Consider the following 288358-nt stretch of genomic DNA (forward strand, 5'->3'; position numbering starts at 1 on the left):
AAATAGTAGTGTGAACAGAATATTTTCCATCTGATAGCTCCAGAATTGTGTTTGACACTGTGGATTCTTCCCCAAGCGAGTGTCCATCACAGCTGGAATTGTTGCCTACAATTCAGACACCTTTCGGTCGCAGTGTAAGAAACTCGACCAACAAACCTACATCACGTGTGCTACTGCATGATAATGCACTCTGTTCATCTGAGAAACAAAAGTATCCAGGAGATTGATAGGGAAGTCATCTCTCAGGCACTTGACGCTCTGATCGTATACTCGTAAAATTTTGCCTTTTCCACACTTGATCAATCAACCGTCAAGGCAATTCATGTCTAGACATAAGTGCTCTTCAAACTACACTGGTTTAATGACATCGTTAAAACCGGTAGGTTTCTACAGGCGTAGAATTTGTAAACTACTTTAGCATTGTCAGATTTTTTTTAGATATTGTGAAAGATTATCCTGTTGCTGATTAAATTCTCTTTGATGATTACTGTTGTGTTCAATAAACTAATGGAAAACGCAATTTAAAAATTCACTGTACTAATACAAATTAAATTCAGCTTACTATAGAAACATCACGACGGCAGTCTATCTTAATAGAGCATTAAGTGTGTATTAGACGATTGTGCCTATTTTAACACGATTTGGTAGGATATTAACGACTTTTGAATTCGAAAATGTCTGTATTTACCTCATGTCCTATATCATACTCAAGCATTATGAAAATTTGACAGTTCATAGATAAAATTATGTATTCACAACAACGAAATGTATTTCGAAAGAAAACAGGAGTGGTATTATGAATTCTGCAGTCCTGTAAGGTTTTTGTTCTGACACTAAGGGGTACTGAAAGTAGCAAGAATTTTGCTTGAGCGATGTCTTACGATTCTCTTACTGTGTTTCTATCCGCCCGCTTGTAGCTCTGCTACAAAAGAATTAAAAATCTGGTTTTCAGCGAGTCTCGAAATGCGAACGAAAGCAGCTTGCACCTGGTAGGCAAGCACAGACGTTCAATGAATTCTGTAATTTCAGTTCGATACCAGATCGTTCTAATCGGATTCAGCCAGGCACTCTTAATGTGGATTTCCGACTACGCCCCTCATCATATGATAGACTCGGTAAATCACATTCCTAATCGGACTGATGAATCTACATCACTTATCTATGACAGGGCCTGAATTCTTATACGCTATGGAAAATACTAATACAATGTGCTTATTACAGATATGTTATTTAAGTATGATTACATGAAGTAAAGAGATAACAATTTATTTACAGGACCACAGCCCCATCCATCAGGGCCAAGGGAGGATAAAGTTGTTGCCGTTTGCTCCGCAATCACCGGACATCAACTTGATAGAGAATATGTGGGCAGAGGTAACGTGGTTATTGCCGTGTGGACCTACAATTGCAAGCGACCTTTTGACGAATATAGAAAACCAATGCTGGGAAGTAAATCATCACGCTGCGCTATCAATGCTCCGACGCCTTCGAGAAAGCTTACGTACTGATGGTGGGTGGGTTGGTTACTAAAAGTATACTCGTCCACAAACCCATGTAGACAATCATCCGATATCCAGGCATGGTTTGCTTTGTCGCAGCTCTTGAGCATACAAGTCCATTTACTTTCAGTCTCCTCCTCACAATTCTTGCAATTCAAGGTAACTGGAAAATCTCGTCCATTCGACGCCAATCAAGGAACTGATTGGCTCTGAGCACTATGGGACGCAACTGCTGAGGTCATTAGTGCCCTAGAACTTAGAACTAGTTAAACCTAACTAACCTAAGGACATCACAAACATCCATGCCCGAGGCAGGATTCGAACCTGCGACCGTAGCGGTCTTGCGGTTACAGACTGCAGCGCCTTTAACCGCACGGCCACTTCGGCCGGCAAGGAACTGATTGGCGCATGTGTTGCCCAACAGGCAGCAGTCGTCACCCTTACTGGAATCAATAACTGTGTGCGTGTTTTCGTGTTCACGCACAATCTGAATCATTCAAAAATGGCTCTAAGCCCTATGGGACTTAACATCTGAGGTCATCAGTCCCATAGACTTAGAACTACTTAAACCTAACTAACCTAAGGACATCATACACATCCATGCCTGAGGCAGGATTCTGAATCATTACTACTAACATTAGAGGGGCAAGCAACAGTAAGTATTGCATCAAACATAACTGTAAAGTATTTTAATGCAATGGATAGTTACTACAAACTGAATTTTTACCCAACCCATGTTCTGCATATTACGTAAAGTAAGTATGATCTCTGAACTCCATAATATTGTTAGCAGAGACAGTGCGCTCTTGTTGTCGCGCCTCCCGACAAGTGCAGCGATCAGCAGTGCCCAATGCCGCCGCGATTTGTTTATGCTGGCAGAGCGTGGACACTGTAGCAGACGCTTCGCGATAAACAGAAAGAAATCACCTTGGTTCTGACTGCAGTGAGCGGACATCACTGCCCGCATGTTCTTACAGTAAGAATCGTGAGGCTCTACTCACAGGTGCCATGGAGCAATTGGAACGGATATCATGTCGTTAGTCATTAGAATATTAACCAATGATGAAATGTCCACTCTGTTTGAATCCCAAGAAAGTAGGAACCTTCTCACAAAGTAATGTGAGGTGATCTCAAAATATATCCAACTCACAAAAATTAACTGCAGAGCTTTCACGCACGCAGTATTAGCACATAAGGAAATATTGTGTCTTGCAAACGTATACTTCATTTTCTGCTCTCACATCAACGCCCTCTGCAAGGCAGTCTGGAACCGCGCGACCGCTGCGGTCGCAAGTTCGAAACATGCCTCGGGCATGGATGTGTGTGATGTCCTTAGGTTATTTAGGTTTAAGTAGTTCTAAGTTCTAGGGGACTGATGACCTCAGATGTTAAGCCCCATAGTGCTCAGAGCCATTTGAACCCTCTGCCAGGCAATTAAATGTGATTTAAAGAGTATCCATGTAGATATAGTGTTGTTGTTGTTGTGGTCTTCAGTCCTGAGACTGGTTTGATGCAGTTGTCCATGCTACCCTATCCTGTGCAAGCTTCTTCATCTCCCAGTACTTACTGCAGCCTACATCCTTCTGAATCTGCTTAGTGTATTCATCTCTTGGTCTCCCTATACGATTTTTACCCTCCACACTGCCCTCCAATACTAAATTTGTGATCACTTGATGCCTCAGAACATCTCCTAGCAACCGATCCCTTCTTCTTGTCAAGTTGTACCACAAACTCCTCTTCTCCCCAATTCTATTCAATACCTCCTCATTAGTTATGCGATCTACCCATCTAATCTTCAGCATTCTTCTGTAGCACCACATTTCGAAAGCTTCTATTCTCTTCTTGTCCAAACTATTTATCGTCCATGTTTCACTTCCATATACGGCTACACTCCATACAAATACTTTCAGAAACGACTTCCTGACACTTAAATCTGTACTCGATGTTAACAAATTTCTCTTCTTCAGAAACGCTTTCCTTGCCGTTGCCAGTCTACATTTTATTTCTTCTCTACTTCGACCATCATCAGTTAATTTGCTCCCCAAATAGCAAAACTTCTTTACAACTTTAAGTGTCTCATTTCCTAATCTAATTCCCTCAGCATCACCCGAATTAATTCAACTACATTCCATTATCCTCGTTTTTCTTTTGTTGATGTTCATCTTATATCCTCCTTTCGAGACAGTGTCCATTCCATTCAACTGCTCTTCCATGTCCTTTGCTGTCTCAGAGAGAATTACAATGTCATCGGCGAACCTTAAAGTTTTTATTTCTTTTCCATGGATTTTAATACCTACTCCGAATTTTTCTTTTGTTTCCTTTACTGCTTGCTCAATATACAGATTGAATAACATCGGGGGAGGCTACAACCCTGTCTCACTCCCTTCCCAACCACTGCTTCCCTTACATGTCCCTCGACTCTTATAACTGCCATCTGGTTCCTACACAAATTGTAAATAGCCTTTCGCTCCCTGTATTTTACCCCTGCCACCTTTAAAATTTGAGAGAGAGAGTATTCCAGTCAACATTGTCAAAAGCTTTCTCTAAGTCTACAAATGCTAGAAACGTAGGTTTGCCTTTACTTAATCTTTCTTCTAAGATAAGTCGTAGGGTCAGTATTGCCTCACGTGTTCCAGTATTTCTACGGAATCCCAACTGATCTTCCCCGAGGTCGGCTTCTACCAGTTTTTCCATTCGTCTGTGAAGAATTCGTGTTAGTCTTCACTTAAAACGTCCGGGCTGATAGGCCGTGGTCGTAGTATAAAACTCTCCCCTGACGTTTCGTCTCCGTCTGCGGGAGACATTCTCGGAGGTACAGCGACGAACTGCAGTTCGAATGAAGTCAAAATGGTTCAAATGGCTCTGAGCACTATGGGATTTAACATCTGAGGTCATCAGTACCCTAGAAGTTAGAACTACTTAAACCTAACTAACCTAAGGACATCACGCACATCCATGCCCGAGGCAGGATTCGAACCTGTGACCGTGACGGTCGCGCGGTTCCAAACTGAAGCGCCTAGAACCGCTCGGCCACTGCCGCCCGCGTATGAAGTCAGAAAATAAACACAAAAAACTAAAGTTTGTGAGAAGCATATAAGTCATTTCCTCTTCTGATATCGTAACTTTTGTTTTAGTATTAAGTGAAAAAATAAACAGTTTAGGGTCCGAAGCATAATAGGAGACCTGATTCTTATCTTAGGCCCTATCGGAAACGCAAATAGCAGGGAGCTCTTCCTTCTCTTCTCTAACAGTCTGTTTCCTTTCATGCATCACTACCGCTCGTAGATTCTTATTTAAGAACTTGCGGGCATCAAGTTCTTCAGCAGAATGAACCTTATGTCACTGTGCTAATTACGGTATGGAAAAAATGCATCAAAGACCGGCTCTCCTAGAGCAGTGAAGATATTTGCACATGTCTGTATTCAACAATGACTGCCAGCTGCCACAACACTTTACAGAATTCATGCTGCAGGCAACACAACTGTGAGTGCACTTCAGACTTCATTTAGTAAGTCGTCAGGAGACGGACAGAAACATAAAATTAACGTCGCTTTCCGAGTCATATTCAATCCAAAATGAGGTGATATTAAGGTACTTGAGTGTTCTAGCAATTACACTTTGATAATTCCCATATGAGTATTCCGACAGCAAAAAGAACCCGTTAGCGTGAAGCCATCAGGAACTACATTAATATGAAACTGCAAGAACTCGAGACAATACGCGGACTCTTCGCTGGGTAACCTCTTAGTGATATTTAGGAGTCTCTCTGTCCTAGGCGTAATGCAAATGAGACTTCACATTCATGAGGCGCTTTCTGCTGTTCTTGACAAACATCAGCAACTTATAATCACTGCGAGTAACAATTGTGTGATGATAATGGTGCAGGTTGTCAGTGGATGTGGCGGTGTTACGCTTTCAAACTACTTACAGTAGCGTTAATTGTGGCGCACATAAGTAACTGAAATGACTTACTACACAGGTACTCCATGTTGCACTTGGTTAAGTGATCAACTCCCTGCAATCCTGCTTCTACTGTTCGTCAATACTTGTATACTGACTATTCGTTATTTGACTAAATATACAATACAATCCGATTGGCATGTATATGACGTGGGTTAGTGCCATTACAAAGCAATGACTAAGGAATGGATGCCGTTGAAGTCCCATTACATTGATGGCAAGACAAATGTTCGCAAATCACTTGTATTGCCTCAAAAAACAATTGCATCTTAAATATAGAAGGACCGACGCACACTGTCACAGGGCGTTGAAATACAGCAACGGCGGCAGACGAAAATTTGTGACCGACATGGGTACGAACATGGACCTCCTGCTTATTAGGCAGACGCGCTAACCATTTTTTATTTATTTATTTATTTTTAAACTATTTTCATTTTGTTCGGTATTGTTCATTGCGCTTGGTCTGGGCAGACGTTACATGACATCCGTTCAAGTTGATCGTTGATTCTTTCACAGTTTTTTTTATTACAAAGGGCAACCAGCCCTCTGACCGAACACGCTTAGCTACCGTGCCGGCAGCCATTGGACTATCGGGACATACCAGTCAGCCTGCCTGCAGGATCTATCTACACACGCTCCTCGTCAGACGCAAATTCCCATCTAAGCCGCATATCACATACGCGGTACCTCCCGTCCATTATTCCATTCGTTGCAGCCACACTGTATTCCAGCGAGGGTTCGGACGATGACGTGCGTGTAACACTGAAAACTTTCGAAGGCCCGTCGAGACCTGAATAATTACAAAAATGGTTCAAATGGTTCTGAGCACTATGGGACGTAACATCTGAGGTCATCAATTCCCTAGACTTAGGACTACTTAAACCTAACTAACCTAAGGACACCACACACATCCATGCCCGAGGCAGGATTCAAACCTGCGACCATAGCAGCAGCGCGGTCCCGGACTGAAGCGCCTAGAACCACTCGGCTACAGCGGCCGGCAGCGAATAATTACACAGGATGTTTCAGGAGGAACAGTAAATATTGTAGGAGGTTGTGGTATTGCAGAAAAAATGCCGTATAAAATGTGTCCAATTTTTATTGAGTACATACAGCTGGGTTCGCATTGTTGTTAGGTTCATTTGGATACGAGAATGTGTATGTTCCTCTAGCATGACGGGGCTTTTGCACATTCTAGTCGTCAGGTGACACATCATCCAAACCTAACATCTTCCGGAAGATGGATTAGTAGATATGGGCACTTTTCTTGCGCACCAAGGTCCCTTTGGATTTTTGCCTGTGGGGATAGTTGATAGCGAAGTCTACATAGAAAAAGTAAACCCAAGAGCCGATTTGATCGTTCGGATTATGAGTAGTGCAGCCCTCATAAAAGAGCGCAAGGACGGCCTCAGAAGAGTTACACGTGGTGTTTTCAAGAGAAGTCAAAAGTGCATTGAAGTTGGTGTTGGAATTTTTGGAAATCAACTTTGAAAGTCCTCATTTCCCTTTGCATTGAGTTTGTTAGAAGAAAGAAAACACAGACACACACAGACACACACACACACACACACACCACACACACACGTATTTCTAAAGTGCTATTCGGAAAATGTTTGGTAACTCAGTGATAGTGACGGACTGGAACTGCATTAACCTACGCATTTCACTAGATGTAGTTGTAATTTTCTGAACAATTCATGTTTAACAAGTGACAGCAATTTGGAAAATTTACGTTCGCGAGATGGTTACTTTATGTGTTAATAGCAGTGTCTCTCATCTTTTACTTTGTGGGAAACCTGCTTCTTTCTGCCCTAGCCTACACTAAAGCGATGAGTGAATCCTCACATTCTTGATACATCACTGGACGTGCTACTGCATCTGTAGCCAAACATTCAAATCCCGCTGGAAAAGTATATTTCGTCAGATGGTTTTGATCCTCTTCTACTGTCATTGAAAAGGATCACAAGGAAATTAAGTACAGGAATCCTACGAAACCCTTGAGTTCATACTGCGGTGCTGTGCAGATGAAAAAAGTAGTTTTCCACAATTATCAGATGACAGATGGAGTTTGTCATTTCCACTAATTATGACTGCATTATTAATTGTTGGTTCACAGGCGCTTTTTTTGCAGCTTATTGTAATTATTTTTCTAATGATAGAGCTGGAAGAACAGAATCATCAGATTTTAGCCATATGAAATATTCGAATTCACCTTAAGTCTTCACGTTTCGAGCATTGGCAGAATATCCGTTAGAAAAGCTGACAACAAGGAGCTAGGTCATGCCTCTCTTCTGGCGGGTGTGCCAATGACAATGATCTCAATAACAATATTGTACAGCAAAAATACGTTGACAACTCAACCACTGGAGAAGCTCCAAAATTGCGAATGCACTTTCCCGGTTTTGGTCTGGTTAAGACAGTAAAACACAAATAATTGGCGCTGTTATTATTTTAAGACGTTTCGTTTGCACTCAGTGCATCGATGTATTACACGTAATACACTCCAGCCCCTAAACCAGGTTACAGAAATGCGAATAAGACTCTTTGCCATGCAATGAGGATATTCCGACCCTTGCCACCCACAACTTTCAGACGAAGCTATAGTCACTTCTGGGACCACTCACACTACACACCAGCTGGCATCTTTCCTGGTTGTCTAACTGAAACTTGGCAACAGCGCAGAATATGTCTGGCACCTCTGTGACCGACGAGTTACTTCCTTGATATTATCGTGTCATTTCAGCTGAATAATGTGAGTGATTTTCTCTTGAGATATGATATAGGGATATCAGTTAATGCTTTTGAGTCCACGAAAGTCGTTCCACACGGAAAATACAACTACTCTCGTCTCTTACATTGCGATTTATCTGTCATACGGCCTACTGGGCCAATAAGTGCGATACATTCACTAACTTCGGGATAGCCGGCACGGTAACTCAGCGTGTTCGGTCAGAGGCTTAGCTGTCCTCTGTAATAAAAAAAAAACTCAGTTAATGGATCAACGACGAACTGAAACGGGTGTTTTGCGACGTCCGCCCCGAGCAGATACAACGAACGAAAACGAACTAAATGAGAAAAAGAAAGGTAACGTTCTTACCCACCTAATACACGCTGCTTTCGCTCGGCTTTCGAGACTCGCTGAAAACCAGATTTTTAATTCTTTTGTAGCAGAGCTACAAGTAGGCAGATAGTAACTCAATAAGGGTATAGTTACACAACGCACGAGCAAAATTCGTCTTGCTACATTCAGTACTCCTTAGTGTCATAGTGAAAACCTTATGGGACGGCAAATTTCATAATGCCACTCTTGTTTTTTTCCGACATATCTTTTGTTGTTATGAATACATGATTTTATCTACGAACTGTCACATTTTCATAATACTTGAGTATGATACAGGATATGAAGAAGATACAGACCTTTTCGAAGTCAAAAGTTGGTAATATCCTACTAAATCGTATTAAAATGGGCACAATCGTCTAACACACAATTAATGCTTTATTAAGATAGACTGCCGTCGTGATGTTTCTGTAGTAAGCTGAATTTAATTTGTATTAGTACAGTGAATATTTTAATGGCGTTTTACAAAATGGCTCTGAGCGCTATGCGACTTAACTTCTGAGGTCATCAGTCGCCTAGAACTTAGAACAAATTAAACCTAACTAACCCAAGGACATCACACACATCCATGTCCGAGGCAGGATTCGAACCTGCGACCGTAGCGGTCACGCGGTTCCAGACTGAAGCGCCTAGAACCGCGCGGCCACACCGGCCGGCGGCGTTTTACATTAGTTTATTGAACACAACAGTAATCATCAAAGAGAATTTAATCAGCAACAGTATAATCTTTCACAATATCTAAAAAAAATCTGACAATGCTAAAGTAGTTTACAAATTCTACGCCTGTAGAAACCTACCGGTTTTAACGATGTCATTAAACCAGTGTAGTTTGAAGAGCACTTATGTCTAGACATGAATTGCCTTGACGGTTGATTGATCAAGAGTGGAAAAGGCAAAATTTTACGAGTATACGATCAGAGCGACAAGTGCCTGAGAGATGACTTCCCTATCAATCTCCTGGATACTTTTGTTTCTCAAATGAACAGAGTGCATTATCATGCAGTAGCACACGTGATGTAGGTTTGTTGGTCGAGTTTCTTACACTGCGACCGAAAGGTGTCTGAATTGTAGGCAACAAATTCCAGCTGTGATGGACACTCGCTTGGGGAAGAATCCACAGTGTCAAACACAATTCTGGAGCTTTCAGATGGAAATATTCTGTTCACACTACTATTTGCTCGAGATTGCGTCTCTTGGTAGGGCTCTTCTTAGGAAGTTAACGATAAAGGCATCATAACCCGTCACCAGTAACAGTATTGCATGGGAATGCTCAGTGAGCGACTTGATGACGTTCAAGCAAAACTGCAATAATAGTCACTCCATTGATTTTTGTTGTTTCGAATTAGAGCATGCAGTACTGTTACACTGGACTTCTGAACCTTTCCTATTAAATGCAAATGTCGCATGATGGCTAATGATGGCTAAATGGTAATCCATTAATTATATCAGTAGTCGATACTTCCTTAATGTGGAAAATCACTCATGCCAGAACAAACTTTATTGAAACAAGAATATCTTTTTCTGGCGTATTATTCCCAAAAGCATTCGCTCCACACACAGTTGAAATCTTTCCAGCTGCCTCCTCTGCATTCACCCCTCTAATATACCAAAAGTAAATATTGTGTTGCAGATGTTACACCTTTTCCCACTTGCGACCTGATTTTACGACGCTCAACTGTATTTCATGATTTTCAAGTATGCAAAATCCAATGCTAAACTGCCAGATGATAACTAGAACTTCAAATTTGAAAATGACAGTTGATACATACACTGACAGCGTCGCGGCGCATTCACTTGGGCGGCGCGCGATTTCAGGCGGCGGGTGGCGTCTGGCCGGTGGACGGTAGCTGCTGCAGCGTGAGGAAACTCGCGATCGTAAGCTGTTGTGATCGCGACGCAGCCACGAGGTGTCCTGTGCAAATGTTTCTGGAAGTATTTGTTATTACTGGTAGGTAGAATATGAAGCGAATTATCTTCGATGTTCAATCATGCTCATAACTTTAGACGAGGCCTGATATGTGGTTAAAAAAAAAGTGATACGGTTGGACGCGAACACGCGATTATAAGTTTAGAAAGCACGACGGTTGCCACTAGACAATGCGCTCACAATTACGACAACATCTCCGAAGTAGACAACACTTCATCCTGACACTCCTGCAATTACATTGTTGCCAGACTGTGCAGATGGCCGGACTTAGCGTTGTCAGGGGCAGCGCTTTTATTGGCCACTGTGAACGATTCGGACTTAGTCTCTGTGGCGGCCGGCTGGCGGTCAGTTTTTATGTCTAAGACTCTAGCTCCAAATGTTTGTGTAAATTAACGTTACCTTGTACAGCAGCAACTTCTCTGACGATGACATTAGGGTTATCGTCAACTGCACGAAGAATTGCCTCGTCCATTGCAGCTGTCCTCGTCGTTCTAGGTCTTCCCCAGTCGCGAGTCATAGGCTGGAATGTTCCGTGCTCCCTAAGACGCCGATCAATTGCTTCGAACGTCTTCCTGTCGGGACACCTTCGTTCTGGAAATCTGTCTCGATAGAAACGTACCGCGCCACGGCTATTGCCCCGTGCTAATCCATACATCAAATGGGCATCTGCCAACTGCGCATTTGTAAAAATTGCACTGACTGCAAAACCACGTTCGTGATGAACACTAACCTGTTGATGCTATGTACTGATGTGCTTGATGCTAGTACTGTAGAGCAATGAGTCGCATGTCAACACAAGCACCGAAGTCAAGATTACCTTCCTTCAATTGGGCCAACTGGTGGTGAATCGAGGAAGTACAGTACATACCGACGAAACTAAAATGAGCGCTAACATGGAAATTAAGCATTTCCGGACACATGTCCATATCTTTTCTTTATTTGTGTGTGAGGAATGTTTCCTGAAAGTTTGGCCGTACCTTTTTGTAACACCCTGTATATATACTACTGGCCATTAAGTCTGCTACACCAAGAATAAATGCAGATGATAAACGGGTATTCATTGGACAAATATATTATACTAGAACTGATATGTGATTACATTTTCATACAATTTGGGTGCATACATCCTGAGAAATAAGTGCCCAGAACAACCACCTCTGACCGTAATAACGGTCTTGATACGCCTGGGCATTGAGTCAAACGGAGCTTGGATGGCGTGTACAGGTACAGCTGCCCAAGCAGCTTCAACACGATACCACAGTTCATCAAGAGTCGTGACTGGCGTATTGTGACGAGCCGGTTGCTCGGCCACCATTGACCAGACGTTTTCAATTGGTGAGAGATCTGGAGAATGTGCTGTCCAGAGCAGCAGTCGTACATTTTCTGTATCCAGAAAGGCCCGTACAGGACCTGCAACATGCGGTCGTGCATTAGCCTGCTGAAATGTAGGGTTTCACAGGGATCGAATGAAGGGTAGAGCCAGGGTCGTAACACATCTGAAATGTAACGTCCACTGTTCAAAGTGCCGTCAATGCGAACAAGAGGTGACCGAGATGTGTAACCAATGGCACCCCTACCATAACGCCGGGTGATACGCCAGTATGGCGATCACAAATACACGCTTCCAATGTGCGATGTCGGCAAACACGGATAAGACCATCATGATGCTGTAAACAGAACCTGGCTTCATCCGAAAAAATGACGTTTTGCCATTCGTGCACCCTGGTTCGTCGTTGAGTACACCATCGCAGGCGCTCCTGTCTGTGATGCAGCGTCAAGAGTAACCACAGCCATGGTCTCCGAGCTGACAGTCCGTGCTGCTGCAAACGTCGTCGAACTGTTCGTGCAGCTGTCTTGCAAACGTTCCCATCTGTTGACTCAGGATCGAGACGAGGCTGCAGGATCCGTTGCAGCCATGCGGATAAGATTCCTGTCATCTCGACTGCTAGTGATACGAGGCCGTTGGGATCGGGCATGGCGTTCCGTATTACCCTCCTGAACCCGCCGATTCCATAATCTGCTAATAGTCATTGGATCTCGACCAACTCGAGCAGCAATGTCGGGATACGATAAACCGCAATCAGCCGGCCGGAGTGGCCGAGCAGTTGTAGGCGCTTCAGTCTGGAACCGCGCGACCGATACGGTCGTAAGTTCGACTCCTGCCTCGGGCATGGATGTCTGTGATGTTCTTAGGTTAGTAGTTGTAAGTTACAGGGGACTGATGACCTCAGATGTTGAGTCCCATAGTGCTCAGAGCCATTTGAACCAAACCGCAATCACGACAGGCTACAATCCGACGTGTATCAAAGTCGGAAACGTGATGGTATGCATTTCTCCTCCTTACACGAGGCATCACAACAACGTTTCACCAGGCAACGCCGGTCAACTGCTGTTTATGTATGCGAAATCGGTTGGAAACTTTCCTCATGTCAGCACGTTGTAGGTGTCGCCACCGACGCTAGCCTTTTGTGAATGCTCTGAAAAGCTAATCATTTGCATATCACAGCATCTTCTTCCTGTCGGTTAAATTTCGCGTCTGTAGCACGTCATCTTCGTGGTGTAGCAATTTTAATGGCCAGTAGTATATGCCGTCTTCTGGAGAGTGGAAATGAGACTGGAATAGGATATAGGGTCCCAAGTGGTTGTGGTATTACGATGCCGAAAAATAAAATACAGAGTCGAGGTCGCTCTGTCACGCTGACGTCGTATGACGTAACGATGCGTCATCTCACGTACTTCGAAGCGCGACCGATTACGGAATTCCCTTAAGATTGTTGAGCATGCGTCGGTCGCTTAGTGCAGTTAGCCGACGTAGAAAAGTGAGGGCGCTGGGCGTCAGTCGTCTGCGAGATGTCGAGGAACGCGCACGCCTTGTTGGTTGCAGTGCTGGTGGCGGCAGCGGCGAGCTTGCCCTGCGGCTGCCTCGCGCAGTGCACGGCCTCACAGACCACCGCCTCCGGCACCAAGTCGCCCGCCACCATCTGCAGCGGCGACATGATCTTCGCCGACGACTTCGAGGACTTCGATCTGAGCGTGTGGCAGCACGAGATCACCATGTCCGGCGGAGGGGTGAGTGTCGGAGCGAACGTCCCTGCAGTGCGCGTAAAATGACGCACGCAGTGAATCTCCACACTAGCAAGACGACATTTCTAACATCTTACTGCAACGAACACTAGCACCTACTCCTTTCTGGTAGCAAGACGGAATCCTGCTTCTACATAACGCTTCGCAACCGTTTTTGTTCTTCTGATTTTTGTTATGTGAAATTAGTTTTCCGCTTAGTGGGCCATTTTCAGGGAACAACTGACTGATTTGATCCATTATAAACAGTTTTGAAAGCCTGAGACTGTGGAAATAATAGGTTTGTTTATAAACAAATCTTCCGCTACCAGTCACGATTTTCTTTATTTACTTTTCACACGACGCGTTTCGGGAAATGATTCCCATTTTCAAGTGCGTTTTTTGTGTATATTATGCCATTTCTATGTGGTGTTGTCGGTGTGTGAGAGTCTGCCTCATTTAGTTGACTTCACTGCAATAAACACGCGATTTTTTAGTTGGTTATCACTCTCTTTGTGAAGTTAGTGGCAAAATTTAGAATAATTTGTACTTACAGTTTTCTAATGCTCCATCTGTGCAGAGTCTCACACACACTAAACATCACACACGGCTTGCTGTACATTTTAAACATCGAAAATATTTTACATAAGCAAAACAGTTACAAAGATGTTCTTATCTCTGTGGTCTATTTGCAAGAACATCTTCGTAACTGTTTTGTTTGTGTAAGATATTTTCGATGTTTAAAATGTACAGCAAGTTGTGTGTGATGTTTAGTGTGTGTGAGACTCTGCACAAATGGAGCATTAGAAAACTGTAAGTACAAATTATTCTAAATTTTGCCACTAACTTCACAAAGAGATCGATAACCAACTAAAAAATCGCGTGTTTATTATATGTTGCAGTAAAGTCAACGAAATGAAGCAGACTATCACACATCGGCAACACCACACAGAAATGGCAAATTACACACAAAAAACGCACTTGAAAATGGGAATCATTTCCCGAAACGCGTCGTGTGAAAAGTAAATAAAGAAAATCGTGACTGGTAGCAGAAGATTTATTTATAAACAAACCTAAACAACTGACCAGTGTCTCAAAACGACACTTTTTCTTGGGTAACCAAACATTATATGCAAAGATATTATGCACTTGCGTAGAGCATTGCGCATTAAGCTTGTTTCTTAATGTTGAAATTCACTACACTGCACACCACACACACACACACACACACACACACACACACACACACACACATTACATACATGTAGTACTAAAAGTATTGTAATGGAGCAAGTTGTAAATAAATAAAAAAACATTGAAATTACAATTTACACAATGGACAATGTAAAGCACAATTGTATAATTTAACTACACAGTATGAAAGGCTAAATGATTAAAATGCTAACTTTTGTGATGTCTTAACATTGGCTGAGAAACTGATAAACTGACCACTGTACTTTCATTTTATGCAACAAACAAGTTTTTTTTTTAAGAATGAGATTTTCACTCTGTAGCGGAGTGTACTCTGATATGAGACTTTCTGGCAGATTAAAACTATGTGCCGGACCGAGACTCGAACTCGGGACCTTGGCCTTTCGTGAGCAAGTGCTCTACCAACTGAGCTACCCAAGCACGACTCATGTCCCGTCCTCACAGCTTTACTTCTGCCGTTTCGAGTCTTGGTCAGGCACACAGCTTTAATCTGCCAGAACGTTTCAAGTATTTTTAAGATTGAAAATTAAACTTTAGACAATGGAGGGTATTATACGAATTATTAAAATATACAATATTACATGTTATGTGGTTATGATGGCATAGTTCGTGAGGTCGTGACATTGCTTGAGAACTACTTAAGAGCACTAGTAACTTCCTTTGTGCAACAAACATGTTTTACATTGTGAATTACATTTTTATGTGATGCACAATGTTAACCACTGTACCCAGTTAAAATACGCGATGTTAACGTATTACAAGTTATACTGATGAAGTTTGTGAGATAAGCAAGGTAAGGAATCGGATATTCTATTCTGTTTTAATTTTATGTAGCAGTATGCGTAATTGTGACGGTTTGTGGGTGTGTGACTGGTTGATTGTATCACGTGACACAATTAAAGATGTGCTCAGCTGTAATTGATCATGCCACACTAACTGCTACACAAAATTAAAACACAATAGAATTTCCTATTCCTTACCTTGATTACCTCACAAACTTCAACAATATAAATTTTAATACTTTAATAGTGAATACTTTAACCAAGTACTGTGTTTAATATTGCCCATTGTATAAAAATGTAATTTACAACGTAAAACATGTTTGTTGCACAATGAAAGTTACTAGTGCTCAGTTATAGTGCTCATCGATATGGCGCACTCACAAAGGGAAAATATAAGACGATCGAAATCACTTGTTATGAAAGCTTTATTTATCCTGGATTTTGGCTGGAGCGATTTTCAGACCTCTTCACCTCAGAGAGGCGCTTGCCCTCAGCGGCCTCAATTATTTGTTGAATGTCTTCCAATCTTTGCCTTACAGCTCCCTGTGCTACTATGGAAGTTATTCCCTGATGTCTTAGCACATGTCCTGTCATCCTGTCCCTTCTTCTCGTCAATGTTTCCCATATATTCCTATCTTCGTCGATTCTGCAGTGGGTCTCACCTTTACTTATCTTATTCGTCCACCTAAATTTTTAGCACCCTTTGTAGCCCCACATCTCACACTCTTCAACTCTCTTTTCCGGTTTTCCTACATTCAGTGATTCACTTTCATACAGTCCTGTGCACCAGAAGTACATTCCCAGAAGTTCCTTCCTGAAATTAAGACCTGTGATTGATACCATTATACTTCTTTAAATCAGGCATTCCCTCTTTGCCTGTGTTAGTGTAATTATCATATCCTCCTTGCTTCGTCCATGATGAGTTATTATGTTTCCAGGTAAGTGGAATTCCTTCACTTCACCTACTTTGTAGTCACCAATTACGTTTATTGCTAACCTCATGTCTGCTGCCCTAATTATTTCTGTCCTTTTTAAGTTTACTTTCTGTCCATATCACGTGATCATTACAACGTTCATTTCATTAAACAAGTCCTAAAATTACTGCTCGCTTTTGATTTAGGATAGCAAATCTTATCATTTCTAAATGATGGAACCATTTAAAAAAACACTGTACGCTGTGATGCCTGCATTTCATTTTTCAAATTTATTGCGTTGGTGATACGTGTGTCCCATTTAAAAAATGTTTCGCGCTATGTGGTGACACATACGTGAACGTTTGTACGTGTGGTGTTGCACATCACAACCTGCTTCCGAGTACACATAATGTAAGTAAAAACGCTGCTAAGAAGCTAGCTCCCATAGGGGCCGCCAAGACATGATTAGACTCACAGCAGTGGGTGCGCGCAGAAGCATTTGAGAAATATTCCCTCTCTGCAATCGCATATGGAATGGGAAGAAATCATAATACGCAGTAAAATGGGCAGCTCCCCTTTGCCATGCACTTCGCATTGGTTTTCAGATTGTTTATTGTGACATGCCACTTTCAGTAAATGGATAAACTTCCACTAACAAATGTAACTACAGATATGCGCCGACTTTTGCAATTGTAAGCACTGAAACGTTCACGTTAAATATTTTTTGAATATCGTAGCTGATTTTATATGTTGGCTCCATTGTCTTCGACGTGTGGTTGTTGTCTCTGTATTTTGCTCTACGAAGAACTCTGAAACTTTTCAGGACTGTAGCAGTTCGACGGTTCGCTAACTCAGAAATAAGAAATGGTCACACATTTAACTCCTGCATATGTAAACATTTCAAACGCCCGGCTGACAAAGTAATTGCTATCTGCTCCCATGAATTACAAACTACAACCATATGCAAAACATGTCTACCCTTTATAGACGCCTTCACACCACTCTCTCTTACAACCACAATCAAACCCAAACGTGAATGACCAACGATTACATTTGTAGGCAAAGAATCTAATTATATACGTTACTGGCAAATATGGTATATAAACTAACTTATATACATTTTTACATAAATTTAGCGAACTTCAGTGTGATAGTTTCTTGTTAAATAAGTTCAAAATTATTCTGATCACATAAAACGTAAGCAGCAATGCATGAATTATGCGGTTTGTACACAAGTACTTCCGTATGGGGTCTTGTCTTACAAATGAAAATACCGATACTCACTGTATATGAGTGTTCATAATATTCATTAGGATTGATTACATCACTATATGTACATGTAGATGTTATAATGAAATACTAATAGCCTCTGTGGAAGAAGGCTAGTGGAACAGATCAAAACATCATTATATGCACTGGACACCCGAGTTGCAGTAACATATCTTATTTGTACAGCTACTGCATGCTAAAGACATAAAATGTTACTCTAACAGTCGAATGGCAATATTTGTTTTTAAAAACATAAATCCTTAAATTTTCGATGCATAAGGAAGAACATTTCTAAAGTCATTACTAAAAGACCTTTATTTTATATAATTCTGAAGCTCACAGCTTTCTTGCTGCTGAATAAAAAACCAGTTTTCTTGTTAAATACGCCGTTAACTGCGGTCACCGACTGTTTGAACTTGACTTAGTTGTATGTACAGGAGTATATATACTATTGACATAGTTTATATGCTATTTCGGAAAATACTGTTTTGCTCATCTGGATGACTTGAAAATGTATTCAGGCAACCTGAAACTAGTCTTTAATTAAACAAAATGTGAATCTTGCATCTTTAACTGTTTCTATATCGAAATGCGTTTTCAGTTTCACTATTTTGTAGGGGATATCAGCAATATAAATGTTTTGAAAAGGTTTGAAATTATTTGTAAAGTATGTTGAATATCGCTAAGTGCTACCATCCTCAAATACTGGATGAATATAGTCAGGGTAATTTGCACGGTTTGAGTTTTGCTGCCTCAATAGACACCAGGTGTAGAGATATGAAACTGGAACTTGCTATAGGTTGTGCTAGCCATAAGCGTAGGGCCCGTGAGACCGCGTCTGCAGCGCCATCTGCTTCCTGTAAGGGCCGTCGACGAATGTCAACACACAGTAACCCAAGCCCCATACATCGGTATCTGTTTCAAACCCGTAAACATGTCGGGTCTTGTGGCTGCGAACTACGGTTTGCAGACAGCATTGGTTTTCTGTTATCATTTGAAGAAACCTGCCGCAGATCGCGTCGAATGCTTGTCGAAACTTTCGGCGAACATGCTCTTGGGGAAAAACAGTGTTTCGAAAAACTCAAAAGTGGTGATTTTGACGTGAGAAACGACGAGCGCGGGAAACTACAGAAAACGTTCGAAGACAACGAATTGCAGGCCTCATTGGGCGACGGTGATACTCAAACTCAACAGGAACTCGCGGAACAATTGAATGTGACGTAGACAGGCGTTTCTCTTAGGTTGAAAGCTGTGGGAAAGGTGCAGAAAATGGGAAAACGGGTTCCGCATGAACTGAATGAAAGACAGCAAGCAAATCGAAAGACCGCTTGTGAAATCTGCTCGGCGGATACAACAGAAAGTCGTTTTTCCATCGAATACTGTGATGCAAAACGGATAATTTTGAGAAACCGAAGCGTCGTAAATCATGGGTGAATCTAGGCACACCATAGACATGCACTGCAAGACCAAATCGCTTTGGAAAGAAAACAATGCTCTGTGTTTAGTGGGATCAGAAGGATGTCATCTGTTATGAGCTGCTAAAACCTGGTGAAACCGTTAACACTGATCGTTACCAACAGGAAATGATCGATTTAAATCGAACATTACGTGAAAACGGCCGGAATATGGAAAACAGCAACACAAATTCGTGTTGCTCCATGATAACTCCCCATCACACAGCAAAACGGATCAGGGAAACGATCGAGTTGTTCAGTTGGGAAATACTACGGCATGCGGCTTATTCTCCAGACTTAGCTCCGTACGATGATCATCTGTTTGCTCACTGGGACACGCTCTCGCTGATCAACGATTCAGATCGCATGAAAATGCACGAAAATGGCTCGCTGACTGGTTCGCTTCAAAAGAAGAATTGTTTTTTTTGGTGTAGCATTCATAGCCTGCCGGAGAGGTGGGAGAAATGTATAAATAGCAACGGAGATCAAACAACAGACATGTAATTAATGAAACCAAATTCCGGATTCACATTTCTACACCTGGTATATGGCTTTGAACTTAAATATAAATATATAAATACGAACAATATGCCGGCCGAGGTGGCCGAGCGGTTCTAGGCGCTACAGTCTGGAACCGCTCGACCGCTACGGTCGCAGGTTCGAATCCTGCCTCGGGCATGGATGTGTGTGATGTCCTTGGGTAAGTTAGGTGTAAGTAGTTCTAAGTTCTAGGGGACTGGTGACCTCAGAAGTTAAGTCCCATAGTACTCAGAGCCATTTGAACCATAAACAGTATAAAAATATAAATATAACAATATTAACCCCTAAACATCATTTTATACATCTTAAGTAGCTTATGACACCAATTTAAATTTTTAATTTTCTTTTTAATTTTTAAATTCCGACAGTAATTATGTGGAATACTGAAAATCAAATTCGTGTTACTCCTAGAAGCTGTTCGATATTCAAGTTGCAGCTGTGACCGAGTGACTGTTTTAGCTATTTACTGATGCAGAGTCTGTTATGTTCATTGCTGACGTGGCTGTTCTTAATTTTATAAAACGTTTTTGCGTTTTCCTCGATACTAGCCTGCGTGGAAACGAGGCCTTCTGGAAATGAGCCGTTAATATCAAGATGATAATTAAGACCACCTTTCTTCCATATACGAGACCAGTGTATAAACAATTAGGTCGCAGCTCTGTACTACCCGGCGTACAGTAGTAGTCGTACTACGGGTGGCAGGCCGCCAGCTGTTAAAAGATCGAGACTATGAACGGCCATGTGCGCTTCCGTGATGCGGCAACCACGTGACAAGCGCAGCCGGTCTTCCTAGCGCGGACCTTGAGTTCTAACGCTGGAAGCATCGGTAAAGCTACGTTTTCCTTGTTGCGGGAATTACCCGCAACGAGCTGCGTATAACGCTTGGGAGGCCGTGCTGCCCACTCGCTGCCCACTCTGTCCCGCACGTCACAGCTATTTGCTCGGTTGGAGGAGTGGGGGAAGTCGAACTGAGCATCGGCGTACTTCTCGGCGAACGCTGCAGTATTTGTTCCGCACTCTCGGGCAGCAACAGAGAAGCTAATTGTTCCGATCTAATTATTGAATCATTCACCGGAAATGTCGGTTGACCGCTTCTCTGTCCCAGAGGACGAGCAGCTTATCGAGTTAGTATCCGAACAGCATATTTCACGGAACATGCCTGACTCCGAGTTGAAAAATCAGGTTTGAATTGGGCGGAAACCCGGAGAAAAATGCATGAAATAAGCAAGCAGAATTGTCTTATTACATCCAATACGGTACATTTCATTTACATCTACATGGATACTCTGCAAATGACATTTAACTGCCTGGCAAAGGGTTCGGCGAACCACATTCACGATTCTCTACTATTCCAATCTCGTATAGAGCGCGGAAAGAACGAACACCTATATCTTTTCGTGCGAGCTCTGATTCCCTCATCTTATCATGGTCGTCGTTTCTCCCTATGTAGGCCGGCGTCAACAAAATACTTTCGCATTCGGCGGAGAAAGTTGGTGATTGGAATTTCGTGAGAAGATTCCGCCGCAACGAAAAACGCCATTGTTTTAGTGATGTCCATCCCAATTCCTGTATCGTTTCAGTGACACTCTCTCCCCTTTTTCGCGATAATATAAAACTCCTTAGTAGATCTGTTACATTTTCTAAGTGTCCTACCAATATTACGCAGTCTTTGGTTAGCCTTCCCAACAACATTTTCTGTGTGTTCCTTCCAATTTAAGTTCTTCGTAATTGTAATTCCTAGGTATTTAGCACACATTTAAGTATCTAGGCGTGGACATCACTTCGAGAAATGAGATTTAATCCGAACTGATGAAGAGATTACGGGCGGGAAATGCGTGCTACTTCTCACTGAATAGATTACTTTCATCACGGATATTGTCTAGGAATTTAAAGATTAGAATATACAAAACTATTATTCTACCAGTTATGCTGTATGGGTGTGAGGCTTGGTCTCTCACTGTGCAAAATGAAAAGCCATTTCGAGTATTTGAAAACAAAATTTTGAGGAAAATTTTCGGAGCAAAAAGGGATGAAATTAGCGGAGAGTGGCGAAAACTGCATAACGAAGAGGTTCACGAACTCTATTCAAGCCCTGACATAATCAGTATTATTAAATCACGTAGGCTGCGATGGGCGTGTCACGTAGCTCGAATGGATGAGGGCAGGGCAGCGCGCAGAGTACTGGTAGGGCACTTAGAGGGAAAACGTCCTGTGGGGAGACCGAGGCGTAGATGGGAGGACAATCTGAAGGCTGGTTTGAGGAGTCTAGGTATTGAAGGTGAATGGAAGGAAATAGCCCAAGACAGGGACAGATGGCGAAAATACGTTGCTGCGGCAATGGACTCTCGAGTCCGGTATGACCAGTGAGTAAGTAAGATATTTAGTTGAAATTACGGCCCTTGTATTCGACCGATTTATCGTGTAACCGAAGTTTAACTGATTCCTTTTAGCACTCATGTGCGTGACCTCACACTTCCCGTTATTTAGGATCAATTCCCAATTTTCGTTTTGCAACTTGTTTCGGTCATCTGATGACTTTACTAGTCGATAAACGACAGCGTCATCTGCAAACAACCTAAGACTGCTGCTCAGATTGTTTCCCAAATCGTTTATATACATAAGGAACAGCAGAGGGCATATAACACTACCAAGAGGAACGCCAGAAATCACTTCCATTTTACTCGATGACTTTCTGAACTTTCTGAACTTTACGAACTGTGACCTCTCTGACAGGAAACCATGAATCCAGTAACATAACTGAGACGATATTCTATAAGTACGCAATTTCACTACAAGCCCCTTGTGTGATACAGTGTCAAAACCATTCCGGAAATCAAGAAATACGGAATCAATTTGAAATCCCTTGTCGACAGCACACAACACTTCATGCGAGTAAAGAGCTAGTTGTGTTTCACAAGAGCCATGTTTTCTAAATCCGTGTTGACTGTGAGTCAATAGCCCGTTTTCTTCGGGGTAATTCATAATGTTCGAACACAATATATGTTCTATAATCCTGCTTCATATCGGCGGTAATGGTATGGGCCTGTAATGTACTAGATTGCTCCTACCACTTTTCTTGAATATTGGTGTGATCTGTGCAACTTTCCAGTCTTTGGGTAAGGATCTTTCGTCGAGCGAACGGTTGTATATGATTGTTACTCAGAAGGGAACCTAATTTGTATACAGTCTACACAAGAAGATATGCTTTTATTAAGTTATTTAAGTTGCTTCACTACTCCGAGGATATCTACTTCAGTGATACTCACCTTGGCAGCTTTTCTTGATTCGAATTCTGGAATATTTACTTCGTCTTCTTTTGTGAACGCATTTTGGAAGGCTCTTCTTAGTAACTCTACTTTGGCAGCACTGTCTTCGACAGTATCTCAGTTGCTATCGCGCAGAGAAGGCATTGATTGTTTCTTGGGAGCATTGTCTTCGATAGTGAAATATTAATTTATTACTTCACTGTTACTGACTCTATCGGCCAGAAAGCTTCCACATGCTTTCGTCATATACTACTAAAAGCAACTACAAAATTATGTTATTGTACGACACATACTGAAGGAGGTACGGCTTGATAAATACTGAGTAGTGCTAAAAATCAACCTTTCTGAAAAGCCACAATATTTCTCTATTTCAGTAACACAAAATTTTCACTGAATTAAGAAGAGGTGTCAGAAGGTAGTTCTAGTATCACTGTACCATGCACACTGGCGAGCCAGAACATTATGACCACGTGCTTAGTAGCATGTTGGTCCCTATTTGGACTGCAGTACAACACCCATTCTACGTGCCATCAATTCTATCATTTATTGGCAGGTTTGAGGAGGCACGTACACACAAGCCGTGTAATTCCCGTAAATAACGGACCGCTGATTTGTGTACGTTGTGATAGCGCCCGACAGCGACCCAGAAGGATTCCATCGGATTGACATCAGGCGAATTTGGTAGCCAAGACCAACCAGATTTCACAATCATACTCTTCAGATCACTGTAGCACGATTCTGGCTTCGAGACACGGACAATTAGACGGGGTGTTTCAGAAAGGACTTTACAACTTTGTAAATTCATATAAATTAATTCATAGTACCTACAGAGGTGATTGTAGTGTCAATCTGAAGCGAAATAAGTCTCGCGTAGTTCGGTAGTGCCGAATCGCACCGTAAGGAGCTCTAGCGGCAGTTGCGTTTAAGATGGCTGCCTTCACTGGACACGAAGGTGCTGGCTGTGTGTTTTGTTTTGAAGAATCGAAGTCGGCGACAACAGTTCAGCCTGATTTCCGTACCAAAAACGCTAAAGATCCTCCTAGGGGGCGTACAAATTTATGAGTGGCATAAATGTTTTGTAGAAACAGGGTGCTCGGTAAGACACGGGAAATAATCAGGTTGTCCAAGCACATCTGACGACGTCGTGGAGCGATTGAGACAACGTTTTGTCAACAGCCCTACGAAATCGACGCGGCGTGCATCTTGCGAACTGCAAGTCCCAAGTACGACTGTTTGTCGTGTGTTGAGAAACCGTTTGCATTTGAAACAGTACGGATTGACGATCGTACAAGCAATAAAAGACACTGATAAAATTGGTCGCAAGAACTTCTGTGGGGATATGTTAAATCGATTACATAAGGATGAACATTTCGTGGACAAAATCATCTTTTCTGACTAGTCGACTTTTCACTTAAGCGGCAAGGTTAAAACACATAACTGTAGGATTTGGGGCAGCGCAAATCTACATCAAGAATTGCAACATATTCGTGATAGCCCTAAACTGAACGTTTTTTGTGCGTTGAGCAAGAACAAAGTGTACGACCCATTTTTTTTCTGTGGGAGAACCATCAATGGGGTAGTGTGCCTGGATATGTTACAACAATTTTTGATACCACAGATCACGAGGATGACCAAGAACGAAATGTTTACTTCATGCAAGATGGTGCACCGCCCCACTACCTGGCTGAGTCTGGGATTCAGTCCGGAACCGCGCTGCTACTACGGTCGCAGGTTCGAATCCTGTCTCGGGCACGGATGTGTGTGATGTCCTTAGGTTAGTTAGGTTTAAGTAGTTCTAAGTCTAGGCGACTGATGACCTCAGACGTTAATTCCCATTGTGCCTAGAGCCATTTGAATCATTTGAGTCGCGGAATTTCTCAGTGACCGCTTTCCAGGTCAATGGACTGGCCGTGATGCGCCAATTGCATGGCCCCCACGTTCCCCAGACCTGACAACATTCGATTTTTTTTAAAATGGGCATATATCGAGGATATCGTTTGTGCCTCCTGTGCCGGCTTTTGTACCTGAACGTAGAGCAAGAATTTACGCCGCAACTGAGCAAGTTACACCTGCAATGCTAAAGCGTGTTTGGGAAGAAATTTACTTCCAATGGGATGTGTGCGGGATAACCAACGGAATCCACATACAATATCTTTAGTTTAAGCTGAAAAAAATAATGTTTCCCTACAACGTAACACTAAATCCAGCTCTATATCTTCTTTGAATAAATTTAGATGAAATTTTAAAGTGGTAAAGTCCTTTTTGATACACCCTGTACTACTGAAAGATGGCATCGCCGTCGAAGAAGACATCAAGCATGAAGGATGCACGTGGCTTGCAGCTGAAATGATGTCTCCGATTACGACCACATGTGCTATGCAAGCATAGTGTAATACTGCATCCGTGGCGCGGTGAATGTCTGTGAAACGTCCCTTTAGAAAAAATTATGAATTACTGTGCTGGTAAACTACGTTATTTGATACAAAGACAGCTGAGTAAAACTAAAAGTACTGAGACAGTTCTCTCTTTACTTATTCTGATCATCACTAAACTGATACACAATTTTTTTTTTTTTAGCGCAACGCGATCTTTCAGTAATCCCTACAAAAGAATGGTCCTGACTAACAATAACCTATACCTTTCAAGAATCACTTACCTCACAAATATCTTCGTTACTCGAACTACTGCAATACAGCGAGCGCCAATACTGCCGGCTAAATAAAAGATTCTAACTACTGAAGGGACTAACTACTGATAGGCATAGTTAGCAAATGAAAGATTGTGATAGAGAACAAACAATGTATTTACCATAATAGCGTTCAAAAGTCATAATATATATAATTTTGTGACATCCAATTAAACAAATTTCCTTTTTCTGAGGGACACACGTCCAGATCGTCCGCTCAAAACTCTGGCATCTCTCTCTCCACATCCACCACTGTTGCCGGCTCACCTCCAACTGCCCAACATTACACAAGTGAATATTCCTACAATGAGTCCAACCAGCCGCAGACTGCACACAGCACAGTCAGTGAATTTCATACAGAGCGCCACGTGGCGTTACCAACATCTACATGATTACTCTGCAATTCACATTTAGGTGCTTGGCAGAGGGTTCATCGAACCACAATCATACTATCTCTCTACCATTCCACTCCCGAACAGCGCGCGGGAAAAACGAACACCTAAACCTTTCTGTTCGAGCTCTGATTTCTCTTATTTTATTTTGATGATCATTCCTACCTATGTAGGTTGGGCTCATAAAAATATTTTCGCATTCGGAAGAGAAAGTTGGTGACTGAAATTTCGTAAATAGATCTCGCCACGACGAAAAACGTCTTTGCTTTAATGACTTCCATCCCAACTCGCGTATCATATCTGCCACACTCTCTCCCCTATTACGTGATAATACGAAACGAGCTGCCCTTTTTTGCACCCTTTCGATGTTCTCCGTCAATCCCACCTGGTAAGGATCCCACATCGCGCAGCAATATTCTAACAGAGGACGAACGAGTGTAGTATAAGCTGTCTCTTTAGTGGACTTGTTGCATCTTCTAAGTGTCCTGCCAATGAAACGCAACCTTTGGCTCACCTTCCCCACAGTATTATCTATGTGGTCTTTCCAACTGAAGTTGTTCCTAATTTTAACACCCAGGTACTTAGTTGAATTGACAGCCTGGAGAATTGTACTATTTATCGAGTAATCGAATTCCAACGGATTTCTTTTGGAACTCATGTGGATCACCTCACACTTTTCGTTATTTAGCGTCAACTGCCACCTGCCACACCATACAGCAATCTTTTCTAAATCGCTTTGCAACTGATACTGGTCTTCGGATGACCTTACTAGACGTTAAATTACAGCATCATCTGCGAACAACCTAAGAGAACTGCTCAGATTGTCGCCCAGGTCATTTATATAGATCAGGAACAGCAGAGGTCCCAGGACGCTTCCCTGGGGAACGCCTGATATCACTTCAGTTTTACTCGATGATTTGCCGTCTATTACTACGAAGTCCGACCTTCCTGACAGGAAATCACGAATCCAGTCGCACAACTGATACGATACCCCATAGGCCCGCAGCTTGATTAGAAGTCGCTTGTGAGGAACGGTGTCAAAAGCTTTCTGGAAATCTAGAAATACGGAATCAACTTAAACAGCCTACTTACATCTGGAGCCGTCGTTTACCTCGATGACGGCGTTTGTGGAGACGGCCATCGACCTGGTGTAACAAGAAACACGAGCCGACGCGTTTCCAATGACGCACGGTTCTGTGCCCAGTGCAATCGTAACTGACGATGTCGTTGGGTCAACATGTGAACGTGTAATGGTGGTCTGCTACAGAGCTCCACGTTCAACAGTGTACGATGAACGGTGTGCTCCGAAACACTTGTGCGTGCAACAGCATTGTGCTTTTTCGGCAAAGATGCCACATATCACCATCTGTCCTACTTTACAGAGCAGTCAAGCCTCTGAACCCCACGTTCTGTGAAGAGATAGTTGTCCACAGACTCTCTGAGATAATAATCTGCCCTTTGTCAGAGCCGCTCATTTCAATGGATTCTCCCATTTGCAAATCATGTCTTATCTATCTGCAGCTCCCATCCGTGTCTGCTCCGCTTGCATTCCTTTTTTACTGTGTCACGTGCCCGCAACGCCTGCAGGCGGCATCCTACGTCGCAGTCAGCAGTGGTCATAAGGCCAGACTGCCTATTGGCTTCTGTGTCGGGTTCTTCGGTAGACGTTCGTCTGATAATTTTTCTGAAATTTCGCCATCACGAGTGGCTGGTATCTTCGGAGTTTCACCCTCCATTCCTCCATTGCTAGTGATGGACTCGAGGCGAGCTCTCGGCCGCAGACTATAAACTGAAAAACCAAAGAAACTGGTACACCTGCCTAATATCATGTAGGGCCGCCGCGAGTACGCAGAACTGCCACATCACGAGGTGGCATGGACTTGACTAATGTCTGAAATAGTGCTGGAGGGAACTGACACCATGGATCCTGCAGAGCTGTCCATAAATCTGTAAGATTATGGGGAGTGGGAGGGGGGGGGGGAGATCTCTTCTGAACGGCACGTTGCAAGGCATCCCAGCTAAGCTCAATAATGTTCATATCTGGTGAGTTTGGTGGCAAGCGGAAGCGTTCAAACTTACAAGACTGTTCCTGAAGCTACTCTGTAGCAGTTATGGACGTGTGAGGTCGCATTGTCCTGCTGGAATTGCCCAAGTCCATCGTAATGTACAGTGGACGTGAATGGATGCAAGTGATCAGACTGAATGCTTACGTACATGTCACCTGTCAGAGTCTTATCTAGACGTATCAAGGGTCCCACATCACTGGAACTGCACACGTCCCATACCATTACAGAGCCTCCACCAGCTTGAAAAGTCCCATGCTGAGATGCGGGGTCCATGGATTCATGAGGTTGTCTCCATATATGTAAACGTTCATCTACTCCACACAATTTGAAACGAGACTCGTCCGACTTTGCAACATGTTTCATCAACAGTCCATTGTCAGTGTTGATAGACCCAGGCGAGGCGTAAGGCTTTGTGCCGTGCACTCATCAAGGGTAGACGACTGGCCTTCGGCTCCGAAAATCCATGTCGATGATGTTTCGTTGAACGGTTCGCACGCTGACAGTTGTTGATGGCCCAACGTTGAAATCTGCAGCAATTTGCGGATGGGTTGCACTTCTGTTTCGTTGGACGATTCTCTTCAGTTATCGTTTTTCCAATTCTTGCAGGATATTTGTCCAGCCGCAGCGATACCGGAGATTTGATGTTTTACCGCATTCCTGATATTCACGGTACACTGGTGAAATGGTCGTACGGGAAAATCCCCACTTCATCGCTACTTCAGAGATGCTGTGTCCCATCGCTCGTGCGCCGACTATAAGACCACCTTCAGACTCACTTAAAGCTTGACAACTTGTCATTGTAGCAACAGAAACCGATCTAACAACTGCGCAAGACAGCTGTTGATTTATGTTATAGGCGTTGCCGGACACAGCGCCGTATTCTTCCTGTTTACATATCTCTATATTTGACTATACACGCCATTACCAGTTTCTTTGGCACTTCAGTGTATGTACAGTCATGCTCAAAAGTATCCGAACGACCTGAAATGCATTTCGCCTGATTCGCATGCAACCCACATAACGCAGCTGTCTAGCAGGTCCTCTAATCGCTCCTTGGTACAGTCGTTTGACTATTGAAAATGGTTCCAACACGTCACCACTAGAAATCACTACTCTGAATCGCAATAACTCTAGATGTAAAGTAATACTACGATACTACAAATATCAGGGAACACGTTATCACAGGTAAGACTGTCCTTAAGGCTTGTAAGCTCACATTTATTACAATAAATGACATACCTGAAATGTTACCACTCTCATTATTACGTGAGACAGGTATTGCACGTAGTAAGTTCGTCGTATTCATGATATCCTCTTCAAAGTAACATACCGTACTTATTATTTAACAAAAAAGGGGATTAAAAATTTAAGTTATTCACGAGCAGCTAGTTGAGAATATGTATGAACTTCAAATGACACGACGAACCGTCCTGTTCTGCATATGGATTCAAACCCAGGTCAAGCAGACTAAGCAAAGATTTCGTGACTGACGGAAACTAACAGTAATTCCTGATTAGGCACGCAGAGTGTGATATACCTCGATTTTAGACAGTATCAGTTAGCAAATATCAACTTTAAATCGCATAACGCAAACATTTTTAACGGACGCGAATTCCTACCCAGCACCTATTGTCCCTGTTGACGAACTACGAGGGATGTTAAATATTGCTGCTTAGCATGTAACTTACTTGAATTGCCGTGAGGTAAAGCTTTGTGTTGGACAGGAATTCGAACCCAGAACCTAATCGGACAGATATCGACGCACAATCAACTGTGACATATCCGATTTTCTCGGCAGTAGCTAGTTGTTTTAACTGAAATGACAAGAAGAAACATTAATTATTTTCCATCCCAGGACTCCAACCCGGCACCTATCGCTGTTGTATTCTAGAGAAAACGAACGTTAAATATGGGTTTGTTGCACCAGCAGCGACATGTGAGCATGTTTGAACTAGAAATAATATGACGAAGAGTTCAATGCTGACTGGGAATAGAGCCCACACACATCGTTGTTGACTACACACAAAGAGACGTCAGCTACCGAATTTTTCTCCAGCTCGAAATAATATCTTGGACTTACGGTAAGCTCGCAAATAGTTCTGTGTCTCACTGAGAGTCAAAAACATCACATATCGTTAGTGTTGACAACGAATGAAATTACATTAAAAATCAAAATTATTATCCACCAGCAGATAGGTGTTCTCATGCTAGACCTTGATAATACAAAATGAAATCTTTAGCGCCGGGCCATTCACGCGCAGTATGTGGAGATGTTGAGGAATCTGCAGTTTTTAACAAACAACAAATTGTAGCCGAGCTGTATTGTCACGAACGGATCAAATTGCGCGTTAAGCACGGTCTGAGTTGCATTCCAAATTTTATCGACATACAGAAGCTCAGATAAAAGATGGAATAAGTGTCCTGTGAGCCTACGTAGCGTTCGTTTCGTCACTAGAAATAAATAACTAGTATATGAAAGGTTACTGGTGATAGAGTTTCTACATGTCGCCACTCCAGACTTTATTGTGGTTCAACCTAACGTCTTCTTGGTAGAGAAGGAATATCATTTTTAATGTTAATTTCAGACCACAATGTCATTATATCTTCTTCACTTGGTGTAACCAGAAGAGAATGGAATCTTTCTCTCCCTATCTAAAAATCATTGACAGAAGTTGCAATCGAACCCAGGCCATAGATATACAAACATATCATCAGTCCAACAGACCACCAAACTCTCTTCTCTGCGGCTCATTTTTCTATCATAACACCGTTGCGCCACACTGGTTGAGAATTCTGACACACAGGTTGCCCGTAGTAATTTGCAGCATGTTCAGTAAATTCATTTACTTGGTTGACCGAATCACCATGAACTAGCTGCCTCGGCTACCCAGTGCATACATTCGACTTTATTTTGTAATGACCGAAATAAAATCACACAACTGCCACCTACATAGAACTGCTAACAGTGTAGGATGCAGAAATTTAAATATTAAGTGTTTCTTTCCACTTGAGCTACTCTATTGCGCTATCTCGTGGTTGAAAACGTCGTGCAGTGCAAATGTAGCATTTCATAAATAAAGTTTTGTATTCCTAGAAACCCAAAATTTGCTTGTCAGCGGCGGGAAGAGGAGTCACCTGTTGTGCAGCATTGTAAGTTTCTCACCATTGCACTATGAGCCGAAAGTATTTTCTTGCGATATCCTTATCGATGGCTGATCTGACCACTTGTAGCTCTTTCACAGAAGGGATAAAAACGGTGCAGTCAGTGAGAATGGAACTCGAACCGCAACACATGTTTTTTCACAGGCCAGCACGGTACCACAGAGCTGGCGAAGAAGTACGCGTCTTTGCTTCCACTTACGAGATCAATGGTGGCTAGAACTCGTAACTGCTATTTAAAGGACGAGATTAGTTGCGATTTCCATAAGCAACGACTTTCTTGGGCTGAAAATCGTAAATTTACAATCTTTTGTTACACCTCAAGCGATAATAACTGAGATTATTCAATGGAAATGACAGGCAAAAGCAAGTGAACTTTGAGGCTTAATTCCGTGCACACCAGGAAGTAACTCGTCGATCACAGAGTTGCCAAACATACGTTGCCTTGTTGCCAAATCTCAGTTACAGTACCAGCAGGAAGAAGACGAACCGATGTGATCGCACAGCGGGCTGGGAAGTGACCACAGCTGGTGTCTCCAAGTCGCGGCTGCCACGACCTGGAATACGTGATGCGTCTGATTCGCATTTCTGTAACTAGGTTTAGGGAATATCAAGTGAATTTAGCGAGTCAATTCAGTACCATAGGCGGAAGTGATTGCACTGTCACAGTGTTGCCTAATGTTTGTGACGATGTTGCCAATTCTCAGGTGTGCTAGGAACAGCTCTGTAACAGTATGCGAGGAGAATCCCATGCTCGTGTCATAGGAGGATATGGAGAGGAGGCGCGAGGTTTGGTTAATATGCAGCGTTTTCTCCTACCAGTTGTGTCAAACATTCAGGTGCATAATCTTCCATCACGATTACAGTTTCCTATAAAATATATACGAATAAAACACCTAACTTGTAACTTTGTGACAAAAGATTATTTCAGTTCAATAAAATGTCTTTGGAAATCACTTATGCCCAACTGTCACAAAAGTAAGATAACAAACACGTTGCAACTCGAAATCGATGGCATCTATGTGCAGTCTTGTGATGTTTAAATAAACGTCTTAACGGCACTAAATCATGGTTTGTGAATCGTTTACCGGCCGTACTCTGCCGCATTTCGCTGGCTGGAAGGCAAATAGCTTACTGACAAATTTCACAGAAGGAAAAGGGGGACGAAATGTCTCCCACTGGAAGGTCATGTTGTTTTACTTAAATTATTACAAAATCAGGTAAAACGAACAGTCAGGTTGTCAGTATAAGCACATTACTGTTGTCAGTATGATGTAGCGCTGCCCAGAGCCTGTAACGATAAGGGACCCGTTTTGGTCAGTCATATAGCATACAGAAGTGTAAGAGAGAGCACCACTAAATTCTACAATCAGTATGTATTGCATACACACAGAAATTACTGTTACAGTGTACTTATGGAGTCAAATGAGTGAACTGCGTATTTCACGGTGAGACAGAGCACTGGCAAATAGTCTTCGCTACATTACGTTACTTAATCTGGTGTCACTCTGAGCTAGAATTTATGGTCACCAACTAAGTGTAAGGACAATGAGTCGGATGCGGGTTTTGCAACTGTGAAATACTTTCCTACATTATAGAAGCGAATATTAAATTTGAACTAATATTGCGAAAATTTTCTACTTGGATAGCTTAGAATAAAAATCTTTCTGTTTATTGCAAAGGAAAACAATTGATTTTCTAAAACATTCTCTGTCATACACAACTTGAAACAGGTCACGTCGACCAAGTCATATGGAAGAACTGACAGTGACGTATATCGGCAGACAGTAAGATCTCTTGCCTTTTGGTTTAGCAGTACGTAGCCATTTCTAGGCAGAAGTAAATGAAGAAAGGCAGCGCGTTTTTGTTATCAGGTAACGTCTTGATAAATTACTTTAGTTTTAATGTAATCTACGAGTAATTGTTGATGTTTGATATTAACATGAAAAGGATTCCGCAGACAGGGAATGAACCTGTTCTTGGGAAACTACTTCTATAGTGACTAAAAGGCATCAACTGATCTTCAGGTAGTGTTCCAGCAGGGGTAAGAAGAAAATGGTAGTAATAATGACGGTAATAATGGAATTATCTGGTAACTTCACACTTCCCAGTGGATATTCTCGAACTAAGAAATTTGCTGAATTTGTGAAAATTTCAGAATGGCTTTACATCGAGCCTATGATGCCTAGAAGATTCTTTACATCCTGCTGACATGAGAATAGCATAATCTCTGCGTCAGAGGCTTGCTTCTACTTGACCATTTAATAGACTCGCATTTTTTCCACCGTGAGTAATTTTGTAAGCTGAGCACATCATCCGTTACAGCACACTCCTGCGGCTGGGAAATGTGGCCACAATGGTCTGGTGGAACGAACTATCACATGTGCAATGCGTGGGTTCAGGCATTTACTTTTAAGAGGCACGAACAGATTTACTTTACCTCTGGTAACCTCAAGAGAAAGACTTTATAATCCAGAATCCGCATTAAACATCACGTTCCTTCATTACCAACTGGGCAGAGCCGGTTTACGTTGGGAAATGACATAGCGGAAGTCATGGTAAACAGAAATACAGTCGCCAGTAAACTTACTTACATTAGAAAATTTTATTTTATTTGATGAACCGATAGCCATTTAAAGGAACAGGGCTCTTATTTTACTAGACCTTGATTGAACTAGAGACGCTGAAAAATTTGGTGCTGGACTGTGATTCGAATTCGTATCTCCTCTTTCGAGGATCTGAATCTCTCGGAACAGTATAGTTCAATCATTTCGTTCCTTTTCCCAAGACTGCAATCTTCTCTAGGTCTCCTCCAAAGGTAAGTATGTGGGTCCGAATCCTGATCCAATACGAAAATATTCATAATTTCATTTCAAGCCCTATCACGTGCTAACCGGCCTGCTAGTGAAAATTAACGTGCATTTTTAATGTCTGTTCATGTGTTACCAACAATCGCAATAGGTGGCGTTATTTCTGGTCAAACACGCACACATCTTACCGTTGGTGAGTAAGCAACTGATATTTAAGCTATATTCGTGGATGCACAGTAGGTGTGCAGTTCGATTGTCGCTTAGGCACAAAAGTTTGTATCCTTATTTTAGATTCAAACACCTAGCAGCTCGTAAGAAAAACCGATACGTAACATTTCAATTTACTTAGTTAACAATCCAATTACGTGTTGGGTTCGTATCTCCGTCACAGAACTTTACATCATGCACTTCATCTTTAAATGCATGCACACTTTGTTACTTCAGAATGGAGGTATATCAGACATCTTTCGTAGTTAGTTAACAGGGATGAAAGGGTCGTGTTAGAAGTCCCAGTTTATTACAAAAATTGTCGTCTTTGATTTTCAAGTTTAGATTTGGTTACTGGTATTGGCAAAAATTTCGGTAATTCATGACACTTCATGGCTAGTCATCAATACGATATGATTAGATTAGATTAGATCAATTCTTTTTTCATAGTTCATGAATACGATTTCGTAATGAAGTGGAACGTGTCACTTTAATGAAAGATTTCTTTACATACCATGATTCAATTTCTTTACAACAATTTTTTACTCTCTCTCTCTCTCATTCTTTTTGATTTGTATCTCTCTCCATCTCTCTCTATCACACACACACACACACACACACACACATTCTTTTTTTATTTTTATTTGTTTGTTGTGCTTGACTATCGGCCAGGCACAAAAACGTGTGTGAATGAGTTTCTTAGTTTTGGGTGCGCTTACGAAACAAATATAAAAACAACTATGAGAGTTACTGATGTATGATGCTTAGTTTGCAGCCGGTTCTGAGTATTATTAGTAACTGCGCTCCAGTCCCTAAACCTAGTTACAGTAAGCGAGTCAGACGCATTACGTATTCCAGGCCGTAGTAGCCGCGACTTGGAGACACCAGCTATGGTCACTTCCCAGCCCGCTGTAGGATCACATCGGTTCGTCTTCTTCCTGCTGGTACTGTAACTGAGATTTGGCAACAAGGCAACGTATGTTTGGCAACTCTGTGATCGACGAGTTACTTCCTGGTGTGCACGGAATTAAGCCTCAAGGTTCACTTGATTTTACCTGTCATTTCCATTGAATAATCTGAGTTATTATCGCTTGAAGGGTAACAAAAGATTGTAAATTTACGGTTTTCAGCCCAGGAAAGTCGTTGCAGGTGGAAATCGCAACTAATCTCGACCTTTAAACAGCGGTTTACGAGTTCTAGGCACTATTGCCGTCGTAAGAGGACGCTCAGACCCATACCTCTTCGCAAGGAAATCGCAAGAAAATACTTTCGGCTCATAGTGCAATGGTGAGAAACTTACAATGCTGCACAAAAGGTGACTCCTCTTCCCGCCGCTGACAAGCAAATTTTGGGTTTCTAGGAATACAAAACTTTATTTATGAAATGCCACATTTGCACTGCACGACGTTTTCAACCACGAGATAGCGCAATAGAGTAGCTTAAGTGGAAAGAAACACTTCCTATTTAAATTTCTGCATCCTACACTGTTAGCAGTTCTATGTAGGTGGCAGTTGTGTGATTTTATTTCGGTCATTACAAAATAAAGTCGAATGTATGCACTGGGTAGCCGAGGCAGCTAGTTCATGGTGATTCGGTCAACCAAGTAAATGAATTTACTGAACATGCTGCAAATTACTACGGGCAACCTGTGTGTCAGAATTCTCAACCAGTGTGGCGCAACGGTGTTATGATAGAAAAATGAGCCGCAGAGAAGAGAGTTTGGTGGTCTGTTGGACTGATGATATGTTTGTATATCTATGGCCTGGGTTCGATTGCAACTTCTGTCAATGATTTTTAGATAGGGAGAGAAAGATTCCATTCTCTTCTGGTTACACCAAGTGAAGAAGATATAATGGCATTGTGGTCTGAAATTAACATTAAAAATGATATTCCTTCTCTACCAAGAAGACGTTAGGTTGAACCACAATAAAGTCTGGAGCGGCGACATGTAGAAACTCTATCACCAGTAACCTTTCATCCACTAGTTATTTATTTCTAGTGACGAAACGAACGCTACGTAGGCTCACAGGACACTTATTCCATCTTTTATCTGAGCTTCTGTATGTCGATAAAATTTGGAATGCAACTCAGACCGTGCTTAACACGCAATTTGATCCGTTCGTGACAATACAGCTCGGCTACAATTTGTTGTTTGTTAAAAACTGCAGATTCCTCAACATCTCCACATACTGCGCGTGAATGGCCCGGCGCTAAAGATTTCATTATGTATTATCAAAGTCTAGCATGAGAACATCTATTTGCTGGTGGATAATAATTTTGATTTTTAATGTAATTTCATTCGTTGTCAACACTAACGATATGTGATGTTTTTGACTCTCAGTGAGACACAGAACTATTTGCGAGCTCACCGTAAGTTCAAGATATTATTCCGAGCTAGAGAAAAATTCGATAGCTGACGTCTCTTTGTGTGTAGTCAACAACGATATGTGTGGAGCTCTATTCCCAGTCAGCACTGAACACTTCGTCATATTATTTCTAGTTCAAACATGCTCACATGTCGCTACTGGTGCAACAAACCCATATTTAACGTTCGTTTTCTCTAGAATACAACAGCGATAGGTGCCGGGTTGGAGTCCTGGGAAGGAAAATAATTGATGTTTCGTCTCGTCATTTCAGTTAAAACATCTAGCTACTGCCGAGAAAATCGGATATGTAACAGTTGATTGTGCGTCGATATCTGTCCGATTAGGTTCTGGGTTCGAATCCCTGTCCAACACAAAGCTTTACCTCACGGCAATTCAAGTAAGTTACATGCTAAGCAGCAATATTTAACATCCCTCGTAGTTCGTCAACAGGGACAATAGGTGCTGGGTAGGAATTCGCGTCCGTTAAAAATGCTTGCGTTATGCGATTTAAAGTTGATATTTGCTAACTGATACTGTCTAAAATCTAGGTATATCACACTCTGCGTGCCTAATGAGGAATTGCTGTTAGTTTCCGTCAATCACGAAATCTTTGCTTAGTCTGCATGATCTGGGTTTGAATCCATATGCAGAACGAGACGGTTCGTCGTGTCGTTTGAAGTTCATACATATTCTCAACTAGCTGCTCGTGAATAACTTAAATTTTTAATTCCCTTTTTTGTTAAATAATAAGTACGGTATGTTACTTTGAAGAAGATATCATGAATACGACGAACTTACGTGCAGTACCTATCTGACGTAATAATGTGAGTGGTAACATTTCAGGTATGTCATTTATTGTAATAAATGTGAGTTTACAAACCCTAAGAGAAGTATTATCTGTGATAAGGTGTTCCCTGATATTTATAATATCGTCGTATTACATTACATTTAGTTACTGCGATACAGAGCAGTGTTTTCTAGAGGTTGGTTGTTGGAACCATTTTCAGTAGTCAAACGACTGTACCAAGGAGCGATTAGAGGAACTGCTGGACAGCTGCGTTATGTGGGTTGCATGCGAATCAGGCGAAATGTAATTCAGGTCATTCGGATACTTTTGAGCACGACTGTCCTGGTGCGCCGCTGGCCGCTGTAGCTGACCGGTTGTAGGCGCTTCAGTCCGAACCGCGTGACTGCGACGGTCGCAGGTTCGAATCCTGGCTCGTGCATGGATGTGTATGATGTCCTTAGGTTGGTTAGGTTTAAGTAGTTCTAAGTTCTATGGGACTGATGACCTCAGATGTGAAGTCCCACAGTGCCCAGAGCCATTTGAACCATTTGAACGTCGAGTTCCCTCCAGGCATTCCCATTTTTAGTTTCCGAAGGACCTCCGTAACACTTACATGTTGTTAAAACGTACCGGTAACAATTCTAGCAGCCCGCCTCCGAACTGCTTCGATGCCTTCCTTATTATCCCACCTGGTACGGATCCGAAACACTCGATCAGTACTTAAGAATATGGCGCACCAGCGTCCTAAGTTCGGTCTCCTTTACATGTGTACCACTCTTTCCTAAAACTCTCCCAATATAGTGAAGTCGACCATTCTCCGCTGGCCCTTGTGGCCGAGCGGTTCTAGGCGCTTCAGTGTGGAACCGCGCTGCTGCTACGGTCGCAGGTTCGAGTCCTGCCTCGTCAATAGATGTGTGTGTTGTCCTTAGGTTAGTTAGGTTTAACTACACTACTGGCCATTAAAATTGCTACACCATGAAGATGACATGCTACAGACGTGAAATTTAAGCGACAGGAAGGAGATGCTGTGATATGCAAATGATTAGCTTTTCAGAGCATTCACACAAGGTTGGCGCCAGTGGTGACACCTGCAACGTGCTGACATGAGGAAAGATTCCAACCGATTTTTCATACACAAACAGCAGTTGACAGGCGTTGCCTGGTGAAACGTTGTTGTGATGCCTCGTGTAAGAAGGAGAAATGCGTACCATCGCGTTTCCGACTTTGATAAAGGTTGGATTTTAGTCTATCGCGATTGCGATTGATGGTATCGCGACGTTGCTGCTCGCGTTGGTGGAGATCCAATGACTGTTAGCAGAATATGGAATCGGTGGGTTCAGGAGGGTAATACGGAACGCCGTGCTGGATCCCAACGACCTCGTATCACTAGCAGTCGAGATGACAGGCATCTTATCCGCATGGCTGTAACGCATCGTGCAGCCACGTCTCGATCCCTGAGTCAACAGATGGGGACGTTTGCAAGACAACAACCATCTGTACGAACAGTTCGACGATGTTTGCAGCAGCATCGACTATCAGCTCGGCGTCCATGGCTGCGGTTACCCTTGACGCTGCATCACAGACAGGAGCGCCTGCGATGGTGTACTCAACGACGAGACGAACCTGGGTGCACGATTGGCAAAACGTCATTTTTTCGGATGAATCCAGGTTCTGTTTACAGCATCATCATAGTCGCATCCGTGTTTGGCGACGTCGCGGTTAACGCACATTGGAAGCGTATATTGATCATCGCCATACTGGCGTATCACCTGGCGTGATGGTATGGGGTGCCATTGGTTACACGTCTCGGTCACCTCTTGTTCGCATTGACGGCACTTTGAACAGTGGACGTTACATTTCAGATGTGTTACGATCCATGGCTCTACCCTTCATTCAATCCCTGCAAAACCCTACATTTCAGCAGGATTATGCACGACCGCATGTAGCAGGTCCTGTACGGGCCTTTCTCGATACAGAAAATGTTCGACTGCTGCCCTGGTCAGCACATTTTCCAGATCTCTCACCAACTGAAAACGTCTGGTCAATGATGGTCGAGCAACTGGCTCGTCACGCCAGTCACTACTCTTCATGAATTGTGGTATCGTGTTGAAGCTGAATGGGCAGCTCTACCTGTACACGCCATCCAAGCTCTGTTTGACTCAATGCCCAGGCGTATCAAGGCCGTTATTACGGCCAGAGGTGGTTGTTCTGGGTACTGATTTCTCAGGATCTATGCACCCAAACTGCGTGAAAATGTAATCACATGTCAGTTCTAGTATAATATATTTGTCCAATGAATACCCGTTTATCATCTGCATTTATTCTTGGTTTAGCAATTTTAATGGCCAGTTGTGTAGTTCTGAGTTCTGGGGGACTGATGACCTCAGATGTTAAATTCCATTGTGCTCATATCCATTTGAACCAATTTTTCGCCCATTCTCCGTCCCGAGCACAGTTCTCAAATGCTCGATCCATTTCATATCGCCTTGCAACTTTAAACGACTTGAGTGTGTCAACCAGGACTCTAGTAATACTGTATCGGAACATTACAAGTTTGTTCTCCTTACGTATCCGCATTAACTTACATGTTTCCACATTTAGAACTAGCTACTATTCATCACACCACTAAAAATTTTTATCTAAGTCGCTTTCCTTGCCATTGCCAGTCTACATTTTATATCCTCTCTACTTCGACCATCATCAGTTATTTTGCTCCCCAAATAGCAAAACTCCTTTACTATTTTAAGTGTCTTATTTCCTAATCTAATTCCCTCAGCATCACCCGACTTAATTCGACTACATTTCATTATCCTCGTTTTGCTTTTGTTGATGTTGATGTTATATCCTCCTTTCAAGACACTGTACATTCCGTTCAGCTGCTCTTCCAAGTCCTTTGCTGTCTCTGACAGAATTACAATGTCATCGGCGAACCTCAATGTTTTTATTTCTTCTCCATGGATTTTAATACCTACTCCGAATTTTTCTTTTGTTTCCTTCACTGCTTGCTCAATATACGAGGGTTATTCCAAAAGTAAGGTCCGATTGATTGCCAAATTGAAACCACAGTGAACATCAGAAATGTTTTACTTGTAACAATTAGCTACACCTTTCAGCTACTTCTCTACGTAGTCGCCGTTCTGACTTAGACTTTTGTCATAGCGTTGTACCAACTTTTCAATAGCCTCATCATAGAAGGCAGCCGCCAGTGCTTTCCGCCAATTCTCCACGCTGGCCTACACCTCGTTGTCTGTGTCAAAATGTTGTCTTCAAAGACAGCGGTTCATGTGACCAGAGATGAAACTCAGGGGGAGACAATTGCGGACTGTATTGTGGGTAATCTCACATTTCCATTTGAAAACGATGCAGGAGCATCTTCATTGCCCCTGCAGAATGCGGCTGAGAATTGTCGTGAAGACGAAACAGCACGACAGTTATGTAATGTTGGCTGCATAGCTTCAGGCGAAATTTCTCACCAGGCCCTCGTACTTGGCGGCAGACACTATTTTCTAGACATCTTTACGCACTCACTGCGAGCTCAGAAATGAGAAGAGCGACGTGATGCTAACTGGGGTTATACTAGAGACACTACCCAACACATCTGTGCAAAGCTTTATCGGATTTTCATAGTCGTTTCCATTTCGCGACCGATCGGACCTTACTTTTGGAATAACCCTCGTACATATTGAATAACATCGGGGACAGGCTACAACCCTGTCTCACTCCCTTCCCAACCGCTGCTTCCCTTTCATGCCCCTCGACTCTTATAACTGCCATCTGGTTTCTGTACAAATTGTAAATAGCCTTTCGTTCCCTGTATTTTACCCCTGCCACCTTCAGAATTTGAAAGAGAGTATTCCAGTCAACATTGTCAAAAGCTTTCTCGAAGTCTACAAATGTTAGAAATGTAGGTTTGCCTTTCCTTAATCTATTTTCTAAGATAAGTCGTAAGGTCAGTATTGCCTCACGTGTTCCAACATTTCTACGGAACGCAAACTGATCTTCGCCGAGGTCGGTTTCTACCAATTTTTCCATTCGTCTGTAAGGAATACGCGTTAGTATTTTGCAGCTGTGACTTATTAAACTGATAGTTCGGTAATTTTCTCATCTGTCAACACCTGCTTTCTTTTGGATTGGAATTATGATATTCTTATTGAAGTTTGAGGGTATTTCCCCTGTCTCATACTTCTTGCTCACCAGATGGTAGAGTTTTGTCAGGATTGGCTCTCCCAAGGCCGTCAGTAGTTCCAATGGAATGTTGTCTACTGCCGGGACCTTGTTTCGAATCAGGTCTTTCAGTCCTCTGTCAAACTCTTCACGCAGTATCGTATCTCCCATTTCATCTTCTTCTACATCCTCTTCCATTTCCATAATATGGTCCTCAAGTACATCGCCCTTGTATAGACCCTCTATATACTCCGTCCACCTTTCTGCTTTCCCTTCTTTGCTTAGAACTGGGTTTCCATCTGAGCTCTTGATATTCATACAAGTGGCTCTCTTTTCTCCAAAGGTCTCTTTAATTTTCCTGTAGGCAGTATCTATCTTCCCCCTAGTGAGACAAGCCTCTACATTCTTACATTTGTCCTCTAGCCATCCCTGCTTAGCCATTTTGCACTTCCTGTCATCCTCATTTTTGAGACGTTTGTATTCCCTTTTGCCTGCTTCATTCACTGCGTTTTTATATTTCCTCCTTTCATCAATTAAATTCTATATTTCTTCTGTTACCCAAGGATTTCTACTAGCCCTCGTCTTTTTACCTACTTGATCCTCTGCTGCCTTCACTACTTCATCCCTCAGAGCGACCCATTCTTCTTCTACTGTATTTCTTTCCCCCATTCCTGTCAATTGTTCCCTTATGCTCTCCCTGAAACTCTGAACAACCTCTAGTTCTTTCAGTTTATCCAGATCCCATCTCCTTAAATTCCCACCTTTTTGCAGTTTCTTCAGTTTTAATCTACAGTTCATAACCAATAGATTGTGGTCAGAGTCCACATCTGCCCCTGGAAATGTCTTACAATTTAAAACCTGGTTCCTAAATCTCTGTCTTACCATTATATAATCTATCTGATACCTTCTAGTATCTCCAGGATTCTTCCACGTATACAACCTTCTTTTATGATTCTTGAACCAAGTGTTAGCTATAATTAAGTTATGCTCTGTGCAAAATTCTACCAGACGGCTTCCTCTTTCATTTCTCTCCCCCAATCCATATTCACCCACTATGTTTCCTTCTCTCCCTTTTCCTACTCTCGAATTCCAGTCACCCATGACTGTTAAATTTTCGTCTCCCTTGACTACCTGAATAATTTCTTTTATCTCATCATACATTTCATCAATTTCTTCATCATCTGCAGAGCCAGTTGTCATATAACTTGTACTACTGTAGTAGGCATGGGCTTCGTGTCTATCTTGGCCACAATAATGCGTTCGCTATGCTGCTGATAGTAGCTTACCCGCACTCCAATTTTTTTATTCATTATTAAACCTACTCTTGCATTACCCCTATTTGATTTTGTATTTATAACCCTGTATTCACCTTACCAAAAGTCTTGTTCCTCCTGCCACCGAACTTCACTAATTCTCACTATATCTAACTTCAACCTAGCCGTTTCCCTTTTTAAATTTTCTAACCAACCTGCCCGATTAAGGGATCTGACATTCCACGCTCCGATCCATAGAACGCCAGTTTTCTTTCTCCTGATAACGACGTCCTCCTGAGTAATCCCCGCCCGGAGATCCGAATGGGGGCTATTTTACCTCCGGAATATTTTACCCAAGAGGACGCCATCATCATTTAACCATACAGTAAAGCTGCATGCCCTCGGTAAAAATTACGGCTGTAGTTTCCCCTTGCTTCCAGCCGTTCGCAGTACCAGCACAGCAAGGCCGTTTTGGTTAGTGTTGCAAGGCCAGATCAGCCAATCATCCAGACTGTTGCCCCTGCAACTACTGAAAAGGCTGCTCCCCCTCTTCAGGAACCAAGCGTTTGTCTGGCCTCTCAACAGATACCCCTCCGTTGTGGTTGCACCTACGGTACGGCCATCTGTATCGCTGAGGCACGCAAGCTTCCCCACCAACAGCAAGGTCCATGGTTCATGGGGGTAGGGAAATATACGAATATGGAATCCGCCTGTTGCCCTTCATCCAGAGTTCTCGGTATATCATGTGAGAAAAGGGCTAGCTGAATTTTTCATGAGCGATTCTTTTCAAGAGCATGGTGATTCGAAGACGTAAGGTTCTCAGTCTCAAGAAAATTTATTATATTTGAACTGAGAATATGTTCATGGTTTATGCAGCAAACCGAAGTTAGAGATACTAGTTTGTCATTTTCAGGGTCTGTTGTTTTACCGTTCTTTTATAGTGGAGTCACCTGCGTTTTTTTCCTGTCACTTGGGACTTCGTGCTGTGCGAGAGATTCAGGATAAAGGCAAGCGAGGTATGGTGGCCAATACCGTGATGCACTCTTCGTAAAATCAAACTGCGATTCAATCCAGACCTGGTGATTTGTTGCTTCCAAATCTTTCGTTATTTATCTGCTCTAGGGATGGTTCATACTGTCTTGTCCATATGGGAGTCTGTCTGATGGTCAAAGGACAGCTTAGAATCTCTGCTTCTGCAGGATCTCGAAACGGCGAGTTCGATGCGCTGATAACCTCGATCTGGCCGATATCGAATGCACTGATATCGGACGTCGTGTCGACGTCCACTACCTTGAGCAGTATAAGTCTCGACGACGTATCGCTCACGTGACACGCTGAAGTATGCTTATCTCCGAAGCGAAAAAAGAGCTGTTTTGTTGACAGCATTCATCCCTAACTCAGCTGTTTATAAATGTATTCGAAACACACTGATGTAGCAGAACTCAGTGGCCACCGACCACAGAGAAAATAATGCCCTCTGGTGCAGCTGTGGGTAAGCGACGCTTTAAGAACCGTGCAGGACTACTATAAATGATTCATGAGGTCTCAAAGCTCTACCAAGTGAAAAGTATGACTCCAGAATTTCCCTATAGATGGTGCTAGCCTATAAATGGTGTAGGGCCCGTGAGACCGCGTCTGCAACGCCGTCTGCTTCCTCTAATGGCTGACGACGAATGTCAACACACAGTAACCCAAGTTCCATACGTCGGTATCTGTTTCAAACCCGTAAACATGTCGAGTTTTGTGCCTACCAACTACGATTTGCGGGCAGCATTTGTTTTCTGTTATCATTTGAAGAAAACTGCTTCAGAATCGCGTCGAATGCTTGTCGAAACTATCGGCGTACACGCGTTTGGGAAAAAACAGTGTTTCGAGTGGTTCAAAAAATTCAGAAGTGGTGATTTTGACCTGATTAAAGACGAGTGCGAGAAACCACCGAAAAAGTTCGAAGACAACGACTTGGAGGCCTTATTGGATGAAGATCATTCTCAAACTGAACAATTGAATGTGACGCAGAAAGGCGTTTCTCTTCGGTTGCAAGCTATGGGAAATGTGAAGACAGTGGGAAAATGTGTTCCGCATGAACTGAATGAAAGACAGCAAGCAACTCGGAAGACCAATTGTGAAATGCTGCTCGCCAGATAGAAAAGAAAGTCGTTTCTCTTCCGGCGCGGTAGCTCAGCGGGTTCGGTCAGAAGGTTAGTTACCCTCTGTAATAAAAATACTGAGTGAACGGATCAACGATGAACCTGAACGGGTGTCATCGGCCGTTTACCCCGAACAAATTCAACGAACAATACAGAACAAAAAAATGCCGACACGGTAGCTCAGCGTGTTCGGTCAGAGGGCTGCGCGCTCTTTGTAGTAAAAAAACTGAGTCAAGGAATCAACGATCAACTGGAAAGGATGTCTTGTGACGTCCGCCCAGACCAAACGCAACGAACTATATCGAACAAAACGGAAAAAACAGGTAGCTGAGTGGTCAGATCGACAGAATGTCAGTCCTAAGGACCCGGGCTCGATTCGCGGCTGGGTCGGAGATTTTCGCCGCTCAGGGACTGGGTGTTGTGTTGTCCTAATCATCATCATTTAATTCACATCGAGGTGCAAGTCGCCGAAGAGGCATTAAATCGAAAGACTTACACCTGGCGAATGGTCTACCCGAAGGGGGCCCCTAGCCAGACGGCATTTACATTTTAGAATGACGTCAAATTGTAATGGAATGTTATCAGAGAAGGAGGAAAACGTATGGCAGAAGAAACATAAATAATAACAAAATGTAGCAATAGATGGCGCTGTAAGCATCATAATTTAATAGTGACCGACTACAAATAACAAATGAATCATACAACAATGCCTAGAGTGTACGCTTGACGTTAAACAAACTACACTACTCAGCGTGAATGGGTGTACAGATGTGATAATGTTAGTTACGTAAACCCATCCACCACGGCAAGGTCATATCACATCGGATGGTAAAAATCAGTATTTAATTGTCATGAGGCCAAAAACCGCATAAAAAGCATCAATCAAAATCAAATCGGATTATTAATTTCCGTGTGACTGGCGCAAAACATGTTGAATACGCTGTCCACTGTTTTCTGCAACAAGTTGAAATCGAGAAACAGCATGTTACCCAACTGATCGAAGTGTTTCTGGGGTCACGTCCAGAATGTGTTGCGCAATGCGTGCCTTCAATGCAGCTAAGTCTGCCAGCGGAACACTGGACACATCTTTCAGACAGCCCCACAGCCAGAAGTCACACGGGTTAAGATCAGGTGATTGGGACGGCCAGTCTGTAGGGAAATGGCGGCTGATAATTCTAGCATTTCCGAAATGGCGCCTCAGCAGCTGCTTAATTGGATTTGAAATGTGCAGAGGTGCGCCATCTTGTATAAAAATGATCCCATCCACACATCTACGCTGTTGGAGAGCTGGAATGACGTGGTTGAGCAAAAGACACTCATAGCGCTTACCAGGATGTTACAGGTAAAAGGACCGGAAGCACCTGTCTCTTCGAAAAAATATGGCCCTATGATAAATGATGCTGTAAACCCGCACCACACAGTGACATTTTCAGGATGAAGTGGTACTGGTTGATTTGCGTGTGAATTTTCCGTTGCCCATATTCGACAATTGTGTGTATTGGCGTATCCTGTCAGATGGAAGTGGGCTTCGTCTGTCCACAAAATCTTCCACGGTCAATCATTGTCCACTTCCACGCGGGCAAGAAATTCTAAAGCGAAGATCTCTCTTGCTGGCAGGTCAACAGGATGCAACTCGCGCACATAGGAAACTTTAAATGAATGGCAAAGATGGATGTTTAGTAGGATTTTACGCACCGTGCTCAATGTCCATTGTTTGGGCAATTCTCCGTGCACTACCCGTTTGCACACCACCGCTCGTCTCCTCCTGCATTGCTGTGGCCGCTGCTCCCACTGACGTCGAATCAATTCGTTTCCTCCCTCTACCAGGTTGCACATCAAAAGAACCCGTCTTTTCGAATCATTTTCTCCAGACCCACGGCAGTCATCGGACGAGCGCCTTTTTTCAAGCCCTTCAGTGTCCGGAACTTCTGCAGAGCGACGTGCGCACAGTCATCATTCTTGTAATAGAGCTTTACAAGCAGAGCGCGATCCTGCATTGAGACAGTGATGGCGAACGTCGGAGACGCGAAAGAAGGAAAAGCCGTGTACCCGGCGTGTTTATACCAACTTCAATGGGTCGTGTGCATGACAGGTGTTTTCATTCACACATTCTGACACATGCAGCGCCAGCTACTGATCAATTTTTACACTATTTTTTTCTTCTGCCATACGTTTTCCCTCTTCTCCGATAATATTCCGTTCCAATTTGACGTCAATCTGACCAGTGGTGTTATTTCTACGGCGTTTTGAAAGTTTAATTATAATCATCCTGTATTTTGAGAATTCTAAGCGTAGTAAGTCATAGCTGAATGCAGACAAACCATCGACATCCACTGCAAGACCAAATAGCTTTGGGAAGAAGACAATGCTCTGTGTTTTGTGGGATCAAAAGGGTGTCATCTACTATAAGCTGCTAAAACTTGATGAAACCGTTAAGACTGATCGCTACCGACAGCAAATGATCGAGTGAAACCGAGCATTACCTCAAAAACGACCGGAACATAGAAAAAGGCAATACAAAGTCATATTGCTCCACCTGAAAGAGAGATTTGGTGTTGGGCGGCGGTGGGGTGAAGTGGACTGCGGTAGTCGTCGTGAGGTTGTGGACCACTGCGGCTGCGGCGGGGGCAGAGCCTCTCCGTCGTTTCTAGGCCCCCTGTTAACAATCAATACATATTGCTGCATGATAACTCCCTATCACACGCAGCAAAACGGGTCAGGGAAACGATCGAGGCGTTCGATTGAGAAATACTAGGGCATGCAGCTCATTCTCCAGACATGACTCCGTCCGATTATCATCTGATTGCATCACTGGGATGCGCTCTCGCTGAACAACGCTTCAATTCGTATGAAAATGTCCGAAAATGGCTCGCTGACTAGTTCGCTTCAAAAGAAGAACTGCCTTTTTTGGTGTGGCATTCGTAGTCTGAGGAGGAGGGGGGGGGGGGGGGGGGGAAGGTGGGAGGCGGGAGAAATGAATAAATAGCAATGGAGATTATTTTGAATAAAATATTGTTTATCAGTTTTAAGCAACAGACGTGTAATTATTGCAACCAAATTCCGGTTTCATACTTCTGCACCTGGTATATTTTCCACAGCATTAAATGCACGTATATCACTGACACATGAATAGAACCGTAAACTCACCGAGTTTGCATTTTGCGCTCTGAAAGTGTTCTACGGGTGTCCCTCTGGTCGCACGCCACTCGACCAAGCGGTAGTCAAGTTCATTCCACACCTCACACCTTGTGTAGCAACATTCCCTCACAGCAGCAGTCATGCTTTCTCTGAGCTGTTCGAGTGTAGTCGGCAGTGCGGGTACGTAAACACGGTCCTCAGTGTACCCCCAAAGGAAAAACTCACGAAGCGTTAGGTCAGGCGACCTGGGGGCCCAAGGGAACAGGGGCCGCATGATCTTCACCACTGCACTCAATCCAGCGATGCAGAAGTTCGTCGTTTAGATTGGGTCGTACATCAGTGATCGAATGGAGAGGTGCCTCGTCCAGCTGGAAGTCGAAATTCTCGGAATCAGCTGTCAGCTGTAGAAACAACTAGAACCGCAACATTTTAAGCTAAGAGGTAGCCGTCACAGTCTTCTAACAGAAGAAAAACAGCCCGTACAACTTGGTCTGTCACACTGCGCCGGAAACATTGACCTTAGGCGAATCTCGTTCATGCGCCACAATTGCATGAGAATGTTCAGTGTCCCACACTCTCACATCGTGACGATTAACCTAACCAGATAAATAAAGGTTGTTCCGCCACTGAATATCAGCTTGGGGACGAAATGTTCATCTTCAAGCGCTTCCTGCACTATGATGCAACACTGGAGGTGCCGGCCGCAATAATCCGGTTTTAATTGTTGCCCCAGCTGTTGACGGTGCGGTTTCAAATGCAACCGCTGTCGCAAAATTTTCCGCGCAGTTTACTGTCTTATTCCAAGTTCATGACTTGCGCGGACCGTTTATTTTTTTTACTCTGTGCACTAAGCTTTTTCCTTCGCCCTCTGCACGGTTGCATCTGCCCCATTTGGTCTACTAGTACTTTTCTGTCTATAAAGGTGACCAGTGCCCCTAAACTGTCGATACCAACACAGTGCTCTGTTTACATGGCGGCTCTTTTCCACAATCCCTGTTACAACAGGTACATTAGATTAATTATTCATTCCATAGACACATAAAAGAGGCAATCCTCCTAGGTGTGGAACATGTCAGAAACACATTACAAAAATGTAATTAGGAAAACTTGAGTTTCATTAATTTTAAGGATCCTCAGTCAATAAACAGTAAAACTATGTACATGAATTAAATTTAAACTTCTAATATTTACAGGTTTAATACTTACATCTGCTTCCATTAAATCCATCATTCAGACATTTGCTAGTTTCTTGGCTATTACAACCAAGTACTGTCAAAAATTAAAGTAAATTATTCATTTCAGTGAACCTCAGTTAAGAACAGCCAGATTATATACAAGATTTAAAATTAAACTTCCACTATTTACAGACTTAAGACTGCTTTCCATACATCCATCATTCACACAGTAGGTAGTTACTTGGCTGTTACAACCAAGTATTGTCAAAAATTAAAGTATAATAAATTTGCATTAAAATGGTCTGCTGCACTTGTTGAGAAACTCATGGATGGAATAGAAGGAGTTGGCCACCAAAATTTCTTTTAAATTATGTTTAAATTGTGCCTTGTATGAAAGTAAACTCTTAATGGTTGTTGGTAACTTATTGAAAATATGCATTGCTGAATAGTGGACTCCTTTCTGGGCAAGAGTATGTGATTTTAAATCTTTATGTATATTGTTCTTATTCCTAGTATTGATACTGTGTACTAAGCAGTTAGTTGGGAAAAGAGATGTATTATTTACAACAATCTTCATTAGGAATAAATATACTGAGAAGCTGTGGTTAATATGCCCAATTCTTTGAATAGGTTTCGACATGATGTTCACGGATTTACACTACTCATTACTCTTATTATACGCTTCTGTACTCTAAAACTTTTTTCTCTGTTTGTGGAGTTACCCCAAAATATACCACCATAAGACATAATGGAGTGAAAATAAAGCAAAATATGCCAGTTTTTTTAAAATATTTATATCTCCTATGTCTAACATCATTCGCATTGCAAACACAGTCTTGTTTAGGCGCTTTAGCAGTTCGTCAGTACATTGCTCCCAACTGAATTTATTATCAAGTTGTAATCCGAAGAATTTTACACTCTCAACTTCTCCTATTTCCTTGTAATCATATTTTATACACACACCAGAAGGAAATTTCTTGGAAGTTCTGAACTGCATATAGTGGGTCTTTTCAAAGTTTAATGACAGTGAATTGGCTATGAACCACTTATTAATGTCAGTAAACATTTGATTAGCTGCCTTGTCTAAATTTATATTTGATTTACTATTTATTGCAATGTTTGTATCATCTGCAAATAAGACAAACTTGGCATCTGGTAATGCAACAGATGACAGGCCATTAATATGCACAAGAAACAGTAGTGGACCTAGTATGGAACCCTGGGGAACACCACATGTAATTTTTTTTTTCCCAGTCAGATGATGTCTGATTGCTGAAGTGTTGCGTAACGACACCCTTTGTTTTATATTCGTAAGATATGACTGAAACCACTTTGCAACACTACCAGTGACGTCATAATATTTTAATTTACTAACGTCTCGCATATTGTAACACACAAAATAGCTCCTTTCTTCCTTTGTCGCCAGTTTGTCAAGGCACCATGCAAACTCGTTGTGTTTACGGTTCTATTGATGCCTCGTTCACCGATGAGCGAAAACATTATGACCACTTGTTTAATAGCATGTTGTTCCACTTTTCAAACACAGTACAACAGAGATTCTGCTTGGTATAGATTCTGCAAGTCCTTGACAGGATTCCAGAAGTATGTGGCACCAAACGTATACCCACAGGTCAAGCAATTTCCACAAATTACGGGATGGTGGTTTACGGGCACGTACGCTGCAGCTAGTGCACGATATGTGTTCCAGTGGGTACAGATCAGGCACATTTGCTAGGCAAGACATTTGCTTGCTTTCTTTCATTCAGTTCATCCGGAACCCATTTTCCCACTTTCTGCATCTTTCCCATTGCTTTCAACTGAAGAGAAACGGCTTTCTGCATCACATTCAATTGTTCCGCGAGTTCCTGTTGAGTTTGAGTGTCATCTTCATCCAATAAGGCCTGCAATTCGTTGTCTTCGAACTTTTGCGGTGGTTTCCCGCGCTCGTGTTTTCTCACGCCAAAATCACCACTTATGAATTTTTTGGATCACTCGAAACACTGTGTTTTCCCAAGAGCATGATCGCCGAAAGCTTCTACAAGCATTCAGTGCGAATCTGCAGCAGTTTTCTTCAAATGATAACAGAAAACAAATGTTGTCTGCAAATCGTAGTTCGTAGGCACAAAACTCGACATGTTTACGTGTTTGAAACAGATAACGATGTATGGAACTTGGGTTACTGTGTGTTACTGTGTGGTTACTGTGTGTCGTCAGCCGTTACAGGAAGCAGACGGCGTTGCAGACGCGGTCTCACGGATCCTACATTGACGGGTAGCATCATCTGTAGGGAAATTCCGGTTTCATACTTCTACGCTTAAGTAAGATTTTAATACGGCGCATTTTGCTTTCAAACTTTACAACATTATTTTACTGTAAATGTCGACACAGTCTGCGCAACTCACCGATTGCAAAGATGGAGCGCTGTCAGTTCTGATTGCTGACAAATAACGTTACGGAAAAATCCTGGAATAGTAGTAACCTCACTCCACGCAGCTAATGAAAACATGCGTACAGCACTCCCATTGATACGATGGAAGAACTGGAACACAGCAGTGTACAGTCTCGTCAAGATTTATGAGATGATCCACAGCAGTTTGGATGAGTTGCTTACAAATGCTGGGGTACAAGTGTATAGCAAATTGTAACGCTTAGACAGTTTCAGTGTGTATATGGCATAAGTGGGAAATGGTCCAAGAATGAGAGACTTATTATCCGTAAACAGTGGTTTTTCCACTACCACACAATGCTGTGCTTCCTCAAATTAAGATATATGTTTGATACTAACAGAGTTCTCTTGGCCAGGAATGCAAATAAACCAAAGAGCGTGATTAAAGTTATGTTCAAAGAGTTTGTGTTGGAGCAGAGAGTTTCTTTGTGCAGCACTTACATTGCACATTGGTGACAGTAAGTGTATATCTACTTATATTATATTCATTACTGCAAAAATAACATGTATTTAAAATGCAAAATTGACGTGTGAAATTACGATTGGCATTGACATAAACATAGATCATTGTTTATAAAATAAACGCTATAGCTCTGCATGAAGTGCCGGCCTCTGCGGCCGAGCGGTTCTAGGAACTTCAGTCCGGAACCGCGCTGCTGCTACGGTCGCAGGTTCGAATCCTGCCTCAGGCATGGATGTGTGTAATGTCCTTAGGTTAGTTAGGTTTAAGTAGTTCGAGGTCTAGGGGACTGATGACCTTAGATGTTAAGTCCCATAGTGCTTAGAGCCATTTGAACCATCTGCATGAAGTTTTATTAAGTTAAGTTTTGTGTGTGAATTCCTGAAGGACCAAACTGCTGAGGGCATTCCTAAGGGACCAAACTGCTGAGGGCATCGGTCCCTAGACTTACACAGTACTTGAACTAACTTATCCTAAGAACAACACACACATCCATGCCGGAGGGAGGACTCGAACCTCTGGCGGGATGGGCTGCGCTATCCGTCACATAGCGCCTCAAACCACGCGGCCACTCTGAATGACTAAGTTAAGGTTTGTGGGCATTTGTGAGGGAGGTGGGAGAGGTGGTATGTAAAGCGGGTGGGAGGAAAGAGTGGGTGTGTGTGTGTTTTGTCCTGACTTGTTTTCAAGTTTAAAGATACTTCGAAATTTTGAAAAATGTGGGTTGTTTACAGAGTCAATTTGTCCGTTGTTGCAGAATGGCGAGTTTGAGATCTACGTGAACAACAGGTCCAACAGCTTCGCCAGGGACGGCTACCTCAACATCCGCCCCACCCTGACCTCCGACAAGTACGGAGAGGCCTTTCTGTCCAGCGGCACCATAGACCTCAACGGCGGCTCGCCTGCCGATGAGTGAGTATGCGCCGAAACGCTCGCGGCCGTATAACTGCGTCTATTCCTGAGCTTGTAACAATTGACAAATAATCCGTTTACGACTGTGGACATCCACACAGACACGAACTCCGGAGAACTTTTACATAGATGAAGCCCTGAATATTGAAGCTATACCTTGTTATATGAGTGTTCATGAACCAATATTCAGTTTTGTAACGCTGTCTGCTGACGAAATAATCGCAGGAGCACACAGTTACAGAAAATCGGCCCAACGTGAAATTAATATGCATAGCTTGTGTACCTGAACATCCAACAGTCTGTAGACACTCTCAAAATCCTCTCAAAATTACCAAGTGTAAATGACGACACCTTGTAGCTGAACACAGTGCCATGAGGTGACTTCCCTAGAATGTTATCGGTATATCTTAATCTGAAAATGGCCTAGCACAGACAAAAAATGGCTTGAGCACTATGGGACTTAACTTCTGAGGTCATCAGTCCCCTAGAACTTAGAACTACTTAAACCTAACTAACCTAAGGACATCACACACATCCATGCCCGATGCAGGATTGGAACCTGCGACCGTAACGGTTGCGCAGTTCCAGACTGTAGAGCCTAGAACCGCTCGGCCACTACGGCCGGCACAGACAACATCTCAGCGAATGATTGTTCAAAATGGCTCTGAGCACCATGGGACTCAACTGCTGTGGTCATAAGTCCCCTAGAACTTAGAACTACTTAAACCTAACTAACCTAAGGACATCACACACATCCATGCCCGAGGCAGGATTCGAACCTGCGACCGTAGTGGTCGTGCGGTTCCAGACTGTAGCGCCTTTAACCGCTCGGCCACTTCGGCCGGCAGCGAATGATTGTACAACGACATAGTACAAGAATTATATCTGCGCGTACTACTACAAAAGCTGTGACTTTACTACCATATGCAGCACAAATTTTGCATAGAAGCATCAATATACACATTACAAAAATCTACCACAGCGAATCTTCTTCCTGGCCTCATCTACGAAAGTCACCTTCCACAATCTGAAAATTGTACTTGCGGAGAGCGGGATATTTATTACTAATTCGTGGGAGAAACAGCACGTGACTGAATTACTTCATTAACTGTATCGTAGATGATCTACCTCTATATCTACATCCATACTCTGCGAACCACTGAAGTGAATGGCAGAGGCTACGTCCCACTGCACCAGTTATTAGAGCATTTTCCCGGTCCAAACATGTATGGAGCGCGACAAAACTTATTGTTTAAATGCCTTTGTGCTTGCTGTGATTATTCTAATCTTATCCTCACGATCCCTAAGTGAGCGATACATGGGGGTTATATATTTCTAGAGTCATCATTCGAAGTCAGTTCTTGAAACTTTGAAAGTAGGCTTTCTGTAGATGGTCTTCGTTTATCTTAGAGTCTGCCAGATCAGTTCATTCAACACGTCAGTGACACTCTCCCGAGTGTCAAACAAACCTGTCAGCATTCGCGCTGTCCTTCTGTGAACACGTTCGATATCCCCTGGTAGTCCTATCTGGTACGGAACCAATATCCCAGGATAAGTCACACGAGAGATTCGCAAGCTATCTCCTTTGTAGACTGACTGCATTTCCCCAGTGTCCTACCAATTAACCAAAGTCTGCCACCTGCTTTACCCACGACTTAACCTATGTCATCGTTCCACTTCATGTCCCTACTAAGTGTTACATCCAAGTATTTGTATGAGTTTACAGATTCCAGCTGTCACCCACTAACATGGTATTGATAGGATACTATCTTTTTCGTTTTGTGAAGTGTAATTTTTTTATTTTTGAACATTTAAAGGAAGCTACCAATCATTGCACCACGTTGAAATATTATCAAGGTGTCACTGAATATTTGTGCACCGAGCGGGGTGGCGCAGTGGTTACACGCTGGACTCGCATTCGGGAGGACGACGGTTCAATCCCGCGTCCGGCCATCCTGATTTAGGTTTTCCGTGATTTCCCTCAATCACTCCAGGCAAATGCCGGGATGGTTCCTCTGAAAGGGCACGGCCGCCTTTCTTCCCCATCCTTCCCTAATCCGATGAGACCGATGACCACGCTGTCTGGTCTCCTTCCCCAAACCAACCACCAATATTTGTGCAGTTCAGTTCAGACTGTACTTCGTTGTAGATAACTGCATCATCTGCGAAAACTCTGAGGTTGCTATTACTATTGTCCGCAAGGTCATTAATACAGAACATGAACAGCAAGGGTCCGAACACACTTCCCGGGGGTACAGCCAAAGTTACTTGTCCATGACTCCCCATCCAAGACAACATGCTTCGTCTTCCCTACCAACAAATAGTCTTGTCACGTTTTTCGTTTGATACCCCATATGATAGCACTTTAGCTAACAGGCATAGTTGTGGTACTGTGTCAAATATTTTTCGGAAATCGAGAGATACTGTATCTACCTGACTGCTCCGATCCAAAGGTTACAGCATACCATGTGGGAAAAGCACGAGCTGGGTGTCACATTATTTATGTTTTCGAAATCCATGTCGGTTGTCATGGAGCAGGTCGTTCGAGATATCTCATTATGTTCGAGCTCAGTGTTAAGGATAATGAACTGTAGTTTTGTGGATCACTTCTGCTACCCTTCTTGTAGACAGGTGTGCTGTGCTTTCTTCCAACAATTGGGCACAGTTTTTTTGTTGGAGGGATCTACGATACATTATAGTTAACAAAGGGGCTAACTCAGCCGCGAACGGGGTATAGAATGTGACAGGTATTCCATAGGGCATGGGGATTTGTTCAGTTGTAACGATTTCAATTGTTTCTCAACGTCATCTTTTTCACTCATCTTTTCGGCTGTGTGAGAATTAAGATACGTCAATACTCCTGGGTTTTACTTTCTAAAGGAATATTTTTAAACAAAGTTAAGCATTTCTGCTTTTGCTTTGCTTCTCTCATTTTCAGTTCCAGTCTCGTCCGTGAGTGACTGGACACAAATTTTGGTGCCACTAACAGCCTTTACATGTGCCCGGAATGTGTGTGGGTTTTGTGAAAGATCATATGACAATATTCTGTTACGGTAGTCATTGAAGGTTTCATGCATTGCCCTCTTTACTGCCAAACACGGTTCCTTCCGTATCTCTCTATCTACAGGCCAATGCTTTCTTTATAACTACTATGTAATAGTCTCTGTTTTCTTCGAAGTTTCTTTAGAGTAACTGTATACCATGGAGAATCTCTGCTGGCGAAGAGATGATTTGGCAAGCACGAAGATAAGTCGTAGAAAACTTCTCCGTGTGCAGACGGGCATTATCTTGCTGAAATGTAAGCACAGAATGGCTGGCCATGAAAGGCAACAAAGCGGAGCGTAGAATATCGTGGAGATTCCGTTATGCTATAAGGGTGCCTCTTATGACAACCGTAAGGGTTGTAAGCGTATTATCATATCTCTGACTTGGTTCCGGAGTATCTTTGCGAGCGGCTACATTGTACAGTCGAGCACGGGACACGGAGCTGCCATGTTGTGTTGTGGGTAGCTCTTCATGGGAAAGGCATTATTATAGAAGTTCAGGTGTGGCTGCAAGTACTATTAATTTGAGGTAATGAAAAATTGGAAGTGGATTCAGTGAAAAGTGCGTAAAGAAGTAATTAAGTATGAGCAGTGCCGCCGATAACATATTTGAGTGTCCGCCCGTTTGCGTACCGTACCGTACAACATCAATCATCCCCGTCATGCTCAGCCCCCCAGAATGAAACTAACGTGAATCAGTAAAATAGTTTACGGTGGCCTTGAAACTTTCCCTGATGCAAACATCTTGGCTTGGATGACATGGAGTATAGCTGAGAGTACAGGTCTTCTGGCTAAGGTTCTTTATGGTACTTTGGAGCAAGACAAGGCTTTTACTTTGACTACAAGAAGAAGGAAGAAGCTAAATGCAGACGAGTATCTCTTTATATGGACCAAAGTAGGGAACAATAGCTGTAAAATAAGGATTACTGGTGACTGTATATTCTATTATAGACAATAAAAATTCCCTACCTCCTTTCCTTATCTCTCCCATGTTTTCCGTCCTCTGCTGGAATATTGCTGCGCGGTATGGGATCCTTACCAGGTAGGATTGACGGAGGACATCGAAAAAGTGCAAAGAAGGGCGGCTCGTTTCGTGTTATCGCGTAGCAGGTGTGAGAATGTCAGTGATATGACACGCGAGTTGGGGTGGTAGTCACTGAAACAAAGGCGATTTTCTTTGCGGCGAGATCTATTTACGAAACTTTCTCTTCCGAATGCGTAAATATTTTGTCGGCATCCACCTACGCAGGGAGAAATGATCATCATAATAAAATAAGAGAAATCGGAGCTCGAACGGAAAGATCTAGGAGTTCCTTTTTCCCACGCGCCATTCGAGAGTGGAACGGTAGAGAAGTAGTATGAAAATGGTTCGATGAACCCTCTGCCAGGCACTTAAGTGTGAATTGCAGAGTAACCATGTAGATGTAGATGTAGAAAGAGCAATCAAGTGCCAGAGCCTTGTAGCGAGAGTGAGAACACGCGTTCGGTCATCGCGTTTCCGCAACAATCAGCCGCGTCGCGACGGTTACGCGCACGGTCGTATAAGAGAGAACTGTGAACTGTAAATTAACTTTTATGAACAGTGTTATATTATTAAAAGTGTCAAGAAGGACTTTCACCAGATATCTGTGTGTATGTGACGAGCGTAAGAAATTTCGTTCGACCATTCGGCTTCCGCATCATCAACAAAAACCCGCGTCATGTCGATTACGCGTACGTTCGTCCAAGTGATAATGATGGACAAATAATCATCATCACTGCCTGTGTTCGTCCAGACAGTAAGACACTAACATCATCAACAATACTGTACAATAATACGGGAATGATAATTATGACCTCTCTTTAAATTAGCAAGAATGTTAATTGGCGCCAACACTTATTGTGTAAACAGTGCAACCTGCGATTTTCTGATCGTCTCAGGATATAATTGTCCATACTAAACGTAGAACGGTGGTGTGTTTTTGGTGTTGAGTGGCTCCCCTAAATCGGCTTGCATATTTACCCTACTGGACATTAAAATTGCTACACCGAGAAGAAATGCAGATGATAAACGGGTGTTCATTGGACAAATATATTTACTAGAACTGACATGTGATTACATTTTCACGCAATTTGGGTGCATAGATCCTGAGAAATCAGTACTCAGAACAACCACCTCTGGCCGTAATAACGGCCTTGATACGCCTGGGCGTTGAGTCAAACAGAGCTTGGATGGGGTGTACAGGTACAGCTGCCCATGCAGCTTCAACACGATACCACAGTTCATCAAGAGTAGTGTCTGGCGTATTGTGACGACCCAGGTGCTCAGCCACCATTCACAAGACGTTTTCAGTTGGTGAGAGATCTGGAGAATGAGCTGGCCAGGGCAGCAGTCGAACATATCCTGTATCCAGAAAGGCCCGTACAGGACCTGCAACATGCGGTCGTGCATTATCCTGCTGAAATGTAGGGTTTCGCAGGGATCGAATGATGGTAGAGCCACGAGTCGTAACACATCTGAAATGTAACGTCCGCTGTTCAAAGTGCCGTCAATACGGACAAGAGGTGACCGAGACGTGTAACCAATGGCATCCCATACTATCACGCCGGGTGATACGCCAGTATGGCGATGACGGATACACGTTTCCAATGTGTGTTCACTGCGATGTCGCCAAACACGGATGCGACCATCATGATGCTGTAAACAGAACCTGGATTCATACGAAAAAAAAAACGTTTTGCCATTCGTGCACCCAGGCTCGTCGTTGAGTACACCATCGCAAGCGTTCCTGTCTGTGATGCAGCGTCAAGGGTAACCGCAGCCATGGGCTCCGAGCTGATAGTCCATACTGCTGCAAACGTCGTCGAACTGTTCGCGCAAATGGTTGTTGTCTTACAAACGTCCCCATCTGTGGACTCAGGGATCGAGACGTGGCTGCACGATCCGTTACAGCCAAGCGGATAAGATGCCCGTCATCTCGACTGCTAGTGATACGAGGCCATTGGGATCCAGCACAGCGTTCCGTATTACCCTCCTGAACCCGCCGATTCCATATTCTGCTAACAGTCATTGGATCTGGGCCAACGCGAGCAGCAATGTCGCCATACGATAAACCGCAATCACGATAGGCTACAGTCCGACCTTTATGAAAGTTGGAAACGTGATGGTACGCATTTCTCCTCCTTACACGAGGCATCACAATAACGTTTCACCAGGCAACGCCGGTCAACTGCTCTTTGTATATGAGAAATCGGTTGGAATCTTTCCTCATGTCAGCACGTTGCAGGTGTCACCACTGGCGCCAACCTTGTGTGAATGCTCTGAAAAGCTAATCATTTGCATATCACAGCATCTTCTTCCTGTCAGTTAAATTTCGTGGCTGTAGCACCACATCTTCGTGGTGTAGCAATTTTAATGGCCAGTAGTGTACATACATAATTTCAGACAAGCCAGCAGCAGTGTGGCGCAGAAATAATACGACCGGCGCGGTAGAACCAGGTACGTGGCGTGGAGAGGGAACACGGTCAAAGCGAGAATAAGTTTAAGGATCTCCCACCAGTTGTACCCCCGGGACATGTTACAGGCTCCTACTATGAAAAGAAACGACACCTCAGACCATCATATCTGGTTGTCGGGCCATCTGGCGGGCGACAGTCAGGTTGGTGTCCCACCGATGTGTCCAGACACGTCTTCACTGGTCATCAATGATCGGTATGAAGTGAGAGTCATTACAGGAAAGAAATCCACTTCAGTCAATGAGATCCCACGTCGAAGAAGGGTCTAGAGACGACCGCGGTGGTCTAGCGGTTCTAGGCGCGCAGTCCGGAACCGCGCGACTGCTACGGTCGCCGGTTCGAATCGTGCCTCGGGCATGGATGTGTGTGATGTCCTTAGGTTAGTTAGGTTTAAGTAGTTCTAAGTTCTAGGGGACAGATGTTAAGTCCAAGAGTGCTCAGAGCCATTTGAACCATTTTTTGAAGCCCCAGACAGCGGTGGGCTGCCATATAGGTCGCCAGATCTCTCCCCAATTCAGCACAAAATTTGAGCATTATGGGCAGGGCGCTCCAACCAGCTCAGGATTTTGACGATCTATCGCACCAATGAAAGGGAAGCAGTGGTTGGGAAGGGAGTGAGACAGGGTTGTAGCCTCTCCCCGATGCTATTCAATCTGTATATTGAACAAGCAGTAAAGGAAAGAAAAGAAAAGTTCGGAGTAGGTATTAAAATCCGTGGAGAAAAAACAAAAACTTTGAGGTTCCCCGATGACATTGTAATTCTGTCAGAGACAGCAAAGGACCTGGAAGAGCAGTTGAACGGAATGGTCAGTGTCTTGAAAGGAGAATATAAGTTGAACATCAACAAAAGCAAAATAAGGATAATGGAATGCAGTCGAATTAAGTCGGGTGATGCTGAGGGAATTAGATTAGGAAATGAGACACTTAAAGTAGTAAAGGAGTTTTGCTATTTGGGGAGCAAAATAACTGATGATGGTCGAAGTAGAGAAGATATAAAATGTAGACTGGCAATGGCAAGGAAAGCGTTTCTGAAGAAAAGAAATTTGTTAACATCGAGTACAGATTTAAGCATCAGGAAGTCGTTTCTGAAAGTATTTGTATGGAGTGTAGCCATGTGTGGAAGTGAAACATGGACGATAAATGTGGTGCTAGAGAAGAATATAGAAGATTAGATGGGTAGATCACATAACTAATGAGGAGGCATTGAATAGAATTGGGGAGAAGAGGAGTTTGTGGCACAACTTGACCAGAAGAAGGGATCGGTTGGTAGGACATGTTCTGAGGCATCAAGGGATCACCAATTTAGTACTGGAGGGTAGTGCGGAGGGTAAAAATCGTAGAGGGAGACCAAGAGATGAATACACTAAGCAGATTCAGAAGGATGTAGGCTGCAGTAGGTACTGGGAGATGAAGAAGCTTGCACAGGATAGAGTAGCATGGAGAGCTGCATCAAACCAGTCTCAGGACTGAAGACCACAACAACAACAATCGCACCAATTGGACGAATCTAGAACGATATCCTTCAGGAGGACATCCAACAACTCTGCCAATCAATGCCAAGTCGAATAACTGCTTGCATACACATAATTGACTCACTCAATGTGTAAAGACCTTTCTTTTGAATAAATAACCCATTTTTTAAAATTATAATCATTTGTTTGTCTTTACGTATACCTCAAGTCTGCCGATTTCCGTCCCATTCGGGCAATTCCTTCATGATAGGTCTTCTTTTTTTTCTTTGTTAGAACGTATTTCGCGTAAAATGATCACGACAAGAAAATCTGAGAAATTACTCATACAGAAGTTTATCGTCATTCGTTCTTGCCCCGGACCATTCGTGAATGGAACAGGGAGAGGGGTAAATAATAATGGAACGCCAGCAGTATCCTCCGCCACACACTGTAAGCTGGCTTGCGGAGTACACTGTGGGGAGCATGTTGCATGGGAGATTTGAAATGCTTGCTAGTTGTGCTCAGTCTGCTAGACTCGTTTAACTGACAGGGACGTTTCGGTAATACCGAATACACTGCCAGTAGCATTAAATACGAAATGAGGGTAGCAGAAAACAAGCCAAGGGATAAGATCGTACCACAAAAGTGTTGTTAGCGGGAGAAATGGAATGAGCAATGAGAATGGGGCATTTCAGTCAAAGTCAATCCTTCTGTTACTGAGGCCCTATTGACCGATAGGGCCTGCATGTTTAAACAGTTTCACGAGTTCTTTGGAGCTCACGAAATCTCTAAGTCGGCTGACGACGCTCTTTTGTGTGGGAGGCAATTTTGGGACCTCTAGCCTTTGCATCTGTTTCATGTTACTGAAGTTAGTGATTCATGGTGACGGATAAAGTTATTCTGTCAGTATAGACGGTCTATTAGAATTCACAAATGCGTGTCTTATGCGCGGCTGTGGTGTTCTCATTGGTACGTAAATGCTGCAGCTTAACGCGTGAGCTGGTGATCATTCGGCAGATGACGATGACTGATGATGTTCATATCCTTAAGGCGCCAAAGTACACGGTTATCAGCGCTCTCACACAAAATAAATACAACCGAATGTGGTAAAAATGGATCGAAACAACAGTAACCTCTAAAATGAAACAGGAAGGAAAAGGAACTTGTCGGATTTGGTATACAACACTGAGTTATAGATCATAAAAAAGAATAGCATGAAACACAGATAAAAAGAATGCGGTGGAGGTCTCGTATAAGACTGTGGAGCTATTAACTAGCTGGATGTTGTTCTGATGAAAGATTTGAACTTGACGAGGTGTAATTAAAACAAAGATTATTTGAAGTTCCTATTATTTTTGATGTGGTTCCATATCTACCATGCCGCGAACTGTTTTGACTTTATGTAAGCTTGTAATGTCAAATGGTGACAACTGAGCTATTATTCTAATATTTTTATTGCAGTATGTTGTCACATTTGTCTTTGTAATGTTGAACAGATTCGTTCAATTCCGAGCATCTTCAGGTCTGTTAAAACATATGAAAGGCAAGCTAAGTGTGATCTTAGATAAGTACTCTGACGCACCCGTGTGATTTGCAGAATAGTTACGTAAAGGTAGATAAATGTAATAATGTAACGACACCCTCTGTCGTTGCTCAGCAAACCGTCGCTTTTATATGTGGTGTGCAGCGTCTATATGTCATTAACGTACGTACATTACAATTATTATGAATTATAAAGGAGTGTGGACAAGCATGTTAGGTGTTATCGAAGTTAGGTGTTATCGTCTTCTATATGTGGTACATCAAAACGATAAAGTTTTTGTGTAAGAACAAAAGAAACGGGGGCTCTTAGCTTCTTTGAGTGTCCTATTCGCACCCTGAATCGCTACAGCAAAATTCCCCTTACGCTTGCTCTCGCAAAGTGGCATGACGTCACATGCTTTGAATACCGGAGTACAGTTGGCTGTGGTCGATTGCCGAGATCCGCTGCTCCTATCACAGCATGGTGGAAGACACATTGTCTTCAGTACCGGTATCCAGATCAGGGTTGCCAGGTATCCCGACTCTTTGGGACTGTCCGAATTTCCAGTCGAAAACCCGACTTCCGATCGAACCCTATCAGGATAGGTAAAAATCCCGATCACTCAAAAATGGACGACATTCCATATAATATTACGGTCTCTACTTTAAACTGTTCGTTATAGGGTCAAAACTGACGGGCAGTCTTGTAAATTTATTGATATTTAAAACTCTGCTTCTAGTTTTAGTCAGAGAACTAAATTGGCGGGCCTGTCAGAAGTAGATCATGCCAGAGCTTAGTCATTGCCTGCAAAAACAAATAAGTAGTGTTGTGCAATTTCCTTCCTCTGAGGCATCCTCCATCGTCTATAAGACAGTAAACCAGGATCGTGTCAAAATATTCGAAAGAGAATTGGTCAATTGATTGCAGAGTGGTATAGACTATCTTGACAAACGATATGACTTTGAAGAGAGAGTGTACAAAGCTTCCAAACCATTTTCATTTACAGGGAAACAATGCTCACTTTCAGAATTCGTAGAAGTGACTTCTCGATGTGAACTTCGTGTGGACGAGAATTTGATGTTCGAAGAGTGTGTGCAATTAAACGCCTTGCTCAAGGAGGAAGAGGAGAACTTTTTTAAGCTGAATTCTGATGACAACTGGATGGAATTTTCTCGTCGTTATGAAAACTATGAAACCTTGTTCAGAGTTGTCTATTTCGTGCTTTCTATTCGTAATTTCAGTGCTGCTCCATCACGAATTTTTTCCAGATAAACACTTGGCGAGTTGAGAGAAACCCTCTGTCCATGATTACATTAGAAGCTGAATTAACTGTGAAGATGATTTAGTCATTTAAGAGCCTGTAGTTTCGTCGTTTCCTCGACGGGAAAGAAGGGAAAATGCAATTAAGGAGGCTGAAAAGCGGGCAGAAATATCGATAAGATAAAACACAGTGCTTTGTTATAAAGTATTATATTTTGAATTTTAGCATAAGTGTGTTTTGTCTAGGTTTCGTAAAAAATCCTGGTTTTGTTTAAAAAGAAACCTAGCAACCCTGATCAAGATGTCAGTCAGTTTCACGCCCTCCTCCTTCTTATTGAGACTATTGGGGTGTTTAACAGTCTCTATGGCCTCTTTGTATGACTTTTCATGGTATCCGATTGTGGCTGCGAGTACTTGGGTCCTGTCAAAATGAACGTGATGCTCTCTTGGTTGCAAAGCATATTCCGCAACAGTTGATATGTTGCCCATGTGCTGTTTTAGTCGTTTTTTTACCGTTATTTTTGTAGTACCCACGTACACCTCCCAACAACTACCGGGACTCCTACAAATTCCTGTTTTTTATAGAAGAGCACAAGTGGAACTACAGAAGAAGGAGATTGACAGACCAGCTGTTGCAGGACATACTTTGCAGCCTGGAGACCACCACATTTGTTCTGACAGTACTCAGGTACTGGAAGCCACAAGCGGATACCATGAAAGGCCAAACAGATAAAAAAAATGGTTCAAATGGCTCTAAGCACTATGGGTCTTAACATCTGAGATCATCAGTACCCTAGACTTAGAACTACTTAAACTTAACTAACCTAAGGACACCACACACATCCATGCCCGAGGCAGGATGTGAACCTGCGACCGTAGCAGCCGCGTGGTTCCGGACTGAAGTTCCCAGAACCGCTCGGCCTCCAAACAGATAGGCAAAAGAGATTGTTAAATACTCCAGGAATTTCTGCAGGGAGGACATTGGAGCCAACGGCTTGCTGCACCAGTATCCTCCCCATCATCCACGTACTGCTTCCCGGACAGTGCATCCTTCATTGAGCCAAACAGATGGAAGTCGGAAGGTGCGAGATCCGGCCTTTAGAGTGGGGGAGAAACAACAGTCTAATGAAGTTTTGTAAGCTGCTTTCGGGTGCGTAGACTTGTGTGACGCCTTGCGTGGTTATGGAGAAAGAGAAGTTCGTTTGTATCTTCTGGCGACGAACACGGTGAATGGGATGCCTCAGTTTCCTGAGGGTAACACAATACACTTCAGAGTTGCACCATGAAAGAGGGCATCAAACAGTCCCAGAAGACGGTCGCCATGATTTTACTGGTTGAGAACAGCTTTGAACATTTTCTTCAGAGGAGAGGTGGTGCGGCAACTCTCCATAGATTGCTGTTTTGTTTCCTCGACGTTCTTGCGATGACAACAGACGCCTCGTCCAACGACTCACCGTGCTGTTGTTCACTGCCAGGTATCCGTAAATATTCTGTAAGCGCTTCTTAATATATGCGATGCTCTGATTTTCCGTCAAAAGAAACTCAATACAGCTCTCTGCCTGAAAAGCGCCTTCGTTACAGACGCATTTAGAAAGCTGGTGGGTGTTCAATAAGTAACTATCCCGTTCATAACTTGCCGTATTAAAGTCATGGAAGTTATAGGAGATGCTGTAAGTGATCTCCTTGAACTTGAAGACACAGCTGCACACGTTTGTGGATGTTCTTGAAGACGTTGTGCAGGACATCGGGAGTGATGTTCCGAATGTGATGCGTCAGTGCAGCTTGGAGTTCTTGTATGGTGTGCGGATTGCCTTCGTAGGTCTTTCCCTTCAACGTATCCCATAGAAAGTAATCCGTTGGAACCACGTCGGATGAACACGGAGGCCAGAGTCCTCGAGAGAAGATGCGGTCACCAAAGATGTCCTTTAAAAAGTTCATCGCCTTGTGGGTGATACGTGCAGTCGCCCCATCCTGTTGGAACCAGGCATTCTCAGTTTCGTCCTCATTCTGTTCACCTAGGAAGGGCTCCAGTACCGTTCGGCATCTATGGTGTCCTGGAAGAAGATCGGCCCAATGATGCGTTTACGAGTCACAGGGCACAAAACACCAGCCTTTTGATCATGCAGTGGAGACATCTTAAATTCATGCGGATTCTCTATAGTCCACACACGACTGTTTTGGCTATTCACGTAAACGGAGAGGTGAAATCACCATTGTCCTGCAGGAAGGACAGAAACCAGTTACAAAAGTTCACACGCGCCGGGCGATCGGTGCCTCTCAGTTCATGCACGACCGGCATTTTGTACGGATACATGGACAGTGACGTCCGGAGAATGTTGTGAGCGGAACTCACTGACACGTGGGCCTGCTGAGCTAGTCATCTAACCGATTTCTTTGGACTTTGCAGCATCATGTCTTGCACTTCCGCCACCTTCTCTTCGGATGTGGATGTTCATGGCCTGCCTGATTTTGGAGCATTATGAACGCTTGCGCTCTTTCGAAACTTGGTGATGACGTTCCGTACAGCATTGCGGTCAGGCATCTTCACTCCTGGGAACTTTGCTGCAAATGCAGCTTGAACTGCTGAGGTAAACTTGTCTCCATTGCGGGACACATGCTCTACAAGAAACGCTCTTTGTTCAAAAAATTGTTCAAATGTGTGTGAAATCTTATGGGACTTAACTGCTAAGGTCATCGGTCCCTAAGCTTACACACTACTTAACCTAAATTATCCTAAGGACAAACACACACATCCATGCCCGAGGGAGAACTCGAACCTCCGCCTGGACCACCTGCACAGTCCATGACTGCAGCGCCTAAGACTGCTCGGCTAATCCCGCGCGGCGCTCTTTTTTCAATCGTATGCATTATGACCTAGATCACAATGATGTCACACAAGACGTTGGTCTTCAATCAAACCGGACCTGTGAACAAATACAAGTACTTAGTCAGATATGTTTCAAATATGTTAAACAATGGAAAATGTATTAATAATTGACAATCGTATCAGTCATTACTTAGCACACCGCAACATGGCACTGCACAGTTACTTTCTGAACACCCGGTACGTATGGGGCAGCCACGTACCGAAACTTCATGAAACTGTAGGGACCGAAGTGGAAATATTCCACGATTTCGCACGACATATTGCTCATTTTTTGAATCGAAACTGGCCTAGAAAAATGTGTTGCTTTTCTTATTGAACACGCCTCACTTTTTTGCCTTATAGTTACAAGTAGTGTTTAAGTCATTTAACATCTGCCAGTCAAACCTACTGTACTTATTTCATTCAGTTACTCGTAGTATGAATGTCGCTAGCTACAACTGCTTCACGAAGAGTATTTATAAATTTCTGTACATTCCTGAGCGAGTTATTTCACTTTGAGAGACGTATATAACTATGTACACGTTTCTTTTCCGCTGTAGTTAATTGAGGCTTCACGTTGGCTTCTGGTTAGGAATTGTTTCTCTGCATATTCCAGTTGTTTCTTCTGGTGGCATAGTGCGTATCGATCATTGTCGGTGCGGGTGTATTTCCTGCGAGCACGCAACTGATATCTTTACACCAGATCAACGATGTGTTCTAAAACTTACAATCGGTATCAGTGTCGCTACTTGCAGATGTATTTGCGACCTTTGCTAATGTTCTGGTGCTGGTTGTTTCACTAAGATAAGAGTTTACGACTGTACGCAGGCTTCTTTTCTCTGTAGTCGTCTCCTGACCCTTCATATTAGCTGCTGATTGAGAACAATTTCACCACTTACCCCAGGTACAGCTTTCAAGCCCATGATACGCTTCGGACTTCGTTTTCGCCGACAGGTTCCCTGCTAGCATGCTACTGACCTCACCACATCTGTTCCGGCGATTAGTTGCTAATCTCCCCACCCATAGCGCCAAATGTCGTTTGTATTTTATTTATCACTAATATGTAGGGTATTATATGATAGTGAAAGTGAATGCCCCGGTTTGTGGGCACTTATAATTCCGTTTATATTTTATTTTATGTCCGCCTGCTTAGCTGGGTGGTAACGTGCTTGCATCCCACGTAGCAGGGCCCGGGTTCGATTCCTGGCCGGCTCGGAGATTTTCTGTGCACTTGGACTTGGTGTTGTGTTCTCATCATCATTTCATACTCATCACCGGCAAGTTGCACAATGTGGCGTCGACTGAGATAAGACTTGCACTCGGCGGCTGAACTTCCCTGGATGGGGCCTCCTGGCCAACAATGCCACACAGTTCATTTCATTTTGTTTCATTACTTTATCTTACTGTTAACCCTCCCCTCCTCCCCCGCACCACTCACCTGATAGCAACCTGAAGAAGATGTGCGTGTCATCAGCTGATGAGCATAAGTTTTTTCAGGATGTCTGCATTTGTTGTTAGGTGACCATATACCATATTTCTACAAGTACTCTGATCCATGTGTAAGCTCTCATGACCATTAACGTATTTTATTATTGTGTTACATACACTGAACAGCCAGAATATTACGACCTGCGCGCTACTATCAATATAAACTCGTCCAGGCGATAGCAGCGTCAGCGTCAGCCGCGCGGGATTAGCCGAGCGGTCAAGCCGCTACAGACTGTGCGGCTGGTCCCGGCGGAGGTTCGAGTCCTCCCTCGGGCATGGGTGTGTGTGTTTGTCATTAGGATAATTTAGGTTAAGTAAAGCGTAAGCTTAGGGACTGATGACCTTAGCAGTTAAGTCCCATAAGATTTCACACACATTTGAACATTTTTGGTAGCAGCGTCACCTGGCGAGGAATGACTGCTAGCCAGGCACATGTACGGTGCATGTAATATTAGTGAGTGTACTGTCGGCAGGTAGAATGGAGAAGGTGCACGCTCTATCTGAGTTTGACCGAAGGCAGATTGTGGTGGGCTGGAGGCTCGGCACGAGCCTCTCGCAAACCACAAGATTTGTAAGATTTGACGGATGTTCGAGGAGTGCTGTGGTGATGTTCTTCAACAAGTGGCGAAACCAAGGGGAAACCATGTCCAGACGACTTGGGGTTAGGCGGCCACCCCTCATTACAGATGCCGGACGTCGTAGGCAGGGCAGACTGGTGAAACAGGACAGGCGGCGAACTGTGGCGGAACTAACATCAGACTGTAATGCTGCGCAGAGTACAAGTGTGTCTGAACACACAATGCATCGAAAACCCCTAACGATGGGCCTCCGCAGACAACGACCCATGCATGTGCCGATGTTAACGTCACGACATCGGCAACTACGACTGAAATACGCACGTGACCATCGGAAGTGGCCGTTAGCGCAGTGGCAGAGTGTTGCATGGTCTGATGAATCCAGATACCTTCTTCATCGTGACGGTGGGAGGGCGTGAATCCGTGTCTTCCAGAGTAACAGCTACCTGACACCTGTACTGCGGGATGAACAAGCTGGCGGTGGCTCCATTATGCTCTGGGGTAACATTCACGTAGGCATTTGTGGGTTCAGTGGACCTCGTGAAAGGCAACATCATGGCCAAGGAGTATTATACACTGGTTGCAGACCATGTACACCCTTTCATGATGATCATGTTTCCCCGACAGCAGTGACATTTTTCAACAAGGTAATGCAAGGCCAGGAGTGTGACGGAGAGTTTCGAGAAGCACAGAGGCGAGTTCCAGTTCATGTGCTGACCCCCCAATTCATTGGATCTAAACCCACCTGAGGACATCTGGCCGCGCGGGATTAGCCGAGCGGTCTTAGGCGCTGCAGTCATGGACTGTGCGGCTGGTCCTGGCGGGGGTTCGAGTCCTCCCTCGGGCATGGGTATGTGTGTTCGTCATTAGGATAATTTAGGTTAAGTAGTGCGTAAGCTTAGGGACTGATGACCTTAGCAGTTAAGTCCCATAAGATTTCACACACATTTGAACATTTTTTTGGACATCTGGGATGTGATCGAATGTGGTGTCACAGCCCCCTCCGCGGAATTTACAGGAATTAGGTGACTTAAGTGTGTAGATGTGGTGCCAGCTCCCTCCAGCAACCTTCAAAGGCCTCCTTGCTTCCATGACTCGACACATCGCCGCTGTTACCCTTGCCAAAGGTGGACGTGCTGGCTATTAGGTAGATAGCCATAATATTCTGACTGATCAGTGCATTGTTCTTGTATTTTTATAGGATTACAGTACTACATACACATGCTCATTTTTGATGCTCGATAATAACATGATAATTTTAAGAATGTGCCACCTCTTTATCTTTAAATGTTTAAAATTTTTCTTCTTTAAGATTCATATTCTTACCTAGCTTACATTATGTGATCAAAAGTATCCTGACACACCCTAAAAACATACGTTTTTCATATTAGGTGCACTGTACTGCCACCTACTGCCAGGTACTCCGTATCAGCCACCTCAGTAGTCATTAGACATCGTGAGAGAGCAGAATGAGGCGCTCCACAGAACTCATGGACTTCAAACATGGTCAGGTGATTGGATACCACTTGTGTCATACGTCTGTACGTGAGATTTCCACACTCCTAAACAACCCTAGGTCCAATGTTTCCGATGTGATAGTGAAGTAGAAACGTGAAGTCACACGTACAGCACAAAAGCGTACAGGCCGATCTCATCTGTTGTGTGACAGAGACTGCCGACAGTTGAAGAGGGTCGTAATGTGTAATAGGTAGACATCTATCCATACCATTACACAGGAATTCCAAACTGCATCAGGATCCACTGCAAGTACTATGACAGTTAGGCGGGAGGTGAGAAAACATGGATTTCATGGTCGAGTGGCTGCTCATAAGCGACACATCACGCTGGTAAATACCAAACGACACCTCGCTTGGTGTAAGAAGGGTAAACATTAGACGATTGGACAGTGGAAAAACGTTGTGTGGAGGTTAGGTTAGGTTAGGTTAGTGTTTTTTAACGTCCCGTCGACAACGAGGTCATTAGAGACGGAGCGCAAGCTCGGGTTAGGGAAGGATGGGGAAGGAAATCGGCCGCGCCCTTTCAAAGGAACCATCCCGGCATTTGCCTGAAATGATTTAGGGAAATCACGGAAAACCTAAATCAGGATGGCTGGAGACGGGATTGAACCGTCGTCCTCCCGAATGCGAGTCCAGTGTGCTAACCACTGCGCCACCTCGCTCGGTAGACGTTGTGTGGAGTGACGAATCACGGTACACAATGTGGCGATCCGATGACAGAGTGTGGGTTTAGCGAATTCCCGGTGAACGTCATCTGCCTGCGTGTGTAGTACCAACAGTATAATTCTGAGGCGGTGGTGTTACGGTGTGGTCGTGTTTTTCTTGGAGGCGGTTTGCACCCCTTGTTGTTTTGCGTGGCACTATCACAGCACAGGCTTACACTGATGTTTTAAGCACTTTCTTGTTTCCCACAGTTGAAGAGAAAGTCGGGGATGGCGATTGCATCTTTCAACAGGATTGAACACCTATTCATAATGCACGGCGTGTGGCGGAGTGGTTACACGACAATAACATCCCTGTAATGGACTGGCCTGCACAGAGTCCTGAGCTGAATCCTATAGAACACCTTTGGGATGTTTTGGAATTCCTACTGCGTACCAGGCCACACCGACCGATATCGATACCTCTCCTCGGTGCAGCACTCCGTGATAATGGGCTGCCATTCCCCAAGAAACCTTCCAGCACCTGATTGAACGTATGCCTGCGAGAGTGGACGCTGTCATCAAGGCTAAGGGTAAGCCAACACCATATTGAATTCCAGCATTTTAATTGGTCTGCAGTTTTTTGCAAACGATAACCTACTCACAGAACGCATCTCACAAATGGAGGTATTTTCTATTTCAGCGCACGTTTTAACACGTCACAGAAAGCAAAACAGTTGAGACACAGACCATACACTACGACCGCTGGATGCATACAGCACCAAGATGGCGGCTGTAGCTTTGCCCACCGCCGCGACAGACCAAAATGTCAGTTACTTTGTAGATGGCCGCCCTCGCGTATTACAACATATGTAAATTCCTTGTCGATCTGAATGCAACATTACTTTTAACCAGATTTGCTGTATAAAAAAAAGACAATCACTATAAACTCACAAGCAGAGAAACTAAAACAACTGCGAATGCCCCTTTCTAGTATGCCAACTCTACTAAAGGCCAAGACGCTGTTCAGTTGTCTCGAGTTTGGTGCTGAGCCCATTGGTCTGGCCGGTGTTGCAGGTGCACCAACCCGTTGGTCAACGGCTGCTCGCGCACCGGCACTGCTACCAACATCCTGAACCCGGTGACGTCGGCGCGCGTGCGCACCGTCAACTCCTTCAGTTTCCTCTATGGCCGCGTTGAGGTGCGCGCCAAGATGCCCGCTGGCGACTGGCTCTGGCCCGGTGAGTAGGCCTGCTTGTCGCTGCCATCCCCACCTGCCACCACTCCGTGGGTACGTATTTACACGAGGAAGCAGCGTCTGCAGAATGGCGAAGCACCACTGTAGGTGTTCCACAGGGGTCGAAGTTTGGTCCACTCTTGTTATATATGTAAACTGCCACACACACATACACACAAAAAATATGAAACACCCAAGAGGAGGAAGCGAAATGAAACTTGATGGGCTGACAGAGCTTGTCATATCATTTCATTTCAGCGATACCAAAATCAAGTCAACTTTACAAGGAAGTTGCCACTACGAGCTCACCTGTCAGTAAGATGATGCAGCCCCTCTAGCCTGGATGTATGTACCGATTGTGAATCACTCCATAAAGCCATTGTATCTTCTCTTGACCTGCAACTATTCTTTACAGATCCCTGATATCCTGGGCACTGGCAGTGGGATGGAGTTGACTTCCGAGCTGGCCCAATGCATTTTCCACTGGGGTCAGATCTGGAGATGTTTCTGGCCTCAGGAGCGCCTGAACATCATGTAGACAGTTCACAGACACATGTGCCATGTAATGGATATGTATTTTCCCGTTAAAAAGTGGCCCCACAACGCTATCATATGAGAGTAAGACTTGATGATGATGATGATGGTGTTTTTTTTTTTTTTTTTTTTTTGGCGCACTCAACTGCACGGTTATCAGTGCCCGTACAAATTTCCAATCTTTGCTCAGTCCATTCACGCCACATTCACGAATGATGATGAAATGATGAGGACATCACAAACACCCAATCATCTCGAGGCATGTGAAAATCCCTGATCCCACCAGGAATCGAACCCAAGACCCCATGCTCAGGAAGTGAGAATGCGACTGCGAGACCATGAGCTGGGGACAGTAAGACATGAGGACACAGAATGTATGTAATGTAGTGTTGTGCCATCAGAGTTCGCTCAAATATTACCAGATGTGGCCTGAAGTCATACACAATGGATCCCCACACCATGCCTCTCCAAAACGTTGGAGAATGAGATTTCTCCCCAGGTCAGCACCAAATTCACAGATGAAGGTCTTCTGGAGTAATGCGGAATCACAATTCATCACTGAACACAGCGGGAAGCAATTAATTGGCAGACCTTTCTTCCCATTCAAGGCACCACTCCAAATGCAGCCGTTTGTGTTGTGGTGTTCACCACAATTTACTCAGGGGTCAGTAATTACCTAGTCCAGCTGGCATTAGTCTCCAATAGTTGGTGAGAAGTGACATGAAACATTGCAGGGAGATCATTACTTGTTGCTGGATGGCAGATGAAGGGGATGAAACTGTTGAGGTCATTGGACCCTAGGCTTAGACACTACTTAATCTAACTGAAACGAACTTACACTAAGGACAACACACACACCCATGCCCGATGGAGGACTCGAACCTCTGATGGGGGGAGCTGTATGAACCATGGCAAGGTGCCTCAGACTGGGTGGCTGGCAGACGAAAATGAAAAGGGATTGTGATGGGCTTCGTGCACTTAACGGCAATCCTTCCTTATGGTGGTCACAAGTAGCCGACTGGAACCTTGACCACGAGTCTGAGTGCTCTCACATACGCATGCATTCAAACACTGGGCCACTGTCACATCTAAATACCCCACAACTCTGGATACTGCACGACCCGACCATCCTGCCAAATGGACATCCACAATGACCCCTTTCAAACTATGTCAGATGCTGATACCACTGTCTTACGCAATTACATGACATTTCCATGTCCTTCATAGTGATTGCATCTGACGCTGTTCACGCCCCTTATGTAGCCTACCAAGTTTGACAACGACACTAATGACGAACAACACCAGTGCACTTTGGTAGCTGTTTTACCTGTCACAAAGAATTGCAATTCTGATCGTTTAATACCCACCGATGGTGTATCCCTGTACAAAGCTACGGAAAAAAATGCAGCATGAAGGAATTACCCGAATGGGACACAAATCGAAAGATGTGATGTACGTGTACAGAAAGAAATGATTTCAATTTCAGAAAAAAATACGCGATTCATTCAAGACAAAGAGCTTAACAAGCGATAACTCGTTGGTCCACATCTGACCCTTACGCAAGCAGTTATTCTGCTTGGCACTGGCTTACAGAGTTGTTGGATTTCCTCCTGAGGCACATCTTGCCAAATAATATCCAACTGGCGCGTTACATCGTCAAAATCTCGAGCTGATTGGAGGGCCTAGTCTGTAATGATACAAACATTCTCAATTGGGGACAAATACGACGACTTTGCTGGCTACGGTAGAATTCCGCAAGCACGAAGATAGGCATTAGAAACTCGCGTCACATGCGGTCGGGCATTATCTTGTTGAAACGTGAGCCCAAGATGGCTTGACTTGAAGGGCAACTAAATGGGGTGTAGAATATTGTCGACGTACCGCTGTGCTGTAGTCCAGCAGATGACTAGCAAAGTGGTCCTGCCATGAAAAGCAATGAGAGTCCAAACCATAACTGGTTGTTGGGCCTTATGGTGGGTGACAATAGAGTTCGTATGCCAAATCTGCAGGGGCGACTCCAGAAACGTCTTCACTCGAGTAGAACTGTGTTCAGTATTAGCCCACTTCAAAATGAGGTGCGATGACCAGCGAAGACATGTCTGGAGATGCCCTGGACAGCGGTTGGATACCAAATTGATTCTCACCCGCCATACGGCCCGACAACCAGCAGTGATGGTCTGGGGTGTATTTATTTTCATAGCAAGACCCCGTTGGTTGTCATCTGCGGCACAGCCGTACGTTGACGGTATTCTACGCCCCGTTTTGGTACCCTTCATGCCAACCGTCAGGCACTTACGAGGGTGAGTCAAATGAAACCCTTAAATTTGTAATAAGAAATCGAAATTTCGCGCCGTTATGCTGTAAGTTGGTAAGCACGCTACAAACAGCGTACAGAATGGCCTGTAGGTGGCAGCATAGTGCAGATGCAGACATACCGTCGCACTATCAGTATAAAGATTGTTGTTGTTGGTTGTTTTGGGGGAAGAGACCAAACTGCGAGGTCATCGGTCTCACCGGATTAGGGAAGGACGGGGAAGGAAGTCGGCCGTGCCCTTTCAAAGGAACCATCCCGGCAGTTACCTGGAGTGATTTAGGGAAATCACGGAAAACCTAAATCAGGATGGCCGGACGCGGGATTGAACCGTCGTCCTCCCGAATGCGAATCCAGTCTGAGTATAAAGATGGCCGCCCCAATTGCGACTTGCACCATGGAAGAACAGCGTTCTGTTATTCGGTTTTTGCGTAGTGAAGGTGTGGAACCTATTGTAATTTATCGACGAATGAAGGTTAAGTACGGTGATGCATGTTTGTCACAGTAGCAAGTCAACGAATGGAGTAGGAAGTTCGCAAATGGTGTGACTTCAGTGGAAGATGCTCCTCGTCCAGGTCAGGCACAACGAGTTGTGACTCCACAGAACACTGCAGCAGTTCAAGCCATAGTGAAGGAAAACCGCCGAGTGACACTGAATGACATTGCAGCATGTTTACAGGTTATCCAGGCGTCAGCACACCACATTGTCCATGATGTGCTCCAGTTTCACAAAGTGTCTGTAAGACGAGTGCCACGGCAGCTGACTCCTGAAATAGGAGAACGACGTCTTGATGCTTGTGAAGAACTTCTTAGGCGCTTTGAAGTAGAGGGTGATGGCTTCCTTGCAAGAATCGTTACTGGGGACGAAACCTGGGTTCACTTCCACTAACCGGAAACGAAGAGAGCGAGCAAGGAATGGCGCCATTCCTCATCACCAAAACCAATGAAGCTTCGAACAGAACCATCAGCAGGGAAGGTTATGCTGACTCACTTTTGGGACGAAAAAGGCGTCATTTTGGAGCATTACATGCCTAGAGGGATCACTGTCACCAGTGCATCGTACACATATCTCCTAAAAAATGATCTGCTGCCTGCAATCAAATCAAAGCGACGTGGATTGCTGTCAGCAGGTGTTCTTTTGCAACATGACAATGCAAGGCCCCACACTGCCCGTACAACAGTTGCAACAATCACAGACCTGCACTCTGAGTGTCTTCCTCATCCACCATACTCACCAGACCTTGCCCCAAGTGATTTCCATGTGTCTGGACCACTCAAAGACGCAATGGGAGGAAAGAAGTTCCGTTCTGATGAAGAGGTACGCCAGGCGGTGCATAAGTGGTTGCGCGGACTACCAAAAGAATTTTTTTCTCAAGGAATTTATGCACTTTGTAAGCGCTGGAGGACTTGCATTGAGCGTGAGGGAGATTGTGTTGAAAAGTGATACAGATTCGTACCACGTCTGCACAATAAATGATATTTAAAAAAAAATTTAAGGTTTTCATTAGTAAGATAATGCCCAACCGCACACGGCGAGAGTTTCAACTGCTTGTCTTCCTGCTTGCCAAACCCTATCTTGACCAGAAAGGTCTTCTGACCTCTGCCCAACTGAGAACGTTTGGAGCATTATTGGCATGACCCTCTAACCATCACGTGATTTTGATGACATAACGCGCCAGTTGGGCAGATTTTGGCATGATGTGCCTCAGTAGGACATCCAAGGACTCTGTAAATTAATTCCAAGCCGAATAACTACTTTCATAAGGACCAGAAGTTGACCTACGCGTTATTTACTTGTTAGATTTGTGAAGGTCTATTTCATGAATGAATCACCCATTTTCTCTGAAACTGTAGTCATTTGTTTCTCTGTACTTGTACATCACATTTTCCAATTTCCATCCCATTTGGATAATTCCTTCATGGTGCGTCTTTTCTTCTTGTCTTAGAGCGTACTACAAAAGCAAAAAATTAGAAAGAAATATGTAGGTTTCTAATGTCATTATTTCAGTTCCAAATATATTACTTGTTCAAGAGCTAAGTGAAATGGAATATCAGTTCACGTACAGTAAATTTTGCGTTACAGTAGCCTCCTTCATCTCTTCGATCATGCGCGAAGCGCGTAAAGTAAAAAGTGACAGCACGCCATTCGCTATTGAGCTTAGTACGATACTTCTATCGACGTCCACGCCGTTCGTGAGGAACAAAAGGAACCACCGTCACAACCAGATCGTGTAGTAAGGAATATTCCGTTCTGTCATACGATCCATGTTGCTCCTCAGGGGTATCTAGACCCATATTAAAATATTTGTCTTGAGGACTTATTTTTATGCGAGCGAAACAGGCAGTAGCCTAATAAGCGTCTGGAAACATCGAGACTCTGCAAGTGTAACTTATCACTAGGAAAGAGTAGTTAATTTACTGCACAATACTGCAATGTTGTTGAGCAGTATAATATCTTTATCATCTTTTGTTGCTTTTTATACGATTTTACATGCCGTTTAGAAAATATTTTTTCTCCTTAGATGTTATTAAGTTTTGAAATATCTTGGCCGGCCGCTGTGACCGAGGTTCTAGGCGCTTCAGTCCGGAACGACGCGACTGCTACGGTCGCAGGTTCGAATCCTACCTCGGGCATGGATGTGCGTGATGTCCTTAGGTTAGTTAGGTTTACGTAGTTCTAAGTCTAGGGGCCTGATGACCTCAGATGTTAAGTAAGCCCCGTAGTGCTTGGAGCCATCTGAATTTGAAATATCTTGCTTTTCGACAAGAAATTATATCTGTCAGAGACATGAATGTTTGATGCGGAATTTATCTTTTGGAATGAAGCAATAAATTAATGATTCCGATAAAACAACCTCAAATTTCGTTTGATTTCAAATATTAGTATCGAGGATAAAGAATTTTGAAGCACATCCGACCTCCTAGTAAGTAAAGCTACAAAGGATAGTCATTTCGACTACATAATTTCTTACGAGTAGACATTCTAAGGTGCTAGGTTCTGTGACTGAAGATCGACCTCTACATCTACGCTATTCTCTGCAAATCACTGTGAAGTGCATGACAGTGCGTACCTCGCATAGTGACAGTTATTGGGTCTTCTTCTGCACCACTCATGGATTGAGCGTGGGAAGAACAATTGTTTAAATGCCTCCGTACGTGCTGTAACTAATCTAATCGTGTCCTCACAATCCGTGTGCGAGCCGTATGTAGGAGGTTGTTGCGTAGCGGCACCACCGACCACCTTAAACGGCCATCGATGCTAACGCTATACCTCTGCGAGGAATTTTTGAGATATGATCGTGAAATAACCCAATGGAGACAGAACAATCAAGCTGAGATTCTTTCCCGAAACACTCCAGCAAAGTATAACCAACAGTAAGCGGTGGGGCAGGAACAGACGTTCTCCCAGCAAAAAAGCAACTTGTAACATTACATATTAAAGCTGGTCGCCAGCTTAATTAGGCATCTTGTGTCAAGCAAAATATTAAAGCAGAAGGCAGTGCTAAGGTTGGTCTAACCTTCCTTGATACACACACACACACACACACACACACACACGCACACACACACTAAACTCTTTCATTATATCTGTTCACATCACAACACATTAACCTAACCTTGCAAATAAATGTGCTAGTAACAAACAAATTGCCAATAACCTACCTTACAACACCTTACAACACCTAGTAACAACACGTACCTTAAATGAACTAGGTGTAACACATGAAACTATTAGCAATACTGAACAGGGAAAAGCTTGAAATGATTCTGAATTTAAATCAGGAGGTCTGCTATCGATCATAATCTATAGCTTCATTGCTTGGTACAGGGTCTATGCCTGAGCACTAACCAACTTGCATTACACTAGATAACACAGTAAATTTTCCTTTCTTAAACTCGCTTTTGAAGCAACTAAACAGAATGTAAATCTAACAACTCTGGCTCTGAAGGAGCTTCATTAACTAGCTAGACTAGTACATGAAGACCCTTAAACTTTCATGGTTTGAAGAACCATGCTCATTAACTAAACTACACCAGTATGTATGAGAAATCGTAAGCATTCTTATCATTAATTATTAATTAAGTATAGCACAACAAACTATAACTCTTTAAATAACAATAGTGATTTCATAAGCAGTCTTTTGACCTAATCAAAAGTATAATTGGCTGTACAAATGACAACACCACATTAGATTCAAGTTCAACCACTTTCTCATAGTAAATTAGGACGCTTGGAATTAAATTTACTAGGGAGGATTCCTGTCCAGGTTTGTGATTTGGGTTAATCACAGGTGTAAGATAGAGTTTTTAGAAACACCACGATTATTATTAAAATCACACAAATTTCACAAATACCTGGTCCTCTTACGGACTGCCAAATATAATCAATTTAGTGGAAGGTTGGTGGCACTGGTGGCGCAATTCGCAGAGGCTGTTAACCTGGTGGCGATGCAGTCATAACAATACTGTTGGCCTCGCCCTGTTACATATCTTCTTAACGCCGGAATTATACTTTTATAGGGCCAAAAACCATTCCATGATAATAGTATCACAAGATGCAGCATCCGAGGCCCATAAATGCTGCCCTTAAGCTCTTCTGCTGAAGATTACATGGATAGATCATGTAACTAATGAGGAGGTATTGAATAGAATTGGGGAGAAGAGAAACTTGTGGCACGACTTGACTACAAGAAGGGACCGGTTGGTAGGACATGTTCTGAGGCATCAAGGAATCACCAATTTAATATTGGAGGGCTGCGTGGAGGGTAAAACTCGCAGAGGGAGACCAAGACATGTATACACTAAGCAGATTCAGAAGGATGTAGGTTGCAGTAGGTACTGGGAAATGAAGAAGCTTGCACAGGATAGAGCAGTATGGAGAGCTGCAACAAACCATGCTCTGGACTGAAGACCGCAACAACAACAAGCTCTTCTGGCCTCAAAACTCCATGAATATGAGCTACAATGATACGCTAGAGCTAGCGAGGTGTTAACCACAGCACTACTCAGCCCAGACTCCTCACCCATCACAAAGGACGAGTTGCCACTTACGCGCCAGCCACACCTTTTCCACTCCGCCAGGCTACTTCCGTGGCTGCGGGGCTACCCTTCATCTTTTACATTCAATCCTATGTTCCCTTTTATTATGGACCAAATCATTTACACTACATTACATAACGATAATTTCAGTAGTTATTTAAATTCACAAGCATAATTTAAACTACATCGTTCAAAAGTTGAAATAAATGAAATAGGTATACATAGTCAAAAAATTTCCATGTCAGATACAATATTATACCGAAGCAATACTATAAATTAACAGAGAAATATCGATAAAAATACAAAATAAGTTGAAAATAGGTGTTACAGTTGTATGTTCTTAGATCACTATTTAAAGCCGGCTCTTCAGACTCTGTAAGTTGGCTTTCTTGGGAAATTTTGCCACTGTCTTAAAGTATCTGACAGTTAAGTTTATCCAACATATCTGTGACAATCTTCCATGGGTTATCCATCCTGTTATCATTCGTGCGGTCTTTCTATGTATACGTTCAGTATCCTCGGTTTCCCCTATTTGGTACAGATCCCACGCACTTCAGTAATATTCTAGAACGAGTCTCTCGAGTGATTAGTATGCAATCTCCTTTGTAGGCTATTTGCATTCCCCATTGCTCTACAAAAAAAAAGTCTCTTGCTTTACCTATGATTCAGCCTATGTAGCCATTCCATTTCATATCCCTACAAAGTGTTATAGCCATGTATTTGTATGAACTGAGTGATTCCAGCTATGACTCGTTGATACTATACTCATAGCTGTGAAATGCGCAATTTTACATTTTTTAACATTTAAAAGAGTTGCCAATGTTTCGACAACTTTGAAATCTTATCAGGGGCTGACTGAATATTTGTACAGCTTCGCTCAGACTGTTTTTCGTTGTAGATATCTGCGTCATCTGCAAAAAGTCTAGGGTTACTATTATTATTGTCTGCATGATAATTAACAGACAACTTGAACATCAAGGAGCACAACATGCTTCCTCGCGGTACACCAGAAGTTACATCCATCCAAGATAGCGTGTAGCGTCCTCCCTATCAAAAAATCCTCATTCTGTTCGAGATACCTCATTGTGTTTGAGGCAGACTTATACAACGCATGGAGAGTCTGGGGTGGAGCAGGACCACCACGAACAAGTCTGTCACGTATGTCCCACATATGCGCGATGGGGTTTAGGTCGGGATTCACTGCCGGCCATTCCGTTACTCCAGTGTCCAGGCATCTCAAGACACCCCTGATGACGCCTGTCACACGGGCCCTGGAATTAGAAGGGACTCTGGGCCACCACCGTATGCAGTCATCGCCACAGGGTCCAACAGGATCTGTTCGATGTACTGGCTGGCGGGAAGGCGACCATGGACAACAACAAGATCTGTATGGCTGTCATAACCTATACTTCCCCACACCAACCTTCGAAATCTGTCGATTTTCTGGACAACATCTGGGCGATACCGCTCACCACAGGTCTCCACACACAAACACGGCCAACACTTTGCATCAGAGGGTATCTGGACTCTTCGCCAGTGACAAAGTTGCCAGTTGACATGGGAACGGCAGAGCTGAAGGCATGCTGTAAGATTTTTTTGTATCAAGCGGGTACTCTAAGAGGACGTATAGGTGGAATGTTCCTTCTGGAATGGTCCATCCTTGTAACCTGTTCATTACAGTCTGATCGGATACTGTGGCTCCAGTGGCCAGTTTCAGGTCTGTCCTGCGTTGTTGTAGCGGTATCTGTGCATCACCACAATGCAAAGATGGCTGAGTATCAGTCTCGACGTGGGGTTGTAATGCTTCAGTGACCTTCTCCAACTCGCCCTGTGTAGAGTGCCCACGACCTGCGGATGACAGACGGAGACAAACTGGCATCTGCAGCAACACGACGGAGAGTCTATCACTTTTGGTTCAAACAAAGTACCATAGCAACTTGTATTGCATTAAGCTGTTGCATAGCATGTGCTTGGTTGAACACAACATCCAAAAATGACAATTGCCATCTTTGTACCTCACTAGAAAACACAAGGACACTGCTTATGCTCTTCCTTCTGAAAGATCACCTTACACTGTCGTACACGAAACAGACAATACATGGCGAATGATTTTAATTGTTGCATACACTGAAAACGAAAATCTTAAGGAATTAAGACCACAGATAGCGTCTGTACCAAAATAGATATGACATACTGGACATTGATTCACGTGTTCCTCTACTTCTTTTGAATAGTGTATTTTTGACTAGCGTTACACACTGTCAGAAACAAAATTAGTACACGCTTTTGGAGTCTTCCAATTCACTGAAGATTTTTGTCGCAATAGTGCATATTGAGTGCATGAAATGATTGGGTTTACAGATTAAATGCAGAAACAGTTCTTTGGTACCAGGTATGGACCCATGCTGACACACTCAGTACATGGTGCAACCTCGATGGGCAGCAGTGCAGGAGCTGACTCTGGCATCAAGTCGATCGTACAGATGGTGAATACTGTCCTGGGATACGATATGCCACGCCTGCTCGACCGGATCACATTGTTCTGTAAGAGTTGTTGGTGGGCGAGTGTCGCGAATCAACTCCTGTCGCATCATATCCTACACCTACTCGATTGGGGACAAGTCTGGAGATGTTACTGGCCAGGGAAGTTCCTGCACGTCTTGCAGAGCACGTTGAGGTTCACAAGCAATGTGTGGGCGGGTATTATCCCGCTGGAACAACACACTGCGAGAACGCCAGAAGAGCAGGTCTAACACCGTGCTGCACGAACTTAGCGCTGGTTAGCGTCCCCTCGAGAAACAACAAAGGTGAACGAGAGTTCTAGCTTATTGTACGCCAGACTAGAAAGCGTGGGATGGGGCCAGCGTGTCTTGGACAAACGCACTCAACGAGATAGTGTTCATCAGGACTACAATGTATTCACAAACGACCATCACTTGAGTGTGGGCAGAATCTGTGCTCATCGCTGAAGACCACGGCGCGCCATTCCATCTTCCAAGTTATCCTCTGATGGCACCAGTCGAGCCGTGTATGTCGATGCTGTGGCGTGAGTGGAAGACGGGCTAGAGGTGTGCGTGCCCGTAGTCCCACTGATAATAACCGGTTCGCAATAGTTGATGTTCACATGCCTGGGCTCACAAGCCCTCTTATCTGTCTGTGGTACCTGTACGGTCTGCCACTGCTGCCCTTACAATACGACGATCCTGGCGGGCGTTTGAGCTGCTTAGACGTCCAGAACCTCGTCTACTGTTGTGAGAATGTTTTTCACGTGACCACTGATACCAGCAACGTTATACAACTGACGCAGCACGTCCTAGTTGTCTGGACACAATTTCATAATTTGCAAACTTGCTCAGATGGATGTGGGAAGTATGGGTGCATCTCTGTTGCTCGGCTACCTTCTTGCTGCATGCATATAGACCACACTGAGCCTCCTGTCTCTACACTACTGGCCATTAAAATTGCTACACCCCGAAGATGACGTGCTACAGACGCGAAATTTAAACAACAGGAAGTAGATGCTGTGATATGCAAATGATTAGCTTTTCAGAGCATTCACATAAGGTTACCGCCGGTGGCGACACCTAGAACGTGCTGACATGAGGAAAGTTTCCAATCGATTTCTCATACACAAACAGCAGTTGACCGGCGTTGCCTGGTGAAACGTCGTTGGGATGCCTCGTGTAAGGAGGAGAAATGCGTACCATCACGTTTCCGACTTTGATAAAGGTCGGATTGTAGCCTATCGCGATTGCGGTTTATCGCATCGCGACATTGCTGCTCGCGTTGGTCGATATCCAATGACTGTTAGCAGAATATGGAATCGGTGCTGGATACCAACGGCCTCGTATCACTAGCAGTCGAGATGACAGGCATCTTATCCGCATGGCTCTAACGGATCGTGAAGCCACGTCTCGATCCCTGAGTCAACAGATGGGGACGTTTGCAAGACGACAACCATCTGCACGAATAGTTCGACATCGTTTGCAACAGCATGGACTATCAGCTCGGAGACCATGGCTGCAGTTACCCTTGGCGCTGCATCACAGACAGGAGCGTCTGCGATGGTGTACTCAACGACGAACCTGGGTGCATGAATGGCAAAACGTCATTTTTTCGGATGAATCCAGGTTCTGTTTACAGCATCATGATGGTCGCATCCGTGTTTGGCGACATCGCTGTAAACGAACATTGGAAGCGTGTATTCGTCATCGCCATACTGGCGTATCACCCGGCGTGATGGTATGGGGCGCCATTGGTTACACGTCTCGGTCACCTCTCGTTCGCATTGACGGCACTTTGAACAGTGGACGTTACATTTCAGATGTGTTACGACCGGTGGCTGTACCATTCATTCGACCCCTTCGAAACCCTACATTTCAGCAGTATAATGCACGACTGCATGTTGCAGGTCCTGTACGGGCCTTTCTGGATACAGAAAATGTTGGACTGCTGCCCTGGCCAGCACATTCTCCAGATGTCTCACCAATTGACAACGTCTGGTTAATGGTGGCCGAGCGACTAGCTCGTCACAATACGCCAGTCACTACTCTTGATGAACTGTAGTATCGCGTTGAAGCTGCGTGGGCAGCTGTACCTGTACACGCCATCCAAGCTGTGTTTGACTCAATGCCCCGGCGTATCAAGGCCGTTATTACGGCCAGAGGTGGTTGTTCTGGGTACTGATTTCTCGGGATCTATCCACCCAAATTGCGTGAAAATGTAATCACATGTCAGTTCTAGTATAATATATTTGTCCAATGAATACCCGTTTATCATCTGCATTTCTTCTTGGTGTAGCAATTTTAATGGCCAGTAGTGTATTAAAGGGTAGACACAGATGACCCTCTCGTAGCTATGTAACTACGTGATCTATTGGAAGACGATGTTGAAAACATCATCAGTACATCTACCATACCCCAGGCGGCATATGAGGTTATCAGATCAAAATCGACATCGTCTTTCCAGGTGTACTAATTTCGTTTCCAGCAGTGTATTAAAATTATGAATGACAATGTTATTAACAGCAGCTATGAACATTACCATATCTGCAACTTACGGATCGGACTCTCCGTTTATGTAAAGGATCAAGTTGTAAACTAATCTGGCACATTATAAAATACCGTACCTTCATCCTATTCAGGCAGTCTGGTTAGATGTAACAGATTGCTTGTAGACTCCCCTATGGCCAGGTGAAACGGGCAAATAAAGTAGTGTTCCCGGGCACTCACTTTTCTGTTTTGCAGCCATCTGGCTGCTGCCGCGCTACAACAAGTACGGTCCGTGGCCGGCGTCGGGCGAGGTCGACCTGTTGGAGGCTCGCGGCAACCTGGGGCTGACGCTGGGCGATACCAACATCGGCGCAGAGCAGGTCGGCTCGACGCTGCACTTCGGACCCTACTACCCCTTGGACGCCTACAAGACGGCCACCTTCTCGCAGAACAGCGCTGCCGGCCAGGGCTACGACAAGGACTTCCACTCCTACCAGCTCGAGTGGACGCCAGGTGGGTACAAGTCGCTCTGGAGCAGTGGTTCCTCTAAAGGGTAAATTGTCCCAGGGGCAAAAACGAAAGGTTTTGATTATGTTTTGGTCACGAGAATAAATTATTTTTAAAAGATTATTACTATTAACACTAAAGATGGCAACACTCACGCACTATATTGGCTATTCTACCTGTCACAGACAATTGCGACTTTAATCATTTAAATACACTATGTGATCAAAAGTATCCGGACACACCCAAAAACATCGGTTTTTCATATTAGGTGCATTGTGATGCTACCTACTTCCACGTACTCCATATCAGCAACCTCAGTAGTCATTAGACATCGCGAGAGAGCAGAATGGGGCGCTCTGTCCAACTCACATACTTAGAACGTGGTCAGGTGATTGGGTGTCACTTGTATCATACGTCTGTACGCGAGATTTTCTCACTCCTAGACATCCCTAGGTCCACTGTTTCCTATGTGATAGTGAAGTGGAAACGTGAAGGGACACGTACAGCACAAAAGAGTAGTGTCCGACCTCGTCTGTTCACCAACAGAGATCGCCGACAGTTGAAGAGGGTCGTAATGTGTAATAGGTAGACATCTATCCAGACCACCAGACAGGATTTCCAAACTGCATCAGTATCCACTGCAAGTACTATGACAGTTGGGTGGCAGGTGAGAAAACATGGATTTCATGGTCGAGCGGCTGCTCAAAAGCCACACCTCACACCGGTAAATGCCAAACGACGCCTCGTTTGGTGTAAGGAGCGTAAACATTGGACGATTGAACAGTGGAAAAACGTTGTGTGGAGTGATGAATCACGGTACACAATGTGGCGATCCTATGGCAGGGTGTGGGTTTGGCGAATGCCCGGTGAACGTCATCTGCCAGCGTGTGTATTGCCAACAGTAAAATTCTGAGGCGGTGGTTTTATAGTGTGGTCGTGTTTTTCTTGGAGGGGGTTTGCACCCCCTGTTGTTTTGCGTGGCACTATCACAGCACAGGCCTACATTGATCTTATAAGTACCTTCTTGTTTCGCACTGTTGAAGAGCAATTCGGGGATGACGATTGCATCTTTCAACACGATCGAACACCTTTTGATAACACACGGCCTGTGGCAGAGTGGTTACACGACAATAACCTCCCTGTAAGGGACTGGCCTACACAGAGTCCTGACCTGAATCCAATAGAACACCTTTGGGATGTTTTGGAACGCCGACTTCGTGTCAGGCCTTACCGACCGACATCGATACCTCTCCTCAGTGCAGCACTGCGTGAAGAATGGGCTTCCATTCCCCAAGAAACCTTCCAGCAGCTGAATGAATGTGTGCCTGCGAGAGTGGAAGCTGTCATCAAGGCTAAGGGTGGGCCAATATCAAACTGAATTCCAGCATTAGCGATGGAGGGCGCCACGAACTTGTAAGTCATTTTGAGTCAGGTGTCTGGATACCTTTGATAAAATAGTGTACCTGTCGATGGTGTATACGTGTTTGAAGTTACATTGACATCTGATCATATCCTCTGTGTGCTTTAATTTTTTTATCAGGTATTGTATACAGGGTGATTTTTCCCGCCATGTACAAACTCTATGGATTGATGAGAGGATGCAGAACGAAAATGTCTAATAAAAATATGTCCAAATATCTATGGTTTTCAACCTGGAGACCATTTATTCAATAATACATTGTTACAGAGACTGCGGTGTAATACAGACTGTACCATTCAGCCACAGTAACAGTATGTGTTGAAAATGATTTCCATGTGCCTCAACACATGTGTATATGCACCATAGTATGTTCTGTCTTATAAGTTCACAGTGGCCAAGCTGCATCCCAATAGTGCCAAAGGCAGCATGAATACGCTGATCAAGTGTCTCCACATCTGGAATGGGCTCTGTATACACGATACTTTTGAGATGGGCCCATAACCATATATTGCACTGTTGAAATCTGGTAAACGAGTGGGTCATGCATCTGGGCCCCCTCGTCCGATCCATTGACCAGTGAAGACACAACTGAGATGTGTCTGGACGTTAATGCCAAAGTGGGCTGGAGCACCATCATGTAGTATCCTACGGATCATAAGTGTCACTTCTTCCAGCAGGGGAGGCAAAGTCACCTGTAAGGAACGCCAATAGTTCGATTCAGTAAGGTGACGTGGAAGAGAGACTGATCCCAAAATACGGTCGCCAGTTATCCCAGCCCACACATTCTGGTTGCACTGATGCTTATGATTCGCTGTCACCATACCATGGGGTTATGCATATTATTCAGCAGATGACTTATAAAAGCTGAAGATACCACTCTGCGTAAAGATGGACTCATCTGTGAATAGGATGGATGACACAAATCCCAGACTTGTGGTTGTCTGATGAAGAAACCAGTGACAAAACTGCTCCCGACGTGGAAAGTCTGTCTGTCGCTAGTAAGCGCTGCACACGCTGTGAGTGGTAATTGTAGTAACAACTGTCATGAAGAATGTTCCAGACGGTCATCTGGCTTACCCTGTACTGACGGGCCAACTGGCTGGTGCTGATATGGCGGTTGCCTTCCATAGTGTTAAACACATTTTCCTCCAGTTCTGGTGTCCGAACATTTCTGGTACGTCCTTCATGATTTCGTGTTTCCTGTCTCAGACAAACGGTGAAACGCTGTTGTAAAAACTGAATGATGTGGTTGTTGTCGGCAGGGATAGGTCTCCTGATATAACTTTGCTGCCTGCAGCCCACTGCCATTTGCCTTTCTGTAAGTAAACACCGTGTCGGAAAGTCCTTGATTCTTATACAGAGTCATTGTGTACAATGCTGTATCACATACACTACAAGGTGAGTCAGTAAGAGAAGTGAATTGGACACAACATTACTAATTGCTATGGCAAGGGAGGGCACTAGGGCATGATGTATCAGGAACAGTACCATCCTCTAGGAGGGAACCATGCGTACGGTAACTGTGGTTGCATGGTACAGTGTGTATTGGACCGCAGTCTCTTAATAAAGTATGATTGATTAAATGATCTCTATCATAGAAACCATGCATTTCCGGACATGAATTCTTTAGACCATTTTTGTTCCGTATTCTCTCATTGATCAATCCCTAGAGTTTGCACATGGTGGAAAAAGTCACCCTGTATAGTAGATGGCCCATGGATGCCACACTCTACTGACATTAGTTAATTCCATAGACGCCGAAGCCTTTGCTTAAGCAGAACAGTAAAGGGGATTCCACACTAACAAACGTTAAGACCAGCGCCTGAAAACGAACACTTTAAGCTATAACTGGTCCTATAGTTCGACGCTAGAAAACTTGCTTGCTGTAGGAGAGTTGGCGGGTTAGAGTCCTAGGCTCGAGATAGCTGTCTGTTCCGGGCTTTCAAAAAAAATTAATGGTGGCCCTCAACTACGTACCCTCAGACTCAGAGCTGAAATATTAAATGTTTTGGCTGGTTTCGTTGTCTAGGGGCTGGGATATGTAGTTGCCGCATTATAACCCAAATACTGCTGAGTCTACAGTATACAATATGAATATACACATGAATCGAACGGTCGAAGGTTCATATCACTTGGCAATTGCGAGTTTTGAATGTAACATAGAAATTAATGAATGAAAGATTGCAATTAAATAAAATCTGCAGGACCTATTTTAACGACGTTAAATGATGAGTATGATAGCAGAAGTACCTTTAAGAATGTCAATTATTACTGTAAAACACTTATTGGTGTCGATGGTCCAGCAATTAAATGAAATATAAGTTGAATAACAGGGGAACAATAGACTCCTACTTCACGTAATTAGCTATGAGCAACAACATAGCTCGCGAGATATTCGCTTTTAAACACATACTACGTCTTCACTACAGAAGCCACGGAAATATCACAAGTGCACCAGTCGGCACTACGAAATATTTTCTATCTCCCGCAACCACGCGCAAACTGCTCAACACTCTCCAAGTATTTCCTGCGATCTTCCACCACGCCTTCCCGTCCAGCACTCGTCCTGTGCGAACCGATGCTCCTCCCCCACTTCCATACAGTCTCTCCATTGTCTTTGGTAGTCGCCTATCGTAGTAACGAGCGCTGTGATTGGCTAGAGCGCTCCCGCCATGTCTCCAAGACAATGCACTCACAAAAATGTTGAAACACTTACGACATACTGGATTTACATTTAAATAACTTGAAATTAAATAAATATTCCTGCGGCTGGACCAAAAACACGCTCTAACACACATTATTAAATACATAAACAGATTAAATAAACATATATCAAACGAATAGAAACAAAAGTAGGCCAGTAGCCTAATGCATCTGTGCTTTCTAAAACACAGTAAATATGTGACCAATTTCTTCATGAATAGTATGTGTAGGATGTAAACAAAGACATAGACGAATAAATATATTTATAAGCATGGCCTGACGCGATCGATAGTAATCGGCCAGTTTGACCTCCAATAACTCATGTACTATTCAAGTTACATGCCTGTAATTCATACCAATTTAGGTTTACACTAATAGCTTTCTAAAGCCCTGTCGATTGACAAAATCGATTGAACCGTTTAGACTTTGGAAATTCGTTTCTGAGTGTTACTTCTATAATTTACTATCAGGTACTAAACTTTGAACTAATAAAGACATTGAAAATCTGATAACACCATCAGAATCGTCGTGCAGATAATGGTTATGTACATGTTTCTTTTTAAGGTATCATGATTCCTCTGGTTATTATTAATTTCTACATGAACTGTGAAATGTTTGCCATTATAGTTTCACAAAATCCGCCATCTTTGGCATTCCCGGCATACAAATCTCCTTCATCGACACAAAGCACAGTCCTCGACACAGTGTCAACATGGAATTCCCAGCCACGCGATCGGCCTGGACCTTGCGCTGGGACTGCCCCTCTTGCTCCGGCTACTATTCGGCACCACGCGGTTGCTGACGAGCCCCGGCTTGCCGAGTGGCCCGTACGGCCACGCCAAATGCGAATTTAGAATATTTTCAGGGCGCCACAACTCGCCCATTACCTCACACTGTGCAGAAGAATGATTGTCCTTGACCAAAACAATACGCACAAGGGCCAAAGCCTATTAATTACCTGTTTCAAGGCATATCAGAGTATGACAGCTAATTTGTTAACAACACATAATGCACCAATTCGTTCAACACAATCGGCAGTATTACATAAATGCTATCTTTGATTGCAATAGAGAATAATGAATATAATGAATATCATAAATGATGTTCCTGTAAACCTATGTTACAGACTGACAGATCTTTATAATTGCATTATTCGTAACACAAATGTTTAAATGCATGTCCACCTTGTTGTATCCATTGATGTATATTTCTGCAAATACTGAATCGCAAGTATGACGTATTTGTTCTACATCTACATCTACATGATTACTCTGCAATTCACATTTAAATGCTTGGCAGAGGGTTCATCGAACCACAATCATACCATCTCTCTACCATTCCACTCCCGAACAGCGCGCGGGAAAAACGAACACCTAAACCTTTCTGTTCGAGCTCTGATTTCTCTTATTTTATTTTGATGATCATTCCTACCTATGTAGGTTAGGCTCAACAAAATATTTTCGCATTCGGAAGAGAAAGCTGGTGACTGAAATTTCGTAAATAGATCTCGCCGCGACGAAAAACGTCTTTGCTTTAATGACTTCCATCCCAACTAGCGCATCGTATCAGCCACACTCTCTCCCCTATTACGTGATAATACAAAACAAGCTGCCCTTTTTTGCACCCTTTCGAAGTCCTCCGTCAATCCCATCTGGTAAGGATCCCACACCGCGCAGCAATATTTTAACAGAGGACGAACGAGTGTAGTGTAAGCTGTCTCTTTAGTGGGCTTGTTGCATCTTCTAAGTGTCCAGCCAATGAAACGCAACCTTTGGCTCGCCTTACCCACAGAATTATCTACGTGGTCTTTCCAACTGAAGTTGTTCGTAATTTTAACGCCCAGGTACTTAGTTGAATTGACAGCCTTGAGAATTGTACTGTTTATCGAGTAATCGAATTTCAACGGATTTCTTCTGGAACTCATGTGGATCACCTCACACTTTTCGAGCGGTTCTAGGCACGTCAGTCCGGAGCCACGCGGCTGCTACAGTCGCAGGTTCGAATCCTGCCTCGGGCATGGATGTGTGTGATGTCCTTAGGTTAGTTAGGTTTAAGTAGTTCTAAGTTCTGGGGGACTGATGACCATAGAAGTTACGTCCCATAGTGCTCAGAGCCATTTGAACCTCACACTTTTCGTTATTTAGCGTCAACTGCCACCTGCCACACCATTCAGCAATCTTTTCTAAATCGCTTTGCAATTGATACTGGTCTTCGGATGACCTTACTAGACGGTAAATTACAGCATCATCTGCGAACAACCTAAGAGAACTGCTCAGATTGTCACCCAGGTCATTTATATAGATCAGGAACAGCAGAGGTCCCAGGACGCTTCCCTGGGGAACACCTGATATCACTTCAGTTTTACTCGATAATTTGCCGTCTATTACTACGAACTGCGACCTTCCTGATAGGAAATCACGAATCCAGTCCCACAACTGAGACGATACCCTATAGGCCCGCAGCTTGATTAGAAGTCGCTTGTGAGGAACGGTGTCAAAAGCTTTCCGGAAATCTAGAAATACGGAATCAACTTGAGATCCCCTGTCGATAGCGGCCATTACTTCGTGCGAATAAAGAGCTAGCTGTGTTGCACAAGAACGATGTTTTCTGAAACCATGCTGATTACGTATCAATAGATCGTTCCTTTCCAGGTGATTCATAATGTTTGAATACAGTATATGCTCCAAACCCTACTGCAAACCGACGTCAATGATATAGGTCTGTAGTTCGATGGATTACTCCTACTACCCTTCTTAAACACTGGTGCGACCTGCGCAATTTTCCAATTTGTAGGTACAGATCTATCGGTGAGCGAGCGGTTGTATATGATTGCTAAGTAGGGAGCTATTGGATAAGCGTAATCTGAAAGGAACCTAATCGGTATACAATCTGGACCTGAAGACTTGCCCGTATCAAGCGATTTGAGTTGCTTCGCAACCCCTAAGGTATCTACTTCTAAGAAACTCATGCTAGCAGCTGTTCGTGTTTCAAATTCTGGAATATTCCATTCGTCTTCCCTGGTGAAGGAATTCCGGAAAACTGCGTTCAATAACTCCGCTTTAGCGGCACAGTTGTCGGTAACAGTACCATCGGCACTGCGCAGCAAAGGTATTGACTGCGTCTTGCCGCTTGTGTACTTTACATACGACCAGAATTTCTTCGGATTTTCTACCAAATTTCGAAACAATGTTTCGTTGTGGAACCTATTAAAGGCATCTCGCGTTGAAGTCCGTGCCAAAATTCACGCGTCTGTAAATTTTAGCCAATCTTCGGGATTTCGCGTTCTTCTGAACTTCGCATGCTTTTTCCGTTGCCTCTGCAACAGCGTTCGGACCTGTTTTGTGTACCATGGGGGATCAGTTCCATCTCTTACCAATTTATGAGGTATGATTCTCTCAATTGCTGTTCCTTTGACATATCTCGATTTTTCGGTTCCGTTTCGTAAAGCCTGGCTCTGATTTAACCCAATAAGAAAAAATCCAAGTGCGTTAAATCAGACGACCTCTCTGACCATCGAACGCAACTACCACAACCTATCCACCGTTCAGCGTACACATTGTTGAGATATTCCCTAACCCCTCTACGATAATGAGGTGGTGCGCCATCGTACTGAAACCGGTGGCTCACAGCTAACTGAAGTGGGATGTCGTCTAGTAGATGCCCAAGATTCAGTTCATTGTGTAGGGATTGAAAATACAGCTGACTAATTAGTCTGGGAGACAAATAAACTTTCCAATGATTTGGTCTCCTACAATGCCGCTCCATACATTAAAACCGCAGTGGGCTTACATGTGATGCGGTCGCAACCAGTGAGGAATTGCAGGAGCCCAGTAATGCAGATCGTGTCTACTGACAGTGGCGTCATTGGCGAAATATCATTCATCTCCTCATAAAATCTGCTGAACGATACCCAATTTTGGTTTCCATACAGCTGTTGTTGTAAGTGCAGCTTAAAGGGTTGCCATTTTCGATCCTCCAGAATGCTTTGTACCGAAGACCTCGATATCCCCAGGTGCACTGGAGCTCATATTTGTTCTAATTACGATGAGAAATAGGTATTTTTGAACGAAATCTAATGAATTTCATAATATTAATGATAATGACCATATTATTATTATTGTCTTCACTTTCTCAGACGTTAAGTCCGCTTAAAAATGGAGTGACGCGGACCTTGATCAAGCGTCACTTCCTTTTAACTGTACGGTATGTGTTATATTACATTTAGGAACTTTCGGGTAATTGAACATGTATCAATAATTACGGATTTCTGTAGCTGTATATATATGTTTGGATGTAGCTGTATTGCATTGATGTACTGGTGGATATTGTGTGGTATGACTCTTGTAGTTGATAGTATAATTGGTATGATGTCAACTTTATCCTGATGCCACATGTCTTTGACTTCCTCAGCCAGTTGGATGTATTTTTCAATTTTTTCTCCTGTTTTCTTTTGTATATTTGTTGTATTGGGTATGGATATTTCGATTAGTTGTGTTAATTTCTTCTTTTTATTGGTGAGTATGATGTCAGGTTTGTTATGTGGCGTTGTTTTATCTGTTATAATGGTTCTGTTCCAGTATAATTTGTATTCATCATTCTCCAGTACATTTTGTGGTGTATACTTGTATGTAGGAACGTGTTGTTTTAAAAGTTTATGTTGTAAGGCAAGCTGTTGATGTATTATTTTTGCGACATTGTCATGTCTTCTGGGGTATTCTGTATTTGCTAGTATTGTACATCCGCTTGTGATGTGATCTACTATTTCTATTTGTTGTTTACAAAGTCTGCATTTATCCGTTGTGGTATTGGGATCTTTAATAATATGCTTGCTGTAATACCTAGTGTTTATTGTTTGATCCTGTATTGCAATCATGAATCCTTCTGTCTCACTGTATATATTGCCTTTTCTTAGCCATGTGTTGGATGCGTCTTGATCGATGTGTGGCTGTGTTAGATGATACGGGTGCTTGCCATGTAGTGTTTTCTTTTTCCAATTTACTTTCTTCATGTCTGTTGATGTTATGTGATCTAAAGGGTTGTAGAAGTGGTTATGAAATTGCAGTGGTGTAGCCGATGTATTTATATGAGTGATTGCCTTGTGTATTTTGTTAGTTTCTGCTCGTTCTAGAAAGAATTTTCTTAAATTGTCTACCTGTCCATAATGTAGGTTTTTTATGTCGATAAATCCCCTTCCTCCTTCCTTTCTGCTTAATGTGAATCTTTCTGTTGCTGAATGTATGTGATGTATTCTATATTTGTGGCATTGTGATCGTGTAAGTGTATTGAGTGCTTCTAGGTCTGTGTTACTCCATTTCACTACTCCAAATGAGTAGGTCAATATTGGTATGGCATAGGTATTTATAGCTTTTGTCTTGTTTCTTGCTGTCAATTCTGTTTTCAGTATTTTTGTTAGTCTTTGTCTATATTTTTCTTTTAGTTCTTCTTTGATATTTGTATTATCTATTCCTATTTTTTGTCTGTATCCTAGATATTTATAGGCATCCGTTTTTTCCATCGCTTCTATGCAGTTGCTGTGGTTATCCAATATGTAATCTTCTTGTTTAGTATGTTTTCCCTTGACTATGCTATTTTTCTTACATTTGTCTGTTCCAAAAGCCATACTTATATCATTGCTGAATCCTTCTGTTATCTTTAGTAATTGGTTGAGTTGTTGATTTGTTGCTGCCAGTAGTTTTAGATCATCCATGTATAGCAAATGTGTGATTTTGTTTGGGTATGTTCCAGTAATATTGTATCCATAATTTGTATTACTTAGCATGTTGGATAGTGGGTTCAGAGCAAGGCAGAACCAGAAAGGACTTAATGAGTCTCCTTGGTATATTCCACGCTTAATCTGTATTGGCTGTGATGTGATATTATTTGAATTTGTTTGGATATTAAGTGTGGTTTTCCAATTTTTCATTACTATGTTTAGGAACTGTATCAATTTAGGATCTACTTTGTATATTTCCAATATTTGTAGTAACCATGAGTGGGGTACACTATCAAAAGCTTTTTGGTAATCAATGTATGCGTAGTGTAGCGACCTTTGTTTAGTTTTAGCTTGATATGTCACCTCTGCATCTATTATCAGTTGCTCTTTACATCCTCGTGCTCCTTTGCAACAGCCTTTTTGTTCTTCATTTATAATTTTGTTTTGTGTTGTATGTGTCATTAATTTCTGTTTAATGACTGAAGTTAATATTTTGTATATTGTCGGTAGGCATGTTATGGGGCGATATTTAGCTGGGTTCGCTGTGTCTGCTTGATCTTTAGGTTTCAGATATGTTATTCCGTGTGTAAGTGTATCAGGGAATGTGTATGGGTCTGCAGTGTAACTGTTAAATAATTTAGTTAGATGTGAATGTATTGAGGTGAACTTCTTTAACCAGAAATTTGCTATTTTGTCATTTCCAGGGGCTTTCCAATTGTGAGTAGAATTAATTGCTTGGGTGACTTCATGTTGCAAAATTATCACTTCAGGCATTTGTGGTATCATCTTGTATGTGTCTGTTTCTGCTTGTATCCACCGTGCATGCCTGTTATGTTGTACCGGGTTTGACCATATGTTGCTCCAGAAGTGTTCCATGTCTGTTATGTTTGGTGGATTGTTTATTTTAATGTGTGTGTTATCTATTGTCTGGTAAAATTTCTTTTGGTTTGTGTTGAATGTTTGGTTTTGTTTCCTTCTATTTTCACTTTTTTTGTATCTTCTGAGTCGTTTGGCTAATGCTTGTAATTTCTGCTTCTTTTCGTCTAATTGCTCTGTCGCTTCTTGTTGTGAGATTTTACCTAACTTTTTTCGTTTTTTTTCCGAGATTTCATTTCTTATAAATTGTGTTAGCTGTCCGATGTCTTTTCTCAGTTTTTCTATTTTGATCTGTAGCCTGTGTTGCCATGCTGGTTTTGTGGGTTTCTTCTGTGTGTTGGGTGGTTCTGATCTCTGCCTAGTGTGTATATTTAGTGTAGTGAGTGCTCCTATATAAACCAGTAGTTGTAACTCTTCCATAGTTGTGTTTTCATTTATTTTGTTGTGTATGATTGTGTTGATAGTTTTTATTGTTGTTTCGACTTGTGGGTTATTTGGTGGTCTACGCAAGAATGGTCTAATGTGTGTATTTGTGTCTTTGTATTCTATATATGTTAGCTGAAATTTTTCTTCTATATCTAACATCTGTGTCACTTCGTGTTCTATTTGTGCTTGTTCTGGTGGCTGTCTTAAGATTTCGTTTTCCTCTGATTGTTTAATTGGTGCATGTTGTTCTTTGTTTGTTTGCTCTGGGATGTTTGAGTCCATTACTGTATTTTCTTCTTCTTCTGATTGCACATTATTTTGTTCCAGTATTTGTTGTACTTGTTGTTTGATGTTTTCTAATTCTGACTGGGGTATCCTGTTATTTTTTATTATTACACGGATCTGATCAGCTAATCGTTGTTCTGTTAAATATTTTAATTCTGGGTATCTGGTAATAAATGTTGTGTATACTTGTGATCTGTATCCAGTTGTGTTGGTTCCTAGGTTTGTTGCTTGGTAATAACAGAACATGAGGTGTCGATTAACTTCATCTGACCATCTCATCCTCTGTCTTTGTTTTCCTTCTAGGGTGGTTACAGGAAGCATATCCTGCAAAACACCTCTATTTGGATTTACATCATTTTCCAGTTGGCTAGCAGTATCGTTACCATTGTGGGCGGGCATAGGGTTCAAGCGTCGTCCCCGACCATGACGGCGCTTGTCCGAGGCTTCTTTAGTTCTGTCCTGAACCAACTAATCACACTAAAAGGGGGGTTAGCCCTATTAGTGGTTTGTTCTTTTCGTCGCCTTTTACGACTGGCAGAACATACCGGAGGCCGATTCTTTTCCCGGGCCTCCACGGGGGTTATTATTATTATTATTACTATTACTATTACTATTGGCGAATTCTCCCCAGAAATGGAAGATGTTAAGCAAATAACTCGATCAAATTTTTCTCAAGTTTTTCATGTTCTTCCAATAGGTTTTCATTCTTTCCGAAAAGGCTTGTTTACGATCATCCGACCACTTTGGTTTCTAATGTTTTTCTTTTGGTTGCTCTGATATAACTTCCCATTTGTCTACATTGTGTCTGAAGGTGTTACTTTCTAGACTGTCGGCTGGTCTTATGTTTGCATTATTTAGGTCCTTTGGAATTTCATCCAGCCAGGGTGTGGAATTCTTAAGTGAGGTTACATAATCTCTTCGTAAGTCGATTTTCTGGTAGTGGCCTGAGATGACCAAAGAATTTCATTCGTCTTTTCCTAATATCGGTTTCAATGTTTGAAAACTTTTCTGTTGTTTGACTTGATTGTAGCCCATAAACGTCTTGGATATGTCTTCCACCTAGAATTTTCCTGATGATCTTTCTCTCTTCTTTTTTGATGCCTTCAAGTCGTTGTTTTCTATTAACTGTTAGTGTTGCACTTGCGTATTGCTGCTTTTATGACAGTATTGTAGTGTCGAATTTTTGCCCCTCTTGACATTGATTTTTTTGTTGTAGAGGTTTGCGCTTACCTTAATCCTTTTTTAATTTTTTGGAGGCGATGTTGCTGTGAGATTTTTTTCAATACCTGTCGGTTCGATGAATTCTCCAACGTATTTAAAGTATGGGGCCCTGTTAATTTTACCATATTTCGTTTTCAAGCTTGCAATTTCTGTTTTTGAACAAAACATTTCAGTTTTCACAAATGAAATTTGTAAACCTGCTTTTTCTGCACATTTGAGTATTTCCAACTGTTTGACTGCAGTCTGCTCATCCTCTGTTAGTATCGCCAGGTCGTCCGTAAACGCAAGATATGGTATATAGACGTTGATTTTGGTAATGCCCAGTCGAATTGGCTTCCAAACCCCACATTTATTAAGTTCCTTCTACCATTCTTCCATAACTTTGTCTAGAACTACCTTGTCTCACACCTGTTTGACTGTCGAAGGGTTCTGAGATCGCCCTCATAAACTTTACTTTTGATTTCGTGCCAAGTAGTATTTGTTTTATGATTTCTCGTCTTTTGGGATCTAAGCCCCTCTCTTCTAAAATTTGGAATAGTGAGGGCCTGTCTATTGAATCGTATGCTTCTTTGAAATCTGCAAATACTACAGGTTTTTGTCTGAGAGCTCGCATTTTGAGTATGGTTTTGATGTTGAAAATTTGCTCCGGACATGATCTATTGGGTCTGAATCCTGCTTGATATTCTGTTACTTTGGGTTCTGATTGCTGTTATGTTCTATTCAAGAGACAAGCTAACAGGATTTTGTAGGTGACTGGTATTGTTAATATTACAGGTACAAATAATACTGCAACCTAAATACAATAACATGATGACACTTTCGTTTATACTACGTTGCACGTACGCGATATTTTCATTTAACATTCCGGGCATCAACGGGTGCGTCGCGGATCGATCTTTCCACGACACGTTGTACCTGAAAGACTTCTCCGGTTCTTAAGCGCATCTCTGTATGTTTGAAAACATGTACAGAAGGTAGACCTCGCGTTGTGAATTCAGCCTTCGGGACTCAGCTGCATTGCGATGCGTCTGCCCGTAGATAAGTGTCATATAGGTGTAGTCTTCGCTAGAGTACATTACGGTTGTTACCTGTTTCATTGTAAGATCTGATTCAAACTGCTAAAAGATGGCGATACGATCTTATCTGTGCGGAACGGCGCCAACGAAATATACGGGCGCCTACAACGAACTTCTGACGTCACACCAGTAGTGTGCGGCGCCGTCTGTTACGAGAGCCTGACAACTATCAACTATTCCTGTGGCTAGCCAGAAAGCGATGGAGAACATACTGACCATAGTTTCCAGTCTGAGAATCCACATTCTTGTCCAGGTCACTGAAAGAAATGTTTCTATTCTCTATTTACTCATCGGGATCAGGAGCTATGATTATAAATGAGGATTTTGAGCTCTAATTGATAGATATGTTTGATAAATTTTCATACGCACAACATCATAATATTCCTGATGTTAATACTGATAAGTCTAATGTCTCTATCACAAACAGCCCTATGAGCAGTTCAGAGGCGACCTCTACGGTGAGCCCCCAATAAATGATTTTTCGCCCTGACTTCGAATAATCTAAGTTAATTGCTCGCCAAAAAAGTGGAAAATAAAGTTACTACTTGCCACGCGGTTTTGTTATCATTACGGGTGGCACCGAACAGTTACTTCCGCGAAATCTAAGCGATTCAGGAGGTTGTACAGCCCTCGCGAGTTCACTTCCTATTCGTACCGAAAACATGTGTTTAGTTTCAGTCTGGCTGTATCGTCACCCGAGGGCTGCTCGTAAACCGGCGTTTGACTGACGCCGACCATATGGTAGCTGGGTGCGAAATGAAGTCGTTGCTTCGCTTCGCAAATTCACGGAGCTTCATACTCCGGTGAGTTGTAGGATGGGCGGATCGCGCCTTTCCTACTTCTTCCTGGGGGTGTTGGACGTTGTCTTCTCGTCTGAATCTTCTTCACGCTTGCGTTGCTTCTATTAGTTCTTCTGGCTCATGTTGCGGAGTTCCTTTACACCAGCAACAGGTCTGGCCACCTTGTAGTAGGGTGCCAGTGCACACAGTTGCGGACGAGGTCGTTCTCCGACATACGGGCGGTCGCATAAAAACGATGCGCCGCCTGCCGGAATCGGTGTTTGAGCAGCGGGACTCCCGCTACTCTGTGGAGATCTCCGGTGCTGAAAGTCTCCTGGCAGGTGAAGCGCTAACCTAAGCGCCTTGTTCTGGACATGAAGTCCCTGCCTCTCTGGCCGTATTTATACAGGGTGTTACAAAAAGTTACGGCCAAACTTTCAGGAAACATTCCTCACACACAAATAAAGAAAAGATGTTATTGGACATGTGTCCGGAAATGCTTAATTTCCACGTTAGAGCTCATTTTAGCTTCGTCAGTATGTACTCTACTTCCTCGATTCACCGCCATGATTTCATACGGGATACTCTACCTGTGCTGCTAGAACATGTGCCTTTACAAGTACGACACAACATGTGGTTCATGCACGATGGAGCTCCTGCACATTTCAGTCGAAGTGTTCATACGCTTCTCAACAACAGATTCGGTGACCGATGGATTGGTAGAGGCGGACCAATTCCATGTCCTCCACGCCCTCCTGACCTCAACCCTCTTGACTTTCATTTATGGGGGCATTTGAAAGCTCTTGTCTACGCAACCCCGGTACTAAATGTAGAGACTCTTCGTGCTCGTATTGTGGACGGCTGTGATACAATAAGCCATTCTCCAGGGCTGCATCAGCGCATCAGGGATTCCATGCGACGGAGGGTGGATGCATGTATCCTCGCTAACGGAGGATATTTTGGACATTTCCTGTAACAAAGTGTTTGAAGTCACGCTGGAACGTTCTGTTGCTGTGTGTTTCCATTCCATGATTAATGTGATTTGAAGAGAAGTAATAAAATGAGCTCTAACATGGAAAGTAAGCGTTTCCGGACACATGTCCACATAACATATTTTCTTTCTTTGTGTGTGAGGAATGTGTCCTGAAAGTTTGGCTGTACCTTTTTGTAACACCCTGTATATGGGCGCAGCGGACGGCCGAAGAAAACACCTGCCTTCATCCGCTCTATCCCCAAGTAGCAGCATCTAAATGGCCGCTTAGTCGGACACATAATATTTTATAACACTGTTGTGTGTTAATTTAGAATTATCTTAATTTTTGTATGAATGTAGTTAAACAGGTTTTAATCGCAGAAAGAGTTTTAGCTCGCCTACATTTAAACTTTGCCGTCTAAAATTTTTAGAACGGAACTGACGGCAGAACATTACCTATGAACTACAACTTTCAGAGACTTTGTATTGATTGTTATTTGCATCAAAGTCTTGAAATTTGTTATAGCTCTATTACTTAATGGGTTTAGTTAGTGCTATAATCAAAACTCTCTATCATTGTGTGTGTACTGTGTATGGAATTGGGGACCTAGAAACGATGGAGAGGCTTCGTCCCGCCGTAGCCCGCAGTGGTCCACAGCCCCACAACAGGCCACAGCAGTCCACCCACGCCGCCGCCGCCGCCGCATATAGAATCCAGGGTTATTGTGCGGTTTTCGGCCCCTTCCTGGGGGTGGTAGAGAAATTATGGTGTACGCATACGTGGAGAGAGTGTGCAGCAATCGCCGACATAGTGTAACTGAGGCGCAGTAAGGGGAACCAGCCCACATTCACCGTGGCAGATGGAAAACCGCCTTAAGAACCATCCACTGGCTGGCCGGCACACCGAACCTCGACACAGATCCGCCGAGCGGATTCGTGCTGGGGACCGGCACGCGTACCCGCTCAAAAATGGTTCAAATGACTCTGAGCACTATGCGACTTCTGCTGTGGTCATCAGTCCCCTAGAACTTAGAACTACTTAAACCTAACTAACCCAAGGACATCACACACATCCATGCCCGAGGCAGGATTCGAACCTGCGACCGTAGCGGTCGCGCGGTTCCAGACTGCAGCGCCTAGGACCGCTCGGCCACTCCGGCCGGCTTAGATCGCTCGGCTACCAGGTTGGGCTACTCTCTATCATTACTATAAATAATACTTAATCTACTAATACAGACGTTTTCGTTCGATATTTAGTTTTCAGTAAATTACTCGGAAACTATGAGAGATAGCTCGACGGGGTCATGCATTTACTGTTTTTATGTCGAACTGAAGCTTCATACAAATTTTGGGCTTTCGAGCTTTATTATTTAGCGCCACTTATTTTTCCTAAAAACGTGGATTGCGAGTAAAATTCTGTTCCGATCAAGTTGAAACTTGCAACAGTTAATTTTGACATACATTTGCACATTCTGACCGAATTCTGGCTTTCTAGCTGTATTATTCAGCACTATATGTTTTTTCATTTAAAACGATGTATTTAGGGAAACACATTCGTCTTATCACTCTGAGATTTGACAATTTAAACATTAATATTATGAAGCATATGTTGACAAAGTTTGGAAGTGCAATTTTAATTTTTAATTTCATTCTTAATTATGGTGCATTACTTGTACGCTACGCGTTATGGTGACGTGGTGTTAGTTGCTGTGAACTGGGATAAGTCCCAGCTCACACGCTCACCTCTGTGTCTCTCAAATGATACACCGCTTGTTTCGCCATAGTAGGCTCGTCCGCCAAACTTCGGGAACTCTCAGCTCCTTGCAGGGCCCATGCGAAACCAATCTTTAATTGAAAAGGTACCCACTAAAGATCTTCATACTTGCCTGTATTTAAACGCGCAGTCAACAGTTATTAAACTCGTCTGAATTAGTTAGTCGCTCCCCGCTGTAGACGGCTGCCCCCACTCGTAAGACTTGCTGTGCCACGTGCTGTGACGTAAGCGCCGCGGCCCGTCTTTGTAGTGGGCCACGAGATTGGAACCAGGAGGAAAACGCACGCAGACGGCGGCACAGCTCGGTGGAGATTCGCTTGTACGTGCACTTCCCCACTGGACAGCAGTGGCGACGCAACCCTTCTTGCACTAACGTATGCGGGAAACATAAAACCGCAGACGGCGGCTTGTGTGGGCCACCTGTTATATGAGGAGACAACAAAGACTAAGTTGTATATCATAATGGCAGGCCAAGTGACTTTTATTGATTGCTGCACTTCACTTCCAAGTGACACAGATTCATTTTTCAACATAAACACCTCGTCTCTGTAGACACCATTCGGGGTGTTCTGGCAATAGTTCACTTCCCCGAAGGATGGTCACGGATCCTTTCGAGAACCGCTGTGTGAACGTCTTCGTGGTTGGAAAACCTCTTTCCGCCTCAGATGTTCTTTCAGACTATTGAAAAGATTGCCTAGCGGTTGTGGTCTGTGGTCCATGTCAATGGGGCTTCTAGTATTATAGATGTTGCTGTTCACTCACATTTAATCAAATATGACTGTAATGATGTCTGGCAATGTTTGCCGACAAGATAAAGAATGCAACCTATAACACTGGACTGCGTACTCACGGCAGTTCTACTTTGCCGTTTTTGGTACGACTTGGAAAGAGAGAAAAATTAATGTATGATCGCAGATGCGTCGGTTCTCGATTGTGTTCAGGAGACGTAAGGTTTGATTACGCGAAGGTGGTTTCTTGACTGACCTTTGACCCGGATTGCCTTCATGCAATCAGAATCTTCGGTGAAAATACCTAAGGGACCTATCTGAATATTAAAAAAAAATGGAGATGAATGCAAAACAGTGAAATTTTGTAAAAAGTTATCAGATTGGAAATTGAACACATTAATGTCCTCCCTAATACAATTGAGATATCGCGATGAAGAGTGAACCTGTAACAAAGCTTACATACATTGAAAAATCATGGTGAGTTTAAAGAAAAGAATAAGCAGAGATTTTCTGTAAAGTGAAGCATAAATATATTCTCAAAGAAAAGGGCGTTAAACTAATAGACACTAACAAATATACAATGAATGCAAAAGTTACATTTTTATGTTTCTCTCATGCTTGGAGCAGTCCAATAATCGCTGAAAAACTAAATGTTCTGGCGCGCGCGTAAGTACTTTTTAGCATTACACGGTTTACCGAAGCGTTTTGCTCGGTGATTACATGGTTTTTCACACTAAATAAAATATAACTTGCAGCGGTGCTACACGACACGTCTTAACAAATCGACGACCAAACGTAAAAAGTTAAAGACGTCTCTAGAACATTTCTTAACAAACGATGGATTGCTCTTTCAAACGTTTCGCACCTTATTGATATCGAGCGCTGTGGCAATGATTTAAATATCTGCGCCCAGCAGGTCATAGTGTTTCTTTGAAATATTTTAACGCTGGACGTGCATCTTGGTGTAGGCGCACATTATAAAGTATTTCGTCTCTTTACACATGCGCTGTGATGCTTAATATCTTTACAACTACAGCCCGATGGCTGTTCCTTTCTTTTATGGTAAATATCTCACTTGCAAAGTATCTGAAATACAATAATACACTACTGGTCATTAAAATTGCTACATCACGAAGATGACGTGCCACAGGCGCGAAATTTATCCGACAGGAAGAAGATGCTGTGATATGCAAATGATTAGCTTTTCAGAACATTCACACAAGGTTGGCGCTGGTGGCGACACCTACAATGTGCTGGCATGAGGAAAGTTTCCAACCGATTTTTCATATACAAACAGCAGTTGACCGGCGTTGCCTGGTGAAACGTTGTTGTAATGCCTCGTGTAAGGAGAAATGCGTACCATCACGTTTCCGACTTTGACAAAGGTCGGATTGCAGCCTATCGCGATTGCGGTTTATCGTATCGCGACATTGCTGCTCGCGTTGGTCGAGATCCAATGACTGTTAGCAGAATATGGAATCAGTGGGTTCAAGAGGGTAATACGGAACGCCGTGCTGGATCCCAACGACCTCGTATCACTAGCAGCCGAGATGACAGGCATCTTATCGGCATGCCTGTAACGGATCGTGCAGCCACGTCTCGATCCCTGAGTCAACAGTTGGGGACGTTTGCAAGACAACAACCATCTGCACGAACAGTTCGACGATGTTTGCAGCAGCATGGATTACCAGCTCGTCGTCCATGGATGCGGTTACCCTTGCCGCTGCATCACAGACAGGAACGCCTGCGATGGTGTACTCAGCGACGAGCCTGGGTGCACGAATGGCAAAACGTCTTTTTTTCGTATGAATCCAGGTTCTGTTTACAGCATCATGATGGTCGCATCCGTGTTTGGCGACATCGCAGTGAACACACATTGGAAGCGTGTATTCGTCATCGCCATACTGGCGTATCACCCGGCGTGACAGTATGGGGTGCCATTGGTTACACGTCTCGGTCACCTCTTGTCCGTATTGACGGCACTTTGAACAGCGGACGTTACATTTCAGATGTGTTACGACTCGTGGCTCTACCATCATTCGATCCCTGCAAAACCCTACATTTCAGCAGGATAATGCACGACCGCATGTTGCAGGTCCTGTACGGGCCTTTCTGGATACAGGAAATATTCGACTGCTGCCCTGGCCAGCTCATTCTCCAGATCTCTCACCAACTGAAAACGTCTGGTCAATGGTGGCCGAGCAACTGGGTCGTCACAATACGCCAGACACTACCCTTGATGAACTGTGGTATCGTGTTGAAGCTGCATGGGCAGCTGTACCTGTACACGCCATGCAAGCTCTGTTTGACTCAATGCCCAGGCGTATCAAGCCCGTTATTAAGGCCAGAGGTGGTTGTTCTGGGTACTGATTTGTCAGATCCATGCACCCAAATTGCGTGAAAATGTAATCACATGTCAGTTCTAGCATAGTATATTTGTCCAGTGAATACCCGTTTATCATCTACATTCTTTCGTGGTGTGGCAATTTTAATGTCCAGTGGTATATTACACGCTCTATCTCGATCAGCACAATCCATGTCTGTGCGCGCATCGGTTAAATAGCTGACTGGCACTGTTTCACTACAGTTGGATGCGACGCTACTACTGCTCGTTTCAACTCTGGAGTACATTTCCGTCTACCACCCGATTTCACTCGCACACTGTGCAGTATCCATACCGCAGCAGAAGTGTGGCAGCAGGTAACCAGGAACATGTAGTCTCCTCTGACAACGCGCCACAGTTGATGCGCAATGGTCTTATCGTAGGAGACATGTGTAGCTTAATTTCTATAGTATCTTGCTTCGTCCAAAAGTTATTCTGTCCAAAATAAGGAACTCTCAACACATATGTTCTCAATTTCTGTCTAAATTTACTTTTACTCTTTACTGGACTTTTTCACGTCACTGGGTAAATGGTCAAACATCTTTATCTCCAAGCATCTCACTACTTTCTGCACTGTATCAAAACTGAGTAGAACCTTGTCTACACTGTATTGGATCATATTATTTTTCTTTCTTTTCTGATATGCAGGGTGATTCACGAAGATATGAATATGTTTTAATATGTTATTCTACAAGTAAAACTATAGAAAGAAGTTCATATAAACATGCGTCCGCAAACGTTTAGTTACGGAGTTACGGCTAATAAAAGAGATTTAGCCTGAAATTTACGAACTTCGCCAATATGAAGCCATCGCAAAGTTGTACGACGTTAAAGTAAAGCACGATTTCCATTTATCTTGTTGTTATTGATCTGGTGAATCTAATAAAACACGTCCCAGACGTGTATCTGCAGTAGTTTTCCAGAACATCCAGAGAAGCAAAGACGTAATTTCGTAAAAATTTTAATTAATTGACTACTTGGCCCAATTTTTTTTAATAAATCCCAGATAACTTCACAAAGTGTTCAACAGAAGTTGTAGAGAGTTTAATTTTGGAATAATGGTGGTAATAATATGAACTGAAACTGTATGAATGTGTCAGATAATCTGCTTCTAATAATACCATAGCACGTGAATTGACATTAAACCGGAAAAAAAGCTCAGCGTTGAGGAAATTGCATAGTGTACATACAATTTCACAATACATTCACAATAAATGTTCAAAAATGTCTCCACCGAGTTCAATGCATTTAGCTGCATGTGTTGTTGCTCGTTTCAGCTTCACAGGGTTGTTCTTAATTTCGTCTGCTGCATTCATAATGCGAGCAAGTAATGCCTCACGTGTATTGACTTTGTTCTCATAAACTATGTCTTTCATCCATCCGCCGTATTGTCTAAGGCGCCTTGTCACGGTTCGCGAGGCTGCTCCCGTCGGAGGTTCGAGCCCTCCCTCGGGCGTGGGTGTGTGTGTGTGTCTTTACCGTAAGTTAGTTTAAGTTAGAATAAGTAGTGTGTAGGCTTATGGACCGATGACCTCAGCAGTTTGGTCCCATAGGACTTACCACAAATTTCCAATTTCCAGTTTCATCCATCCCCGTGTACACAAGTCCGTTGGTATTACATCGAGCGATCTGGGTGGCCACAGACGTGTAGCACAACGGCCAATCCATTTCTGGGGGAAATGTTCATTTATATGTATGGTAACGGCATTGATGAAATGTGGAGGCGCGCCCTCATATTGAAAATACATTTGCGGTCACGTAGCAAGTGAAACATCTTCGAGCAAGCGCGGCATTTCTTATTGAAGGAACTGTAAGTACATATCGCCAGTTAGACGTCCTAGGAAAATGAATGGTCCAGTAGAGTGTGTGTTGAGTATACCACACCACATTTTCGTGCTAAATCGCTGCTGGAAATTGCATGTGGGTTTGCTTCTGATCATACGGGCTCGTTATGTAAATACACTCCTGGAAATTGAAATAAGAACACCGTGAATTCATTGTCCCAGGAAGGGGAAACTTTATTGACACATTCCTGGGGTCAGATACATCACATGATCACACTGACAGAACCACAGGCACATAGACACAGGCAACAGAGCATGCACAATGTCGGCACTAGTACAGTGTATATCCACCTTTCGCAGCAATGCAGGCTGCTATTCTCCCATGGAGACGATGGTAGAGATGCTGGATGTAGTCCTGTGGAACGGCTTGCCATGCCATTTCCACCTGGCGCCTCAGTTGGACCAGCGTTCGTGCTGGACGTGCAGACCGCGTGAGACGACGCTTCATCCAGTCCCAAACATGCCCAATGGGGGACAGATCCGGAGATCTTGCTGGCCAGGGTAGTTGACTTACACCTTCTAGAGCACGTTGGGTGGCACGGGATACATGCGGACGTGCATTGTCCTGTTGGAACAGCAAGTTCCCTTGCCGGTCTAGGAATGGTAGAACGATGGGTTCGATGACGGTTTGGATGTACCGTGCACTATTCAGTGTCCGCTCGACGATCACCAGTGGTGTACGGCCAGTGTAGGAGATCGCTCCCCACACCATGATGCCGGGTGTTGGCCCTGTGTGCCTCGGTCGTATGCAGTCCTGATTGTGGCGCTCACCTGCACGGCGCCAAACACGCATACGACCATCATTGGCACCAAGGCAGAAGCGACTCTCATCGCTGAAGACGACACGTCTCCATTCGTCCCTCCATTCACGCCTGTCGCGACACCACTGGAGGCGGGCTGCACGATGTTGGGGCGTGAGCGGAAGACGGCCTAACGGTGTGCGGGACCGTAGCCCAGCTTCATGGAGACGGTTGCGAATGGTCCTCGCTGATACCCCAGGAGCAACAGTGTCCCTAATTTGCTGGGAAGTGGCGGTGCGGTCCCCTACGGCACTGCGTAGGATCCTACGGTCTTGGTGTGCATCCGTGCGTCGCTGCGGTCCGGTCCCAGGTCGACGGGCACGTGCACCTTCCGCCGACCACTGGCGACAACATCGATGTACTGTGGAGACCTCACGCCCCACGTGTTGAGCAATTCGGCGGTACGTCCACCCGGCCTCCCGCATGCCCACTATACGCCCTCGCTCAAAGTCCGTCAACTGCACATACGGTTCACGTCCACGCTGTCGCGGCATGCTACCAGTGTTAAAGACTGCGATGGAGCTCCGTATGCCGCGGCAAACTGACTGGCACTGACGGCGGCGGTGCACAAATGCTGCGCAGCTAGCGCCATTCGACGGCCGACACCGCGGTTCCTGGTGTGTCCGCTGTGCCGTGCGTGTGATCATTGCTTGTACAGCCCTCTCGCAGTGTCCGGAGCAAGTATGGTGGGTCTGACACACCGGTGTCAATATGTTCTTTTTTCCATTTCCAGGAGTGTAGTTTATACCATCTCGAGTAAATTGTGCCTCATCAGTAAATAAAAAGTATTTGTGTAACTGCCGATTAGTATTTAACCAGTTGCACAACTCCAAGCAAAGGGCAGTATCTCTCGGATGTAAATGATGCACTTTATGTTTATGGAAAGGATACAAATTATTATACTTCAGTGTACACCGTGCCTTACATTGTAAAATGCCTAATCGTTGAGAGATATGGCGGGTAATGGTACCCGGGCTACGTTCAACAGCGTCCATAATATCCTCATCATCGTCTTCACGTATCGAGCACTCGTACAGATTATGAACGCTAGGTAGAGAACCTGTCTCCCGTAACATTCGAAATATTCCGCTAATGGTTCGTGCATTCGGAATCCGAGTTGGATAATGTACGCAATATTCTTTAACTGCAGAACCAGCATTACCGTCACATTTCCCATAAAGATACACCATATCGGCGTATTCCTCTGTTGTAAATTTGAAAGGTATCCCTATTTCATAAATAATCTACAAACTACAACAGTTACTACGTGGTTTCACTTAAATACACTGTTGTTATTATGTTCTTTCACTGAACGATACAGAAAACTAATTTGTTTCAAGATTAGGAAACGTCTGAAACAACTCACTAACGGTTGCCAACAATGACATAAACGTTTCTACATTCTTAATGGAAAGTAAACAAATTTACATCGATAAAAATCTTTGCTTCACTGGATGTTCTGGAAAACAACTGCAGATACACGTCTGGGACCTGTTTTATTAGATTCATCAGACCAATAACAACAAGATAAATTGAAATCGTGCTTTACTTTAACCTCGCACAGTTTCGCGATGGCATCATATTAGCGAAGTTGCTAAATTTCAGGCAAAATCTTTTATTAGCCGTAACTCCGTAATCAAACATTTGCGTACCTATGTTTATATGAACTTTTTTCTTTAGTTTTATTTGTAGAATGACATATTAAAATATTTGCATATTTGGTGAACCACCCTGTATAAGCTATATGTAAACTGAATGAGCTATGAATCAAAGACACCGCCAAAAGTAAATTAACGAGTTGTTTTGTGGCAAGGATAATGTTTTGATACATCGTTAAATACCTGTATGGAACAAAGTAATAAATACGCTCTTCAAGTTATTGATTCATGTATCTTCACCTTTTCGTTTCGGGAAGTGGTAGCGTACGGACGTGTGCTTGGATCAGTCGTACCAGCATTGTTAAAAACGTGTATTTTAACAGTTCATTAAAAGTATTATAAAAAGTTGTTACGAAATGAATGTTTATTCGCACGGTTGTAAGTTCAACTCCTATCGGCTCATTATTTCGCTCGCCGCCGAGATCCTGCATCAAGAGGTTCGGTGCAGGCAAGAATAGTTAACGCCGTATCAGAAGGAGCGTTCCTGCATCGACATTGTCACACTCAAGACTAAACACAATGGAATTAATGTGAAGGCAATGCCTCAGACTTGATAGGCACCTGTTGAACTTGGTTTACTTATGCTAAAAGTATTGTGCTTCGTGTGTTTAAGAACTTACAGACACATCGATAATTTCCATGGCTGCTGTGATTATTTGGTACCGCACACTACTAGAAGCAGAAATACGTAATGCGAATTATGTTTATTTACCCTGAATGTAAATGATACTCAAGGTCTGTTGATACTGATATCAGTTAAAGTTCACGCAAGAGTGTGCACAGATTCATAAATTACCTTCAAAATTTTGCTCAACTATTCTTTCCAATCAGTTTTTTTCAGTTATTCAAGAAATTATAACCCATTTCCACATCCTTATTCAACACCTGTTATGGTTGTTTGCAAACTGTCGTAGATTGTTGACAACAAGCTTCATAAGGAAGTTAATGTTCGGTAAGGCTGTTCTCAGTACGGGCAATTATTGTTTAAACTGCTGTTCACAAGATGCTCTAGACTGTTCACCACATATTAACCGCATAACAGGTGTCTGTGAACAAACACTTTTCCCCGTGAGGAGTTGATGTCACCACAAGAAATCAATGAGTCAACTTAGGAAAAGTGTGTGAGTTTTTTTATAATTCATCTCCACTCTGCTATCATCCTTAGTGCAAAAGTAGCAGAACTTAGAAGTTTAAGGAGATCTGCAACATGCGAAATGCGGTTGTGGCTCGTATCAGAACAAACACTTAAAAATTTAGGTTATTCTTTTTTTATTACATTTTGTTGATTTTTCCCATGCAGCTATTGTTAACGATCCGGTAAGACTTTGGTAGTAAAAAATTGCATATATTTTGTTTCACCTAATATCAATGACTGTGAATTTCTTTTATAACACTCTGACGACAGCAGTATCGTGCATAAAGGACGATGCAAACTGTCGTAGATTGTTGACAACAAACTTCGTAAGGAAGTTAATGTTCGGTAAGGCTCCTCAACGGAGCATCTCACCATTTAAAGTATCAGTTAACACTTTGCTGCCTGAAGGCGTGGCAGTCTACTCGCTACCTGTTAGATATTTTATTAATTTCATATCGCACTTATCATTTTTAGTAGTATATCATCTCGTAATTCCCTCTGTCTTCTTCAAGCATAGGTACACGTTTCTTGTAATTCAGTTATATAGAAACTGTAGATGTAATACTAAGAAAGCTGTTTTTAAACAAATTTATTTTTTCTGAAAATGCAGAAATTTTTTGTCATTCGTAAGAAATAGTAGACTATTGGGTTGAAATCAACGAATATATGTCAATAATGAACATGAACGAGCAAAAATTCGTAAAGTCTATGCTGTATTGAATTATATTGGTTGCTTTACTGAATGTGTTACATATTATTACGCAAACGATTATGATGAAGACATACTCTCGGGTATTTCCGAATAATGTATCATCATCTACCGCCGGATATCTTACCTTCACCTTTTATCGGTGTCACACACTTCATTATCATTCGATTAATCAGCTGCAGATAAGTAAACATGGGAGAGAGGAAGTATTTTTCAGTGGACCTTAGTCCGTGGATCTTTAAATCTCAATTACCTTCATGAGGCGATGTTGCCTTGAAGATATTCTGACACATCATCAAAATATTTTGTACACTTGTTGTACTCGTGACGCAAAGTTCTACACAAGGAAAGGAAAGAAATGTTTTACATATTAAAAAGTTCCCTTTCTCAGATTTTCAACAGTTGTGCGAGAGTCTAAGAAAAAATTCTTCTCATACAGTTTGAGTAGTTATCACAACTGAATTTTTGTTTTATTTTAGCAGAGATAACCTACCCCTATTGAAATGATCAGCCTCCATTACCTCTGTAGAAGTGAAACAGAGTCTATTGTATATGACATACGAAAAAGTCTGCTATTTAAGTACAGCTATTTGACATTTCAAACTATATAATACCACATTTATGTTCTTTGTGATAAAATTCTAGTGACACTTGTATTCTGAAGCTAATATTATTGTGTTGTACTTTATTATAATGTACATTTAATATGTATTTATTTCACACACTTTTTTAGAAGTCAAATACCTTCATTCAGTCGTTTCGTTTTGTCATATCACTACTCCATGTTCGTACCATTATTTCAGCTTTTAGTAGATCTTTCTCTGTAATTTACAGACTACATGAAGTTCAGTATTGATGGTACCGAAATAGGAACGGTTACTCCTACAGATGAAGGTTTCTGGAGCTATGGAGGATTTAATACAGATCTACCAGCGGCTGAGAACCCATGGAGATATGCTACTAAAATGGCTCCTTTCGATCAAGAGGTAAGACACAATAAATTTCTGACTTCGTCTCTTTTTGTGAGGCATGCACTAAGTTCACATTTAAGGTTCTTACAAACTTATGATACTTATCTAGCAATTAGTCTTTCAGTAGCTTCTCAAACTGGTCTTTGACTATACATAAGACTAAATCATTCGAGGCGAAATTTGAACACTCTTTGTGGTCCACAGTATGTGGCATTACAATGAAGAAGGAATGTAGAAAATACATCTCTGTGTATCAAAGGAAACATCACTGAAGTTATAAGTATGCAACTTCTTAGACTATAGAAAGAGTCAGTCAGACCCGGAAACAGTAATAGTGAAGGGAAATGTCGTTCAAAGATTATGCAGTATTGTGTTCATATGTGAGGAACAGAAGCTATAACTTCAGTTCCACGCTTCCTAAGCAGTCGACAGATATACTGCAATGTAAATTACATCAGGTATATATTTCAAATAGGTTTACGTTTCAGTAAAAGATAGTAAATTACGATGCTCAAGTTTTATCTGTAGACATCCTGCTATCCACTGAAAACGCAAAGAAGAATAAGCAATCTGAAATGTGGTGAATAAGTGACTGAGCATAGCGGCAAATGATAAACGTGATGTGTGGCATTTACTTTCACGAACAGGTAATAACAGAGCTGAAAAAGAAACAGGAGCGAAAAGATTCTGAAGAAAATATAGTTTCCTTGCGAGGAAAGCAGTACACAAGATATTTAGGCAACAGATATTGCTAATCTGTCTCACACCATATCAAGAGGAACTGCCTGAAAGATCCCTGAAAATATAGAAGTTCACATATTGCTGCAGATTCCTTTGCTCAGACCAAGATCGTGACAGAGTTTTGAAATTTGTTCTAAAACTTCTTACGTTCATTCAAAGATATTACTATATTTCACTAAAGAAAAGATGGAATGTTTTCACATATATGTTGCATTTGTAGGTTTTGCGTTTTTCGTCGTGCATACGAGAGACTTACGTCCTTCTTTTATCAGACAAACATGTGCTGTCGTGTCTAATCTTATTACTGGAATTACTTATGAACAGAAGTATTTCATTAGGGTCTGAGAATATTCAAGAACATTTAACAAACATCATAAATATATAGAAGCAGTAATAAATATAAAATTTATCGATAATATATTATTTCCACAACTTCCATAGGCGAATATACGAGCCCATCACATATAAAAATACGGTTTTTATAAATGTTTTGCGGCACGGTAACTATTTTAGATCTATATTTCTAAGTCATTTAGTTGTGACCTTCATTTTTATGATAGCACTTACTCAGTTGTGTAAAATATTTTCAGTACTACATCATCATTAACCTGGCTATTGGAGGAACAAACGGGTACTTCCCTGACTACGCACTGAATGCTGGAGGAAACAAACCATGGATCAATACGTCACCCACGGTAAGACGTATTTTTTAATAATGTGCATTGTAATAGGGTTATCTAGTGCGCAAATTTCTCCCAACAGTGGAAGATGGCAAGCCATACATTCATGAAACCTGGTGTGCAAATGTATGAGATGAAAGAATTTATCATTACATCAAACATTATGCACATACAGATCACTGACATTATTTGTAAGACTTGAAAATGTTGGCTTCGAAAAGTCACAGCCACCATGTAAAGGTTTACAAACGTGAGTTTGTAGCAGACAGTAATTCTTTATCCCTCATCCAGGAGGTAACAAACACTCCACGATTACCACGAGCGAAACGTCAGCAACTGTCCATTTTGCTGATGCCTGAAATTTACGTAATTTTTCAATTAGTATTCTGTCTCCACTAGAAGAAAAAGGACGGTTAGAGTTTACCATCCCGTCGACGTCGAGGTCATAGTGACGGAGCACAAGCTCGGACTTCGAAAATATGGGGACAGGAAATCGGCCGTGGTAGTTTTCAAAGGAACCATCCCTGTATTTGCTTGGAGCTATTTAGGGTAATCACGGAAAACCTAAATCTGGATGGTCGAACGGGGGTTTTGAACCATTGTCCTCCAGAATACGAGTCCAGCGTGCTGATCACTGTGTCACCTCGCCCATTGTTTCCTCCAGAGAACATTATTTTGGAATGTATGAAAGAGTTCATCTAATTTCTTCGTTCCTGTATCTCAAGGCGAGATGCTTTTAAATATTTTCCACAGTGATACTGTCTCGAAATCTGGCAGGAAATCCAAATGGGCTCTACTTGTATGTTAAGTACACTAGCGGCGAGACACAATCAGTACCTTCACTGCGCGATGGCAATGTTAATGGCACTGATAACAGTACTACTAAAGAAGACTTACTAAAAACCGTTTTCCAAAATTCCTTCACCAAACAGGACTAAGTAAATATTCCATAAATCGAATCAAGAACAAATTCTGACACATATAACTTAGACGTAGATTTACTCGGTATAGTCAAGCAGCTTAAATCAATTAATAAAGGCCAGGCGTCGCATCCAGATTGTACACCGGTTAGGTTGCTGTCAGAGTATGCTGATACAATAGCTCCGTACTTAGCAATGTATACACTGCTCGCTTGCAGAAAGATTCGGAAACATACCTTCACCGAGGATTCAAGCCGTATATTGCTCCCTCCTACGTATATCTCGCGAAGAGACCATGAGGATAAAATCAGAGAGATTATTAGAGCCCACACAGAGGCATACCGACAATCTTTCTTTCCACCAACAATACGAGACTGGAATAGAAGGGAGAACCGATAGAGGTACTCAAAGTACCCTCCGCCACACACCGTCAGGTGGCGTGCGGAGTATGGATGTAGATGTAGATCTGTACCCAAAGATTGGAAAGTTGCAAAGGTGACACGCCAGAAAGGAAATAGGAGCAATACGTTAGGTTACAGACCCATATAAAAAAAAAATGGTTCAAATGGCTCTGAGCACTATGGGACTCAACTGCTGTGGTCATAAGTCCCCTAGAACTTAGAACTACTTAAACCTAACTAACCTAAGGACAGCACACAACACCCAGCCATCACGAGGCAGAGAAAATCCCTGACCCCGCCGGGAATCGAACCCGGGAACCCGGGCGTGGGAAGCGAGAACGCTACCGCACGACCACGAGATGCGGGCTACAGACCCATATCACTAACGTCGATTTGCAATAGGATTTTGGAACATATACTGTGCTCGAACATTATGATTTACCCCGGAATAAAAAAACTTAGCCAAAGGTGGCCACACAGCTTCAGAATATGGAGCACAGTCTCAGTTGTGCGACTGAATTGGTGATTTCATGTCAGAAAGGTCGCAGTTCGAAATAACTGACGGGAAGTCATCGAATAAAACCAAAGTGACACCTGGTGTTCCCCAAAGGAAGTGTTACAACCCCTCTGCTGTTCCTAACTGATATAAACGATCTAAGAGTTAATTAGAGCAGCAATCTTTAGATTGTTTGGAGATAATGGTGTCATTTACCGTCATCAGATGATCAAAACAAATTGTAAAACGATTTAGATAAGATAGCTGCATGGTGCGAAAAGCGGCAATTCCCTCTAAATAATGAAAAGTGCGAGGTCATCTACGTGAGTACTAAAAGTGTAACGGTAACATCGGTCGCCTTAAACGACAATCATTGCTAACGTTATACCTCGACGAGGAATTTTTAAGAAGTAGTGACCGTGAGATAACCTAATGCAAACAGAACAATCAAACTGGGATTCGTTTCCGAAACACTCCAGCAGAGTATAAGTAACAGTAAACAAGTAGGTCAGGGAACAGACGAACTTCCAGCGCAACAGCAAGTTATAGCATTACATATTAATATCGGTCAGCAGCCTAATTAGGCATTCTTGTGTCAAGCAATATAATAAAGCAGATGGCAGTGTTAAGGCTAACCTAATCTTCCTTGAGAACACTAAACTCTTTTCTTGTATCTATTCACACTACAACATAGTAACCTAACCTTGCAGATAAATTCTTTATTCTTTACTCGGCCGTAGATCATTTCAGACAACGATATTTGACACTTCTGGTGTACATAAATCTCAAATATAAATAGCTAATTACAAAAAGATGGTACACATGGATATATTTTATAGAATTTTCACAGAAAATGTCATTAAAGTACATAATAAAAAATGTATACTGACACACTATTTAATTTTTTACTTCAAGATATTCATTAACACTGTAAGGGCAAATATTGATCAGATGTCTTTTTAATTTTATTTTAAAAAGAGACATACTCTCTATCATCTTTACACATTGTGGTAAACTGTTGTACAGTATGCGCCCAGCATTTACAGGTTCTTGTCTGTTAATTTTAGCCGACTTCCTTCTATATTATAATAATTTTTATTCTTGTATTATGTTCATGATATTCTCTGTTTAGCAATGCAGTGCAGTTAATTTTTAAGTGGATAATTGTTTGTGATGCTACTGTTAAAATTTTGAGCTCCCTGAATTTATTGCTGCAGGATTCTCTAGTTGATACTTTCGTGAAGCATCGTAGGGCTCTCTTTTGTAATCGTAATATCCTTTGTGCACATTTGCAGCATTTCCCCAATCCAGGATGCTATATGAGAGGTGTGAATGGACTGGTCCATAGTACATTGTTTATAGTGTGTATCTGTTTACTGACTCTGATATTTTTCTCATCAGAAATATGCTTGAACTTATTTGGCTGCACATGTTATTTATTTGATGCTCCCATGTCATATACATAGCCACTGTTACACCTAGAAATTTATAGCTGTCTGTCTCAAGTTCTAGGTCTCCAAGCCTGACTGTGATATTGCCCAAAGCGTGTTTTTTATTTGCATGTATCTGCATATATGTTGTTTTGTTTCCATTTATAATGAGATTGTTTTCCCTGAAATAATTATTTCCACTTTTCATATTTAGCGAAGCCTTCTCTTGCAGGTCATCTGTTGTAGAACTGGTAACAACAAATGAAGTGTCATCTGCATACATGACTACATTATCAGATACTGATTTGGTCATATCATTGACATACAAAATGAAAAGTAGTGGACCAAGGATGGATCCTTAAGGAACGTATTTTAAAATTTCATTTACAGGGTGCTAAATATATACGATTTAGTGGAACACTGGTGGCCTAATTTGCAGTTACTGATAACATGATGACGATGCAGTCATGGCAGTACTGTTGGCCCTGCCCTGCCACTGATCTTCTTGGCATCAGAATTATATTTTTATAGAGCCAAAACCATGCCATGATAATGGTATCACCAAATGCAGCATCCGAGGCTCATGAATATTGCCCTTAAGCTCTTCTGACCTCAAAATTCCAAAAATATGACCCATAATGGTCCGCTACCGCTAACGAGACGTGAACCACAGCACAGCTCAGCCCAGACTCCTTACCCTTCACAAAGGACGAGTTTCCACTTGCTCGACAACAACATCTTTTCCACTCTGCCAGGCTACTTCCTTAGCTGTGGGGCTTCCCCGCATCTTCTACATTCAACCCTACGTTCCCTAACTATGGACCAAGTCATTTACAGTACATCATATAACAATCATTCCATTAGTTATTTAAATCCATAAGCATAATTTAAACAACATCGTTCAAAACTTCACATAATTAAAATATGTATACATCGTCAAAGAATTTCCATAACAGATACAACATTCTACATAAGCAACACTACAAACGCACATAGAAAATCGATACAGATACAAAATGGGTAGAAAATGGGTGTTACAAAAGGAATCCGCAAAATTTCGGTTACACGATAAATGACAAATCTAAATTCAGCTGAATACTTGGGGACTACAGTTACGAATAACTTGAACTGGAACAGTCACACAGATAATATTGTGGGAAAAGAAAACAAAAGACTACGATTTAATGGCAGAACAGTTACACGACAGAATAAGTCTGCTAAAGAGACTGCTTTCACTACTGGTCCGTCCTCTGCTGAAGTATTGCTGCGTAGTGTGGGATCCGCATGATACAGGATTGACGGACGGTATCGATTAAGTGCAAAGAGGTTACAATCGAGAAATATCGGAGAGAGTGCCACTGTTATGATACGCGAATTGAGGTAGCAGTTATAAAAAAAAGTGTTTTTCGCTGCAGCGGGACCTTCCCATAAAATTTCAATCACCAACTTGCTCCTCCAAAGCGAAAATATTTTGTTGGCGCCCGCCTGCATGGGGTGAAATGATCATTGTGATACAGTAAGAGGAATCAGAGTCAACACAGAAAGATTTAAGTGTTCGTTTCTCCAATGATCTGTTCGAGAGTGGCATGGTAGAGGAATAGCTTGAAGGTGGTTCGATAAATCCACTGCCAGGAACTTAATTGTGAATTGCCGAGAAGTCAGCTAGATGTTGATAATAAGCAGATGTTATTTACACAGATGTGAACCTGAGATCTTGTAAAGAATCGAACTCTCATGTATAAAATAGCTTCAGACCTCTGATTACTTTACAAATGAGTTAATATATTAAATGAGTATTTGATGAAACAATGTAAGCGAGGAAAAGTTTAGGAACGGTTTGAAATTACGTTTAAAGATTGCTGGAAGTCGCTAAGTGAACTCATTATGGAACACAGGGTGAGTGTAGTCTGGGTAATTTGTGCTCCATTTTAAGCAAAACCTAGTTTCTCGAGCATCTCAAAGTTTATGACGTCATATCTCGTACAATGACGTAATTGCGCGGTTCATTCAATGGTATATGTGGGTACTGCCTGAAAAATGTGGTACGATTAGAATTACTAATAAGAAAATAATAAATTGCAATTTCACGCCTTATGCGGTAGTTTCATAGTACGAACAGTGAAAATGTAACTTTTTTCCTTTCATAATTTTGTAGGGGAAGTCAGCGAGAATATGTTTTGTAAAGGTTGGAAATGACGTATTAAGATTATTACAAATCACAAAGCGCTCTCAGTCTCAAATACTCTCAAGCACTCATTAGTTCGTGTGAATAAAGAGCCAGTTGTGTTTCTGAAGAAAGATACTTTCTGAATCCGTGCTGACTGTATGCCAGTAGATCGTTTCTTTGAGGTAGTTCATAATGTTCAAACACAGTATATGTTCCAAGAGAACACTGCGAATCGATGTCAGTGATATGAGCCTGAAATTCAGCAGATTACTTCTATTTCCTACCTCTCGTAATTGTTTGACCCGCGCAACATTCCAGTCCTTAGGTATGGACCTTTTGTCGAGCAAGCGGTTGTATATGATCGATAAGTATGGAGCTACTACATCAGCACACTCTAAAAGGAACCTAGATGGTTTGCGATGTGGACCAGAAGACTTGCCTTTATTAAGTGAATTAAGTCACTTCTACTTCTAAGTTGCTTATGTTGGCAGCCGTTCTTGATTCGCAGTCTGGGATATTTGCTTCTTCTTCTTTGGTGAAGCAAGTAATTCCGCTTTAGTGTCACTGTCATAGACAAAATTACCATCGCTGTTACGCAGTGAAAGTACTACTTGTACCTTGCCACTGGTGTACTTTCTATAGGACCGGAATCTCTTTGGATTTTCTGGGAGATTTAGAGACAGATTTTCGTTATGGAAACTATTTAAAGCATCTTGCATTGAAGTCCACGCATTATTTCGAGCTTGTGTAAAACACCGTCAATCTTGGGGATTTCACGTTCTTTAAATGTGGCATGTTTTTGTCGTTGCTTCCGCAAATAGTGCTCTGACCTGTTTGTGTACTGCCAGTTCTGTCTCTTGTAAATTTGGTCATATATTAATCCATTAAGTGCCATGATCCCCATTTGGGGATATGTCTTTGTAACGGAAATTTTGCAATTCTAATAATGCTGGCAACGAATGCTACCATTTCGCATTGTTGTCTACACCTCTGTCGAGTGCTTGCATTGAAGATTCGTCAGTTGTTGTTAAACGAGTGAGTTGTACACTTTTATTTCTGTGAAGAAAGAAGCTACATTTTTCAGCGTTACAAGAGTTGCACGTTTTCGAAACAGTGTATGTTATATTATTATGTAAATAACTTCCAATATCTGTGTACAGTCATGTTCTGTAATGGTTTGAGAAGATGTTTATCGATCATTTATTTCAAAGACCTATTTCATTTCTGCATGACACGTGTCTGGCCTTCGATCCCCATTTGGGGTCCATGGCAGTTTCAACGTAAAACTTTATTTTGCTTTTATTTGCTCCTTGGACACAATGAGTCGTTATGAAACACTTTCTATAATGGAAATTGAAGGAATTGTTAATGACCCGTACTTCATGGCTTATTTTGGTGATCATAGTGATGTGAATGAGACTATTGACGTTGTCGAGTTCCCTCCAAATCGTGTAGATGAGATGTCTGACTGTGAAGATATCGACGAATATATATTTGAAAACATATCTGATGTGCCAGGTTCCTTGGAAATTCATATCAGTGGGGAAAAGGAAATTGAGGAACATGAAGGCCAACGAAAGAAAAAAGTGAAAGCTATTATCACTTCTAATTGAACAACATAAGTTGCGGTTTACTCCTAAACCTATCCTGAAACAGCAGATATTGAACAGCGAAAATCTAGTTTGATAGCAGCACTAAAAGGAAAATCTGCTGTTGAGTGCTTTGAAGAATTTTTTGGTGAACTATTATTGAAATTGATTTTCAATGAAAGTATCCGATATGCTACACAGAACAATAATCAGATCTATGATTTATACAATGGAGGCATAAAAAAGTTCATAGGTATACTACTCTTCACTGGATATAATGCTCTTCCAAGCTATACTGGAATGAAGGTGAGGACTTTAATGTAAGGTGTGTACGACAGTGCATGAGTAGCAATAGATATCTGGAATAAAACGCCACCTCCATTTCAATGATAACACACATCTGAACAGAATCCCACCTGACAAAAGGGATAAACTTTTTAAAATTCGTCCGTTGTTAGATTTACTGAATAATTATTTCATGACATTTCAAGTTTTTTCCGACAGTCTGAGGTTTTATGAGCAAATGGTACGATATTATGGACACCATTACCTGAAACAGTTCATTGGCGGGAAACCAGTGAGGCACAGATTCAAACAGTGGGCCACGTGCTGGTCTCAAAGCGGCTTCTGTTACCATATGTCACTCTATGAAGAAAAATCGAAGGATACAAGTGATGTATCAGTTCTGGGACTTGGCGGATCAGTTGTGTTGAATATGATTTCTTTTCTGCAGACTCTTGAACATCACAAAAAACATTTTCATAAATTTTTCACGAGCTTCCGTTTGATGAAAGAGCTCTCAGAAATGAGAGTAAGGGCAACTGGAACTGCCTTTATGAACCGAATGAATAACTGTCCAGTAGAACCTGAGAACAGTATGAAGAAGAAATGGAGCATATGACTATAGATTGACAGGAATACGGAGATAATGGCAGGAATGTGGAAACCGTGTAAAGCTCTTGTTAAACCATGAGACAGTGCATCCAGTAAGCCAAGTAAAGGGATGGAGCAGAGCTGAGAACAAAGCTGTGCAAGTTCCACAGCCAAGAATGATTTCAGAATATAACAGTCATATGGGAGGTGTGGACAAACTGGACAGGAATGTGTAGAAATATCGTGCGAGAATTGAAGGTAAGAAATGGTACTTACCATTTTCACCAATGCATTACATCTAGCGTTGGTCACACGTACGTCATCTATTGTCTCTCGAATGAAAATATTCCACTGCTTCAATTCCGGAGGATGGTGGCAAGGGAATATCTTCTTCAATCTTCTGTTGCTTCTGATCCGAAAAGGGCAGGACACCCATCATACCCAAAACCGTCCCTTTCATGTATTCCAACTGAATTCGGTACTTCTGGAAACGGACATGTGATTGAACGGGCAACACTGGGGAAACAAAGAAAATATGCAATTTGCAAGAAAAATGTGAGGAAGCAGTGTTCTGTATGCAATGTGGGACTCCATATTGAGTGTTTTGTTGTCTGGCACAAAAAATAAAAGAAAATGTATAAAGAGATCGATTAATATGAATCATCTATTTCAAGGTTATTGAATTTTTTGTCTTATATCCCTTTTTCTCGTCTCTATGCCAATCTAACAACACTGAAATAAACATAGATGGAAGAAAAAAATTGGCAGTTAATTTTTCTTTAGCATAAAAAAGTTACTGAAACTGATTTTAACCAAACTTCGCAGTCTGTATTCCTATGCTCATTCTAACATGTTGTGGGTATAACACGCACAACAATTATAATAGAAGACGAAAGATTTAAAAGGAGAAAAAAAACTTACAAGGGATGGTATTGGTGAGAAAGAAGTACGTGTTGCAAAGTGGCCAACCTCACTTTTTGTTTCCTTTCCAAACGCGCTAGGAGCTTAAGTCCAGGTTCTCATTCAAATGAGTAAAAAATAGGCAAAGTTTGGAATTTGTTTTTTGAGACAATGAAAAGACTTACAGAGGATCTGTTTTAGAATTATGATTGATCATACTTTGAACTTCATTTTAGATTTTCAATACAAAAAAAGCAATATGGCGCCCGTAATTATGGTTTGATCAAGGGCCTGCAAGTTTTAAGTAAGCAGACTATGAGCAATTTAGCTCGTCAGGAATTATCTGAAATCAAAAATGGAAAACATGAGTCGATGTTATGTTAAGTTTACGCGAGTTTATAACTAACTACAATGAGATGACCTTAAATTTAACGATGTGGTGCTAACTCGAACTTTGAGTTCGATTTTTGAGGATTTCTTTGATTCCTTATGGCTTCGCAGAAAATAGTTACTATTAACAAATTTCATATATTATTAGTATGAGCTCCCAAGAAAAGCGTTTGCTTTTCAGTAGTCAAAGGTAGAAGTTAATAGGTAGAACATTTTTTATTTAATACTGCAAGCAGTTTTGAAAACTCTTTTCTCGAGAAAAACCTGTTTAAATTTTAGGAAAAATGTTGTGTGTATTATTAGTTCAATTTTCATAAAACCACAAATTATTATATATTTTTGATGTCGCTGAACACAAATCTCAAATTCAAAACGGCTAATCCAAATAGGCTCACAAAAAATTATGTATTGGCCACTTTTGACCAAAATTACTTACGTTTAGTCTGCAAGGCCATTTTGAATGAGAACCTGGACTTAATTTCACAAATTTTTTTTCTCGTTTTAGCATGTACATCGTTTTTGACCTTCATTTTTGATAGAACTATGCATAAGTCTCGTTTATAGTCACTCTATTCGTGATTTTTAATTTTATCTCGTACTTAGTAACTAAGTAAATTACACTGTTTGATTCTGTGCACTGTATTTGAGCTTTGCTTGTTTATTTCCAGGCCCTTACGGACTTCTGGAACGGGCGTGACAGGTGGCTGCCCACGTGGAATCTCGAAGAAGGGGGTGCTTCTTCCCTCCAGGTTGATTACGTCCGAGTCTGGGCTCTCTAATAATACTGAGTGCAAAACTCACACAACAGTCAGTGTAACTGACTCAGGGTTTGATAAACACTCTGAAGGATTCATTATGCAGCAAAATTATCAATTTGTTTTTCAAATATTCAGGAACCAGGTACTTTTTTTTCTAAATTAGCAACAATACTTTCAAATCCAATCTGTACATTGACTGTTGCAAATAAAGGTTTTTAAAGGCAAGAAAATTATATACTCAACTCGTTAATAATGTGAAGGTAAACTGTGTTTTGTGATGCTGAATTTTCCTTTACTTAATGTGTCATTCATTACAGCTCATGAATTCAGCTCACAAAATATGAGGACAAGCTGCCACTCACATGCAGTAAAATCATGGATTTAATTTCGTTCATCAGATTAGATGATTCAGGAATGTCTGCAGCTGTGTCACTGATGATTTAAATAACGAAAACTGCGGCAGTTACTTATACTTTGATGCTTAGCACAGCGCGCTTCGAGGATTTATTCTCATTTTCAAGTGCATTTGTTTACATGAATAAGTTTGGTGATGTTTGCATGTGTGATTTTCTGTCTCTCTTGGTTTTTTTTACGGTTAGGCCAAAATCGGGAAATCATACAAAATCAGTCTTTGAATGTTTTTAAAGGTTAATGTTAGAAATGGTTCTTTTTATTTGTCTGCTTACAGGTATTGGTCCTCCCCCATTATACATAACATCACATACATGCAAATCGTCATGTACACGGTTGGTTTACAGAACATGCTACAAAGACAGTGGCGGCTGCTGTGTAAGAACACAAGAGCTGTGAACACCCTAAGGTTCGACATCTTGCAGATTTATTGGTGTTCTTTTTCTTTGAACGCTGTTAAACGTAACATAGATGCTGAAATCTGAAAGATACAGCACTTAAATCTGCCACACTACTGCTCCTCTAGACGCATCAGGGTGGCGAGTATACCTTCAGTTGTGCAAGTTTAGGGAACTTTTGCACATGCGCAACCCGCGTGGCGTAAGTAACTGCCTTACAGGCCAAATACATACGGATTTGATAAACAACGTGCACAGTTCATGATGTGCACAGCTAGCCCTTCCACTCAACTAGAAGTTTACGTCTGTGCCACCAGGTGGTAGCACAGAAGGTATTATATATGAAAATCAGTATATTGTGAGCTGCATCTCTTATGTACGAGGGCTGTCCACAACGTACATTACGTTTTCGTTTGGGGCGTTAGGGGCGGGGCTAGCGCGGCCATCTTGGTGTCATGGCATTCCGCCGCTCAGTCGGCATCCTGCCGTGCTAGTGAGAGGTTCGTGCTGTACTCCGTTGAGTTACTGTGACAGTTTGAAATGCCAGCGTTAATTGAAAATGCCGCAAAGTGTGAAGTACGTACTGTAATAAGGTTTCTGACTGCAAAAAACTGTACACCGATGGAAATCTATCGGCAGCTCTGTGAAGTGTATGGGGACAACATAATCACTGAAGGTGGAGTGCGTCAACGGGTCATAAAATTTAAAAATGGTCGAACTAACGTTCACGACGAAGAGCGAAGTGGAAGACCCAGCATAGTTACTGCCGAATTTGTCGAAAAAGTCGATGCCGCGGTCCGTGAAAACCGTAATTTCACAATAACGGAACTCTCTATGAGTTTTCCACAAATTTCACGAAGTTTGTTGCACGAAATCATTACCGAAAAGCTTGGTTACCACAAGTTTTGTGCAAGATGGATACCAAAAATCTTGACAGAGATTCACAAAAATCAGCGAATGGCTGCAGCGTTAACGTTTTTGGACGCTTAGGAGAGAGATGGCGACTCATTACTCGATCGCATCGTTACTGGTAACGAAACATGGGTTAAGCATGTGAACTGCGAGACAAAATTGCAGTCAATGCAGTGGGGGCACACAAATTTCCCCCAAAAACCCAAGAAATGCATGCAGACAATGTCGGCAAGGAAGGTGATGGCGACTGTCTTTTGGGAAAGAAAATGTGTGATTTTTGTGGATTTCCTGGAAAGAGGCACTACAATAAACTCTCAAAGGTATTGCCAAACTCTGCACAACCTCAGAAGAGCAATAGAAAACAAGCGCAGGGGAAAGTTGGGCTCAAAGATCTTGCTGATTCACGACAACGCCCGGACCCACACGGCAAATGCCACTCGTGAAGTTCTCGAATCTTTTAAGTGGGAGTTGTTTCCTCATCCGCCGTACAGTCCCGACCTGGCACCGAGCGACTTCCATTTATTCCCAGCAATGAAGAAGTGGTTGGCTATGCAGCGTTTTGATGACGACGCACAGCTTCAAGAAGATGTAACCACGTGGTTGAAGGCGCAGGCGGCCGAATTTTACGACGAAGGAATTTCAAAGCTCGTCCATCGCTACGATAAGTGCCTTAATTTAAATGGCAACTATGTAGAAAAGTAGTATTTAAGTGTGGCTTTCATCTGTATATAATAAAACTTTTTCCAATGCTTTATTTATTTTTAATTCCAAAACGTAATATACTTTGTGGATAGCCCTCGTATTTAAACAAAACGATGCATAAGGATTATCTGTATTATGCATTGCTTGCAGCGAACCATTATGTCCCGCAACAAGGTATATTGGTTTTATTCTCTACGCGATGTTGTAATGCAGAATCAAAATTTATAATTAAGGGACCAGTTGGTGCAACTCCTGCAGGAGGTTGGAACTCCCTACCATAGGATACAGCTGCCCATTTATTTTAAAACAATATGGGTCACTGCTAGGAATATCAACCGAGTTAAGCTGAACCGAAGCAAATGCCAGAGCACTGATAAACTGTCTAATACGAGGGTTGGCCTGAACGTAAGTTGCAATCGGTCGCGAAATGGAAACCACAGCGAAAACCAGAAACGTTTTATTTGCAACAGTTAGGTACACCTTCTACGTACTTTTCTACGCAGTCGCCGCTCCAAAACGCTGCAGGAGCGCCCTCATTGCCTCTGCAGTGTGCGGCCGAACATTGGCATGTAGAAGAAACTGCTCGACAGTTGTGTTATGTGGGCTGCATGACACAGGCGAAATCTCTAACCAGGCCCTCATACTTGGCGGGAGACGCTATTCCCTTCGCATCTTTACGTGCTCACTGTTCGCTCAAAACTGAAAAGAGCGACGCGACACGATCGACGGGCATACTAGAGACACTGCCCAACACATCTGTGCAAAGCTTTACCGGATTTTCCCAGTGGTTTCCAATTCGCGACCGATCGGAACTTGCTTTCTGGACAACCCTCGTATTTTCTAGGTAGTTCTTAGTATAGCCAGTGTTCTGTTCTATGGGGTATTGAATCTCTTCTCTGTGTTAACTTTTCCCTTGTGGCAACACATGCTAGCTGAATTGTCACTGAATTACGCTGCAATTAACGTCGCAGGGCAATATCCTCACATCTGGTCTACATTACCAACACAGTGTGTTTCCACTTCATTGCCTTTAAGGAACAGAAGATCAGAACAATATGGTTTTGGTAGTTTATGTAGTTGCCTTCTTGCACTGGTACCGGGTGATCAAAAAGTCAGTATAAATTTGAAAACTTAATAAACCACGGAATAATGTAGATAGAGAGGTAAAAATTGACATACATGCTTGGAATGACATGGCGTTTTAGTAGAACCAGGCGCTCCACCCCATGTTGCTAGACGCGTGAGAGATCTCTTGCGCGCGTCGTTTGGTGATGATCGTGTGCTCAGCCGCCACTTTCGTCATGCTTGGCCTCCCAGGTCCACAGACCTCAGACCGTGCGATTAATGGCTCTGGGGTTACCTGAAATCGCAAGTGTATCGTGATCGACCGACATCTCTAGGGATGCTGGAAGACAACATCCGGCGCCAATGCCTCACCATAACTCCGGAGATGCTTTACAGAGCTGTTCACAACATTATTCCTCGACTACAGCTATTGACGAGGAATGATGGTGGACACATTGAGCATTTCCTGTAAAGAACATCATCTTTGCTTTGTCTTATTTTGTTATGCTAATTATTGCTATTCTGATCAGATGATGCGCCATCTGTCGGACATTTTGTGAAACTGCATGCCATTCCAAGCATGTGTGTCAATTTGTACCTCTCTATCTACATTATTCCGTGATTTATTCAGTTTTCTAATATATACTGACTTTTTGATCACCCTGTATTTTGATGGGGGCGAAGTAGGTAAGTTGGTGACACACAGTCTTCGTCTTGCATTAGTTGTTGCCGTTGAGCTTTGAAGCGGCCTTGTCTGCAACCTCGGTGGGCCTCTTTACCTTGCTGAAGTCGAAGTTGTCTTTGTTCGTCACTGTGTCTGGCACACCTTCTTATGCGGCCTTTAATGCGTTCCAGTGGTATGGCACGCCCTCGCGTTGGAGGTCTCCCTCTCGGTCTGCACATTGTGTACCGTGACATCGCGGGGATCTGAAACGCAGATGAAAAAAGTCAGCGGAGATTTGACAGTTTTCAATTTTTTTGTAATTATCTACTTGTTATGATAAATTAATAAGAAACAAATGTTCCCAGCAACAAAAGTTTGTTTTAGCTTCGCTCGTGATGAATATTAATGGTATTGAAATTAGAAAATGTGTAACGTAACATTCCAAACACTGTAAGGCAATGAATTAAAAGTTAAATAAGTTATAAACCAAGTTACGAAAGTAAACCATACTTACCAGTGATCATGAACGTTGATACAATTCAGTTTATTCGCGCAGTACACGACGCTTGCTTAGAGAAAGTAAACAACCGCTGTTGTGCATAGTAGTAAAATTAGATTGTCCATAGACACCTCCTTCTAAATTCTTTACATAGACGTCTGTGGCCGAAACAGCATCGTAGACTGCGCTTGCGTAAAGTATCAAAACAACTGCAACAGCTCTCATGCATGTTAGTTAAACAGATTGTCAATAAACGGCACAGCCTACATTGCTTTTTCATAAAATTGTTTTCAAAATTATTTTTTTTAATAAAAGAATAAATTTAAACTTCAGGGGATAGACAAAATAATCTGAACACCTGTATTTAATTGGGAATGGTTTATAAGGGGTTTGACCCCAGTTTACCAGTAGTACAGTTGTGATTCATCGTGTAATACTAGCATATAATGATTGTATAGTCTCCAGTGGAATGTTATGCCACCATTCGATCAGAACCTCTTCTAACTCCTGTAGCGACGAGGGAGGGAGAAATCTGCGCTCCAATACCGCCCACAACGGTTGGATAATGTTCAAGTCCGGAGACTGTGCTGGCCAGGGAAGGCGCTGCGGTTCAGTTACACGCTCCTCATACCACGATTGTACTGTCCTGGATGTGTGAATGGGTGCGTTATCGTCCTGAAATATGGCATCATTGTTTAGGAACAACATTTGAATCACGGGGTGCACCTGATCACCTAAAGTGTTCAGATAGTCGTTGGCTGTAACACAGCCTTTGAGAGTAATGATGGGACCAGCAGAATACCATGATATGGCTATCCACATCATCACAGTTGCACTTCCATGTTTGACCGTTGGAATCAAGCAATCATGATTGTAGGCTTCTTATGGCGTTCTCCAGACGTTGGATCGGCCCGATGTTGACGGAAACGTTGACTCGTAGGACCATATGACGTGTTTCCACTGATCAACTGTCCAGGATTTATGTTCCTGACACCATGATTTACGCTTCTTTGCGTTGGTTGTCGTCACTAATAGTTTGGGTATAGCAGCTCGTCCATGAATATTCGCTTCATGGAGTTCTCGGCGGACAGTGTCGACAGGTGCGGGGTCTCGAAGATGACTATTGAGCTATGCAGTCACTTTAGCCGCCATAGCTTTGTGTTGTTTAGACATAATTCGTGTTAGCGTATGACGATCTCTGTCATTTAGTTTTGATTTGCACCCACTATTACGTTTACACGATGATGTCTGCCATGACTGTTGAAACAGTTGCTCTTGAAACATTGAATAAGTTGGCTGTCTTCGTTACTGATGCTCTAGCTAACCGGGCCCCCACAATTTGCCCTCTTTGGAACTCTTTTAGGTCTTTCTTTGGACATGACCTCGGCCTCTGAATGCAAATACGAAGTGTGCACTACCCGTAAACAACCTGCACCACTGCCTAGTCCATACTGAACACGCACAGTCCAGCAAGACACGTGCCTTACCTGCGTTGTCGACCGTCAAACACAACCATCCCATTACTGTTCACATTATTTTGCCTATCCCCTGTATTTGTGTATCTTTCATCATTAGCGGTGAACGAGGACTCGAAAATGATGTCCCAGTCATTAATATTAATTAAGTAGTACGCGAGATATGGCTTACCGACAGAAATACCCCACTGAGAAATAACATACAGTTCATGATTGCGGAGTTGGGCTGAGTGGCACTACGTTTTGACGTAAGTACTCCTCCAGCAGTGGCTGTGCATGGAAGCTCTTGAGGGCGTCTCCATGGCGATGCCCCTCATACGCTGCTGCGTCAGCCGACTGTCTTTAAATGTGGTCCCATTATGAGACAACAACTTCGCCAAGAGACCTCGTTCTTCGGATGACACCACGCAGAGGACCATCGTAAATCGCGTTGAATTCAGTGTAATTATTGTCTTTGAACGAAACTCATTTCTATTCGTGTCACTGCGCATTTCTGTCAGTTAATTCTGTAGTATACTGTAGCATTTATTTCTGTGTATGGTTCAAGTTTCATCGAACTACTTGAGCTGTTGAACTGTGCAGAGTGGAATACAAATTTGAGAACGTAATGTGCTCCACAGTTTAAATCACAGCTTGAAATAAATGAATCAGATATGTTTGTCAAAGGCGTCATCTTTGGTTTCTATGAAGGAGGAAATATTGATATACGAGGTCTGTTTAAAACATTCAGGAACATTCGTAATTTCGTGTCAATGGCGTGTTCGAGCGAAATGCGGTTGGCATCCCTGCACGTTCTTGTTTTTAATGATAACAGCCGGAAGTTTCATTGTTGTTTGTCTGTTAGTTATTGTTCAGTGATGTACTGAGTAGAGCGTTGCGTCGCACAGTTTGTGAATTTCGAGATGACAGAGTTAGAGGAGCAACGCTTTTGCGTTAAATTTTGCTTGAAACTCAAGAAAAACATTACAGAGACACATCAAATGATGCAGGAAGCCTACGGCGATGAGTGATTAAGCATTAAGGTATTACGAATGGTTCACACGGTTTAAAAATGGCCGAACGGAAATTAAAGATGACCCTCGTTCAGGACGCCCTTCGACGTCTACCGATGATGCTCATGTCAAAGAATGTCGACGACATTTTGCGTGTCAATCGAATACTGCAGGAGAATTTAACATTTCAGTTGGGTCATGCCACGATATCCTGACACAACGTCTTGGAATGCATCGTGTTGCCGCGACGTTGGTCCCATGGATCATGAGTGAAGACCAGAAAGCAGCAATCTGTGAAAAGCTTTTGGATCATGCAAATGAGAACCAGATTTTCCTTAAGAGAATCTTAGTGCTGATGAGACGTGAGTCTACGGTTATGATATCGAGACGTTGGAGGAACAAGATTTGCAACGATAGGTGAGATAAAATTCGCAGACGGCACTTCAGGCGAAAGAGACCATGCACAATAGGTAAAAGGTAAGAGTAGAAGAATTTTGTGGACAAAATTCCGGAATTTTTTGAACAGGTTGCGGCGCTGCACGTTTCTTTTTACCGCCCTGCCAATGTCCAGCAATGTTCATTTGTCTAGCTAAAAGCTGTAGTAGAAAATACTAGACCACTACTGTCTACTGCAGGTCGCAACATACATAGAATTGTCCGGTAAACGGGATGTGGCTAGTACTGAAATAAAAGTTTTAACTTGGCAATGTAAATTTTCAGGTCTATTTTTACGACAAAGATCGCAGTTAATACTGCCAAGTCCGTACTAAGTGTCTACACAATGTAAAGCTCCCACGCACACCACAATCACACAAGTAGCCGGTTTATGGTATTTACACCCGTTACCGAAGTTAATGGAGTTCACTAGATTGTTTAGTTATGAAAATGCTCGCTCATATGTTGTGCACTCTGCTCTACACGTAATACCTGTTCCAGTCTTAGATCGCACAACACGTCACGCGGTTTTAACTAACAGTCAAAAGCAATAATTTTGATATTCTGTCCGAAATTCCACACGACTTACACTATACCGTTCACTTAAATACACTTTGTACTACTTCGCGAACTCGTAATTAGCATTTTTCCGCGATTTTACAGTACTTTCGTCGGAGCTGATTTCAATGAGCTGTTAATAGTTCGAACCCTCAGCCCCGGCTCCCCTAGATAACACCAAAGGCTTTGTTCCCAGCATAGATTGGCGCGAGCCTGCATTTTTCTGATTGGCTGATATCACAAACAGCAAATCAGGTTGCAGTATTATCCCGCGCTAACCCGCGATTTACTTCAATGACCAATCATAGTAAAACATTTCTTTCTATGGCAATTGCTAAATAAATAAATTTAGATAAGTATCAAATATAAAATTACTCCTTCCGAAATTACCGATTAATTTGTGTTCTACTCACGACTTATTAGTACCATAAACTGACTGCACATTTAACTATGGTAAATCCCCTGTATAGTTTAACTGGTACTTCGTGACTAAACAAAACAATTTTTCATTTACTTCTGTTCTTCTTCACTCATACAACACTCACACTGCTAATTACTACACATATACTTCGTGAATAAACAAAACAATTTTTCATTTACTTCTGTTCTTCTTCACTCATACAACACTCACACTGCTAATTACTACACATATAAAACAATTATAATTATGCAAATACATTAAATATTAATCAAACATAACTTTGCAACATTGTCTTGACTACGACTGCTAGCACTGTCCGTCAACTGCTGACCTCTGCCGCCTACTAGTACAACTACGAGCAGCTCTGTAACTCAGGTCCATGTCAGCTGGCGACATCTGTCGATGACTGACTCATGCCTATAACGATATCGTCCTACAAGTGACAGGAGCGACTGGAAGGCGCTACTCCTAAAGGTCTCGTAAACGTAGTAGATGCACTTAACATGCCGTTTATTGCGGTGTAGTACACCGTATGTGAGTATAAAAGCACATGAAATGTGGAAAATCGCTGAAGACCAGGTCATCATAAGGTGCTGTTTTTAAGACATGAAATGGGTACCATCAGATCTTTGGCTTTGTTGTATTGTTCGTAAACTCCAAACACAAAGAGATAAGCGCGTATGTTCACAAATTCCATAATGCTGTTTGAGGTACGAAAACACTTCGTCAGTGAGGTAGATAAGCGGAAAGTGTTGCCTATGACCGTAGACACTGTCTGTTCATAAAATAAAGCAAGCAAGCGCAAAATTTGTGTAGTAGGTGTAGTGAAAACCTGACATTCGTGGAAGTACACGATGGGACCTAACACGAACAAAAAAGTTCCAAAATACATGGGTCCACGAATGAACTGTTTTCGAGATAATTGCGAAAGTACTGAATGAAAGCTACAAAACTTTAGATTTCTTTATTATACAGTGCTCTGGTATGAAATTATGCTTAGGTTCTACCAGGTCTGCAAAGTTCTTTAAGATTTACTGTAAACCGAATAAACCGATAGAGTGCTCTGGACAGAGATGACAATATTGAAACTTTTTCGAAGAACGAGGTATTAGTAGAGCGGATTAAGAGTGTGATGATGAATGCACAAATGCTTTTTTGCAAACCTGGATATCATTCAGGCTTTGAAAAATAAAATAAAATTCGTTCCAGGAGAGTAAAGGATTGTTGTGACGTGCTCTCTACTACTGTTGAGCTGCGTCACTATTAACGACTGCATCAATGTAGCGTTCTGGAACTACTACACAAGTAAATTAATCTTAGTACAAGAATTCTTACTTATTATCACTCACAAAGATCCTTCACGTGAATTCTGGTAAACAGTTATTCAACACAGACAATAACTTAGTCCATGCCGAGTTATCACTTCCAGTGGTAAATATCCTCTAGAGGCTAAGTCTGATCTGTTTTGCAGCACTATGGCTGTGATGGTTTCAATAATAGGTCTGTTTACTACTATGGCGTCTCTCAGTAGTCCACGCACTTGATGGTAACTTCGTAACTGCGACTGCCTCTGCGACCTCGGGCCATAGTTTGTAACACTGTGGGGACTGCTACATGGGCTACCGCTGTCTGAGATAAAAAGCTCCTCGCCCGTTGGCTCTTCCGGCCGGATGATATCATCGTAATCTGTGGTTGGTGTCCGTGGTGGGTGTGGCAAAGTAGGCGACCTCTGCTAACAGCTGCTGAGGATTGTGCTGTTGAGAGGCTCGCCTGCAAAGCATGCATGCCGGAAAACAACATTGTTGGAAGGGATGTCTGTTCGGCAGAGAGAGTCGGGAGACAATTTACCTGTCTAACGATGAACCTTATGATGCCGGTGAATGAGAATGCTCCTTTAAGGTAAATTCTTTCTACCTTATTGTCGGTACTGCCATTTTCCCAAAAAAAGATAGATCTGAGTTTATGGACAGTCGTAGTAAGTATGCAATACTCGTTATCTGCATGTGTGGGATTGTGGAAAGCTAAAAGCTAGAGCCATGGCTCTTGAAACTGTGTTAAATGGTGGTGAAGAAAGTGACACCAACGAAAAGGATCTAAGTAACGAAATTTTTGTCTTAGTGCCATTTTTCTTTGGCTTTTTTCGCAAAAGTTCTGCAATTTCCGAATCCTCTTGACTTCACCTATATCCATAGCTATAACTGCAAGGAGTTCTTTTAAAAGTGAAGTTGATAAAGACGTACCGGTACCTTACATCAACACTTTTCCCAAGAATGATCGTGTGAGCTGTCAATTTCAGCCAAGGAAAGCGATACCATGCGGTCAATTTATTCTGATCATATTTTGAAAGATTCTGCTAAGACAAGAAAAATTTTAATATAATATTTTTAACCAAGGTATAAATTGTCTGTACAATTGGAGGAATTATACATGACTTTGTTAACAGAATATTTCTCTTTCGCATCAGACACAAATTTATGTTTTACTTTACTAGATCCATATGTGTACAGGATACTGAAAAAAGTACTCCATATTTTGAGACGAAATAGTATGGACCAAAATAAGGCGTAAATGTCGAATACACACAGGCTCTAAAATGTACATATTAAGAGCTATTATCACTTGTTCATCTTCGCTACTGTGAAACACTTCTCTTCTGCTGCACGCCCTTTGCGGTTGCGAACGACCGACAGGATGCAGCAAACAAATGAGTAAGCAAATAAGAACACATTATTCTATAGCTGAGAAACAACAAAATTTCTAATGTAATCTGCTTACTGCTACACACGACCTGCACTTGTGATACATTGCTGAAGAAGGTGCTCAATTTGGTGTCCGATAACACCTCACACAGACGTGTAACGCTCAATGGATTGGTCGTGGAGGTTTAGTACATTGGCCAGCTCAGCTCGTTCTCCTGACCTTAATCCCTTGGATTTTTGGTTGTGGCGACATTGGAAGTCATTCGTGTGGTGATGTACACTGCTCCGGAAAACTTAAGAACAAGCTAGATAAAGTAACATAACATATTGGAAATACACTACTGGCCATTAAAATTGCTACACCAAGAAGAAATGTAGATGATAAACGGGTATTCATTGGACAAATGTATTATACTAGAACTGACATGTGATTACATTTTCACGCAATTTGGGTGCATAGATCCTGAGAAATCAGTAGCCAGAACAACCACATCTGGCCATAATAACGAAAAAAAAATGGCTCTGAGCATCTGAGGTCATCAGTCCCCTAGAACTTAGAACTACTTAAACCTACGTAAACTAAGGACATCACGTACATCCATGCCCGAGGCAGGATTCGAACCTGCGACCGTAGCGGTCGCGCGGTTCCAGACTGAAGCGCCTAGAACCGCTCGGCCACACTGGCCGGGTCGTAATGGCCTAGATACGCCTGGGCATTGGATGGCGAGTACAGGTACAGCTGCCCATGCAGCTTCAACACGATACCACAGTTCATCACGAGTAGTGACTGGCGTATTGTGACGAGCCAGTTGCTCGGCCACCATTGACCAGACGGTCAATGCGGTCGTGCATGATCCTGCTGAGATGTAGGGTTTCGCAGGGATCGAATGAAGGGCAGAGACACGGGTCGTAACAAATCTGAAATGTAACGTCCACTGTTCAAAGTGCCGTCAATGCGAACAAGAGGTGACCGAGACGTGTAACCAATGGCACCCCATACCATCACGCTGGGTGATACGCCAGTATGGCGATGACAAATACACGCTTCCAATGTGCGTTCACCGAGATGCCGCCAAACACGGATGCGACCATCATGATGCTGTAAACAGAACCTGGATTCATCCGAAAACATGACGTTTTGCCATTCTTGCACCCAGGTTCGTCGTTGAGTACACCATCGCAGGCGCTCCTGTCTGTGATGCAGCGGCAAGGGTTAACCGCAGCCATGGTCTCCGAGCTGATAGTCCATGCTGCTGCAAACGTCGTCGAACTGATCGTGCAGATGGTTGTTGTTTTGCAAACGTCCCCATCTGTTGACTCAGGGATCGAGACGTGGCTGCACGATCCGTTACAGCCATGCTGATAAGATGCCTGTCATCTCGACTGCTAGTGATACGAGGCCGTTGGAATCCAGCACGGCGTTCCGTATTACCCTCCTGAACACACCGATTCCATAGTCTGCTAACAGTCACTGGATCTTGACCAACGCGAGTAGCAATGTCGCGATACGATAAACCGCAATCGCGATAGGCTACAGTCCGACCTTTATCAAAGTCGGAAACGTGATGGTACGCATTTCTCCTCCTTACACGAGGCTTCACAACGACGTTTCACCAGGCAACCCCGGTCAACTGCTGTTTGTGTATGCGAAATCGGTTGGAAACTTTCCTCATGTCAGCACGTTGTAGGTGTCGCCACCGGCGCCAACCTTTTGTGAATGCTCTGAAAAGCTAATCATGTGTATATCACAGCATTGTCTTCCTGTCGCTAAAATTTCGCGTCTGTAGCACGTCATCTTCGTGGTGTAGCAATTTTAATGGGCAGTAGTGTATATGGTAAGTTCCTATGGGGAAAACTGCTGAGGTCATCGGTCCCTAGGCTTACATACTACTTAATTTAGCTTAAACTATCTTACGCTAAGGACAACACACACACCCATGCCCGAGGAGGGACTCGCACCTGCGACGGTGGGAGCCACGCGGACCTTGGAAAGACGCCTGAGATCGCGCGGCTACCCCGCGCAGCTAACATGATGTAAGAGGCAGTCAAAAGAAAACGAGACAGACGGGAAAAGGTAAGTAAACTGTTCATTTTCAAAGGTAATGCCATAACTGTTAACAAGTTTATCCACTGTGAGACAAGATGGTCAGTGCCTCCACGGAAAAATGTTGTAACATGCCCGGGAGGAAAGAGGGTAGATATGTAGTACTAAAAACAGCTAGCGTTCAGCACTCGAGACTGTACAACACTCCCTAGACACAGGAACGGAGCTGGATATTAAACGGCTGTGTGCCTAAGCCACGTACCTGGTCCTTTCCGCGGCGGTTGACCTGCTCCTCTCTGCACTGCCTGCTATGACGTGTCCTGTAATAACTATTGTCTAGCAGGGAGAGGAGCCACTCACACCATCAATACCAAGTTCGTCTGGTAGAATTTACAGTATTCTGTTAAGCACTCGCAAAGGATGGGGCTGCACTATTCACAATAACATTATTCTGCATCTACTTCTACATCGACATGACTACTCTGCAACTCACATTTAAGTGCTTGGCAGAGGGTTCATCGAACCACAATCATGCTATCTCATTACCATTCCACTCCCGAACAGCGCGCGGGAAAAACGAACACCTAAATCTTTCTGTTCGAGCTCTGATTTCTCTTATTTTATTTTGATGACCATTCCTACCTATGTAGCTTGGGCTCAACAAAATATTTCCGCATTCGGAAGAGAAAGTTGGTGACTGAAATTTCGTAAATAGATCTCGCCGCGACGAAAAAGGTATTTTGCTATAATGACTTCCATCCCAACTCGCATTTCATATCTGCCACACTCTCTCTTCTATTACGTGATAATACAAAACGAGCTGCCCTTTTTTGCACCATTTCGATATCCTCCGTCAAGCCCACCTGGTAAGGATCCCACATCGCGCAGCAATATTCTAACAGAGGACGAACGACTGTAGTGTAAGCTGTCTCTTTAGTGGACTTGTTGCATCTTCTAAGTGTCCTGCCAATGAAACGCAACCTTTGGCTCGCCTTCCCCACAATATTATCTAAGTGGTCTTTCCAACTGAAGTTGTTCGTAATTTTAACACCCAGGTACTTAGTTGAATTGGCAGCCTTGAGAATTGTACTATTTATCGAGTAATCGAATTCCAACGGATATCTTTTGGAACTCATGTGGATCACCTCACACTTTTCGTTATTTAGCGTCAACTGCCACCTGCCACACCATACAGCAATATTTTCTAAATCGCTTTCCAACTGATACTGGTCTTCGGATGACCTTACTAGACGTTAAATTACAGCATCATCTGCGAACAACCTAAGAGAACTGCTCAGATTGTCACCCAGGTCATTTATATAGATCAGGAACAGCAGAGGTCCCAGGACGCTTCCCTGAGGAACACCTGATATCACTTCAGTTTTACTCGATGATTTGCCGTCTATTACTACGAACTGCGACCTTCCTGACAGGAAATCACGAATCCAGTGGCACAACTGAGACGATACCCCATAGGCCAGCAGCTTGATTAGAAGTCGCTTGTGAGGAACGGTGCCAAAGGCTTTCCGGAAATCTAGAAATACGGAATCAACTTGAGATCCCCTGTCGATAGCGGCCATTACTTCGTGCGAATAAAGAGCTAGCTGCGTTGCACAAGAACGATGTTTTCTGAAACCATGCTGATTACGTATCAATAGATCGTTCCCTTCGAGGTGATTCATAATGTTTGAATACAGTACATGCTCCAAAACCCTACTGCAAACCGACGTCAATGATATAGGTCTGTAGTTCGATGGATTACTCCTACTACCCTTCTTTAACACTGGTGCGACCTGCGCAATTTTCCAATCTGTAGGTATAGATCTATCGGTGAGCGAGCGGTTGTAAATGATTGCTAAGTAGGGAGCTATTGTATAAGCGTAATCAGAAAGGAACCTAATCGGTATACAATCTGGACCTGAAGACTTGCCCGTATCAAGCGATTTGAGTTGCTTCGTAATCCCGAAGGTATCTACTTCTAAGAAACTCATGCTAGCAGCTGTTCGTGTTTCAAATTCTGGAATATTCCATTCGTCTTCCCTGGTAAATGAATCTCGGAAAACTGCATTCAATAACTCCGCTTTAGCTGCACAGTTGTCGGTAATAGTACCATCGGCACTGCGCAGCGAATGTATTGACTGCGTCTTGCCGCTTGTGTACTTTACATACGACCAGAATTTCTTCGGATTTTCTACCAAATTTCGAGACAATGTTTCGTTGTGGAACCTATATTTGTACTCCAAGTACGTGTCCGTTGTGACGTATAACGTTGCTGTCTAAATGATGGCATCAATTGCAAAAACACGATGCATAGAACTCAAAATAATCATTATTCAACGGATATTTTATCAGTCGACGTTTGGCACAGTTCTGCCAACAGTACTAAACAATTCAATAGCTTATAACACGAGCGTGCACGTGACCGAACCACGACGCGGATGCTTCATAAAATTTCGGGTACGATATGCAGACGAGAAAGTACCTGCGCCCGTGATATTCATTTAGTCAAAACGATTTGTGTTTCTTTCACTTAGAACTTACAGTTAGGATTACACTAGTCTACATTATTTTTCCGTAAACGTCGCGACGCGGTTGATTGTTATTCTCCTGACACGACACACGAAACCGAGAAAAATCACCTTTTGGATAAACATTGATATTGCGTCGTGAATGCTGACATTAAACACAAAACTTGTGTGGCAAACATTTTCAATTACTTCACCATAACTTGTAAGATACGTGCTGCAACCTCAGCATCAACACAATACTCCGCCCACGCTCCACGAAAGCTACTCCACGACTCCCCACTGTAACTCTGCGCTCGGCAGAGAGGCGACTGTCGATAGTCAGCGACACAATTCTGTGCTTACAGTATTTGCGGCTGCCTGCGGAACTATGGCTGTACTCAGGCATGCACCTCTTCGTCCGAAGCAAATCAACAAATTTCTTTCTTCAGGACTTCAAGAATACGGAAATAGCATGGGGAGAGTTCGGGACTGTATGGAGGAACTGTAAGGGCTTCCCAGCGGAATTTCTGCAGCGTAGAACGAAACAACATTGACAGCATGTGGGCGGGCGTTATCCTGCAACGGAATGATGCCTACCGTCAATATTCCCGGGACTGATTGGACTTGATGGTATTCTTCAATTAAAAAAAAAGAGTCCACATACCGCTGTGTGTTAGTTGTGGCACCGTGTTCCAGATAGTCAGTAAGCAGCCGGTCTTCGGTTTATCGACTAGTGAAATCATCAGAAGATCAAAACAAATTGCAAGAGGAATTAGGAATGATATCTGTATGGTGCGAGGATTCGCAATTGATCCTAATTAACGAGAAGTGTGAGGTCATCTACATGAGTGCTAAAAGGAATCCGTTACACTTCGGTTACACGATAAGTCTGTCAAATCTAAAGGCCGTAAATTCAACGAAATTTCTAGGAATTGCACTTACAAAGAACTTAAATTGGAAGGAACACATATAAAATGTTGTGGGGAAGGCTAACCAAAGTCTGTGTTTTACTGGCGGGGCATTTAGAAAATGTAACAAATCTACTAAAGAGACTGCCTACATTACACTTGTGCGTCCTCTTGTAGAATACTGCTGAGCGGTGTTGAAACCTTACCAAATGGGATTGCCGGAGTACATCGAAAAAGTTCGAGGAAGGGTAGCACGTTTTGTATTATCGCGAAATAGGAGAGTGAATGTCACTGAAATGATACTGGGTTTGGGATGGACGTCATTAAAACAAAGGCGTTTTTCGTTGCGGAGGAATCTTCTCACGATATTCCAACCACCAACCTTCTCCTCCAATTACGAAAGTATTTTGTTGACCCCGAGCGCCATAGGGAGAAACGATCACCATGATAAAAGAAGGGAAATCAGAGCTTGTAACGCCGGAAATGCATATCCTCGTATTTCCATCTATTGTACTATAATTTTTTTTCCTTATTTTGTTACCTGAATATATGACGTTTCTGTGTCTTTGTATATTGTAATTGTTTTACTATTTGTATATATATGCATTTATGTCGGTGTATAATTGGTTTGTTGTGTAAATATTATTTGTATTTTTACGCTGGATCTGGCCTAGGGAAACTATGCTATCGAACCATTACATCGATAGGTCGTGTGGAGAACCAAAGTGTTTAGGATCTTTGGTAGTGTTAACTCTGCCGCATGGAGCGCGGGCAGAGCAGAGAGAGTCTGGCTGGGGTGGTGCAGTGGAGCAGGTGTGTTGTGTGAAGCTCCCGCGAGTTGCCGCGCTTTCGGGGTTTGGCAGCATGTAATTGCGCTCGACTTGCGATGATAGTTTCTGACATGGTGTCGCGGACGGGAAGCATTAGCTGGCGCACTTCAAGAGCCCGTTTCGTCTGGTGACAGTGTCGAGAAGAAGGCGCGCCAACATCCAGCTTCTGCAACAGCGACGGCCGACAATGAGTGACTGTCGCCACCTCCTCGATCGACGGCTTCAAACCTTCAATCAGCCAACAAGGAAGACTGGAAGCACGTAAAGTTTTAGAACTGTATGGCAGACCTCAGCTTTTCAAACTTTTAAAATTGTTGCATCACAAAATTACAGCAACTTACCATGAACCTTTGTTGCTCATTGTCCCAATTGCATTGCCAAGCAGGGTCCCTTCCTTTTCCGAAATGAGCCCGAGTGTCGTTGAAATTCAAACGGCAGCATCATTCGATTTCACTGCTTTAATTTCAAAGTTCAGTTAAGGTATTCATAGCTGGCTACAATATTTAGATTGCACAAGCGCAAATTAAGAGTGCGAGTTTTGTTACAGTATTTTAGTTACCTGTGACTGCAACTCAGCTTGGTACGTACTAAATTTTACTATTGTTAATTGTTCAGAATCATTTAATTCAAGTTCAAAGTTAAATCTCTTATTTCTAAATTGTGTAGATTCAAGTAGCTTTTGAAATGTTTGTTGAGGTAGTCCAAGACTAACCGTATTTTACTGAATTTCGATGTGCTTCAGAAAGAAAGCTCACTATTAATTTCAGTCACTAAATTAACTTCCGATTTTCCGGTTTTATTAATTCTTTTGCTAAATTAAGTCAGAGTGTAGCGAAATTTATTACTTCTGACAAACTTTCAGTTTTCACACTACACGTGTCAACCTTCAGTTGCCACGCTTCTAGTGCTAATTATGTGTGTAATAACCTTTCTTTTTTCAGTTACTATAGTAATTGTCCTTAGGACTGGCGACCGTAATTTCCCCCAAATCTCAAATATCTAATTACCTCTAGTTAATTGTTAACGTAACGGCCGCACAATTACTTTCCTTATTAACTTTACCCCTTTTCAAAATTAATTTCCACCAGTTTCATTTGCATTTTTCCTTTCATTTAGATGTAACCCTTTCCTCCCTCTTTCCCGACAAATTGACTTCGGTGACGATTGCTTTTCCCAACTTTCCATTAGGTACACGCGGTTTAATTTTTCACCGTCATTAAGGTCGATAAGTGAGGGGGAGGTTACAAGCTCACACGGAAAGATATAGGTGTTCGTTCTTTCTGCCCGCTATACGAGACTGGAACAGTAGAGAATTGTGAAGGTGGTTCGATGAACCATCTGCCAGACGCTTAAATATGATTTGTAGAGTATCCATGTACATGTCGATGTAGATGCCCGCTACGGTGGTCCAGGTGTAATGTTGTGGGGAGGCGTAATGTTATACGGGACTACTGACCTACAAATCTTTTAACACGGTACGCACATCGGTCAAAGCTATTGTGACTCTGTACTCCTTCTCTACACGCGTCTTTTCAGAGATGCACTCGGCCCAAGCTTCATTACGGACGACAATGCACAAGTGCGCCGACAGCGCAGGTGTAGGAGCACTTGAAGCGAGAAGATATTCGACAGACGTACTGGTCTGCCCACTTCCGAGACTTAGATCCTATTGAGAGCGTGTAGGATGCGTTGCGGAGACGCACTGCTTCACGTCCACGTCCACGACTGTCAACCACGCTGGTGGAGGAAGGGTTCCCCCTGCCACAAGAACTCCCTTCCAACCTTGTGGCCAGCATGGGAGCATGCTGCAGTGGGTGCACTGCCGTCCGTGCTGATAACTAGAGACCGGATTTTACGCATCACAAAAACCTTAAAATATGCATGCAAATATGCATGAAAAATGCTTAAAAATGTACGAAAAGTATCGAAATACCCAAGATCAAATAATAAAAAAAAATCGTAGTTACTGTCTGCATTATATCTCAAAGTCGAACCTGTGCATATGAGTTACGAGGAAGCGCGCCTGCCACGCGAAAAATCGATACATTTACAACGCTGATATCATTATCTGTATACCTTCTGGTAGGGGTTAGGAAGGGGGCTTTTCTGGGATTATTTTCTAAAAATTTGCAAAATGGGGACGCATAACGTGTTTCAAGAGTTGTCCCCTCTTTGCTATTGTTATCAGTAACAAGCGGATGCGATTCGAGTGAGGCGCAGCGAAACAATCGATATGTACAGGTCCGACTTCGCACGTGGAGGGGCACGCTCAAAACCTCCGTAATGTTATATTAAAAAAATCACGAACTATTTTGAACAGCATTCACTTTTAATTAATACTATTGGACTAAAGCATCATTTACAATCTATTTTACATTTTTCTGCTACTGTAAACATAAACGATCAAGTACTGTTCCAAATGTTCGGTAGTAAGATTGTGTTTTCGATCACTCAAAACATATTTATAAGCATGAAAAGGGCCGTTCTACATCTGCTGAGGTAACTGGGCAGTATTTGGGTGCTATGTTGGCTCTTAGTGTTTCTTGTAAAAGTTCACCTGCCCCATTAAAAAAACTACCAATTTGGCACAAGGGTTCAAAGCCTGGGTTATCGTTTAAAATGTTTTCAAACTTTTCTTTAAAATTTCTTGGCAATATCTCCGGCAATCAGGAGTTCACTGGAATAATTTTATTCATTAACAGAATAGATTCATTCAACACCAAACTTTGAGTTTCAGGCTTTTTAGTACTTGCAGGCACATGGGAAAAATGAGTGCTAATCACAGCATTTTTTAAAAAATACCGGAATCATTAAAAGCTTCCTTGCACTGGCAAACTGCCAAAGCCTCTGCACTATCGAAGTCGTTTACTACGCCTCTAATGGCCTCGAAACGTTCACTGTAAAACAAGACAGCTTCGACCCACGTACACATCGAGTTACCATTGGTTCGGGAGATGAAGGCACATTTGGTTGTTTTCTTTGTAGATCTCGATGCGAGCAGGAGTCTTTAGAAACACTTTCTTTGTGGATGAAATCAGTTTATTTACATTCACACACGTGGAACATACTTCTTCAGGAAGGCGAAGTACTCCATGAGCAAAGCACGTCATATGAATCAAATTGGGATAAAATGCTCTGAGGACTGTTCCTGCTTTGATTGTATAGGCAGCAGCCTCTGAAATAAACACAAACACCCTTTCATCTGCAGAAGATTCTGGAAATATTTTTCTAATACCCTCATTCACAAATCTGGCGATCGCAGAATGATTTACTTTTGAAGTTCTTTTCAGGCTGCTAAATAGGAAGAACAAGGTTCTTCTTTCAAAGCACCAACAATCAAATTTGCAATGTTACGGCCACAAGTATTCGTAATTTTGTCAACTGAAATCCAGATACTGCTGTCCTTGAGTCCGTTGCGTTTCTTCTATATTTACACAAATCGTCGATATGTAATTTTTACGCAATGTTGATTCATCTGGTATATTTTGATTAAAGCAATGTTTGCGCAGGAATCCTTTAAGGATATGGTTTGTAAGTTTATGAAGAGTAATACTGCTTGCATTGAACGCTACACATAGATCCATGTTAAACCGACTTTTTCGGTTACCTCTTGACAAATCCCTGCTACTGCAACTTGCCGTTGTCAGAAGTTGTTGTCGTGGTCCTTTCTTCTGCATTCCTGCGATATGAAGACTTGTCTTTACATGCTGGTCTATTTGAAACTTTTTCTGCACGAAACGTTTTTCTCGCAAACTCGATAATATAAAACAATTACGTCGTGTGTAAATGTTCCAGGATAGTCAGCTATTCACGAAACGACGTTTCTTTTTTCGGGCGACATGATGTACAGCACGTCACACATTACACGTCGTAAGAACGTTCAACTGTGTACAAGTAAATAGAAAGCTAAACTGAAACAAAGGACGAGCGACTAGAAGCTTGCGTAGTTTAATTTAATTGTTGCCGACGCTTACTGTATGGCAGCGGAGGGGATTGAGCGGGGCCGCGCGGGATTAGCCGAGCGGTCTTAGGCGCTGCAGTCATGGACTGTGAGGCTGGTCCCGGCGGAGGTTCGAGTCCTCCCTCGGGCGTGGGTGTGTGTGCTTGTCCTTAGGATAATTTAGGTTAAGTAGTGAGTAAGCTTAGGGACTGATAACCTTAGCAGTTAAGTCCCATAAGATTTCACACACATTTGAACATTTTTTGATTGAGCGCGGGCGCAGGAGCATTGACTCTGCCTGTTTCTGTTCCTGTTCTGTAATGATTCCGCTAGGCAGTGGCTTCTCATTTAGCGATTGCACGCAGTTCTAGATCGCGGTCAATCTGTGAGACATCAAAATTAGATCGAGCTAGAGGCCGCTTGTCTAAATTTTTAAAATATTGTAAACATAGAGCGAAAATATGCATCGTCACTAGTTTTTAGTTAAGATATGCAATAACTGGTGAAAAGGAGCCAAATATGCAAATGCATATGCAACATGCAAATGCATATAATACGGTCTCTAGTGATCATATACCCTATTAAGAACTATGACTCGCCCTGAGTAGTGTCCAGGGGACGGTCATAAATCGCAGTGACTTTGGTGGAGAAACCGTCTTTGAATAAAAGCATCATTTCTGTTTGTATCATTGCGGATATCTTTCACTTAACCTTCGTACTACAGTGTAGCAGCTCTTTCTGTGTATACTCCACATTTCATCGGCCTATGTTACTTGGCAGACACACAGCACGCGGAAGTTCCTTTCGTCCTCAAATTTTTCGCACCAGTGTGGAAACACTACAAGATGCGTCTGAATACGTGCCAACGCATCCGTGACTAACCTGGAGTTTCTCAGAGAGTAAGTGCTTCCCTAAGGCTCGGACATTACATTATAAGCTCTGCTGTTCCACAGTAACAAAATACACTAGTGGCCATTAAAATTGCTACATCACGAAGATGACGTGCTACAGACGCGAAATTTAACCGACAGGAAGAAGATGCTGAGATATGCAAATGATTAACTTTTCAGAGCATTCACACAAGGTTGGCGCCGGTGGCGACACCTACAACGTGCTAACATGAGGAAAGTTTCCAACCGATTTCTCATACACAAACAGCAGTTGACCAGCGTTACCTGGTGAAACGTTGTTGTGATGTCTCATGTAAGGAGGAAAAATGCGTACCATCACGTTTCCGACTTTGATAAAGGTCGGATTGTAGCCTATCGCGATTGCGGTTTATCGTATCGCGAAACTGCTGCTCGCGTTGGTCGAGATCCTTAGCATACATGACATTAAAACACTAAGACGTTCATGTTGCATGTAATACAGTAAACACGTTAGTCGTTTGATGTTATTTATGCAAAAGATGACAATGATGTTAAATAGCCATTACATCAAAGTGATAACGACATGTATGCATGTAAGATATATTTTTTAAGTTCTAACATGTTGAAGCACAGTTTTCACAGAAAACTGTGCTTCAACATGTTAGAACTTAAAAAAATATAAGAAGAAATTAACGCAGGGCGAGTTCGGAACCATTTTTTGCAGACAAACGACGTGTCATTTGACCCCTCCCCTCCACTGATGTATACTTTTATACAGGGTGTTAAGAAGTACTCAGTATTTTCAGGGGTTATGGTACGTACGGATCAAATCAAGGCATAAACGTCAAGTATACTTTAATAGCTATGAGCGCTTTTTCGTCTTCGCTAATGTTACACGCATCTCTTTTGCTGCTTTGCTATCACGAATTACCTACGGAATGCAGAGAACAAACGAGGACGTACACTACTGGCCATTAAAATTGCTGCATCAAGAAGAAGTGCAGATGATAAACGGGTATTCATTGGACAAATATACTAGAACTGACATGTGATTCACGAAATTTGGGTGCATAGATCCTCAGAAATCAGTACCCATAGAAACCACCTCTGGCAGTAATAACGCCCCTGATACGCCTGGGCATTGAATCAAACAGAGCTTGGATGGCGTGTACAGGTATAGCTGCCCATGCAGCTTCAACACGATACCACAGTTCATCAAGAGTAGTGACTGGCGTATTGTGACGAGCTAGTTGCTCGGGCACCATTGACCAGACGTTTTCAATTGGTGAGAGATCTGGAGAATGTTCTGGCCAGGGCAGCAGTCGAACATTTTCTGTATCCAGAAAGGCCCGTACAGGACCTGCTACATGCGGTCGTGCATTATCCTGCTGATATGTATGGTTTCACAGGGCTCGAATGAAGGGTAGAGGCACGGGTCGTAATACATCTGAAATGTGACGTCTACTGTTCAAAGCGCCGTCAATGCGTACAAGAGGTGTAACCAATGGCACCCCATACCATCACGCCGGGTGATACGCCAGTATGGCGATGACGAATACACGCTTCCAATGTGCGTTCACCACGATGTCGCCAAACACGGATGCGACCATCATGATGCTGTCAACAGAACCTGGATTCATCCGAAAATATGACGTCTTGCCAATCGTGCACCCAGGTTCGACGTTGAGTACACCATCGCAGGCGCTCCTGTCTGTGATGCAGCGTCAAGGGTAACCGCAGCCATGGTCTCCGAGCTGATAGTCCATGCTCCTGCAAACGTCGTCGAACTGTTTGTGCAGCTGGTTTTTGTCTTGCAAACGTCCCCATCTGTTGACTCAGGGATCGAGACGTGGCTGCACGATCGGTTACAGCCATGCGGATAAGGTGCCTGTCATCTCGACTGCTAGTGATACGACGTCGTTGGGATCCTGCACGGCGTTCCGTATTACCCTCCTGAACCCACCGATTCCATATTCTGCTAAGTCATTGGATCTCGACAAGCGCTTGCAGAAATGTCGCGATACGATAAACCGCAATCGCGATAGGCTACAATCCGACCTTTATCAAAGTCGGAAACGTGATGGTACGCATTTTTCCTCCTTACACGAGGCATCACAACAACGTTTCACCAGGCAACGCCGGTCAACTGCTGTTTTTGTGTGAGAAATCCGTTGGAAACTTTCCTCATGTCAGCACGTTGTAGGTGTCGCCACCGGCGCCAACCGTGTGTGAATGCTCTGAAAAGCTAATCATTTGCATATCACAGCATGTTCTTCCTGTCGGTTAAATTTCGCGTCTGCAGTGCGTCATATTCGTGGTGTGGCGATTTTAATGGTCAGTAGTGTATTTTCTGCGGTGCGTGCTGAAAACTGAAAGGTTATTTTTGCTTCTTTTGATATATCATGTATATCTCGTTTTAAGGGGACCTGGAGTTCAACAGGGTGCATATTTATGCCTCGCTCTCGTCGTTTGTTACCCTTGATCTACAATGCGAAGGAAGTTGTGGTATTGTACTAACATTGAATGACATTAACTAAAGCTGAACAAGGAAAGTTTAAGAAATACGGCATTCTGTAATAGTAGATGATTCACTTTGGAGGAATTTAGTGAAGATAGCTCAAATCCTTGTGAAGCTATGTGTACCTAATGTCCCGAAAATGTAGTTTCAAGAAAATGAGAAAAGATTGTTGTCAGTGTTTTTGACTCACCGCATGCCTCTTTCAGAACATTCCAGCTGCATTTTCTTGGATCGTTAGTGATGATTTTCGCAACCCACTCTGTTTCAACTGTCTATCTTTGGCATTAAACACAGCTATCATATTATTTCCTGGTTGGGTGCCTAATTTGTCCATTAGCATCACTGAAACAGATGGCAGCAACCATTGCACCTTAGTACTGTCAATCGAACTAACTCTCTTTTTGCTACTCTTTGCCACACACAGATGATGAAACTGTCATTATGGTTTGGTGTATGGCCACGTAGACATCTGCTAAGTAATTTTGTATATCAACGTCTCTGTATATTGGCTTTATTGTTTAGATGACTGTGGCAGGTAGGAAATGTTTGTGGTGATATTCCTTGCCTGTCGCATGAGCGTAGCTGGTTCGTAGACATTTGTTCAAAGAGCGTTTAAGACTAAATTAACGATTGAAAAGTAGGTAAAAATACATCTATTGAAAAGGGAGAAATTTGTATTTCAGATGGTGACAGAAATATATTTTCGAAATTTTCAATCATTTCACGTCCAGGTCCCCTTAAACATCCGTCTATCCAACGTAGGCTTTATTACAATCGTTGCATTTGTTTTTTTAACTACCAGAATAGTTATATCACCATATTTTGCTTACTTTATAAATAATGTTGGTGTCGAGTGTGTTTCTGTCAGAACGGCGATAATGTCTGCAATAAATAAGCCAGTGTAAACCATTGAGAACAAATATTCCACTATATATAAAATATCGTTGTCACGCGGATCACATCGTGCTGGGTAATGAAGGTACCATATATATATATATATATATATATATATATATAGTATGGACAGTTCTATTTATGTCGCCACACTTTACTGTATATCAGATCTGCGTTCGAAGAATGTCAGAATTATATATATATATGGTCAGAAAATGTGTGAAATGCTTGTAGGGATGTTACAGAAGAGATTGTACTGGGACATAAATGTTAAGAAAGAAATTGGATACGTTGCACCGTTTCTCGTTTCCGAGTTATTTAGCATTGAAGTTAGCCAGTCAGATCGTCGCGCGCGTATAATTCAAGTGTCAGCTAACGAGACATAACACTCGGTGGGCAACACCGCCCCTGGCAGGCCGGTTGAGTGTGAGCTTGCACCGCCCCGATTGGCTAAATTCTATGCTAAATAACTCGGAAACGGAGCAACGTATCGAATTTCTTTCATAACATTTATGTCATTTCACACATTTTCTGACCATATATATATATATATATATAATTCTGACATCTTCGAACGCAAATCTGATGTACATTAAAGTATGGCCACAGAAATAGAACTGTCCATACCACACACGTCCCAAATACAAAATACGTAAATACTTACCATATGAACAATATTATTTATGATACCTTTATTATGTATAATCTACGCATCCACTCGTAACGGATTTTGTTCTGCGTAAATGTGGCTTGTGAAAATGGGCGAAGTCCGAAACTAGTCAACCAACACTAAATAATTAATTATCAACTTTGTTGTAAATATTTAAAACTATCTTTTCTTCCACATTTTTGAGCTGCTAGACGCGACGCACTGAAAAATTTTATATCTTTAAAGTTTATTTCTCATCCGTATGCTCCTTAGTACAAGGCGTTTGCAGTGCTTTGGTGGAAGGGTTCGAAGAATTTATTAAACTAGTATACCAGAGTTGACCAGAGTTATACGGCGTTCAAAGTAATGTATATAACAATTGCAATAAAATAATAGCAGTTGGCAAATTAATGCCCATTTAAAACGCGTGATGAAGCTTCAAAAACGTTCAGGTTTCTTAATAACCGATGTAGAATAAAATTTCTGTTCAGCACTGCAGATCTTATAAAACGACAGCTGTGAGAACGTCCATTTTCAGAATTCGCTCTTTGTATACATTACTTTCAGTTTCTTTCGCTCTAGTTGTAGCTGTATTTATCACGTCCATGGATTTCTCGTTGGTTGTCTCGTTTGCCCAATTTTGAATACCTGTAGCTGCTTCTGAATTTTTGGAGCAATGGTTCGTGTAGTTCATTAGACGAACCTAATCTCACGTCTCACGTGACTTGACACAGCAGCACTGTCGGCTGAGGAAGAAGAATGGAGGCTGAGAGTGAGAGGCAAACACATACCGACAAGAACTGAGGCGGATGTGGCCTGGACGTTGACGGGTTGCAGCAATGTTGCTGGTAACACTATTGCGGCCACACATTGCCGTAGAATGAGACCTTCGGCTCTCCTACCTGCTGGCCGTGCGGTTCTAGGCGCTACAGTCTGGAACCGCGCGACCGCTACGGTCGCAGGTTCGAACCCCGCCTCGGGCATGGATGCGTGTGATGTCCTTAGGTTAGTTAGGTTTAAGTAGTTCTAAGTTCTAGGGGACTGATGACCTCAGAAGTTAAGTCCCATAGTGCTCAGAGCCATTTGAACCATTTGAATCTCCTACCTGCCGAGCGGCGATTCTCCCTGCCGTGCGAAGATCAGACGGAGAGATTAGAGGACCTTTCCTAGACCTTTTCTGGGTTCGAATTTTACTGGGTGCGAATTTCACTGGTTACGACACCGTTTGACCAATGTCGAGGCCATGACAGACGTGGGCGTTTGGCTGATTGTAATTCCACGCTTGCACATTGATGTTAGTGTTTAGCCTACATGCGATCATCGGACCTTGCTGTACGTCAATGATTCTACTGCAGGTTAAGGGGCAGTTTGTCCTCCTATTTTGTGAGTTGAATTTTTCAGCTGTAATGAGTGAGATATTAAGTACATGACAATTCAACATACAAAACACAATTTGCTCACACATTTGTTGTAAGTTAAATGTATAATTTTCTTGTCTTTAAAAACCTTTATTGGCAATAGTCAGTTTACAGATAGGATTAGAAAGAGTTGTTGCTAGTTAATACATTGTACTTGGTTCCTGAAAACTTGAAAAAAATTTGATAGTATTGCTGCATAATGAATCCTTCAGAGCGTCTAGCAAAGCCGGAATCAGTGACACTGATTGTGTTGTGTGAGTTTTCCACTCAATATTTCTAGAGAGCCCAGACTCTGACGTAATCAACCTGGAGGGAAGAAGAGCCTCCCTCATCACGGTTCCACGTGGACAGCCACGAGTTACGCCCATTCCAGAAGTCCGTATAGGCCTGGAATTAAACAAACAAAATGCAGATACAGTGCACAGAATCGAACAGTGTAATTTAGGAAGTTATTAAGTAATAGATAAAATTAAAAGTCACCAAAAGAGTGACTACACACAAAATTTATACATAGTTCCAACAAAAATGAAGCCCAAAAACGATGTACGAGGGGGGACCCAAAAGAAACCGGACTCCGACGGCGCTGCCACTCGTAGACGTAGTGCAGGGTTCTCACGCTAGATGGTGTTAGTAGAGACCTTCATGAAACAGCTGTGCAGACGGCGTCAGTGTAGAGCTGAACCTGCAAGTGTGATATTGTGTTTCGCTGACTGTTGGCGGGTTACCTCTGCGAAGTCGTTATGGCAACTTTAAAAGAACAAAGAGCGTGTGTAAAATTTTGTTTCCTGCTTAAAAAAAACTGCAACGGAGACACACCAAACGCTTCAGGAAGCTTTCGAGGAGGACGCTATGAGCCGCACACAGGTTTTCGAGTGGTTTGGGCGCTTTAAACGTGGTGAGATGTGTGTTGAAGACCAAGCTCGTTCTGGACGCCCTTCAACATCGCGAAATGAGGAGAACATTGAAAAGGTCCGCCAAAAGATCAACGAGGATCGTCACCAAACGATCGACAAAATTTCAGCAGAGACAGCAATCAATTCGAGCTCGTGCCAGCGGATTTTGAGTGAGGATTTGCACATGTGTTGCTGCTAAATTAGTTCCGCGCCTTCTCACACAGGAGCAAAAAACCATCCGCATTCATGTGAAATCAGAGGTTTCACGTAATCCAAACTTCTTGAACAAAGTCATTATAGGGGATGAGAGTTGGTGTTACGGGTATGACCCAGAAACCAAGCAAGCGTCAAGCCAGTGGAGGACTCTCAACTCTCCCAGACCATAAAAAGCAAGGCACGTGTGGTCAAATGTGAAGACGATGATCATTGTCTTTTTTGATGTTCGTGGAATTGTGCATCGGGAATTCGTACCCCCTGGCCAGACTGTTAACCAGCACTTTTACTTGGATGTTTTAACGCGTCTGCGAGAGGATGTGAGGAGGAAACGCCCGGAACTTTGGCGATCAGGTGACTGGTTTCTGCATCACGACAACGCTCCAGCACACACGGCCTTACGAGTGACCCACTATTTGGCATCTCAGAGGTGGTTGTCATTCCCCACGCTCTGTATTCGCCGGACCTAGCCCCGTGCGACTTCTTCCTATTTCCACGAATGAAAAAGAAAAAAACGCTAAAAGGGGAGCGTTATGACGATGTGGAGGCGGTAGAAACAGCTTCGCAAAGGGCACTGGACAATATCAAACTTGAAGAGTTCCAAACGTGCTTCCAACAGCGGGAAACGAGACTTGACAAGTGCATCGCATGTAATGGAGAGTATTTTGAAGGTGACTGAAGTAATTTTTTAAATAGGTTCATCAATAAATTTTTTATGACAACAATCCGGTTTCTTTTGGGTCCCCCCTCGTACATGCTAAACCGAAAAAAATTAAAAAACGATTTTGTGAAATTAGGGCCAGGTTCTCATTCAAAATGGTCGATAATTCGATTTTTTATGGCATTTTCTGAACGATACATGTGTCTAGAATGTTGGGACGACAAAGGTTTTTTAATCCTTGCGATACCAAGGTTTCTACAGCCCGTTTGTCGAAGCAATGTCACGGCTAGCGTGGGACGCTCTCAGCCGGTGACGGCCGGCTCGGCCACAACACTTCTCGTGCCGTGACGCACGTTCACAAAATGATTTATATTGCAGTATGCGTGCGAACACATTCCCCGAAAAAGCTGACGAACAACGTGTGCAGGGTGCCGGACGCTGCAAATCCACTTCAGCCAGATCGGCTTTTCTCGCCAAGAAGAACGTGGGAATTGCTCTCCGGGAACTGTTCGAGTTGATATACGGTACAGGCATTGAAGACTAAACGTAGGAAACGAAAACACTTTTTTTCGGTCAAATTTTGGTCAAAACTGGTCAAAACATAATTTTTGGAGCGCCATATTGCATTACCCAATTTGAATTTTGAAAATATAACATCAAATTTGTGTTCACCGACGTGAAAAATATGTAATAACATGTAGTTGTTAGGCATAATGAACCAATAATACGTTCTAAAGTTTTCGCTAAGTTTTATATAATTTTTTTTCTCTCGAGAGACGATTTTTCAAAACTGCGTGCAGCATAAAACAAAAACTTTTCAACCTGTTAACTTTTACCTTTGACCCCCCGGAAAGTGACCACTTTTTTTAAGAATTTATACCTATAATATAAGAAACTTGTTAATATCACCTATTTTTTGGAAAGCCATAAAGAGTGAAAGGAAACCTCAAAAATCGAACTCAGAGTTCAAGCAAGCACCATATTGTTAAATTTAAGGTTATTTCGTTGTGGTTAGGATCAAACTCCCATAAATTTAATGTAGCATCGACTGATCTTAACTATTTTTGATTTCAAATAACTCCTGATGAGCTTCACTGCACGAAATCTGCGTACTTCAAACACATAGGCCTTTGATCAAACAATAATTATTGGCGCCATTTTGTTTTGTTTTTCTTTTTTTGTACCGCTGATCTAAAATAAAGTACAAAGTATAATCAATCACAGCCCCAAAACAGATATTTGTAGGTCTTTTCACTGTCTCAAATTTTTTTCTCTGTTTTTTGCCCATTTGAATGAGAACCTGGCTTTAAGCTCCTAGGGTGTTTGAAAAACAAACATAAAGTGGGGCTGGCCACTTTGCAATATGTACTTCTTTCTCACCAATATCATCTGTTGTAAGTTTTTTGTCTTCATTTAAATCTTTCGTCTTCTGTTATAATTGTGCGTATTATACACACATGTTACAATAACCATACGACTACAGACTGAGAAATTTTGTTAAAAATCAAATTAAGTAAGTTTTTTACTCTAAAGAAAAATGTATCTCAATAAGACCAAATAATTCATAAGAGACAGAACGGGCAGCCCACAGTACACTAAACGGGTCAGAGCACTGTTTGCGGAAGCAACGAAAAAAGCATGGCACACTTAAAATAAAATGAAATCCCCAAGATGTTCGGTGTTTTACAGAAGCTCGAAATACTGCGTGGACTTCAATGCGAGATGTTTTACATAGTTTCCACAACGAAAATCTGTCTAAATCTGTGAGGAAATCCAAAGAGATTCTGGTCCTGTGGAACGTACACCAGCGGCAAGACACAATCAATACCTTCACATTTACATCTACATCTACATGATTACTCTGCAATTCACATTTAAGTGCTTGGCAGAGGGTTCATCGAACCACAATCATACTATCTCTCTACCATTCCACTCCCGAACAGCGCGCGAGAAAAACGAACACCTAAACCTTTCTGTTCGAGCTCTGATTTCTCTTATTTTATTTTGATGATCATTCCTACCTATGTAGCTTGGGCTCAACAAAATATTTCCGCATTCGGAAGAGAAAGTTGGTGACTGAAATTTCGTAAATAGATCTCGCCTTGACGAAAAACGTCTATGCTTTAATGACTTCCATTCCACATATCTGCCACACTCTCTCCCCTATTACGTGATAATACAAAACGAGCTGCCCTTTTTTTGCACCCTTTCGATGTCCTCCGTCAATCCCAACTGGTAAGGATCCCACACCGCTCAGCAATATTCTAACAGAGGACGAACGAGTGTAGTGTAAGCTGTCTCTTTAGTGGACTTGTTGCATCTTCTAAGTGTCCTGCCAATGAAACGCAACCTTTGGCTCGCCTTCCCCACAATATTATCTATGTGATCTTTCCAACTGAAGTTGTTCGTAATTTTAACACCCAGGTACTTAGTTGAATTGACAGCCTTAAGAATTGTATTATTTATCCAGTAATGGAATTCCAATGGATTTCTTTTGGAACTCATGTGGATCACCTCACACTTTTCGTTATTTAGCGTCAACTGCCACCTGCCACACCATACAACAATATTTTCTAAATCGCTTTGCAACTGATACTGGTCTTCGGATGACCTTACTAGACGTTAAATTACAGCATCATCTGCGAACAACCTAAGAGAACTGCTCAGATTGTCACCCAGGTCATTTATATAGATCAGGAACAGCAGAGGTCCCACGACGCTAGGGAACACCTGATATCACTTCAGTTTTACTCGATGATGTGCTGTCTATTACTACGAACTGAGCCGGCCACGGTGGTCTAGCGGTTCTAGACGCTCAGTCCGGAACCGCGCGACTGCTACGGTCGCAGGTTCGAATCCTGCCTCGGGCATGGATGTGTGTGATGTCCTTAGGTTAGTTAGGTTTAAGTAGTTCTAAGTTCTAGGGGACTGATGACCACAGATGTTAAGTCCCATAGTGCTCAGAGCCATTCGAACCATTTGAATTACGAACTGCGACCTTCCTGACACGAAATCACGAATCCAGTCGCACAACTGAGACGATACCCCATAGGTCCGCTGCTTGATTAGAAGTCGCTTGTGAGGAACGGTGTCAATATCTTTCCGGAAATCTAGAAATACGGAATCAACTTGAGATCCCCTGTCGATAGCGGCCATTACTTCGTGCGAATAAAGAGATAGCTGCGTTGCACAAGAACGATGTTTTCTGAAACCATGCTGATTACGTATCAATAGATCGTTCCTTTCGAGGTGATTCATAATGTTTGAATACAGTATATGCCCCAAAACCCTACTGCAAACCGACGTCTATGATATAGGTCTGTAGTTCGATGGATTACTCCTACTACCCTTCTTAAACACTGGTGCGATCTGCGCACTTTTCCAATCTGTAGGTACAGATCTATCTGTGAGCGAGCGGTTGTATATGATTGCTAAGTAGGGAGCTATTGTATCAGCGTAATCTGAAAGGAACCTAATTGGTATACAATCTGGACCTGAAGACTTACCCGTATCATGTGATTTGAGTTGCTTCGCAACTCATAAGGTATCTACTTCTAAGAAACTCATGCTAGCAGTTTTTCGTGTTTCAAATTCTGGAATATTCCATTCGTCTTCCCTGGTGAAGGAATTTCGGAAAACTGCGTTCAATAACTCCGCTTGAGCGGCACAGTCGTCGGTAACAGTACCATCGGCACTGCGCAGAGAAGGTATTGACTGCGTCTTGCCGCTTGTGTACTTTACATACGACCAGAATTTCTTCGGATTTTCTACCAAATTTCGAGACAATGTTTCGTTGTGGAACCTATTAAAGGCATCTCGCATTGAAGTCCGTATCAAATTTCGCGCGTCTGTAAATTTTAGCCAATCTTCGGGATTCCGCGTTCTTCTGATCTTCGCATGCTTTTTCCGTTGCCTCTGCAAAAGCGATCGGACCTGTTTTGTGTACCAAGGGGGATCAGTTCCATCTCTTACTAATTTATGAGGTATGAATCTCTCAATTGCTGTTGCTACTTTATCTTTGAATTTGAGCACATCTCGTCTACATTTGCATAGTCAGTTCGGAAGGAATGGAGATTGTCTCTTAGGAAGGCTTCTAGTGATACTTTATCCGGCTTTTTAAATAAAATTATTTTGCTTTTGTTTCTGGTGGATTTGGAAGAAACGGTATTGAGCCTAGCTACAACGACCTTGTGATCACTAATCCCTGTATCATTCATGATGCTCTCTATTAGCTATGGATTGTTTGTGGCTAAGAGGTCAAGTGTGTTTTCGCAACCATTTACAATTCGCGTGGGTTCGTGGACTAACTGCTCGAAATAATTTTCTGAGAAAGCATTTAGGACAATCTCGGAAGATGTTTTATGCCTACCACCGGTTTTGAACAAGTATTTTTGCCAACATATCGAGGGAAGTTTGAAGTCCACCAACTACAACCATATGAGTGATGTATTTATTTGTTACGAGACTCAAATTTTCTCTGAACTGTTCAGCAGCTATATCATCGGAGTCTGGGGGTCGGTAGAAGGAGCCAATTATTAACTTTGTTCGGCTGTTAAGTATAACCTCCACCCATACCAATTCGCACGGAGTATCTACTTCGACTTCACTACGAGATAAACCACTACTGACAGACACTAACACTCCACCACCAATTCTGCCAAATCTCTCTTTCCTGAACACCATCTGAGACTTCGTAAAAATTTCTGCAGAACTTATTTCAGCCTTTAGACAGCTTTCTGTACCTATAACGATTTAAGCTTCTGTGCTTTCTATTAGCACTTGAAGCTCAGCGACTTTCCCAGCACAACTACGACAATTTACAGCTACAATTCCAACTGTTCCTTGATCCAAGCACGTCCTGTATTTGCCGTGCACCCTTTGAGATTGCAGCCCACCCCGTACTTTCCCGAGGCCTTCTAAGCTAAAAAACCGCCCAGTCCACGCCACACAGCCTCCGCTACCCGTGTAGCCGCCAGCTGAGTGTAGTGAAATCCGGACCTATTCAGCAGAACACGAAAACCCACCACCCTATGGCAAAAGTCAAGGAATCTGCAGCCAACACGGTCGCAAAACCGTCTGAGCCTCTGATTCAGACCCTCCACCCGGCTCTGCACCAAAGTTCCGCAGTTGGTTCTGTCAACGATGCTGCAGATGGTGAGCTCTGCCTTCATCTCGTAAGCAAGACCGGCAGCCTTCACCAAATCAGATAGCCGCTGGAATCCAGAGAGAATTTCCTCAGATCCAAAGCGACACACGTCATTAGTGCCGACATGTGCCACCACCTGCAGCTGGCTGCACCCTGTGCTCTTTATGGCATCCAGAAGGACCCTTTCCACATCAGGAATGACTCCATCCGGAATGCACACGGAGTGCACACTGGATTTCTTCCCCTCCTTAGCCGCCATATCCCTAAGGGGCCCCATTACGCGCCTAACATTGGAGCTCCCAACAAGCCCACCCTCTGCGATTGCGCAGACCTTGAAGGCTTAGAATCATCCTCGGAAACAGGGCAGGCAGCTGCACCTGGCTCAGCCAGAGACAGTACCTGAAACCTGTTTGTCAGATGCACCGGGGAAGCTTTCTGATCAGCCTCCAGGGACGTCTTTTGCTGCCTGCCACACCTTGGAACGACCTCCCAATCAACCACAGGCGAGTGCTCAGCCCCACTGCGGGCAGCAACCGGGGCAACCACAGTGGCAGACCGATCTGGGGACAGACGGGACGAGGTTGACATCCCCGTGATACCTAAGTCTGGCTCCCCACATTGGTGCCCATTGGCAACAGCCTCAAGCTGCACGACCGAAGTCAGCGCCGCCTGCAGCTGTGAGCGAAGGGATGCCAACTCAGCCCTCATCCGAACACAGCAATCACAGTCCCTGTCCATTCTAATTGTGATAGCGATGGTAATGTTGCCGATGACTTTGTCAACAAAGCGGAGTTACTTATCATTATTTTCCGAAATTCCTTCAGTGAAGAAGAAGATGCAAATGTCCCAGGATTCGAATGAAGAACAGCTGCCAACACAAGTAATTCGGAAGTAGAAACGACTTAATTCACTTAATAAAGGCAAGTCTTCTGGTCCGCATTGCATATCAACTAGGTTCCTTTCAGAGTATGCAGATGTCATAGCTCCATACTTAGCAGTCATATACAACCGCTGGCTAGACGAAAGATCCTAAGGACTGCAAAGTTGTGCTGGTCAAACAACGAGGCAGGAATTGGAACTAATCTGCTAAATTGCAGACTCATATGACTGTCGTCGATTTGCAGTGGACGTTTTGAGCATACACTGTGATCAAACATTTTCAGTACCTCGAAGAAAACGATCTACTGGCACACAGACAAAACTGAATCAGAAATTATTGTTCTTCTGAAGCACAATTAGCTCTTTATTCACGCAAACTAATGAGTGGTTGAGAGTATTTGAGAATGAGAGCGCTTTGTGATTCCTAGCAATCTTTACACGTCATTTCAAACTACTGAGTGGAATCGACACGGGACTTGCAAAATGATATCATATTTCTAGACTTCCAATAAATTTTTGACATCGTTCCTCAGAAGCAGATACTAATGAAATTGCATGACTAGCGTGACTGTGAAGTCTCGTCTCGGCTGTGTGACTGGATTTGTGATTTCCTGTCATGGAGGTGACAGTTCGTAGTAATTGACGGAAAGTCATCGAGTAAATCAGAAGTGAATTCTGGCGTTTCCCCAGATAGTGTTATAGGCCCTTTGCTGTTCCTTATCTATATAAACGATTTAGGAGACAATCTGAGCAGCCGTCTTTGGCAGACGATGCTGTCGTTTATCGACTGGTAAAGTCTTCACACGATCAAAACAAGTGGCATAACGATTTATAAAAAATATCTGCACGGTGCAAAAATTGGCAGTTGACTGTAAATAATGAAATGTGTGAGATCATCGACATGAGTGCTAAAAAGAATGCGTTAAACTTCACTTACACGATAAACCAGTCAAATATAAAGGCCATATATTGAACTAAATACCTAGGAATTATAATTACGAACATCTTAAATTGGAAGGAATTCGAATTTAATTCCTAGGTATTTAGTTGAATTTGCGATCTTTAAATTTGATTGATTTATAGTGTAACTGAAGTTTAACGGATCCCGTTTAACATTCATGTGGATGACCTCAGACTTTTCGTTATTTAGGGTCAATAGCCAATTTTTGCACCACACATATACCTTTTCTAAATAGTTTTACAATTTGTTTTGATTTTCTGATGATTTTACTAGTCGAGAAACGACAGCGTCATCTGCAAACAATCTAAGACGGCTGCTCAGATTCTCTCCCAAATCGTTTCTACAGATAAGGAACAGCAAGGGCCTATAACACTACCTTGGGGAACGTCAGGAATCTCTTGTGTTTTACTCGATGTCTTTGCGTCAGTTACGACGAATTGTGACCTCTCTGACAGGAAATCACGAATACAGTCACATAACTGAGACGATATTCCATAAGGACGCAATTTCACTACAAACTGCTTGTGTGGTACAGTGTCAAAAGCCTTCCGTAAATCAAGAAATACGGAATCAATTTGAAATTCTTTGCCAATAGCACTCAACACTTCATGTGAATAAAGAGCTAGTTGTGTTTCACAGAAACGATGTTTTATAAATTCGTGTTCACTCTGTGTCAATAGACCGTTCTGTTTGAGTCAATTCACAAAGTTCGAACACAGTATATGTTCCAAAATCCGGCTGCATATCTACGTTAATGATACGGGAGTGAGATTTAGTGGAGTACTCCTATTACCTTTCTTGAATAATGGTATGACCTGTACAACTTTCCAGTCTTTGGGTACGGATATTTCGTCGACCGAATGGTTGTATGTGAGTGTTAAGTATGCTCTGATTGTTAAGCATACTCTGAAAGGAACCTAATTGGTATACACTCTGGAGCAGAAGACTTGCTTTTGTTAAGCGGTTTAAGTTGCTTTGCTGCTCAGAGGATATCTACTTTTACATTACTCATATTGGCAAATGTTCTTGATTCGAATTCTGGAATATTTACTTCGTCTTCTTTGGTGAAGGAATTTCGGAAGGCTGTGTTTAGTATATCTTATCTGCTTTGGCAGCAGTGTCGTCGATAACATCTCCGTGGCTATCGCGCAGAGAAGGCGTTGATTGTGTCTTGTAGCTAGCATACTTTACATACGACCAGAATTTATTTCAATTTTCTGCCAGGTTTCGAGACAAAATGTGGTTGTGGAAACTATTGTAGGCATCTCGCACTGAAGTCCACTCTAAATTTTGAGCCTTTGTAAAAGATCGCCAATCTTGGATATTTTGCGTCCGTTAGAATTTGTCATGTTTTTTTTTCGTTGTTCCTGCAGCAGTGTTTTCGCCCATTTTGTGTACCACGGAGGACCAGTTCCGTCGTTTGTTAATTTATATTGTATAAATCTCTCAATTTCTGCCAATACTATTTCTTTGAATTCAAGCCACATCTGGTCTACCCTTACATTGTTAATTGGGATGGAGTGGACAATGTCGCTCAGGAAGGCGTCAAATGAATTTTCATCTGCTTTTTTGAATAGGTATATTTTTCGATTAACTTTGGAGGATTTGGGGATTACAATGTTCAGTCGCGTGACGACAACCCTGTGTTCTCTAAACCCTGTATCCGTTTTGATAATCGTTGCTAGCTCAGGATTATTTGTTGCTAAGAGGTCAAGCGTGGTTTCACAACCGTTTACTATTCGCGTGGTCTCATGAACTAACTGCTCGAAATCATTTTGAGAGAATTCATTTACCACAGTATCGGATGATATTTCATACGTACCTCCGTATTTTAACATGTATTTTCACCAGCATATCAAGGGTAAATTAATCATCAGCTGTAACTGTACGACTCGGGTACGTATTTGAAATTAAACTCAAGAGTTCTCTGAACTTTTGAGGAATTGTATCATATGAACTGGGAGATCGGCAAAAGGGTCCAATTATTATTTGATTCCGGTTGCCCATACTAACTCAATTTCGCCACGAGATAAACTACTTCTAACAGCAACAAATATGCCACTGCCAACTGTGTTTAGCCTATCTTTTCGGAGCATCGTTGGGTTGTTTGCAAAAATTTCGTCTGGACTTATCTCCGGCTTAAGCCAGCTTTCAGTGCCTGCAATGATTTGAGCATCAGTGCTTTCTATTAGCGTTTAGAGCTCTGGTACTTTCCCAACACATCTACGACAGTTTACAACTGTTATACCTATGGTTCCTAGATCTACGTTCTTCCTGTGCTCGATCTGTACCCTTTGAGACTGAAGCCCTTTTGGTGTTTGCTCAAGACCCTCTTACCCAAAAAAACCGCCCTGTCCACGCCACACAGCCCTTGCAACCCGTGTAGCCGCCTCCTGCGCGTAGTGGACTCCTGACCAATTTTGCGGAACCTGAAGCCCAACCACCCTATGGCGCAAGTCGAGAAATCTGCAAAACAGTCAAAGAAGGCCGCTGATATTGTCTGCTAAACCGTTTATATCGGTTAGGAACAGCCGAGGGTCTGTAACACGTCTTTGTGGAACGCCAGGTATCACTTCCGTTTTACTCGATAGCTTTCCGTCAGTTACTATGAACCGTGAACTTTCTGACACGAAATCACTTATCCAGTCGCGCAACTGAGACTATACTCCATTTTCTGAATCTGTGTGGACTACTTGTCAATAAATCTTCTTTTTCTCGATGTAATTTATAATGTTCGAGCACAGTATATGTTCCAGAGTCCTATTGCAAATCGACGTTAGTGATAAGAGTCTGTGACGCAGCGGATTACTCCTATTTCCTTTCTTGGGTATTGGTGTGACCTATGCAACTTTCCAGTCTTTAGGGACAGATCTTTCTACAAGAGAGCACTGTAGGTTTATGACTGCTAAGTATGGAGATATTTGTATCAGCATACTTTGAAAGGAACGTAAAAGATGTACAATCTGAACCAGACGTCTGGCGTTTATTAATTGATTTAAGCTGGTTGGCTACATCGGGGATATCTACGTCTAAGTTACATGTGTTAGTACTTGTTCTTGTTTCCAGTTCTGGAATACTTAATCCGTCTTGTTTGGTGGAGGAATTTTGGAAAACCGTTCTTAGTAACTCTGGTGTAGTGGCACTGTGATTAGCGGCATTGTTATCGCGCTCAGAAGCTATTGATTGTGTCTTTCTGCTGGTGTATTTTCATACGACCAGAATCCCTTTGGATTGCCTTCCAGCTTTCGCAACAGATATCGCTGTGCAAACTATTAGAAGCATCTCGCATTGAGATACAAGAACGAAGAAATTAGACGAACTCTTTCATACATTCCAACATAATGTTCCCAAGAGGAAACACAGTGCGAGGAGGAGCAGTGATCAGCACACTGGACCCGCATTCGGGAGGACAATAGTTCAAACCCCGTTCCACACTCCAGATTTAGGTTTTCCATAATTTCTCTATTTCTCCAAGCAAATGCCGGGATGGTTTCTTTGAAAACGAGCATGTCCGATTTCCTTCCCTATATTTTCGAAATCCGAGCTTGGGCTCCGTCACAAAGGACCTCGTTGTCGACGGGATGTTTAACTCTAACCTTGCTTTTGCTTTTAGTGGAAACAGAATACAATTTAAAAGCATTACGTAAATTTCAGGCATCAGCGAAGTGAATAGTTACTAATGTTTAGCTCGTGGTAATTGTGAAGTGTTTGTTACGTCCTGGATGAGGGATAAAGAACTATGTCGGCTATAGACTCACATTTGTAATTTTTCGAAGTCACCATTTTCAGTTATTAAAAGATAAAGCGAGTTATCAGAATCTGCATAATGTTTTATGTAATAATAATACCTTTCATCCCTTATACTTGCACACAAGATCTTATGATAGTATAGCTTAGTATGTTCCGCTGCTGTCAGAAATTCACACACTGGATAACCTGAGACAATGAATATTATAAAAAAAAGCCTCATACCGTGGGTGACGAATTGATCCATGGCTTGTTTCCTCCAGTGTTCTGTGCATTGTCGGGGAAGTACCCATTTGTTCCTCCAACAGCCAGGTTAATGATGATGTAGTACTGAAAATATTTTATACAGGTAAGTATAAGCTATCATAAAAATAAAGGTCACAACTAAATAGAAATATTCATCTAAAACTGTTACTATACTGCATAACATTTATAATAACAGTGTTTTCATATGTGATGGGCTCATATATTGACCTAAGAAATATGTAGAAATAATGTATTATCACTGAACTGTACATTTATTACTGCTTCTATATAGTTATTATGTTTGTTAAACATTGTTAAATATTCTTGGACCTTAATGAGACACTTCTGTTCATATGTAACTCTAGTATTAAGATTAGACAGTAAAATTCACCGCTATAGTTTAGAGAATCTTCTGATTATTTTATTCTGTTATGAAGGAGATAGATATTGTCCATAGCTCCAAACAGCACCTGCCAGTCTGGTAAAAGAAGAAAGAAAATGTATGCACAATGAGAAACGTAAAACCTACAAATGTAATGTATATGTCAAATCATTACATCTTTCATATAGTGAAATATAATAATATTTCGTTAATGCATTAATATTGTTCCATAGATCATGATTACGACATTTCGCAATGATGCGGGATGTGTCATTTAACGCCAGTTTCCCTTACACGTTATATATACCTTTTTTTACAATTACTACTTGAGGCATTTCATACATAATACAAATTCAGCTACTGAGTAGGAGTTGTCATTCAGAAATTCTTTTAATTTGTTTTTAAATTCTGGTTGGCTATCTGTCAGACTTTTAATGGTATTTGGTAAATGACCAAAGATTTTTATGGTAGCATAATTCACCCCTTTGTCTGCCAAAGTCAGATCTGACCCAGAATACTGAACATCATCCTTTCTTCTAGTATTCTATCTATGCACTTTGCTATTACTTTTGTGCCAAATTCATATCTAACCCGGAATACTGAAGATCATTTTTTCTTCTAGTATTTTAGCTATGCACTTTGCTATTACTTTTGAATTTGGATGGGTTCATCATCATCATCATCATCATCATCATCAGCTAATTCAATCATTAAATGATGTGGCCTCTTCGAGTCGTGGATTCAGGTAGGCTTTCAGCAGTCTTCTCCAAGTGGGACAGTCTTGGGCAGTTCTCTGCCAGGTGTTACCAGTGATCTTCTTGATGTCTTTGTCCCATCTGTCTGGTGGTCTTCCTCTAGGCCTCCAGTGCTCTCTCGGACTCCACTCCAGTACTAGCTTCGTCCATCTGTTGTCTTTTTTTCTTGTGACGTGGCCAGCCCACTGCCATTTCAAGGAACCTACTGTCTCTAAGATGTTAACCTTCGTCACAGACCACATGTCATCTGCCCTTTTCCTATCCTTTCTTGTATAGCCCAGCATTGATCTCTCCGTGGCTCTCTGTGCTGTCCTGAGTTTCCCTTTTGTAAATGAGTTCAGTGTCCATGTCTCGCAGCCATACATCATCACAGGACGAATGCATTGATCAAATACTACTTTCTTCAGATTTACTGGCATTTTTTATCTGAATACTGTTGAATGCTTCCCAAATGCTTGCCAGCCAAGCTCGATGCGTCGATAGATTTCTGGCCTTATGTCTCCCTTCATATTTATAATCTGGCCAAGGTAGACATATTCACTGACCTCCTCTAATAGACTGTCCTTGACTTTCACATCTCCAGCTGGGACCCATTTGTTGGACATTACTTTTGTTTCGGAAAGGTTCATGTTCAAGCCAACCAGCAAACATTCCGATGCAAGATCTGTAACTAAGTTTTGGAGCTCTGCGAAGTCTTTGGCCAGTAATGCAATATCATCAGCAAATCTCAAGTTCTACATTTACATCTACATTTATACTCCGCAAGCCACCCAACGGTGTGTGGCGGAGGGCAGTTTACGTGCCACTGTCATTACCTCCCTTTTCTGTTCCAGTCGCGTATGGTTTGCGGGAAGAACGACTGCCGGAAAGCGTCCGTGTGCACTCGAATCTCTCTAATTTTACATTCGTGATCAGCTCGGGAGGTATAAGTAAGGGGAAGCAATACATTCGATACCTCATCCAGAAACGCACCCTCTCGAAACCTGGACAGCAAGCTACACCGCGATGCAGAGCGCCTCTCTTGCAGGGTCTGCCACTTGAGTTTGCTAAACATCTCCGTAACGCTATAACGCTTACCAAATAACCCTGTGACGAAACGCTCCGCTTGGTAAGCCTTCTTCCATTAATTCTAATTCCCTTACCTTCCCAGCTCAATTAATAACAAATTTCGTAAGTGAAGATATGTATAGCGAAATTACTGTGAATATCCTAACTTCATTAAATAAAGGTGATCTTGGGTGGGCTCCAACTATTATTCTGATTACACGTATTTGTGCAATGACTACTTTTTCTCTTAATGATGAATTACCACATAATATGATGCCACATGAAAAACCAGTGACTGAAAATAGGCATAATAGGCTAATTTACTGATATGTTTATCACCAAAATTTGCCAGTAACCCTAATAGCACAAGTAGCTGAACTTGAATGTTTCAATAGATGATCAATCTGTTTTGTCCAGTTCCATTTCTCATCAATGCAACACACCCAGGAATTTTGAATATTCTCCCTTAGCAACAAAATTCTGTTCGAAGTGTATATTTATCAATAGTGTAATACCGTTTACTGTACAGAACTGTATATACAGTGTTTTCTCAAAATTTAGTGAGTCCTTTTGTAGAGAACCACTTAACAATTTTCCTATTTCACACTTTCTTCAGCTAATTCTTGTCTATTGGTTAAGATTATATACTTGTATCATCAGCAAAAAGAAATAACTTTGCATTTTTAGGAACATAGAGTGGCAAGTCATTAATATACACTGAAGCATCAAAGAAATTGGTACAGGCATGTGTATTGAAATACAAATATATGCAAAATGCAGAATATCGCGCTGCATTCGGTAACGCCTATATAAGACAAGTGTCTGGCGCAGTTGAAACACTCTTCTGAGTTAAAGATTTCCGCTGCCCACCAAACTTTCCAGACATGAACATTATTGGGCATATCTGGGATACCTTGTTACGGGGTGTTCAGAAGAGATCTCCACTTCCTCGGACTCTTACAGATTTATGGACAACCCTGCAGCATTCACGGTGTCAGTTCCCTCCAGCAGTACTTCAGATATTAGCCGAGTCCACGCCATGCCGTGTTGCGGCACTCCTGCGTGCTCGTGGTGGCCCTACACGATATTAGGCAGGTGTACCAGTTTATTTGGTTCTTCAGTGTATAATAAGAACAATAAGGGACACAAGACTGAACCCTGTGGGACACCATTCTTGATACCTCCCCAATTAGAGGACTGTGCTCAAATTTCTAGATTACCTGTACTGTTAATTTCAATCTTCTGCATTCTTCCAGTTGAATATGAACTAAATCATTTTGGCCCTGTCCCATTCACATCACAATACGCGAGTCTATGTGGAAGAATTTCATACTTCACATAGTCAAAATCCTTTAAGAGATCACAAAAAATCCCATTTGGTGGTGTCTGGTTATTCAGAGAATTTAATATTTGATCTGTGAAAGCATATATCGCATTTTCTGTCGAAAAGCCTTTCTGGAAACCAAACTGACATTTTCTTAGTACTCCATTTTTACAAATAAGTGAAGCTACATTTGAATATCACTTTTTCAGGAATCTTGGATGAAGCTGTCAGAAATTAGATTGGGCAGTAGTAGCTAGCATCAGACCTATCCAATTTTTTAGCCCTGTTTTAGTGAGCTACTACATATATGGTTGGGAATCTACTTAGCTGTTGGGATAGAGCTTTTATTACTCTGTTGGAAATGCCATCAATCCCTTGAAAGCTGTTATGTGTTAGTGAATTTATTATTTTCCTGATTTCAGTAGGAGAGGTGGGTTGAATTTAAATTTTATTGGATTGTATATGTATTGCCTCTTCCACATACAGGCTTGCACTTTCTAATGAACAGCTGGATCCTATTTTCTCTACAACTCTTCAAAATGATTGTTAAAATATACTTCTGACATTTTGTTAACAACGTTATCAGTTAGTCTGATAGAAATATAATCTTCCTGTGTTCTCACTTGCCCTTTTCCCCTTTTAACAATATTGCAAATTGTTCTAATTTTATTATCAGAGGTGCTAATCTCAGACATGATGCACATACTTCTAGACATTTTAATGCCATAACATTTCTTAATATCTTTGTTGGATCTAAATTTGAGTGAACATATGAAGCGTTAGAATAAATTTCTAAAGTCTGTGTGATCGTGATGTACTGAACTAAGGAAACAGCAACAACTTGTGAACTTCTATATTTACAACGATTTTTCTGACAGTTCCTCTTGATATGTTATATGTGTTGAATAAAGATCTTATACACCACTTTCTTCCCAAGGAAGCTATATTTTCTCCAGAACCTTTTGCCTCCTGTTTCCTTTTCACCTTAGTTATTACCTGTTTGTGAAAGTAAATGCTGTACATCATGTTCATTATTTGCCTCTATGCTCAGTATTTGTTCACCACATTTTAAATATCTTATTCTTCTTTGCGTTTTCAGTGTTTTTACGATGTCTACAAATAAAATATGACCATCATAATTTACTATCTTGTACTGAAAAATAAAGCTTTTTGCAATATATACTTGATGTAATTTACATTGCAGTATATCTGACGACTGCTTAGGAAGTGTAAATCTGAAGTTACAGCTTCTGTTCCCTGTATATAAACACAATACTGCATAGCCTTTGAACGATAAAATCCTTCACTATTACAGTTTCTGGATTAGATTGATTCTTCAATCTTCTACGAACTTGCATAATTATAACTCCAGTGACGTTTCCTTTGATACACAGATATATATTTTCTTCGTTCCTTCTTCATTGTAGTTCCACATACACTATGCACCTCAGATAGTGTTCAAATTTTGCCTTCAGTGGTGTAGGCTGATGTATAGTGAACGACCAATTTGAGAAGCTACAGAAAGGCTTATTGCTAGGTAAGTATCATAAGGTCGTAAGAATCTTGAATGTAAAATATACCTGTAAACCGAAGTCTTACAAAAACAAGCGAAGCCAGAAACTGACTGTGTCTTACCTCTTGATCGAAAGGAGCCATTTTAGTAGCGTATCTCCATGGGTTTTCAGCCGTTGGTACATTTGTATTAAATCCTCCATAGGCCCAGAAACCTTCATCCGTAGGAGTAACCGTTCCTATCTCGGTACCATCAATGCTGAACTTTATGTAGTCTGTAGATTACAAAGAAAAACGTGCTAGAGATTGAAATATTGTCGTGAACATGGAACAATGATATAACAAAAATTTAATGGCAGGCTCAAGATATTTAATTCCTGAAAAGGTGTGTGGAATGAATATATATTAAATGTACATTATAATACAGTATCAGCGTGAGAATGGAACTTTCACTTGAATTTTATCACAAAGAACATTAATGTGGTATTTTATAGATTGAAATGTGAAATTGCTATACTTAAATAGTAGACTATTTCGAATGTCATATACAATAGACTATGTCTCACCTTTATAGCGATAATGCAAGGCTGATCAACATCCTTGATGGTTTTCAACAGTAGTAGCTTAGTACTGATGAAATAAAATAAAAATTGATTTGTGATAAGAACTCAAGTTGTACGTGAAGAATTTTTTTCTTAGGTTCTCGGGAAACTGTAGAAATTTTGAGATAGGCGACTTTTAAATATGTGAAATATTTCTTTCCTTCCCTTGCGTAGGAGTTTGCGTCACAGCTGCAAGTGTACAAAGTATTTTGATGATGGGTCACAGTTTCTTTAAGTTAACACTTGGATGAGCAGTTGAACTGAATAGACAATGTTTTCAAAAGAGGACGTAAGATTGACATCAACAAAAGCACGACAGTGATAATGTAATGTAGTCGAATTAAATCAGGTGATGATGATTGAATTAGACACTGAAAGTAGTAGATGAGTTTTGCTATTTGGGAAGCAAAATAACTGATGATGATCGATGTAGGGAGAATATAAGATGTAGATCGGCAATGGCAAGAAAAGCGTTTCTGAAGAAGAGCAATTTGTTAACATCGAGTTCAGATTTAAATGTCAGGAAGTCCTTTCTGAAAGTATTTGTATGGGCGTGAAACATGGACGATAAACAGTTTAGACAGGAAGAGAATAGAAGCTTTTGCAATGTGGTGTTACAGAAGAACGCTGAAGATTAGATGGGTAGATCACGTAACTAATCAGGAGATACTGAATAGAACTGGGGAGAAGAGAAATTTGTGGTATAACCTGACTATAAGAAGGGGTCGGTTGGTAGGACATATTCTGAGGCATCAAGGGATCACCAGTGTGGTACTGGAGGAAAGTGTGTGGGGTGAAAATCGCAGAGGGAGATCAAGAGATGAATACAGTAGGCATAATCAGAAGGATGTGAGTTGCAGTAGTTACTTGGAATAAAGAGCTGCGTCAGACCAGTCTTTGGACTGAAGATTACAACAACAACAACAACGCCTCATGAAGGTATTCGTGATTTAAAGTATCATGGATTAAGGTCCACTGAAAAATACTCCCTCTATGTTTACTTTCTTGTAGCTGATTAAACGAATGATAATGAAGTGTGTGTGGCATCGGAAAAAAGTGGAGATAAGATATCCGTCAGCAGGTGATAAGACATAATTAGGAAATACCCGAGATTACGTCTGCATCATAATAGTTTGCGTAACAGCATGTTACACATGCAGTAGAGCAGTCAATATAGTTCAAGACTTGACGAATTTTTGATCACACATGTTTGTTCGTTATTGACACAGGTTTGTTGATTTCAGTCCAATGGTCTGCCACTTCTTACGAATCACGAAAATTTTCTGCATTTTCATAAAATAATAAATGTAATTGAAAACAGCTTCCTTAACATTACACGTATGATACCTATATAACTGAATTTCGGCAAACGTATACTTTTGTTTGTAAAGGATAGATGGAATTACGAGATGATATACTGCTGAAAATGGTAAGTGCGTTGTGAAATTAATAAAAAAATGTGACATGCAGCAAGGGAATTGCCAAGCCTTGAGGCTCCAACGTGTTAAGTGATAGTTTAGCTGGTCTGCTGAGAGGTTTTTTGATAGTCGTGCAATTTATTTTGTAAATCGCGCCATTTACACATGACATTGCTGCCGTCAGAGCGGCAGAAGTAGATAACTTCTTTGTTACAAAAGAATTTCACTGTCTTTGAACTTAGATAAAACAAAATAAATGTAATTTCTTACTACCAAAGCCTTACCAAATCGTTCGAAATAAGAGCATGGGAGAACATCAAAAAATAAGGAAAGATTAATCTAAATTGTTAGGTGTTTGTAGTGCTAAGAACCCGAACTGTAAATCGCAGTTACAGATCTCCTTAAACTTATAAGTTCTACAACTTTTGCTCTAAGAATGATGAGTGGATATGAAATTATAAAAAAAGGACATACTATTCCCAAGGCTATTCACTGATTTTTTGTGGCGTCATATTCTGGGACGACTCCCCACTAGGGAAAGTGTTTCTTGCACAGACGCGCATAATGAGGTTAATATGTGGTGTCCAGTCTAGAACATTTTTAACCAGCAGTTTAAACAATAGTTGAGCGTGCTGACAGCAGACTTGTCGAACATTAACTCCCTTATGAACTTTGTTGCCAACAGTCAATGACAGTTGGAGAACAACAATAATATGTACACTCATAAGCCAAAACATTATAACTGCCCACCGTGAGGTTGGATGCTGCCTGGTGACGTTGCGAGCACCTGACGCGCTATGGAAAGTACCTAAGCGCAGAAGAGACGGATGGAGGATTATCCTGGCGAAAATATGAACTGCAAATGGCGAAATCAGCTGAGGTGAGCGACTTTGACAAAGGTCAGATTACTATTACGCAGAGCCAGTGAACGAGTATCTCGGAAACGGTATTACGCAGAGCCAGTGAACGAGTATCTCGGAAACGGCGGTCGAATGTTCACGAGCTTCTGTCGTGAGCAGCTACGGCAAGAGGTAGAAGGACGGTGAAACCACCACTACGCGATAAATGGTTGGACGTCCACGACTCTTCATAGAACGTGGGGTTCGGAGGTTCAAAACATGGTTCAAATGGCTCTGAGATGGGACTTAACTTCTGAGGTCATCAGTCCCCTAGAACTTACAACTACTTAACCCTAACTAACCTAAGGACGTCACACACATCCATGCCCGAGGCAGGATTCGAACCTGCGACCGTAGCGGTCGCGCGGTACCAGACTGTAGCGCCGAGAACCTCAAAATGGTTCAAATGGCTCTGAGCACTATGGGACTCAACATCTGTGGTCATCAGTCCCCTAGAACTTAGAACTACTTAAACTTAACTAAGGCCATCACACACATCCATGCCCGAGGCAGGATTCGAACCTGCGACCGTAGCGATCACGCGGTTCCAGACTGACGCGCCTAGAACCGCACGGCCACACCGGCCGGCGCCTAGAACCGCTCTGCCACCCCGGCCGGCGGGTTCGGAGGCTTCTCTGCTGTGTAAAGTGGGATAGATGGTAATCTGTGGCATCCCTGCCGAAAGAGCGCAATCTTGGTGCACGCACAAGTGTTTCGGAGCTCACCGTTCATTGTACATTATTGACACGGAGCTGCGCAGCAGACCACGCATACGTGCTGACATGTTGATCCAATGGCATCGTCAGTTATGATCGCAGTGGGCATGGTCCATCGGGATTTTAAGGTCGATCAATGGAAACACGTCGTCTCTTCGGGAGAATCACATTTTTGCTACACTAGGTCGCTAGTCGGCTACACAAACGCGTTCATCGAGGTGAACGGCGGCTCGAAACGTGCAGCGCGCCACAGACGCAGGATGATGAGAGCAGTAATATTCTATGGGAGACGTTCTCCTGCGCTTGCAAGGGACCTGTGACCATAACCGAAGACACGCTGACAGCTGCGAATCACGTGCATCCCTTCATACTGGATGTCTTCCCCGACGGTGACATCACCTTTCAGCAGTATAATAGTGTGTGTCTCGGAGGCAGAACCTTGCTTTGAGAAGCATTACAGTGAACTCACGTTGATGTCCTGGCGACCACATTCGCCTGATGTGAATCCTATGGAACCCACCTGGGTCGGTACACAAATGAGCGGCCTGTTATTTGCGCGTATTTCATGAGCTGTGCGTAGACGGCTAATGCCACATACCTCCACAAACCTATCAACAAACTGTCGGATCCCTGATACGCAGAACCAGTGATGTATTTCGGTTCAAAGAAGGACAAACAAGCTATTAAGCAGGTGGTCATAATGTTTTCGCTCATCAGTGTATACACCAAATTCTACCCACCTCTGGCACAGTGCAGAAAGTAGTGAGGTAGTTGGCGATTAAAATGTTTGACCAGTTAACTAGTGATGTGAAACACTCAATAGATAGTACGAGGGTTATTCCAAAAGTAAGGTCCGATCGGTCGCGAAATGGAAACGACTATGAAAATCCGATAAAGCTTTGCACAGATGTGTTGGGTAGTGTCTCTAGTATAACCCCAGTTAGCATCACGTCGCTCTTCTCATTTCTGAGCTCGCAGTGAGTGCGTAAAGATGTCTAGAAAATAGTGTCTGCCGCCAAGTACGAGGGCCTGGTGAGAAATTTCGCCTGAAGCTATGCAGCTAACATTACATAACTGTCGTGCTGTTTCTTCTTCAAGACAATTCTCAGCCGCATTCTGCAGGGGCAATGAAGATGCTCCTGCATCGTTTTCAAATGGAAATGTGAGATTACCCACAATACAGTCCGCAATTGTCTCCCCCTGAGTTTCATCTCTGGTCACATGAACCGCTGTCTTTGAAGACAACATTTTGACACAGACAACAAGGTGTAGGCCAGCGTGGAGAATTGGCGGAAAGCACTGGCGACTGCCTTCTATGATGAGGCTATTGAAAAGTTGGTACAACGCTATGACAAAAGTCTAAGTCAGAACGGCGACTACGTAGAGAAGTAGTTGAAAGGTGTAGCTAATTGTTACAAGTAAAACATTTCTGATGTTCACTGTGGTTTCAATTTGGCAATCAATCGGACCTTACTTTTGGAATAACCCTCGTAAAGTAACTTCAGACAGAAACTGAGAACATATGTGCCGCCAATTCCTTATATTGGCTAGACGAACGTTTGGATGAAGCAAGAGAGTTTAGAAACTAATGTCGTCGCACGCTAAGAACATAGCCCAACAAGTGTGGCGCGTTGTCAGAGGAGAGTACATGTTCTAGGGTTTCCTGCTGCCAGAGTTCTGCTGCGGTACGGATAACACACAGTGTGCGAGTGAAAAGGTGCGATAAAAGGGAACATACTCAACAGTTGAAGTAAGTGGGACAGTACGATTCTTGTGGGGAAACGGCTAAATTGCACACAGAGTTGCCGTGAAATCCTGGAAGTCCACGGACCAGTTGCAGCGGCACGTCCAACAGTAGTGCAATACTTGACAGTGAAATACAACATTAATGGAATACTTGAGTGAGGCCGCACAGACGTTGGTGATACTGATCAGGAGGGAGGAACCAACGACGACATTGTCCAGACTATCATTTGGACAGTCTGAAAGAACATGTGGATGGAAAGATTTTCCAACGTTCACACAGCGGTTCTCGAAAGGATCCGTGACAAATCGTCGAGGAAGCGAATTATTGCTAGAACGCTCCGACCGGTGACTACAGAGACTAGGCACTTATGTTGAAAGATAGTGTCATGAATCTGTGTCGCTTGGAAGTGTAGTACAGCAATCAATGAAAGTTACTTGGCCTGTAATTATAATGTGCAACTTAGTTTTTGAAGTCTCCTTATATATATACACTGTTCAGCCAGAATATTGTGACCATCGACCTACTATCGATGTAAACCCACCCAGGCGATAGCAGCGTCATCTGGCGACGACTGACTGCTAGTCAGACACACGCACGGTGCATGTAGTATCAGTCAGCGTGCTGTCCATGTGTAGAACAGGGAAGGTGCGCGATCGATCTGAATTTGATCTAGGGCAGATTGTGATGGCCCAGAGGCTTGGCATGAGCATTCCGGAAACTGCACAACTTGTCGGATGTTCGAGCATTGCTGTGGTGAGTGCCTTCAACACGTGGCTAAACGAAGGTGCAACCACGTCCAGATGTCGTGGGTTTGGGTGGCCACCTCTCATTACGAATGTCGGACGTCGTAGGCTGGGCAGACTGGTAAAACAGGACAGACGGCGATCTGTGGTGGGACTAACATCAGACTTTAATGCTGGGCAGAGTACAATTGTGTCTGAACATGCAGTGCACCGAACACTCCCAACGATGGGCCTTCGCAACCGACGACCCACGCATGTGACAATATTAACACCAAAAAATACAGAACCACGACTGAAATTGGCACTTGATCATCGGCACTGACTTTGGCGCAGTTGCAGACAGTTGCATGGTATGATAAATCCCGATATCGTCTTCATCGTGCCGATGACAGGGCGTTTATCCGTCATCTTCAGGGGAACAGCTCCTTGACACCTGTCCTGCAAGATGGAGATCAGATGGCGGAGGCTCCATAATTCTATGGAGAACACTTATGTGGGCATCCATGTGTCCAGTAGAGCTCGTGGAAGACACCATGACGGCCCAACAGTATCGTATAATGATTACAGACCATGTACAGCCCTTCATGACGATCATGTTTCCCGAAGACAGTGTCAAGCTTGAACAAGATAATGCGCCATATCGCAATTCGAGTAGTGTAAAGGAGCGCCTCGTGGAACACAGTGGCGCGTTCCAGTTGACGTCTTGGCTCCCCAGTTAGCCAGATCAGAACCCAATCGAACACATCTGGGATGTAATTGAACATGGCGTCAGAGCTCTTCGCCCCTTTCCCCGGAATTTATGGAATTAGGTGACTTTTGACGCTAACTCCTTCTAGCGACCTACCAACCCTTTATTACTTACATGCCACGACGCGTCGCATTTGTTATCCATGCGAAAGGTGGACATACTGCTACTAATAGGTAGGCTGTTATAATGTTCTGACTGATCAGTGTAAATGATAAGAGTAGCAATTCTGTGTATCGGGTTCGATGGCCGCTATGGAGTGTTAGTGATGTTCGCCTTTAGTGCTAATACGAGGGCTGTCCAGAAAGTAAGTTCCGATCGGGCGCTAAATGAAAATCACAGTGAAAATCAGAAACATTTTATTTGCAAGAGTTAGCTACACTTTTCAGATACTTCTCTGCATAGTCTCCGCTCTGACTTAGACATTTGTCGGAGCGTTATACCAAATTTCCAGCACCATCGCCATAGAGGACAGGCGCCTGTGCTTTCAGATAATTCTCTACGATGGTCTATAGCGCGTAGCCTGCGCCCAAGTGTTGTCTTTGTATCCAGCGTTTCAAGTGAACACAGCCAATTAGGGCTATGCTGTGGGTGATAACTTCCCACCGAAAATGCTGCAGGAGCATCTTCACTGCCCCTGCAGAGTGCGGCTGAGAACTGCCATGAAGAAGGAAGTGCTTGGCAGTTGTGTTAAGTGGGCTGCGTTCATTAAGGCGAAGCCTCTCAGCGGACCCTTCTACTTTGCGGGAGACATTGTTGTTCTAGGCACCTTTACTCGCTCACAGTGTGCTCACAACTGAAAAGGGTGTCTTAGTGCAATTGACGGTCATACTAGAGACACTCCCCAACATGTCTGTACAAAGCTTCATCAAGTTTTCACTGTGGTGTCCATTTCGCGACCGATCGGAACTTACTTTCTGGACAACCCTCGTAGTAACAATCTTTTAAAAATAATTTAGTCTCTTGATCAAAACATAATCAAAACCTTTCGTTTTTGCCCCTGGGACAATTTACCCTTTAGAGGAACCACTGCTCCAGAGCGACTTGTACCCACCTGGCGTCCACTCGAGCTGGTAGGAGTGGAAGTCCTTGTCGTAGCCCTGGCCGGCGGCGCTGTTCTGCGAAAAGCTGGCCGACTGGTAGGCGTCCACGGGGTAGTAGGGGCCAAAGTGCAGCGTCGAGGCGACCTGCTCGGCGCCGATGTTGACGTTGTCCACCGTCAGCCCCAGGTTGCCGCGAGACTCCATCAGGTCGATCTCGCCCGACGCCGGCCACCCGCCGTATTTGTTGTTGCGTGGCAGCAGCCAGATGGCTGCAAAACAGAAAAGTGAGTGCCCGGTAATACTACTTTATCTACTCGTACTTGTTTCATCTAGTAAGAGGGCAGTCTACAGGCCTTCTGTTACTTCCAACTTGACTGCCCTAGCAGGGTGAAGCTACGATATCTTGTAAAGTACCAGATTCGCTTGCAACACGACCCTTTACAGAAATGAACGACTCGATCCATAAGTTGTGGATGTGATAATGGTCATAGCTGCAGTTGATAACTTTGTCATTCTTAATTTTAATACACTGCCGAGAGAAAAATTAGTACACCCACAGAGTCGACGTGGATTTTGATACGATGACAACATATGCCACCTGGGGGATGATAGACGTACCGATAATGGTTTCAACATTGTCCGCCAACAGACTGCGCAGTGGCATAGCTACCAGAGTGTCATCTGTGTCTACCCTTCAATATGGAATGCCCACAGGAAGGAGGCTCAGTGTGGGGCAAATGTGTGCGGCAGGTAGGTAACTGTGCCACGGAAATGCACCCATGCTTCCTACGCCCAACTGAGCAAGTTGGATCAAGTTGTTGCCAGACAACTAGCACATGCTGCGTCATTTGTGTAACGATGCTGGTGTCAGCACTCACGCGAAAAACATTCTCACACCTGCAGACGAGGTTCTGGACGTCTACGCAGCTCAAACGCCCGCCAGTATCGTCGTAGTGTAAGGGAAGCAGTGGCAGACCGCACAGCTACCACAGCAACGGTAAGAGGGTTTGTGAGCCCTAACTTGTCAACACGAACTGTTGCGAACCGGTTATTACCAGTGGGACTACGGGCACGCACATCTCTAGCCCGTCTTCCACTCACGCCACAGCATCGACATGCATGGCTCGACTGGTGCCATCAGAGGATAACTTGGAAGATGGAATGGCGCGCCGTGGTCTTAAGCAATGAACACAGATTCTACCTGTATGCAAGTGACGGTCGTCGCACATACGATGTAAACCTCATGAGCACTGTCTCGTAGACTGCATCTGCCCAAGACGTACACAGGCTTTATGGTCTGGGATGCGATAAGCTACAACTCCCGTTCATCTTTGGTGTTTCTGGAGGGGACGCTAACTAGCGCTCGCCAAGTGCAGAAAGTTGTTAGACCCGTTCTTCTGCTGTTCTTGCAACAGGAAGATGATGTGTTTTTCGAACAGGATAATACGGACCCACCAACACCTCGTATAGAACAAACGTGAGCTGTTCGAGAAGGCGTGGCACAATGTATCCCAGGAAAGTATTCACCATCTGTACCATCGCCTGGAGGTTACACCATGTAATAATATGTGTGTTTCAGCATGGTTCGAGCCTGGACCACAGAACTGCTTGATCTGTAAATATAATCATTTAATGTACTCCATATGCACTGTTGCTGATGATGGTCAAAGGAGAGAGGGTATAAAATGTAGACTGGCAATGGCAAGGAAAGCGTTTCTGAAGAAGAAAAATTTGTTAACATCGAGTATAGATTTAAATGTCAGGAAGTCGTTTCTGAAAGTATTTGTATGGAGTGTAGCCATGTATGGAAGTGAAACGTGGACGATAAATAGTTTTCGAAATGTGGTGCTACAGAAGAATGCTGAAGATTAGATGGGTAGATCACATAACTAATGAGGAGGTATTGAATAGAATTGGGGAGGGGTTTGTGGCACAACTTGACCAGAAGAAGAGATCGGTTGGTGGGACATGTTCTGAGGCATCAAGGGATCACCAATTTAGTACTTGAGGGCAGCATGGAGGGTAAAAATAGTAGAGGGAGACCAAAAGATGAATACACTAAGCAGATTCAGGAGGATGTAGGCTGCAGTAGGTACTGGGAGATGAAGAAGCTTTCACAGGATAGAGTAGCATGGAGAGCTGCATCAAACCAGTCTCAGGACTGAAGACCACAACAACAGCGACAACAACATGCACTGTTGCAACAATAAATCTTGAGTGAATTGGAAAACTCAAAAAGGCTGTCCTAATTTTGTTTTCAGCAGTGTGTAACGCTAGCCAACAAATACATTGTTCAAAAGAATTAGAAGAACACACGAATCAATGTCCAGTATGTTAAATCAAATCTACTCTCATACAGACGGTATCTTTGGTATTATTGCATTTCTTCAGATCTTCGTTTGCAATGTATGTAACAGTTAAAATCGTTCGCCATGTATTGGCTGTTTCGTGTAAGTGTAAGGTGATCTTTCAGAAGGTAGGGAGTACCATTGTCCTAGTGTTTTCTAGTGAAGTACACAGATGGCAGGTTTCATTTGTGGATGTTGTGTTCAACCGAGCACATGCAATGCGACAGCTTAATGCAGTACAAGTTGCAATTGAGCCGTAGTAAAGTTAGCTTTGAAAAGCGCGCCGCAGCGCGTAGCGTGAAGCAGTCTCCCTCCGTTTTCTGGCGGTGGCCCCGTTGTCGCAACTGAAGGCTTCGGTGTCTCCCTCTAGCGGGAAAGGGGAAAAGTGGGCTGTTCGCGTGGGTTTAAGAAGTGGCTGTATGGGCTCTCGTGGAGAGTTGGCAGTCGGGCATCAAGAAGCGGCTTCTCTGCCGGTGATAAGAGGGACAGCACGAAGACCGAGGCATCAGCGTAAGCGACGCGAGCAGCGGCTCCGTTGTATGGGGCATTAACTGGTCGTCGCGAAAGGAATATTCCTGAGCGTGGGTCCACAAGGGGCCTAATCTGCAGTTCGGCCGTATGCTGTCGACCGGCGAGGAGGTTCTGAAAATCGGCGCGCCTTCCTGCGTCCGTTGTAACGGCTGGCAGCGGGCGGCTGTGTTGGTTCAGTCCTGGGAGTCGTAACGCACCAGAAGTTGAGTATTGATTGTTAACATATTTTATGAAGTTTAATTCAATTCAATTTACTTATTCTTGTTAGTTATACCAGCCGTATTATTGGGGGTTTCCCGCCATTCATTCTCGTCTGCTCACTCGCAGGAAGGTGGTAATATTAGAAAGGGTTATCCGTTTGTCCCCTATTGAAGACGAAAGGGGGGAGGGGGGAGTGAGAGTAAATCTGTGGTTTGTTCCCCTCCCAGCTTACCTACGGGTTATTCGACTGTTAGCCTCTGCCATGCCTGTGAAAGTCTAAGGCACCAATGGCTGTAGTGTTTAATATGCAAGGCACTAAGACCTGATCCATTCTCTCGCCTGCCATAACTAGTATTACTAAACTCACGAGTAAAAGGTACTCTAAGAAAGAAGAAAAATACCTATTGCCTCGTGGTAAGAACTAGTCAGTTGCATAACGAATTTCTGCTCATCTGGAAGCTGTAACTTACGTAAATTTGTGTTTATGTATATTTGAATATAATCAAGCAAGGTTGTTAATGTACGCCGTAGTGGATTTTTTTATATTGTTTCTAGTCAGCAAAAACTGTTGTGTTTTTCCAATTCAGTACCTTTTAAGGCTTTTACTCAAGGTGCTTATGTGTTTTATACAGGTAGTTGGTTATTAGTGTGTTTTCTTCCCATGCAAAAGTTTTGCCATTTCATTGTGGGTAGAAATTGTTGCCTTGAAAGGAGAATGTTGTAAAAGTCCGCAAGTCCTACCTTGCGAGCGCGTGTGTTTGCCGTAAGTTAACTGGCAGAAATTCGTAAAATTTGTTTTTTTATATATTTTGGATATGTTAATGTTATTAAGCGTGAGTCCCCCCCGTGTGGTGTGCATGGACTCATGCGTTTTGGTTTTTCTATTTTGAGAACTTTTGTAAACAGGATTGTCTTTATATGTTGAAGACTAGTTACATTCTGCGCCATTTAATTAGCCTGAGTGAGGCTGTTGTGGGCGGCTGTAGCTACGGTTGTTGTAACCAAATGGGAAATTTTTCTGCCCAAGGGTGAAGTCATATATATTCAAATTGTATTTATTTATTAATCGAGTTAAATTCACCTGTAATTTAGCTGAGCTTGAAATATTATTCAGCGTCGCGTTGTATACGTTAAATTGCTTGCCTGTACTTGTCTTTTACTGGCGTGAAATTTTTTTATAATAATTTAAAGGTCCTTTCCTATCGTAAATTGTGACTTATTCGTTAAATGATACTTTTTTTTTTTAATATCGTAAGGTCTTGCACCAAATTTGAATAAAGAGTGTTACTGAAAATTGTGAGTAATTTCGCAAGTTATTCCTTGGCACCTACTTCCACTTTACATTTTGTGTATTAATTGTGATTAATAACCTTTGGTGAACCAGTAGTAATTTTACGGTTCAGCAATGGCGGTCTGTTTGCAACGAAAAGGATAGACTTTCCGTCACGTTGCTGCAGATGGCTGTTTCTCTCCACCCCTCATCCAAGGTTGTGGACACTCTACACAGGGTGAGTTGGACAAGGTCACCGAAGCATTACAACCCCACTTCGAGACCGATACTCGGCCATCTCAGCGTTGCGGTGAAGCACAGATACCTTCAGAGCAGTGCAGGACAGTCACAGAAAGGCCACTGGAGTCACAGTGTCCGATCAGACTGTAATGAACAGGTTAATAGGAAGGATGATCCAACCCATGCGTCCTGTTAGAGTACCCCTCTTGATACAACAACATCTTACAGCTCGTCTTCAGTTCTGCCATCCCCATGTCAGTGGCGAAACGTGTTATTAACAGAAGAGTCCAGAGATCCTCTGACGCAAGGTGATGGCCGTGATCATGTGCAGAGACCTATGGTGAGCGGTGTCTCCCAAAGTTGTCCAGCAAATCGATAGATTTCCAAGGTTCTGTGATGGTGTGGGATCTTCAGTTTTGATAGCCATACAGATCTTGTCGTTGTCCATGGTCGCCCTACCGTCAGTCAGTACATCGAACAGATCCTGTTGAACTATGTGGTGACTGCTGTACATTATTCGAGGGCCCATGTGGGTAAGTGTCATCAGGGACGTCTTGCGAAGCCTTGGCACTGAAGTAATGGAATGGCCAGTGGTGAGTCCCGACCTAAACCCCATCGTGCATATGTGGGACATACTTGACAGACTTGTTCGTGGTAGTCCTGCTCCACCCCAGAATCTCCATGTGTTGTGTCATGCTAGAACGTATTCTGACCTCAAACGCAATGAGGCATCTCGAACAGAATGACCTCCTTCATGGCAACCGACATGGATTCTAAAAACATCGATCATGGAAACTCGACTCGTACTCTGAGGATATTTTGGTAGGGAGGACGCCACACGCTGTCTTGGATGGAGACTCATTGCCAAATGTAGAAGCAATTTCCGGTGTACCGCAAGGAAGTGTGTTGTGCCCCTTGATGTTCAAATTGTATGTTAATGATCTTGTGGACAATATTAATAGTAACCCTAGCCGTTTCACAGATGATGCAGATATCTGCAACGAAAAACAGTCTGAACGAAGTTATACAAATATTCAGTCAGTCTTTGATAAGATTTCAAAGTGATGCAATGGCTGGCAGCCTGTGCTCTTCACAATTATGACTACAGTATGAACAAGACGTGGCTGGAATAGCTCAGTTCATACAAATACATGGTATAACACTTTGTAGGGATATGAAATTGAATGACTACATAGGGAGAGTCGTAGGTAAAACTAGAGACTTATTTTTTTGTAGAGTAGTAGGGAATGCAAACAGCACACAAATGAGATCGCTTACAAATCACTCGTGCGGCTCATCTAGAATATTACTCAAGTGTGTGGGACCCGTGCCAAATAGGGGTAACCGAGGATACTGAACGTATGCAGGGAAAGACAGCACGAATGGTCACAGGATGGATGACCCGTGGAAGATTGTCACAAACATGCTGCGTTAACTTAACTGACAGACACTTTAAGATAGTCGCAAAATTTCACGAGAGAGCCAACTTACAGAGTCTGAAGAAGCGGCTTTAAATCTTGATCTAAGGAATTACTACAACCTCCCACATACGGCTCTCACACGGATTGTGAGGACATGATTAGATTAGTTACAGCGCGTATGGAGGCATTTAAACAATTATTGTTCCCACGCTCACTAAATGTGTGGTGCGGAAGAAGTCCTGATAACTGGTACAAAGCGAGGTACCTACTGCCATGCGCTTCACAGCAGGCAGCAGATTATAGTGTAGATAAGAATGTAGATCCTGAGTCACAGAAATAGGAATGCTTACTCGTAAGCAATTACGTCGCGAAATGACAATTTTATGTAGCTTTAATTACTATGAGGTCGGATGTGTTTCAAATTCTTTATCCTCGGTAATAACATTTGAAATAAAAAACGCCCTGATGTTGTTTCATGGAAGACGTTAAGTTTTGCTTCATTGTAAAAAAGTAATACCGACATCAAACTTTCGTGTCAGTGAGAAATATCTGTTCTCGTCGAAAAGCAACAGTTAATAATACCTAAGAAGAAAAAATATTTTGTAAACGTCACGTAAAATCGTACAAAAAGCAACTAAAGATGATAAAGATATTATACTGCTCAACAACACTGCAGTATTGTGCAGTAAATTAACTACTCTTTTCGATTGATAAATTACACTTGCAAAGTCTCGACATTTCCAGACAAGTGTTAAGTTACTGTCTGTTTCGCTAGCATACAGATAAGTCCTCAAAACAAAGATTTTAATATGGGCTCTAGGTATCCCTCAGGTGCAGCACGAATCGTCTGGCGGAACAGAATACTGTTTACTACACGATCTGAAGGCTCTGACGGCGGTTCCTTTTGTTCTTCACGAACGGCTGTGGACATCGATCGCAGTATCGCACTGACCTGAACAGCGAATGGCGTGCTGCCACTTGCTTACTTTACGTGCTTCTCGAGTGATCAAAGAGCTGAAGGACGCTAATGTAATGCAGAATTTGCTGTACGTGAACTGAAATTCAATTTTATTTACCTCTTGAACACGTAAGATGTTTGGAACTGAAACGACGACACTGGAAACCTATACTATTTCTCACTAATTTTTTGCTTTTGTAATACGCTCTAAGGCAAGAAAAAACGACGCGCAATGAAGGAATTATCTAAATTGGGCGAAAATTGGTAAATGTGATGTACAGGCACAGAGTAAGAAATGACTACAATTTCAGAGAAAATGGGTGAGTCATTCAAAGGAAGGAACTTCACAAATCGACCAAGTCAATAACGCTTTGGTCCACTTCTGGCTCTTATACAAGCAGTTATTCGGCTTGGAATTAGTTGAAAGAGTTCTTGGATGTCCAACTGAGGCACATCATCCCTACCCAATTGGCGCGTTAGAGCGTCAAAATCCCGAGATGCTTGGAGGGCCATACCAATAATGGTCCCAACTTTCCCATTTGGGGAGAGACCTGACGACCTTTCTGGCCAAGATAGGGTTTGGCAAGCAGGAAGACAAGCAGTTGAAACTCTCGCCGTGTGCGGTTGGGCATTATCTTGCTGAAATGTAAGTCCAGGATGGCTTGCCTTGACGGGCAACAAAACTGTGCATAGAAGATCATCCCGCGGACGACAACCAAAGTGGTTCTGTTATGAAATGAAATGAAACACCAGACCATCAACGCTGGTTGTCTGGCCTTATGGTGGACGACAGTCAGGTTGGTGTCCAGCCACTATCCATAACGTCTCCAGACATGTATTAGCTGGTCATTGTGGTTCAGTTCCAAGAGGGACTCGTCACTGAAGACAATTCTGCTCCTGTCAATGAGGTTACAGGCCGAAGACGTGTCTAGAGTCGCCCCAGGGAGCGTTGGGATAACAACTTGATTGTCAAACGACATAACGTCCGACAAACAGTAACGATGGCTCCAATTTATTTTCATAGCAGCACCCCTTTTGTATGTCATCCACGTCACTACAGCACGTCGATGATATACCACATCCGTTTTGTTGCCATTAATGGTAAGCTATCCTTGGCTCACATTTCAGCAAGATAAAGGCCGCCTGCTTGCGGCGAGAGCTTTTACTGCTTGTCTTTGTGCTTGTAAACACCATCTTGGTCAGCAGGGTGGTCACATTTTTCCCCAGCTGGGAACGATTGTAGCATTACAGGCAGGGCCCTCCTATCAGCTCGGGATTATTACGATCTAATGCGCCAATTTGACAGAATTTGGCACGACATCCGTCAATAGGACAACTGGCAACCCTGTCAATTAATTGCAAGTCGAATAATTGCTTGCATAAGGGGCAGATTTGGACCAGCGCGTTACTGACTTGCACAATTAGTTAAGCTCTTTCTCTTGAATAAATCAACCACTTCTTCTGAAATTGCAATTATTTTTTCGTATGTATATGTAGATCGCATCTGAGGATTTCTGCCCCATTCAGATGCTTCCTTCATGTTGCGTCGTTTTTCGTCTTTATCTACATTGCACAGGATGTTTCAAAAAGAATATACGTATTACAAAGTATTATTTTGTCCAAACTATCGGTCTCTGCATCTCGGTTAGGCTTTTGGAGAAACGAATACATGGTCTAGTTTATATTAATTTCCGCTAGATGTCAGTTGTCTTCTGTTTTGCTTGGTAATCGTCATATCTTTAAAATGGCTACTCCGCAGCAGAAGTAATTTTGTATTCTCGAGTTTGCGAAGTGCAATTCCGTGATTACAGTGCCAAGACGTTTCAGGTTAAGGTATCAAATTGATCCTCCGAATGGGTGAAACATTATCAGATGATATCGATAGCTTCTAGGTGCAGGATGTCTACGTAAAGGAAAGAGTCCTGGCCGCCCTCGTGTTTCTGAAGAAAATGTTGTACGAATTCAAACTGCTTTCCAACGTAGTCCTTCAAAATCAACTCGTCATGTCAGCCGGGAATTACAGCTGCCTACAACAACAATCTGTTGTGTTTCGAGACGTCGGTTGGTTATGAAACCGTACGAGTTACAGCTGTTACAAGCTCTGCGTCCTGATGACAAACGCAAACGTGTGACTTTTTGTAACGAGATTCTTGATGCTATTGACAATGACGAAACTTTCGCATAACGCATCGTGTCCAATGATGAAGCGACTTTCCATGTTATTGGTCAGTTAAACAAACACAATGTTCGAATTTGGGGGCCTAAGAACCTACATGCAGCCATGTACGAGATTCGACCAAAGTCAGTGTGTTTTGTGCGATATCCCGATTATCTGTTTACGGCTCATTCTTGCTTGATGGAAACACGGTTAACAGTCAGCAGTATCTGGCTATGTTACAAAACTGGTTGTTTCCGAGGCTGCACGAAGACAACTTCATTTTTCAACAAGATGGAGCGACCCCTCACTGGAGTCCTCAAGTGCGTGAATATCTGAATGAAACTCTACCGAACCGTTGGATTGGTCGTCAAGGAGCTGGCGACTTAGCATGTCTCAGTTGGGCTCGACGGTCACCAGATTTGACACTTTCTGACTTCCTCCTATGGGGTTTCGTTAATGACAACGTTTATGTACCACCACTCCCACAGAAAAAAATGGTTCAAATGGCTCTGAGCACTATGGGACTTAACATCTGTGGTCATGAGTCCCCTAGAACTTAGAACCACTTAAACCTAACTAACCTAAGGACATCACACACATCCATGCCCGAGGCAGGATTCGAACCTGCGACCGTAACGGTCACGCGGTTGCAGACTGAAGCGCCTAGAACCGCACGGCCACACCGGCCGGCCCACTCCCACAGAACCTGGAAGAGTTAAAGAACCGGATCCGTACTGCCATAACATCAGTGACGGAGGACATGCTTTCCCGAGTATGCGAGGAATTTGAATATCGATGTGATACTGTTCGCGTTGGTGATGGAGGACATATTGAACATCTGTAATCTGAACTTGAGAGGTTCGTAAACATGTGTGTAAAGTTTCATATTCATATTCGTAAGTTTAGTAAATATATATATATATATATATATTCGAAATACGTATATTTTTTTGAAACACCCTGTATCTGTTAGTGGAGAGGTTGTGAGATATATATATCTCACATGTTGGAACTTACGTTAAATTTACTTCCTAGTACAGAGAGTGAAGCACGTAATAGACATGGTCCGATAACAGTGTAGCTTAGATTAGAATTGTTCGTTGGTGTTGTTCGTGGTCAGTGTCGTTATCAGACCTAGTAGGTTACGTAAGGGGCGTGAACAACGTCAGATGCTATTACTGTGAAGGACATGGATATGTCATATACAGTGGTTTCAGCACCTGACCTAGGGATTTCTGTTGTGGGAATGAAGAAAACCGTAATACTTTTTCATTTGCGTCTGTCATCCAAGAACAAGTAATGGCCTCCCAGCAACATTTTGTGTCATTCGTCACCGATCAGCTGGACTACGTATTTACTGTCCCATGTATAAATTGCAGTCTTCACCACAACGCAAATGGCTGCATCTGGAGTCGTGTCATGACTGGGAAGAATGGAATATCGACGAGTTGCTTCCCATTGTGTCCAGTGATGAATTGCGGTTCTGCATACCCCTGATGTCCACTTTTGAGTATGGTAGCGGCCCACAGGGAAATCCCATTCTCCCAAAGTTTTGGAGAGGCATGGTGCAACGAGTCATTGTATATGAATTCAAGACACATCTGGTAGTATTTGAGAGAACTCTGGCGGCGCAACAGTATGTTACACACATCCTATGTCCTCATGTGTTACTTCTCACACAACAGTGTCTTGAGGCCACTTTTCAACAGGGCAGTACATGTCGTCACATGGCACGTGTCTTTGTGAACTGTCTATATGATGTTCAGGTGCTCTTTTGGCCAGAAAGATCCCCAGATCTCTCCTCAATAGAAAGTGTATGGGGCCAGCTCGCTAGTCTGCTCCATCACATTGCCAGTATCCAGGATATCAGAGATCGGTTACAACAGTTGTGGGCCAGTTTGCCTCAGGAGAGGACACAACGGCTTTAATGCACCATTCACAGTTGAATTAGTGCATAAATCCAGACCAGAGGGACTGCTACGTCGTACTGACAGGTTGGCTCACACTGGGAAGTTGTCTGTAACGTTGACTCGATTTTGCTATTACATAAATACATAAATGAAAGGATATGAAATACTCTGTCAACCAGTGAAGTTTCATTTCGTTTCCTCTTCCTGGGTGCTTTTTTTTGTTTTTTTTTAATGGCATTGTATACAGGGTGTTACAAAAAGGTATGGCCAAACTTTCAGGAAACATTCCTCACACACAAATAAAGAAAAGATGTTATGTGGACATGTGTCCGGAAACGCTTAATTTCCATGTTAGAGCTCATTTGAGTTTCGTCAGTATGTACTGTACTTTCTCGATTCACCGCCAGTTGGCCCAATTGAAGGAAGGTAATATTGACTTCGGTGCTTGTGTTGACATGCGACTCATTGCTCTACAGTACTACCATCAAGCACATCAGTACGTAGCATCAACAGGTTAGTGTTCATCACGAACGTGGTTTTGCAGTCAGTGCAACGTTTACAAATGCGGGGTTGGCAGATGCCCATTTGATGTATGGATTATCACGGGGCAATAGCCGTGGCGCGATACGTTTGTATCAAGACAGACTTCCGGAAGGAAGGTTTCCCGACAGGAAGACGTTCGAAGCAATTGATCGGCGTCTTAGGGAGCACGGAACATTCCAGTCTATGACTCGCGACTGGGGAAGACCTAGATCGACGAGGACACCTGCAATGGACGAGGCAATTCTTCGTGCAGTTGACGATAACCCTAATGTCAGCGTCAGAGAAGTTACTGCTGTACAAGGTAACGTTGACCACGTCACTGTATGGAGAGTGCTGCGGGAGAACCAGTTGTTTCCGTACCATGTACAGCATGTGCAGGCACTATCAGTAGCTGATTGGCCCCCACGGGTACACTTCTGCGAATGGTTCATCCAACAGTGTGTCAATCCTCATTTCAGTGCAAATGTTCTCTTTACGGATGAGGCTTCATTCCAACGTGATCAAATTGTAAATTGAGAGACGAGAATCCGCACGCAATTGAGCAATCACGTCATCAACACAGATTTTCTGTGAACGTTAGGGCAGGCATTGTTGGTGATGTCTTGATTGGGCCCCATGTTCTTCCACCTACGCTCATTGGAGCACGTTATCATGATTTCATACGGTATACGCTACCTGTGCTGCTAGAACATGTGCCTTTACAAGTACGACACAACATGTGGTTCATGCATGATGCAGCTCCTGCACATTTCAGTCGAAGTGTTTGTACGCTTCTCAACAACAGATTCAGTGACCGATAGATTGGTAGAGGCGGACCAATTCCATGGCCTCCACGCTCTCCTGACCTCAACCCTCTTGACTTTCATTTACAGGGGCATTTGAAAGCTCTTGTCTACGCAATCCCGGTACCAAACGTAGAAACTCTTCGTGCTCGTATTGTGGACGGCTGTGATACAATACGCCATTCTCCAGGGCTACATCAGCGCATCAGGGATTCCATGCGTCGGAGGGTGGATGCATGTATCCTCGCTAACGGAGGGCATTTTGAACATTTAATGTAACAAAGTGTTTGAAGTCACGCTGGTACGTTCTGTTGCTGTGCGTTTCCATTCCATGATTAATGTGATTTGAAGAGAAGTAATAAACTGAGCTCTAACATGGAAAGTAAGCGTTTCCAGACACATGTCCACATGACATATTTTCTTTCTTTGTGTGTGAGGAATGTTTCCTGAAAGTTTGGACGTACCTTTTTGTAACACCCTGTATGTATAACAAGAGCGGTCCAAATATCGATCCCTGTGGAACACTTGCAGTGGTGGTTCGCCATCCTGCAGACTCTGCTTCCTCGTCTACATATGTACCCAGAGTGTGGTTAGCGGGCATCTGAGGAAAGCGGCGGCAAGCAGGCCTACTCACCGGGCCAGAGCCAGTCGCCGGCGGGCAACTTGGCGCGCACCTCGACGCGGCCGTAGCGGAAGCTGAAGGAGTTGACGGTGCGCAAGCGCGCCGACGTCACCGGGTTCAGGATGTTGGTAGCAGTGCCGGTGCGCGAGCAGCCGTAGAACGACGGGTTGGTGCACCTGCAACACCAACCGGCATTCTGCTTCAGACCAGTGGGCTTAACACTCAACTGGAGAGATAACATAAAGGTGCTTTCTGCCTAGAAATCCGTGACGGTCTTTGGTGGAGCCGCCATATTGGAAAGTGTCATTCATGGCTGGTTGTAATTTTGCTGCTTGTGACTTTAGAGTGATTATGTTTTGTTTTACAAAAATAGTGCTGTATACAAATGGACGACACGAAGTTGAATTCAATTCGACAAGTAAGTTAAATGCTTAAATATATCGTGAAGGAAATTATGGTCGATAAACTACAAATATCTTTAAAGTCTTTTCAGATTTCGTCACCGGCGCCCAGAACTTCTAAGGGAATGGGCGTGCACAGAACGAAGATAATACTACACTCTGTTGAAATTTAGCGCCATTTGCTACAATCATTTTACAAAAAAGCACCTACATCTTTCGACCAGGAGCTGACACACAGCCGCTAAAAGATGGTGCCATAAATAGTGTGTGTACTTTTCCTTTCGATTTGCAACCGAAAAAACTATTTATTGCTACTGGGTGTATTCATATTGGATATATGCCTCCGTGGTTGAGGTCGCTAATGGATGCCAATTGGGTGGCACTGGTAAGCCGATTGGAATTCTGGTGGTGGAAGAAATTTTCACTGCCAGCATTTGGCTGGCAAGAGGAGGAGAGGTGGCAGCGTAGAGTTTCTGATCACCAGCTCGTTCTCCACCATCCTGAACTAGATTCCAGGCCTCTCCGCAGTGTCTCGTGAAGTGAGGGCATGTGACGCTGTTGATGGTGATCCGTACATCGGCTGGTGACGTTGAGCTCGGTGGCCCCATTGGTGATCTCCGAGAAGAATATGCTATGTGCCGGCGCTGGGTTTCACCCTCTCTCTTCTCTCTTCATTCAAACACATCACACTACACTACACCCACCCACCCACCAACCCAACCACCCACACAGACACACACATCACAGACACCTACACTTAACAGATACACTTGCGCATGCAGCTCTCATACTTTGCAGAGGAAAGGTGCCTGCAGACGCGAAGGATAGGGAAAGTCCTTTCTAATTAGGAGGCTGAACCTGCCCTTCAGAGTCCCATCTATTTGTGCCATACGACTTCACTTTACTTACCTTCATATTAGATTCAAAACAAACACGAAGAAAGCTAATGGTGCTGCATTGTGCCACTATTGTTGTATGAGCAACTCTTAGGAAAACCAATTACATTTGCCAATGTTTAAAATGTTGTACATACTTAATGAATCACGACAAAACAATAAACACAAAATAGAATTTAATGTTTACATGTTACGAGTTGACAACTTCCTGCTTCCTTCCCAGAAATTAGCGTTTGTAAATTGTTTACAAGACAACCTCTAAGTAATTTTAAAATCTTGAAATTGACTGCAATTCATACAAATGTTAAAGTTTTTTCCTCTATTTGCAGGTAGTTTTATACTTGGATGTTTTTAGCAGTTGTGCTGCCTAAAGAGTGAACATGACTTCTGTTCGTTAGATGTAAAGAGAGAAGTACACAGGTGTGCAAGGACAAAAGTAACTTTCCTACAATGTCTCACTGCTTATACCCAAACCTCCAGATTTCAGGCACTCAGATAGGTACCAAAAGTTGTAGGTAGATAGAATATCAACCAAAACACAGATTTAGTTCGTGCTGTCGTCCAGTAGAAGATGCGTAAACGACAATTAAAAATGACACCAGAACTATGGAGTGTAGGGAGAGCGCAACTGTGAGAAGTTAATGTGAAGATCTGTGGTAGTGGTGGTAATTTTTTTTAAGATTACGCGTGAAATAGTTATATGGGAGAACATTTTATTGCCATGTAAAAGGACTTTTCGGAGTTTGTAGCAGTGTTCTTTTGGCATTCTGCTTTCGCTTCGTTAGTTGAAACGTGTAGAGCACATTTGTATAGATAGGTGTGGTGTTAACTATACAGATAGTAAATAGGGTTTTTAGTTGATTATCGATACACAGCGTTTGGTACCGATCTGAATGTCTGACACCTGGAGTTTTGGGTGTACTAGCTGAAGCGTACATATAAATAGCTATTACAGTATAGTACCTTTTTTTCGAGTTATAGGTCTTCTGACTGGTTTCATGCGGCCCGCCACGAACTGCTCTCCTCTTCATCTCAGAGTCGCACTTGCAACATACGCCCTCAATTATTTGCTGGATGTATTCCCTTCTCCATGTTCCTCTACAGTTTTTGCCCTCTACAGCACCCTTAGTACTTTGGAAGTCACTCCCTGATGTCTTAACACACGTTCTGTCATCCTGTCCCTTCTCCTTGTCAGTGTTCTCCACATATTCCTTTCCTCTCCGAGTTTGCGCAGAACCTCCTCATTGCTTACCTTATCAGTCCAACTAATTTTCAACATTCGTCTATGCTCTCACATCTGAAATGCTTCGATTATCTTCTATTCCAGTTTTCACTACCATACAATGCTGTGCTCCAAACATACATTCTCAGAAATTTCTACCAGAAATTGAGACCTATGTTTGATACTAGTAGACTTCTCTTGGCCAGGAAAGCTCTTTTTGCCATTACTACTCTGCTATTGATATCCTCCTTGCTTCTTCCGTCATTGGTCCTTTTGCTGCCTAGGTAGCAGAATTCCTTAAAGTGACCATCAATCCTGGACCACCAAAACGGTAATGTTCGACAGTCTGCCTGGGTGCGTAGCGTTCCCTCTTACGGCAAGAGGTGGCAGCACATATTGCCGCCAGGATCCTAGTCGAACATGATCGTTTTCGTGCACTAGGCGTGCTGGCCTCCGGTGAGCGGCCCCGTCAGAGGTGACACAACAAGTCGCTACAACCGTTTACGCGGCGCGTCAACTTTGCAGCGATAAAAAACAGACTTAGAATTCACTTAGAAGGGTGAAACTTGATTTGTTTTATTCAGAAAACTTCAAATAATTTTATAGTGAAAGAAACGTTAATTTTCTCATTTTCATCGTTCCGGCTCCCCTTAACAATCGTTTTCTGAGCACTGCTGGTGAATTAATTAAAAATTTTGTTTCTACAGGGAATCGTATAATTCTCTTGGCAAATGCCTTTCCGAGATTGATGTATGAAATACTCCTCTGTGATACTGAAGAGGGAGAGATTGAATCAATAATTAAATCACTGAAGACTAAGGACTCTCATAGATATGATGGAGTGCCTAGCAGAATATTGAAGTACTGTGCTGGACATGTTAGTCCTGTACTTAGCCATATTTGTAATTTTTTCTTGAAGAATTGTCAGTTTCCCGAACGATTAAAGTATTCAGTAGTAAAGCGGCTTTATAAAAAGGGAGAAACGGATAATGTAGACAACTTTAGACATATTTCTGTGCCATCAGTGTTTGCTAATGTTATTGAAAATACTGTGTATTTAAGGATAATTGAGCATTTTATTTCAGATAATTTGCTATCAAATGTGCAGTTCCGTTTTGGAAGTGGTTTAACAACTGAAAATGCCACATTCTCTTTTCTGTGTGAGGTACTGGATGGATTAAACAAAAGGTTTCGAACGCTAGGTATTTTTATTTTATTTTAATAAGGCTTTTGATTGTGTTGATTACAAAATATTGCTCCAGAACTTGGACCATCATGGAATATAGGGAGTAGCTCACAATTGGTTCACTTCTTACTTTAACAACAAATAGCAAAAGATCATCCTCCACGGTGTTGAGAATGGCTACGATGCGAAAATATTTTGTAGACTCCCATCTACATGAGGAAAAATGACCATCGTACTAAAATAAGAGAAATCAGAGCTCGCACGGAAAGGTTTAAGTGTTCATTTTTTTTCACGTGCGATTAGAGAGTAGAACGGTAGAGAATTAGTGTGAAAGTGGTTCGAAGAGTCCTCTACCAAGCCCAGAAGTGTGGGAGTTCAAAAATGGTTCAAATGGCTCTGAGCACTATGGGACTTAACATCTGAGGTCATCAGTCCCCTAGACTTAGAACTACTTAAACCTAACTAACCTAAGGACATCACACACATACATGCCCGAGGCAGAATTCGAACCTGCGAGCGTAGCAGCAGTGCGGTTCCGGACTGAAGCGCCTAGAACCACTCGGCCACAGCGGCCGGCGAAGTTTGCGTATGGGTTTTGAGTAATGATGTAGATGGGTTGCATATACACCGTGTAAGAGCCCAATGAGGTGCGTCCTACGTAACTTTTAAATCCGGCGTCCTGCATCCGCGGTCAGTTGCTCCTTGTTCTATTCATAGCGAACTTACTGGAGACGAATGTTGTCAGTTTAGACCAATAGCACCATACTCTTACTATTTTCCAGCCATATGTTGATTATGTTCTGGTGCTGTTAAAAAGACATAAAGGTTTTCTTTCGCAGTTGTTCTGTATGAACGAGCTTCTTCTTCAAGCAAATACATTTGCCTGGGCACGAGTTCATTTTCACAGATACCATAGTGCAAGTTTTGTAAAAGGCGATCAAAAAGTTTCCGTTTGAGGGCGTTGCTGCAGCTTATAAGCAACGTAGCGCGACCCAGATGCGAGTGTATAAGCACTGACGTCTAGGTAAGGGGATAGTGTGGCATTCGTGTCCTTACAACGTGCGGCTGGTAAATGCGGAAAGGTGAAATATGGCGACGTTATTACCAAATATTCAAGTGGCCACTGATACCAGCATCGTTTCGCAACATGTCCAACTTGTGTGGCAACTCTGTGAAAGGACCGTCCTCCCATTCGGAAGGCCACAGTTTGAGCCCTTTCAAACTCGCTCAGTTGGCTATAGGAAGCACGAGTGCGTCCCCGTGGCATGGTTTCCTGGTTGCTTCACACGTCTGCACCACACTGCGTCTTCTGGCTGCGAGCGTTCGTTATTAAAAGAGTAGACACAGATGGCACCCTGGTAGATATGCCGCTAAGCTATCTGTTGAAGTTTCCAAACAGGACCAACGTGCTGTTGTTCTTTTCTTAGCTGAAGGACAAACACCGGTAGAAATCCATAGGAGAATGCATATTGGGCGGCATATCTATCGAAAACCACCGTTCTGGAATGGTGCGCGACTAGGTGTGCCGCTACTGCATGATAACGCCCATCCCTGTACCGCAGATGTCGTAACGCAGAAATTACGCCAACGCAAGTGGGAGTGTTTCGAGCAGCCGCCCTATCGTCCTGATCTCTCCCTATGCGGTTGTCGCGTCTTCAGTCTCTTAAAAAAGGCCTTTAAGGGTCGGCGACTCCTGTCAGAGGAGGAAGTGCAGCAGACAGTTATGGATTTATTCACGCAGCAGGACACAGTGCTTCACCGAAAGAGTATCGTGAACGTAGTGCGCCGGTGGGATTATTGCCTCAGTGCTCACGGCGATTTTTCCTGACTGACATACCCATTCTGGACTGTACGGCCATCGAACGCAAACTTTTTGATCACTCCTTACATTGTGCTCACCCCATATGTTCCCATACTCGGGTCTCATAAATGATATCATAACCGGTTACGACTTCTTAGAAAGTCATCATAAGCTGTTCTGTTTGGGAAGAAAAACAAAAGTGGCGCCGTAATATTCTAAACCGAAAACTAAAAGTGGCTTTCGTACACAGCTATACTTCCTTGAATGCTGAAATCACGAAATGGAACAGAACCCCAGGTCCTATGGAATCCCTATCACAATCTTTACCCAGATCACGGCTGAGTTAGACCCTCTGTTAACTATAATCTATCGTAGATCCCTCTAACGAAAAAAACTGTGCCCAGTTGTTGGAAGAAAGGACAGGTCACACAGGGTAGAAGAAGTGATTCAAAAAACTACAGTTTAATATCCTTATGATTTATTAATTAGAATCTTAGAACGTATTATGAGCTCAAACATAATGTGGCATCTCGAACAGAACGATCTCCTCCAGGCCATCCTGCATGGATTTCGAGAAGATAGATAATGTGAAATCCATCCCGCACTTTTCTCATACGACGTACTGAAAACCATGGATCAAGACAGTCAGGTAGATACAGTATTTCTCGATTTCCGAAATGCATTTGACTCAGTACCACACCTCCGCTTACCAAGAAAAGTACGATCATATGGGGTATCAGACGAAATAAGTGACTGGATTGGGGATTCTTAGTAGCGAGAACGCAGCATATTATCTTGGATGGAGAAGCACGGCAGATGTAGAAGTAACTTCAGTTGTGCCCCATGGAAGTGTGTTCGGACCTTTGCTGTTCATGTTCCGTATTAATTTCCTTGCGGAAAATATTAATAGTAACCTCAGCGTTTTTGCAAATGGCGCAGTTATGTACAAGAAGTAGAATCTCAACGAAGCTGTAGAAATATTCAGTCAGACCTTAATAAAATTTCAAAATGGCGCTATGATTGGCAGATTTCTTTAAATATAAAAAAAAATATTTTTACACTTAACAAAACGAAAAACATAGTATCCTGTCAATACAATATTAGTGGGTGACAGCTGGATTCTAATAACTCATACAAATACTTGGGTGTAACACTTAGAAGGGACATGAAGTGGGACGATCACATAGGTTCAGTCGTGGGTAAAGCAGGTTGCAGACTTTGGTTTATTTGAAGAATACTAGGAAAATGAAATCAGTCTACAAAAGAGATTGCTTACAAATCTCTCGTGCGACTTATCCTGGGATATCGGTTCTGTACCAGATAGGACTACGAGGGGATATCGAACACGTACAGAGAAGGGCAGCGCGAATGCTGACAGGTTTGTTTGACACTCGGGGAGAGTGTCACTGAGATGCTGAATGAACTGATCTGTCAGATTCTTAAAAAAGGGTTCAAATGGCTCTGAGCCCTATGGGACTTAACTTCTGAGGTCATCAGTCCCATAGAACTTAGAACTACTTAAACCTAACTAACCTAAGGACACCACACACATCCATGCCCGAGGCAGGATTCGAACATGCGACCGTAGGGGTCGCGTTGTTCCAGACTATAACGCCTAGAACCGCTCGGCCACTCTGGCCGGCTGCAGATTCTTAAAGATAGACGGAAACTGTCCAGAGAAAGCCTACTTCCAAAATTTATAGAACTGACGTTGAATGATGATTCCAGGAATATATAACCCCTTACGTATCGCTCACACAGTGATCGTGAGGATAAGATAGAATAATTACAGCACGCACAGAGGTATGGAAACAATGATTTCTCTCGGGCTACATACGTGAATGAAACGGAAAACTGCCCTAATATCTGGTACTGTGGGATGCTGCTTCTGCCATGCACTTCACAGCGGTTCGCAGAATATGGATGTAGATGTAGATCGTATGCGATTCCACGAATCAATAATAAACATGAGCAGCAAAGGCCCGAACACACTTCCATGGGGCACATCTGAAGTTACTTCTACATCTGCCGTGCCTCTCCATCCAAGACAACATGATGCGTTCTCACTACTAAGAATCCCCAATCCAGTCACTTATTTCGTCTGATACTCTATATGATCGTACTTTTCTTAGTAAGCGGAGGTGTGGTACTGAGTCAAATGCATTTCGGAAATCGAGAAATACTGTATTTACCTGACTGTCTTGATCCATGGTTTTCAGTACGTCGCATGAGAAAACTGCGGGTTGGGTTTCACAATATCTATGTTCTCGAAATCTGTGCAGGATGGCGTGGAGGAATAAGAAACATCTGGATCTCCACATCTACAATTATCACATTGTGGAAGGTAAGTTTCGTAGATGAGACCAGGAAGAAGATTTGCTGTGGCAGATTTTTCTAATTTATATTTTGGTGTTTCATGGAATAATTTGTGCTGTAACAGTAGCAAGGTCATAGCTGTTGTAATAGTACGTGTCGATTTAATTCTTGTACTACCTTACTATTGAATTACTTGGTGAGGTGTTGTCTGTCCTAGACCATTTTCAGGTATGGATGTTCTGATAAAATTCTAAGGAAGTCACCTCATGGCTCTGTGTTCAGCTACAAGGTGTCGACATTTACACTTGGTAATTTTGAGAGGATTTTGAGTGTGTCTACACACTGTCGGATGTTCAGGTACGCAACCTATGCATATTAATTTCACGTTGCACCGATTTTCTGTACTGTGTTCTCCTGCCATTATTTCGTCAGCAGACAGTGTTACAGAACTGACTATTGGTTCATGAACATTCATATAACAAGGTATAGCTTCAATATTCAGAGCTTCATCTATGTAAAAGCTCTACGGAGCTCGTGTCTGTGTGGGTGTCCACAGTCGTAAACGGATTACTTGTCAATCGTTACAAGCTCAGCAGTAGACGCAGTTACACGGCCGTGAGCGTTTCGGCGCATACTCACTCATCGGCAGGCGAGCCGCCGTTGAGGTCTATGGTGCCGCTGGACAGGAAGGCCTCTCCGTATTGGTCAGAGGTCAGGGTGGGGCGAATGTTGAGGTAGCCGTCCCTGGCGAAGCTGTTGGACCGGTTGTTCACGTAGATCTGGAACTCCCAGTTCTGCAACAACGGACAAATTGACTCAGCAAATAACCCATACTTTTCAAAATTTCAAAGAATCTTTAAAACTGAAAATCTAAACAAGTCAGAACAAAGTACACTCTCTCTCTCTCTCTCTCTCTCTCTCTCTCTCTCTCTCTTTCCTCCCCCCCCCCCCCCCCCCGACCCATTTCCCCTACCCCTCCTTACAAATGCCCACAAAACTTACCTTTAAAAAAAGCTTCATGCAGAGCTCCAACGTTTATCTCATAAATAATGATCGAAGTTTATGTCAATGCCAAACGTAATTTCACACGTCAATTTTGCATTATAAATAGATGTTATTTTTTCAATAATGAATATAATATAAATTGATACACACTTACTGTCATCAATGTGCAATGTAAGTGCTAGACAAAGAAACTCTCTGCCCCAACACAAACTCTTTGAACACAACTTTAGGCATGCTCTTTGGTTTATTTACGTTTTGTGAACCATTCCTGGCGAGGAGAAATCTACTAGTATCCAACACAGACCTTAATTTGAGGTTGAAATTTCTGAGAATGTACGTTTGGAGCACAGCATTGTATGGTAGTGAAACATGGACTATGGGAAAACCGGAACAGAAAGAACCGAAGCATTTCAGATATGGTACTACAGACGAATGTTGAAAATTTGATAGACTGATGAGATAAGGAATGATCAGGTTCTGCGCGGAATGGGAGAGGAAAGGAATATATGAAGAACACTTATGAGGAGAAGGGGTAGGATGATAGGACGTATGTTAAGACGTCAGGGAATAAATTTACGGCCTGCCGGAGTGGCCGTTCGGTTCTAGGCGCTGCAGTCTGGAACCGAGCGACCGCTACAGTCGCAGGTTCAAATCCTGCCTCGGGCATGGATGTGTGTTATGTCCTTAGGTTAGTTAGGTTTAATTAGTTCTAAGTTCTAGGCGACTGATGACCTCAGACGTTAAGTCGCATAGTGCTCAGAGCCATTTGAACCATTTTGAATAACTTTACGGTACGAGTACTGGAGGGAGCTGCAGAGGGCAAAAACTGTAGAGGAAGACAGAGACTGGAATACGTCCAGCAAATAACTGATGGGCGTAGGTAGCAAGTGCTACTCTGAGATGGAAATGTGGCACAGGAGAAGAATTCGTGGCGGGTCGCATCAAATCAGTCAGTATACTGATGACTCAGAAAGCATGCATGCTGTTGCATTTAAAACCTTAACGTCTTCAGCTCGTGCAACAATTAAAACCGGAACATCATGGCCGGCGCCTCCAAGGTTGCATCACACTGCAGGAAGCGCTTGAGGATGAATGTTTGGCCTGCAAGCGGACGTTCCTTCCATTTACCTGGTTAGGTTAATCGTCACGACGTAGGCGTGTGGGACACTGAAAATCCTCGTAAAGTTATGTCTCATGAAGGAGATTTAGCGGACACTGATATTCTCTGTGCAGTGTGACCTGAACGGGCCGTTTTTCTTCCGTGAGAAGTCTGTGACAGCTACCTCTTACGTCGCAGTTGTGGTCGTTCCCACAACTGACGGCAGATTTCAAGAATATTATCTCCCGAGCAGACAAGGCACCTCCTCATTGGAGTATCGATGTGCATCGCTACCTAAGGCCGGTATTACACTATCAAATTTCTTTGTCAAAGATCTGATCACAAATGTGATCAAATATTCCGTCAAATATATTTGACAAAGATCTTTGACGTAGCGCTGTCTGTCATCGCTGACTGTCATCATATTTTTCGTCAAATAAAAGCATTCAATAAAACTTGTTACGTGAGCTTATAGTGGAGGACATCAAGTCGTACATCAATTATTTAAGAATGGATGAGCATACATTTCTGTATGTGCTCAATGAAGTGTATCCTCATATCACAAAGCACAATATTCACTTAAGAACTGCTACATCTGCAGAAGACAGGCTCACTGTAACACTCCGATTCCTTGCTACAGGAGAGGGTTAGGTTAGGTCTGGTCTCCAATCTTCGTAATCTATTTCTGTATTCAGCGTGCCTCACGTTGTAAAGCGCCTCATCAGCTTCATACACCTCTATTAATTTTGTAGTTGTCGGCACACACCAGTTGTATTTACCCGCAATGTTTATAAAAACACTGCAGACGACAGAATGCAGCGATGCTAGCGCTCCATGTAGTAACATGTCACATTGCAGTGAACAGAAGACAAGCGACTTCTTTGATCAAATCTACAGCGAGGTCCTAGATTTGATCAAATATTGGACGACATTTGACAAAGTTCCCTATTACACCAGCAAATATCTTTGACAAAGATATTGGACAAAGATATTTGACAAAGAGATTTGATAGTGTAATATTGGCCTAAACGACGAACTTGCGCATCGCTGGATGATTGGGTGTAGTGATGATGACGTGGCCCTTGTTCTCTCTGCTCCCCCCCCCCCCCCCCCCGCTTCCCCCAGGTCGTCTGACATAAGAACGGTGCTTACATACCACACGGCTAGAACACTGGAAGAGCTCAGAGAGAGCATGAATGCTGCTGTGAGGAAATGATGTCACATAAGACATGAAATGAACTTCATTACCTTTTGGACGAGTGCAGTGCGATCAGGAACATTTGTAGAGCACATAATGAAAACTTGGTGAGTTTACGGTTGTATTAATGCATCATTCATATTTGGGCATGTAATACTTTGGAAAATATAGAGCACTAAAAGCAAATGAATCATTTATAGTAGTCCTGTACGGTTCTTTCAGCGTCACGTACCCAAAGCAGCACCAGACGGCATTATTCTCGCTGTGGTCGGTGGCCACGAAGTTCTGCTATATTAGTGTGTGTTTCGAATACATCAATAAGCAACTGAATTACGGATGAATGTTGTTAATGAGACAGCTCTCGTATCGCTGCGGAGATAAGAATACTTCAGAGTATCACGTTAGCGATGTGTCGTCAGGGCTTGTTCTGGTCAACGTAGTGGCCGTCGACACCACAGTTTTCATGACATCCGATATCGATGCGTATGATATCGACCAAATCGAGGTTGTGCACCGCATGGAACACTTCGTCTTGCAGACGTAGGGATTCCCACCTCTCGCCATGTCGAAGGCAGACCACGAGTAGCTCGATTTGAGGGAAAGCCCACGGCGGCAGAGTCGCCTGCCACGGGCGACGTCGTTTTGAGGACAGGGTCGCCGCGGGCAGCCGCGAATTGCAACATCGAATAGACGGGCAACAGAGCAAAAAGTCCCTTGCTGGGTCAATGCAAGACAACAACCTGTGGGTAGTCGTACTGCCCGGAACCACTTCTCCGTCACCAGCCTTGCGAAATCCTCCTCGTGTTTTTTCTCACGTCAAAACCTGAAAGCTACGATCAGAGGAGACAGGTAGATACAGTTTTTCGACATCCACGTCCACACAGATACTCCGTCACCCACTGTAAAGTGCGTGGCGGGAGTTATCCTGCACCACTACTAGAAATTTCCTTTCCTGTTCCACTCGCAAATAGACTCAAACAAAAATGACTATCTATATGCCTCCGTATGAGCCCTTAATCCCCCCTCATCAACCGTGGACCTTACCGTTCGTGGGGAGCCTTGCGTGCCTCAGTGATACAATTAGCCGCACCGGAGGTGCAACCACAACGGAGAGGTATCTGTTGAGAGGCCAGACAAACATCTGGTTCCTCAAGAGGGGCAGCAGCCTTTTCAGTAGCTGCAGTGGCAACAGTCTGGGCGACTGACTGATCTGGCCTTGTAACATTAACCAAAGAGGCCTTGCTGTGCTGGTACTGCGAACGGCTGAAAACAAGGGAAAACTACAGTCATAATTTTTCCCGAGGACATGCAGCTTTACTGTGTGGTTAAATGATGATGGTGTCCTCTTGGGTAAAATATTCCGGAGGTATAATAGTCCCCCATTCGGATCTCCGGGCGGGGACTACTCGGGAGGACGTCGTTATCAGGAGAAAGAAAACTGGCGTTCTACGGATCGGAGGGTGGAATGTCAGATCCCTTAATCGGGCAGGTAGGTTAGAAAATTTAAAAAGGGAAATGGATAGTCTAATAAAATCAGGTGATGCTAAGGGAATTAGATTAGGAAATGAAACACTTAAAGTAGTGGATGAGTGCTGCTATTTGGGGAGCAAAATAACTGATTACTGTCGAAGTAGAGAGGATATGAAATGTAGACTAGCAATGGAAAGAAAAGCGTTTCTGAAGAAGAGAAATTTGTTAACATCGAGTATAGATTTAAGTGTTAGCAACTCTTTTCTAAAAGTATTTGTATGGAATGTAGGCATGTATGGATGTGAAACATGGACGAGAAATATTTTAGACAAGAAGAGAATCGAAGCTTTCGAAATGTGGTGCTACAAAATAATGCTGAAGATTAGATGGGTAGATCACGTAACTAATGAGGAGGTACTGAATAGAATCGGGGAGAAGAGGAATTTGTGGCACAACTTGACTAGAAGAAGGGATCGGTTAGTAGGACACGTTTTGCGGCATCAAGTCATCACCAATTTAGTGATGAAGGGAAGCGTGGAGGGTAAAAATCATACAGGGAGACCAAGAGATGAATACACCAAGCAGATTGAGAAGGATGTTGGTTGCAGTAGTTACTCGGAGATGAAGAAGCTTGCACAGCATAGAGTAGCAGAGCTGCATCAAACCAGTCTCTAGACTGAAGACCGCAACAACACATGAGCCCTAAATTCTCATATTTATCTCCGTGGTGCTTACGCGAAATGCATGTTGGCGGCAGCATAATATTTCGGTAGTCAGATTCTAATGGCGGTTCTCTAAATTTCCTCGATAGTGTTTCTCGAAAAGAACGTCGCCATCCCTCCAGGGATTCCCATTTGAATTCCTGAAGCATCTCCGTAACACTTACGTGTTGTTCGAACCTACCGGCAACGAATCTGGCAGGCCGCCTCTGACTTGCTTCGATCTTTTCCTTCTGTCCGACCTGGTACGGATCCGAAACACTGGAGCAGTTCTCAAGTGTAGGTCGCACCAGCGTCCTACATGGGGTCTGCTTTACAGGTGAACCACTTTCTCCTAAAATTCTTTCAATAAGCCGAAGTCGACCATTCGCCGACCCTGCCACAGTTCTCACACGCTCGTTCCATTTCATACCACTTTGTAACACAACGCCCAGATATTTAAAGAACTTGACCGTGTCAAGCAGGACACTAGTAATACTGTATCCGAACTTTACAGGTTTGATCTTCCTATTTATCCACATCAGCTTACGTTTTTCCACATTAAGAACTAACTGCCATTCACCGCACCGACTAGAAATTTTGTCTAAGTCGTCATGTATCGTTCTACAGTCAATCAACAACAACAAGGAGACCCTCCATACTGAAAATCACGGATTTTGATGCGCTTCAAATATGTTGTAGAGGCACTTACCCTGAGTACCTGGCTATCCAGTTTTTTAGCGACGTGCCTTGGTTTTTGAGAAAATCGATTTTGAAGTTCATTGCGCGATTTGTATATTCGTAATATTGTGTCTGCCGAGCAAGTCAGCGTAGCCCTGTAGTCATCTGTTTACTTAATGCCGACGAGGTTCGAGCTGTTTTGACGTGGGTAGCGACTTATGGTGAGGCGTCGGGTAGCTCTTTAAACGTACGCAAGTCACAAGTTATGTTCATTGGCACGGGACTTCCCGTGGAGTGCGTTACACCTCCCACCACCGTTGATACCATTCGTTGTTTGGGAATAGATTTTTCATCTGATCTCCGGCGTTCAGCCACCATCAACTGCCGACGCCTCCTTTTAATGATCAGAGCAGGTCTTATGGACCATCGCCTTCGATCCCTAGATATTCTCCAACGAGCTCGATATGTCAATACATATATATCGCATCCCGAGTTCCCCATGTAGCACAAGTTCTACCTTTCCCGCTTACTGTGGCATCTTTCGTCAGCTCTGGGATGTTGTTCAAAGTTAACTATGCAACCCTTACTCTTCCCCGTGAACGAGGAGGGATAGGTCTGTTTCACGTGCCGGATAGAGCTCGCGCCCTATTTGTCAGCTCCCAGATGACGGTATGGACCCGTTGCCCAACGAGCCTCACTGGTCTCCTCCTGTCGGCATACTCGCCGGTCTCCCTGTCAGCCCCAGTGATGATCTCGGATGTTCCGGCCCAGTTCCATTATATACGATACTTCTTTCTGGAACTCAGTTATCTACGCCTCACCTTACCAAGACAGCTTCTACTCAAGGCAAAGGCAGAGTACAATGTCCTCCAATTAGGTCGTCCACCTAACCCGATTGAACAAAAGTTCCCCCAGGTTGACTGGCGTCATGTATGGCGAGCGGTGTTCGCCTGTTACCTTGACACGAATGTACAATCTGTCTGGTACCTAACTGTCAATGGTAAGCAAATCAACCAATTTCGCCTTCATCGTATCCACCTCGCCCAATCACCTCTATGCTCCACGTGTGGAGTGCCAGACAATGATGAACATCGGTTTGTTTGCGGACCGGCGGCGGAGGTTTGGCACTTGGTTCGACGTATTGTGGATTTTCTAACGCGGGACATTCCGGATCGGATTACTCCCCTTTCATTATTATTTCCGGAACGTGACTATTTTCCTCGGACAAAGACCAATGCTGTGAATTGGATTCGCGGACATGCCATTCACTACATATTTGGACAAACTGTAGACTCTGTACTCGATTTTTGGACATACCTCAATGACCGTCATTATGTCGTTGTCCGTCACTCAAAATACAGACAATTTTTCTCGAACTTCCTTGGGAGTGCTTTCCACGAGCCGCCTCGCAGCTGGAATGTGTTAAGCCAAGAGAGAAGAAGGTTTCCTGTTTGAACCAATGAACATTTCTGAACAATTGAACGGAACACATCAATTTCGAGAAGACGTGACTCAACATATTACCAGCGGGGCGCAGAAGGCCTCTGATCACTTACACACACACACACACACACACACACACACACACACACACACAAAAAAAAAAATCAGAAAAAGGAAGATTTTGTTTTGTTTGTAAGGATAGCCATAACCTTGATTTCCCATATTTCCCCTGGTATATAGGCAGCTCTCAGGGGTAGGTTTAGTCAGGAGCCAACGCCTGAAGTGGCCTAGATTTTTTGTTATAGGATGAAAAGTGGCGGTGGCACTTGTTTTTTTTTTAGTTCCATTTTATTAACGGGTTTTCAAAAGAAAAGAAAATGTTTACAAAAAAAAGAAAAAAAACACAAAAAAACAAAAAGAAAAAAGGGGAAAAAATAAAAAAAAAGGAAGAAAAAAAAGTGGCTAGGATATCTGGCTCTCACCCAGGAGGCTCGGGTTCGATTCCCGGTATCGGAATAATATTTTTCGTAACGCGCTTTGCTCTTTATTTAAATGTATACTGTAGATGTAATGTACCAGTAGATAGAGGTCGGATATCTGTTCAGCTGCTTGCACTAGAATTGACCCTTCTCTCATATGTAAAATAAAAAAAAAAAAGTGGTAAGGTTCACGGCTACCGCGCTGGAAGTACCGAGTTCTAATCCTGCTTGTGTACTTTTTTTTTCAAAATCGACCGAATTTTTCAATTTTATTTCAAAGAATATCAACACAGTGTAAGGTGTGCAAAATTATAAAGATGTATTCAGTTATTCATTTTTTCTGTCATACAATATCACAAAATCTTATTTTTCATCGTCCACATTGCTTGGTGTGCCAGAACAATATTGTGGGTGATACTTAGCTTAGAAACAACCGAAGCACAAATTTTCGCAACACCACGCGCATTTTATGAAAGCAACAGTCTTGCAGGCGCACGATTTCTTCATGAGCGATACCGGCAAACACAATTCTTTTGCATTCAAAAAGATTTCTCTTTCATCCGCTAATTTCAATGCGAACCACGCATATCGAATCATGCTTTCAAAATTAGGTGCGCTGAATTGGTGTAGGATTAGCGAATGTAATTTTATCGAATCTTCCCTAGAAGTGATCTCTCTATTGGCATTCATCAAGTCGGGAGCATTCTGAATAATTTTGGTGAAAATTTTCACCTGTCGGTAAAAATAAACATGGCAGGGCTGGCAATAAGGAGGGCATTTTGGCGGGACCACTTCTAGGGTGCAGGTGCTCGATTTCCTCTCATCAGTGAATAGATGATCGTATAAAGTTGAGTCGGTTTGCCCTCCCCACGAATCGATAACGTACAAAAAACTTTTCCATCCCACATATAGAAGAACTATAGAACGCAAAAACTGTTCGTACACCAGTTTCGTGAACTTCAAGGATTTCGTGCAATACACGACTACGTTTCTGTATTTCCCAGTTACTTCGTCTACTCGGTTTTGAACGTTAGGACCAATTTTTCCGGACGGTTCTTGCATACATAAAAAAACATATGGTCGCAGGATTCGAACACGGTACCTCCAGTGTGGTAAGTGTGAACCTTTACCGCTTCGCTACGCTGACTTGCTCGAAGTACGAGGTGTGGCTAGAAAAAAACCGGACTAATACTGGTGAAACAATAAAACGAATTCAATAAGGCTGAAAGTCGCGTGGCCTGTCACGTGACTTTCGCTCCGCCTACTGCTCGAGTTTCATCTGCCTCCTGCACTCAGTCTGCCCGTGGCGTCTGTTTTAAGTAGTTGACGTTTTGTCTGTGCGTCGGAAAATGTTGAGTGTACAGAAAGAACAGCGTGTTAACATCAAATTTTGTTTCAAACTAGGAAAATATGCAAGTGAAACGTTCGTAATGTTACAACAAGTGTACGGCGATGATTGTTTATCGCGAACACAAGTGTTTGAGTGGTTTAAACGATTTAAAGATGGCCGCGAAGACACCAGTGATGACACTCGCACTGGCAGACCATTGTCAGCAAAAACTGATGCAAACATTGAAAAAATCGGTAAACTTGTTCGACAAGATCGCCGTTTAACAATCAAAGCAGTGTCTGAGTTAACAGGAGTTGACAAGGAAAGTGTTAGGCAGATTCTTCATGAAAGTTTCAACATGAACAAAGTGTGTTCAAAAATGGTTCCAAAGTGTCTCACAATTGAACAGAAGGAACGCCGAAGAATGATTTGTTCTGACACCCTGGAAAACATTGAAAGTGATCCCACCTTGTTACAAAATGTTATTACTTGCGATGAATCGTGGTTTTTTACTTACGATCCCGAAACTAAACGCCAATCGATGCATTGGAAAACTCCTGGTTCTCCACGACAAAAAAAGAAGCACGAATGTCAAAATCGAAATTCAAGGCAATGATGATTGTTTTTTTTTTGACATCAAAGGGATTGTGCACATTGATTGGGTACCAGAGGGACAAACAGTGAATCAGCATTACTACATTAGCGTCCTGGCTACCCTACGTGAGCGAGTACGGAGAAAACGGAACGATTTGTGGAGAAAAAAGTCATGGATTCTTCACCAATGCAATGCCCCAGCTCACAGTGCGTTGTCAGTGAAGACGTTTTTGGCAAAACACAACATTCCCATCTTAGATCTTCGACCCTACTCACCTGATTTCGCCCCCTGTGACTTTTTTCTTTTCCCTAAAGTCAAGTCAGCTTTGAAAGGAACTAGATTTGAGACTGTTGAAGCAGTAAAAGAAAAAGCGACGGAAGTAATGTATGGACTTACCGAAAATGATCTGCAGCATTGCTATGAACAGTGGAAAATTCGTATGGAGCGGTGTAGAGACCGAGGAGGAGAGTACATTGAAGGAGATAACATGAAATTGTAAATAATTGTAAATAAATGTTTTTTCCAGCATCAGTCCGGTTTTTTTCTAGCCGCACTTCGTATATTTAATGTTACGGGTATACAAAGCGTGTAATGAACTTAAAAAACGATTTCCTCAAAAACCAAGGCCCGTCGCTAAAAAACCGGATAGCCACGTACTCAGGGTAAGTGCCTCTACAACATATTTGAAGCGAAAAGAATCCATGATTTACAGTATGGAGGGTCCCCTTGTTATACCACGCGGGGTAGCCGCGCGGACTTGGGCGCCTTGTCACGGTCCGCGCGGCTCTCCCCGTCGGAGGTTCGAGTTCTCCCTCGGGTATGTGCCTGTGTGTTGTCCCTAACGTAAGTTAAAGTTAGAGTAAGTAGTGTGTAAGCTTAGGGACCGATGACCTCAGCAGTTTGGTCCCATAGGACTTACCAAAAATTAATTAAATTAAACAACATCTTAGCGTACACGACAGGGTCATCAGCAAACAACTGCAGATTGTTGCCCACCCTGTCCGCCAACATCGCTGCTATCAGCCCTGTCACACTTCCCTGGGACACTCCTGACGGTACCCTTGTCTCTGATGAACACTCGCCGTCGAGGACAACACACAGTGTTTGATAACTTAAGTGGTCGAGCCACTCACTTATGTGAGAACGTATTCCATATGCTCGTATCTTCGTTAACAGGTTACAATGGGGCACCGTGTAGAACGCCTTCCGAAAATCTAGAAATACGCAAGTCTGCCTGTTCCCCTTCATCCATAGTTCTCATTATACCGTGTGAGAAAAGGGCAAGCTGAGTTTCTCACGAGCGATGTTTTCTGAAACCATGCTCATTCGTGGAAATACGGTTCTCAGTCTCAGGAAAGTTTATTATGTTGGAAGCAAAAATATGATTGCAGCAAACCGAAGTTACGGATATTGATCAGTAATTTTGCGGTTCAAAAATGGGTCAAATGGCTCTCAGCACTATGGGACTTAACATCTGAGGTCATCAGTCCCCTAGACTTAGAACTACTTAAACCCAACTAACCTAAGGACGTCACACACATCCATGCCCGAGGAAGGATTGGAACCTGCGACCGTAGCAGCCACGCGGTTCCGCACTGAAGTGCGAGAACCGCTCGGCCGCAGCGGCCGGCCTTTTGCGGTTCCCTTCTTTTGGAGTCACCTGCGCTTTTTTTCCAGTCACTTGGGACTTCCTGCTGGGCGAGAGATTCACGATAAATGCAGACCAGATGCGGGGCTAATGCCATAGGGTACGCTTTGTAAAACCGAATTTTGACTCCATCCGGATCTGGTGATTTATTTGCCTTCAAAACTTGCAGTTGTTTCATTACGACGGGAGGCTGTCCGATGGTCAAATGACGGTATGTTTGTACGATTCTCCTGTGTGAACGATTTCTTGAATGTTAAATTTAAAACGCTGGCTTTCGCTTTGCTATCTTCAATTGTTGTACCAGACTTTTCAAGAAGCCTTAGACTCGGTTCATGACCTCCGGAAAGAATTTCCGTCAGATCCACACGAATATTAGTTAACTAAGGTACGGTCTTTAGTGTATCAAATGAAAATCGTGGTTGCACTGAGGACTTATTGGGAAGGGAGGACGCAGCACGTTATTTCGGAAAGAAGTAAGTTTAGGCTTGCTCCAGGGTACTGTGTTGGGATCCTTTGTTGCATAAGGGGCGATCAAAAACGTCCAGTTCGAAGGTCGTACTGTCTCCAGAATCGGCATGCCAATCAGGCAAAATCGCTGTGAAGCGTTGAGGCAATGATCCCACCGATGCACCAAGTTGAACATTCCCGTTTTCAAAACACCGTGTCGTACTGTGTGAAAAAATTCTTAACTACCTGCTGCACATCCTTGTCTGACTGGAATTGCAGACCCTTGAAGACCTTTTTAGAGGCACCGAAGGCGTGAGATACGCATCGGGAGAGATCAGGACTATAGGGCGGGTCCTCACGTGTCCTCCACGTGAGTCGGCTTCTGCGTAACGACATTTGTGATATGGGAACGTGCGTTATCGTAAAGCAACAGCACAGCTTGTCGCATCATTCTACAAAGGCGGTTTTTCTCAGACGTGCTGCCCCACCATACACATTCCTCATTCTGCGATAGATGGCAAGCGATATTTCTCCTTCGGCACCCAAGGCAAGAGACCCAAGACGTTGGTCCTGGTTGGATGCGTTTGGTAATAACGTCGCCATAGTTTACGTTTCCTCATTTACCGGACGCCCGTCGGAATGAGACGAATGCCACACTAATCGCTTGCCTAGATGTCAATGCTTATATACCTGCATCGGAGTAGCCCTACGTTAGTCCACGGTTTTACCGTCTTTTACACTCATGGCTCCAAACAGGAGAATTTCATTGGCTGTTCTGTAGTGTTCCCTGATCATGTTACCCGAATTCGCCTCCCTGATGAATATACCGTTTTCGCAGTGGAGCTCCATGCGATCCTGAAGGTACTGGAGCAGATGAATCGTGTTCGGGGCAATCGATTTCTTCTCTGCTCCGATTCTCTTAGTGCCTTACAATCACTGCAGAATCTGTACCCAACTGAGGAGATGGTCCAGCTGATATAGGACCAGCTGTACTTGCTCCAACGGCGGGGTAAGGAGGTGTCCTTCTTCTGGGTGCCTGGTCATTTAGGAATATAGGGCAATGAACAGGCCGATCGGGCTGCCAAGGAGGCCTGCAGAAAGCAGGATGTGGTACAGTGTCCTATTCCCTTGCAGTCTGTCATTTCTGCACTCCACAAGAAGTGCATGGAGTTGTGGGAGGAAGAATGGCTGGCGGTGACGGCCAATAAACTGCGGTTGGTGAAGTCAACAACTCGGCCGTGGCGTACGTCCTGCCGGGTGCTCAGGCGGGAAGAAGTGATCCTCACGCGTCTTCGGATTGGGCACTGTCCTCTCACACATAGCTTCCTAATACGGCGGGATGATCCCCCGATTTGTGATGCTTGTGGTGTGCACATCTCTGTCCGGCAAATTTTAACAGACTGCATTTTATACCGTGATGCAAGGGCAGAAGCACAAGTTGATGGGGATCTGCCCTGTGTTTTAGCTAATGATGAGATTTGTGTGTCTAGGGTTTTAAAGTTCTGTGATGTGTCCGGGCTCTGGCCTAAACTTTTAGGCTGGACGTTTTAGTGCATTGCACAGTGGCTGGCTCCTCCCTTTTTTCCTTGCAGTCAGCCAGCCACTTCCATCTTCCATATTGTTTTAGCTCCGTCTATCTTCCTGTGTTGTTCGTCCCACGCTTCGGTGTGGGTAGGCACATATCTACATCTACATGATTACTCTGCAATTCACATTTAAGTGCTTGGCAGAGGGTTCATCGAACCACAATCATACTATCTCTCTACCATTCCACTCCAGAACAGCGCGTGGGAAAAACGAACACCTAAACTTTTCTGTTCGAGCTCTAATTTCTCTTATTTTATTTTGATGATCATTCCTACCTATGTAGGTTGGGCTCAACAAAATATTTTCGCATTCGGAAGAGAAAGTTGGTGACTGAAATTTCGTAAATAGATCTCGCCGTGACGAAAGAGTCTTTGCTTTAATGACTTCCATCCCAACTCGCGTATCATATCTGCCACATATTTTTCCAAGCTAGTTTCCTGTGTCTTACGTTCTGTTTTATCTTATTGTTCTGAGTCTTTTCTTGACACCCATCTCAATCTGTTACTGAGCGGGCGCTGAAGACCTTTCCGTCGTGCAACCTTAAAACCCTCTCCATCCATCCATCCATCCATCTGCAGCAACGCCGCCGGCTGCGGTGGCCGAACGGTTCTAGGCGCTTTAAGCCGGAACCCCACGACTGCTGTGGCCGCAGTTTCGAATCCTGCCTCAGGCATGGATGTGTGTGATGTATATAGGTTAGTTAAGTTTAAGTAATTGTAAGTTCTAGGGACTGATGACCTCAGATGTTAAGTCCCATAGTGCTCAGAGCCATCAGTCGAAAACTTTTCGATTGCCCCTTGTAATTACTAATTCGGCTGACAATATTTACACTAACCTTAGAGTTTTCTATAATATCTCGTTGTTGAATCAAGATATCATCAGAAGATAAAACGCGTACGTGATACATGCTAAAAGCACTGTTTATATAACGAAGTAGTAGTCGTCTTTGAAGTGTTTAGCTGAGATAACACTAGGTAATCTTACCTGTGTCTGAAGGGCAAACAGTTGTCGAAAAAGATAACACTGTAGAAGTTTCCTTGTGGGAAATTGTCACAGGTGCTATTGTACTGGCGGAATGTTAAGTAAACTGCTAGAAACACATGCAGTGCAGAAAGCTAAGGAAAGCAGTTTCACTTCACTACTTTTGGCTTGTTTCTCACCCTTTCGCCCTTTTTGAGGAGCCACATGAACCATGTCAGATATTTTTGATTCTACAACCGGTTTCCGTCCACAAAAAGTCAAATTTCTTACGTCCAGCTGCATCGAGACACAACTGCTATTTGTTTTCGTTTTTAGTGAGTCCGGTTGAACTTTTCTTCAGTGTACAAAAAATTATTTCGATAATCGAAAAGTCGACGATCAACTAATACGCTGGGAGAAACACTAGACTCTGATTTATTTCGATGTTCAGCTCCTGTGCGATACATTTCAGGACTATAGTAGTGTCAACTTTCTACTGGGCGATAAATCTTAGAGTGATACAAAATTAGCATATGTTGTGCTCCAGTGAACCATAATACGACCAACAGTACTAAACTATAGGATGTAACTGGTCTGAATACAAATATTTTTATATGTGGTATCTCGATATGTACACATATCAGTGAGTTGGTTCTTTCTTCTCTACCTCGAACAGTCTTTCCACAAACACATCACAAACTTTGCCACCTGATGTTTTCTACACAGTCGTAACTGCACCACTAGCAAGGGGAGGCCGCCAATTGTGAAATTCAGATTCGATTCATACTGCGCATAATAAAAGCTCATGGCCAGAGGTGTAATGTGGCAAAGCACCAAGATGCACTTCTCAGCCGTTGTCGAGAAAATCGACAGTTAAAAGTAACCGTTGCGGTAAAATACTCTCTACGATTAATGACTTTCTACAGCGTCGTGGCGCAGCAGTAAGCGCTCGGGTTCGTAAGCCGAAGGTCACCGGATCGAATCTCACGCCATGCAATTTTTTTTACTATTAGTTTTTGTTATTCGTACATATATATATATATATATATATATATATATATATATATATATATATACAATTATGCATATAATAAGTTGTTGAAAGTCGTTTGTCGTGGAAAAACTGGCTACTTCGAACATCATTATGTTTTCCGCAAACAAAGTTGTATTTCACAAATGTTATTAATTGTCTTCATAATGTTAACCACGTTAACGAAGACGTAGAAACGATATTCCCAAACGAATACGTATAGCGTAAGTCAAACGTTCGATTTAGAATTGAGACCCCACGAACACAAATTTGCTGTGGCAGGTATGAAATATAAACTCCGTTACTTGCTCGTTACACTTGAAGGACAGATGTTGAATGGGCCAAAACGAGCCGCCGCATAACAGCGTAGTTGCCTGCTAACTTCGAAAGAAGGTAGATGCGGCCCTAGCGCAACTTATAACATCGTCGAAAATCAGTGCGGACGTGAGAGCTTTGGTACACCCTGTTAAACAAACGGAAAAATGAAGGCGGTGCAATTGGAGAGCGATCCGCCTTCACCAACATGCATAAGCAATACATTAATGTTTGAATTACAAAAAACTAATAATAAAAAAAAATTGCATGGGGCGAGATTCGATCCGGTGACCTTCGGATTACGAACCCGAGCGCTTACAGCTGCGCCACGACGCTGTAGAAGATTATCAATCGTAGAGAGTATTTCACCGCAACGGTTACTTTTGACTGTCGATTTTCTCGACAACGGCTGAGAAGTGCATCTTGGTGCTTTGCCACATTACACCTCTGGCCATGAGCTTTTATTATGCGCAGTATGAATCGAATCTGAATTTCACAATTGGCGGCCTCCCCTTGTAAGAGGATAACGTCTGTCAGTATAGACTACCGGTTTTATGGCCAAGCGTCCACTCTTCAACACCTGACCTGCCGCCCAGGGGAGAACAAGCATTAATATCAAGCTCTTGCCACATGTACTTGGAAGTACTACCCAACCACAAACATATGATTTGTAATAGCTATAATCATTAGTGTACAAAGCATGTTTTTTAAGTTGGATCCATTTCAACATAGGTATACAATGAAAGGTTATTTCAAAAAAATAAATTTATTTACAGAAAGTACATACTTCGCTCTATTTTTCGACATAGTTGCCAAGTTTGTTGAAACACATATCATACCTCTCAACCAATTTTAAAATCCCCTCTTCATAAAAACTTGCCGCCTGCTCCGTTAAGCAAGAGTTTTCACGTCGTCGTCATTGTAACGGTTGCCACTGAGGTGTTGTTTGAGGTGGAGCAACAGATAGTGATCAGGACTGTAGGGTGGGTGGTCTAAAACTTCCCAGCCAAAACTGTCCAATAAATCGTGGGTGTCACCAGTGTGAGGTCTTGCATTGTTATGTAGAAGGACAATTCTCTTTGTCAGCATGACGCGTCTTTTGTTTTGAATCGCTCTGTGTAGCTTTCTCAGGGTTTGGCAGTATGCTTCGGCATTGATAGTGGTTCATCGTTGCATCAAGTCGACCAACAAAACACCATGGCTATCCCAAACCACCGACGCCATGATTTTGCGCTGGGACAGAGTCTGTTTGGCCTTCACCTTTGCAGGCGAGTGTGTGTGTCTTCATTCCATGCTCCGTTGCTTCGATTCGGACATGATACGCGAAACCCATTTTTCGTCTCTGACTCAAGAAGCCGTCACCTTCTTCATGATAACGAGTCAAGAGCTTCATCACACACTGAAATCTTTGGTTTTTGTGGTCCTCTGTTACGAGTTTCAGGACCAAACGGGAGCACAGTTTCCCAAACTTTAGGTGCGCAGAAACAATGTTGTAAAGTACTGAATTCGTCACGTCAGGAAATTCGTTTGAGAGACCTGTTATTGTGAAGCGCCTGTTCTCACGAATCCTCGCTTCAACTGAAGCCACCAAATCGTTTGTAATCAAAGAAGGGCGACCGGAGCGGTCCTCATCATGGAAGTTGTCACGGCCATTTTTGAATTATCGTACCCACTTACGCACATTGCTTTCACTCATAACAGTATCACCGTACACTTCGCAAATCTGTCGATGAATTTCTGCAGCAGACAGGTTACTTGCTGACAAAAACCGTATCACTGACCGAACCTCACACGCGGCAGGCGAGTTGATAGTCTTAAACATTTTGAAAGCACAGAACAGAACCGTACAGGTTAGCTACAGAGCTGAAACTGAGCACAATTGTTCCCGAGGCATGCCGGTACACGACGCACGCGCTCGTTGCGGCATGCGCGCGAAGTACTAGTGTCTAGAACAAAACGGACCTTACGTACAAAACACGCCTCGTACAAACGACGTAAATACTAATCTAATGTTGTTCGGTACACCGTCCTCCGTCACCAGTAGAAACATCCGCTCCTGTACCCATAAGATCCTGCATATTGCCGCAAGCAGTGGTGCACGCAGTGTGGCGTAGCGGTTAGAGAGTCTGGATGACGTGCTGTGGGTCGCCATCTCAAAACCCGACAACAGAAATAATTATTTATTTAGTATTTATCATATCTGGTAGGTTCATGAAATTCCTTATTCCTGTAATGTTTGAATATTTTGGAATATTCGATGTGCGCTTCTGGAAGTTCAGTTGGAAATTTCTTATTCCTGTAATGTCAGAATATTCTGGAATATTCGATGTGTGCTATGGGAGTTCAGTTCTCTTCTGTCTGTACTTTGGCGTTCGTAATAAGTATGTTGGCTACAGTAGAGTCGTTCTGTAGTCAGTTTCAAATGCCGGTTCACTAAATTTCCTCAGTAGTGTTCCTCGAAAGGAACGTCGCTTTCCATTCAGCAATTCAAATTTGATCTCCTGAAACATCTCCGTAGCACTAGCCTGTTATCCCGACCTACAGGTAACAAATCTAGAAACCCACCTCTCAACTGCTTCGATATCTTTCTTTAATTCGATCTGGTGGGGATCTCAAACACTCGAGCAGTACTAGTGTTCTATATGTGGTCTCCTTTACAGATGAACCATACTTTCACAAAGTTCTTCCAATAGACCGAAGTCGACCATTTGCCTTCCCTATCACAGTTCTCACATGTTCGTTTCATTTAGTATCGCTTTGCAGCCTTACACCCAGATATTTCAACGGCGTTACTGTGACTAGCATGATACTACTAATGCTATACCCTATCATAAGGGGTTTGGTTTTCCTACCCGACCGCTTAACTTACATTTTTCTACATTTACAGCTACCTTCATTCATAACACTAGCTACAAATCTTGCTTAAGTCATCTTGAATCTTCATAGTCACTCAACTTTGACACCTTCTCATACAAGAGAGATTGATGACTACGAGAGCAGTGATGTTACAATAAAATTTAAGAGCATTTAATTGCAGTGCACAAAAAATTCATTCTTACACTCAATGTTTTATTGTATTTAATTATCAGCCCATTACTCGTGTCATTCCATATGGACGAAACAATTTCATTTATAGATTCTTCCATAACTTGTTGGTAGAAAACGTCCATATTTAAGGTTGAATAACAAGTACACTGTTTTTATTCTACTGATTTTTTTTCCATTTCTAACGGGTTTTTGGTGTTTTGAGCCGTCTTCAGGAATCCACTATCTGGAGTCTGAAAGGGGACTCTACTTCTTAGGTAATCAAACATTATAAGCAAAGGCACGATCCACTTGTATATAGTGTTGTGCATCAGTCTTGTTTCTTGTCATTGACATTACAATTTACACAATGGAAATATCAAGCACAATAAATAATTAAACTACACAATATTATAGGTTAAATGATTATAATGCTAAATTTTGTGAGGTCTTGACATTGGCTGAGAAACTGATAAACCGAGCCCTCTTCACTTATGTTGTGCGACAAACATGTTTCTTGAGACTGTAAACTTTAGACAACGAACAGTATTATACACAGTAATTGAAATACGCCATCTTATACAGTTTATATGGTTATGATAGTACAGTTTGTGAAGTCGTGCCATTGGCTGAGAAATATCTAAGTGCAGTCGTAACTTACGCTGTGCAACAAACATGTTTTGCATTGTAAATTACATTTTCATGCAATAGGCAATATTAAACACAATCCGTGGCTAAAATAAACAATGTTAAAGTATTAAAAGTTATAGTGTTCAACTTTGTGAGGTTAGCAAGATAAGGAATAGGAAATTGTGTTGTGTTTTAATTTTGTGTAGCAGTATGTGGGTATTGTGGCGCTTTGTGGGTATGTGGCCGTTTGATTGCATCATATGAAGCAAACGACCAATAACAGCTGAGCACATCCCAAATTTTAAGTGTCACGTGATGCAGTCAACCAGCCAAACACCCACAAATCGCCACAATGACCACATACTGCTACACAAAATTAAAGCACAACAAAATTTCCTATTCCTTACCTTGCTTACCTTACAAACTTCAACAATATAACTTGTAATACTTTAACATCGTTTATTTTAACCAAGTAATGAGTTTAATATTACCCATTGCATAAAAATGTAATTTACAATGTAAAACATGTTTGTCATACAATGTAAGTTACTAGTGCACTTGTATGGTTCTCAACCAATGTCAAAACCTCATGAACTACGGCATTATAAAAATATAATGTCTAACACTGTAAGATTGTGTATTTTAATTGTTGTGTATAATACTGTCAGTGCCTAAAGTTTAACTTTTAATCTTAAAACATGTTTGTTGCATAGCGTATACGAAGAGTGCTCAGTCTGACAGTTTATCAGCCAGTATCAAGACCTCACAAAATTTATCATTATCGACTTTTAACCAGTAATGTTGTGTAATTTAATTATTTATTGTGCTTAACATTTTCCATTGCATAAATTGTAATTTCGACATTAAGGGGGGTAGGATGTCAAACGGACTGACTTGGAGCAGGAGAGGCACCACACGACATTTTCATTTCCACTGTCTATCCTTTTACAAATAAATTCATAAATCTTTGTCAACATGACCAGGAAGGAATCAGGATTCAAACTCATAACAATGTAAGTTCAAAAGTATAACAAAATAAATTTTTTTATGTGTGGAATTTCATCATTTTGTTGCATTTGTTGCTATAGGTACACTTTTCTTCATAAGTAAGACAGATTCTTCGATGAATTTTGCACAGCATACTAACCATACTTACAGGTGTAAGAAACTCTAGAATTTATTTAATTAATTAAAAAATGAATGAGTTGTTACATTTTAAACTTCATGTTTAGAAAAAACTCAAATTTTATGGTTAATTATCTCAATATTTAGTACAGTTTTTAATAGATTTGGAAAATTCTAGAGTTTCATACACCTGTAAGTATGGTTTGTATGCTGTGCAAAATTCATCGAAGAATCTCCCTTATTTATGAAGAAGAGTGTACCTATAGCAACAAATGCAGCCAATAGTAAGTGAAAAAATGATGACATTTCATATACAAAAAAAATATATTTTGTTATATTTTTGAACTTCCACTGCTATGAGCGTGAATCCTGAACCCTTCCTCGTCATGCTGACATAGTTTTATGAATTTATTTGTAAAAGTATAGACAGTGGAAATTAAAATGTCCTGTGGTCCCTCTCCTGTTCCAAGTCGGCCAGTTTGACGTCCTACCCCCCTGATGCACAACACTATATACAAGCGGATTGTATCTTTGCTTATAATGTTTGGTTACCTAAGAAATAGTGTCCCTTTCAGACGATAGTCAGTGGTTTCCTGAAAATAGGACAAAACACCGAAAAATGGCTTGAAATAAAAAACGGTAGAACAAAAACAGCTTACGCGTCATTCAACCTCAAAAAACATAAAAAAAAGGGAAGAAGTAATTTTTTTTTGCGAAGCGTTACGTAGAAGCAGAATTCCGTCGTGCTACCAGAAAGGAGTAGGCGCTAGCGGTCGTTGCAACAAGATGCTAGAAACGTCCTCTCGCTAATGTGAAGATTCACTGTGTGCGTCACTTTTTGCGCAGTGCAGGGACGTTCGCACCGACACTCACCCCTCCGCCGGACATGGTGATCTCGTGCTGCCACACGCTCAGGTCGAAGTCGTCGAAGTCGTCGGCGAAGATCATGTCGCCGCTGCAGATGGTGGCGGGCGCCTTGGTGCCGGAGGCGGTGGTCTGTGAGGCCGTGCACTGCGCGAGGCAGCCGCAGGGCAAGCTCGCCGCTGCCGCCACCAGCACTGCAACCAACAAGGCGTGCGCGTTCCTCGACATCTCGCGGACGACTGACCGCTGCCGCACGGTGTCCGCACTTTTCTACGTCGGCTAATCTCGCATGCGCCTGCGCAGCAGTGTTAAGGGAATCCCGCAACCGGACGCGCATCGGAATACGTGAGACGACGCCGTCGTTACGTCAGGGTGACACAGTGACCTCGACTCTGCATTGTAATTTATTTTCACCTTAGGCAAACCTTAAAGGTGGCACCGGTGATAATAGTTTAAAGCGATGCTACCGTCGCTGTAGGGTGTAGGGAACCATCATAAGTATTGACATGCAGCTTTTACAGTCAAAGGGAAATCAGGATAAGACACAGAGCACAGTAATTTTTCGTGAGATCTGACAGTTGGCAGATACAGAAACTGGAGGCACATTTTTAATCTACATAGACATTTGGATCTACACTGAGGTGGCAAAAGTCATGGGACAGCGACATGCATATACACAGACGGCGATAGTATCGTGTACGCAAGGTATAAAAGGGCAGTGCATTGGCAGAGCTGGCATTGTACTCAGAAGATACATCTGAAAAGGTTTCCGACGTGATTAAGGTCGCACAAAGGTCATTAACATGCGAGGTGCGACAATAATGAGACTGATTTTGTTTGCAATATGTGGCAACCCTGCAGGCTTCTGTAGGCACAATATCTTTGACCTTGGTGTATAAGCTCCTTCTAGTCGAAGCGACACATTGATGCAACTGCTCAGTCGTGAGTTGTGCTGTAATAAGTTAACACGTGTTTGTGTCTCTAGTCACGGAAATGGAACCGCATAATATTGCGCAATGGTATGCGTTAAATTGGGTGAAAACGCTGAAACGTCCCCTTAGAAAAATTATACATGACTGTGTCTAAACTGACACACAATTTTTTTTTTTTTTTTTTTTTTTTTTTTTTTTTTTTTTTTTTTTTTTTTAGCGCAACGCTATCTGACTTTCAGTAATCCCTACAAGAGAATGACCCTGACTAAATTAATCTATACGTTTCACAAATCACTTACCTCACAAAAATCTTCGTTACTCGAGCTACTGCAATACAGCGAGCGCCACTACTGTCAGCTAAATAAAAGATTCAAACTACGGAAGGTACTAACTACTGATAGGCATAGTTAGCGAATGAAAGATTTTGATAGAGACCAAACAATGTATTTACCTTAATAGTCATGATATATATAGCAGTTCATGCCATCCAGTCTTACAAATTTCAAAACTCCGCCATTTCTCTCTCCACATCCACCACTGCTGGCGGCTCACCTCCAACTGCCGAACGCTATGCGCTGTTAACATCCAGCTACCCAACACTACAATGGCAGACAACAATGCAAACTAGCCACAGACTGCACACAGCACAGCCAGTGATTTTCATACAGAGCGCTACGTGGCGTTACCAACAAGAAAACCTAAACAGCCTACTTACAACGCGTATGAATGGGACAGTGCTCAAATGGTTTAAATCATACCTAACTGGAAGAGTGCAGAAAGTTGAAATAAACAGTTCACATAATATGCAAAAAACTGGTGATTTCTCAAACTGGGGAACAATCAAGATTGGGGTACCGCAAGGTTTGGCCTTGGGTCCTCTGATGTTTTTAATATATATTAATGACTTGCCATTCTATATTCACGAAAATGCAAAGCTGGTACTTTTTGCCGATGATACAAGTATAGCTATCACACCCGACAGGCAAGAATTAAGTCGTGAAATTGTAAACGATGTTTTTCAGAAAATCATTAAGTGGTTCTCTGCAAATGAGCTCTCATTAAACTTTGACAAAACACACTGTATACAGTTCCACGCAGTAAATGGAATGACACCATTAATAAATATAGACTTCGATCAGAAACCGGTAGATAACGCAGAATATTCAAAATTTCTAGGTGTATGCATTGATGAGGGGCTGAACTGGAGCAAAACACACTGAGGATCTGCTGAAACGTTTTGAGTTCAGCTACTTATGCTATTTGGGTCATTGCAAATTTTAACGATATGCATCTGAGTAAATTAGCTTACCACGCCTATTTTCATTCTCTGCTTTCGTATGGCATATATTCTGGGGTAACTCATCATTCAGTAAAAGAGTTTTCATTGCACAAAAGCGTGTAATCAGAATAATTGCTGGAGCTCATCTAAGATCATATTGCAGACACTTATTTAAAGAGCTAGAGATTTTCACTGTAGCCTCACAATATATATATTCACTTATGAAATTTGTTATTAACAATCCGAACGAATTCAAAAGTAATAGCAGTGTACATGGCTTCAACACTAGGAGAAAGGATGATCTTCACTACTCAAGGTTAAATCTAACTTTGGCTCAGAAGGGGGTAAATTATGCTGCCACAAAAGTCTTTGGTCACTTACCTAATAGCATCAAAAATCTGACAGCCATATAGCATTTAAAAGGAAATTAAAAGAATTTCTTAATGGCAACTCCTTCTACTCATTAGATGAATTTTTAGATATAGTAAGTGGATAATTTCCCCAGCCCTCAAAAAAATTAAAAATATTGAGTGCCATGTAATATTTTGTGTAGTGTAATATCTTGTATAGACACCTTTCATTAACCTGACACGTTCCACATCATTACGAAGTGTCGTATTCATGATCTATGGAACAAGTACTAATCTAACCTAATCTAATCTAACGGCAACTTACAGTGAGCTTCAGAAGGCTTTCGGAGAGGAGGTTATGCCAAGAGCTCAAGTTTTTCGTCTGCATAAAATGTTTAGTGAAGGCAGAACGAATGTTGAAGATCAAGATAGCAGTGGGAGACCACGCATGCTTGTGTACTTCTTTGATTCCAAGGAAATTGTTCATAAAGAGTGGGTGCCTCTTGGACAAACAGTTAACGAATATTACTACAAATAAATTTTAGAAAGACTTCGTAAAAGAGTTCTTCGTATCCGTGCCAACATTGCTGATAACTGGATTCTGCATCACGATAATGCGCCATCCCACACTGCTCTGTCAGTACAGCAATTTTTAACCTCAAAACAAAGCTCAGTACTACCACAGCCACCTTATTCCCCAGATATCACTCTGTGCGACTTTTCTCTATTTCCATGAGTCAAAACGGCGGTCATGGGACGCCATTTTCAAACAACACAAGATATCCAAAAAGCTGTGACGAGGGCTTGGAGAATATTATAGAAGATGAGTTCCAGAAATGTTACCATCAATGGCAGAAGCGCTGGAAAAAGTGTGCGCAATCAGAAGGGAACTACTTTAAAGGAGACAACACTAAACTTGACTATAACGGTAAGTAACATTTTTTTCACACCAGTCTCATTACTTTATTGTCGCACCTCGTACTTTGAGCGCGGAATGGTAGCGGGATCTAGACGCATGGGACATTCCGTTTCAGAAATCGTTAGGGAATTCAGTATTCCGATATCCACAGTGCCAAGAGTGTGCCGAGAATGCCAAATTTCAGGCATTACCTTTCACCACCGAGAACATGGAGGCCGACGGCCTTCACTTAATGACAGAGAGCCGTAGCGTTTGCGTAGAGTTGTCAGTGCTAACAGACAAGCAACACTGCGTGAAATAACCGCACAAATCAATGAGGGAGATACGACGAACGTATCCGTTAGAACAGTGCGGTGGAATTTGTTGTTAATGAGCTATAGCAGCAGACAACCGACGCGATCGCCTTTGCTAACAGCGCACCATCGACTGCAGCGCCTCTCCTGGGCTCCTGACCGTATCTGTTGGCCCCTAGATGACCGAAAAATTGTAGCCTGATCAGATGAGTGCCTATGTCAGTTGGCAAAACCTGATATTAGGGTTCTAGTGTGGCGCAGACCCCACGAAGTCATGGACCACAGCTGTCACCAACGCAATGTGCAAGCCGGCAGTGGCTCCATAACGGAATGGGCTGTGTTTACATGGAATGGCCTGTTTCCTCTGGTCCAACTGAACCACTGCAAATGATTATGTTCAGATTTTTAGATAGCATTTCCAGCCGTTAATGAAGTTCTGTTCCCAAACAACGATGCACCATGTCACTGGGCCACAATTGTTCGTGAATGGTTTGAAGAACATGCTGGACCATTCGATCGAATGATTTGACCACCCAGATCGCCCGACATGAACACCATCGAACATTTATGGGACGTAATCTTGAGGTTCACTGGTACACAAAATCCTGTACCGGCTACACTTCCGCAGTTATGGACGGATATAGAGGCAGCATGGCTCAATATTTCTACAGGTGACTTCCAACGACTTGTTGAGTCCATGTCACGTCGAGTTGCTGCCGTACACCGGGAAATAGAAAGTCTGACACGATATTAGGAGGTGTCCCATGACATTGTCGCCACAGTGTACAGGGCATTAAAAAGGAATTCCATATTTTGAGAGGTGGTAGGATGGACGAAAGCAAGGAAAAAATTGCCTGTTAAATCTGGGCTCTAAAATGCATAGCTTAAGAGTTATGAGCACATGCTAATCTTCTCTACTGTGAAACACGTCTCTTCTACTGCAAGGTCTTTTCTATTACAAACAATCTACAGAATACGGTAAACAAATAAGGACACATTCCTCTGTTATTCTCCTTGGGTACAGCATGAAGGAAACATTTCTTAGTGCTTAACTTCTCACCCTGACATTTTGTATAGACAAGCGTGTAAACGAGGTTTTAAAAAATACGCAGATGCTTCAAAATGTGTAATGTCATATCCGCTACCACTCGCAATGTATCTGTTCTCTTATTTTATGTATTTGAAGATCGCCAGTTTTTATGTGATGTATCTGACCAGTTTTGTCTTAAATCATAAGTAACAAATTTTATCAATATTCTATTGTATTTTACTGTAAAGAAAAGTTTATGGACTATAACAAGGGAAGAAAAGCATACGCCAATGTATTTTATTTTTGTATGTTTTATAAATGAAATTTAGCCTCGACATTTCATTGTATCCGAAGCTTATGATTTATTGTATCAATCTACTTCAACAGTAATTCATAGAATTGTACAGTTATTTTAGACACTTACCGAAAACATTTTAAACAATTTCGATGGAATAGCATACATATTTACTTAGTCCTGTTTGCTATAATAGAGCCTGGTTGAAGGATGCATTAAGTATTTCTGCGGAGGCATTGTGATGTTTTGTCAGAATTTGTGGTGCTGCACAGTGAACTGGATTGCTGGCGAGCGTTTTACGCCATTTATATTCCTGAAATTTATACGCATACAAAGTATTATATATCAGAGATCTGTCTTCATCTCATTTACGAGCACTTAAGTCAATGTATTATCCCCTATTAAACTCCGTCTGAACAGGCCGTGAAGGCCCAACGGTACTGACCGGCCGCCGTGTCATCCTCAGCCTACAGGCGTCACTGAATGCAGACGTGGAGGGGCATGTGGTCAGCACACTGGTCTCCTGGCCGTATGTCAGTTTACGAGAACGGAGCCGCTACTTCTCAATCAAGTAGCTCCTCAGCTTGACACACAAGGGCTGAGTGCACGCCTCTTGCCAACAGCGCTCGGCAGACTGGATGGTCACCCATTCAAGTGCTAGCGCAGGCCGACAGCGCTTAACTTCGGTGATCTGACGGGAACCGGTGTTACCACTGCGGCAAGTCCGTTGGCCATCCCGTATTATGTAATAAATAAATATTCCCATCTTATCTTACAGCCCATTACAATCATAGCACTATTTAGTAAGCTGTATGATGTCGACAGATGAAAAGACTTTACGATATAAAGCTTGTGAGTTGTATCCTTGGTGTGCACTATCTTTGCTACGTGCACAGGCAGTATCTGTAGTAAATGTATTTTCGCGCCAACTGACTTAGCTCCACATATTGTCAGTGCACCTGAACTTGTATGTGTGATAGATTGTTACACTCCTGGAAATTGAAATAAGAACACCGTGAATTCATTGTCCCAGGAAGGGGAAACTTTATTGACACATTCCTGGGGTCAGATACATCACATGATCACACTGACAGAACCACAGGCACATAGACACAGGCAACAGAGCATGCACAATGTCGGCACTAGTACAGTGTATATCCACCTTTCGCAGCAATGCAGGCTGCTATTCTCCCATGGAGACGATCGTAGAGATGCTGGATGTAGTCCTGTGGAACGGCTTGCCATGCCATTTCCACCTGGCGCCTCAGTTGGACCAGCGTTCGTGCTGGACGTGCAGACCGCGTGAGACGACGCTTCATCCAGTCCCAAACATGCTCAATGGGGGACAGATCCGGAGATCTTGCTGGCCAGGGTAGTTGACTTACATCTTCTAGAGCACGTTGGGTGGCACGGGATACATGCGGACGTGCATTGTCCTGTTGGAACAGCAAGTTCCCTTGCCGGTCTAGGAATGGTAGAACGATGGGTTCGATGACGGTTTGGATGTACCGTGCACTATTCAGTGTCCCCTCGACGATCACCAGTGGTGTACGGCCAGTGTAGGAGATCGCTCCCCACACCATGATGCCGGGTGTTGGCCCTGTGTGCCTCGGTAGTATGCAGTCCTGATTGTGGCGCTCACCTGCACGGCGCCAAACACGCATACGACCATCATTGGCACCAAGGCAGAAGCGACTCTCATCGCTGAAGACGACACGTCTCCATTCGTCCCTCCATTCACGCCTGTCGCGACACCACTGGAGGGGGGCTGCACGATGTTGGGGCGTGAGCGGAAGACGGCCTAACGGTGTGCGGGACCGTAGCCCAGCTTCATGGAGACGGTTGCGAATGGTCCTCGCCGATACCCCAGGAGCAACAGTGTCCCTAATTTGCTGGGAAGTGGCGGTGCGGTCCCCTACGGCACTGCGTAGGATCTTACGGTCTTGGCGTGCATCCGTGCGTCGCTGCGGTCCGGTCCCAGGTCGACGGGCACGTGCACCTTCCGCCGACCACTGGCGACAACATCGATGTACTGTGGAGACCTCACGCCCCACGTGTTGAGCAATTCGGCGGTACGTCCACCCGGCCTCCCGCATGCCCACTATACGCCCTCGCTCGAAGTCCGTCAACTGCACATACGGTTCACGTCCACGCTGTCGCGGCATGCTACCAGTGTTAAAGACTGCAATGGAGCTCCGTATGCCGCGGCAAACTGGCTGACACTGACGGCGGCGGTGCACAAATGCTGCGCAGCTAGCGCCATTCGACGGCCAACACCGCGGTTCCTGGTATGTCCGCTGTGCCGTGCGTGTGATCATTGCTTGTACAGCCCTCTCGCAGTGTCCGGAGCAAGTATGGTGGGTCTTACACACCGGTGTCAATGTGTTCTTTTTTCCATTTCCAGGAGTGTAGAACGATGGTAACATCGACAGTTCAGTATATATTTAACAACATATTACGATGTAATAAGTGTCGTACTCATCAGATCTTGTGGGACTCTCACAGTCAAAAGGCTGCATTTTGAGGGCGGCATGTACTCATGTCAGATGGTTTTATTATTCTGACAGAATGTAAGTAATGTACATTTATCTCCAATTTTTATAATTGAGCTACTTTCTTAATGAAATATTTGCTTAATTATGTATACACACCTTGTGCTTCACTTTTGTATTTTTGTGTTTAGGTAACTTTGCAGTGTTACTTGAAAATGGCCATAAGGCCGAAATTGCAATAGTAACAGTACAGTCAACGACGACTATGATGTCTTTTAAGGAACATTTCTTAGTGATGTTGCTGTAAACCTATTCAAAGTTCTGGTTAAGCATAGTGCGTACGTTAGCGTAATGGAATTATTTGAGACTGACTAATAGGACCTAACATACTACCAAACAGGTTGACTGGTGCGAGTCGTCGTCAGATTCTATGAAACTACTTGCCCGTACTGCTAGAGGAGGTACCATTCCAACAACGGCTTGAGTTGTGGTCCGTGCATTATGGAGCACGAGCCCTCAGAAACGTCCAAGAACACCTCACACAGATATTTAATGGATAACGGATTGGTCTTGAAGGTCCAGTACGTTAGCCAGCTCGTTCCCTCCATCTTAATGCCTTGCACATTTGGTCGTGGGGACTCAGAGAGCGCATGATTACCTAAGATGTCGGACAGATGCGTGCGTTACTGTGAACGACCACCATACTGAGAACCCCCTTTAGCGACGCGTCACAGATGCAGGTCGTGTGTAATAGCAAGTAGATTACGTCAGCAGCTCTGCTGTTTCACAGTAACAGTATGTGTCTTCATTTACCGTTTCTGTAGATCGTAATAGGAAACAACATGCAGTAGAACAGATGCGTTTCACGGTATCGAAGTCGAACGAATGCTCATAGCTCTTAAGAAATGCATCTTAAAGCCCATGCTTACTAGACATAGTTTTCTTGTTTTGGTCCTTACTGCAACTTCTCAAATCTTGGAATACTTTTTTTGAAGATTCTGCATGTTCCACAATCCCTTGTGCAGAGCGTGATAGCGGGTACATCAAAGCAATGTTTTCGATTTTTTTGATCAAATGGTTGTAATGGGTCTGAGCATTATGGGACTTAACATCTGAGATCATCAGTCCCCTAGAACTTAGAACTACTTAAACCTAACTAACCTAAGGACATTCACATACTGAGCGAAGGAAACTGTCCACAGTCTTCTTCGAGTGCAAGCTCTTCCATTCATATTCCCCGAATATTTCAGTTACACTTTCAGATGGTTACATCTACCTATTACGATTAGCAGAGCGTCTCTCAGTTCCTTTGTTGCTATCATGTCTACTTCGTAAGAGCTCCATATACTGGAACGATACTCTGGACCTGTTTGGCCTGGCGAATCGTTGAGTGCAGTTTCCGTTAAAGTTGCATTGCGTTTTTCCTGAACCCTTCTGGCGTATGTGAACCTTCCATACTCTACCCTAATACTGACGTTACATGATCGACCCCTTTTTCATCGTTTCTTAGTATTAGCCTCAAATGGTAACACGAACTGATGTATTAAAGTAGTTCACCACTGATTTTGTAATGGAACAGTAGCCAGTATTTGTTCTTGGTTGTAGTCATTATCTTCCATTCATCCACATTTAAAGAGACGAAAGTTTAGTCCAAGTCTCCTTGCATCGCCTTACAATTTTACTTTCTTATAAAAAACTGTCTAGTTAGCCAAAAATCTCATAGTGCTGCCGATCTCATCTGACAAATCGTTTAAGTAAAACGTTACAGGACGATCTTTAGCTATTTATTTTACAGTTTTTATATTATTTTCTACACTATGAACGATGTTTATTACTTATGTCATTATCTAGAATATTGACAATTGAGCATATGTCAATCACTGTCTCGTCACTCTTCCCCTTTTTAACAATCTGACTTCTGTCGTGTTCTATTTCATTGCTTCTTATTACTGTAATGCCTTTTATACCTTATAAGCTCATTACAGACTTCAACGATTGTATCCCCCCACCCCCTTTATTCTACGCTGTCCAGTTAATCACTGAATCAATGAAAACTTGTGTATGCCTACAGTAACGGCATCAGGTGAACTAGCAACACAGACATCTTGTGGCTACTGTACGGCAGGTTGTTTTGAACAGTAATGTTGCTGACAACATGACTCATGCATATGCTTTTATTTATATATATTTGACGATGCTGGTGCTAATTTTGCATTTAACATTTGACGATGCTACTGTGGCTGCAGTACATTAGGACACTGTTTTAATAAAACACAGATATGCCCCTTCATACTTAAAGCGCACAAATGCATATACAGGGTGGTCCATTGATAGTGACCGGGCCAAATATCTCACGAGATAAGCATCAAACGAAAAAACTACAAAGAACGAAATTCGCCTAGCTTGAAGGGGGAAACCAGATGGCGCTATGGTTGGCCCGCTAGATGGCACTGCCGTTGGTCAAACGGATATCAACTGCGTTTTTTTAAAATGGGAACCACGATTTTTTATTACATATTCGTGTAGTGCGTAAAGAAATATCAGTGTTTTAGTTGGACAACTTTCTTCGCTTTGTGATAGATGGCGCTGTATAAGTAAGTATTATCACGTCACATTCCGCAAGTGCGGACGGTATTTGGTTCGTGATACATTACCCGTATTAAAATGGACCGTTTACGTCATCCGCTGCTCAGGGTGTTACTGACCGCCGCAATCTCCCCCTGCAACGCATCCCCCGCCCCCTCTCCACCCTGTCGTGACCACGAAACCTTCCAAGCGCCCAAATGTTGACCCTTCCTCAAAGAAAACCCCTGATCCCTGTGACCCACCCACCCCCATGGACGCGACCCCGACCCCCACCCCTGCCACGCCTGCCACCCACACCTTTGTCCTCTCCAATCCTGAGCTTCTATTCCTTGATGCCCGTTCCCTCACCCTAGCCATCTGGAAAACTACCCCAATGCCCCCATCTCCCTTCTGATTCCTCTCAAGGTCTCGGTTCTCATTAAATCCCCCAATCCTTCCTTGCACACCGATCTCCTCTCCCGCATTCCACGTATCCAATTTGGCCAATGTGCAACCCTCACCCCCTACCACACCCCATCCACTCCCCGTCAGCCTCAACCTCCCTGACGTCTGCCAACCTTCAACACTGTGATCATGAAGCTTAGCCCTGTGGTCACAGAGACGGAAATGTTGGTGGAACTCAACTCATGGCCCAACATCGATATCCGCTTGGCCCATCGCATATTCAATGATGCCGGGCCGACTTATCTCATGTGGATATTCACTGAATCCTCTTCCTCCACTGATCGCCTCCTCACTGAGGGAGCCCTCATCTACAATCGCCGTCATAAGGTGGACCCCTCCCGTTCCCCAGTCCAATCCTACCGCTGCCTCACATACAACGACCATGTTACCTCTGCCTGCAAGAAACCCCCTACTTGTCCCTACTGCAAAGCATCCCACTTCCTCACGAACTGCCCCAACCTCACCTCTCCCCCCTCCTGCAACACTTGTAATGAACCACATCCTACCTACTCCTTGATGTGTAAAGCGAAACCTCTTCCAGTCACCCCTGAGCTCACGGTCCCTGTCCGTCCTGTTGATGACCCCATCCACCCCAACAACTCGCTCCGCCCTCTACTTGCTGCAGAGAACGTTTCATCACCATTGTGCTCCAAAATTCCACCCCTTCCAGCACTACCACACCCTTTCCCAAATCGCCTTCGCTGCCCATTCCATCTTCCATCTCACCACCTATGCCACATACTCCCACAACCAGGCCCGCTTCACCTTCACCCCCCTCACCACCCTCATCTAACTCTCCCCTCCCATGGTACAACAACCCTACCATATCCTGTACCACAATATTCGCTCCCTGCCCACCCACAAACTCCTCTTCCTCCACACCCTCCATCAGCATCGCATGGATGCCTTTGTCCTAAATGAAATCTTCCTTCAACCTCGTATCTCCATATCCATAGCTCCTTACACCCTTCACCGCACTGATAACCCGTACCCTCTGGCGCCTGGCAGAGTTGCTATAGGCCACCTCAAGCACCTCCCTGTCTGGCCCCAAGCTCTCCTTAACAATCCTGCCGAGCATCTCACCCTCAGCCTCTTCTTCCCCACCCTTACCATCACCTGTGCCACCATTTATGTCTGCCCTCGTACCCCCATCCCATACGATTTCCTGGCCCACATTGACCACACCTTCTCCACCCACGTGATTGCCGCAGTCCTCAGTACCCACAGCCATGCTCCTGCCGACCTCCAGCGGTGGCATCAGTTTATCACCACCCTCCAGGGAGACCTGGTTCCCCTCCCTCAGCACACCCAACCCGAATCCAACACCACTCCCGATGTGGTCCTTGCCCCTCCCAACCTCCCTGGGCGCATCACTGCAGATGTCCTTGACCTCATTGGCAGTGACCATGCTCGTGTTCTCCTCACTATCTCTAATGGTCGCCCTCCCTGCAACGCTCCTCGCGCCGACATCCCTCCTAAACTTGTCCATGATTACTCCCGTGCCAACTGGGATGCCCACCAGGACTCCATTCACACCCAGGTTGACGGCCACGACTTTACCCTCCAATCTCCTGATGACATCTCTTGCACTGCTGCCTTCCTGCACCAGACCTTGTCTGACGCCATCGCCACTCGTATCCCCACCGAAGCCATCCACCCTGAACGCCCCGCCCTGCCTCCACAGGCCGTCCTTCTCCTTCGAGAGTCCCGCCGCCTCTACCGTTCTTTTCTCCACACTCGTGACCGGGATACACTTACCCACCACCGGCAATTACAATGACACGTCCACAACCTGCTTACTGCGAAGAAACGCCGTGCCTGGCGCCAGACATGTACACAACTCTACACCACGCTCCCCATAAACTCTTCCAAGTATTGGTCTGCTTCCCATCGCCTTACTCTGAACCGCCCCACCCCCCAGTACCCTCTCCTCCTTGATAACCATCCCTTTCCTGACACCCTCAGTAAGGCCAACCACTTTGCCTCTCACCTCTCAGATGTTTTTTCCATCCCAGATGATTATTCCCTCTTCCCTGACGTCATGGACCATATGAATGTTCCTTCCCTTGCTCCTAGCTTCCAGTACTTGGGCCACACACCACCATCTGAACTTAACACTCCCATCACTACACAGGACATCAGCCTCACACTCCGCACTACCGTGTCTCGCCTATGACCGTGTCTCGCATCCCGGTCTCCTGTTTAACGCAACACTGCTCACGGCCACGACTGCATTACCTACCGCCACCTCAAACACTGCCCTCCCTCCTTCCTTTCAGTCCTTGCCGCCCTCTACAATGCCACCTTGCCACTGGCTTCTATCCCAACCTGTGGAAAACCTCCCGTATCCTGATGTTCTCCAAACCCAACAAGCCTCCATCTGATGCCTCTTCCTATCCTGCTATCTGTCTCACATCGGTGTTCAGCAAGCTCTTGGAATCCATCCTTTCCTGGCGCATCCATCACCACCTCCGCCAACACCACCTCCTCCTCGACACCCAATGTGGTGTCCGACCTTCCTTCTCTGCCGATGACCAACTCCTCTGCCTCACTCACCTCCTCTCCCTCCAGCTTAACTCCCGTCGCTCTTCCATTTTTGTCTCCGTCGACCTCAAAAAGGCCTACGACCGTGTCTCGCATCCCGGTCTCCTGTTTAAACTCCAAACCTACGCCCTTCCTGTCAACTACATTCGTCTAATGGCCTCCTTCCTCTCCCACCGCCCCTCCTATGTCACCATCCATAATGCCAATTCCCACAACTTCTACCCCTCTGCAGGTGTGCCCCAGGGCTCTGTCCTCTCCCCTCTCCTCTACCTCCTGTACATGGCGGATATGCCCCAACCCCCTCCCCTCCAGTACACCTCTTGCAATATGCCGATGATACCGCATTCCTCGCCCTCGCTCCTACCCTCAAATGGCCCCAACGACTAGTCCAGAGTCACTTTGACCTTTTTGCCGCATGATGTAACCAGTGGCTCCTGAAAATCAATCCTTCCAAGACCCAGGCAATCATTGTAGGTCGTACCACTCGCTCCTTCCAGGTCCTGGATTTCTCCCTTACCGTCTGTGCCCATCCTGTCCGCCTCACCCCCACCCAAACCTACCCTGGCCTCACCATCGACCGTCACCTCACCTGGATCCCTCATCTCCGCTCCATCCAATCCAAAGCCCACAACCGCCTCCAATTCCTCAGACTCCTCTCTGGCTGGACATGGGGGTTGCACCCCTCTACCATCCTCCACACCATCCTCCGTCCCATCCTCTGTTATCCCAGTCCCGCCTGGATATCTGCCCCCCCCCCCCAAATTCAGATCCTTGAGCGTCATGCACTCCACCTCGCCTTCCGTATATGCCTCCCGTCCCCCACGCGGATCATCTACGACCTCATTCCTTTCCCCCATCTGCTCCTATTCCTCGAACATATCTGCATATTCTACACCTCCCGCCACCCTGATCCCCCTCACCCCCTGGTTGCTCCTCTCCTCTCCCATTCCCACCCCTTGCCACATCTTCACTGTTGTGTCCCCCCTACCCTCCATCTCTACACCCTTCATCTCCTTTCCCAAGGTGGCTTCCATCAACTCCCCCTACTGGATGATGCCCTCTCTCCCTCCATTTATCCCCCCTATCAACTCTGATACTCACCCCCCCTCCTTTCCTCCATCCATTTCTTGGGCTCTCTCTCCCCCCCTTCCATCCTCTTTTTTTCCCCACCTACCCTCTCTCAGCACCCCTTCTCCCCCGAGTCGTTTTGCATTTCCCTCCTCTGCCTTTTCCCTCTTGCGTCTGCCCTGCCCCTCTCCCCCCTTATGGCTCCTCTCCCTCCTTTGGTCCCCCCCGCTTTCGTTTTTCCTCTCCTCCCTCCTTGTTTTCCCCCTCATCTGTACAGGTCCACACCCCACACCCCCCCCATCTGCCCTAGGCTATGGTGTGTCCTCTTTGTCCCGACATTTTAGTGCAGTGTTTACAGTGAGTGTTCAGTGTTGTGTGTCTTTTCCGAAGAGTTGCGAACGGCCATCATACTGTTGCTGAGTGTGATTTTATACCTCTTGCGAACAGAAACTAGACTTTAATTGTCTGTCTACTATGTTACCTGTCTGCATCCTGTGTATTTTATTAGTTTCGCCAACCCTTTGCTTTATGTTTTAACTTTCCACAATTTCCCGCCGTTTTACAATTTAAGTCCCCGTTTTATCGCCTGCTTTTATTGTTTCTTAACTTCTCCTTACATTTAAAAAAGTCTGTAGGATGCAGAGCAGCATAATAATCTGCTGCCAGCCCGCCCCCTTCGGAGGGAATCGAAATACAATAAAGGAAAAACAATTGCGGAAAAGGTCGATGTTGTGTTGATGTATGGCTATTGTGATCAAAATGCCCAACGGGCGTGTGCTATGTATTCTGCTCGATATCCTGGACGACATCATCCAAGTGTCCGGGCCGTTCGCCGGATAGTTATGTTATCTAAGGAAACAGGAGGTGTTCAGCCACATGTGAAACGTCAACCACGACCTGCAACAAATGATGATTCCCAAGTAGGTGTTTTAGCTGCTGTCGCGGCTAATCCGTACCTCAGTAGCAGACAAATTGCGTGAGAATCGGGACTCTCAAAAACGTCGGTGTTGAGAATGCTTCATGCACCCGTACCATATTTCTATGCGCCAGGAATTGCATGGCGACGACTTTGAACGTCGTGTACAGTTCTGCCACTGGCACGAGAGAAATTATACGACGATGACAGATTTTCTGCACGCGTTCTATTTAGCGACGAAGCGTCATTCACCAGCATCTGTGAGGTAAACCGGCATAACAGGCAGTATTGGCCAAAGGGAAATCCACGATGGCTGCCACAAGTGGGACATTAGCGACCTTGGCGGTTTAATGTAGGATGCGGCATTATGGGAGGAAGGATAATTGGCCCCCATTTTATCGATGGCAATCTAAATGGTGCAATGTATGCTGATTTCCTACGTAATGTTCTACCAATGTTACTACAAGATGTTTCACTGCATGACAGAATGGCGATGTACTTCCAACATGATGGATGTCCGGGGGCAGTTGAAGCGGTATTGAATAGCATATTTCGTGACAGGTGGATTGGTCGTCGGGAGCACCATACCATGGCCCGCACGTTCACCTGATCTGACGTCCCCGGATTTCTTTCTGTGGGGAAGTTGAAGGATATTTGCTATCGTGATCCACCGACAACGCCTGACAACATGCGTCAGCGCATTGTCAATGCATGTGCGAACATTACGGAAGGCGAACTACTCGCTGTTGAGAGGAATGTCGTTACATGTATTGCCAAATGCACTGATGTTGACGGACATCATTTTGAGCATTTATTGCATTAATGTGGTATTAACAGGTAATCACGCTTTAACAGCATGCAATCTCAGAAATGATAGGTTCACAAAGGTACATGCATCACATTGAAACAACCGAAACAAAATGTTCAAACGTACCTACGTTCTGCATTTTAATTTAAGAAACCTACCTATTACCAACTGTTCGTCTAAAATTGTGAGCCATATGTTTGTGACTATTACAGCGCCATCTATCACAAAGCTAAAAAAGTGGTCCAACGAAAACGTTGATATTTCTTTACGTACTACACGAAAATGTAATAAAAATGGGGGTTTCCTATTTAAATAAACGCAGTTGATATCCGTTTGACCTATGGCAGCGCCATCTAGGGGGCCAATCAGAGCGCCATCTGGTTTCCCCCTTCAAGCTAGACAAGTTTCGTTCTTTGTAGTTTTTTCGTTTGGCGCTTATTTCGTGGGATATTTGGTCCGGTCACAACCAATGGACCACCCTGTATATATATATGTACTTTTCTTTATGGTCTATTTATTGTTTTTAAGTTGTAGACAATCTGCGAGAGTATTTATGTTTTTCGCATATTTTTTGTATCGGATCTGAGGATGGTCATTATAGACCGAAACCGGTAATCTGTGAACAAAAAGTTTGTGACCATGGACGTAAATTAACGTAAATTTATTCTATATACGGGTCACAGTTTTATTCGTGACAGTGTCGCGGCTTGTGGATCTACGTTTCATTGAGGCACACGCAAAGTTACTTTCATGATTGTCGAACGCTCGTTTTCCAGTGTCGTGTACAGGGCTCTATCTGTCAAGTATTCTTGGACCTAACCACATAACTGCGAAAATACTCCCAATAATCCTGGTTAGTGATCGACGGTTTCGTGTGGTGTTGAACACCTTTCGGAAGTCTGGGATGACATAATTCACCAATTCATCCGCCTCTGTTGCCTGCAAGATGTCGTATACGAATATAGCAACCTGTGACGAGTGGTTTTCCCGTATTCGTGTTGATCAGATCAGAGAAACTTTATTTCCTCTAGGAACGCCTTAGAGTGTGAGGTCATAATGTGTTCTAGGCTCCTGCCACAAGCGGACGTCTGAAGTAGGACTGACGTATTTCTCTAGCTAACGTCACTTTGATTTTCCTCATCTTTTTTCCACACCATCTCACGCAAGCTGCGAAACGATTTCCTCATAAGGCCACATCGGAATACTTTTCCTCATTTGTCGTGAGCATGAGGACTTTTTTGTAGGCTAGAGAAACTGCTCCAAAGGGCCGGTGATCTATTAAGTACCCCGTTCACAGAGAGGAACAGATCAGTCACACAAGTTTAAAGTGAAACATTCGTCCCCAAAGGACATAAATCTGGTATCGTCTTCAGAAGCGTTGGAGATAATGTCGCAGAATCAGTGTTATTTACGCAAAGATCGGCTGATTTGGGCCGTTAGTCGTTCACAAGTGCGTTCTCTTACATTCTCAAAGTACGAGCGACAACAACTCCACGCTGCATCGAGATATATCAGTCCATTATAAGGCTATTAGGTAGGTAAACCATTGGGAAATTTGCGATAGGTAGCTCAAAACAATGATTTCAAACCACGAATTATACACAGAGTATACGCAAATAAATTAAAGAAAAGTAGAACTACAACTGACTTCGAAATCACCCCAGCTATAGAAAATGAAGTAGTGAAGGAAACCAAGTGCGCCTCAGTACCGTAATTGGTAAAATCTAGGACAGAATCGGCTGGTTTTTAATGAAAACGAAAGTAAATGTAACTTTCCTTACTGAACATATGGACCACGAAAAGAGAAAAGTGGATCCTTCATCAAGGTCTGCAATCCGCGAAGTTAACTATGGCGGTTGCCTGAAATTTCGTATAGGTCAGACGGGACGTAATTTCAAGACCGGATTTAAAGAGCACACTAGATTGACTGAGAGCAACAAGGGCACAGTGCCAACGCTTCTGAAAGCGATCGCCCACACCATTTCAGAGGCCACCAAAGCACTAAAAATTCTACACTCAGGCGAGTAAGGAAGAGTTATGAATGCACTCTAGGAAATACAAATATACACGCACCCTAAAAACAAGAACGATCAAACAGAATTTCCTAGCATAAGTTTTTTACAGAATTTGATGGAAAGGAAAGACATAAACGCAATTACAAATGTCCTGTTGTGTGACAACTTACAGTCTTGTCAACCTATGAAAGTTTTCAGTTTTAAAGCTTTACAAAGTTTGTTTTAAAGGTGTGGTTTATTTTTATAGACCGACTTAGGCATGAACGTATTTCTATGTACAAGGAGGAGTACATGTATAACAATAATTTCGATCACACCCACAAAGGATTTATAAGTGTGCTACCAAGTCTATGACGCATACCAGTAAGAGCTATCAGCTAGGCTGCGGGGACTCCATGTTGGTACCTTTTTTACCAGCTGTTCACTATAAAGTGGACAATGTGGAATCAACCGGGATATAGCAGCGCTCTGTGTGAGTAATGATGTGAGTCCTATGTTCAGGCTGGCTGAGAAACCTGGCATTGTCCAATCTTTTATTAGTCCATCTCCTCCTCTCTCCTCCATTTGTCCATCCGCCCCTTCTCACTCTATCCACCTTCTCCTCCCCACACTCTCTACTCAGCCCCTCTCTCTTTATCCAGCTCTTCTACCTCATCTCTCTATCCCTTTCCCTGTTCATCACCTCTACCACTCCCCCCTCTCTGTCCACCTCCACCACACCTTTTCTCTGTCCATCTCCTCCACACCTACTCTGTGTCTGTCTCCTCCTGTTCCTCTTTCTGTCTCCTTCTCTTCCTCCCCCCTCTCTCTGTCAATCTGCTCCTTCCCCCCTGTCCATATCTTCCTCCCCCTCAAATTCTATCTCCTCCTCCCCTCTCTCTGTCTTCTTCTTCTTCTCCTCCCCCTTTCCTTGTCCATCTCCTCCTCTCTCCTCTCTGTGTCCATCTCGTTCTTCTCCCTTTCTCTGTCCATTTCTTCCTCCCCCACTCTCTGTCCGCGCCTATCTCCTCCTTCCCTCACATATATCCTCCCCTCTCTCTCCACCTTATCACACTCACCCCAATAGGAGGCTGGCGGTTCTTTCCCCCAGAGTATTTATTTCCAGATTGTAAGTATCTTGTACCAAATTTGATTGAAATTTTCTGAATGAAATTTTCACTCTGCAGCGGAGTGTGCGCTGATATGAAACTTCATGGCAGATTAAAACTGCATGTCGGTCCGAGACTCGAACTCGGAACCTTTGCATTTCGCGGGCAAGTGCTCTACCAAATTTCCCGCAAAAGGCCAAGGTCACAAGTTCGAGTCTCGGTCTGGCACATAGTTTTAATCTGCCAGGAAGTTTGATTGAAATTGTTCGAGGGGTTTAGAATGAGCTTTATACGAGTGACTTTGCTTGTATACGCACATGTCAAATATATTTCACACGTATTTAACATCTTTCACACATATTTATAAACATATTTCACCTGTACGTCTAGCAAATTTCGACCTGCAGTTTAATTTTCACAAAGCTTAATGTTTACGACGTTGTATGCCTTGAACTACGTGCTGTTCAATTATATAATTTTGCTAGCACATCCAGTAGTGTATGTGCCTGCTGTGTGCAAAACGTGTTGTGAATAGAGTTAGTAAAAATGAGTAGTAAATTAAAACATCATGTATGATGCGGAAGTTTCTCATGCATCTCAGTGTTTATGAAATCGTATCTCCTGAACTATTTGTCATAAAATGGTATATTTTTCTAGGTACATTCAGTGGCATATATTGATGCTGTCTTGCCGAATGTGTTACGAATAGTGTTAGTAGCAAAGTAGTAATAGATTAAAACGTCGTGCATGATGCGGCAATGTTATTCTCGCTTCTGAGTATTTGACGTCGTATCTGCTGAACTATATGTCGTAGAATGATATATTTTTGTGGGTTGTAACGAGTCTTACCACGTCAGAACTTTCGCATCTCAGCTGAAGTGTTCGATTCCGTACAAATTTCGGCCTGACTTAATTTTTACACTTAAATTACACATTCCACATCCAAAGATAAGCTTGCATATACTTGCTCATCAACATTCTACTTTTCTGGTAATATAATTTTATTTTTCATATCGATCCATTTACCAACATCGATCTTGGATCATGAAACTTAGTAATCAGAATTGTTGACTTAAATGAGTCAAAAATATGGTAGTTTACAGTGATCCTAATATTGTTGTGCTTTAGTTTTCATGTAAATAAAATTTCTATTTGCATTTTTAATTCTTCTAATTTTGTAATCCATAATTCAGTTTACAATTGTACAAACACAGGAAACTGATAGTCTCATATCGTCAAAACTTGCAGCCTTCGTTATTAATTGTTCAGTGTATACATTTTTGTAGAAATAATTACTTCCAGAAAACATTATGTAAATTAAATCTGAAAAGTAATTTCAGTTAAGACAATCATAATAACATTCATCTGAACTACAGAGGGACCAAGCGGATGACGCCTCTGCACGATGTCAGGAATCGTTTGGAAGCACTCGTGGTGCTAAGAAAACATGATTATTCAGTGAACTGTTTATTGTGACAACATTACAAAGGGTGTTGCACTGTTGGCCGCAGTTACCTCCTGCCCTGGTCACGGACAGACTCTCAGTGTCGGGCGCTGGCCCTGTCCCTGCGTCGCGTCCTAACGAGACGTTGTTCCTCTTCCGTCGATACGGATGCTTAGCCCAGCCTGGTGCACTAGGGATGGCTGCTACCGGTTGAGGGAGTGTACTCGATCCCACTCCGTGCCTCTTCTTCCCTGGACCACCCCATCCGCGGTGTGGTGTAGGCGACAGGCGTTGAACGCAGTACTGCCGGCCTGGTCGTTGCCTTCCGTCTCACACTCAGAAAGTACAGCACTTGGTACTGCACTGCTGCTGGTAGTCCATCAGCTCTCCCATCAGTTGTGGTTGGTGTGACACCGCATGAAGTTAGTCAGTGGATTTCAGCTCTGAAGCACTCCACGGCTTGCCGGTACTGCGCTGGTTGATCTGAGATTAAAACAACATGGTCGTCGAAAGGAATGTCGTCGACATGGACTCCATCGTTCCCATTGACCTGAACCGTTCACCCCCACTTGGAGCTGGGGCTCAGGTATTTAAAGAGCTCTCCGTAGTTCTGTGACGTGTGGTTTACTAGCGACGACTGCATGTGGCCTCGTTATTCTGATACCCTTGCTTTAAGGTCCGTTTCACACTGGGACACTGGTGACGGTCAGCAGCGAAGGTCACCAACAGAGATACATTCGTTTGAACTGGAGCATGCACACCGGGACACTACACTGCCTCATCGACCCACTGTGACCCGGCAGTGACCCATACCACGTGTGACGGACAAGGTCACTGTGTTTACAGCAGTCACCGCCAGACATGTACTAGTTTGAATTGGAATGTTCACACTGGAACACTGATCACAGAAACAGCGCTACGGATTTTCCAACCGACAGGAAGTCATTTCTGAGACAGTGGCGCGAAACAATCCTTGTACATTATACTATACGCACTGTAGCCATCAGTTTGGATTTGATTAACACGGAAGATTTTGTAAGTGAAGTAGAAAGTCGTCCTGCTTATATGGGATGTGAAAAGCGGTGACTATTAGCAACAAAGTGATGAAAACGAATGCTTGGCAAGAAATTACAACGAAGTTTGTGCCTGATTTCAAGGAGAAGAAAATCTCTGACCAGAGAGCAGTGTTGACTGCAGTAGGAACTGTGTAGCTGTAGCAGTAAGTTGTTGCTAGTCTGGAGTCTGCTCTGGTCTGGTATGGTGTATCGTGTTGGCTGGCCCGGTCGCGGTGCAGCGATGTCGGAGCCTGAGTATTATTGTATAAGGTAAAAAGCAGCCTCGCGCATATGTAGTAATGTTATCTCAAGTCGCATGTAAATGTTTTAAAAATCTAGTAATAATAATCTTCCTCATAAAAAGTAACTTTTAACAACCATTCATTTCAATTTAAAGAATTTAATAATTTCTCCCATCCATGATCATCCCGATTGTTGCAAAAGAAAAAAAAATCAGTTGCTTCCTTTCATAAATGAGAGATATATCGGCCAGCATTGCACAGAGCTGTGGCGGAAAAATTTATTGTAAGAGCAGATATATCCGGCGACTTCATTGAGGTAAGAATTTTTCCTTTTTTTATTCAGAATGATCTTTCAGGGCCATGACCCAGCACTGCTGTCGTCCAAAATTTACCAGGTTAAATTCACAGTGAATTATTGAAAAGTCATAAGTGAGCGACAATTTAATTGAGAGGATAGTTACATTGTTTTATTACCAGGTTACTGAATTTTTTTTTTTTTATTGGGACGTTACACTGAATGTGAACGACGTAATTATAATTTTATTGTTGAGAGGTTTAGGAATTTTTCTGTTTTGAGCTTACACTAAACGTGAATGTTATTTATGTTAATATTTTCTGGTTTGAGGTTAAGCTAAATGTGAATGAATTTTGAGCTTAGATTAAATCAGAAAGAATTTTGTGGGCAGGTTACACTGAATGAGAATATTTATTTATGTTAATGATTTTAAATTATTGTGGGGAGGTTACAAGCTGAATGTTCTTTTTCCAAATTTAATACCTTATTTTTCGGACTATAAAAGGCTAGCGAAATTTAGTTGCTACTCCTGTACGAGTCCATTTCACTAACTAATCAGATGGCAATACCTGTGGTATCGGACACTGGTGATCCGAGAGTGTTCACCACAGTCACCGGTGACCATCACTGGCGACCGTCACCAGTGTCCCTAATTCTCTCTTAGCAGCTGGTGAAATTGGTCTATTAGTGTTTTCCCTATCCGTGTCTATTGCTTCTTGCGGCATTACGCCGCGAGGACAAGCGTGCGTGTTATTTTGCTTCGTCGTTGTCTTTTTCTGTTTTCCCGCCCCGCCGCGTTGCTCTCTCTCTCTCTCTCTCTCTTTCTCTCTCTCTCAGCTACTGCAGAGTTGCAGATTGTGTAGCCCATCTGTCTTGCATCACCGCGCTTCCTGATCCTCCGTTAATCGTGGTGTAACCAGCCAATCTTACGTCAAGGTGTTTGAATTCCGTCAAAATTTTACATCTTGGAACCCGCACTATCTGTGCCGTAATAGAACTACATTCTTTTCTAGAAGGATCTCGAAGCTATACACACAATACTTACAGAAATTTTAATCGCCAAACGCGCCAAAGTAGTTTAAGTTGTTCTCGGGATTGGTCAATTTAACTATCATGTTCTTTGAGTTGTGCTGAAATGCTGCACAATGCATTTACTTAATCAGAGGTGTTTTTTAAAGTGTGAAGAATTTATGAATAAAACCTGATGATGTCAAAAAGCAACAATATTCTAGTGGCTTTTACTGAAACAAAAACCTTTTGACCTATTACTTGGAAAGTATGAACAAGAACCGATACCCTAGACAACAAGACAGGCGTAGCAAGATAAGTAACATTTATATGCCAACATAATGTTTGTACCCTTCTGAAATTATATAAACTTTTACAACACTAGTATAGTTACTTCAATGCAGGATATTTACTTTATGCACATCTACAAACAGTTTGATAGTAAGGGTTATGTAACATTGTGGGATACACGGAGCGGCGCACTGTTCACGAAGAGTGTTGCGAATAGAGTTAGCAATGAAGTAATAAATTTAAACATCTTCTTGTATAATTTGGTAGTTTTTCACGCATTCAGTGTTTATGTCGTATATCCTGAAGCAAGTGCGATACAGTGATGTAATTTTTCTGGTCTACGTGAATACTGCCTGAAAAATGTGTCAGGAATACAGTTCGCAGTAAACAAGTGATAAATTAGAACGTCATACTTCATGTGGCAGTTTTACTGCAGTAGCAACGAAAATGTAGTGAGCGATAAACTTTTCTCCTTTCATCAGGCTGGTAGGTTTGAAATTATGCGTAAAGACTATTGCGGAACTCTAACCACTCTCAATCTAAAATACTGGATGACTAAAGTACGGCTTCTGTCGCGTCGTGGGCTACGCTGCTTTTTCACCCCCAAACCCACGCCTTTAATAAGTAGGCGGTTCTTACCCCCTAAAGATTATTTTCAGACAGTAATTGATGTGTGTACCAAGATTGCTTGAAATCGGTCCAGTGGTTTAGGAGGAGACTTGGAGCAAGCATGTATACATACATGCACATACATACATTTTTATAATTTGTACAGCTCTACAGGAGTAGTTATTTTAAAGTACTGACAGGCGAGAAACGTTGTTCACTGCCTGTTTTTTGGACACTACCCACTTCAAAATAGTTAACGGCCGAAATCAGCTGATCGTGATTAAAATGAAATTCTACAACAACCAGAGTAAGAAATGGAACTGCGCTTCAATAAATTTGTGGCTGTGGGGGCCGAAATGGTGAAATAGGCATATCGCTAGAATGCAAGCCACAGACGAAAATAAGTGAGAAACTTGGTCATGACCCCGAAAAAGAAGATGAATCTAAAGCTTGTCTTAGTCACACCTTTGTATCTGCACAGTGAGTGTACTAATGTGTGCAAACTTACCTTACCACTTAGCGCGCAAATGGACAAAACATCTGAACTGCCTTCTCAAAAAAAATGGCTCTGAGCACTATGGGACTCAACTGCTGTGGTCATCAGTCCCCTAGAACTTAGAACTACTTAAACCTAACTAACCTAAGGACATCACACACATCCATGCCCGAGGCAGGATTCGAACCTGCGACCGTAGCAGACGCACGGTTCCGGAATGCGCGCCTAGAACCACGAGACCACCGCGGCCGGCCTGCCTTCTCAAGCCCAGGGTGTGAAAACAGACATTCTAAAGAAATATGAACTTCACCCTGTAAGGCAACTAATATCAGGTGTGGATTGTAACAATAATAATCAGAAATGCAGCTGTCACGTAACTAGAATGCATGAATTAATAAAGGAGAAAGTTTGGGGTCTATTCTAGAAAGACAAAACAGCTATTCCCTTTTTTATTCTACATATAATTTATCAACTGTGCTTTCAGCAGTCAAGTGATACACAACAATCATGTTTAATTACTTTTGACACTCAATAACAAAATATTTAACTTCTGTAGATAATGAACTGACGATAATGAAAATCGTTATCTCTACACATAAAAATTTTTATCACAGGAAATAATGATTAAAAATATTCATCAAGTCATTTACATCTACATTGTCGAGGCTTGGTCAATGCACTGAGTTGCCAGAAAATAAATTTTCTTTTTCTACCAATGAAAAGACTCTCATGTACTCAATGTGAGGGTAGGTTAGTATCCTAGCTTTTGTATGAAATGGTCAAAGTGTACGCAAGTTGGAGTGAGCAATTCTAGACTTGACATTAACTGTGTCCTAATGCACAATGGTGCTTTACCAAGCAGCATCTGCAATGGTGTTGTCTCCGTGCTGGATCTGAAACGCTAATTTCCTACTCTGGACTTGACTGAATTCACTTAGTCTCATCTTTCCTCCGTTCTGTAGAACGTTAATCTTTCCCTAGACGAAATGATGGTTATTGCACTTTCGCTAAGGGTTGGAGCGATGTGCACAATTTCTTTGAACACAAAAATTCCCTCAGGAATAATTAACTACCTCTTTTCTATCAAAGTAAAGCTCTCAACACCCTCGCTTATTTCCACACAGTTGTGCGCTCTGCTGCGAGATGAGAGAGATATTTTAATTCTCAAAATGCTTTTATCTAATGGGGATCCCCCCACCGTGTCGCGTCTGCATCGCCCAGTATGGCTTCAGCCAATCACCATCTCACTAGAAGTGAATTTTATTTTTCTTGCTGGGTCGTAGCCTAGCCCTGTTAATGCCATGCAGCCACTTACCCTCAGTCCTGGCTGTATTTAAGTTAAAGGGAATAATGTATTGTAGTGGCTTTATCCCTTTCTACGCTGAAGCTCACTGTTCTCTTGTTAAATGGGGTTTTCCAATGCCATTAACCACCTGCTCATTTGTTCTCCAAAATGCGTTTCACTCTAACTTGTTTATACATGCCCCTGTCCATATACTGGTAGATATTATTTTGTCAGTTTTCTGTACATGAGATAAACTGCAATTGCCTTTGGTTGATGTAATGTAATTATTGTTTTCTGAGGGTATCATACTGTATCGTACTGTTGTTGTGATTCAGGCTCGTGTAAGGTACGTAAAATCCTGAAGCCTTACACATGCCGTCCCTTCCGAATTAATGTTGTGCTTCTGTGATCAATGGTTGAGGCACTGCTCATTGCAGTGCAAATTATAAATGCAATTAATTTTAATCATTGTCCAGCTACTTGTCTCTCTTGTGCTAGATGTTGTAGTCTTAACACTACTTTTTTTTATTGCTTTACATATCATTTTCTATTTAGATGATTATTATGTGGCTTAGAGTCCTTTATAGTTACTTGACTAATCTTATAACATTTTTCTCTCTAGTACTCGTGGTTAAATTCTATTAAAATGGTTCATCCACCCTTTAGATTCTCTCTTTTCAATAACTTCAGGCACTCCAAAATTCTCAAACATTCATGATACTGATGATTGTGAAAGATGAGTGAAGTTAAGGAAGAGTTTGTTTTCTTTATATCCATTCTCAACACTTAAATCCTACATCAATATTACAGTTTATTCTCATAAACAGACACGTATTTACTTAAGTGACATTATATATGTAAAATAGTTAATTTTTTGCGTATTTTTCTACAGATTAACATCATTTTTATATTCACTGTCATTATTTACCATTAAAACATATCTTTCCAAAATATTTACGATACACAAATTCTTATTAACATATATTTAGACTGAATGGACATTTACAAATTACACATGTAATACAAAATATAAAACATGGTAAATTTATGAATATACTTCAACAATTTACAAATCGAATTATAGAATACAAATGATACACATAATTTACAAATTCTCAGTGGTACAGATGCGACTGCTTATTTACAGGCATCTTAACTCCTCGCTGAGGTAATTATCTTTTGCAGTCTTTAAAATATTACTATGAATTTATCACACATATCACTTTCTTCCTTCACACACTTTACACTTTAAAATTTTGGGCTGAGTTTGCTTCCCGATGATGCTGTCAATCAGTGGTCGTTGATGCTGCTAGTCAGTTGTAGACTCTGCACGATGTTCATGAAGATTATTGTCTTTTACAGTTCTGAGTGTTCGGGCATGAATGCCATTACATGGCCAATTCCATGTTATACTGTTCTGACAACAACTGCTCGTCCAAGGCAATGCCATGATGTGACAACATAGGTAGCATAGTCCTTTATTGGTGTCATTGCCATCGAGGTTAATGAGTTTAGCATCTCAATGGTTGCTGCATTTTGATGTCCCCATTATGCATAATCTATTTGATGATTTGGTCCCATCTTTGGTTGATTTGATAGTTATAATGAATAACTGCCACGGTTTTGTTGAATATTGCTTTCTGTTGATTCTGCCAAATCTCATACTGGTTTAAGGTATATGATTTAGAAAGGAATCTTGCTGTCTTCTGCCCTCATCTTGGGACTCTTTCTTCTTGCTGTGTCTTCTTTCTTACAACTTCTCAGGCATAGGAATAGGATATGTTATTCAGTGACAGTTATTAGAAAGGATTATCAGTAGTGTTGTTATGAGATATGGTCAAATCTGAATAGATAATTTCGGAAGTGATATATCTGTTTTAAGTTATCAGCTTCTCCATCTGGTATTGAGAGAAATATTCTGAGTTTATTGTTCCAGGCTGTTGTACTAATGAGCTGTTGCCGACAGTTTGCTGTTGTGTGTTGCTGCTATTGTGCATTGCCGTTAGTGGGGTTGCTTCGCCTTCCTTGTAGGTGTGCAGCTTTTGTCCCTCGCTCCTGCTGGGTTTTCTCACCCTCTGGCTGTTGGGGTGAGGCGTGGGACAATATTCTTCAAAATACATGTGACTTGGTCTTCGAACTAATGTGAAGTGTGAAACAGTGAATTCTTTACTTTGGTCTCCAATTTGTCGCCAGTGCAATATTGTGCAATCGTATAAACTCTCACACTCAGACCATAGCTTCCCATCGACTTTCTGCTTCTGTTGCCAGCCTGGCTTTCTTCCCCAGTCAACTGTAGTGCCATTGTTTGTTCAAATGGTTCAAAAGGCTCTGACCACTAAGGGACTTAACATCTGTGGTCATCAGTCCCATAGAACTTAGAACTACTTAAACCTAACTAACCTAAGGGCACCACAAACATCCATGCCCAAGGCAGGATTCGAACCTGCAACCATAGTGGTCACACGGTTCCAGACTGAAGCGCCTAGAACCGCCGTTGTTTGTGTGTCTTCTTTGTTTCATTTGTTTACAATGACTGTTGCTTAATGCTACTAGTTACAAGTTTCTTTCTCTATATTTACAATGAGCTTTACATTTGAATATATACATGAATAACACAAAATGAACGGTTAAATAGTTATTTTCAGTACTTTATAGAAGAATTATATCATTTACACGTTAAGTTACTTCATTTTATAACGGTTCCTTTACTTCTTGAATGAGCATGGATTGATGATGTGTAAGTTAGTTAGTTAGTACAGCATGAAATTAGTTTTCTTTTATTTTTTCTAACCTACTTTGATGATTTACTTGATTGGTATTATTGTACCTATATTTGAATACTTACGTGTTTGCAGCTCATCCTGTCTGCCTCTTGAGATCTGCTGCTACCTGAAACATATCTACATTCTTTTGCTGTACCTTCTGTGATCCATTTATATTTTAGTTTTCATGGCTAATTGCTGTAAGACTACTGCATCTGTAGAACAGCACATCATTCTTCAGCATATAATGCTGACGAACATCAACCGAGTTCTTGTTTTTCCACTTATGTTTGACCCTTAAAACGTCTGGTCTTTGTTCTGTTCGTTTGATACATGACCCTGGCAGTCAAATGCAAGTCTTGTTTGCTTTGTGACGTTCGACGAACGTCCCATAATTGGTCCATGCACTTTGACCTTTTGTACTTTTAACACTAATAAGTCATTGTCACTATTGCAACGATTGTAAAACGGCTTTGATATCGCTGTTAACTCACTCCCACTATCTACTATTGCGTTAACGACAATAACCTTGACTGGTACACGAAGTATCGGACTTGCTACAGACAACACACACCCACGCCCGAGGGAGGACTCGAATCTCCGACGGGGGGAGCCGCATGGACCGTGACAAGGCGCCTCAGATCGAGTGGCTACCCCATGCAGCTCTTCGACTTCCTCCATTAATATGTCCTCACTTACTTCGCAATTTAACAGATGTATGTGTGTTTGTTCTGTCATAACAGGATGTCATTTCCCATTAACATTTGATGGTCTTCATCGAGAGTTTTTGGAGAAGTACTTCCCTTTTTTAAACTGTCCAACTTCAGTCTCGCTGCTTCTAGATCAGCCTCTAAAGTAACCAATCTAAATTTTAAATCCTCATTTTCATGCCTTCCTATTTCCTTTAAGTTTGTCTTCTCGTCACACATCCGTGTAATCGTGTTCAATTTGGATTTTAGAGCCTGGCAAGCATTCTTTAAGGGTGACAGTACATCACACTTAGATTCTATGGAGTCGTCAGATTCTACATGAAGTGTATTTGTACTCGTACCCTGATTAAAGTCGTTACCATATTCGTTATCTGCCACTGAGAGTTGCAGATTCAAATTTTCAGCTATGTCATCATTTATTACGACGCTGTTTTCTGTGTCTGATGTAATGGTTACATAGTCTCGGTAATACTGCCTTACTGTGTCGTCGTATGTGCCAAAATTGTATACATTTGAATCTGATTTATCAGACTGCTCACATATTTTGTTATCTGGTTCGTTTTCCAATCCAGATGGCATATTTTCCCTGTCATTTTCCTCTCCCTTTTCGACTTGTTCTTCCTGATTTTGTTCGATTCCCGCTATCCACAATGCATCAGACTATTTCTGCTTTTCTTCCAAAGTTTTGTGGAAGGATTTTAGTAGATTTTGTAGCATGTCGAACATTTGATCAGGTGTACTTATCCGTTCTTCCTTCTTTTTTCTAAGACCTGTATTAGCTGTATTTTGTCGGTTAATCCTAACGTTTTGATGAATAGTGGCGTTACAGGTTACATTATTATATGTTTTATCCTTCTCAAAATCATTTTTCGTTTGTGTAGAATCAAACATCTGCAGCATATACATTAATGCTTCGTCATAATCAAATGGTTCATCACTAGGTAATGTTGGGAGTTCATCCTCATCGTCAGTGTCAATCCAACCTATCTCGTGCCAACACTTCAGTTGTAACTTCCTCTCCATCTGTTCAGATACCTTTGACGACCTTTCTGTCGTTCCTGTTACCAATTCCGACTCTTCTTGTCATCCGTTTCTGCAGAAAGTATGTCATCTGCTTGAACTCCTACAATACCTAACGTCAGTCAATCCTCACGCTTCCCAGGATTTGGTGGTCGTAATTAATCCTCCATCTGTGGTTCGTTTCTCCGGTAATTATCCGAAGTATTTGCCTGTGGGTGCGTTATCACGCCACCCCCTACCTGTCTGCTTACTCTCTATGAACCTGGAGATCTCTGGTTATAGTCCGTCTGTTGGTTATCCCGAGTTCTCCAGTTTTCATTCCTGTTTTCGTCTATATTCCGCCTGTTCCAACCACAATTAACATCGTATCCATTACGCTGTGGTCTAGTGTTTCCAGTATTCCCATTTCCGTAACTATTCCCATTTCGTCCAGAATTCAATCCCAATACCGGACTACCATCGATACTATTATTGTTATTCTCCTTACTATTACGTATTCTTTCAAAATTATTCTGTCCTGAATCGCGACGTCTTTGAGAGTCGGTTTCATACATGAATTCTACGTCTCTCAAAACACCTTACTTATTAAGGTCTGTTGATACTTCATTGGCAGTTTCGTTTTGAATATTTGAATCAATCCTCCGTCGCTATATGGGTTATCTAAGTATTGGTTCCTTTTAGCCATATTCCCAAAGAATTTGTCTGCTGTTTTCTCACGCAAATTTTCGGATGAGTCATTTTGTATTAATCCATATTTTATTCTAATCTGAGACTCAGGCGACCAATATCTTGCTATCAAGACAGTTCTAAACGAATTATACGAATCGCAAGTTTCTGCTATCTTCTGCATAGTTTCAGCAACACTTCCATCCATATGTGCACAAATGAATCTAACTTATGTTTCAATGGCCAATGTGTCGGTATTCCTACTTTAAATTGGTCATTAAATGTGCGAGGATGGTGAATATTTGCATCTTCCTTATAGTGCTATTATTTCCGCACTATAAGAAAGTGGTTATTATCAAAACCTCTCGCTTCTCTCTGTGATATATCTGCTGGGTTTTGAAGACTGGAATTCTGTCCTTGGTTTACGTGAAATCTGCGCAACCGTGTGTAACTTGGTTCATTCTGTGACATTTGTACCATAGAATCACTTGTAGGTCTCATTGCGCAATATGCGTGCATAACGCCCGCTACCGGCTCTGTATCTTGACGCGTATGTAATTCTGGCTCGTTAGACGCTGTACTGCAACCCGTCGGTATTCGTCCTACAGGTTGTGGCGTTGCATAACGCGTCTCTGTGGTTTGATCAGCGTATGTCACGCGTTGTGCATAACGTACTGAAGCTTGCTGTAAACCACACTATTGTATTCCCGATTGGCCTGTTATTCTTTCTTGAACAAGTGGTCGCAAACCAAACTGTTCCCTACGGTTACCGTGATGTTCTGGCATACGCTGGTTCGGAGTAATTTCCCGTTCGCGGTTTGCGGTTTCGGACTGGCATCCGCATGTGCCTTTCCGTCTTACGTACACGTAATTTCGCGTACCCTTTCTGTCGTATTATCGGCAACTGTTGATTTTGCAGTCTTCACAGTAGTATCTACCAACACTAAAGCGGATTCTGTCGTCGTCTGCGACTCCTCACTAAGGCTTTCTACGAACGTACAACTTCCGACCTCAGCCGCTGAAATTGGAGTTAGTTTTTCTCTTGTATTTTTAGAATACGAGCATCGAATTTCCTTAATGCTGCTTTTGTCCTTCTTTTGTGTGACGTCGTGTCAGCAATGACATGTTTCGCCTTCGCCGTCGCTTTAATGGCAAAAAAAAAGAGTGGTTCAAATGGCTCTGAGCACTATGAGACTTAAAATCTGAGGTCATCAGTCCCCTAGAACTTAGAACTACTTAAACATAACTAACCTAAGGACATTACACACATCCATGCCCGAGGCAGGATTCGAACCTGTGACCGTAGCAGTCGCGCGGTTCCAGACTGTAGTGTCTAGAACCGCTCGGCTACTCCGGCTGGCTTTCATGGCAAAAGCTTCGACCTGTTGTTTAAAACATTTTTGATACTTTGTTGCGTCACTTCACGCAACGCAATCATCTCTTTTTGGACAGGGTCAATATCTGTTATCAGTTGTTTGTGCCCTGTAACGAGCGTCTGAAGCTTGATTTGTGCCTCCTTAGATTCAGTTCGTATTTTATCTAATTGGCCTTGAATATTATCACACGATTTTTGTATTTCCTTGTTAGTTTCTTTCAGTCCCAGTGTTATGAGCCCATCTAATTCCTTTTGTCCTTGTCTTATGGGCCCTTCTATACGCTTTTCTGATTCCTGAGACTGTTGTAATAAACGCTGCGATTCCTGAGATTGATGTAATAAACGCTACAACATTCCAAATATGTTGGCGTTTTCATCTACACCATTTTCGTCAGTTGCCATCTGATTTTACCGTTCCCTTCACTTCCGAACATAGTATAGGAGCACTAACACTCGTTCTTTCATGCAATTGCAGAGCCTGCCTGATTCAATATCCTTACTTTTGTTTCAATATCCTGTAAATCACTATCTGCAGACTCAACTTCTGATTCATTAGCAATGCCGTTCTCATGTCCATTCTTTGGACCATATCGAACATCATGTGTCGCATTTTCGGTCTCGTTCGGTATTTTTACGTGTTCTGTCTGGTGTCGTTGACGCTGATCTACCTGTTGTGTGTCCAACTTGATCTGCCTCGATCTTCCATGACTTCTCTTTGTCTTAATCGATTATTTTCTGCCATTTTTGAGCGTTCCACTAAGTGTTGCTGTTCGCGAATTTTCCTAACCTGACTACGCGTTAACATCAGATCAGAAGACTTGATCCTACCCCCAAATATCATCCACACTCCCATATTCAATATCTGAACCCGTTTCCTCGTCTTTTATGTAGCCTTTTGGTTACTGGAGTTAAGTCAGAACTCAACACAACCCAATTCAACGATGTGGTGCGCCAGCAAATAAGAAATACATGAATCCAATTCTATCTACATTTACTGCACAATTGAGTCACATTTACATTTACATTCTTTTCTCCAATTTGCGTCAGCTTATTGTTTGGGAGGATTGCGTGTTTTGTACCTATCAAAAGCAAACCCGCAATATATCAGAATGCTGTAATTTCGCATCGTGGTAGTGTCACAATTTTGTAATGGTTCTACCTTTGTATCTGCACAGTGAGTGTACTAATCTGTGAAAACTTAGCTTACCACTTCTTAGTGCGCAAATGGACAAATAATCTGAACCATCTTCTCAAGCCTAGGGTCTTAAATAGACATTCTTCATAAATATGAACTTGACCCTGTAAGGCAGCTAATATCGGGTGCGGATTGTGACAAAAATCATTAGAAATGCTGCTGTCACGTAACTAGAATGCATGAATTAATTAAGTTGAAAGTTTGGGGTCTACTCTAGAAAGACAAAACAACTATTCGCTTTTTTATTCTACATATAATTTATCAACTGTGCTTTCAGGGGTCAAATGATACACAACAGTCATGTTTTATTACTTTTGACACTCAGTAACAAAATATTTAACTTTTGGACGTATTGAACTGACGATTATTAAATTCTTATCTCTACACATACAAATTTTTATGACAGGAAATAATGATTAAAAATATTCATAAAGTCATTTACATCTATGTTGTCGTAGCTTAGCCAATGCACTGAGTTGCTAGAAAATAAATCTACTTTTTGTACCAATGAAAAAACTCTCATGTACTCAATGTCAGGGTAGGTTAGTATCCTAGCTTTTGATATTCAATGGTCAAGGCGTACGCAAGTTGGAGTGAGCAAGTCTAAACTCGACATTGACTGTGTCCTAATGCACAATGGTGCTTTACCAAGCAGCATCTGCAATGGTGTTGTCTCCGTGCTGGATCTGAAACGCTAATTCCCTACTCTGGCCTTGACTGAATTCACTCAGTTTCAGCTTGCCTGCGTTCTGTAGAACGTTAATCTTTCCCTAGACGAAATAATGGTTATTGCACATTCGCTAAGGGTTGGAGCGATGTGTACAATTTCTTTGAACACAAAAATTCCCGCAGGAATAATTGACTACCTCTTCGCTATCTGTCGCCATGATACGTGAAGCACATCATCCTCACTTCTCAGAAAGCAAAGCTCACGATTCCCTCGCTTATTTCCACACACTTCTGCGGTCCGCTGCGAGATGAGACAGAGATTTTCGCTCTCCAAATGCTTTTATCTAATGGGGACCTCCCAAGCGTGTCACGTCTGCATCGCCCAGTATGGCTTCAGCCAATCACCATCTCGCTAGAGGTGAATTTTATTTTTCTTACTGGGTCGCCACCTAGCCCTGTTAATGCCGTGCAGCCACTTACCCTCAGTCCCGGCTGTATTTAAGTTAAAAGGGATAAGGTATTGTTCTGGTCTTATCCCTTTCTACGCTGAAGCTCTCTTGTTAAATGGGGTTTTCCAATGCCATTAACCACATGCTAGGTTGGGCTCCAAAATGCGTTTCACTTTAACTTGTTTATTCATGCCCCTGCCATATACTGGTAGATATTATTTGTTTGTTTTCCATACATGAGATTAACTGCAATTGCCTTTTGTTGATATAATGTAATTACTGTTTTCTGAGGGTGTCATACTGTATCGTACTGTCATTGTGGATCAAGCTAATGTAAGGTCCATAAAATCCGGATGCCTTACAAGCTTACTCCAAAAAATGAAGCAAAGACTTGATTTATGATGTTTGAACCCTTCTAGATAGCTGACCCACTCTCTGGCCGACGAAGGTACACATCCATGTACTCGCATCGAAAGATACGAACGTGTCTGTGTAGAGGATGGCATTTCAGAGCACACTGTATGGTTTTGCCCTCAGAATATGGGCGTGGGCTGTGCTGAGGGACACCAATGTAGTCAGCATATTAAAGGGATTCTGCAGCACCTGTGAGCTTCGGAGATCCTAGACAACATTGCTGATGCGGCTTCGAGAAGGGATTGGACAGCACATAATCGTTTGAGTCAGTATGCTTCGCCTGTAGTAATAGGACTGCGGCGCCACTATAGCAAGGTTTTGCGCACTGAAGGAATCGGAGAGATCGGAACGAATCGAGCTGTCATTAGGCAACAGTCGATAACGGATATCGCACCGTGTTCCAGAAAAACGTACGAAGAATTCAGGTTATTTTAGAATACCCTCTGCGGCGTTCACAGAAATGACATTGCATCTGCAGAGCAAGATCCCACTGAGTGAAAAAAAAAAATGGTTCAAATGGCTCTGAGCACTATGGGACTTAACTTCTGAGGTCATCCGTCCCCTAGAACTTAGAATTACTTAAACCTAACTAACCTAAGGACATCCATGCCCGAGGCAGGATTCGAACCTGCGACCGTAGCGGTCGGGCGGTTCCAGACTGTAGCGCCTAGAACCGCTCGGCCACTAAGACCGGCACTGAGTGACTGTAAGGAATCTCTCGTGCAAGAACTGTTTAATAGCAGATCGTATTAGTACGGCAGTGACAGACAGAATTTCTGTACTTATCCATAATACACTACTGGCCATTAAAATTGCTACACCACGAAGATGACGTGCTACAGAAGCGAAATTTAACCGACAGGAAGAAGATGCTGTGATACGCAAATGATTAGCTTCTCAGAGCATTCACACAACGTTGGTGCCGGTGGCGACACCTGCAACGTGCTGACATGAGGAAGGTTCCAACCGATTTCTCATACACAAACAGCAGTTTACCGGCGTTGCCTGGTGAAACGTTGTTGTGATGCCTCGTGTAAGGAGGAGAAATGCGTACCATCACGTGTCCGACTTTCATAAAGGTCGGATTGTAGCCTATCGCGATTGCGGTTTATCGTATCGCGACATTGCTGCTCGCGTTGGTCGAGATCCAATGACTGTTAGCAGAGTATGGAATCGGTGGGTCCAGGAGGGTAATACGGAACGCCGTGAATGATCCCAACGGCCTCATATCACTAGCAGTCGAGATGACAGGCATCTTATCCGCATGGCTGTAACGGATCGTGCAGCCACGTCTCGATCCCTGAGTCAACAGATGGGGACGTTTGCAAGACAACAACCATCTGCACGGACAGTTCGACGACGTTTGCAGCAGCATGGACTATCAGCTCGGAGACCATGGGTGCGGTTACACTTGACGCTGCATCACAGACAGGAGCGCATGCGATGGTGTACTTAACGACGAACCTGGGTGCACGAATGGCAAAACGTAATTTTTTAGGATGAATCCAGGTTCTGTTTACAGCATCATAATGGTCGCATTCATGTTTGGCGACATCGCGGTGAACGCACATTGGAAGCGTGTATTCGTCATCGCCAGACTGGCGTATCACCCGGCGTGATGGTATGGGGTGCCTTTGGTTACACGTCTCGGTCACCTCTTGTACGCATTGACGGCACTTTGAACAGTGGACGTTACATTTCAGATGTGTTACGACCCGTGGTTCTATCCTTAATTCGGTCCCTGCGAAACCCTACATTTCAGCAGGATAATGCACGACCGCATATTGCAGGTCCTGTACGGGCCTTTCTGGATACAGAAAATGTTCGACTGCTGCCATGGCCAGCACATTCTCCAGTTCTCTCACCAACTGAAAACGTCTGGTCAAAGGTGGCCGAGCAACTGGCTCGTCACAATACGCCAGTCACTACCCTTGATGAGCTGTGGTATTGTGTTGAAACTGCATGGGCAGCTGTACCTGTACACGCCATCCAAGCTCTGTGTTACTCAATGCCCAGGTGTATCAAGGCCGCTATTACGGCCAGAGGTGGTTGTTCTGGGTAATGATTTCTCAGGATCTATGCACCCACATTGCGTGAAAATGTAATCAGATGTCAGTTCTAATATAATATATTTGTCCAATGAATGCCCGTTTATCATCTGCATTTCTTCTTGGTGTAGCAATTTTAATGGCCAGTAGTGTAGTTGCAGTAGATATAATAATGGTCCAAGTAGACACAGCGAGATGTAAAAGCACCGATAGCGGTGGTGATAGCATGACAGTAACAGCAATACTTACTTAATATTTAACCCTGGCATCGTTATTTATTAAGATAAAATAAAAGCAGAGATACGGGGTGAACGTTAATGAAACCGACAAACTGCAGGGACGGATTCGTGACAGGAAATGGATGAAAAAATGTCCTATGAACATGTTAGCAGAAATGCATCGTTGCCACAGCAGACGCCGCTGACGAATGAAAGTTCCTCTGACCACGTGCCGTGTGTTCCTTGTGTGTGGCAGGCTGTGTGATTGACGCAGCGTACTGCAAGCAGCTGAATGGTCCGGTGTTCACGTCGGGATCAAGCCGAGATGGTGTTTGTGCACGGCCAAGCAGATGGAAACAGTCGAGAGGCGACACAGATATACCAAAACAAGCACCCTCACAGACTCCAACGACTTCAGAGAACAATTCAAGCCCTTTCTGGGCGTTTGTGTGACCATGGGTCATTTCAGACAGACGAACATGCAGGGAGGCGATGGTCTGTGCTTACAACAGACTTGGAGGACCAGGTTCTACAGGATACTGAAACGAACCCTAGTACAAGCTCCAGGCAAGTGGCCCGAAAACAAGGTGTAAGCCAAAGTACGATAATGTGTATCCTGACTGACAACGAGTACAATGCATCTGATGCCACTTTCAACATCTGTTGTGACATGGATACTATTCAGCTCTGTACTGTGTTCCGGGACGATCTGTTGTCATTGCACGCACACCGTCCATTACGGGACATATGAAGGGCTTATTTCAATAGTGGTGCAAGCCCATTTTTGTTCATTCTGAGATACAGAGTCCTAAGTGACTCTGTATCTCAGAATGAACAAAAATGGGCTTGCATCTGCAGATTTTTCAGCGCTCATTTAACTTTAGGACTCTGTATCTCAGAATGAGCGAAGATGGGCTTGCACCACTATTGAAAGAAGACCTTCACATGTTCACAGAACTTTTTTTCCTCCATCTTCAGTCATCAATCCGCCCCTGCTGTTTGTCGGGTTTATTATGTTCGCCCTCTACAATAGTATTATGAAGTCTTCTTGGGCTATAAGGCTGGTCAGGCGTCGTTCTGCCGCATCGTTTCGACCAGTTTCCTACTCGTCATCTTCAGGTGAAGTGTCGGGTTAATGTCCAGTTCGCGTTTTTATACCCGCTGGACCGCCGGCTTCTCTGCCTCGTCTGCAACGGATGGGCAAATCGTGCTGCTCTAGAGCGGTTGTCGCGGACGGTGGAGCGGGGGGAGGGGGGGGGGGCGGACTCCCGACGTATTGGAGGGTTGGAGGGTCCTAGCTTTCCATCCTCGCGTTGCCTGTCTGTTCCTTACCCTGCCTTCGCCGCTTTACATCAGAGCGCTCGTCACGTATTCTTGCTATCGCTAAAATCTATGCAGAGCCAAGTTGGAAATCGTTATTCCGGTTGACAAGATCATCATGGACACGAATCTCCATTGCCTCTTTAATGACTGAGTGCCAGAACCAGTTCCTCTGGCACAACACCTCTGTCTGTTCAAAATCAAACTTATGACATGCGATGAGACTCTGCTCTGTCATTGCAGATGTGTCCGTTTGGCCGAGGTGAACGCTTCTCACATGGCGCTGCGAAATACACCTTTGGTCTTGCCGACATGTTTCTCGGCACATTCGCAACTGATGCTGTAGACTCCAGGTGTTCGCGGTCCTAGACTGTCTTACTTTGAGCCAAGCATATTTTTGATCTTAGTCGATCAGTGGAAAATCGTTTTAAAATTGGTCTCCAGTATCCTTGCAGTCTTGGTTGTAAGCGGCCCAGCATACGGAAGCAACGCCAGACGCTTTATGTCTTCTTCCGGCTGGAGAGCGCGTCTTATGCGTCTCTCCAAGTAGCCGTTCTAGCAGCAGGGTTTTGGAACATACATTGTGCTCGAACATTATGAATTACCTCGAAGGGAACGGTCTATTGACACGGATTTAAACATTGTTCATGTGAAACGTAACTGGGTTGAATGTTATCGAGAAGAGATTTCATATTGATTCAGTATTACTAGATGTCCAGAGGGCTTTTGACACCGTACCTCACGAGTGGCTTGTAATCAAATTGCGTGCTTATAGAATAATGTTTCGGTTGTGCGCCTGAATTCGAAATTTCCGTCAGAGAGGTCACAGTTCGTAACAACCGACGGAAAGTCATCGAGTAAAACAGAAGTGATTTCTGGCGTTCCCCAGGATAGTGCTATAGGCCCTCTGCTGTTCTTTATCTACAGAACCGATTTAGGTGGAAGTCTGAGCAGTCATCTTAGGTTGTTTGCAGATGACACTGTCGTTCACCGTCTAGTAAAGCCATTATAAGATAAAAGCAAATTGTAAAACAATTTTCCGGCCGGTGTGGCCGTGCGGTTCTAGCGCGTCGGTACGGAACCGCGAAACCGCTACGGTTGCAGGTTCGATCCCTGCCTCGGGCATGGATGTGTGTGATGTCCTTAGGTTAGTTAGGTTTAAGTAGTTCTAGGTTCTAGGGGACTGATGACCTCAGCTGTTAAGTCCCATAGTGCTCAGAGCCTTTTGAACCATTTTGTAAAACAATTTAAATAAGATATCTGTATGGTGCGAAAATAGGGAATTAACGCTAAATAATGAAAAGTGTGAGGTCATCCGATTAAGTGCTAAAAGCAATCCGTTAAGCTTTGGTTACACGATAAATGAATCAATTCTAAAGGTTGTAAATGCAACGAAATATCTAGGAATTACAGTTACGAACAACTTAAACTGTAAAGAACACATAGAAAAGGTTTTGGGAAGGCGAACTAAAGACTGCGTTTTATTGGCGAAGATGCAACAGATCTACTAAAGAGACTGCCTACACTACGCTTTGTCCTTCGTCTTTTGGAGTACTGCAGCGCAGTGTGGGATCCTTACCACACAGGATTGACGGAGTACATCGAGAAAGTTTAAAGAAGGGAAACACATTCTGTATTATAGAGAAATAGGGGAGGTAGTCTCATGGACATGATACGGGATATGAGGTGGATATCACTCAAACGGGCGTTTCTCGTTAGGGCGTGGTCTGTTCATAATATATCAATCACCAACTTTCTCTTCCGAATGCCATAATATTTTGATGACGCCGACTTATATAGCGAGAAACGAGCGTCATAATGAAGTAAGGGAAATCAGCACTCTCACGGAAAGTCGTAGATATTCTTAAGAAATAGAGTAGGGAGTTTCATGGACATGATACAGGATATGAGATGGATATCACTCAAATGGGTGTTTCTCGTTACGGCGTGGTCTGTTCATAAAATTTCAATCACCAAATTTCTGTTCCGAATGCCATAATATTTTGGTGACGCCGACTTATATAGCGAGAAACTATCAACGTAATGAAAAAATGGTTCAAATGGGTCTGAGCACTATGGGACCTAACATCTGAGGTAATCAGTCCCCTAGAACTTAGAACTACTTAAACCTAATTAACCTTAGGACATCACTCTCATCCAAGCCCGAGGCAGGATTCGAACCTGCGACAGTAGCGGTCGCGCGGTTCCAGACTGAAGCGCCTAGAACCGCTCGGCCACTGCGGCCGGCCAACATAATGAAGTAAGGGAAATCAGCACTCTCACGGAAAATCGTAGATGTTCGTTTTCCCCGCGTGCTGTTCGAGAACAGAGATATAGTGTGTAGGTGGCTCTATGAGCCTTTTGCCAGGCACGTAAGTGTGATCTGCAGAGTAGCTAGCCATGCAGATGCAGATGTAAATGTAGATGGTGCACCTCGTTGAATAGACACTCTTTGACGCATATGTTTCTTGCTGAAAACTCTGGCGTTCTTGCCGTATACCGGGCCGCCCGCGGCCGAGATTGCCAGAGTATGTGAGAAGAACAATATTAAACCTTTTTTCGCTCATCTACTAAAATAAATAATATGCTTGGCTCAATGATAGGGAAACTGGTACTATTGACACCTCGAGTGTACAGCATAAGTTGAGAGTGCGGCAAGCACTATAGGGGCAAGACGCAAAGGTGAGTTTCGCAGTGCTGGTCAGAATATGTGAGAATCGTTCGCCTCGTTGAAACGGACAAGTCTGTAATGGTAGAGTACAGCCTCAATGAAGATAATATGTTCAATTTTGAACAAACAGAGGTATTGTACTAGACGAACGGGTTCTGGAACTTAATCAAGGATAAGATACGGTTCCATGATGATCTCATCAATCGGGACAGCGATTACCAGCTGAGCTCTGCGTGGTGTGTAGCAACAAGAATACATCAAGAGCGCTCTGATGTGAAAGCGGTGACGGTAGTGGATGGAACAGACAGGCAGCACCAGGGTGCGAAGCCAGGACACTCCAACATGCCGGGAGCACCCCCAGCACTGTCTGCGACACCTCCTCTGAAGGTGAGTGATGGGCTCAGCCGTTGTAGACAAGGCAGAGCCGGTGGTCCAGTGGCTATAAAGATACGAACTGGAGATGAACCCAGCATTCGCTGGCCCGACCTACTGCAACAATAATTTCCTCTGCAGAAGACACCCTCATCCATCATTACGTCCAGCACATCATCATCACCGACGTTAGCTCGAGTAGCATACCACTTTCTTTTCGTTTCAGGTAAACATAACGCCTATCCATTAACGAGAGGTCACCAAACTCCGGCCAACAGAAGAACCAGCAAGGGTCGCTCCGAATGAGCGTGAACTGCAAACGCCTCGTGCCAAGGAATGACTCGTTATTCAACGAACAAACAAATGAACCGCACTTTCTGCTGAAACGTGGAATCGAAAACTTGGTGAAAAGTTGTCGCAGAAAGCCTCGGCTCGGCTCATAACACGAGAAGGCTTCATCATCTAAATTCGCTGAGAAAGCCTGCATTCTCAAATATGACAGTAGTCAGAAAATACAGCAAATAGTAGAATATGAGGTGTAGACACAGTAATGCTGCTTGCAGAGTGCACATTTAGATGTAAATGCAGACTGTCGTCTGTCCGCAATGACTGCGCAGTCGACGGGACATTACGCTCTGTAATTCTGTTCTCCTGTTCTGTCTGTGTACTACGCACACTGTTTCTTGTTTTTAGGAGTTCGCACGTCATAGCATTCATCCATACTAAACTGCCTGAGAAACAAGTGAAGCATCAAGGATGGGAGGAAAAACTCAAGCTTCTCAAGGGGTGAGACAGTATGTGATTTTATTTCAGTGATTAAAAAAATGGTGTAAAATTTACAAAGAGCTTGGCAGTATGAACCATCTTACGATGCAAGGTTCTTTTATGTTTTATGCTACTGTAAATAATTAACATTTGCTGTACTAGGTCAAAGATGAGTTAGCACACTGCATGAGTAGTGAGTAATATCTTTGACTCTGTGTCTAGTTTTATCTGTGGTTGATTTGCTGCAGTTGTGCAGGGCAGGGGCATTCTTATTTGAGGCATAGTAGCGAGCAATTGATTTTTTCAGAGAATAAGATCTGTTATTTGTGAATCTGGGAGAAATTATCTGGAATACTTTATTATGGAGATGAAAACTCATTTATAATATTGCATTGTTCTTTGTATTGACGGAGAATATTCTGGAGTAATTTTAAAGGTATCTATGTTTGTAGTTTCTTTGTAATGAGAGAATTTTGTGATTATAGAGTCTTCTTATGTTGTGCAGTCTTTTTGTTAATAATCAGTGTTTGATATTCGTTAGAGCAAAAACAACCTCCACGATTCATAGTGAAGTTGTGAAGATTTTGTCGTTGTGTGATTTGCACTTTACGCCACATGAAGTCACAGATGCTTTCAGACAAACAAATTTAGAGTGGATTGTTTAGCTGCTGCATCTGCTGATTTGTATTTGCTTTCGAGAACGTGAGTACTCCAGACACAAAAACAGTGTGCTGAGCAAGAGGTAAGTCAGTTTTATTTTAGGGCAGGTATTATCTTGCATTCTTGAGCAAACAGTGTGTAGTCAGAATTTCCAGGTGTCGTGCTAGCAAGCAGTGATTTTCAGTGAACAGTGTTGGTAATTTCATACAGTTATTCTCTTCCAAATAGAGTAGTAATTTATTTTTGTAGATATTCTTAGTTAAACATTACATTTCACATCAGGCAACGTTCTTAATATACTTCGGTGCTGAGTTTTAGTTAGGTTTTATTGAGCACACAATTAGTTTCTTTTAGCACTTAATTAGATTCATTTTCCTTACTTCAATTTTATTTTTATTTTTGAAGTTCAAAGATTTATTTCACGGCACTGTTCACATGCACAACACAGGGCCAACCAACAGTCAGCTTTACTCAACAACTGAACACGATATCTATAGTACACGTTACATGAGGATAAAGTACAGGGTGATTATAATTAAACTTTCAAAACGCTATAGAAATAACACCACTGGTCAGAATGACGTCAAATTGCAACGGAATATTATCGGAGAAAGGGCAAAACGTACGGCAGAAGAAAAAAATTAGTGTGAAAATTGATCAATAGATGGCGCTGTATGTGTCAGAGCACGTAAATGAAAACACCTGTTATGCGCACAACTCAGCGAAGTTGCTATAAACACGCAGGGTACATGGCTTTTCCTCCTTTCGCGTCTGCGACGTTCGCCATGACGCAGGATGGCGATGTGCATGTAAAGTTGCATTACAAGAATGATGACTGTACACACGTCGCTCTGAAGAAGTCGTGGACACTGAAGGGTTTGAAAAAAAATGCATTGGTCCGATGAGTGCCGTGGGCCTGGAGAAAATTATTTGGAAATTCGAAAAGACGGGTTCTTTTGGTGTGCAACCTCGTAGAGTGAGGAAACGAATTGATTCGACGTCAGTGGAAGCAGTGTCTATAGCAATGCAGGAGGAGACGAGTGGTGGTGTGCAAACGTGTAGTGCACGGAGAATTGCCCGAACATTGGACATACCTGTGAGCACGGTGCGTAAAATCCCACGAAACATCCTTCTTTGCTATCCATTCAAAATTACCCATGTACACGAGTTGCTTCCTTTTGACCTGCCAGCAAGAGAGACCTTTGCTTTAGAATTTTTTGCTCGCATGGAAGTCGACAATGATTGGCCATGGAAGATTTTGTGGACAGACGAAGCCCACCTCCATCTGACTGGATATGTCAATACACAGAATTGTCGAATATGGACAATGGAAAATTAACACGCAAATCAACCAGTACCACTTCATCCTGACAAGGTCTCTGTGTGGTGCGGTTTACGGCATAATTTATCAATGGGCCATATTTATTCGAAGAGACAGGTGCTTCCGGTCTTGTTACCTGTACCGACACTGGTAAGCGCTATGAGTGCCTTTTGCGGAACCACGTCATTCCGGTTGTCCAACAGCGTGGATGTGTGGTTGGGATCATTTTTATGCAAGATGGCGCATCTCTGCACATTGCAAATCCAGTTAAGCCGCTGATGAAGCGCCAAGCACCATTTCGGAAATGATAGAATTATCAGCCGCCGATTCCCTACACACTGGCAGTCTCTATCACCTGATTTTAATTCGTGTGACCTCTGGCTGTGGGGCTATCTGAAAAATGTTGTGTTCAGTGTTGCGACTGAAAACTTGGCTACATTGAAGGCACGCATTGCGCAACACATTCTGAACATGACCCCGGAGACTCTCCGATCAGTTGGGCTCCGATCAGTGGGGCTTGTGTTGAGGCTGCGTCTGTGTGTTGCGGCGCGGGTTATGGTGGGTGTTGTGCTGTGAATTGCTGGTGCCTGTATTGCGTATCTGGGTGCCAGAATTCGGTCACCGTGATGTGAATGTCGTTCCCTGTCTGCGTCACCTCAAAGTCCTTTTCTAGGATTTGCCTTGTCGCATGTCGCAGCGATTTTTTGACAGCTTCCCTGCGGTCCTGGATTAGGTCCAGCAGGGTTGCTGCAATGACTCGCACCAGTTCTTCTTTCACCACTATTTCGTGGCCGAGGTCGTCGTCGTTGGTTGGGGCTCGCGCTGGCTCGTTGATGATCTTGATTGGCGCCCGCGTTTCCTCGCTGATGGCTTCTTTGGGGCGCCAGGGGCTCTTGTATGAGAGATCGGAGTGGGAGCCCGTGCAGTTGCGCACTGTTCGTTTTAGTTGGCCTTTAGGTTGCAGCGAGACAGCTCGTGGGCCCCACTGCCTCAGGGGCACTCCTCCTGTTCCTTGCAGTTATGACTGGCGCATCGTACTGCATCTGCAGCAAAAATCTGAGCAACAGTTGACACCACAGTGACACAACGAACTGATACAAAATGGTTATCTCATGGACAGTTCCGAGCCAGATGCCCTGTAGGGTGCGTTCCATTGACCCTAAACCACATACCATTTGCTATGTCAGTGATGTCAAGGAAGGGCACATTAGAGGGCAGGATAGAGGTCTGTTGTGGTTTCTGAAGAAATCTGGTTCTGCCTCCGTACTATTGGTGGGCGTGTTTTGGTCACAAGGAGGCCAGTTGAGGACCTGCGAGCAACCTGTCTGCGTGCTAGACACACTGGTTCTACACCTGGAGTTGAAATCTGGGGAGCGATTTCGTATGTCAGCAGGAGCACACTAATGGTTGTCCCACGCACCCCGACAGCAAATTTGCACCTCAATCTGGTGATTCGACCTTTTGTGCTGCCACTCATGAAAAGCATTCCAGCGGATATTTTCCAACAGGATAACTCTCACCCACATACCGCTGTTGTAACCCTAACATGCTCTACTGAGTGTCGACATGTTGCTTTGGACTGCTGAATTATCAGATCTGTCTCCAATCGAGCACATGTGGGACATCATCAGATGTCATCCGCAACCAGTATTAACCGTCCCTGTATTGACCGACCAACTGCAACAGGCATGGAATTCCATCCACAAACTGACATCCGGCTCCTACGCAACACGATGCTTGCACGTATGCATGCTTGCATTCATCATCGTGGATCTTACATCGGTTATTAATGAATCAGCATTTCACATTTGCAATGGCTTATCTCGCGGTTACATTAACCTGTGATCTTGATTTGTTAATCGTTTAAATATGTCAACTAGATAAATGTATTTCAAAAATTTCATTACTCTACATTAATTATAATTTATTACTGAGATTTTTTCCGTCACTATATATATTTTGGTATCACTTTCGCGTGACCTACAATGAGACGATAAGTAGAATACACAGTCTGTCTGTGAGCCCTGTCTCAGCTTCTCATTTGCCCAAATCATCGTAGGGAAGCACCTAATTAGCACACCCAGACTGGCCAATTAATCGCAATCGTAACGAGACGTGCATTCTCTCAGCAGGTAGTTAAGTACGCTTAATTGCGTCTGCTGATCCGTTCGGGAAACGATGGAACACGAGTGAATAGCTGCTAACACCTTATCTTCCACTACTCGGTCTTCTACGATAGATGAGAGTCTATTTTATCCTAATAGGAAATTTAAGTATATTAGGAAAACCATATCGTCTATCTTTGATCTATTTATCAATATTGCTTCATGGTGGGATTCTCAGGCACTCTCTCATTCGAGAAAAAAGTAAAATTTCGCACAACCACTGTCAGATATTTCTAACTGGGTCGTGTTATAGCGTTCTTCAAGCGCCGTCTGACCACCAGGCAGTAAGGAGTCGAAAGCTACCTCAAGGAAGAGTAAATATTTCATCGCAATAAAAAGCGACTGGTTTTTGTTTCTCTTTGAACGATCCAGTATCAGAGACACACCTGCAGTAAATTCTGCCACTGAAGTGGACAAGATAATCAGGACAACGCTATTTACCTACTGATAGCATCAGCCAAATAGTCCCTGTTTGCTTGTTGTCGCCAGATGGCCTGTTATCTCCAGCAGTGGTAACGAATGTTAACAGCAGTCATCACGAGCCCAGCCCAAGATATTTCTCGCAGTTTCTACAGAGCCATATGGTGCAATGACTAAGGCACAGAATTCACATTGCACTATTGGGTGGAGGGGAAAGTGAGAGGGGAGCGTGGGGAAGGGAATGAATTCAGATTTTCTTTGCAGCGTCTTCCTGACACAGTAGGTGAATGTCGAGAAAGTTCAATGAGCGATATCACACTCTAAGCAGGAGACGACGTCCATTAATTACTTGAGCTCAAAACGGGTGTGGGGGAAGTCATGTAGAAATATTGCACCAAATAAAAATACACTATGTGATCAAAAGTATCCGGACATCTGGTTGAAAATGACTTACAAGTTCGTGGCGCCCTCCATCGGTAATGCTGGAATTCAGTATGCTGTTGGCTCACCCTTAGCCTCGATGACAGCTTCCACTCTCGCAGGAATACGTTCAGTCAGGCGCTGGAATTTTTCTTGGGGAATGGAAGCCCATTCTTCACGGAGTACTGCACTGAGGAGAGGTATCGATGACGGTCAGTGAGACCTGCACGAAGTCGGCGATCCAAAACATCCGAAAGGTGTTCTATAAGACTCTGTGCAGGCCAGTCCATTACAGGGATGTTATTGTCGTGTAACCAAACCGCCACAGGCCGTCATTCTGAACGGTTGCTCGATCGTGTTGAAAAATGCAATCGCCACCTCCGAATTGCTCTTCAACAGTGGGAAGCAAGAAGGTGGTTAAAACATCAATGTAGGCATGTGCTGTGACACTGGCACGTAAAACAACAAGGCGTGCAAGCCCCTTCCATGAAAAAAACGACCACACCATAACACTATCGCCTCCGAATTTTACTGTCGGCACGACACACGCTAGCAAATGACAGTCACCGGCCATTCTCCATACCCACACCCTGCCATCTGATCGCCACATTGTGTATCGTGGTTCGTCACTCCACAACAACTTTTTTCTACCGTTCAATCGTCCAGTGTTTACGCCCCTTACATCAAGCGAGCCGTCCTTTGGCGTATACCGGTGTGATGTATGGCTTATAAGCAGCCAGTCGACCATGAAATCCAAGTTTTCTCACCTCCCGCCTAACTGTCACAGTGCTTCCAGTGGATCCTGATGCAGTTTGGAATACCTGTGTGATGGTCTGGATAGATGTCTACCTATTACACATCACGACCCTCTTCAACTTCCAGGGGTCTCTGTCAGTCAACAGACGAGTTCAGTCTGTACGCTTCTGTGCTGTACGTGTCCCTTCACGTTTCCACTTCACTACCACATCGGAAACAGTGGACCTAGGAATATTTAGGAGTGTGGAAATCTCGCGTTAGACGTATGACATAAGTGACACCCAATCACCTGACCACGTTCGAAGTCCGTTGAGTTCCAAGGAGCGCCCCATTCTGCTCTCTCGTGACATGTATTGACTACTGAGGTCGCTGATGTGGAGTACCTGGCAGTAGGTGGCAGCACAATGCTCCAAATTATTTAAAACGTATGTTTTGGGGGGGTGTCCGGATACTTTTGATCACATAGTGTATCATGTCAAGTTTTTAATTCAAGGAATAAACATTATTATAACGGATAACATTTTATTTTACATAATTAACCTTGAGCATAGACAATGTTAAAGGGCCCACCAGTCTTCATGGCCTCTCTGAACTGAACTGGAAGATTTACACGTGTGCATACCAGGGGTTCTCCGATCTGAAACAATTGCTGCAAAAATACTCTTCGCCAAGCAGGTTGAAATCACTGCAAAGCGTATAAAGATGATATTATTGTGTTTAACATGAATTTTTATCAAAAGTTTTACAATGTATATGTCAAGCAGCATACGGACAAGTCGAGACACACGTGCGAGAAATAAGTTAACCGTTTACGGAAGGAAGCTAAGCTAAAGCTCACCGTCAATAATTCTCTTAGTGAACATATAAATCAAGTAATTAAAAGCTACGTAATCATACAGTTAAAAGAAAGATGCAGACATTGATGTGTTTCGTCTGCAATGTAAGTGAAGGTTCAATGATATTTAATGGATATAATAAACCAGTAAAAGATCAATTTTTTTAATGGATACGTCACAACGGTTAAGACAACAAGTACTTTAGTGGAGCCTTATTATCTGTCTGTCTATCCTTGTGATTATTATTCAGGTTTAGATTTTTTAAAATACAGTATTTTTAATCACTTGTTAAAAATACTGTTTAATACGATTTATATATAAAGACAGATTTAGTAAAGTGTTTTAATCAATGTTTAAAACAAATATCAAGTTTTTTGCGTATTTTTATCGGAATATTCCATCAAAGGGAGAGGGAGGTCCAGATTAAAAAAAAAAAAAGAAAACCCTCACGTAATTAATGGATGTCCCTGAAGCAGTTGAAATCCGTTTGTCGATGAATTAATAGAGACAGAGGTTTCATCTTGCACAAGTCATGGAATCCGGCGTTTACTTTATTAACGTGCAAAGACGTGGCAACAGTACAACTCACAGTGATACACCGATTTCCCACCGTGGATCGGCCCCGTAATCACGGATCCAGTTCATGCATATTACGTGTATTTCTTCGCCGCCAATCAAGTCCCTGGCGTTTGTGTATCCGTGGGCGCATGCCCAACGGCGCGATTCGCGTGTGAAAGTAGCGAGTGTTGACTCTTAAGATGACCGAACGCTACTTGACCGAAATATTAGAAGAAGAAGAAGAAGAAGAAATGGAATTTATACGACTGCACGCACAAAATGTAATGGAGCAGTCACAGCGCAACAAAAATACGAAGACGCTTATCCAAGACTTTTATAGCACCAGGCGTGCTACATCTCACGAAGTGAGATGCCTAAGAGACAACACGTTGCAGAGTAACGAGAGGAAAATTTATTAATAAAACGACAGGAAGCTGACAGAACAGAAACATTTTCTCACAAAAAATTATACAGAACTCTCTGTCTTGTACCAGGCGTGTGCCTAGAAAACAATGAAGAAAATTAAGATGACGGGACGTACAAACTAATCTAAAGAAGTTTCTCACGGGAAAAAAAGTAGTGTGTACTCGGTGTAAGATACTTATCCGGGACGATGTCGGAGAGGTCCGAAGTCCACCTGCGGTGGCCCCTACGCGGCTCAGATTGAAGCTCTGATTAGCCGGCTGGATATCCTTCGTGGATGGTCAAGGTGAAACTTTGTCTTTATTGAAATCTTGATAAGGACACTTGGCTTTGTGCCCTTTGGCCGTTATGGCGTGTAGGTGAAAGTCGATGTGGAGGGGTCACTATTGGACTTGCCAACGCTCAGGAGCTACTGATCAAACATACACCCTGTGACCAAAAGTATCCTTGCACCTGGCTTAAAATGACACAAGTTCGTGGCGCCCTCAATCGGTAATGCTGGAATCCAGTACGCTGTTGGCCCACCCTTAGCCTTGATGTCAGCTTCCACTTTCGCAGACATAAGTTCAGTCAGGTGCCGGAAGGGTTCTTGGGGAATGGCATCCCATTCTTCACGGAGTGCTGGAGGATAAGTACCAATGTCGGTCAGTGAGGCCTGGCACGAAGTCTGCGATCCAAAACATCCCAAAAGTATGAAGGCTTTCACTACCGGATGACATATCTTCTGGTAAACCTTCCGGGATGTAAGCAGAACACGCTTTTCAGTCAAGAAATCATCAAGTGAGGTTTTCCGGAACAAAATTTTTATCTACGACGACGAACTATTACCCACGGTTTTGTAGAGAAGCAATTGAAATATATAAACATAGGGATAATCTTAATCGGAAAGAAGAGACCATGAAACGTAGTGATATTTGGACAGTAGCACTACAGAATTGCTAGACAACTTTATCCGTGACGAGATTACGATCGATAGTTAATTTTTATCTTTGACAAAGATTATCTCTGCATATCACGTGTAACTCTGGTCACGCCCACTTTCTATGATATATAAGTCGCTCTCAGACGTCCGACCCATCAGTCAGCAAGATTCACCGGAGAAGAAACACCCCTCTGAAGATGTCCAGCGCAGCTGTGGACGAAACGTTAGGAGCTGAAGAGTTTCATGGACCACGACCTTACATCCCGGAAGGTTTACCAGAAGATACATCCCAAAAGTGTTCTATAAGCCTCTGTGCAGGCCAGTCCATTACAGGGATGTTATTGTCGTGTAACCATTCAACCACAGGCCGTCATTATGAACTGGTGCTCGATCGTGTTGAAAGATGCAATCGCCATCCCCGAATTGCTCTTCAACAGTGGGAATCCAGAAGGTGCGTAAAACATCAATGTAGGCCTGTGCTGTGATAGTGCCACGCAAAACAACAAGGGGTGCAAGCCCCCTCCATGAAAAAAACGACCACACGATAACACCATCGCCTCCGAATTTTACTGTTGGCACTACACACGCTGGCATTCGCCATACCCACACCCTACCATAGGATCGCCACATTGTGTACCGTGATTCGTCACTGCACATAACGTTTTTCCACTATTTAGTCGTCCAATAGTTACCCTCCTTACACAAAGGGATGGGTCGTTTGGCATTTACCGGCGTGATATGTGGCTTATGAGCAGCCGCTCGACCATGAAATCCAAGTTTTCTCACCTCTCGTCTAACTGTCGAAGTACTTTCAGTGAATTCTGATGCAGTTTGGAATTCCTGTGTGATGGTCTGGATAGATGTCTGCCTATTACACATCACGACCCTCTTCAACAGTCGTCGGTCTCTGTCAGTCAACAGACGAGGTCGGCCTGTACGCTTTTGTGCTGCACGTGTCCCTCCATGTTTCCACCTCACTATCACAGCGGGAACAGTGGACCTAGGAATGTTTAAGAGTGTGAAAATCTCTCGTTCAGACGTATGACATAAGTGACACGCAATCACCTGACCACGTTCGAAGACCGTGAGTTCCACGAAGCTCCCCATTCTGCTCTCTCACGACTTCTAATGACTACTGAGGTCGCTGATGTGCAGTACCTGGCATTAGGTGGCAGCACAATGGACCTAATATGAAAACCGTATGTTTTTGGGGGTGTCCAGATGCTTTTGATCACACAGTAAATAAATGTAAATGTCGTGTGACTAGGTCCTCCCGTCGGGCAGACCGTTCGCCGGGTGCAAGTCTTTCAATTTCACGCCACTTCGGCGACTTGGGCGTCGATGGGGATGAAATGATGATGGTGAGGACAACACAACACCCAGTCCCTGAGCGGAGAAAATCTCTGACCCAGCAGGGAATCGAACCCGGGCCCTTGGATTGACATTCTGTCACGCTGACCACTCAGCTACCGGGGGCGGACGATCACACAGTGTATTCTAGGAGACGTGACGTGGATCGTAAGACTTCTATTCTGTCGGGAACTTGCTTTTGTGTTGGATGTCAGTTTCCTGGATGGTTTGTTGATTAAGCTCTTAATGTAGGTCGCGGTATCTTTCCCATCTGGGTGCCCCAAGCACGAGTCGAAAACATCGGTTGTTTCAAAGTCTAGATGGTTTACAAATTAGAGAGGCTGGGTGTGCTCCGAGTGGAACTACCATAGAAAATAGCTGGGAGGACTGTTGGTCTGTAAAGGCGACGTTTCGTATTGACTTTCATCTGCGAGCTAGCCAGTGGCCAGCAGAGGACATAGTTGGCGGCGGGGGGGGGGGGGGGGGGGGGGGGGGGGGTTATTAAATCTTGATCCTCTTATCCTATATATGCAGTTTAAAAAGCAACTTATTGTCGATTGTGACCCCAAGGCAGTCGACCTGTTTGCTCCTCAGGATTTCCTGATGATAATGATGTTTGGTTTGTGGGGCACTCAGCTGCGTGGTCAGCAGCGCCCTAGTAAAGTTCCAGTTCGTACACAGTCCAATTTTTACACACTACAATGTAGCTACGGTCACGAATGATGATGATGAAATGATGAGGACTACACAAACACCCAATCCCCGGGCAGAGAGAATCCTCAACCCGGCTGGGAGTCGAACCTGGGGCCTTCTGATCCAGAGGCTGCAACGGTAGCCCCTGGACCACGAGATGCGTACTATAGGATTTTCTGTCTATGAAATCCGGGTGGTGACGGATAAACATTACCGCTCTCGAGTTTGTTTGCGTGGCCATCCTCAGCAGCAAGCACGAATTATTTGTTTTGTAAATAAAAAAACGTGATCTCCTGCTGCGTTGTCCTTCATTCTCCCAGATGCTTTTCGCATTTTTTCACTTCGAGGCATCATAACTGGGATCTATAATGATAGAGTTATGATACACTTTTTTATATGCATTATTCGTAGTTCATAAAACAGTTCACTTCTCGCTTTTAATGTAAATAAGTGATTACTTACAGTTCTTCTTGTTTTTAGTTGGCATCTGCGTTTCCTCTCATCTGGTCACATGCTGGAGGTCTCACTACTGCTCTATTTACGAAACATAAGCATGTTTTTGTGTCTCGAACATTTTTCTTCCCGTTTTTCATTTTGTTTCTCCTTGTTGTTGTGATACACCATCAGTCTTCTGTCGGTGATATAGACATATGATTGAAAACTGTGACGTCAAGACGTAACTACATTGAGTTTACGGTGTATCTCATCCTGTTTGGTTTGTTTACGTTCATGTTGCCAACCCAATGAAGCTTATTCTGAATACTAACAGGTGTTCATTTCTTTTGTGATTGTATCTGTGTGTGTGTTTTATATGTATGTGTCTATGCGTCTGTGTGTGTGTGTGTGTGTGTGTGTGTGTGTGTGTGTGCGTGTGTGTGAGAGAGAGAGATAGAGATAGAGATAGAGTGAGAGAGACAGAGAGCGAGAGAGAGAGAGTATACATGCATTTTTTTTTTTTTTTTTTTTTTTTTTGTTTAGCTGTAGAATGTTGCATGTGAATGTAATAGCGAATGGTTGAAACCTGTTGTGGTCAGTTGATTTGAGTTTTGTGGAGAGGTTCATGGACAAGTGATTGGAAACAGGGCTTGAGCGATATTATTTTTATGATAATAGTCATCTGTTGTAGAGTTACTCTATTATTTTTATCTATTAGTGCAAAACAGTGAGTTGTTGAGTACATGTATTTGGTCATTGAACATGGTTTTCTTTTCTGCTTTGGTTTTCTGTATGTTCTCTGACAGCTGCTATATGACGTTAGTTTTCAGCTATACTTCGTTAGCCGGCCGCGGTGGCCGTGCGGTTCTAGGCGCTCCAGTCCGGAGCCGCGCTGCTGCTACGGTCGCAGGTTCGAATCCTGCCTCGGGCATGGGTGTGTGTTCTGTCCTTAGGTTAGTTAGGTTCAAATAGTTCTAAGTTCTAGGGGACTGATGACCACAGCAGTTGAGTCCCATAGTACTCAGAGCCATTTGAACCATTTTTTTTATACTTCGTTAAGTTGGCAACACATGTGTAAACAAACCAAACAGGATGAGATACACTGTGAACTCGATGTAGTTCCGTTTTGAAGTCACACTTTTCGATCAAATGTCTATATTAGCGACAGAAGACTGATAGTGCATCACAACGACAAGGGATGAAAAATGTTCGAAACACAAAAACATACTTATGTTTCGTAAACAGAGCAGTAGTGCGACCTCTAGCATGGGTGACCAGATGAAGGGAATCGCAGATGCCAACTAAAATCGCGAAGAACTGTAAGTAATCACTTATCTACATCAAAAGCGAGAAGTAAAATGTTTTATAAACTACGAATAATACATATACACTGAAGCACCAAAGAAATTGGTATAGGCATGCATATTTAAATACAGAGATGGGCAAACTGGCAGATCCGGCTCTGTGGTCGGCAAAGCCTATAAAGAGTCTGGCGCAGTTGTTAGTTCGGTTACTGCTGCTACACTGGAAGGTTATCAACATTTAAGTGAATTGAGTGTGGTGTTATAGTTGCCGCACAAGCGATGAGACACAGCTTATCCGAGGTAGCGATGAAGTGGGGATTTTTCCGTACGACTATTTCACGAGTGTACCATGAATATCAGGAATCCGGTAAAATATCGAATCTCCGACGTCACTGCGGCCTGAAAATAATCCTGCAAGAACGGGACCGAAGAGAATCGTTCAACGTGACAGAAGTGCAACCGTTCCGCAGATTGCTGCCGATATGAATGCTGGTCCATCAACAAGTGTCAGTGTACGAAACATTCAACGAAACATCGATATGGGCTTTCGGAGCCGAAGGCCGACTCGTGTGCTCTTGATGACTGCACGACACAAACCTTTACACCTCGCCTGAGCCCGTCAACACCGATACTGGACTATTGATGACTGGAAACATGTTTCCTGGTCGGACGAGTCTTGTTTCAAATTGTATCAAGCGGGTCGACGTGTACGGGTATGAATCCATGAGCCCTGCATGTCAGCACTGGACTGTTCAAGCTGGTGGAGGCTCTGTGATGGTGTGGGGCATATGCTTCTGCAGTGATGTGGGACCCCTGATACGACTCTCACAGATGACGCGTACGCAACCATCCTGTCTGATCACTTGCATCCATTCATGTCCATTGTGCCTTCCTGCAGCAATATGCGACATCACACACGTCCAAAATTGCTACAGTGTGTCTCTTGGAACACTCTTCTGATTTTCAACATTTCCGCTGGCCAACAATCCCCCACACATGAACATTATTGAACATATCTAGGATGCCTTGCAACGTGTTGTTCAGAAGCGATCTCCGTCCCGTCATACTTTTACCGATTTATGGACAGCCCTGCAGGATTCATGGTGTCAATACCCTCCAGCAGTACTTCAGACAACAGTCGAGTCCATGCCACGTCGTACTGCGGCACTTCTGCTTGCTCGCTGGAGCCCTACACGATATTAGGCAGGTGTAACAGTTTCTTTGGCTCTTCAGTGTAAAAAAAGTGTATTATGACAGATCTCCCTGATAATGACTTAAAGCAAAAAAAGGCGAAACGCGTCTGGGAGAATAAAAGACGGTACACCAGGAGAAGGCGTCTTTTATTTACAAAACAAATACCGCTGATCCCTCATCTGTGTTGATAGTGATTGTATGTTTCATGGCCCAACTTTCTGCAATGCCGATGAGTGAAACTTCGCCGCTGTAAACAGTCGTTGTGTGGGGGTACACATTTGGATCTATTTCGGTGCACAGGACTCGGCAGAGGGAAGTAGATCTCCAGAAAGGAGTACCAATAGCAGCGCTTGCCCAATCCTCTACCGGTTTCGATATGACTGTCGCCGGTGTCTTGCGAGGCGACGCCTCGAAGGTATGTATGTGTGCGATATCTCTCCATCTGAAGGGTTGCCGACCCTTCAGGCGTACTGCTCGTACTGTGTATGACAAAGTGGAATGCCTATGAGGAATCCATCGACAGCCATTTCGTCAGCTAGCCACATACCGTTTAATATCCCAATGATGTACTTGATACCTGTTTCTTCCTTCAGCAGGCATTGTTAGGAGCCACATCCACCCACATCCCTAAAAAGCCCATCCATCCTAGCCAGCCTACCCTCCCTCCACTTGCTCTACTGAACCTATATGAGTGCCGCCACTTGTACCACTCGTTTCTACAGACTCAGGACCGGGATACATTCACACGCCATCAGCAGTTACAGAGACGTACCAGCAACTTACTGAAGAAGAAAAAACGTCAGCTAGGAGGATGCAGTAACAATAAAGGGACAAAAATGTAGAAGTCTGAGATAAAATTTTTATTTTATCAAACGGTATTTCGCATTTATTTGTGAGGTTCTGTTGATGTTCCGCGTAGTAGTTGGAAACAATGCGGACGGACTGACCTGTATAGTCGTTCCGGCACTCATAGGGAATATTATAAATCCCAGAGATCAGGCGAATGAGGCGTTCTGCATCACGATGTGATTAATCCACAGCGTACGTTCCTAGAGTGGTCAACCAGTGTATCGCTTTCTCCTACGTACATCTAGTGAGAAGACCATGAAGATAAACTTAACGGGGGGTAGGACGTCAAACGGGCCGACTTGGAGCGGGAGAGGCACCACAGGACATTTTAATTTCCACTGTCTATACTTTTACAACTAAATTCATAAAACTTTGTCAGCATGACCAGGAACGATTCAGGATTCACACTCGTAGCAACAGAATTTCAAAAACATAACAAAATAATTTTTTTTACATGCGAAATTTCATCATTTTTTTCACTTATTGTTGGCTGCATTTGTTGCTATAGGTACACTTTTCTTAATAAGTAAGAGAGACTGTTCGATGAATTTTGCGCAGCATACAAACCATACTTACAGGTGTCTGAAAGTCTATAATCTATTTAATTTATGAAAAAATGAATGAACTGTTAAGTTTTAAACTTTATGTTTAGAAAAAAATGAAGTTTTGTAGTTAATTGTCTCAATTTTTACCACAGTTTTTAATAGATTTGGAAAATTCTAGAGTTTCATACACCTGTAAGCATGGTTTGTATGCTGTGTAAAATTCATCAAAGAATCTCTCTTACTTGTGAAGAAAAATGTACCTATAGCAACAAAAGCAGCCAACAATAAGAGAAAAAATGATGAAATTTCATATCTAAAAAAATATATTTTGTTATGTTTTTGCACTTCCACTGCTATGAGAGTGAATCCTGAATCCTTCCTGGTCATACTGACAAAGTTTTATGAATTTATTTGTAAAAGTATAGACAGTAGAAAATAAAATGTCCTGTGGTGCCTCCCCTGCTCCAAGTCGGTCCGTTTGACGTCCTACCCCCCATTAAGAGATAAGAGTTCACACGGGGGTTAACAATTACCGGCCATTCTCGTGACCCATTCATGACTGGAACAGGAGAGAGGGATGTGTCAGTGGTGCATGAAGTATCTTCCGCCACACGGTAAAGTGGCTTGCGGAGTAGAGATGTACAGTCATACACAAAAGTATCCGAACGACCTGAATTGCATATCGCCTGATTCGCATGCAACCGGCATAACGCAGCTGTCTAGCAGGTCCTCTAATCGCTCCTTGGTACAGTCGTTTGACTATTGAAAATGGTTCCAACATGTCACCACTAGAAAACACTGCTCTGTATCGCAGTAACTCATGATGTAAAGTAATACCACGATGCTACAAATATCAGGGAACACCTTATCACAGATAAGACTGTCCTTAAGGGTAGTAAGCTCACATTTATTACAATAAATGACATACCTGAAATGTTACCACTCTCATTATTAAGACAGATAGATAATGCACGTAGTAAGTTCGTCGTATTCATGATTTCCTCTTCAAGGTAACATACAGTACCTATTATTTAACACAAAATGATATTAAAAATTTAACTTATCCACGAGCAGCTAGTTGAGAATATGTATGAACTTCAAATGACACGACGAACCGTCTCGTTCTGCATATGGATTCAAACCCAGGTCAGGCAGATTAAGCAAAGATTTCGTGACTGACGCAAACTAACAGTCATTCCTGATTAGGCATACAGAGAGTGATATACCTCGATTTTAGACAGTATCAGTTAACAAATATCAACTTTAAAATACATAACACAAACATTTTTAACGGACGCAAATTCCTCCCCAGCATCTCTTGTCCCTGTTAACGAACTACGAGAGATGTTAAATATTGCTTCATCACAAGTAACTTACTTGAAATGCCGTGAGGTAAAGCTTTGTGTTGGACAGGTATTCGAACCCAGAACCTAATCGGATTGATATCGAAACACAACCAACTGCGCAATGTCGGATTTCCTTGCGAGTAGCTAGATGTTTTAACTGAAATGACGAGAAGAAACACTAATTTTTTCCTTCCCAGGACTCCAACCCGGCACCCATCGCTGTTATCTTCTAGAGAAAACGAACGTTAAATATGGGTTTGTTGCACCAGCAGCGACACGTGAGCATGTTTGAACTAGAAATAATATGACGAAGAGTTCAGTGTTCACTGGGAATAGAGCCACACACATATCGTTGTTGACTACACACAAAGAGACGTCAGCTACCGCATTTTTCTCCACCAGCAGCTCGGAATAACATCTTGAACTTACAGTGATCTCGCAAATAGTTCTGTGTCCCATTGGGAGTCAAAAACGTCAGATATCGTTAGTGTTGACAACGAATGAAAAAACATTAAAAATCAAAATTATTATCCACCAGCAGATAGGTGTTCTCTTGCTAGAGCTTGATAATACATAATGAAATCTTTAGTGCCGGGCCAGGATTCGAACCCATTCACACGAAATATGTGGACATGTAGAGGAATCTGCAGTTTTGAACAAAGAACAAATTGTAGCCGAGCTGTATTGCCAGGAAGGGATCAAATTCCGCGTTAAGGGCGGTCTGAGTTACATTCTCAGTTCAGAACCAATTTTATCGACATACAGAAGCTCAGATAAAAGATGGAATAAGTGTCCTGTGACTCTACATAGCGTTTGTTTCGTCATTAGAAATAAATAACTAGTATAAGAAAGGTTACTGGTGATAGAGTTTCTACATGTCGCCGCTCCAGACTTTATTGTTGTTGAACCTAACGTCTACTTGGCAGAGAAGGAATATCATCTTTAATTTTAATTTCAGACCACACTCCCATTATATCTTCTTCACTTGGTATAGTCTGAAGAGAATGGAATCTTTCTCTCCCTATCTAAAATCATTAACAGAAGTGGGAATCGAACCCAGACCATACGTATAAAAACCTACAATCAGTCCTACAGACCACCAACCCCCCCGGTTCTGTAACTCATTTTTCTATTGTGACGCCGTTGCGCCACACTGGATGAGAATTTTCACACACAAGCTGCCTGTAGTAAATTGCAGCATGTTCAGTAAATTCATTTACTTGATTGACCGAATCACCATGAACTAGCTGCCTCGGCTACCCAGTGCATACATTCGACTCTATTTTGTAATCACCGAAATAAAATCACGTAACTGCACCCTACACAGAACTGCCAACAGTGTAGGATGCAGAAATTTAAATAGGAAGTGTTCCTTTCCACTTGAGCTATTCTATTGCGCTATCTGTTTGTAAAAAACGTCGTGCAGCGCAAAAGAAAAGCTGTAACTGTTTCTCTCGTTGTCAGAAGTCTAGACCCGGCCATTTGCATTATCTCGCAGCACTGTGGTATGCAGAAGTTCTGGAGGAATTGTTCAGCTCTGGAGGTCCCGGAGCTATGTGTCAGCTAGTAGCGTAATGGTAAGTGTTGTGCTCCGTAGATAAGATGTCGCTAGTTCGAATACATTTACTACTAAATTTTTTTTAAACGCAATTCTGCTGTCTGCTGAAGTTACCAATCTAATGGAACTTTGAACATAATTCCCTTCACTTCTCAACCCAAAATAGTCGCATGTGGAAAAAGGGCTGACTTCTGTGACATTTTGTTCTTTTCGGGTTTAATAGACAGCCAGGCAGTAGATGCATCTCGAAGCTTTTGTATTATGTATGGAGAGAGCGCATCGTGCCCAAATACGTCAGAAAAGTATTTTCTACATTAGCTGTCGTGTGGTAGTGGCATTTTATTCTTCTTCAAACATTGTTTGACAGCTTTAACTCAGAATAAGTTTTCTACATGCATGTCATCAATAAACTGCATGTGCATCGTCAGATAACATCAGAGAATTCGCATATATCGTTGATGATTAATTTCGCTCTCATGTTTACTATTGTTTCAACAAAGCTAAAGAAAACCTTACGAAAACTGTGCACTGTATTATAAGAAATGAAATAAAACTACCCCCGATAACCTTACGACGAAAGTCTGTTTGAATAAAACTGAGTATCTGTACACCAGCATGCCTCTATCGACACTAATTAGTAAAATACTACTCACTTAGATTTTCATTGGGTCTGTGTTTAATTGGTATGCTGTGTCATACTCAAGAGCTATGCAAATGTAGCATTTCATTAATATAGTAATGTGTTTCTAGAAACCCAAAATTTGCTTGTGAGCAGCGGAAAGAGGCGTTACCTGTCGTGCAGAATTGTAAGTTTTTCACCATTGCACTAGGAGCCAAAAGTATTTTCTTGCGATTTCCTTATTGATGTTTGATCAGACTGCTTGTAGCCCTTTTACAGAAGGGGTAAAAACGTTGAAGTCAGTGAGACTGGAACTGCGAACCATAACAGACGCTTTTTTACAGGTCAGCACGTTACCACAGAGCTGGCGAACAGGTATGTGTGAGTGTGTGTGAGGGAGAGCTTCCTCTTACGAGGCCAATAGTGACTAGAACTCATAAACCGCTATTTAAAGGACGAGATTAGTTGCGATTTCCACCTGCAACGACTTTCCTGGGCTGAAAACCGTAAGTTTACAACCTTTTTCTACACCTCAAGCGATAATAACTGAGATTATTCAATGGAAATGACAGGTAAAATCAGGTGAACTTTGAGGCTTAATTCCGTGCACACAAGGAAGTAACTCGTCGATCACAGAGTTGCCAAACATACGTTGCCTTGTTGCCAAATCTAAGTTACAATACCAGCAGGAAGAAGACGAACCGATGTGGTCGTACAGCGGCTGGGAAGTGACCATAGATGGTGTCTCCAAGTCGCAGCTGCTGCGGCCTGGAATACGTAATGCGTCTGATTCGCATTTCTGTAACTATGTTTAGGGACTGGAGCGTAGTTACTAAAAATACTCAGAATTGACTGCAAACTAAGCATCATAAATCAGTAACTCTCATAGTCGTTTTTATATTTCTTTCGCAAGTGTACTAAAAACTAAGAAACTCATTCACAGGCGTTTTCGTGCCTCGCCGATAGTCGAGCACAACAAACAAATAAAAATAAAAAAATAATTTGGTTTGGCAGTACTCGACAGCCATTTCTAGGCGCAAGTAAATGAAGAAAGGCAGCGCGTTTTTGTTATCAAGTAACGTCTTCATCAATTACTTTAGTATTAATGTAATCTACGAGTAATTGCTGATGTTTGATATTAACATGAAAAGGATTCCGTAGACAGGGAAAGAACCTGTTCTTTGGAAACTACTTCTATATTTTGACCAAAAGGCGTTAAATGATTTTCAAGCACGTGTGTTCCAGCAGCGGTATGAATAAAATGATGGTAATAATGACGGTAATAATCGAATTATCCGGTAACTTCACATTTGCTGAATTTGTGAAAATTTCAAAATGGCTTTACAACCAGCCTATGATGCCTAGAAGGGTCTTTACATCCTGCAGACATGAGAATAGCATAATCTCCGCGTCAAAAGTTTACTTCTACTTAACCATTTAATAGACTCGCATTTTTTCCACCGTGACTAAATTTGTAAGCTGAGCACATCATTCGTTTCAGCACACACTTGAGGCTGGGAAATGTGGCCACAATGGTCTGGTGGAACGAGTTATCACAGGTGCACAGCGTGGGTTCAGGAATTTTCGTTTAAGAGGCAGAAACAGATTTACTTTACCTCTGGTAACCTCAAGAGAAAGACGTTATAATCCATAATCGGCATTAAACATCACGTTCCTTCATTACCAACTGGGCAGAGCCGGTTTACGTTGGGAAATGACATAGCGGAAGACACAGCAAACAGAAATACAGTCGCCAGTAAACTCACTTACATTAGAAAATTTTATTTTATTTGATGAACCGATAGCCATTTAAAGGAACAGGTCTCTTATTTTTCTTGTACTTGATTTAACTAGAGACGTTGAAAAATTTGGGGCTGGACTGTGATTCGAATTCGCATCTCCTCTTTCGAGGATCTGAATCTCTCAGAACAGTATAGTTCTATCACTTCGTTCCTTTTCCCAAGACTGCAATCTTTTTTAGGTCCCCTCCAAAGGATCCAGTACAACAATAATCATAATTTCATTTAAAGCCCTATCAAGTGCACACCCACCTGCTAGCGAAAATTAACGTGCATTTTTAATGTCTGTTCATGTGTTGCCAAAAATCGCAATAGATGTCGTTATTTCTGGCCAAACACGCACACATCTTACTGTTGGTGAGTAAGCAACTGATACTTAAGCTATATTCATGGATGCACTGTAGGTGTGCAGTTCGATTGTCACTTAGGCACAAAACTTTGTATCCTTATTTTAGATTCAAACACCTAGCAGCTCGTAAGAAAAACCGGTACGTAACATTTGATTTTTCTTAGTTAACAATCCGATTACGTGTTGGGTTCGTATCTTCGTCACAGAACTTCACATCTTGCACTTCATCTTTAAATGCATGCACACTTTGTTACTTCAGAATGGAGGTATATCAGACATTTTTCGTGGTTAGCTAACAGGGACAAAAGGGTCTTGATAGGGGTCCCGGTTTATTACAAAAATTGTCGTCTTTTATTTTCAAGTTTAGATTTGGTTACTGGTATTGGCCAAAATTTCGGTAATTCGTGGCTCTTCATGGCTAGTCATCAATATGATGTGATTACATTAGATTAATTCTTGTTCCATAGATCATGAATACGACATTTCGTAATGATGTGGAATGTGTCATTTTAAATGAAAGGTTTCTTTACATATCATGATTCAATTTCTTTACAACAGTTGTTTTACACACACACTCTCTCTCTCTCTCTCATTCTTTTTTTATTTCGCTTTCTCTCCCTCTCTTTGTCACACACACACACACACACACACACAAACAAACACACACAAATTATTTTTTTTATTTTTATTTGTTTGTTGTGCTCGACTATCGGCGAGGCACAAAAACGCCTGTGAATGAGTTTCTTAGTTTTGAGTACACTTGCGAAAGAAATATAAAAACAACTATGAGAGTTACTGATTTATGATGAGTTTGCAGTCAATTCTGAGTATTTTTAGTAACTACGCTCCAGTCCCTAAACCTTGTTACAGAAATGCGAATCACTCGCATTACGTATTCCAGGCCGCAGCAGCTGCGACTTGGAGACACCATCTATGGTCACTTCCCAGCCGCTGTACGACCACATCGGTTCGTCTTCTTCCTGCTGGTATTGTAACTTAGATTTGGCAACAAGGCAACGTATGTTTGGCAACTCTGTGATCGACGAGTTACTTCCTTGTGTGCACGGAATTAAGCCTCAAAGTTCACTTGATTTTACCTGTCATTTCCATTGAATAATCTCAGTTATTATCGCTTGAGGTGTAGAAAAAGGTCGTAAACTTACGGTTTTCAGCCCAGGAAAGTCGTTGCAGGTGGAAATCGCAACTAATCTCGTCCTTTAAATAGCGGTTTATGAGTTCTAGTCACTATTGGGCTCGTAAGAGGAAGCTCACACACACACACACACACACACACACACACACACACACACATACCTGTTCGCCAGCTCTGTGGTAACGTGCTGGCTTCTGAAAAGCGTCTGTTATGGTTCGCAGTTCCAGTCTCACTGACTTCAACGTTTTTACCTCTTCTGTAAAAGAGCTACAAGCAGTCTGATCAAACATCAATAAGGAAATCGCAAGAAAGTACTTTTGGCTCCTAGTGCAATGGTGAAAAACTTACAATTGTGCACGACAGGTAACGCCTCTTTCCGCTGCTCACAAGCAAATTTTGGGTTTCTAGAAACACATTACTATATTAATGAAATGCTACATTTGCATAGCTCTTGAGTATGACACAGCATACCAATTAAACACAGACCCAATCAAAATCTAAGTGAGTAGTATTTTACTAATTCGTGTCGATAGACGCATGCTGGTGTACAGATACTCGGTTTTATTCAAACAGACTTTCGTCGTAAGGTTATCGTGGGTAGTTTTATTTCATTTCTTATAATACAGTGCACAGTTTTCGTAAGGTTTTCTTTAGTTGTGTTGAAACAATAGTAAACATGAGAGCGAAATTAATCATCAACGATATATGCGAATTCTCTGATGTTATCAGACGATGCAAATGCAATTTATTGATGACATGCATGTAGAAAACTTATTCTGAGTTAATGCTGTCAAACAATGTTTGAAGAAGAATAAAATGCCACTACCACACGACAGATAATGTAGAAAATACTTTTCTGACGTATTTGGGCACGATGCGCTCTCTCCATACATAATACAAAAGCTTCGAGATGCATCTACTGCCTGGCTGTCTATTAAACCTGAAAAGAACAAAATGTCACAGAAGTCAGCCCTTTTTCCACATACGACTATTTTGGGTTGAGAAGTGAAGGGAATTATGTTCAAAGTTCCATTAGATTGGTAACTTTAGCAGACAGCAGAATTGCGTTTTAAAAAAATTTAGTAGTAAATGTATTCGAACTCGCGACATCTTATCTATGGAGCACAACACTTACCATTGCGCTACTAGCTGACACACAGCTCCGGGACCTCCACAGCTGAACAATTCCTCCAGACCTTCTGCATACCACAGTGCTGCGAGATAATGCAAATGGCCGGGTCTAGACTTCTGACAACGAGAGAAACAGTTACAGCTTTTCTTTTGCGCTGCACGACGTTTTTTACAAACAGATAGCGCAATAGAATAGCTCAAGTGGAAAGGAACACTTCCTATTTAAATTTCTGCATCCTACACTGTTGGCAGTTCTGTGTAGGGTGCAGTTACGTGATTTTATTTCGGTGATTACAAAATAGAGTCGAATGTATGCACTGGGTAGCCGAGGCAGCTAGTTCATGGTGATTCGGTCAATCAAGTAAATGAATTTACTGAACATGCTGCAATTTACTACAGGCAGCTTGTGTGTGAAAATTCTCATCCAGTGTGGCGCAACGGCGTCACAATAGAAAAATGAGTTACAGAACCGGGGGGTTGGTGGTCTGTAGGACTGATTGTAGGTTTTTATACGTATGGTCTGGGTTCGATTCCCACTTCTGTTAATGATTTTAGATAGGGAGAGAAAGATTCCATTCTCTTCTGACTATACCAAGTGAAGAAGATATAATGGGAGTGTGGTCTGAAATTAAAATTAAAGATGATATTCCTTCTCTGCCAAGTAGACGTTAGGTTCAACAACAATAAAGTCTGGAGCGGCGACATGTAGAAACTCTATCACCAGTAACCTTTCTTATACTAGTTATTTATTTCTAATGACGAAACAAACGCTATGTAGAGTCACAGGACACTTATTCCATCTTTTATCTGAGCTTCTGTATGTCGATAAAATTGGTTCTGAACTGAGAATGTAACTCAGACCGCCCTTAACGCGGAATTTGATCCCTTCCTGGCAATACAGCTCGGCTACAATTTGTTCTTTGTTCAAAACTGCAGATTCCTCTACATGTCCACATATTTCGTGTGAATGGGTTCGAATCCTGGCCCGGCACTAAAGATTTCATTATGTATTATCAAGCTCTAGCAAGAGAACACCTATCTGCTGGTGGATAATAATTTTGATTTTTAATGTTTTTTCATTCGTTGTCAACACTAACGATATCTGACGTTTTTGACTCCCAATGGGACACAGAACTATTTGCGAGATCACTGTAAGTTCAAGATGTTATTCCGAGCTGCTGGTGGAGAAAAATTCGGTAGCTGACGTCTCTTTGTGTGTAGTCAACAACGATATGTGTGTGGCTCTATTCCCAGTGAACACTGAACTCTTCGTCATATTATTTCTAGTTCAAACATGCTCACGTGTCGCTGCTGGTGCAACAAACCCATATTTAACGTTCGTTTTCTCTAGAATATAACAGCGATAGGTGCCAGGTTGGAGTCCTGGGAAGGAAAAAATTAATGTTTCTTCTCGTCATTTCAGTTAAAACATCTAGCTACTCGCAAGGAAATCCGACATTGCGCAGTTGATTGTGTTTCGATATCAATCCGATTAGGTTCTGGGTTCGAATACCTGTCCAACACAAAGCTTTACCTCACGGCATTTCAAGTAAGTTACTTGTGAAGAAGCAATATTTAACATCTCTCGTAGTTCGTTAACAGGGACAAGAGATGCTGGGGAGGAATTCGCGTCCGTTAAAAATGTATTTTAAAGTTGATATTTGTTAACTGATACTGTCTAAAATCGAGGTATATCACTCTCTGTATGCCTAATCAGGAATGACTGTTAGTTTGCGTCATTCACGAAATCTTTTCTTAGTCTGCCTGACCTGGGTTTGAATCCATATGCAGAACGAGACGGTTCGTCGTGTCATTTGAAGTTCATACATATTCTCAACTAGCTGCTCGTGGTTAACTTAAATTTTTAATATCATTTTGTGTTAAATAATAAGTACTGTATATTACCTTGAAGAGGAAATCATGAATACGACGAACTTACTACGTGCATTATCTATCTGTCTTAATAATGAGAGTGGTAACATTGTAGGTATGTCATTTATTGTAATAAATGTGAGCTTACTACCCTTAAGGACAGTCTTATCTGTGATAAGGTGTTCCCTGATATTTGTAGCATCGTGGTATTACTTTACATCATGAGTTACTGCGATACAGAGCAGTGTTTTCTAGTGGTGACTTGTTGGAACCATTTTCAATAGTCAAACGACTGTACCAAGGAGCGATTACAGGACCTGCTAGACAGCTGCGTTATGCCGGTTGCATGCAAATCAGGCGAAATGCAATTCAGGTCGTTCGGATACTTTTGTGTATGACTGTACATCTCTACTCCGCAAGCCACTTTACCGTGTGGCGGAAGATACTTCATGCACCACTGACACATCCCTCTCTCCTGTTCCAGTCATGAATGGGGCACGAGAATGGCCGGTAATTGTTAACCCTCGTGTGAACTCTTATCTCTTAATGGGGGGTAGGACGTCAAACGGACCGACTTGGAGCAGGAGAGGCACCACGAGACATTTTATTTTCTGCTGTCTATACTTTTACAAATACACTCCTGGAAATTCAAATAAGAACACCGTGAATTCATTGTCCCAGGACGGGGAAACTTTATTGACACATTCCTGGGGTCAGATACATCACATGATCACACTGACAGAACCACAGGCACATAGACACAGGCAACAGAGAATGCACAATGTCGGCACTAGTACAGTGTATATCCACCTTTCGCAGCAATGCAGGCTGCTATTCTCCCATGGAGACGATCG

At 42.9% G+C, this 288358-nt stretch overlaps 2 protein-coding genes across 2 annotated transcripts; one reads left to right on the plus strand and one right to left on the minus strand.

Annotated features, from left to right (window-relative positions):
- The first annotated feature begins 13320 nt into the window (after positions 1–13320).
- Positions 13321–124680, plus strand: LOC126474870 (beta-1,3-glucan-binding protein-like). Its single transcript, XM_050102352.1, has 7 exons — positions 13321–13573; positions 53015–53169; positions 72106–72269; positions 85397–85654; positions 112986–113137; positions 114454–114558; positions 124378–124680. The coding sequence occupies exons 1-7, from the start codon at positions 13355–13357 to the stop codon at positions 124486–124488; spliced, it is 1164 nt and encodes a 387-aa protein (XP_049958309.1). The 5' UTR covers positions 13321–13354; the 3' UTR covers positions 124489–124680.
- A 27641-nt stretch (positions 124681–152321) lies between these two features.
- Positions 152322–220617, minus strand: LOC126473601 (beta-1,3-glucan-binding protein-like). Its single transcript, XM_050100760.1, has 7 exons — positions 220398–220617; positions 199400–199554; positions 190951–191114; positions 177966–178223; positions 170165–170316; positions 165001–165105; positions 152322–152662 (listed from the first exon to the last, which is right to left on the minus strand). The coding sequence occupies exons 1-7, from the start codon at positions 220614–220616 to the stop codon at positions 152552–152554; spliced, it is 1164 nt and encodes a 387-aa protein (XP_049956717.1). The 5' UTR covers position 220617; the 3' UTR covers positions 152322–152551.
- Between the last annotated feature and the right edge of the window lie 67741 nt (positions 220618–288358).

Source organism: Schistocerca serialis, chromosome 4 (genome assembly GCF_023864345.2).
Source record: "Schistocerca serialis cubense isolate TAMUIC-IGC-003099 chromosome 4, iqSchSeri2.2, whole genome shotgun sequence".
In the NCBI taxonomy this organism is placed as follows: Eukaryota; Metazoa; Arthropoda; class Insecta; order Orthoptera; family Acrididae; genus Schistocerca; species Schistocerca serialis.

What these genes read in the sequence shown, in the direction of transcription:
- LOC126474870 (XM_050102352.1), top strand. Translation starts at nt 13,355, where the DNA reads ATGTCGAGGAACGCGCACGCCTTGTTGGTTGCAGTGCTGGTGGCGGCA. An exon ending in GGCGGCTCGCCTGCCGATGA is followed by an intron (nt 53,170 to 72,105) that starts GTGAGTATGCGC and finishes CCGGTGTTGCAG; the next exon opens with GTGCACCAACCCGTTGGTCA. An exon ending in CCAGCTCGAGTGGACGCCAG is followed by an intron (nt 85,655 to 112,985) that starts GTGGGTACAAGT and finishes TGTAATTTACAG; the next exon opens with ACTACATGAAGTTCAGTATT.
- LOC126473601 (XM_050100760.1), bottom strand. Translation starts at nt 220,616, where the DNA reads ATGTCGAGGAACGCGCACGCCTTGTTGGTTGCAGTGCTGGTGGCGGCA. An exon ending in GGCGGCTCGCCTGCCGATGA is followed by an intron (nt 191,115 to 199,399) that starts GTGAGTATGCGC and finishes TTGGTGTTGCAG; the next exon opens with GTGCACCAACCCGTCGTTCT. An exon ending in CGGCGACTGGCTCTGGCCCG is followed by an intron (nt 178,224 to 190,950) that starts GTGAGTAGGCCT and finishes TCTGTTTTGCAG; the next exon opens with CCATCTGGCTGCTGCCACGC.